A 288,358-nucleotide genomic window follows, 5' to 3' on the forward strand; every position below is an offset into this window, starting at 1 on the left:
TCCGGGGCGGGGGGGGGCGTCAGCACCTGCCGCCACTCGTCAGCGGCCGCCGCCTCCCCTCGCACACACACACGTAACACACACCGGCTCCCCTCGCACACACACACCCACGCACACCGGCTCCGCTCACACACACACACACCGGCTCCTCCCAAAATCACACACCGGTTCCTCTCCCACCCACCCACCCAGGCTTCCCTCACGGCTTCCCTCACGCACACGCTCACACACCATCTCCCCTCACACTTTCCCTCTCACACGCCGCACACGGACCGGCTCCTCTCTCACCCCTACGTCCCCCCTCGTACACCCGCGCAGATGCTGAGGGCAGCCGGCTGCTTTCCCTCTCCCCCTCACGCAGCAGCTGCCTCCCTTCGCATCCCGAGGGCAGCTCGCACACGGTTTCCTCAGTGGTCGGCCATGGAATTGGATGCCATCCCTCCAAACCGGGCCTGGCGCTGAGCGGTGCTGCTGCCCTCGCCAGTGCCCGGGCCCGGGCAGGGCTCAGCACCAGGCCGGGGACCTGGCAGCGCTGCTTCCCATTTCCCTTCCCTCAGTACAGCTGCTACACCGTGCCACAGGCGCAACCACCACCATCGCAACGAACAGGGTAAGCGTGCCGCCTTCGCTTCCTGCGCCTACCGTGAGATCTGTTGTTCCACCACCACAACAAACAAAAGGTGTAACCCAGATGCTCCTCTGCACAAACCTTTCCCCTTCCTGCAGCCCAGAAGCCCAGCAGTGTGCGTGCAAATGCTGCTGGAGGTCATGCTGAGCCACTGAACATCACGCAACACCCACTGGACACACAACAAACGTGAAGGCGGCCTTGCTGCCTTTATATACATCTTTAATTTACGGTACAATGTAAATATCCTCAACAACAAGAGTGTAGGAAACACACAGCAAGTCTTTTTCACTAATTATTGCATCCGACATATGCACAAAAGACTTTTCCAATGCTTTCATGCAGCAGACCAGCAATGAAGTAAAATAATAGAACCATTCATTTATTCATTTACACACAAGATGTTCCAAGTCCCTGGACATACCTTGTCTGCCTGTCGTATAGATACATTCTTTCATGTTGGAAGTCATACTGTATATACTTAAAGCATTCCTCTGTGCGAGTAAAGACACAATATATGAGCTAAACAAAAAAACATGAGTCCTAATCATTTATTTTTTTTAATAAATGCTATTCCCATGGCTACAAATTTTCACGTAGGTGAAATAGATGGCTGGAAAATGTTCCTCTATGCCAATACATCTACCCGCTCCTAAGTCTGTCTATGTAAGCATGTGTAAGATGCTTTATCTCACAAGAATGAAAGCCAGCTAATTAGCTCAGCTCTTATTTGCTGATGGGAAAAGTGCACACACAGAACAGAAATAACTAGTTACATGTGATATTATTCTTAATATTAAAACCTGGGCTTCTGGGTAAAGCCTGGCTTAACTGGTATCTCATCAAATAACCGATGACAGAGAGGGCCCCACTTTCTTCCTAAACATAAAAAGCCATATGCCCTATACAGTCTTTCCATATGCCCTTGCTTCATGCCCTTTTATTTTGCAAGCAACTATTTTCAGATTTGATCTGAAATTCAATAAAATATAAAGATTTTTCATGTGGTTTCTCCCTATTCTACACAAGTTTTAAATCTCTTATTCCTTTTCAGAGGGAATGGATTTTTTCTTGCCTTAATTAACTTATGCCAAAGCATGAGGAGCACTAAGAAACATTTTGTACTCTCATTAAGTGTTCTATCAAGAAATATGGAACGTATTTATTTCTATTCCTTTCATGCTGTATTACAAACATAGCTACCAAACCTGGAGAGTCGGGCTGAATCAGACACAACTCGCATTATGTCAGGTTTGGGTCAGTCTATGTGTTTGGTCATTCCTTAAAAATCTCACAAACTGCTGAATCACTCTGGATTCCAGTTTCTATCCTCAGAGTGACTCTGGACAAGATCTGTTTGCTGAAACATGGGTGCCCCAGCACTTTCCAATTGCCTTGTTAGGCTCCAGCAAGGAGCCAAACGACACCAGTCATGCCATGTGAGATCATGTTAGGCACACTTTGCCTTTGTAAAGCAATCATTTTACCTCAAACTGATTAATTGTATGTTGTGATTATACATGCTGGGCAAGAGAAAAGATGTAGTATGTGTGCAAAGCATTCCTCAGACGAGAGAAGGTGTTAGAACACCACCTTACCTTCCTGTATGTAACTCCTGATAGTATTTTGGATACATGCCACTTAGACAATGCTTTCTTATACAGACTTGTGCAAAGCATTTGTCACTGTCCCACACAACATCCTTGTCTTCAAAGTGGAGCAACATGGATTTGATGGATGGACTAATTGGTAGATAAGGAATTGGCTGGATGGTGGCACTCAAAGAGTTGTGGTCAACAGCTCAATGTCCAACTGGAGATCGCTGAGGAGTGGTGTTCCTCAGGGATCAGTACTGGGTCTGGCACTGTTTAACATCTTTGTCGGGGACAGAGTTTGCTGACAACATGAAGTGTTGTGGTGTGGTCGGCAAGCTGCAGGGAAGGGATGATGTCCAGAGAGAGCTGGACAGGCTGGAGACCACGTGAAGCATATGAAGTTCATTGAGGCCAAGTGCAAAGTCCTGCACATGGGTCAGGACAATCCCCAGCACAACAACAGGCTGGGTGGTACAGGAAATCATCCCTCCTCTGCAAATTACTGGAGGAAAGATATCTGTCATCTCCTCCCGAGCATGCACATTCTCACCAGCAGCCCCTGACTTGCTCTTCTGCTGAGGGCAGTGTTTGCAATTTGTTTCTGATTCAGGCCATCTGGACAAGGAGTCGACATTATCGTTGTTTGTGTTCAGGCATATACACGGTTATTAAATCAGAGTACCAGCTTTTCCAATCTTCTGGCAAGCAGCTCCAGAATTCCTGACTCCAAGGTGCCATTTATGGGGTCTTCTGATAATAAATTTACTCCTGTATGAACATTTGGAATATATCCTAGAGAGTTCGTCCTTGACAGAAGTTCCCACTGGATGGTTCAGGAGTTTTTCTCTGCTGAAGAATTTGAGTATTGCTATAACAAGCACAACTTCTCAAGTCCTTACTATACTTGCATCAATACCATCCCAGGTCTGTAAGTGCAAGCATCTGTGCTCCTTTGGAAAGAGGTTTCTTAGAGTCATTCTGCTGCCTGTGAAATGCCTTCCCTTTTTACTCATCTGCTGGATCAGCACGCTACTGCCTGTATCATTTTTGGATCCAAAAGCAATTATAAAAGTGTCTCCTTCCTGAAGGAAAAGGGTCTGGGTGGTTCTGTCCCTGCTTACATGCATTGCATTAGATCAAGGAGAATATCTTCATCAAACTTCTTCGGCAATTGTGGCTCTCTATTTTATTTCCTGCTTGTAAGAAATACTCACATTCAATATCCTGCTCAGGACCTATAAGGAAGCTCACAAACTAGTTTCTCCTCTCATTTCAAAGCAAATTACAACCGCTTCCTTTTCCAGAGAGTTACCAGAACAAGGAGCTGTTTTCCAAATCCCTTTTAGGAAGGATGACTTGATCACTGCAAACCCACTGTCCAAAAGATTTGCTTCACCCAGTCCCATCTCCCAAAGGAATTTCCATTCAGCCAGGTTATGAAATATTTCTACCAGCAACTACTGTGGAATAATTACTTGCCATAATTAAAACAAAGGCAGTTATCAGTTTCCACTAACACCCAGACTTCAGAGTCAAACTTCAGGAGCCTGGTTTTCCTAATTCCTATTTCCATGCAACACGTTTTGTTTGAAGCTCCCTGTCTCTCTGCTCTTACACTGATTCTCTTCTCTGCCCTTTTCCCCTCAGTTACTCAGATTGCAGGTTGGGAAATACTGGGTCATTAGACAGATATTGCCATTAAGTTATTTATTCCATGTGACAGACAGCTTGTTTACACTTGCTAGTGGTAATGTGAAAGTCTGAATGTATGTATTAAAGCATAGGCAAAAAGAGGGATAAGGACAGAAAAAATGTCCTAGGAGAGATGAAATGTGGCAGAAGGAATATTTCTGAAGAATCCTGAGGGGACAAATGGCACATTGTAACAATTAATCCTTTGCCAGAGATGAAATTGCAGTTCTTTGAGGTGTCCTAATCAGCAAAATTCCCCTTTCCTCCAAGACATGTAAATGATGCCATTATTTCAACTAGCATTTCCTTGAATGCAGTGTGAAGCAATTCCTCATGGAGATAGCTCGTAGCTGCCCCTGAATCATCCTCACAGCAGCTCTCCATCGAATTGGAAATGAATGGCTGATGATATACAGAATGTGGAGTGTAAAATACTTTTTTTTTAACATCAGTATTCTCATCAGAACACTGAGTGACAACTTACTCTTTTCTTGTATCTCAGGTGTATTGGGAGCATTGTAAAACATCTCCTAGTTATAGAGCTGAATCAGAGCTTGATGCTGTTATACACTGAAATGTGATGGGGGTCCTCTGGGATGTTTCAGGGGTTTTGTCTCTCTCTAGATTGTATAAATAACAATTTCTGCCTCAGCTGGAGCATTTGCTCTCACTGTTGTTTTGCAGATTTTGTCCTTCCCACCAGCAATCACTCTGGAAAAAATTTTGAGTATCTCTTTCAGAAAGCAATTCGCATTCTTTTGAGTAAATCAGAACAATCCTCTTGTGTAGGCAAATTTTCAGTCTTCAACTGTACACACAAAATAGCAGAAAGACTCAGACTTTGAAAACAAACAAAGCGCTCGCATGATGTGGAAAAAAGAACAAACCTCTCTTGTACCAACTGAACAAGAGACCCTCTGTCACTTCTCTGGAGAAATGGCACACAGGTCAAAGCAGGTGGGTTTTGCAGTGGACAACTCACCCCTGGGATTCCTCGCCCAGAAGAACCAAAACCAGGTGCTGGTGCAGGACACTTGCATGAGCTCAGGGGAGAAGAAGTGGTGGATGTTACTCAACACAGACCACAGCTGGCTCAGAGAATTCCCTAGATGGAACATGCTCGGGAAGTGAGATTCTTAGGAGGAAGTGTGGTATCTGCTCGCCCAATTCTTGTTTCTTCACAGGTGTGCTCCTGTGGCTCCTGCTAGAGACAAAATGTGTGGCCAGACAGGCTCTGCCTGAACTAGTGCCACTGCTCCTTCACTTTCCTCTTAACTAGGGTAAAAATAGTTACTGTGTCACTGCCAGCTGATGAAAAAGTTACCCTCAAAAAACTGTTTTTCCAATCTTTCTGCTTTAAAAGTGTAAGCTGTACATGTAGGGTTTAAGGTTGTGGATACAAGGAAGGCTGTAGGTGTGTCTGTGATCCCTTGGAGAGTGAGGTGTGTCCAGGAAAAGCAGTCTGGGAAAGCAGAGTCACCCACTGGCCTTGAGTCTCGCTGGTCGCCTGCGGGAGCCTCCAGTGTGCTCTTCTGACACAACTGGCATAAAGAGTAAATTATGATATACAGCTCGATTGCTGGAAAATATTGGTTTCAGAATATCAATATGTCTGGCATCACATAGCTCCTGATATACCAGGACAATACTTACAGTGTCTTTATGCTACTTATGAGCTGTGGGAGGTCATCTTGCTGACACTGAAGTCAGCCCAATGTCCCTCTCTTTCAATGTAAACAGGAAAACGTCCTGGGTTTGATTTACCATGTTCCCACAGACTGAAAGGGATGATCATTTTGCCATGTGAAGATGAGGTGTACATGGATATTATGTATATCCTACTTTGTATTATTATTTTTGACAGCTGACTATCATTTATCACAGATATGGAAACAGGCACTTTCACATTGCATTTGGTTTATCCTAGAGAATAAATGTGAGAGGAAACGAAAATCCCATCAGCTGCAATATAGAGGAAATTCACTTATTTTTCTGTGCCACCTTTATATTGTCAGCACTTGACGCAGAGAAAGCAGAATACCATTCTCAGCAGTAGGATTTCCAGTTGTGCCACATCTGTCTGTGCTCTACATGAGTGTTTACACTTATGGAAACACTAATAATTGAAATGACAAGAGTTTGGCTGGACAAACGTGGCTTTAAAATATTTGTTTAATTTAGAAGGACTGAAAAGAGAGAACAGTGACGCACAAAACAAGCTGATACTAATTTAAAAATAAAGCATTTCAAAAACCCAAACTGACACTGGACTGACAAATGAAGTGAGGAAAACCTCCCTGTGCAGAGACGTAACACAGGGACGATTCTGTTCTTTAGCATTTAACATTCCTTCAGTTCCCTATTGGAATTTTCATTTTCCAAAAAAACCCAGAAACTGTCCTTTAACGACAGTAGAGACTATTTTTGGTCTTTTAATCCAGTATTGTGGATTAAGGACTGAAAAGATTAGCAGACTAATACATATCATAACAAGGGAACATCTCCTCAGGTTGTGTTATGAGTCTCATGGTACCACCCAGTTTCACAAGGTGGGGTGACCTTAATAGTCCAAAATTGCTCTTTGTAAGAAAATAGAATGCTACAGATGCTTTTTCAACATGAATTACATTTCAAAACAGTTTTGTTCCAGAAAACATAATTTCAGATGACTCACCCACAGTGCTCCTAAGGACAAAAAAACCAACAACCCAGGGCATCCCATATCCAAGTGGTTTTTCTTCCAAATGCTTTATGTCATGTTTGTAAGATAAGAGCTAGGGAGACAGCTGCTTTAAAAAAACTGGGACAGTGGTTAAACTAAATTGTACAGTAGACTAATGTTCACTTTGACTAGACTGTGATGTTCCTGGAGAATACAATGACCATCTTGTTAATGTCCATGTGCTTAGATGACACAAGGTAGAAAATTTAATTTTTTTCCTAGAAATTAAAAAAAAAAACCCAAACATATGTTTTTTGCACATTTTCAATTTGTATCAGAAATATTATGCACTCTGTGGAATGCTCATGCCTTGTTCTCTCTAAAACATCTGGACATCTTCTACTTTCAAAAGTTAAATTTATGAGAACGTCACTGATATCAGTTCTGGCAATGTTGGAATGATTGCAATTTTATTTCATCCTCTTGCCAAAATGCTGGCAGCATCTTTGTGTCTCCATGTGCAGTGAAAAATCTCCATGTGCACCGAATAAAGGAAACCGACCTCTGATATTTATTTTTGTTATTTTTACATAAAATTACAAAATAAATGCAAAAACTCCAAGAAAAATCTGGCTAGATGATGCTGCAGATTACAACAGTAGAATCAAAAATTTTGAGAGATGTTCAGGCACATGGAGATTGTCAAAGCAGCTGAGAGGCCTTCTGGAAACTGAAAGAGGTAGTTACCCAATACGCAAAAAATTTACTTTAATAAAGTTGGTGCTTTTAAAAGCATGGCCTTCATTTTGTGGTCCAAATAGAATTTGTGCCCTTCTGAAGATCTGATTTCCATTATTGATACTGGAAGCATAATCTGCTTCCTCTTGGAAAGGCTTCGCCCTGGATTTACTGCTGGAGTCTAGAGGCTGTGGCAAAGTGAAATTAGTTTATTGATATCTTCCTACTTTCTAATGGTGCCTTTCTATATTCTACTTTCTATACAAGTTCTACACTTCTTGGTACAACATGAGTCTGCTAACAGGATCTAGGCGCAGAGTAATGCTATGCCATGAGCATCAGACATCAGCCACACCAGAGGGGTATGAGAACAAAATGTCCAGCTCAAGACAAGCTAATCTTTCCTATTTCATTAGCCTTAAACACCTCCATTTATGTTTAAATATTCAAGAACACCCTAAAAAGTCAGTGTGAAAGTCAGTGGCCTTCCCTCTGGATCCAGTGTTGCATGAAATTTTCAGTTCTGAGACCACACTTGGAGCTTTTTTGGAGCTGTCAATCAACAGTAACATTGAGAATTTCCCCTTCTGGAGTAAATTGGCTAAGAATACCAGATTGAAAATATATAGGGGAAAAATTACAGTCAACTATTAGTGTTGATTAGTAAAAATTCAGGAAAAATTCCTAATCTTGTTGGTTTGTTAGTTATATATCAATTGATTCAAATAATGTATAAAACCATTAAAAAAGCACAAAATGAAGGAAATGACAAGCCTTGTGCTGTCTTGTGAAGGTTTTGGGTTAGACCATAAGAGAGACCGGTACTCGCTTTTTGATTCCACTGTCCAGGCACTGAATCACAAAGCAGGTAGAGTTATTCATCCTGAACGCCCTGCACTTCTGCCCAGGGAGAAGCCAGCTGACACCCATGGTTCACAGAGATCACAGGATCTATCTAGATCAAAGCTGTCAATTTATTCGGCGATACCAATAGACGCCTCCGACAGTCGCAGAGCATTGATCCCAGGCTGCTTTCAGACCCAGGCACTTTTCAGTGTAGTTTTTTAAGTGGATGAATATACCAAAGAGCTTCTTGATTACTGAGCCTCTCATCCCTCATTTGGGAAAATCAAAGAATAGCAGCCAAGGAATCTGGCAGTAGCCGGGCTTTCTGATAGTGGTACGGTGATGTGCCAAGGGAGGCACAGGCAATTGGAGAGTGTTCTCATTTCCCCACATAAATCCTTTATCGAGAGGGATGGCATCATCCCATGATGAAAACTGGGAAGGATTTTGCTCTGGAGTGGTAAAACGCTAAGGAGAGTTTTGATGTACCGAAAGTGTAAAGTGCATTCCTGCAGCACTGCGCGTTCCTTGGAGGACTTGCATTAGATCCTGACCAGGTCTGAACTCTCTCCAGCTTGTAAACAAAATGACAACCTGAGGCAATACATATCTATCTATATATATATAATTAAAAAAAAAACAGGCCAGATGCTGCTCTTGCAGTAATCTGTGGCATCTGGCTTAATAAAAAGCAGAGGAGTAACGATGACGAAAATCTTGAAAACTTTGTTTCAAGGTTGATAGGAGAAGAGAAACAGCCTGATGAGCACCCTGCCTCTTCTGACCTCTCCCTCCCTACAGCTACCTTCTGCCTTCAGTGCAATTATGTATCCCCAGCCCTGCACTGAGGAAGAGGCAAGGAGGTGGGAAGGGACAAAAAGAGGGAGAAGGGGTCTGTGGCTCCATACTGAGCTTTTACAGCAGCATCTCAAACATTGTCCCCTGTGGACCTGTTCACTGCAGATCCAAACTCCCATAGAGAATAACTTGCCCCAAGGTTTCATAATTTTACGTTCCCGATACAGAAATTTCTGTGGGATTTTTTTAGACGGTGTTTTGATGAATTTATCAGAGAAACAGACTGTTTTGCAATATTTGGGTTGCAGTAGAACTGTGAGAGAGATTTTCTGTGCAGGAAATGAGAAGGCGGAGAGGAGGAAGTACCTTTCAAATGCTCTTGGGTTTGTACGCTGTGAATGTAGTGTATGTGAGAACTAGAACACCTTCATGCCTTTGTGAGAGAATATAGGCCTGATAGCAGCTGAAAAACTTGTTAGAGGCAGACCTCTGACATCTCAGATGAATACTGACTGGGTATGTTAATACTGCCCTTCAGGTAAGCAGCATACGGTCTGGGACTAAAATGATAATTATTCTGCTAATAAGAAAGAAAAAACACCCTGAAACAGTAGTGGTAACTAGGATTGCAGTTCAACCCTAGAACAGTCTACTAAGTGAAAGTAATAATTTTAAAATGTATTTAGACACTGTTCACTTCTTATGTCGCTGAGATATTCTTGTGGGTCAGTATCTGTGTGCTTGCTTCCCACATCTCCAAACAGATGAAATGGAAACTTTTGCTGGAAAATAATGCACTGCAAATGGAACAGCTTGAAGGAAGCTGGAATCTCTATCTCCTGTCCTTGCAGGAGAAGGATGAGATGGTTGGTTTAATCCCAGTCTCACAGCTAGTTTTCATGCCATGAGTGCTGCAGCGAGTAGATGCTCGCACACAGGGCAGGACTGCACTCAGGCCTTGCTTTAATGCTCCCTCTGTGTCCACATTCCAGTGGGTCTCAGAAACATCTACATCTTGAGCTATGTGGTGCACTTCCTGGTTGAAGAACGATCATAAAGTCTCAAGAATGGTGGGTAACACATACCCAACACTCCTTGTCTGGAAGGACAGACTGCCCAGACGTCTGTGCAAGGGTTGGAGGTGTGACATATTCTCCAATATCAGGAAAATTACAGCATCCACTAGAGAAGCAGACAGCCGGATCAGAGGAAGGACCACAGGTCTGGCTCATTAGCTGGGAGAACTGTTACCTTGCACTGACCTTCAGCATGTCTAGTTCTTGGAAACTTTTGCATAATCTCCCCAGGAGACACCAGTGCCTGTCTGAAGGCCTTTGTCTACCTTCTTATTATCTTGTGTCCTGATTATTACCATGTCTTTTCCTATTGCCGTGACAGCTGCAGTTGACCCCTGGTGTCAATGAAGAATGCCATGCATAGACTGTTTTCCATCATCATTTTTCTTTTAGCATCCCTCTACTATTTTTTTTCTCCTTCTATTCCACATGACATTTTAGCCTTCAGTTGTAAGGCCTTTGCTGGCTTATCATCTTCCTCTCACTCCTTACTGAAACCACTCCAATGAGCCAGTGATACTGGTCTCCATCATTTAATTGCTCTATTTTCAAGCACGTGCTCTTGATCTCTTCTGTGCTGCCCTTCATATTTTTATCTGCACAACACCACTCCTGCAAGGCCAGTTCAGTCACACCTCTACTGCATCATCTTTTACCTCAGGCTGGCACAAAACTGGACAACAATCAGACTCTGCAACACTGGTACTCCACATATCCTGCCAGCTGATCCCGCCTCAGGGGCTTCTTGCACAACTGTCTCAGCTTGCAGCTCCCATTTCTTTCCTTAGAATACAAAACTATTTGTGGTAGATACCACCAGTCTGGTCTGTTTTTATGTGGTCACTAATGAAACAAAGTTCTGCTTCAGGATTTGTTTTATAGGAGCTACAATAATAAATAGCACATGTGCTAAATGAGTGGGTTGGATTTGATGGAAAATCAGATGATATCTATAATTGCAAACTAGCACCAAATACAGAAAGAGCTAGGTTGGATTGCTCATGCTCTGCCAAGGTGAATTCATACAATAATAATCACATCTTCTCCAGCTACTGGAAAAGACACAGTTGTTTGTAACAGACATTCTAACGTTTCTTTTTGCAAAGAAATATGTTTTCAGCGACAACCACAACATTGCCAGCTCTTATACAGTTGTTTGAAATCATACTTATATACTAAATACATTCTTCTTTCAGTTTCACAGGCGATTACTCAGTTTTACTTTCCATTTTGAAAGCAGTACAGTCATCACACACAAAATCTGGTGAAAAAAGGAATGTGCACATCATTTAACCCAATATTCTTTTTCTCTTAAAGTACCATAGAAAACTTTTCAGTTGAAGGCTGTGGCTCGATGGTATATGGTAGAGTACGTTCTGCCATCTGCTGAACACAGAGAGAAATGCTCAGATGGTCAACCTGGACATGGATAAAATTGTGCCCATCTATTTCTGTGCTATTTTAAATACAGAAAAAGAATGTAATCAAAATAGCAAGCAGATCTAAGGAAGGATTTAAGAAAGTATTGGGAAGGGAAGAGGTACCTGTGAAATTTTGAGAAGAAAGAGAAGCAGGCTGTGGGAAATGGAGAAATAATCAGATGCAATTACAGAAAATGAAGTAAATATTTTTCCTGTTGATTTAGCAGTGGTACTTTGCCCTTTGGCACTGTGTATTTGGTAAACATTTTGAGCAGGGCATTCACAGCATTTTCTTTCTGAGAAGAATAGTATGTTCCTAATTGTTTGATGTTGTGGCCAAAATCTGTGTTTTAAATGCAAACAGAGAAACTTTATAAAACAAAAATAAACAAACTATTTAAGATCACAGCAGTTAAGAGTTTGACATAACCTAGCTTCTCGTTAGAGCTTCAAATGTCCCTCACTCCCCCTCACAGGCTGTGAGTCAGCAGGGAAGGAGGATACTTAGATTAGAAACACTAAACTGTGGAACAATGATTACACAAATGTTATTTTGGTTGCACTACTGATGCTCCTGCAGTTAAAATCTGCTAAATTAGGAGAACTGCAGTGATCAGAACCTTCGCCGATAGCTGTGGAGTTTTGACTTGATGACCCCAAATCGCAGCACCAAAACAAGTTTTCATACCACCCAAAAATGTGATTTGAGTTTGACCCACCCCAGCACAGACAAGCACAATCCGGACTCATTAGTTCCCTTTTCCTGTGCTGTGATCCCTGCCTCTGCTGCTCTGCGTTGGCTGTTAAATGAAAGATGCTTATTGATGGCCTGAATCTGCCCAAACGGGACCCTGAAGCCTGAAGATTCAGGCCAGATCATCATCTAGTGTAAACTGGCATGAAGCTGGTATCACCGCTGGAGACGTATGACGATACCAGTGTCACTCCAACACTAATCAGTTTGCCTGAGATTTCGTTGTCACTCTCAGGAGCCTTTGGTAGCCAGAGATGTAGATGCACAAGTGATAAACAAAAGCTTCCCAGTGACAGTTCCATTATTTGAGCCGATACCGTACTCCAAACAGCCCCATCCTCTAAAGATGCTGAGAATATTGTTGGGGGTTTTTAAAAAACATCGGTCCCAACAGGAGATGCTCTGCAGAAGGGACTGGAGAAGAGTCATTTCCAGCAGTGAACACTGTCTGAATCCCTGCATTATGTACAAATGTGACATGTGACAGTTGTTTCATCCTTTACTGCAAGAAGCACAAGGGACCTTTTATCTTCTGTTTACTAGGATGGAAATAAGTACAAAGAGTTAATGTGTAACCATCCTTTTGTGGCTGCCTCTATTTTTAAGAGCAGAAACGCTGGACTGAGGGTCATTTGGGCTCGTGGACGGCAGCAATGTACTCCCTGGTGCTGTTTGCCTGCGTAGTTGCTCTGAGCCCCTGTGCTCTTGCAGCAAAAGGTAAGCATCTTCCTCTTTCTAAGGGAAGGGCATATTCTGAACTACGAATGAGAGAAGTTGGAGAAAAGAACCAGATTTTAAAGCCTTCCAACAACTCTGGTCAAGTGTTTTGAAGAGCAATTTTCTCCAAAAGCTTTTTCTCTCTTTTTCCCTTCCATTCCTTCCTCCATCTCTTCCTACAGTGAGGTGAACTGCTGTATGCAAAAGTATAAAATGGAGGGAAACAGAAGGAATAGTGAGAGAAGGTGTGGAAACCAGGTTGCCTACATGTTGGGGGACATTGCATATGTCAGGAGTTAGTTAACCTCACTCCATTGCTCTGCCCAGCTCCCTGCTTTCCCCTCTGCTGCAGGGTCTGCTTGGCATGATTCCTGCCTTGCTTTTCTCCTCCTTTTCCACCCACCAAGAGCACTGGTCCCTGTTTCATGTACTCTCTCCCTCTTTGCTATGCATTTGTACAGCTCAAGCTCTGTGTTCCTCTGTTCTCTCCCCGCAATCCCAGCGGGAGCCTCTCTCCTTGTCCTTTGCAGGAGCACAGTCTGCACTCTCCATTCCTCCCTCGCTGCTCCCTCCTGTTCTCACTCTCTGGGTGATGAGTTGTTCATGCTGTCAACATGTTAAAGCTGTTCTGGAATCAGAACTATCTAATGTAACACTGTCTAATGTAACATGTAATGCCCCACTGAACAGAAAAATTGGGGAAACCAGAGAAAAATAAGTTTAATTAAACTAAATTCCATTTCAGACAGACCCCATCAAAATAATTTAGACAAACTGATATATTTAACTTTTAATCTAAGTCCCTCTCACCCTCTTTTGTCCAAGATAATTGACTCACTTTGCAGAAGACCTCCATAAATCTATTTTGAAGCAGAAGTAAATTTTACTTAAAAAAGTGCCACCAAATCTAGCCGGGGCCAGTGGCAAGAGTTACTGAGGATTTTGAACTGGCTGACACTTGGAGCAGCTATCAGCTGCCTCAGCAAGTTCCGTACCTGCAGATTACAGAAGAACCATTTAGCTCAGGGCAGGAATGTCCTACAGACAGTGACAATATAGAAACTTGTGGATCCAGTTGAGGAAGAAAACCCAGCTCCAACTCACTGCCCAATTTCTCGTAAAGTGTCTCCTTCCCTCCAGTCTGTCCCAGGCCGACAGAAGTGCTATTTGCCACAGTTGATGTGAACAAAACCGTGTATGACGTGGGTGAGCAAATTGAATATACCTGTAGGCCTGGGTTCACCCCCAGCAGCAGCCAGAGGAAGTTCACCTGCCCCCCGACTGGCAAGTGGCCCCCCAATACGCTCTTATGCCTACGTAAGTAAAGCACAGCAAACCCTACTCCTAGATTGACATGCCATGCACTGACTGGAATTCTACAGTCCACGTGAAGAATCTATTTAAACTCATATGGTTCTGTCCTCTGAGAGCTTTCCCCTTACTTATTGGAAGACAACTGGGTGTGGGGAGAAGAGGGGAAAGTATCAGGGAAAGGATTTTCCCATATGTGTCCTGAGCTTTCCCATTTCTTGGATTGTGATAGCGATTAGAACCGGACAAGGTGAACCTCAGTCTGACTGGTCCCAGCAGTGCTTGTGCTCTAATGACACACTGCTTGGTAACACTCAGAGTCATTATACCCCTCCTTGTTCATTGTTATGTCATTGCATAGGAGTTATTTTCTTTGGACAATCAAATCTTTAAAACTAATCACAAAACCTTTGAAACCATTCTATTTTGATAGAAATGCAGAATAGCTAAACTTATGAAATGTAGTAAATGGAGTGGAGAAACATGAAAGGCACCAGGGCCACTTTGTGATCAACTTGTTTCCATTATCCTTGCTTCACAGCTCAATAATACTATCCTTTTTTTTTTTGATCCTTAATTAACAGCAAAGAGATGTCCCACTCCCGGACCCTTGCAGCATGGAAAAATTCATTTTGTAGACTTTCACTATCAGAGTTCTATAAGTTTTTCATGTGAACCAGGGTAAGCGTTCCCTTCCCCACACTGTTAAGTCGAAAGCCTAAATCACAATATTGCATTCTAGTGTTATCTGCTGCAGTACTGCAACTTAGAAAACTGCACACAAACCCCCACCTCTACTTCAGGAACTGAAGAAAAAATACCAAAAAAACCCATATATCTGTTCAGTCTTGGCTACAACATCCTGGAGCTTTGCTACCCCAAAGCAATGTCTTACAAATATGGAAACCATCATAATAGCAGATATTTTAATGCAAAGATTTATCCTGGACTGCTTTCCCCTGCTTTTTAAATCCTCTTATTACATCATGAGATGAAATCCTACAGCAGAGAGAAGATAATCTCCATCTAAGTTGTTATTCTGTTAGACTCTAGAGACTGAAAATTTTGTTTCTATCCCTTTCCAAGTTCAATAAATGAAAACATGAGATTAATCCTAATTTGGTCCCTTGAGCAAGTGCACTTTTCCTCAAGGCTACTTGCCAGTTTTAGAAATGAGAATGCACTTAGAAAAATAGCTACAGTAAACGCAGGGAAATATTTGATAGTAGCAAGTAGTTAATTTTTCTTGGATAATTAATTAATAAACAGTGCTTACCTGAGAATGTCATAGCTGGAACATAGGCTAGAATTCACTAAAGGGTATCAACAGCCTCAGCTACCTCCTTCTTCCACAAAACAGGAGCAAGATAAGATAAAGAATAAATTTAACTATGACACCAAATGTAGCTATGAGACTTGGTTTAATTTTGCTAATTACAATCTACTGGTTTTCAGCTGTGTGATATTGAAGTGATAGACACACAATGAAGATTTCTTTAAAACTCCGAGTCAGAGCTAATAATCTAAGTACAGCTGAGAGAGAGGAGCATTTAGAGTGCATATGGAAATGGAATTGGGCTATCTGGCATGGAAATAAAATAATGCACCTCAGTGACTTTCGTTCTGAAGAGTGCAGAGTTCTTGGCAATAGTTTGATCCTAATTGCCATAATTAGCTAGGAACTCCTCCCAAGAAACCAAAACATTTACATTAGCGACCACACATCAATGCTCACTACTTATATATATCCACAGTATTAACCACTTGTAGAAATGAATATGTAAGAAAGAAGATGCAGCTGAAATGGCAAGACATCTTGTATGGAGCTTTTTGTCTGGGTACCTGCAATACTTCAATGCTAACAACTTTTTGTATTTGAATCTCTACTTCCTTTGAGGTCAGTAAGTGCTAGAGCTAGAGAAAGATTTCAGGACTGGACTCTTAGGTCTTTTGATAAGAAATATTAATCTTTCTTGCAAAGAACAACTTGACTCTTCTCCATGTTCGCTAAGCCTTTTGATAACCAGATTTTTTGTTTTAGTTACGACCTTGTCGGGACAAGAATGAGCCAATGCATGGCAGATGGCAAGTGGACTGGAAGTCTTCCAGTGTGTGAACGTACGTGTTTAAACACTGAAGAACTACGCTCTTATTCAGAGGTTCCCTATAGTGCTGTGCAAAAAATGGTCAGGCAAAATCAAGTGTCACCCTGTACATTTGGTTTTAGGTGTGTGATTTGAATCCTAGAAAAATAGAGTTTAAAGGTCTGTACAAAGGGTGAGGATCAGGGATGCTATTTGCAGCTGAAGGTAAGGTGCTTATCCATTCAAATTCATTCTCCCTGTGCATAAAAGAGGATATTGCCATGCCTTTACAACTGCTGCATGTGTTTCTGCTATAACCTGTCCTGCACAAACGCTTCACTGAAAAAGCAATATACTGCATAATATTGTCTGAAAAACATAGCAAAAATAACAAACTGCATTCTCTGATGCTCCTAAGACTTTTAATGTGAACTTTCTAGTTTGTTAGCAACACTTCTGTAAAGGGCAGTGTGTGTTAGCCTGGCTATAAGCATGTTGCTCCTGTGGTTCTAGGAACAATTTGATCTTTCAGCTTTAATTTCTATCAATGCCCTGTTTTTCTAGCGGTGACTTGTGCGCCTCCTTTACTTCCTGAATTTGGAGTTCTTTCTTACCGTCCCTTAAAGCCTGGAAATACTTTTCATTTTCTGGACACAATTGTTTTTGAATGCATGCCTCCTCTTGCACTTATTGGGAATGAGACAGCTACCTGCATGGACAACGGGGGCTGGAGCAGCATTCCAGAGTGCAGGGGTGAGTAACTCACTTTTATCAACACATACACATATCCCCTGGACTTGTATATATAAAACCATATGAACAGCCTCAGGGGTTGGGGGTTTTTTTTGAATTGTCACTGCAAACATACAGTGGACTTGTTCTGAAAGTTAGGTGTGTGAATGTGAGGGGATTGCTAACAGGGTTGCATGCAACAAGGGATTGACAAAATATTTGCTGCAGGTTATATAAACAAAGGTTATATATAACAAGGTTATATAAACAAAACCTGCTGAATGTGGTTCACAGTGGGGAATCAGAGCCTGGTCTCCTGAGTGCAGCGAACATTTTATTCTACTAAGTGCTAGGATTAATCTAAGAAATGGACAACCTTATCCCTAGTCCTAAGAACTTCACTGGCTTCAGTGAAACTATGCCACATTGAAGTAGGTTTTGGATATAACCACAGATTGTAATAGATGTGTATTTAAACAAGGAATATGTATTTATTCATTGGTTTGTGTTGGTGGGGTTTTTTATTATCTTTCTTCTGGCTCCACTGATAAAGCTCTGGTTTTGTTTTTCCATGCAGTTGTCACGTGCCCCACACCAACAGGAATAGAAAATGGATTCATAGAGTTTGCTGTCCGTAGAACATACCACTACAATGAAAGCGTCACTTTTGGCTGCCAGCCCAGCTATGTGCTGGATGGACCTAAGCATTCCCGATGTGAAAAGACTGGAAACTGGTCCACAAAGCCAACCTGTAAAGGTACACCCCCACTACCCTTTAGAAACCAAGTACCAAATTGAATTTTCCTAAAAGGCCACTGCTCTGGTTGTTCATGAGCTATGATACCTTTGTGCAGGGGTTGTCCTCAAAAGAAAACCAAAGTAGTAACTTCAAGGCCCTGATAATCTAAGACCACTCCCAACGTTGAATGACATATGACATGATGTATCTGGATTGACTTCAATTATCAGCCACGTAACTTTGAGTATTTCCTCTACTCTTCCTATTTAATGTAATTAGAGAATTTTCTGAGGATTGATTTTCACTGTTAGGGGGTTGAATTTCTTCAGCACTGTAATACCAGCAGAAGTACTATAAATGCACAGGACACATTATTTCTCATTCCCAAATGTCACTTGTATGGATTTACAATGAGATCTAATCCACACGCTTTTAAAAATCCAGTTCTGATTATTCTTATGTGTTGCTTGTAACTGGGTTGTTTCACAGGACCATGCAAAATCCCAGTTAAGAAAGCTGTAGTGTTATACAATGGCGAGAAGAAAAGAGTTCAGAACGACCTTAAGGAAGGCATTCTCCATGGTGAAACTGTATCCTTCTTCTGCAAGAATAAAGAGAAATCCTGTGCCTATACTGTAGCTGCTCCATGTGTGGATGGCAACCTTACCCTGCCTGCCTGTTTCAAAGGTATGAGTTAGGGATAACAAGTACTTTAGTTGGGGGCAATGTCATAATTAATCTTCAAGCCCTATTTGACTGGGTAATTCATCTGCCTGACACAAAAGTTACTGAGTATTTGGGAAGAAATGGCCTGAGAAAAGGAGAGAATGCACAGCAAGACTTTGGGATACATCAAAGCCCTGCTGTAATTCCTGTCGTTCTAGGAAGGGGCCAGTTAGAGGTGGCCTAGCCCAAAGAAAGGCCATACATTAAGTAGTCTGGGATTTCACAAATCCTTGGATCAACATCTTCTACAGGGAAAAAGATCCCGAATACTGCTGCAGCCATGAAAACCTGATGTTTTCACTCCCATTCTGGCGAATTATTCCCACCCTGTTCCCAGTTGTGCTGAGTGGTAACACACCGGTTCTAACTTTGGACCAAGGGTGTTAAAAGGCAGCTGACATTCATAGCCAGGAATTGACGCTGGCAGGACTAGTTCCCAGACACACAGGTTTTTAGACAAAACAGGCAAATACTGCATTTTTTTGGCAAGAGGAAATGCTTTGCATTTGTTGTATCAATATTCCTTGCATACAATATTCATTGTAAGTTTTATTTTCACTTGTAAGTGAAGAACTACAGCCTATGCAGGATGAAAACATCTTTCCTCACATTTGGTTTGGCTGTTGATGGGTGCAGCTTAGCTTTCATTGAAAGAGAATTAAAACAGTGTTTCTTCTAGAGGTTTTACAATGATGCAAGGACTGATTGCTTACCTAGCAGGGTCTGTAACACAGTGTTTTCAGCCATCTCATGTCTCAAGAATTTAACCAGAGTTCTTGTTTTCAACAGAACGTGGCTTTTTTTCATCTCTTGTGAAGAAGGACCCATCAGACATGAAACCATGTGAAGATCAGCATGACTAAGAGAAGTGATACAGTACTAAATCTCTGCCTTACTGAGACAAAACACTACATATAAAAGAGGAAGACTTAGGTCCCATGAGTATAAATTTCCAGGCAAAGTGGGGACTCTGCTCTTTTCCTCACCACCATCCCTACCAGCCTCTTGCACAAGCTATGACACATTCTTTCAGCCATTAACCTTCATTCTCTTTCTCTGCTATTCAAAATCCCCGCAGTATTACTCCTCTTTCCATACTTCCAGCATTTATGCAATTGCAAATGACTTTCTCCATAGCAATGCCTCCACAATAAAGTAGTTGTCAGCCAATAGTGTGCTCTTATTTAATATTACCTAATCATCAATCAAATCCTTCAGCTCTTAACTCATTTATAGAGTAAGGCCTTCATCATTAGTAATTAGCTGGGTTCCGATTCCATTACCACTCCCCTGTGATAGGGAACGGACCTTTAATTACAGACAGAAGGAGGTCATCAGCCTAGGGTTTTCCTGAATTTACCTAAGTGGAAAGAATCAGACTTCCAAATGAGTTTAGATGCCCAGTGTCCAACCATGGGTCAAGTAACAATACCATTAGAGAACAGGCTCTTTAACTTTGAAAAAAACCCAAGAATTTGCTAGTTACTAAGATTATCTAAGTTTTTGAGATTCCAACTTCACTTGGAACTGTGGCTTTAAAAAACTGTTAATTTTTACCACTGTTTCAATATTATGCAATGTAACTGATTCCTTTAAAAAAAAAAGAGAGAGGGAGAGAGAATTGTACAGCATTGAGCAATAATAATGATTTCTGGTCATTAAGTAGCTTTGAAGTAAACTGTACTTTTAATTTGATTTATGATACAGGAAGTTCACTGGTATGATCCAGCCTGGCAAGTTTTGTGCTTATGTCTGTATTTTGATTCAGGAAAAAAAATAATAATGAAATTTAAACATATTAGAAAGTCATAGAGAAATATTTGGTTTTCACTTAGAATAAATTGTCATATGTGGTTCCCTCTGAAGTATAAAAGCCTTCTCTGTGGTTAAAAGCTGCACACTAAGCATGCTACTGTAGAACTTTTTAAAAGGAAAAAGATTTTTAAAATGTTTAAAATTTAACATTAAGATCAAACTACTTGCACGATGCTGCAGCTACCATTAAAACACTCTGAACATACTCTCATTATCGTTTTTTTCTGAAGCCTGCACATGAATATTTTAAGAGTATGACTGATATAATTTGTTCTTACACTTCCTATTTTTAAGGAGAGATTTAGGCAGCTATTATTAAGTATTTAATACTTTGTAGTCATCAGCAATTTAATTCTCTAATCTAGAGATAGGCAGACAAATTCATGCTAGCACGAAGAGGGTATTTCGTTGATACAATGTGCACTGTTTCAGTGTTTAAGCAGGACTCTTGAATGGTGTTCGACTTACAGGCCAAGAAATTCATAACTTTGTAATACAAACATGGGTCAGCTGGCAAGAACCTGTCTGGAAGTATAGTCCCAATGTTGTGTGGGTACATCTCTGGGATCAGGATGTTCAGAACGTTAGCTGAAATACCACAGTTTAATATTAACTTGTCTTTCACAGCAAAATACCATGAAGTTGGCAGTAGTAAAGTTACCATTCACTGCCATAGAAATGCTACTGTTCCCTGGAAGTGTTTGAATTTTCACAAAAAGTGTGGCCTCAGGAACATTCAGATTTTCCTAAGCAAACTTTCCCAGTTCTAAGTACGGGTGCAGCAGGATAACAATCGCTCACATCAGCTGCCCTGCATCCTAGCTGCACTTGCAGGATTTGAATATTTTAAAGAATCACCTTTAGGAGCCAATGTTCACATGCTGAATTTATTATCTAGTCTCCTGAAGCAAGAAGAGGGAGAAAAAAAAATCTGTGACCTGGTAAGTCTTTGAAGTAGCGAGGTGTTTGTGAATCACAACTTTTCAGACATGAAAGGTTTGCTGAGGTCTGAAATAATGTATTGCAACTAGAGCTGTTCCAAAGGCTGGTATGAGTGAGTGAAACTTGTTTTTTTTTTTCTTAAGATGTCTGAAAGAATGCCTTAAGCTGTGCTAATGTTACTTGTGGCAACCTGCTGAGACTGTTAGGGAGATAAGAGAACATGGTAAAGGAAAGGAAAGGGAAAAAAAAAAGAATACTGAATGTGTTTTACTGAAATGAAGGTACTTTTACAATTCAAATTGGAAATGTGTTCAGTATTCTGGTTGGGCTGTCTATGTGTTCTACAGTCATCCATCATAGGGATTTCCTTCGGAAGGTCAGTGAACATCAGTATTCATCATGTCCTTTGGCTTTGGCTGGAGACAAGACCTCAGTCACTTCTTGAATCTTCTTTCTTTCTTTTTTGGACAGAAGTTATGCAATTGTTAAATCAGTGCAGGTAGGCTTCAACCTCTCTGGCCACCCTGCTCTGCACCAGTAAGCAGACCTGGAACTGGAGCTCTTCTTTCAGGAAATTTGTCCTGGACTACTGGTTCCAATTCCTTTGGGTCTGCTCTGCCACTTACTCTTTTTCACAATATATCAGCTAATACAGTTTCTCAAAGTATTTTGCGATGAGCAAGACAGTTATATTCAAATCTGAAGGCAATGTGCAGACATGTATCCTTGAACAATGACAAAAAGTTGGCTTAGAAATTTCAACACTTTCAACAACCAAAAAGGTGATTTGCAAAGCAGGACAGAAATACAAACCCCGCTGTATGCTGACGTGCTGCCCTTGAAAAACCTGCCTGAAAGAGCCCCAGTGTCATGCCCATTCAGTTTTCCATATTCCACCCACTAAAAAACCTGCTGTCTGTCTCCTGTGATTTGAACTGACTTGAACTAATTGATTTCATAATGATTACAAAATTCCCATCTCAACTCTGGGTATCTGATGTGGTGATTCAGAGGTGGAAAGCTGAGCAAGTGCAGCTCTTTGAGCAGCCACCCAGCAGTGTTACTCCATTGTGAGAATCTTCCACTATTTTAAAACAGATTAAAACTAGTCTTACCTTACAAAATATATCAAATTACAATTATTTTAAATTTGGAATTTAAAGACAGTAAATAATCTCTGTAATCCCCTCGGGAGATTTTACCATGGATTAAATATCCCAGCACTGATTTTTCGCACTTCTATGCAAATGTTGATTCAAGGAGCCAGGTGCAATCTGAGCCGGCAAACAGTGTAGCTGTCAGCTGCCACCGAATCAGCTGTTCATAGGAGTTCTATGTCCTCCTTAAACTGAGGGGCCCAGAACTGGATCCAACATTCCAGATACGGCCTCACCGGGACAGAGCAGAGGGTGAGAAGGACCTCTCCTGACCTCCTAACCATCCCCCTTCTAACACACCCCGGGATGCCATCGGCCTTCTTGACTATGAGGACACATCGCTGGTCATGGGCATCCCGCTGTCCCCCAGCAGCACCCCCAGTTGGTAATTCCCGCCCTTACACCTCCAAGGCACAGTCCTACTCTTTCGGGCCCAAGAGGTTTTTTCCGTTACCGGCTTCTGGGCACAAGCAACTCCGCAAACTCAACCGCTGCTCCCGCACGCCTCAGAGTTCTCCTCAGGGTCACCGGTCGCCTCAGGCTTCCCGCCCCGGGGCCGGGCCTGGCTGTCGCCGCCTGCGTCGCCTGGAAACCCGCGAGCGGCCCGCGGAAACGGAAACGCGAGGGGCCGGCAGCCGGAGGGGGCCGCCGGGAGCGGGGGTGGGGTCGGTTTGAATCGTTGGCCGCTCGGCCGGGCTGGCCTTATCCCTGCTGAGAGGTGTTGGGACTTGCCGGCTCGGCTTGGTTTCTCCCCATCCCTCGGAGCCAGGCCTGGGCGCCGCAGAGAGCGAGGTAAAGGGGGCGACATGTCCCGGGGGCCTCCCCTGCGGGAGGAGGGCCGGGGGCGGCTCGCGGGGTGGGTGCCCCACCGGGGTGCGGGGTCTGGGAGCGGTTTGTGGCACCAAGTCCCGCAAACTCCATCACGGCGGCGGTCGGGACAGGAGCTTTCGCTGTGGGGAATCGCAGCAGGTCAGCTCTGGGCGTACGCGGGGCTCCTAAAGCGGTTTGTTGAAGACGGAGGAGTAGGAAGGCGGCTGAGGCGGGAGGCGGGCAGCCAGGGCCCCCGCGGCTCGGGATGCTCCAGCCGGGCCGGGGGCATAACGGGGTTTGTCCGCAGGGAGAGGCCCAGCTTCGCCAGGCTACTATCTTCAGCCTAAGTGGGCAAAGAACCTGCTAATTGCGAACTCAGATGTTCAGCCAGGATGCGTAGTCCACCTGGGAAGTCGGGGGGGGGGGGGGGGGGCGGGCCCGGGGGACGAGCTCATGTTTGGCCGCTTTCTCAGGGCTGCTTCGTTAAATCCAGTTCCAACAGCGTTTGTTGCTTCTGCTGCTTCGAACTCGTTGGTTTGATATGCTGGTTTTCCTTGCTTTTCTTCCCTTTAAGAAGCAACAGGAGTGCTAAGGAAGAGAACCAGGCACAGCTCTGAGCCTTTCACTGGGATGTGGTAGAGAGATGTGTGTGACTGAACCTGTTCTTGGCCGTCAGCTGTTTGTTTTCAAATCCAGACACAATCCTGTGTAGATTCCCTTGGCAATCTGTTGTTTGTGGAGAACCACTCTTGTCCTTGGGTTAATTTGAACATAACAAAATATTTAGGTTCATTTCTGTATAAGACCAAAGTCTTTGCGTGGCCTGAGGGGAGCGTGGGTTTTGTAATGGTGTTTCATCTTCTCTGCTTCTCTCTGGGTAACTTTGCAGGTTGCTTCTGGTGTTTTTTTCAAAATGAGTGGTGAAGAGGAAGCATGGGAGAAGCTAGATGCAGAGCTTGATGTCCTTGTTGTGGATATGAAGCCTCGTGTTCTAAAACTGCAGGATAGGTCAGGTAAATATGTGAAGAGTTTTGATTTCAGCTTTTTATGGCATCATGTGGTAAAATGTGCTCATGGAGAAACACTAATAACAAAGTTCTAGGTTACTGATAATCGTTCTGTGTACTTGTATCGCTTTCTTTAACCAGCCACTGAATGTCTGATGTTACAAGGCATGTTTTGTACATCTCAGTCTGATTTTTATATATATATTAGGTGCCTATAAAAGCTATTGCTGTCTCGGTGATGTAAGTGGGCTTTTGTGTAAATACACTAACTTCCCTATCTCTAAAATATATTTGCAGTCTTGTAAGTGCAGTCTCAAAACCCATGTGTTTTAGAAGCTTGTAGTTTCTACTGAATTACTTAAACAATCAAGGTTTTAAAATCTTAGGAGTGCATAATAATATAAACATCTATGAATAAATGATGGGTATAAATCAAATTATTAGAACAAAGTGGTTATTATTAAAGGCATGAACTCTACAAATTAAGATCTTGCTTTGTAAGCCTTTAATCAAATTACTCATCTGGTAGGAAAGCTTGTGTAAATAGATTCTTTAAATGAATGGAGATTTAGAGTGTGTTTAAAATATTAATGCTCAAGCAAGCTGTATGTTGTAGCTGAAGGCACCTCTTGCAGTGAGTTCAGAATTCCTGGTGACTTACATGTTCTCTGCTTATTACAGGTTGATTCTGAAAATGCTGTTTCTAGTAGTCTCGTAAACTTCTGATAAACATGAATTTGTAGAAAGTATTCTTGAATGACATAAACTGAAACTATTAATAAAGTTTGGGGTTTTGGGGTTTTTTTTTGCTTTAAACTTTTGGATAGGTGGGAAACACAAAATTGGCCATCAGCAATGGCTATCAATGTCTTTGATTTGCTGTGAAAATGTATAGTGGTTATGTATATCTTTATTTTTAGAACGAGAAAGATGTGCACTGTGGATTAAAAAACTGTACGAACCCTCAGGAGCAGGCACAGGAGTAGGGGGAAGGAAGAACAGGAACTCATATGCAAAGCTTCTGCTCCACATGCTGAAGCGAGGTGTGCTGGAAGGTCCTTTTACATATAAACCTGAACCAGGAATACTGAAAACTCTACCTTCATACATGGTGAGTCTAACTTTTTTGTGAGACAAACTTGCTTAAATATATTCTGAAAATACTTTTAAGTCTTTGGTTTGGTATAAATGTGAAAAACAATTACTAGAGTGGAATTACACATCTGTAATGGTATTTATGTTGTGAATCTTGTGATTGGTGTTGGAAAATATTTCCATGTGTAAAATCTTTTATGAAACCTTTTCTCCTTCAAAACTCAGATTCCACAAAGGCTTATAAAAATGTGGCTTCTGAAGGAACAGAAAGTTAATTTTTCTCTAGTTCTTTGAAAGGGTGTAGTAAAATACTCTTGAGGCTATGTTTTGTCTTAATTAGCAGATAGTCCTCCTGAAAGGAGTCATGTGCTTAAATGAGGTGCAGATAATAGTCCATCTTTCTATGAAGGAAAAAGTAACAGTATTTCCCATAGTTATTGTTAAACTTGCAGTTTGTTTTCTGAAGATTTAAATGTACAAGGTCAATCATTAGCATCAGCTTTAGTGAGATAACAGTCCTCACTTAGGCTGAAATAAGTAGACTATCAGAAAACACTTAGACAATTGCCTGTTGTACTGATTTCCATGGGTTGGCAAGGTAATATTTGCATTACATTAGACTAAGGATTTTTATACTGCAGATATTCCTGCAAGAAACAAAATTACCAGTGCAAAGAATATGTTTGTGTTATCATATTCTAGCATTGGCTTTTGCATTTATTTTAATTATAGTCAATTTATTTCGATGAACCAAATTCAACAAGAGTTCAGAGTAGTAGCCCAGACTGCTTACCTGACCGGGTGGTGGGAGAGCTGGGAAGCAGTGAATGTAAGCATAAGGAGTCACAGAAGATGTCTTCTAAAGAGGAATCATCTTTAACAACATCACTTACATATGGGTAAGAGTTATCTATTTGCTTTTGTCACTATTTGCTTCGTATTCAATAGATCTTTGATATACTCTGTGTGTTTGAATTTGTGTGCATGAAATTATTAGATGCCCTCATGGACTCATTTTTAGTGTTTGTACTTTATATATGCAGAAACTCTGGTAGCAGCTTATACTTTTCTGTTATTACATTCCTCCATTATGTTGTCTTCTCTGGCTTCTGTAAGTCATATTGTGTGTCCTATAGCTCTATGCTCTTCCTCTTTCAGACACAGACACGTAGTGTGGAGAAACCAATAGGCCAATCTGATGGTTTAGCTATGAGTGAAGAGAGGTTTTTGATGTGACTTGGACTGGTGGTTACTGTGGGGTACTCATCATTTGCACAATTAATCACTGTCTGCTTTTGATAACATCCTCTGTAGACTTCAAAAGTAGACAGGAGCAATTGTTCTGACATTCTTAATATCTATCAAATAAGCTGGTGCTCTGATTATGTTTTTCAGATCTCAGATGTTATGGTGGCAAAGCACAGTGGTCATAAGGCAAGAGGCATAATTCATGCAAAATTACTTAACTGGGAGAGGGAAGCACAGACAAATGTGGACAGGCAGTAAGGAGAAAACGATGTGGTAAAAGACTGTACACATACAGAAGGCTCTTGAGCCAGTTTTTTCTTAAAATCTATCAAAACAGTTGCTGTCCCCTTGGAGTTGTTGTACAGTCCTGTTTTCTACATGCTGATGCATGGAAACTGGTAATAACTAAGGAAATTGAAGTGGATCAATGTTCACTATTTCTATACAGTTCCAAATAAAAGGATCATACAGTAAGCAAGTGACAAAAAATGTGGGGAGAGTAAATCATAGAATGGTGTGATGGGAAGGGCCCTCAAAGTCCCCCCCAGTGCCACCCCCTGCCATGGGCAAGGACACCCTGCACCAGCCCAGGATGCCCAAAGCCCCATCCAACCTGACCTTAAACCCTGCCAGGGATCTAGGGGCAGCCCCAGCTTCTCTGGGCGCCCTGTGCCAGGGCTTCTCCACCCTTACAGGGAAGGATTTCTGCCTAATATCTCAATTTGCTGTCTTTATGTTTAAAGCAATTACCCTGTGTCCTATCACTACATTGTATTATGTATAATATTAAAAATGCTGTTGCCTAAGTTCATAATGCTGAAAGGAGTTTTATATCAAATAGCTTTATTGGCTTTTTTCTGTAGAGAACAGAAATATAGACAAGTATACTGATGGTAGATTTAAAGGATATTCTATCACTGTTGCTCACAGATACTTGTTTAGAGGAAAGAGAACAGTGGCTCCATGCAGATAAACAAGTTTTGCTGTTATGTGAGAAACAGAATAATTAGATGTGTACGAAGAAAGTGGGATTTGATCCAAATTTCTGCAAGCACATTAGTCCTTACTGAACACTTACCTGCTTGTCTTGTGTTTTCATCTTGGCTTATTTTTGAAATAGCAAGATTTCATGAAGCTTGCAGGAAATATTCTGGATTATAGAAAGTCAGACTGGACCAGCTGTACTTATTAAAACCTATGAGGTTCAAAATCAGAGCTGCTGCCTCTGGGATGCTATGCTGTGTAGTTTTGTTCTTCTGTGTGGGGAGGGTTGTTTGCAGTAACTTTGTCCTTGTCTGAATAATCTCTCTCTGGGTTTGATCTAAAATGTTTTCATTTATATCATGCTGTCTACTACAAATCCATGTGCTTTGTTGGTGCCTGACTTAGCACCCCCTGTGCCTAAATCCTGTGTGCTTGTCATTAGGGTAACACCAAAGAATCCAGTATTGCTTATTTCCACTTGTGCAGCAGAATCCTGAGGATCTGTGGTTGTTTCTTGCTATGGCAATCCATTGGAGAGTCTCTGTCTGTAGGTTTGCAGGAGCCAATAAGCTTAAGCTGCATCCTTAGTGCCAGTCAGTTGGGTATAGAGCTGTTTACAAAGCAGGTAAAGGGACGAAATGTTCAGGCTGTTGTTTTGCTGTTGGCTACGGATCGTGGCCCTGCAGTGTTGAAGGTGTGGCAAGCTGTTCAGCTGGACACTGCTGAAAATCATACAACTGGGCTGATGAAACCTGAAAGTGAAACTTAGCTGCACAGGCATGGCTCTGCTAGCAGGTACTCGGGCCAAGGATGGAGCGGTGTTGAAGGAAATCTGAATTTCTGTTGGCAAATAGAAATCTTGATAGGTTTCTAGATTGCATGAATTGATCTTCACAGCAACAAGAAACTTCTCTTCCTGCAGAACTCCCACAACAAGAGGTTGAAGGTGAATGCTCAGTTGTTCTGTTCTGCAGCAATAGCTTCTTGAATACTTATTTACGTGTATCAACATCAAGATGTTTGCTATACTTGCTGTACAGGTCCCGTGTTTTGTTGTACCTGCAGCTCTGAGGGAGCTATCAGGTCAAGGATGAATTTCTGGAATCTGCAGTTTGTGGGAAGAGCCAGCAGATGGGGATCTTGTAACGTTATACTTGTCTCTTATGCCGTATGTATCTAGGAACCTATCTGCAAGCGTGCAATAGATGTAGTTGGATGAAACATTTGCATTCCAACCACGACTCAGTTCTTACAGATAGACTGTAACGCTTTTTCCGGGCAAAATAGACAATGTCAGTGAGAAATGTTCGAGTTTGTAGATGTTTATTGATGTTTTTTTTATTTTTATTCTTCTTAAGATTCCCTTCTTTAAACAGAGGAAACTGATAGAGAAATTCTTTTTGTAGTTACTTTTATCTTGCAATACACATACCTCTGTGCATGAAGATTTTGGCTTTTCTGTAGGAGGGTATTTAGCTGGCTAAATAAGTAGTAGATAGACAAACCTTACTGGCAATCAAGGGTGTAAATTAATAAGACCAACTCAGCTGGTGCTGGGCAGGTGATCTTTATTTTGAAACCTGAGAGAATTTGGTTTGGGAATGTGTAGTTTGGTTTGAATAGAAACCTGGTCGTTCTGACCCTGTGGGAAAAGTCTGCTGTATGTTTATAGATTATGCCTGAAGAAGTGGTTAAAGGTTAGTGTGTAACTGTGCTGTACCAGGAGTGAGTTTCCCTTACTTACACTAGGAAATTATTTATTAATCTCCTTAATTGGCAGCAAATTGCTTCCTTCTCCCATGCTAGCTCGCTGGTTTGGCTGAAGCAGGAGGTCACAGTGCTGGTGTTGAGACTGACTGTTCTCCACTCACCTGCTGTGGGAGGGGAAAAGCAATAACTCTGTGATTTGGGGAGCCTGGCTTGTGTTAACAGAAGGCTAGAGAAGGGAGCCAATGAGTCATGTATGCTTGATATGAGCATAGCTGCAGTCCATCTTTACACAAAATTTCAACAGACCCTTATAGGATCAAGTAAGGCAACTTCCTTCTCACTACTTCAAAACAGAAAATAGAGATCTCAGAACATAACTAGACTTTTCCCCCAATTTTTTTTTCAATTTAAAAATATTACCAGTGACTTGGGTTGAATTATTGATAGGACATGAATGCTGTTTTCACTCACTTTAAACAGTGGGAACTTTAATTGAATTGTTAGGTAACCTGGGTATTGTTCAGAAAAGAAGTCTGATTACAAGTGCAGGTTTACTGACAGGTGAAGATTTCCCCTTTTAATGAAAGATAAAGATAACTTTGTGTCCAATGAAATCTTGGTGAGAAATGCATGTTTTGCAATGCTGGAGACAGTCATTGTATTATATTTCTTCTGATCTTTTTTTTTTTTAACCTTTTAAGACTTTGCTTGTCTAAACTGTTTACTGCTTTGTGATTGTTATTTTGCCTCCATGGATGCTGGTGGTATTTATTGGTGCTGGAAGGGAAGGTATGCTCCCAGTTGTTGTATTTCACAGGTCCCTGCTGTGTGGACGAAAGCTGAGGCAGTGTGTGCTTCATGAAAAGTTTGCCTGTTTGTCTTTCTAAAAGTGACTAGTTTACATTGTCCATCCAACAGTTGTCTTTCTGTTCATAAACACTTAATTTGTCTCAGTGTCTTTTTTGGCATCACTTAGTCTCTAATTTGCTGCCGGATGGAAAGAATGAAAGGTATTTTAATGGTCAGACTTGATTTTAATACAGCATAGTGAGTCATAAGGAGGTGAACGGACTAACAGGAGGCTTGAATTATTGTAATACATGTAGATTTGACATTGGAGTGTATGCTGGAGGGTGTTACACCTCTGTTTTGCTGTATCTTGCTATATCAACTCTTCTAACAAATGCTTATAACTTTTGTTTTGTTCTGTTCCTTTTCACTGTCCTATAGTTGATTGAGAAAGGTGTGATACACTTGACCAGGTGCATCAGGGAAGGTTATCTTCCCCTGTGTGCTATTCCTGATTTCTCTGTGTTCAAATGCTTCATTTAACAGAAGCTTTTTTAAAAAAAATCTCCTATGGTGCAGCCAACCATCACTTTCTTTGTTTTGTCTTCTCGAAGCTGCTAGACTTTATCATATGTCATCTGATATGTTGAACAATTTTCTTTCAAAAATGTCTCTTTAGAGCAGCCTTCTCAGTTTAACTTTTATTAAGATTTGTCCTAAAATTTCTTGGGAGATGCTGGGTCATGTCATAACTAAGAAATGCAAAGAACACCTTAAAATACACTGTGATGTGCATGTGTTTTCTGGTGTCTTTTTTGGGGTGTGTTTTGGCTGATGGGTTTTTTTAATGGAATACTTAAGGGTTTTGTCTGGTTTTAATGGGAAACTCTTCTTTTTTATTCTCCTATTTTTGATCTTTACATTTTGATAATTTATTTCTCATATATTTTGAAAGATTTTATTTTAAGATTAACATCCTATGTGTGCCATGAGTTTGTTAAAATTAATTCTTATCTTTCTGCTTACCCTTTTTAATAACAGGGAAAGACTCAAGTGTCATGAGAAGCCAGCACTGAGATCTCATTCTGTGAGTCCTCACCAGACAGATGAAGATAACTTAGCCACGCCATTGTCTGTAAGATGCTTCTCCTTTTTGTCCTTACCTTGCTCTAGTTGCAATGAATTGGGTTTTTTATATCACCATAAAGCTGTTGTTTCTAGCTGCATGAGTTGTGATCCCTGCCTACAAGTGCAGACACTTGGGATGGAGTGATAGGGAAAAACTAAAGCTCATCAAAATCTGCCCTCTGCAAGTGCAGGGGAAGAGCATTTCTTGTAGGATGTTCTCACTTCATCCTAATGGTTGACCTCTCTAGTGTAGTGTGTTTAATGTCTGCTGCATTGTTTTCCCTAGGCTTGGCACACTGACTGTATTGACATCATCTTGTGTTTTGCAATAGGAGATTAAAGTAAGCAGCATAGATGTCTCTGGCTCTGGTTAATCATGGTTGTCCTCTCAAAGACTGAATTTTGGACTGTTCATTTTATCAAACTTTCCACAACTAGCATTATGGTTGATGGAAGGACACTAAACAGGCTTCATGTAAAAAAAAAAACCCTTTTAGTCCAAAATATTTAATGATACTGTATGTATAACTGCAGGCATTTAACATGAAAACCACTCCTGACAAATATTTGTTATCACCAAATAGACTCTTTTCCTTTGTGAATATGTTCTGTAGCTTTATTGTGTCCTGTCATTATTACTGGAGAGATCATTCTCCTATGGTGCCTTCAGCAGATCCAGTGCTTCTCTGACGTCTCTTTCCTCCATGAAACACTGGAATTGTTGTATGTACCTTATAGGTCTGCCCACACTTGTATTTTGATTGTATCAGAGGAACAGTTTAGAAACATTGCAGCTGGAAGTGGGCTGCTGACACCTGAGCAGTTCCTATAGACTGTTCTTAATTGTCTTTACTGGGCATAATCAAGAAATTCTGAGGATGTGAAGTGCAAGCAGGGTGAAAGGGAAGCTTGCAGCTGGGTCTGTCTTTCTGAGGCATTTGTGTTCTGCTGTGCATTTGGGGTAGAGGATGTTTTATCATGGCAGGCTACCAATGGTCTGTGGGCAAACACTGAACGTCTCTGCTCTAGGCTCTGATTAGTATGAATGTATTTATAATGTGTGTGTTGATTGTATATATACAAATGTAACTTTAAAAATATTGCTATAACTAAAAATAAAAACAGATGCTGGATTTACTAAATTTCTCCTTATTGGTTTCCTGTTTGTTTTACTTGACTTAACTGTTCCATAAGAAATATTTCTTTGTTATAAAGAAAAGGATTTCCTTAAGTTGAAATCTGGATTTAAAGTTTTTAAACTTTAATGGTTTTTAGTTTTGGGGTTTGTTTTGGTTTTTTTTTTTTTTGGTTGGTTGGTTTGTTTACTTTTTGTTCCTGGCTCTGCCAGAGGCTTCCAGGGCACTATTAGGCAAATCACTGCATTTCATTGTTCTTCAGCTCCATATACTGGATTTGACTGTGATTATAGTTTTAAAAGGGCCTTTAAGTGAAATAATCCTGTCTTGATTTGCCAAACAGTTTGATGAACATTTGGCTGGCTGGAACAAATAGTATCTTGTTCTGTTGTCAGTGATGCACAGATGTTCTGGCATAATTGAGGCCCAGGTAGAGGAACAGGGAGTCTTTTAAGAACCATTAAGAACTGCTTAAACCAAGTGTCGATGAACTGGAGTCAAAGCTCCACTCACTGTGTGCTCATAATGAATGAGCAGGTTCCAAAAAGGGGTGCTGGCATGCCACTGCACAAACCTCTTGCTAGCAAAACTTAGCGAGACAAAGTAATCCACACTTCAGTGTTCTTTAGAAAAAGAGTGTGTTATCTCAGTTAGGGCAGCTGATACAGATAATTTTCCTTATTTGATATATTAAATAGAAGCAGTTACTCTTACCCACAGGAAAAAGCCTTCTGACAGCCACAGCCTTGAACAACAGTAGTGACCATCCCTACTGAATGCTGGGAAGCCTTTCTGCAAAGGGGACCCTTAGCCCTGAGCTGGGCAGCTCTTACTCTGTCCTCTGCTTTTGCAGTTCTGCCCACTGGAACTATCCCTGTCTTGCTCTGGTTTCCTTTAACTTCTTTCTGGTTTATTGTTATTGTTATTATTATCATTTTATTTGGAGGCTGATCGGGTGATCTGTAAATTCTGGATTAGCCCCACAAAAGTGACAGTGGAGACTGGCTCACTTCTGGAATAAATAGGTTGCTTGAAGAGTGGAGCATTTCGACTCTTGTTTAGTAAACTCACCCTTTGTAAAGGAGCCTGTTGCTTTGGAAATAAGTAAAATAAAGAACAACAGCAAAGTCAGGAGGAAGGCTAATTTATCCTCTGAATTCCTTTCTTTGTGCAGTATCCTGCTGGTAATTGAACTGTTCAGAATCAGGCTGTCAGAGGTGCCATGAGGATATTAGGAAATGCAGTAGAGGCACTGCCAAGTCTAATGAGAAGCTTGCTTTTTTTTTTTAAAGCTGATGTATCTGTCAGGTCTTCTGATACCTTGTTTGACCTTTTTATGTTCCAGGACCATCGTCATAAAAATCCCATTTCTTTGGATGACAGTGACTTTGAAGCACGTCTCAATAGTTGGAATCTTGGGGTAAAATAAACAGAATACATTACTTATTTATTGATCTGAAATGAAAACTCCTTAGTAACATAGTCTGCATCTCTGAATTTAGTCGATAGAACTTTATGTAGGAATCAGGAAGTTAGAAATGAAGTGGTAAAGCTTGGGAGGGGTGGTTATGAATGCATGTTACCTTGAGAAGTAAATGTTACAAATGCCTCATTTTAAGCAATAATAATCTTACTGTATTTAACATAGTTACTGATAAATCAAGTGAAATAATAATACCTGCTGGCCACAGCACGTGTCTGTCTTTTGTAGAAATTCAAACTGCTTCTTGATACTTTCAAGATAACACAAGCAAGTTATGCTTGTGTAAGTGAAAGAGGAGTTTGGCTTTCTGGGTGTTTTTTACTCTTAAGGAATACAGAATTTATAAGCTGTTAATACAACATCTTTTAGCCAGAGCTTGCCTTCCTTTTGGAAGAGTTAAAGAGTGTGTTTAACCTCTTCCCTTCCATTTGAAAACTCATAATCTTCAGACCAGCTCTGTGGCTCTTCCTCATGGAAAGAGTAGTGTGCTTTTGTAAATTTGCTCTGCTGAGTAAAAGATTTACCTTTGTGGAAGCTTCTGTAGCACTTTGGCCTTATGTTCTCATCTAGCTGGCTTTAGGATGTGTTTGTGAATACAGTATTTCTGCTGCCACACAGACATTTGTCCTGACTGTGATGTATCAAAATGAGATCTACTTTGGGGATGCAATATGGAGGAGTTTTCTTGGACAGCTCAAGAACTTCAGCACTAGTATTTATTTACTGGATCTGAGCAAAAATGTAGAAGATGTCTCCCCAAAGCTCTCCTCATTTACTGCAAGATCGACTTTAAGCTGCATTAAATTTTTTTTTAGACTCTAAACCAGTTTTGTAAACAGCTCTGTAAAATGAAATCTCCTTTGAAGCTATCATCTCTTCTTAGGATTTAAACACATCCTCTCTTTTTTTGGGCTGGTGTAGCACATGAGGAAAATAGTCAGGCAGTAAACGTGGTTTTATAAGGAGAGATGAAAAAGGTTGTAACTAAGATTGATGTGAATCTATGTTAACCTTCTTTGACATTTGCATGTACGAGTGTAGTACGTGGGGTGTGATCTATGTGTTGTTCTTGAGCAGTTAAGTATTTTGGACCTATACACTAGATGGTTCTTAATTTAATTTAAGGCTACTCTTAGAAGACTTTATTCCCTTGGTTGTATTTTCTGGGGTATTAGTCCATGAGAATTTAAAGGTCCTTGAGAGCCTCCTTCTCCATCTGTAGCTATATTCTGCTGGGTCTTTTCTGTTGTATGTTTTGTCTTTTTTAAGCCTTTCCCCTGTACCACCAAATCTTTAGCCTATTTGATCAGGATTAATATTCTCATAACCATTTAATTTTATTAAGATCACTTCCATTTTTATAAAGATTGTTGGTTTTTTTCTTTTGCATTTTCTGCCTGTTCTCACAGGTTGAAAGCTCACTTGGTTGCATTTGGGTGAGAGGACAGCTGAAGTTAGGAGGGATGTAGTTTCTAATAAAATACTTCAGCTTTGGGTTTTTTGTTTTAAATAACATATGTTCATGTTGTCAATTTAATCAGTTACCAAAGAATCCTTATTCTTCCCACACTGGTGTCAGCCCAGAGGGATGTGACAACATAACCTTGGGGATTATACTCAGTGTTGTGCATTGATGGTTAAGTTCTTTCTGTTTCCTTCTTGGTATTTCACTTGCTGCTTTTTGGTGCCTGTTAGCATTCTAAATCTGAATTGCTTTCTTGCTTTACTTCTGAGAGGAGGTAGTCTTGACCTTGAGACAAGCCAGGAGCTGCCAACTGCTTGCAGCAAACTGGAGGTGGGGATTTGTGACTATCCATCTAGATGCATGGTATTGCTCCTGGAGCTGCTTGCCTTTTTGGGGGTAACACCGAAACGATTCCTAGTGCTCCCAGGCTTAGATGACTCTCTTTGTCAGGAATTGAAGTTCTGTAAATTAGGGAGAGTGGATCAGTCAACTCCAGTTTGTGAAAGCACCGTGCAGGTGTCTGAAACAGATGTGCAAGCAGCCACATGTAGGCTTTGGATACCTGGGCTGCAGAGGTACCTGGATTCTGTAAACAGATAGCTGGAACGCCCGGAGCTTTCCAAGCTGCTCTGAGGGGGAAACTTGCTCATGGCCATTTTACAAATTGTTCCAATTGATGCTGACAAAGAATCCCTTTGTATCCAGCGTTTTTATGTGTGTTGATCTGCCTGCTTGCTCATCTCTTTGTTTTTATTTAGTTTTTATTCCTTTTTTTTTCTAATTGACATTCGAGTTTGCAGTGATGTTTTCTTGATAATGGATGATTATTAAACTATGATGATCCTCCACTGATAGGGGAGCTCTCTTGGATGACAAATTGGCTACCCTGACACACAAATGAGTTTTTCAAGCCTTCTCTTCAGGGATGGTAATTAAACAAGTCACTAGTGAGAGACTTTGATTGCCTGATAAGACTTGTTGGGCGTTACCTGACAAAAGAGGGTTTGAGGCTGTAAATGAAATTTCTGTAAGGGGTTGCTGTTGAGCAGTGTTTCCCTGCTGTAATGGGTCAGGAAGTTTTAAGTAGAGGTTCATATTTAAAGAAGAATATGTAATTACTGAAAATGGGGGGAGCTCACTAAATGGTGGCAGCATTTCAGAATCTGTAAGGTGTGAGTGCAAGATGTGACTGCTGGGATTTGTAAGCATTTACACTGCCATAGGAACACATAGCTATCTTTTAAGTGCTAGCCCCATTCACAGACCACTTGAGGAACTTAACTTATAAAGCAACTATTTTGTAAAAAAAAAACCAAAATAACAAAAACTTCCTTGTGTTTGGGTTGGGGTTTTTATGTTTTACTTGTGTGTGAATAAATGTTGCTAGTCTGGCAAAGAATGTGTGCTTCTCTATGTTGTTCTTGCAGCGATGGGGACAGAGCTGACCCTGCGCATTTCAGACAAGGCATTATACAAGGATTTTTCTCAGGAAGAATCCTTGAAATTTTACATATTTTTATTTCAAGCCCATGTATGTGAACAATATGTTTTCATTCTGCAAATATCTAGATGGGTGCTTTGCATAAAGGTGAGAAAAGCTTAGCATCTTCCAGCTGTGAGTTGCCACTAAGCCTTCACTGCTTCAGTACAGGCTTGTCTGGATTATAGTGACCAGTTCTAAACTCTTAATTTGTTTTTACCCTTATCTTTTTGGCAGCTTTGATATACTCTAAATTTCCTCATGTATTTTAAGGTCACACACTGAATGTGTTTTTTCAGTTTTTAGAATGTGCTTGCATCAGTGGCTGAGATTTTTTTATTATTATTAAAAATATTGTGAAAAGTTTGGGGAAATAATTTTATGATTTGTCTACTAAGCAGAGAGGTCAAAGCTTAACAGGCTAATATGGATGCTTCAGATATGTTTCTTAGTAGTAGTAATAACACTTTCTATACAAGAAGCAAGGCTGATGCTTTACTGAGCTAATATTGCTGCTGCTTATGAGTAATAGAAGGATTTTTCCATTTGCCTGGCTGCATTCCTGTTTATCTCTATCAAACATTTTATTGTTCAAGTTCTTTAGATTCTAGTCATGCATGGGTAAATGTTTAAAAAAGAAAAAGGTTGAGTTTTGATTGTGATAAATTTGCCTTTCATACATGGAATACTAATAAAAGCTAATTTTAAATACATTATAAAAATGTGGTTTTCCTAGCTCTTCTTGACTCTTATCTGAGCTGATGTGGGCGCGATCCTTTATTAAGTGTTCGTGCCTTGAAGTTGCATTTGCAATGTAGAAAAGAAGAAATCCTTTTGTATTGCTATTTGAAGGGAAAAGTTTCAGAACCAGGAGTGTACAGAAATGCAACTAATCTTTGGGCAGGTTGTTACTTTGCACTTCCTTTGTCATTCTTTAGCTATTTTAGAGTATAATAAAAGCTATCCTGTTTTATTAACAGCTGTCAATAACTTCTGTATGTTGCTGTGAATGCAGTCTGCTTCACAAATGGATGTCCTCACCTTCCTTTTAGTTATGTCTCAAAGAATTAAAAATTGTGGGATGTATTTATTGTCAGGAAAAGAATGAAACTTGATTTAAATTTTTTTTTTTTAAATTGTCTATTTTTCTTCTCCTACTTGTGAAGCTTTTCAGATTGCAGACAAACACTATTTTAGGATATAAAATTTAAGTTACGTAAAGGAACAACAGTGAGTGAAAACCCTGTGTATTCTTGCCTGGCTTATGTATGTTTTCTTTCCCATGATGTTTCTGATGCAGTCTCATTTGTCACTGAATCATAGCCAATTTTAGGTGTGACAAAGCAACATCCCAGGAAATTCAGCTCTTCATTTTAGGTAGAAGGCATACAAAGAAATGATAGCCTGGGGAAACAGTAAAGGCTTTTTTAATCAGGGAGAACATAATTTTTCATCATTGGAACTCATCCAGAACAAGAATTAACTCGTTAGCTTTTGCAAAGTGTTGTGAGATCTTCAATACAAAGAACATAACCACTCAGGTCTTGCCCAGAAGAAATCATCATGGGAAATGCTGTTGCCTAATAAAAATTGAAGTGGACTTAGACCAAAGAAATTCTGTGGTCAGTGGCTTGTATTACGTTCTCCCTTCTTGGAGAGACTATATATAACACAGGGTTAAAGGAGATGCAAGTGTAGAGAACTCTTGGGTGGCTACAGCAGCAGTGTATGTGGTGCCTGTTTTGTGTACTTGGCTCACATCTGCCTGTGTCTTTCCAGTCTAGTTAAGCTCAACCATTTCTGTACAAACCATTTGATTATCTTTTGTTTGGTTTCTTAGTCTGTCTGCTTACTATAAACATACCTACTGTATATGTTGTGTTGGAGGGCAGCAATGCTGTAAAAACTTTCCCACAGTGAACTCCAAGTGGTGTTGTGACTTCAAAAAATAAATTCAACTTCCATGCTGACAAACAGCCTTCATGTGCTTTAATGTCCTTCCACTAAGACTGCAGAAACAGCATTAAAGTGAACTTCCCTACAAATTATGATGTTAGATAAGAATGTCCTTACTCAAATTTCCTGAAGCTACTCAGCAGTTATTTCTGTAGGGAACATGCTGGCTGGCTGGGTTTTTTAGATTAAAGTAAGAACTTAGGGCAAGGTTCAGTTTAGTTGTTTACCATTTCAAAATCTTAAGTGTTCTTAACTCTTTCATGTGTGTTTTTCCCATTCTTGTTTTGAAAACAATCGCGTTTTGTCTTTGAAGAAGCTTAAGGGGGAATGCACAACAAGCCTGCTGATCCCAATGTGTTTTCTTTCCTGAATCTTAATATATACAACATGCCTTCTGCCTGCCTTACCCAACTGTAATAAGCTTCAGTTGTGCATTATTGAAGATCAGTATACTTTGATAAACATCTTCTAAAGGACGTGTGACTTTGGAAGGGCAGAATGAAAGCATAACATTAACGTTGTCCTTGTTGTAGTATTTACTGTGTCAAAAGAGCAGAAGCTTTGGCACAAGTTTCTGGACTGTCACAGATACAAAACCTCTCACTGTTTTTAGCCTGAGGGGTGACCTATAGCTGGTGTCCTAAGGATGAGCTTTGTGGAAATACCTAGTGCTCAAAAATCGTGCTTTTTCTGCACTGCCCTTGCTTTTGGGGGGGGGGGAAACTGTTTCAGCTCAGTTTTTCTCTCCCATCAGCTCTTCACTCATGGATTGTGATGGGAGCTTTACCCTTGTGTACTTCAATAATGTTTGGGGTTGACTGGCTCATGTGGAAATAGAATTTGAAAATACTGAAGTTAAAAGTTATGGCTAATTTACATCAGATTTTGGAATCTGTGTCTTCATGCAGATTCCTGCCCTATGCTCTTCATTTGAAGAGAATAAATATATTTTCATGAAGTAGATTATTTAAGTAATGGGGAATCTCTTAATGGGGTTCTGATCCCCCAGAGCCTTCCCAGCTCTGGTTTATGAGGGCCTGAGTACTAGAAGGTGACTGTGCCAGTCCTCACAAATTGAAACATGGCTTGTTGCCTGCTTGACTGCCTAATACAACAGGAGAATCCAAAATCTATTCTACAAAGAAATTAAAAATGCCATTTTTGTTAAGAAGTGGCATTTACAAATTAGAGTTCAATTCTAGTTCAAATAAAGATGTCTTTCATGATGACATTTATTTGGTTCATGCTCTTAAAAAAGCATGTGATTTACTTTTCTTCTCATGGCAGTCCTTCAGTTTCATACATATGTATTTTGGTTTGTCTTTGACCTTTTGCTTATTATTTTTAAATTTGCATGTTTCTCATAAATACAAGCTTTTTTCTTTTTTGGGGCATTCTTTATTGTGATATTCTTTCTTTAATGTGGTATAATTTTTAGAACAAGAAGTTTTGCAGAAGACTAGCATGAAAAGAATGAATGTTGAGACATTAAATGTTTACAGATCAGTATAAATGGATATAATCCACAACAAGTAACAAAGTGGGAACATTTAACTTCAAAGCACATATGGCTGCTGTTACAAAATCAAAAAATGCAAGACTTGGGCCATGCAAAGTATTAGAGACACATTTTCCTTCTTTCTCATAAACAAGTAGGATATACCTTTGTTTTTTACATTGGTTTTGAAATGCAGGCTGTAATCAGCTTAATTTCATGGTCAGATAAAGTATTTGAATTAATTGTAAATACATACAAGAATTTTTAGCTTTAAAAAAAAAAAGTAAAAGAACCCCCCCAATCCCCTTGTCTTCTGTGGTTAATGCCTTATGGTGTTCTCACCTCTGCATTTGTCTTCTCACCAATCCTCCCTTCTGTGTCTGAAATTATGACTTTTTTTTCTTTTTTTTTTTTGCAATAGGTGCTTATAGATTCCTTTATTCACTAGTGTCTACCCATTTTTGTGTGCCAATCATTGTGGTGTACTGAGGAAAAAAAAGGACACCAAAATCAAACGAACTCAGCATGCTTTACATGTGGGAAAGTTTAATGTGTTTTAGTAAACTCATTGGCAACAGAGAAATAGGTTATTTGTTAAATTATTGGGTTTTTAACACCATAGCCAAAAGTATATAAAATATTAGATAATACTACATGTTGGAGCCAAATGTATGTGTTAACCCTGCTAATATCTGCAACTACTTCTGAGGTCTTCAACAGGAGTAGAAATCCTACCTAACCTTTTAGGGTAGGAAATGAATAATACTGTATCAAATTGAAATTTCAAAGGGATTAAGCCTCTTTTCCCCTGATAAATTCAAGCCACAAATTTACTGAATAGTACTGGAGAAAGTGCAAGCAGTTGATGTATTTGCCATGCCTCATAGATCAATTTATTCTTTCTGAAAAAAGAAATAAAAAATAGACTAAGTGTTGTAAGATGCATATTGCAATCACATTCCTTTTCTGAATCTCACTGCCACATTTCATGAGATTATACCCTTGAAAGCTCCTCTTGGGTGTTAGGCATCTCCTGTGATGTGATGTTTGAGCCTCATCGTCTGAGAAAATTAAAAAGATGTAGCTGATAGAGGAAGTGGGTTGTGAACAATGTTTTGTATTCAGTTCTTAAAAATAGTGATTGAAAGAGCTGCTCTAATTATACAGTGCTGTTAATGAATTATTTCCTTATGTTTTGTGTCTGTGCCTTATGTGGATATAGTTTCAGTGCACTCAACTGTAGGCTTTCAAAATCACTTTAAATTGCTGTAATCTGTAAATTTCTACTAGCTTTACGCTAATCTAAATGAAAGTTTATCGAATAAAGTTGGAAATTGTTTGTGTAAGCTCTGTATTTAGCTGCCAGATTCTTATAAAATATGCACTGATGGATTTTATACAACCACAAGGGTTTAGAGGAAAAAGCACTATTTTTGATCCATCTGCATTAAGAAACACTAAAAGTTTAAAACTTGCTGAGTGGGTCATGTCCAACCAAATGATCTTCTCTGAGGATTTGCTACTTCCATAACTTGGGAAGCTGTTGTGGCTGCATGTTACTGGAGTTTTGCTTTCTCTGAGGGCTTTAAGGATCTCTGCAGTGATGTAAAGGACAAAGAATTGTACGTAGGAAGATGAATTTGTGTGTTACTTCCAGGTTACAGCCATGCATCTAGAGATAATCAGATTTTCTAGTGGAAAACACTTCCTGAAGTGCATATGTCTAAAGGCATGTTTCAATTTGTTGTTTTTCTTTTGACTGATACATAATTAGTGTTAAGCATCCCCCTAGTGATACAAATTCCCTCCAAAGTATGCACCTAGAGTTGTCTTTGCAAACGTTCTGGAATATTTGGAGATGTTTTTTTGGAGCACAGGTCTTATGAGGAGTGGCTGGGGTGGTTTAGCCTGGAGAAGAGGAAATGAGGGGAGATCTTATAGCTCTTACAGCTACCTCAAAGGAAGTTGTAGTGAAGTGGGTGTTGCTTTCTCCTCCTGAGTGACAGGACAAGAGGAGATAGCATCGAGTTGCATCAGGGGAGGTTTAGGTTGGATACTGGGAAAAGTGTCTTCACTGGAGGGGCTGCCAACTGTTGGAAAAGGCTGCCCAGAGAGGTGGTGGGGTCACCATCCTTGGAGGTGTTCAAAAGATGTGTCGAAGTGGCACTTTGGAATATGGTTTAATAGACACGATGGTGTTGGGTTGATGGTTGGATTTGATGATCTTAGAGGTCTTTTCCAACCTTAAAGATTCTATGATTCCATTATTTCTCACTGTAAGAAATAACAAGGTATTGCTGGCATGAATAATTTTTCCTCTAACTTGTTTTTCAGTTAGAAAATCCAAGATATTTGCGGGAAAAGCCAATGCCAGTGTCTTTGGTAGGTATTTATATCCCTTGATATTTTATAAGGGCAAACAAACATGCTTAATATTTTTCATTGCTGGTTTAGCAGTAACTTGGAGTTACTGCTTTGAACTGAAGTTGTTTTGAACATTTTCTCATTCAATAGATGACACCCAAAATCGACCTAGGAAAAAGTAGCTCTTCTTGTGATGAACAGACACTGCTCCGAATGCATGAAAAAGAGGTAAGTTTCTTTTTAGTTCTTTTAGAAAATTACACACAAATTACTAAGAGAATTTTATTTTGAAATTGGGTATTTACAAGGCAGTTTGTAATAGCAGTAAGTTTCATGTAAAAGAATTTTTGCTGAGTTGACAGGGCTTCTTATTAAAATCTTAATGTGTTTCCCAATTACTTAGGGCATAAAAAAAGACTTTCTGAATACATTTACTGTTCCTTGGAAGGAATTTTTAGTGTGGAAGAGTTTGAATTCTAGGAACTTTCCAAACTACCTCTTAACAGATGCAATGGAATGCTTAATTTAGTGAGGATTTTTATTTACCTTCTATATACTTTTAAAAATATGCAGATCTAGGACATTTCTTTTAGGACCTAGAACATCAGTTCTGTGTTTGTCTCCTCTAGCTCCAGTTCTTTGGTTTGTAGGGGGTTTTGTATTATTTTTTGAATACTGTTAATTGGTGAGATTACTGTCAAAGCTTGCCTAGCTGATTTTCTCATACCGTGTTACTTTGTTTTGAACGTGTACAAAAGTAAAGTTCTGTAATCTTATAATGTTATGTCATAAACTACTCAGTTCATTTAAACCATCAGTCATGAGATAAAGCACAAATATGCTATGTGTAATGGATAGGTGTTTCAGATTCTTATGGAACTACGTTAAGTATTGTTTTTTCTTTGTGGACCAAACTTCAGGAAAAGAAATTCAATGTATATTAGGAAAACTATTTAAAAACCCCCCACACTCTCCTTTCTTTCCCCTTCTTTCCAAGCTGTGTGGTCTTGGAAACTTGAGTGCTTAGACCTGCGTAAGGTTCCAAAGTTGGCAAGGGAGGAGTATCATCAGCAAACATGAAATCATCTCTCCTTTTGCATGGTATGTTGTAGGGATGGTCATGAATTACAACTGTCCTAGAGTTACTGTTTAGATCACTTCAGAAGGCAGAGATAGAGGGGAGAGGAGACTTGGTTTGCAGATCATAGAATCATAGGGGTTGGAAGGGACCTGGAGAGATCATCGGGTCCAACCCCCCTGCCAAAGCAGCTCCCCAGCTCATACTGCACAGGTCGGCATCCAGACAGGTCTGGAATATCTCCAGAGAAGGAGACTCCACACCCCCCTGGGCAGCCTGTCCCAGGGCTCCCTCATCCTCACTGGGTAAAAGTTCTTCCCCATGTTGGTGTGGAACTTCCTGTGCTCCAACTTGCAGCCATTGCCCCTTGTCCTGTCCCCACAGAGCACTGAAAGGGGGCTGGCCATTCCCCCCCACATCCCATACTTAAGATATTTATAAACATTAATAAGGTTCTCCGCTTAGTCTTCTTTTCTTTAGGCTGAACAGTCCCAGCTCACTCAGCCTTTCCTCATAGGGGAGATGCTCCAGGCCCTTAATCATCTTTGTAGCCCTTCTCTGGACTCTCTCCAGGAGATCTCTGTCTTTTTTATCCCAGAGAGCCCAGAACTGGATACAATACTGAAGGTGGGGCCTGACCAGGGCAGAGTAGAGGGGGAGGATCACCTCCTTTGACCTGCTGGCCACACTCCTCTTGATGCATCCCAGGATCCCATTGTCTCTCTTAGCCCCCAGGACACACTGCTGGCTCAAGGCCACCCTGTCATCTACCAGGACTCCCAGGTCCTTCTCTGCAGAGCTCCTTTGCAGCAGGTCCTCCCCTAGCCTGTACTGATTCCAGCAGTTATTCCTTCCCAGGTGCAAGACTCTACACTTGCTTTTGTTGAACCTCATCTGGTTTCTCCCTGCCTGTCCAGGTCTTGCTGAATGGCAGCGCAGTGTTCCTGAGTGTCAGCCACTCCTCCCAGCTTTGGATCATTGGCATTTGCTGAGGGTGGATGCTATTCCTTTGTCAAGGTTGCCGATGAAGGTACCTCTGCTGTTAATAAAGTGACAGATGTGAAGGTAGCTGGCAGACTAATTTGATGCTTAAACAGGCAGCCCAATACAGCAGTTGCACAATATGTGTGCCTTTCGCTTTCTCTGCTCTAATATTGACTGTTCTTTTGTATTGACAATATTCAAACAGCCGTTGCCTCAGGATGAGGCCAGGCAAAGTTTCATAAGATGTGAAAATAGACCAAAAAATAAATAAATTGAAAGCACAATGTTGTCATTTAAATAATATTTTCAAATTAAATAAACAGGAATGCATGCCAAGGAGCTACATAAAATACCCAGCAAATGCTTCGCAAGCTTAGTGGAAAAATCCTCTAACCCACACAGTAAAATCCAGTACTCTTTGCTAATGGTACTCCACTGTAGGCTAGTTTAAACTGGAAAGGCTATAGACAGTGTTTCACAATCACCATGTGTGTGCTATTAAGTAGAAAACTTCAGTGTGTTTTCATCTTATTTTGCTTGTGAAGCTCAGTTAATAATAAAGCCTTTTAATTTATAGAATGTAAATGTATTAGCAGTGCTGTACAAAAGAGTTTTGGTAAACCTTTGACTGCTTCCAACCACTTTGTAGTAGAATGGGAGAACATAAAATAGGATAACTGTGGTTTTTTACTTTTAACCTTTAGACCTTTGCTCATAAACCATCCCTGCACCTGTTTTGACTGTGTAATGCCAAACACATGGCCATTTCCAATGATAGCCACATCATGGATTTATGAAAACGTGAATATCATCATGCAATGGGTTTTAGTCATATTTTCCCCAAATACTGACATGGATTAAACGATTTGGGCAACTGTCATTACTGAAAAATCATGGGTTCAAACAAGGAAGATGCACCAAAACAGGAATACATCACTTCTCAGCAGTGCAGCACAAGGGAACAGATGGCATGACTGGTTTATCATGATACATAGGAAAACAACTCGCTTTGAACTTCACCTTCAGTCATCCCAAGTGCCACCCGGTGCTCCACGGGGACAGGCAAACTTTCCACTTGTGATTTTTCAGGAAAAACAATCAATACCCCAAGAAAGGGGCTTGGAATTCTTCTGGAATTAAAAAAACTAATGTAGCTATGTTAATGAAACACAACGTTTTATGAAACTAGTTCTTTGAGAGAGGTCATCTGATGTATCCTTTAAAGAAGTGTTGGTGTTTGTTTTTTTAAGACAAACCGATGAGCTCGATGCTTTGTGCAATAACTGTGTTATGAAGCTTCATCTCTCTGAGTTCACTGAGAATGCTGAGTGTTTCCAGGGTTTTTGTTGACTTTATCACTGTGCTCCTGTCGCTTTTCTGTTTAGATTTTTGGAAATCTGGTGTTAAAGTCTTTGGACACTGGAGCATGTGTGACTTTCCATCCTCTTGTGTAGTAAAGCAGTCCTTCAGAAGCTGTTATCTTTCCTTCAGTCAGCTGGAGTGGTGGGTAGTGCAGTGCGACTGGGGGAGGAGTAGTTCTGGGGAAGGAGTAGTTCTGGGGAAGGCAATAGGTGAATTGTCAAGAGGATATAGAATTCCCACAGGATAATTTTCACCAGTTTGTCGTGTGGAATGAGGACTGAGGAAGAGGGAGAACATGCCCAGGGAAAAGGAAAGATGAGCTGGGCAGCAAAAGATAACCTAGAGTGTAGAGAGTGGGGAAAAGACATCTTTTTCCTCTAAAAATGCATTTTCATGGATTGAGGACCAGAAGTAAGATGAAAAGGAAGAGGGGTTTTTATGTATTCACAAATTCTATCTTTAAGATGCAGCCTTTTTTAAAAGGCTATTTAGAACCTTTGTAATCTTTATGGTTTTCTCCCTTTTTTTTGTGGATGAGCACTCCCATTTGTTGCACAACACAGATTTTCTTTATAAAGATCATCAAGCCATGTCTATAGCTTTACTGCACCAAACATGCTGGGGTCTACTGATACATTTATGTCAAGATAAAATCAGCTTGCTGCAGTGTTCAATAATTAAGTCTTGGTTTGACTAGAAGTGTTCTGAATGTAAGGTGTCGAAAGCAGCAGATTTACTCTGCCTCTCACTTATCCAAGCGTTTGACTTGCAAAGGCATCTGTAGCTGGGCCCAAAATGTGAACCTTACAATAACTGGAGCTTCATGTCTTGGAATTGGTTTTGCTTCTTCTGATCTCTCTGTTCTTTCTTACACTTCTCTTCCTGTACTGTTCCCCTTCTTTTGTTGAACTGTTCATCCAGAACTGTCCAAGTCGTTGTTCTGCTCATAAACTTCTCACTGTTTTCCATGGGTTAAGAAAGTTAAGCTTTTAAAGTCTGGTGAATATTCTTGTTAAGATGGAGGAATGCACGTTGAATTCTGTTGACTCAAGTGTAGCCTGTAAGAAAGGGCAAGAAAATGCACTAAGGCAGATGTGACAGTATCACTGCTTTCATCTTGATTTTCACTCTTCCATAACTTTTCCTTGTGACAGCTTGTTGCTGGAAATATTGGCTTATTCCTCTCAAAAGATACCACAAGCAGGATGTGTTGTGACTTTGAATAGTCTCTGGCTCATCTGAATTTTCTCCTTTCTCCACAAACCTGATGTCTCCTTTGAATGCCGTGTCTGACTTATATTGAGAATTCAGTTGTGAACTGATTCTTACCCCCCAGTTATCGTTGGGAAGAGTAATCTGTTAGTTCACGTTTACAGACACAGCAATCTTGCCTTCTGTTAACATGTTTCCTGGCTGATTAATGTCTGTTCCCAAAACACATGTGAGTTGTCCATTGTCTTCCGTGTGAGTAAATGGCATCCTGTCTTGCTTTGATAACTCTGCAGAATGTAATGTAATAAACCCCAAACCTTATTTTATCACTAGACTGGTGAGAGACATACACTGCATGTCAGGATGAGATGTGTTTCCATAAACTGACTTGTGATTTATAATTCCTGTTACTAATTGGTCTGGTCACGGAGATATATGTGTACATGTAGAGTTATTTATTTTTTTTGCAATAGTTTGTGAACTATGTCTTTAATTATTGCACATATGTGCTGGAGACACTGAGAAAGATCAAAGAGGTAGGTTAGCAATTCAAACTAGTGCTTTAACCAGTAGAATGTCCAGATGGTTGCCAAGCAGCTGGGAATTAATCTTTTGCTGCATGATTAATCTCTACCTCAAAGTGGGTCTCTTCCCCCCCCTCCTTATTTTTTAAATGAAAGTTTGATTTTTTTACATGCATAGATCCTGGTCTTTAAAGGAGAAAAGACAGAGTAGAAAAAGTAAGTACTGTAAGCTGTTCTTGCTACAAGTTGCAATTGTGAAATAAAGGTAGGAGTAGTTTTAATAACATTTCTAGGAGATCCTGAACTGAGTGTAAAAAGTTCAGTAGCTGCTGAAATACAGCTTATTAAAAATAAGGAATAACACAGGGCAGGGGGAAATAAGAGGTATTGACTCCGGGTATACAGGCTCATTTACTTCACTGTGCTTGGCACTACACAGAATTGTAGTATGTTTTCAAGTAGTATCTACTTCTTTATTCCAATTTGACTAACTCCCTTTGAAATCAGGAGTTCAGAAGGTTCAACTGCCTTCAGTTTTCAGTGCTGGCAACTGAAGATCCAGTCACGTTTTTGAGCTGTCTTATGAAATCGAGTCTATTAAGTTGTTGCCATGTATAACCATTTGCAATTTCTAAACATGTTTTGAACTGTTTTTGGTACTTACTGATGTCAGAGTCTCTACCACTAGTAGCAGACGTATTTCTTGTGTATGGAAGTGGGACACTTGCCACTGCAAATAAAGCTGTTAAGCAATACGATGTGCTGTGGTGCTAATATGCATGTTATGTTTATTAGCTATGTAAACCATCCTTTAGAGTAAAAATACTATTTGAAGTGATTATAGTTGTTGGGATATAAAGCAGTATGATTTTTCTCCCTATTCCCACCACCCCCAACTTGGAAATCTATGAAAAATACATTGTTCTCTCTTGAAAGAGACCAATGGCATTTACATATGAATAAGAACAATTGTCCATTCAATTATTTTTCTGTATACAGCAAAAGTGTATTAATGTTCAGTGTCTTTTAAAAAGTCAGGCTTTTCTTGATGGGGAAAGCTGATGTGATATAGGAGAAAGCCGTTCATTTTCAGTGGCCATAAAAACGGGGTGATGTCCTATTAATTTTCTTACTTAAGTGAATATCTAGTGTCTCTTCAAAGAGTACCCTGCAAAAATATTTTAACTGGAAGTAGCAGTTGTAGTGTTTTTAAAGAGTAAAGATACGAAGAACATGAGATATGTGGAGAGAAGTATAAATGTTTGTTAGGTCAAATAATATAGTCCAGATCATAAACATAGACTTTTGTGGAGGAACCTTTGGATCTGGGCAAAATGCCATGTTTATAAAGGGTCTTTTTACATTCTAATTTCTGGCTTGCATGTTTTGCTTGTTTGGTACTATTTTCTTCCAGTGTGTCTCTGGTTTGTCCAGAATGTAAGCTCTTTGAAATGGAGACTTTACAATACCTTTATTTCATCTTATGCATTGCAGTGGATAAAAATATTGATCATGCTAAATGCAGAATTTGGAGCAGTTAATGTATTTGCTGTTTCAAAATACAGTTATAATTTTTGTTTGTTTCCTTGGAAAATTTCCGTGTCTCCCTAGGAGAATGAGCACAGTCATCAAGACAAAAAGCCCAGTGTTGATGTGAACCCCAGATGGAAAACCTGCTTTTATTGTGTGTGGTGTTCTAATGGGGAAATTATTATTTATGACTTCCTTTAAATTATAGGATTTGTTCTCAAAGTCTGATAGAGCCTCAGAAATTTCAATCAAGTAAAACCCCTCTCAGGATGTTTTGGGGAAATGGCTGCATCTGAAACAGTGAGAAACAGTGACCCTTGGTACTTAATCTCCTTTGCATATTATACAAGTTCTTAATGTGAAAGGCTCAAAATAGTTCTGTCTCACTGTATAGAAACCCATTTATCAAGGGGACCAAGCTGGTGCTCATGGAGATGCAGCAGGTACCGCTTCTGTACCTGGAACTTCTCTTGAACCTTGAGCTGTGAAGAAAAGCAAACTTCTCAACAGTGCATCAGGGAGTCTCCTCTCTTAATGTACTCTGCCAGGTTTAACTGTGAAGCTTTTCCCACTCTTGTTTGTCATGAGAAGGAAACACAACCACCACTTTGATCAGTGTGTGAAAGACGTGTGTTCCTGGTTGCATCTTACACCTTCTTACCCCTCCTGCTTTCATTTCGTGGCATAATGCATTTCTCTCTTCAGTTAAAAACACTTGAAGAGCAAATATTGATCCTCAAAATTCTTTTAGCAAGTGGGTCGAAGCTGCTCGTTAAATGTAAGATGAGATATTAAGATGCCTGTAACCGACACACTAGTCAGGAGAGAGAACTTGGTGCAAGGGAGTTGGAAATGTGCCCTATTTTCTCCACATACTGTAAACTCAGTATAAATTTTTTAGTTGGTCAGTTTTGAAGATGGAAGATTAGGTCGAATATGATTAAATTCTCTATTTAATGTAGAAATTTATATTCAGATAAATTGGTATAAAGTATGATTTTTTTTCCTGATTTTTATTCAAAAGATATTTAGCTGGTGTTATTCTACATCTTCAATTGTCCTAAATGTTAAAAGCATTAATGTACCACAAAACTAATCTTGACATTTTTGAGGGTATAAGATACAGAAATAACACAATGCAAAAAGATGGCTTGTTAATTGTGATGCGAGATACACTATTGCAGATTACTTTTGTCTGATGTCTGCATGTCTTTATTTATAAATATAACCTGCCATGGCCTGCCCTATAGTTAAAAACACTGTATAAATTATCAGTATTTATTGTTTTAACCCTGGATGCAGAAATGGAGTAAACACAATTCAGTAGAAAGTTCTAGTTGCTTGTTGTTTGTTTTTTTTTTAAAGAAACCTTTTTCTTCTGTGAAAATATCAAAGCTTTGTGTTGTGCACTGATTTCTTTTAGCAGCTGCATAACACCAAGACAAATAAGTTTTGTTGTATATTGTAAGATATACAAGTCATTGTTCTACATTGTGAAGTTCTTACTTTGAAGTCGTCATTTATTGTTTACATCCTTCTCCCCCTTGCTCGCTTCCTCCCTCCCTCCCCCATAGATTCATAGTCTGTGGGGGAAAAAAAAAATCTGGCAAGCAAACAAGTACTGTTTTGTCAAATATTAAAAAAAAATTAAATAAATAATCCCTCTGATGGATGTTGAACCGTCGAGCTGTCCCCTCTGGCCTAAGGGTGGTCCCTGTAGTGGAGACAAGTGAACGGTGGTCAGGAGTTCAAAGCTCTCTGAATATTGTTCGTCTGCTTCTTGATTTACTTTTAAATCAGGCATTTAAATATGTCTACAAATTCTTGTCAGTGGTGACAAGCCGAATGTTTGTCTTCTGTCATGAAAAACAGAGGTACTGCCTTATTTTTGCCACAGATTTATGGCAGTGGCAGATAAGACTCTGGGGCTTGAGGTTTGACAGGTATTTAAATTTTCCTAGCACCTAACCTGTGTGCAGGTAACTATTTGCTGGTGTTAGTGCTGGGGTTTTTTTTAAACTAGAAAGAAAGTGTGACTAGGCACATAAAAGCACTTCTGTTGATATCACCCTCCATGGCTTTAAATAACAGGGACAGCACAGATGTTTGACATCAGTAATGTTTACATGGCCTTAGGGTTTAATTGCCTCATACTCTTTGTAAGGAGGATAAACAATGACAGAAATCCAAAGGAATGATGTGCAGGCAACAGCCATGGCTGCATTTCATACATAGTTGCAAACATCTCTGCTATAGCTAAAGATCAGCTGTTTTTTTTCTCTGAATAGTAGCATGCCATAAATTTCATGTTCTCTGCTGCCTCTTCTCTGGTACTAAAAGGTATTAAAACTGATAAGCATGAGTGCAGTTAATTGCTTCTAACAAGGTGAATGACTTTTCTAAGTTGTATTTATCAATTTTCTCTAACACTTGTCAAAGGCTTTGCTCCTGTTGTAGGTTATTTTGTTTCTCAATATGTGTTTAATAAGGAAAGTAAAACAGTGAGGTGCAAAGGGCGCTTTATAGAAGAGTAGCACATCAACTTGCAAAGGAACGTTCCACAGGAAATTGAGACTAACTCAGCAAATGAGGTTTGACATTTGGTAACTACAGACTCAGTTTGGTATGGTTTTAATTTGAAAGATACTCCTTTATTGAAATTAGTATTTAATAACATGGTTAAACTTTGAAATCAAGGGGAAGAAATCTCACTCCCAGTTGTGAAGCGATGAGCCCATTTGATTCAACCCCAGCCTTAATGAGATCACTTTTACAATGTGTTTATATGACTCAATTTTTTTATCTCCATATGCAGTGAGATTGGAAATCTGCCTTTCACAAAGGGAGGGTCAAAAGGCAGATTTATAAATTAAACCAGTACTCCAAGCTTTAGTGTTGGACACTGTTGTCCTCTTGCCTTCTGGCTTTCCCACTCATTTACAACAGAAGAAATTCAAAATGTAGGATTTTAAAATCAATATATCTCTATCTGTTACATGTTCAAATTAACAGTTTCAGAAGTTGTGATGAAGATACATCTATGTCTTGGAACTATGGACTGTTATAAGATTTAAATGTTGGAGAATTTTGATTTTCTGTTTCACTAGTTACTCATTACAAATACAGCTTGCTTCTTAAGACTGGCTGAAAACTCCATGTGCACATCAGCTCTTGAATTTCAGACACTGGAATATGGGGCTCCTCACACTTGTTTGTGTAGGAGGTCCTGAAGTGACAAAGTTCTGTAAATTGGGATGAAGCAGACAGGGCAGGAAAATATCTGGGGAGCTGAAACATAGAATTTTAAGTTGATAGAAGTCAGGGACCTTGTGTGCTTTTGAAGGTATCAGCCCCTTAGCCCTCAAGTGAGTTGTTGGTGTTTGGGATATTTCAAGTAAGAGGTTATTGGTTTGTTTCAGTGTTCAGAGAGAAATTAGTCTATCCTGTTACTGCAGTGCTCGTTAAGAGTGGACTTCTGAATCTTGGACACGTTTTTCACATTTGTTTGACAAGGTCTCTTAAGGTGACGCTGTCAATCCTTTTTGGAAAGTAGTCCCAAAATCTCTGAAATTTAAGGGAGGTCTCTTCTACTGGAAGTAGCACAATGTATTAATGACCTAAAATTGATGAGAACTACTCCAAGTGCAAGAGGTTTAAGTGGAAGATTAATGGCAAGAAGTGGGAGCCAACTTCAAGTACAGGGATTTCTGTTGTCAACCTGTGGGAGAACAGCCACGTGGCTGAGAACAATCACCATCACTTGAAAATGTATGTCCAGATTTAATATGAGACAAATTTTAGAGTGTGATTTATTTGTATGTTCTTTCAACCTACAGACTAATGCAGTGTAGACCAGATCTCAGCTGATGCAAACCACCAAGGATTAATTTACATCAGCCGAGACATTCTCACTTTATTAATGAGTTTTAAATGTAATGTGTTTGTGCAGATTTAATAGCCATGTGAGTGCAATAGCTATACATCAGTAATTCATAAGCTTTTAATGTAATTCAAGTAGTTTGGAGTCTCTTTCATGTTTAGTTTCTAGTATTTGTGTTTTTACAAGACCTTCATATTTATTTATGCAATGTTCACAACCTGTCTATCTGGAAATGGATTACTGTGCTCTTCCTTTTAAATCAACTCTTATTTACCACCTGGTACTAAGATTTTCTTCTCTAATGTCACTTTGTTGGAGGGGTAGATGCATATATTTCTTTTCATATATACATATGCGTTTATTTCATGAATAGAACATGCATCTTTATTGTGATGCTTATTTTCGGATGATAAAAGAGGTGGCTGGCAGCTGAGAGTGCTATCTATTTTCTTTGGATTAATTGTCAATCTAACTTCCCCCCCCCTGTTAATTTGCATAAGACCATGTACATATTTAGCCATGGGAGATAGGTAGCCTCTTTATATTTGGTGTAATAAGCAGGCCTGTACTTAGGATATCAGTGGGTATAAGGTCTGGAAATCAAAAGAATTTGCTGCTTCTTGCTGCTTCTTCTTTCTTTCAGTTGTTGAGGAGACTTCTGTATTTACTGTGCAGCAATTTGTATTTTTGAGTTGACTTGGGTTTTTGTAGCTTAAGTTTTCTATTCACAACAATGTAGTGATGTTTTCAAGTCTTAGTAAAAGATATATATAATGCAAAGTAACTGTATGAAAGAAATTAATAATTTACACTGTGTTTATTGTCTGTATATGTTAGTGATTCAAGCATAAATCTTTATGTACTTTTGATAAGTCAAAGGAATTAAAATAAAGGCAGAACGAATAATGCCTGTTGGCTCCTTTAGAGTTTGCAAGTTGGGGTTAGAAGTCAGGTTCTTAGTTGATCTAACCAAACTTTGAGAACTGAAAAGAGCCAGGTGGTGATGGAAGCCCAGTGTCTGACTCCAGCCTCAGCACCATGGGCTCTTAGAACGTCTGGTTACAGATCACTTGAAGATCTGGTGTTGGTACTCACCCTCCAGTGGAGAGGAATCATTGGGATTTGTCACTCTGGAGAACCTTGTCTGTCTCCTTTGCTTTCTCAAGAGTAGAAATGATTAAATGTGGAATTGGAACAGTCTGAACCTGGACTCGAGGTGTCACTATTGGATTTTTTTTTTTTTTTGAAACCTGTGAGAAATGCAAAATACCTGTCACATTGACAGAGTCCTGAAGACAGGAGCCATGGCACAGGATAACTAAGCAAGAGGTTTAAAAGCACTTCAGAGATGAAAACTCTAAGAAGTGTTATTGTGTTGGAGGGGTTTGAGTACACTACTTGGAAGAAACAAGCAGGAGCAGGAAATGCACTTTAGCAATCAAATTCAGCAGTAGTATCCTTAATCCTGTTATAAGTAACCTCTAAAAGGAAACGTGTTGGTAATATGAAATCTATGAATAATGGAAAACAAACAAAAACAAACATGCATCTGGGCTAAAGGACATTCTTTGTATAAATGTAACACCTGCCTGAAGAATAAAAGCAGCATTACCATATTTGGTATATTAACAGAAACATGAAAAGTTTCATTCTCAAGTGTTTATTTAAATAAAAGGTGAAATCTTTTTCCGGGCAGTGGCAGTTGGTTTTATTGCCTACTAAAACATCTTACAAATTCATTTTCTAAATAAATATTTCAGGTTGAGATCTTTTGTAACATTTTTAGCAAATATGTATGAAAATAATGAGAAACAGAATGTAGATTTTTCATAGCAATTATTTGTTTGTGACTTCCAATTGCCTTCTCAAAGTCATGATCTTTAAGATCCCTTCCAACCCAGGCCATTCAACGATGAATCATTTTAAAGCTTTGCAAAGGTCATTAGTGTAATTTATTCCTTATCCTAATTGTCATATATCTGTTCTACTTTCCTTTTAAAGCTGGATGTGAAAATAAAAATAGCAGAAGGTAAATTTCATGAAGAAAACCTGAAGTTACAGCAGAAGCATGCTACTGATGTTCAAAAGGTAAGATATTTTTTATTCTTTTCCAGTATATAAAATAAAAAATAGAATCTGATTGCAATAAATAATCTTCACAATTGGTGTTAATGCTCCTTTGAGGTAAGATTGTAGGTAACAGCTTGTATAAGTTGATAGGAATGTGGATTATTCTATAGTAAGAAACTTAGGAAGGGGAGGGCACTTGCAGAAAGCAGATGAAGTGATTTGTTTGTTTGAACATGACAACCTATTTTACCAGCCTAACAGCTTCTATGGATTCATATACTGATGAAATCATCAACTCATGATTTTTTTTTCTTTTAGAGCGAAAGAGCTTGTATTACAGAAAAATGGGAATAAAAGGGCTTGAAAGAATTAATTTTTATGGTTGAAATGAAAAAAATACCAGTAGAAAAACTTGCAAGTGTATCCCACGTGTTCCTGCTAATGCAGCAATGGTGCTTGGTCTCATGTCTCCGTTTTGACACCATCTCAAAGCCCAGGCTGGCCAATAAACAGTTCGTTAGTGATGTTATTGCATTGTTAAAGCTATATGTGGCTTTTAATTCTCCACAGCAATAAAATGACACCAGATACACTTCTTTCGGGTTAAGTTGGATTTGTCTTTATTGTGTTTCATAACACCACTTTTGGGAAGATTACAAAAAGGCTATCAAAGACCATACAGTTACTTTTAATACCTTATTTTAAACATGTGGGGTCAAATTCTGCAAGGTCCTAAGTGCCTTCTGAAACACTCTGATCCCGGGAACGTGGTGGGAGTTAACAGCTCAGCGATGGGATCGTGATGACTTACGCTACTGTAAGCTTTGCATTACCCAGTACCTCTGTTTTGTTTCTTAAGATTGAGTCACAGTCTTGGAGGAAGCTAGTTGACACAACAGTGTGACACATCAAAGCCTCCTGAAAGGATGTTAATATTTGGTCAGGTGCATATTTGGCTCATCTGTTCCCAAAGTCCATGAGCATGACTAGCTGGCAAAACTGAGAGTCTAAAGGAAACAGCTTTGTGAGAATAAGAAATAGTTTAAATGCTTTCTCATCCCTTGAGTTGTCATCCTTTTCTAACTGATGTTAGAATTCTTTCTTTTGAAGTTGTTTAATAATGTTGGATATTTTAGAAGAGGTTAAATAGTGTCGTGTTTAATCTTTAAAGACACAAAACATTTAATGCAGATGGAGTAATATTGTTTTAAGATGAAAGCTTCTGTTTGATGAGAGATTTGGGGCACTGTTTGGAAATTTCTGTGACTTTAATGTTTATCTTAAACACCAAGTTTAAATTAAAATACTATCTCAAAGTGGGCAAATATTTGAGCGTTTTTCCTCCAAAATCAGTGTACAGAAGTGTGACTGTAGTTACACCTCATGGACGTGCTCTGTTCCAACCCATCCCTCCTTGGGATATGTGCAGAGAGTTGCAATCGGTGAAGTACAAAAGAGCATGATGAAGCTCACCAATGACTTAAGTATTTCTTAAACCTGCTGAGAATTTTAGATGCTTTTAAATAGTGTTAGGCAACATAAATATGAAATGGGGGAAAAAAATCCTTTGTATTTGTGGTGAAACTTCCAAACTCAATAAAAGCAATGTTGGATGTACCTGAGTTTAAATGAAAACAAGATACCCCAAACCCATGAAACTCCTGTTTAAGCTGCCATCTACCTTTAATCTATATTATCAGTCCTTTGCTTGTGACTTGGCAGTCTTAGCTGTGAAGATGACTTAGCTTTAATCACTTCATTCTGCACGATCTAAGTGCTTTTTGAAGGCAAGCTGCTTCAACAGAGATCAGGGTACACTTTTGTGCACTGGCTGTGTAGTTTGGGGGTTTTTGACTTTTGTTAAAGTGTTGTGAATTTTCCCTACAGATTTTGGATAGGAAGAATGATGAAATAGAGGTATTGAAGTCCTTCTACAAAAACAAACAGAATGAAGCTGAGGAGACAATCAGAAAACTGGAGAAAAAAGGTGATTTTTACCAACAATTATTGTTTTCTATGTAATGGCATTGTACTGCACCTTTCTTGTGGCTATGAGCTTTCGTGTTCCTTCTAGGTGCAGAAGTCCCTCACCTCTTCATTTGCAGGTCTTGACCTATTTTTTGTGAGACTAAGAAGCTCAAGCATTAGGTATTTTTAAGAGCCAGAAAACATCATAAAGCCAGGTCAATTGGAAAACTGATGTAATGTGATCGCATCTATTCTCAGCGCTAAAAAATCCCAAGGTATCTCTTGAATGGTTGTTTTTTTTCCCTTTTTTAACAGTTCAGACCCTTATTCGTGAGTCACAAGTCATCAGAGAGGCAAAAGAGAAGCAGATTGTGGAGTTGAAGAAGATGTGTGAGCAAAGCAATGATTCTTTGAACAATGAATGGGAGAAAAGGGTAATGAGTAATATTTGCTCTCTTTGGAAGACCTTGGAGCGTTTATCTGGGATAAAACATTTTGTCACTTACAATAACAGAAGGAACATGTTACTTTTAGTGATATTTTCTTCTGCTGATTTCAATTTTTTCTGGAGCAATCTTGCAAGAGTCTTTGCTGGTGTGTGCACACCCACCCCCCCAGCTGGTCCCTCTGTTCCCGGGGTTCACCTGCCCCTCTCGGCAAGTCTCTGGGTGTAGGAGGGAAGTGTTTATTTCTGGTTGACCTGACATGGAATTTTAATCTCAGTAAACCTGCTGCTACCTGCTGCCACAGTGATTCCTTTCAACTATTATTTTTGCATTGGGTCATGAATTCTTCAATGGGTTTTTATTTATTGTTGGGCTCAAGACAGCAGCAAAGCTGAGAGAAAAGGAGTTTATTGCGAGGCAGCTTCACCTTTGCCCAGATTATTGTCAGTATGTGTCTTGCTTACCCCTCTCAGGAGAGGGAGGGTCAAAAAAAGGGCAAACCCACCTCCTTTCCTAGATGAAGTATGCTGTTTAACTTTTTTTTTCCCTGCAGTCCAGCATCTGGAAGTGATGTTGGTTTTAATTCTTGTCTTGTAAGAGATAAATCATAAATCTTGTCCTTTGTTCTTAAGACCTTGAGGCTTCAGTGTTAGCTGAGGGTTTTTTTTAAGGAAACATTATTTTCAGTCTGATGTCATCCCACTTTCTGCAGTTACCTAACAAGTGCTGTCCTACAGTAACTATCATCAGTGATGCCAGTATGCAAATAAGGCAGCAAATTAAAATGCTAATATCATCTATGAAATTATAGAGGTGAAATCAGAGCAAATATTTTATGGAAAATTGTGCATAGGTGGTAGAATGGTGAAAATCTGATAAATAATGGTCCAGATTTGCAGACATCTCCATAATTTTGCTATTCTGTATGTTGGAGAGAAAAATCTGTGTTTATACAAATTAATCTGATTTTAGCAGTGTGTTTTCAATGCTGCTTTTATTTCGTATTCCACAGCTTTCTCCTTCAACCATGGAAGGATTTGTTAGAAACTTGAGAAATACACAATAGTCATTACATGACAATAGACCAGACAAGTTTTGTATCCTAACTTTATATATCATCCTTCTGTAACTGCTGTAGAGGTAGAAAATTCAGATTTGAAGCTGCTTAACTAGGGAAAGAGAGGCCACTGGTGTTTAGAATACAACTCAAGGGCTTGTAATGACACAAATAATCCTTTTATTAGACAAGTAGGTGGTTAAGGCTCTCCAGCTTCTTCCAAATTGAGAGGCAGATAATTATCAGGAGAGAATATTAGTGTTTCTCTAGTAGAAATTCATTAATTTTGTGTAACCATCATTGGCGTTCAGTTTAAAAATGTAAACAAATAGAATAGCAGAGAATAGAAGAAAATATATTTGTCTCCTAGCACCCTGTTATGGATAAGTTATGTCCTCTATATATTTCTAAATTACTTCTACTTCAGAATTACCATTTTATAGCTTACCAGAGCTGTTCAGGGAGGCAATGATCTAGCTTTGTTATAGAGGACAGAAATGGGGCTTGTGCTTGTTAGGTATTCTATTTATATGCTATAATAATGTCACGCTTATAACTTCTAGGTTTACATGCCATTTAATATTTGCTAATGATTCTGTGATGCAGCTCCACAATGCAGTGGCTGACATGGAGAAGGAGAAGTTCACTATCTGGAAGAAGCGCACAGAAGATACCCAGAAACTGCTTGAGGACACCAGTGCTCGTCTGGGCAAAATGGAGGAGGATTATTTGGAACAGATAAAGTCAACTGTAAGTGTTCTGTAAATGCATTGTGACAGCAAGTGTCTCCTGCAGTATTCAGATTTCATGTATTTGTGCAAAAGTGTATGTAAAGCTTGTTGAGCTGAGAAATACATTTGGTGGTGCAATGCAGCTGTCCTGTCTTGGGAGACAATAGTGTCCCAGCAGCCACTCAAGCCAGGGATCCTTTCCCCCTACATAAAATTCATCAAAGCACAGCCCTGCAGTGGATGTTAGGCAGATACATGTTTGCTTTGTAGCATTTCACACGGGCTTTCATTCAGGTTAGAAGAACTTTTGTCTCTGTGGGTTTGTAGGCTGGAAAAAAAGGCTTTATCTAGCACATCTATTTCCATAGATACAAATGACTTGTTACTTGCCCACTTACTCTTCAAAAGATCGAGTGCTTCTGTTAGAGTAAAGGTCAAACAAAAAGAATTTTTAAAAGTAATTACTGTATTGTTCTAATGTATTACATTTCTCATTAGAAACATGGAAGCAAGTGTAATCTGGATTTTATACCCACTATATAAATGATGTAAAAAAAGCGAAAAATTTAATAGGTATCCTCAAGAAAAAACACCCTCTATTTTTTATCGGGATGAGGTATGGAAAAAGATTTGAATGAGTGTAAAGACAATGTCAAACAAAATTTATTCCTCTATTAATGAATGTTGAATTTAAAAATTAGCATTCAGATCATGTCATAGGTAACAGTAAATACAGAGAAAAATGGACACAGTCTGTCAGCAAGATTGAATTTAAGAACCATCAAAACTAGACAGATCTTGCTGAGCAGCTTCTGATTTAATAATTAAACAAGGTAGAGTTCAAGGCAGGGCTTAAGATGAAAGACTAGACTGTCACTGGAAATTAGTTTTCTTTTTTCCTCTCTCTTTCTTTCTCTCTCCTGATTTTCGGGGGTGTTTTTGTAGGTATTTCACAGTTCCCTTGTTCAGAGTTTCACATTGTCAGGAATGCCACTGCTGTTAGCCAGTGAAATTGGCTGAACAATGTAACTAATACCATCAAACCACGTAGTAGGGTTTGGGCATTGAACAAGTATTGACTTCCTAAGGGGTGGGGGAAAGGAAGGAATTAGGATATTTGATGATATGTTAAGTGCAGATCTCTTGGGGGTGTGATGGTGGTGATGGTCTTATAAAAAAATATCCACCCCTCCATCGGTGGGGCTGACTTTGTGTTGATGGACAAGTCTTTTGTGCCTTGTTCATGAAACACTTTAAGCCAGTTGAGAAGATTCAGGTGATCAGTGTGAGGTTCATGTGTCAGCCCAAGCTCATGTCACAGCTCTGTGAGAGTTGGGTGTTGACCTGACATAGCAGATGTTTGAGTTTTTTATTTTACTTTAGCAAAGGGTGAAAATACTGTTCCACTTCCTTCATCTTCAGACCTTTGTTAATACAAAAATAACTATGATACCTACATCCTGGGAAGACAGCTGTGTCTTATTTTTTGACGCCAGCCTCCTGAGGAGTTCTTCTCTCATTTCCTTGCATATTAACATAAATTTAGAGAAGAATGGGAAGCAGTTAGAGTAGTCTCATGCTGCCTGCCTGCTCTCATTCAGCTCACTTTTTAAACTGTTTATATTAAGAGTTGAAGTTGTTGGAAAAAGATAGAACTTTTGATAGATACTTCTAAGTTTTTTGAAAAGAAGACACTAGTTAAGCAAATTATATGGAGAAGTGGATTAGGGAAAAGTATACCAGCAGGGACTTGAAGAATGCACACTCAGTCCTAAGATGGGTTGGCTGTATTCCTGTGCACAACACTTCCCTGTGCACCTCCACCTTCCAGTAATAAAATGGAGATGATATACTTACCTTACAAGATGATTGGTGAATTAGTATTTGTTAATTGATTTAAAAGATAACTGGATAGCATTCACACCATTAATGTAGTGTAAGTTTTATAATCGCTCCTCTTGCATCCCCCAAATCTCTCGCAGATATCGCTGTAGCTTTTTGTTTACATCCTTGGATGTGGTTTTGCCAAAGTGTGCACATAAAAGGCATTTGTTCAAAATCTATAATTCTTTCAGATTATTTTATTCTAGAAATTTCATCTATCTCATATATAATTTTTATATGGGATTTTTTATGTCAACATATGGTCATAAAAATGCTTGGGAGGATATTTCAGCATAAGTAAACTACAGAGTTCACTGGATGCAATCAGTATGTTTTCTAGCTGGCTTTTATAGCTGCTCCTCAGCATCATGATCACTAAAATCTGTTTATATATATATTAAAATTACATATATATACATAAAAAGGTTTTTTTCCCAAAATACTCTTTCCCACATAAGTATGTATCACTAGTGATAACATCTTTGTTCTTAGTGGAAGATCTGAAGATGCTGTATGTATACTATCATCCATTACATATTTCATAGAAATATCTGTCTTCTGCTTTGAGATTTGTAGTTTTAGAAATCAGTTGCATACATTGTTTTTTGTAGGGGGCAGGAGATGTTACTTTGGGTGTGGGGGAGTGTATTAGACATCTGTATTTTAAAGATTTATTTATTTATTTTTATACACAGCATAGAATTTACTGTCATGATTGATGACAGCTTTGCTTTTGTAACTCTTGTGTCTCTGGACCACCAAAGAACCTTGTTGCTCTAGGCTACTGAATAACAACAGGGGTATACCCTAATTTATTCTCCTGTTTTCTCAACAATGACCTATTCTTTTAGAACCAGACAGTCAAAAAACTGGAGGCTCGTGTCCAGCAGTTGACAGTTGAAGCTGAAAATAGTAATTTACAGTGTCAGAAATTATCTCAAGACAAGACTGATGCAGAACAGCGTTACCAGGCGCAGTGCTCTGAACTTCAGGAACTGAAAGCAAGGTAATTCAGTAGTGGTTGCTGGTTTTAAGGTTGAAGAATACAGGATTTCCAAAAGCAAACATTATTCATTTCATTTTGAGAAACCAGTGAATGGTAATTTGCTTTAGAAAGTTGTCATGAAAATGTGTTACTTTATGTAAAACCCCAATGACCATCAAAACAGTACGTTATCTTCTCTTAGCATTTCACTCTGTTACTGTGAGCACACGGGACAGGCAGACTTTTGCACACTCTGTAGAGCTGATACTGAGCAGGTAAGATGCCAAAATATGAAAGCAATTTCCATATTCTGTCTGCTTGCTGCTTGTAGGCTCAGCTCACTTCAGAAAGACAAGGACTGTCTTATACAGGAATATGAAGAGAACGTTCTGCAACTACAAAGTAAATACAATGTCGATATAAATTTTATAAAGCAGGAACATGCTCTCTCTGCAGCTAAGGTATGCTTCCATGTTGTTTATTTTTAAGTGATCTCAATGTAAATGTAGTGCCTGTGAGTAAATCCAAGGAGCTGTTCAGGTTCCTAGTTATGCATGTGCAGAACTTTAAAACGGTGATTTTAATTTTTCTTTCCCAAACCTGAAAAATGATAGGCAGTTGATTGATAATTCTGGTGTGTGTATGTGTTCTTACAGGTGGTATTTCCATAGCTGATTCAGATAAGGTACAATTAATAAGCTGATTTTCTTTGTGATTCTGTAAAAATTCTGGATATCAGAGGACCTCAGCATGCTTAAAAACATGATGTCTTCATAAGGCCCCTCAGTGAGGGAAAATACTTTTCCAGAAATAAAGTGTCTTGCAGGGCTCTTTACTATGGGACATTTTAATAAATATTTACATGTTTAAGAAACTATTTTTAAACCCTACAAGCCTACATTCCACCCAAAATGTACTAAGTCTGGTTTGCTTCTAGGAAAAAAACTATCCAGTTGATATCTACCAATATGCATTGGTACATAGCATATATTTAATAGAGTTTTAAAGTTAAATAGTTGTAGGAAAGGCTCATGTTTTAAATACCATCCTGAGAGCAATAGGACAAACGGGGTCTTTACATTTCTTTATTGGAATTCTGGGAGCTTTGATGCTTTACTCTGTGTAATTTACAAGGTATTTTTCTTTCAATTGTTAGTGCCAAGGTGTTTTATTATTATTAGTTATTATTTTGGGGTTTTGTTTACATTTCTAAGTTCACCAGACTGACCTACCCCAAGTTGTGAACTCATACAAGCATTTTTCCCCAAACTGATATTTTTTTCCAATTTCCAGGAATCTTTGAGAACTACATTTAAAAACACTAAGGATGGATTTGCAGAGCTAACGAGGAGCACAACACATAAATTCCCTTTTCTGTTAAATCCCCACAGGCAGCCAATGAGATTGAAGAATTACAGCGCAGTGTGTCTCTATTAAAACAACAGTTACAGGATTCAGAAGATCAAAGACAGCAACAGCTGAGGGTGAGCCCTGCACTCCTTACCCCAGAATGACCAGGGATTTTTACTTTTCTAGTGATTTGAATGTTCAGATAGCCCATACAAAGTGCACTTACATATAACTTATATGTCGGGAGCTATTTTATTCATAGATATATATGAAGTGTCACCTTATGCTTAAAGGTTGATTTAAAAAGTCTGATTAAAAGAGATTGCTTTATGGGAAAGAGCAGAATTCTCACAGCAACTTTTTGACTGGTGTAATTAACGTGTTAAAACAAAATACATGCGAACCAGTGGACTATAGAGAAGCACATCAAAGAATTATGAGTGTCTTCATTTTCCCTAAACTATAAACATTTTGAAGTAAGTTTCAAAATTGTTTTTATTTTTGTTGCTATTGAACAGTTTACTTAGATGTTTGTCTTTCTATAGGCATCTAAATTAATCCTTCTATCTCAGGATAATGAGTTCCACATCTGTATCATGTATCAATCCTGCTTGAGTTTTGGCATCTACTTTCCCTCCGATGTCTTTCATTTCACAGTTGATGTAGTACAGAATGGCATTTTAATGGCTTGGGAGAACAAGTTGCTGTTTCTCTTTAGAAAACCTGAATCCTGACTTTCAAAATAGTTTTGTTATTTGTGGATATTTTTGCTATTGGTTGAATCTTTTTCTATGATGGTAAAGAATTTTTTAGTGATGATATAAAGTGGGTTTAAAATTTTTATGGACTGTCCTATATAATAGCAAGAGTGTGTGTGTGTGTGTGTGTGTGTGTGTTTGTGTGTGTGTGCCTGCTTTTAATGGCTGCTTTGAAATGGGGAAAAAAAGTGATTTGTTTATTCAGGATACACATCTCTTCCTATGCAGGATCAAGAACACAAACTTCAGCAGGACAAACTTCACTTGAAGAATGTGTATGAAAACCAGGTAATGCTTCAGGAACATAGACCATCTTATGCATATGTCCAATTTTGTTGTATACAGAAGCTAAAGGTTTAAGTTCTTAAATCCCTAAAAAACTAAACTTTGGCATCCAAGCATTTTGATGTGGAAAAATAATTGGACAAATTCAAGGAAGATTTTAAGTACAGCTGTTTAAGTACAGAGGTTTTGCCTGTTATTCCAGGAACCTGTTGCCAATGATGGAGGCTCAGAGAGCGTTACCAAAGAAGTGTCATCATAAGCCTGTGCTGTTTGTATACATCTCTTTTGCTGGCATCTGATGTTACATGCTGTTAGAGGAAAGATGATGAGCTTAACTGGACTTAGCCTAGTCTGTTGGCAGTGTTTGTATGTTCTTCCATACTTCTTTTTTCCAATATATCTTTCTTCCTTACTTTCCAGTGATTTGGGTGTGTTCTCTATGTATTGTCAACGTTCATTTCACATCAGAAACTTAAATTACAAACTGTAATTATCATCAAAAGCACTTCATCTTAAAGCACTTTGCAAATAGTGTCTACTCTTTTTGACTCTAAACATCAATAGGTTTCAAATTAAACTTCAATTTTAGTGACATTATATGTTCAACTCCTGGCAGTGTTTAGTAAGAGGGTGCCTCAGATGCCTGTTTAATTGAAAGGATGTGTTATTCAAACATGTCATTTCCCAATGTGGCAAATTTATAGCACAAAAGAATGAATTATGATCGTAGCTGCTTGTCACTTGGTAATGGCATTTGCAATACGAGCTGTAGTGAGCTTTTGGTTTGAGTTGCTACCTTCTTCTGACTTGGATCCAAAAAATATTTGAATTCAAAATAAGTTTTGGTCTAATCCTGGCATACATTTGTCTTTTTAGACAAGCCATGGTTCTTAGGGAAGTTGGCCTCAAGAAGAACCTCAGATTGGAGTAGTTATTTCAGGTCAAAATAAAAATATATCAGCATAATTTGGGTGTCTTCTACCTACTGAAGGATAGTGGACATTGATTTATTGCAATATATATATATATATAAGTAATGTTTCAGGCACCAAGTCCAAGTGCCATCAAATGGCTCACATCTACATTTTTAAACTGTGTGGTTCTGGGCAATAGGGGGGATACATCCACATTACCTCCCTGCCTGTCTTGTGTGAGGTATGAGCATCATCTGGGAGAATGCTCCTTAGCAGGGGCTCAGAGCATGCCAGCCATCACTCCGTACTTGTAAGCACAGGTTTGAGGATGTAACTGTGCATTGGTAAACAAGAAAGTAGATCCTTCATTTTTAAAAGATAACTTTACAGCAGTTTGCCTACTAATAATTGTTGATGTAATATGTTTTCAAAATCAGTCTTTGAGAAAGGAGGCGAGAAAAATACATATGAACAATTTCTGGATAAGAATCCATAAAACAGCATAGATCAGCCCAGAAAATACTAAACCAAGCTTGTTTTCAAATAAAGGAATCACGAAGTCTGGTGCAATCTGTTCACTTAAGAACCTACCCATTATCTAATAATCTTTATTAGTCTATGGTGACTATTGCCTGCTAGGATATTTAAACATCAAACAAATAATAGGTAGTAACCCTAAATGTCACTGGTTGATTAAATGTGCTTATCTGCTGAATCAGGAACCAGTTAGGCTAAATGGTTTTACAAGCAAAGGAAACACCTGCTTTTTATAAATAATCTCCCCCTTGTTTTCCAAACATTCAGCTAAGTGTAAGAACAGTGAGGGATTATTCCTGAGAGCCCTTCTCTGGCCAGCTGTTAAATATATATATAATCTTACCAGGTTTGGCAATACCTTCTTTACTGTCTGAGAGTGACCCATGGGTTTGAAGGCTCTTTCAAATAAAGAGTTCAGACTTATATGCAGTAAACACCTACCCAGAACTGTGCACAGCAGAGAACCTCGGCATTTGTTTTTTCATTGAACTATATGCTTGTGCTTCTGACTGCACACTCATTAAAACACATTATGCTTTATTGTAGTGACTTAATAACATGTAACACTGCAAATGATTCTGGGTTTCCTTTATTCATCCAATAAAGAAAAACGTGCTTAGAAGAAAACCATGCTTAGTACCTCAGGTCACCTCATTGCTGCTTGAGCAGAGCAGGCTCTTGTATTTGATCTGCCCTTGGCAGAAGATATTATGAAAACCCATGTTTTGCACTGTGCCTGGTTTGCCAGGTTTAGAAGCTGCTTTTCCTCTTCATCCTAAAGTACCAGAGAAAAGAAAGTACCTTCATAAAAATATCTATTTCTGGTTAGTGAATTTAGGGAGTGGGGATTTTATTTCAGTTTTGTATTGTTTTATCAAGAGAGAAGCAAGTTCTCAGATTGCTGTGAAATATTGCCTGCCTGGTCTTCAAAGTTGCCATATTCATTCTGCATTGGTTAAGTACGAAAAGGAAATAAATACTAAAATAGTATTTCAAATTTAAACGGTAACAAAGGTAATCTGAGGGAAATTGCAGCCATTTAGATGAGAATTAAAGGGCCTCAAATTTTTTGTAACTCTGTATCTTTAGGATATTTACATAAGAAACAAGCACACCCTTTAAAGTACATATATAGATAATTCCAGGTGTAAATGCAGCACGTGTGTGTTGTTCTAAGGTAATGCTATTTACTCTCATTGTGTTTGGTGGTTTTTTTCCTGTGAGAATAGTTAAGTAATAGTTCACTTTGAGTATTCACATTTTGGTAAGTAGGAACTCTGCAGTGTACAGAACATGTGCCATTATTTTAGGCAGATTTTGATAGGCTTTCCTGTGTTTATCTTATGAAAGTCTAGTACCTTTTATTTTATTACTGATATTTCTTTATTCTAGAAAATAATGTTCATTTTGAAAAGAAAAATACCTCTTAGCTATATGCTTATAGTTCATCTCTATGTTAAACCTTATTTTTGTGTTTTATGTAATTTGAGAAAAATAGATGTATGGTTGTCTACATCAGTGCAAAAGAAATATGCCAAATAAGTTGTCTTTAAGGTAATGTTAGTGCTTTTTTAAATCATGTTTTATTTTAGCTAATGTTTGGTATTTTTTTCCTTCAAACGGCAGCTTCATGGCATCTGGAATGATCTTGATAAAGAAAGAGGGGATGCCCAAAAGAAAATTAGCAAACTGGAAGAGACTTTGAAGTAAGTGAATATGGAATTATTGTTACACCATCCCCCATTTTTAATCAAATTTAATATATCACCTTACGCTTTGGCTCACCTGACAGCCTTCCTATCATTGCCTGGGTTGTCTTCCCATTGTAAAGCTGCATCTTCAGGGTTCTAGTCAGCCATAAAAGTGAAAGTAGTAAACCAAGAACCAAGGCACCCAAATTTGTTGACTTTCAAGTGGTAGGAGTCAAACAGTATTAAAGTGAGTGATGTCAGCTCGTCTTGTTCTGTCAAATAAGTGAAATCAGCTTCAATTCAGAATGGTTACATAGTAGATGGATAATTAAGAATACTTGCTTGCAACTGTTTTAGAGGAAGAGATAATTTTGAATGGTATATTTATGTATTTTATATTTTAACTTGATTTAGCATATAATATTTGTGATTTTTTTTAATATACATAAATTGCAACTTTAATGTGGATTTTTCCTCTTTGATGGCACTTTCTGTGTAAATACTTACTTTGCACATATGGGTTAGGCTCAGAGAAGTGGCTACAGCAAGCAGAAGACACTTCACATTAATTAACTTGGAATGACTTTTCTGCTGACCTTGTACATTAAAAAACTAATCAGGATGCAACAAGCTTGATGTTTTCTGAGCAGAGGAGTGGTTTACACACAGCAGATGCACACATGACAAGATCGACTCTTGTTGTGCCGCTGCCATTTTTTATTATGTAAAATATTATTTCCATATGTTTATCCAGTTAAAACTCAAAGCTATGGAAATGATTTATGGGGAAAACAGATTATTCTGAAGGGAACCAGAAGTTATTTGCTAAAAATGCTCGGTTAAATGTTCCAATGTATCTTATCTAGGCTGATAGAGGCATTGTGAAGATACTTTTATTGAATGAAAGTCACAGGGCTGAAGTCTGTATCCCTTTATTTCTGTAATCTCTTCAGTATCTTAAATCACTGTAGAGTAATAAAAGCTCTAGCTTTTTATCTTTGAATTCTTTACACTGCCTATTATTTATAATTTTAGGGAGATTGAATGTTTATCAACTAAACTTAATCTTTTAGCGTTTTAATATCTGATTCATTGATAATGTAGTTGCATTAATTATCTTCCACATCTTTCAAATAACATGTTAACTTGCTCTTATTATAATCAAGTAAGTCTGTCTCTAAAGCCCACTGTCTGCTCAGAATTTAATCCCGTGTGGCTGCTCTCATTGCAGAGTAAACCTGGAGGTGCTCTGCTTCAGGCAGGTATTTTAAAGGGGATTGGGGTGCTGTGGAGTTTGAACTAACTTTTAATTAAAATCACTGTGCTGGGAAGCTCTTGTGAGTAGCTGAGGAGATCCTCATTTCTCTCAGGTATTCCCCAGCTGTAATTGAGCTTAGGTTGAACATTTGGGTTACAGGAGGGAATTGAAAGACTGAAATGTCAGGAACCTGGTTTACCAGGGGATACTTGAAGGTCCATAAAGTTGAGATGATGTTGGCAGAGGTCAGTCCCAACCTTGTGCTTTGTGTGAGTGGGTCCTGTGGCCAAAACTGAGGATGAATCAACCTCTGGGGTGGAAGAGCCCCAGAGACCGCATGGCATAAAGTATTTCCCCTACAGCAAGAGATTAAAACTTTCCAAAGTGGGAAAGCTGACATAAACCACTCCCACTTATCTTGTACAGCACTTCATGTCCTATGGCAGACACTCTTTTTCAGTTGTACTTATTTTATTTATTGATTCAGGGTGCTGAAAATAATGTAGTGACTTCTGATATTAGAATATATATCTCTCCTCTGATTTAAGATGGAAAATGTTTTAATAGTTTACACTTTAATATTATTATTTTGGTTGTTTTATAGCAGTGATTTGGGGTTAATTTTAAGATTAGTAATGGAATTAGTAATGCTAGTAAGTAATTATATTGTGATTGAATCAACACAAATTAGCTTTCATCCTTGTTTTTGTCTGGATGAAGACAGAAGTTGGCAGAATCATCAGTGTGGATTTATGCTCCTAAAGATAAAAAGCATTGTATTTACAGAACTATAGTGCCCTGTCCAAGCCCAGCACATATTTTACTGGCTGGTTCTTTCAGATTTCAACTCCAGTGTGGAGTCTCCGTGCTTGGCACCTGTACCTTTCTGGCCACAGATGTGTCAGGGGGGCGTGTGGCTGTTAAGAACAGACTCACCTGCCCAGAATAGAGGAACTGGGGATTTTTCAAGACTGACTTGGGGAAACAAAGCCAGTAATTTAGTACCAGTGTTTCTGGGCAATACTGAGATTTTACATGTATGTGCTTATATAGAACAAATGCCACAGTAATACGTAACAAGCAGTAATACTGTTGTGCCAGAAATGGATGTTTTGCTTATGGGTTTTTTCCATTATTGAAAAAATTAGTCCTTTTAACAATCTCTTGCTATTAAAATGAATTCATAAGATCTAGCATCTTCTGTAAAAATGCTTTATTTTGCCTTATTTCTCTGACTATTTGTGGAGTTAAGTAAGTACAAGCGAAGGCAGACCCAGCAAACCTTTAGAAAACAACCTTCTCTTCCTTGAGATGGGTGAAAATACAGTTCATCATTGTCGATAGGAATGATGCCTTGTGGAACTGGAGCTCAGACCCCAGTAGGTGCATCGGTGATTTCTCATAAACTACTTTGATCTGAATGCACTTTGATTCTGAAATGGCCACAGAATTGTGCCTTGCAGTTAGTCAGCTGCACATACATAGAAAAGGAAGTGGCAGGCTTTTTAGTGGTTTTATTATTGTTGTTATTGTTGGGATTTTTCCAGTAGTGTGACAGCAAACAGCGATATTCCAGTTTCAAACATACCCACACAGATGCACAGTGAAAATAATTTGAGTTACTGTGTGGAATAGTAAAGTCCACATTTCCAGAAGTATCTTTTGCTTCAAAAAAATAGAATTACCAGAGTGTTCGTGCTGGGGAGGGGTTTATATAGTTTATGGAAAGTGTTTTTTCTTTTTCTGATGTTTATGGTAGAAATATCTGTCAAAACCAAATGTTTTGTGCAAGAATTGCTCTAAAGCCATGGCTATTAGTGGGGACTTGTAGATATAAATTCTGTATTTCGTTTAGCAGTGCATGTCATAGGCATTGCCTAATAGTAAAAGTCACTGTAAGAAGTGCTCCAAGGGTTTTTCTAGCATGTCATTTAAACTGCATTTATATAATAACAAAGTATTCTTAAAAGCTTCTGTGTAATTACTTGGGGGGAAAGGTTGTTTCTCTAATCCCTTTAGTTTGGTTGCATAAAAATCTGTCATGAGAGCGGGTTACAAATAGGCTAAATTTCTGTGGTTCTTATCTCTTTTATTTTAAGTAGAGGAATAAGAAATAAATAAGTGTAGTTATAGTACAATTTGTCACACTACAGACCAAGCTGAATACAACAGAAAACAACCAAACAAAAAACCTGTACCCATTTGTTGCTGAAGAAATTATATAGAAGAGAAAGTAAAGGTCTTGCTGACTTCATGTTCTCCAGAGTGGCTCTCAGCATCACCTGGTGTGTCTTGCTCTGTGAAATTTGGACATCTATTTGTTAAAAATGTTTACTTTGTCTCTGCTAATATTTTAATATCTGCTTCTTTCATAATTTTAATTTACTAGGCTGTAGGGAAATGTTTCTCTTTGTATTGAAGAATCAAAATGTAGAAGTCTAGAGGCTTGTAGCCGTTCAGGGAAACTGAAGCAAGCGTGTCCTTGATGTGGTCTGAAAACAGAACTAGGGCTTGTATGTTAAAGGATACATTTTGGTGATCATTGAAGCAATGCTACTTACCTGATGTGCATTTGAGTCACGTTCCCAGCAGTTGTGTTGCAGGTGGATGATTCTTTGGTAGGAAAGACCTACCAATACGATAGAAATGATCAGATGAGCCTGTAGGGTTTATCACTTAGCAATAATTTTTTCAAGTTTAAAAGGTTTCTGTGATTGAGTTCCTTCAGCTGGGACCCACTTGGCACCTTTTCTGGCTAGGAAGGGTTGTGCTGTGTCTATAAGCAGCAGTTTTTAGTAACTCTGCATAACTACTAAACAAAAGTTGAATCTAACTTGTTTTCAGTAAAAGATGCAAACGTTCTGAGCTTTTAATGCCTTACTTTAAGGTGGTGATATTAAATTATGTATCTTTGCAAGAAAAAGTGCAATAAATACTGACCGCTGCTGATTTTAGCCCTCCAAATGAAGGTAAGCCTTCTGACTATAGAATACTTTGAAAGCATACTGATGGTTCTGGGTTTTTTTTTTAAATAATACATTTTTAGTGTTTCTTCTGGTTCCAAAATAGCGTTGTAAACTACAGGCAACCATCTTCATAATCACGGTGAGCACTTGAGAAATCATTATAGTAGTAATTTCATGAAACACCACTGAGAGTGCATGTTTGATAAGGACCTTGGAGGTAAGTACATACTGCATTCCCAATTTAAATATTCAGCATTTCCTGTTCGCGTGGTCGTCATAGCAATGATCCCAAAGGCAGTAGCACAGCTCTGTGCCAGGCGCTATGCGCGGGTAGCAGAAGTGCCTGTACTTTAAGGCTGGCCTCATTTAGTTGCTGATAAACAGAGAAACTTAGAACGTTGTTACTTAAATCAGAGATTTAAAAATCTCTTTTATGAGTCCAAGAAAGAGCAGAATGGCTCTGTGTGTTATTAGTATTTGTATGCTCCATCGGTGTGTTAGGTGTGAGGGCCAGAGCAACCCCGTCACGCAGGGTGTCGGGTGTATGGCAGGAAATGTTTGGTTTCCAGTGTTTAGTTTTAAGTCTCTTTATATGTTATTAGTAATAATATACAAAAACCTAAAGTTGCAGCAGTAAAGAAGGGAGGATTTGATTGTAGAAGTAAGTAGTTATGGTTGCAGGGGTTTTTGAAGTGTGAGTACAGTGTGTATTTAGGTGACCTCTACGATTTGGCTTTTCCACTTCCACCCTGGAGTCCACAATACCTTTATGCGTGCAGGGATGTATAAAGCTCCTGTCCATCTTGAGATGGAGATGTTGGACTAAATTATAAACTTACCTAAGAGTTGATGCTGTTCATCTGTCACCTGCATGGAAGTGCAGACCACTGGTTGTTGCTGGTTTCTCAGGATTATGGTTGTGGTGGTTCTCACACACTGGAAATAATTATGGGATCTGATTTAATGCTTTTTTTTGTTTGTGTGTCTCATTGCAAAATAATCTCTCGGTTTGTTACTGACATATAGCTTTCTGGGGTTATTTATTCCTCTGTTCTGTAATGTGAATGAAAGAAACAGTCTTCAAAAAATCATGTTAGGAGAAGAGCAATGGAGTGCTACCTTCACAGGTGCAGACGTTGAATGTAGTGAGCATCAATTCCTTGATGCTGCCACCTACAGCTAAATGCTTCACAACCTTCTTCATCTCAGTCTTTGCCTCTTTTTTTATGGAGCCAAATCTCAGCACTCTGCAAGCACTGATGATACACAGCAAATGTTTAGCAGCTGGTTTATTGAAAGTCACTTAATAAAATTATTTGTTTACATAAGGGGCTAGCAACACCTCTTTTTTCCACTGCTTCTCTACCCCTCATCTGAACTTGCTTAAAAAATCTTCTGGGAAGAAAGAGGAGCTGAACTTTCCAGAAATCATCAAGGCCTTTCCTATCTATGAGCAGACTTTCAGGACAGTTTCTAAAGCATGACAGTGTTCACAGTATGATGTGAACTGGTTTAGATGGTGGACCAAAACGTTTAAAGGCCTGTTCAACCAAGGGCATGATGTGAATGCCCATGTAGATGTTCAATAAAACAGGCAAATGAAATTATTTATCTTTCTTTTCACGTATATACTTGTGTACCTGCACATGTTTTCTCTGGGAATCCTTGACATGAAAATCAAGGAAAAGATGCTGATTTCTCTTTGGGGATGGTGCCATGTAGAGTTTCCTCACTGTAGACTTCAAAGGACTTGCCTCATTTCATTGCTTTTTGCTATTCCCAGTATGAGAGCTGTGTAGATTCTATACCTCCACATGCTGATGCTAGACAACTATTTCTGGGAACTTTGTCAAGCGTGGTTCTGTGATACTCATTTATAATTTAAATTTCAATTTTCATGTATAGTACAGTTGTTTCTTCTACAAGGTTTTCTCTCATAGGCAGTATCTGATTAAAATGTGCTTGCACTTACAATTACTAAACAAGTTGGAAACATGCAGTTTTGGGAAGAAAATATTTTTTCTATCACTGACTCTTCTTGAAACCTCACTCGTTTCTTTATTCAGAAATACGAATTTGGACTTTCAAAACACCATTTCTGTATACTTTTAAAAAACATACCAGTTACGGTGGATATTGAGAGTTTAATGATCCCAAACCCTTCTAGAGCTTTGTTTTTAATCAGCTGTTTAAGAGTACGATAGTATGGACTGTACTGTATGGGCTTTCCATAGGGGCGATGCCCTGAATGCCACTGCACACAGAACAACACAACCACAGGCTGATTATCGATCCAATGAGAGATAAGGAAAGAAATGGAGCAAAGCTTTAACTGCGATTGTTTTTCCTTTCTTGCTCCTCTTAAGTTGAATCCAGATTCTGAATAGTTGCTTCTTGTTGTTCATGGTTTTAGGATAATTGCCTACGTGTAGCTGTTTTCCTGGAGTTAATTCCAGTTTTCCTTGAAAATGAAGTATCTGTGTGGGGAGGAATTCTTGTAGGAATGGAAAAGCTATAACTATTTAAAGCCGGAAATAATTAAAGAAACATGAGAAGGCATTGTCTTTAATTCCAAATGTTGCAATAAAGAACATTGCTGAGGGGTTATACTCATGCTTGTTGTGTTCATCACTCTCTGTTATTAAAATGCTTAGTGTTGTCTCCTTACAAGAGTTGCAGTATGATGAAAAAAACAAACTTTGATTTAAAAACAGTGGTAACGTTGAGTTTGGATATAGTTTTACTCTTTAAAACAGGGCTCTGTGTGTTTTGTTGTTGAGTTGGGGTTGGTTTTTTTTTTCTTCCTCTAAGAATCTGTGGAAAAACAGCCAGCTGTTCTCCACTTGGTGCTGTTTGAGCATCTGAAACCTTTTAGAGCAAAACCAGTCAAAGTTTCCAGCATATTGTAAACATTCCTTTAGCCCTAGTGAACATGCTGACATAACCCTCGCTCTAGGAGACACAATGTAAAGTATGAACAGAGGACAAAAAAATGTGGTAGCTTTATTTAATAGTCTCACTTAAAAGAAAAAATAAAGTGTTCTATTAACTATTTACAGCCTTTCATTTTTCTTTCACCAGTTTCTCTGGAGACCTACTGGCAATAATGAAATATGTATTTAAAGGAAAGCTCCAGTTGTACAAAAAAAGTAACAGTTTTTAATTTTTTTTTTAATTTTTAATCCTTGTCTGTGGGACTGTTACATCCCTCAAGATGCTTCTAGAGATACCAGGACATCTTTTTAATAGCATCAAGTTAGAAAATGCTTCAGTGTAATGTATAGGTGTGTGAAATGGGAAGCAATGCTTGTGAGGTGAACAGCTCCAGTGTGTCATGCCACAGCACTCGGGTTAACTGCTGTAAATTGCTGTTCCAAATAAGTAATGTCGTTAAGGGCTATAGATTTTGACCTCACTAAATGAATATAAAAGTAGTCAGACAAAGGTCAGAATCATTCCCTTACTCTGCAAAGCCTCCCGTTCACATCACTATTCAGTGCCCAAAACATTGATGAAACAATCAGTTGGCAGAAGAAAGTCTTAGAGATGATTGAACTGAATCACTGATTTGTAATCACCAGGAAAGGCTTCAGGCTGTCACCTTTTTTGGGTCAGTGAAAAGCTGTCTGTGAACATGGATGGTATTATTCTGAGTCCTCAACTATAATAGTACAATTATTTTAGCTGTAAAAATAGTTACCTTAAATATGTAGGATGACAGAATGCAACCAGTATCCTTGTACCTCCCTGTAGAGGAGAGTGATGCGGCTGCTTTTTTGGATCCTTTACTTGCTTATGCAGGGCTGGTATTTGGTGGTGTAGCCACAACTGTCTAAGGCATCGCTGGGGAACAATTTATTTTATGAAGGGCTCTGTGATCCAGGGTGTTTTTATCAGCACCTCTTTGAAATAAAAAACCTGGCGTGCTTTAAGCTGAAGTAATTAGTGCAATGTTTTGTGTAGAATTCTGTGTTGGAAAAAACAGAGATGGTCTAAATAGTGTGATTTCATCCTTGTCGTTTTGGTTTGCCAACCACTGTTGGCTCTGTCACTCATAACACATCTTGGGCTGTTCTTCGTTAGTGTTAAGTGATTGTTCTTGCCTGGCTCTGCTCCTCTGCTGGGTGATCTCTCCCATAGTTTCCCCTTCAGACAGTTAATTTTATTCACCCTCCAGCTTTCTATGCCACAGCCCTTTTCTCCTGTCCCTATCATTTCCTCCTTTGCAACTCTTCTCTGGGTATCTCATGAATCTCTTTCCTATCTCTGCTGCTGACTTCCCGGTCCACCTTTTAATTACAGCCTCATCTCCTTTTATCTAAGCCATTATCTACACCTGTCTCCCTAATTCTCCCCTCCGTGTTCTCCGTGTTGAGGTTTAGCTGTCATCTCAGCATGCAAAAGCCATGATGATTAATCTCTGTTCTAATCCTCCTCTCTTGATAACCAAGCCTGCGTGGCCTTTCATATATGTGGTGTATCTGAGTCTTGGAGACGGTTTCTGCAGTGCTGAGCAAGATTACAGCGTTTTCCTTCCCAGCCCCATTTGCAGTGCTCACCCAGCATTTAACCCACATCTCATTCATCATTTGGCAGTTGCTGGGTTTATTCTGTTTGCATAGCACCTAGCACAACAGTGCCCTGTCATTATTATAATGAGAAATAGTTATAATAATTATTAGTGTGTTTAACCAATGTCTGGTTAATTTGTGAGCCATTAATTTTGAATGTAACTCGTTATTCTTCTTGTTTCACAGAAGTGTGATACTACACACGTGGAATATTATTTACTCTAAATTCATTAACGGCTTAAAGTAGTGGTTTGGTTTGTTAATATTATCTCATGATTTATTTAAAACATAAGTATATAGTTTAAAATAATAACTGTATTGTAAATATCATTCATTGTTTCAGCTTCCTTGAAGGAACGCAGACCAGCTTTTTGATGTTAACATCTCAAATTATGCAAACTGTAAACAACTTCTAAGTGGATTGGTGCTTTTTTTGCCATACACACCAGCTCATCTTATACTAAAAATCAGGGAACAAAAGATAAAATTGTTGTCTACTTTATATTTTTGCCTTTATTTCTTTGAAATGATGAAACAAGTTAGAATGCTTTCTAACAACTTCGAAATATTTAAGTGCCCAGGGACAGGATAGGGATGATGTTTTGAAGGCAATAAATATTTCAGCTTCACATTTCAGTCTTTCTTCTTCGTTCCTTTGATCTGGCTTTGGTTTAGTTATCATTCCGCTTGAATGACTTCACACTGTCTTTCTTCCTCTCCACACCAAAAAGAAGTGCTCTGCACATATTCCATATGTTTGGGCACGAGAGCTCTCGTTGCTCCTCGTTGTTTGCTGGTAATAACGCTCTCGCCAGCACGATGCTCCACCCAGAGCTAAGATGGACCAGCATGGACCAATTTGCCACTATTTAAATAGGAGATGAAGCCCCTCTTATCCTGTGGAGTCCTTCAGAACACAGGTTTCAGGATCTTATTCAGTGGCAAAATCTGTCCTTACCATAGAAACTCCTTGCTCTGCTTTTGTGCTTTGCTAAACTTAGGAGACCATTGGCCACCAGTGGGTTTTCACTGCTACCAGCAGTATTTGAAAATGTGGTGAAGAATTTGCATGTTCATGAATTCAAATTTAATTATTTTTTTTATAAGAAAACATCAGGATTTTCACAATCTAATTGCTTTTCACATCCCTGAAAAGCTCTCTCAGTTAAACACAAGGCACTTGCGTGCAGATTTGCTAATGGGATGTGAGACTTTATGTTCTCAGAAGTTCTCTGCCCGTGTGGATGTACACATTGTGCACATGTGTACACTTACACGCAGCCCAGAGTGGTTTAATTCCTTGAAGAGGCTGTTACTGAGGCAGGTGCATCTCCTGTTGTTTGCTCTTAGTGAGGCCTTCTTCGTACAGGGGATGGGAGAACCCAGCAAGTGATGATGCTTCTTCATCCCACGTTTGCAGGGATGGGGGTTGGACCATTTGGGGGTTGGACCTGATGATCTCTTGAGATCCCTTCCAACCCCTACGATTCTGTGATTCTTTGATCTCAAGTTAGCTGAACCTCCCGTGGAAATCACAGGGTCAGCCTGTGCTTCATTAACTTGCCTTGTGAAGCTGTAATGTCTCACTGCGTTTAGTTGTTACCTATTGGAAGACATTTTAGGAAGCAGGGAAAATATTTGTGGTTGAACATGAAGAGGGAGTGTGTAAGATGTTTGTATTTTCCATTTATCAGTACACTTCAGAGTGCTGCTTTCTGAAATTGCAGTTCTGAACTTCACAGTCAACTTTGGCTGAGACGGTTTGTGCTGTGTAAGATTGCTAATTCTGTGGCCGTATCCTTTATGCACTGAAACAAGAGGAATTTGCTGCTTTTTAAATTGGGGCCAAAGAGTAAACTCGCCCTATTTTTATATTCAAGCCAGCTCAGCTTTAGGGGATTGAAGTGATGTAATTGTATTGTGTTCGGCCCCACAACTAGTCCAACTGAAAAAAAATAATCTTCAAAGTGAATATTTCAGTGCTTCGTGGAAGGCACATTGCTCAGTGTCTTGGGAAAAAGAAGTAAAGCTTTTCTTATATTTGTGAGCCGTGGCCCATTGTTGTACATGTTTTCTAAGCTTCTGTACAAATCGTGACTGCACAAAAAGAGCTAGCTCCCACATCCCTAAAAACTGGAGTTTTATTCCTGGTTATAATGAGATGTTGCATCTATTCATGAGATTAAGTCTTTGAAAGAATGAAGGTGCATAAAACCAGATTTCTTAAAGTTTGCATCATAATATTTCCAAATGAAAATACCTTCCTTGGGAAGAGGATGCATACATTTGTAGGCTCCCTGGCAGCACAAGGACTGACATTTTGTCCTCTTACCAATAGATTTGTTGCATTTCCATCTGACTGGACCAAAAATGTTGCTCCAGTGTCTCTTGACACTTCTCGGTGTGGATATGTTTGAATAAGCTTTGGGTTTTGCTTTTGTTTCCAGTGTGCATTGGAAGAATGAGACGTATTTGTGGGGAGGGAGGTTTGTTCCTCAGTGCCTGTGACTCAATTCAGGATCTCTGGTAAGAGAAGTTGAAGCTTTGCCCTCTCAGTGTTTCCTCTGGGGTTACACGTGGATGGTGCTGCCCTGTCCCACCTTCTCCATCAGGGTGCTGGCCACCCTGAGGAGTTCCTACTCTTCCCAATGAAGAACTTGTATTTTATCTTCTTTCCTGTGAGCTGCTGGTAGGTTTTCCTGTGGGAGAGGAGAATGCTGTGCTCACTGTAATTCCATATCAGACAGCTCTTAACTTAAACATTTCTATATCCAGCAGTTCCATAGTACATGGATTTCAGGAGGATAATTGAGCCAAAGCCTAGTGCTGGTGCATAACTAACTCCTCAGATGGTTCATACTGTGTTTAGCTCTGGAGGCATCATTGCTGTGCCCATCTGGAGAAATGGCTGAGGGTTTTTTTTGTACGTGCAGGTTTTGATCTTTTGGATCCTCTCTAGTAGAAATTTAAATCCTAAATGTGTTTTGCCAGTTGAATTTAGATAGGGGGTGGAGGGAAAAATTGTTAATTTTGGTGTTTGGGGTTTTTTTTTCCCTGTTGCTCTTACTGCATTGTAAATGAACAGAGAAGCTGGTAGCTGAGATGGACACACAAATACGCCTCCCCCTCCGAGGGGTGTAGTAAATGGAAGAACAGTGTAGCTGCATGGGGGTGATGGAAACTCTCAGCAAAGGAAGAAAATTTGCACGTGCTCCTCTCTGAACCCAAAGCCAAAAACACTGAACAACTATCACCAAAAATACACCACAGGATTTTCTTGTGCTCTGGTTTCTGTGGAGTGAGGAAGGGAAAGAGCAGACTCCTTAAGTCTCAATTATTCCACCAGCTGTGAGTCAGGTACCAAAATCAAATATTCTTTTTTAAATATGCCTAATGAAAAAACCTAGAGAAATAAACAGTCATCTACTTAGGGCTTGTGGCATTTCTTTGATCTCTCTGCTAATAGAATTACCCTTCTCTGCTACACTGCAAACGGGCACTTTGTGAAGATGCAGGATTATGTTCTTTGTACCATTGTCAAAGTCTGGTATGAAAACCACAGAAGAGGATGTGAATGCTGTAACTTTGGGATTGGCAGTTCCTGACCTCCACAAAAGCCTTGTTCAGTGTTGTAATAGCTGGTTCGGTGCTGGCAAGGTGACAGGCTAGATGAATTAGTTGGTCTTTCCTGTCTCTTATGTGTCAGATTCTTTGTTTTATATGGAAATAATTTCTGTCAAAGTGGGAAATTTATCATGAGGTACTTCCTCTCTGCCTGTAGAATGAAAATGTCGACTGCAGGTGTGTTTGAATGCCTCTTCTGCTGCAAACCACCAGTGGAGCCAGCTTTGTCCATCACTGCCACCATTGTGTGACCTCGTGGTTTAACACAAAGCCAGGCAGCTCTGCTGACCTGCAGAGGTGGAAACGTGTGATAGAAAGTTAATGCTGTCTGTCTGTCTTCTGTATGAAGAATTGTATCACGCTTTCTCAGATATTTAGAGGTTATCAGGTTTTTTTCTCTGTGATGTGCCATTATGGTGGATGTGTCTGGTTTGTAGGTATGTGCATACATACATGTGTATCTATGCACATAAACCATGCGTTGCTATTGATACACAGGGATGTCTTAAGAAACCCAAACCCATTTCTATATATGTATCAACTTTAATATGTCAAATAGTATAGGCTGTTAATACGAAACATCTTTGCATAAAGATTTAACATCTGTCATTACTTTAAAGGCTGAATAGATCTTACAGCATTACGGGTTTCTAATAGATTAAGAAGGTGCCACGTGTCACGCATTACCCTGCTTTGCATTTTGATGTATGTCAAGCAGTGACTAATCCTACATCTTGGCTGGGCAAAGATGGCACCAGGATAATTTTCTTTTGTTTGTTTTTAATGGGAGAAAGAGGTGATGCTAAAAGGAATTCATTTAAATTTGGGGGGGTAAGATGAAAGAAAAGAAAAGGGGGTTATACAGCGGGGCAGTGACCATTCCAGTCGGTGCAGACTGTGAATATGGAGGTGTTTTTGTAAGCTGTGAACGTGGTGTTGAGGTGTGTGAAATTCAATAGGAGAAAGTGAAAATAACTCCGAGCCTTCTCTTCCCTTCTTCAAAGTATTGCTAAGGGAAGTTTGGCAGAAGCTGGGACAGGAAATTGAAATCTGAATACTATTTTAAACTGATAGGGTTAAAGGCCTCTCTTTTACACTAGCACACTTGTTCTTTTATTTGATACTTGAACTCTGAAAATTTTCTGTGACTTTCTAGGGAGAAGGAGGAGCAGCTGACTCGGGTGACAGAGGTACAGAGGCTGCAGGCCCAGCAGGCAGATGCTGCCCTGGAGGAGTTTAAGCGGCAGGTGGAGCTGAACTCAGAAAAATATGCTGAAATGAAACAGCAGGTGAGAAGGTCACAATGCCAGCCTTTCTGAAACTCTGTCTCAGTAGGATAGCATATTCTGATCTTATAATGCCAGAAACATGCTTCACTTGAGAGTGCTACATCAAAATCTTTCACAATGTAGTGTCTTTGCTGGCAAGTCTAAAAGGGATGTTAGCAGCTGTTTCATCTTTCTAACAAAGCCAGAATTGTCATTGTTATAAAGATATCCGCGGTTACGAGACTGATTAGGGATTTTTCCGGAGTGAGAGTATAAAGTGTTAGTTTATACACGCCTGTGGAACACCGGTTGTCATTTTCTGCTTAAATGTGTGTCTCTTCCTACTCTTTTCGGAACGACTCTGTCTTCCACTAATGAGGGTTTGTAATCAGGCTGAGCCTAAATGGGCAGAGCTGCTGTGGCCGCTGGCAGCCGCGAGCAGAGGAGAGAGAAATCCGTTTTTCTGTCCCTGAAAATTCGTAGCAGGGATTTATGTAAAAAGATTTTAGTGTCTTCAATTCCTTATAGCCCAAACAATAGTTAAGGCATCATCCCTGGGATTTACCAATGCAGCACCATGAGTGAAATAAGGAACAAGCGACAGGTGATCAAAAAGAAGGGGAGAGAAGGCAGCATGTCCTTAACTTGCTCACGTGGCTGAAATCTCAGTACCCAACTCAAGCCTGTAATTCTCCCTGACCTCAGCTTTCCAACCCCGCGTATCAGAACCAGGCCTCACTGGTGGCGGTAGGACGCTGCAGCCTGACACCATAATGGACTTTGAAGGATGCTGGCTTATCATTTAACAAACTCCTTTTGTTGTTCTCCTGAAGCTTGGGTTTGTTTTTTTTCCAAAAGTCTTCTCCTTTCAGAAAGGGAGAAATGAAGTAAGGCCTTGCTGATGTTTTTAAGACCTGTGCAGACAGCAAGTAACAAAATTTGGAAATATAACAAGAGCAAACTTCTAAAAGCAACACTTGTTCTACAGACAAGACCCATGAGGGCAACATGACAAATCCTACAGTTTAAATCTGACTTTGTCTGTGCTGTGGGAATCTCATCTTACTTCTTCCCACTGACTTGAAATAATATTTCAGTTCTGCTCCAAAAGGGAATACAGTCTAGTTCCAGAAATACAAATGATATTTTCATTCACTTAAAAAACCCCAAACACAACAGCAAATAAAACCTATCAAAACCAACCAAACAAACAAAGTGTGAAAGAATTTGGAAAAAAGAAATTGTAATTCAAAGTTACTGCAGATTTCTTTTAGAATATTGCTGTCTTCTGGGAAGTTTTGAAAATCCATTTTACTGTACCCCAGAAACCAGCCACGGGGTTATTCTGCCTAACTTGCATGCTAAAATACAGAAGTAGTAAATGATACTGAACAAGTGAGTAGTAATGTTCTACAGGAGCCAGTGTTCAAGGAAATACATCAAAGAAACACTGCTGAAGCTGTCTTCGTAGCTTTGTCCTTCCTCATGCTTCTGTGGGCACATACTCCTTGGGTGAATCACCCCTCAGATTATAACATATTGGAAATCCTATTTTATTGTGGTTAGGTGGAATGTGTTACTTCTAAAGCAGGAACAGTAGTAGCTATAGCAACACTGCATGTCTGACTGCTGCGAGGATCAGGCTTCTAAAACCGTTTTTGGTGTGGTACATTTAATAAGGAGATAAATTAAATTTAATATGCAGATAAGGAGGATATGGTCTGGCATTTTCAGGTCTCGTAATCAATATTTGATTCATTAGTTTGGCTCTGATAAATTGTTTTGCCATCTGCTTGCTGTTTTGCTGAGCTTGTCATTGTTGAGTCACTTGCTGCCTGCTGATGGGCAAGTTGGATGTTTCTCACTGGAAGGTCTGCATTTGTTCCAGTAGTAATACCCAGTCTGGGTACTTTAGATCTAGTGTTTCTGGGTTTGGCAAGTAAAGATCAAGAGCCCTCACTGCACTTGTAGGAAAGATAAGGATTTTACTTTAGGATTAAAGCACAAATGTCAGTGGAGTTTAAGTGTCTGCACATAGGTCTTTGCTGTTTCACTGTTTAGAATGCTTTCATTCTTTTAAAAATAAATACCCTTTGCTAAAGTCAAGTCTTTGATTTTTCTGTTTTTTTATTGAGCTGAGTAAAAAATGGCTATGGATGTGCAATTGGAGTGGGTTTGGAGGCAGAAGAAATTATTCCAAAAACTGTTGATTGAAGTCCCCTTACTTAATAGCAGGTAGCAGCAATGAGGTTCAAAAACTGTTGGAAGGATAACTTGTTCTCTTCTATTCAATTTTTCTACTTTCTACCTGGCCAGCCATTCCTAGTCCTCTATCTTCCTCTCTTGCTGCAGTTTGTTCCAGTAAAATGCTTTTCCCACTCCGAGTACTGCCTATTTCTCCTCTTTCCCTGCCTTAGAAGTGATGTCCAGGCAGATTGGCAAAGACATCTGTGGAGGACGGAGCATTCCCTCAGGCCAGACAGGATTTTGGCTTCTGGTTCAGGAATTCATGCGTTGCTTCTTTTGGTGCAGCAGATGGGCTTGTGGCAGTGCCGGTCCTCCCGGCAGCCTCGCCCCTTCTCTGCCTTTTTTAGGGACATGGTTTATATACTGCTCGTGGTGGGACCTAGAGTGTCCTTGGCCATGGCAAGGGGTTGGAACTAGATGATCTTTGAGGTCCCAACCCAAAGTATTCTATGAGTATGCACTGTAAAATATATACACACACACGGAGACATGCCTGATGCACAGCTCACAGTTGTGTTTTTGATACAAAAGCCTTTGTTAATTGGGTTACAAAATTGCTTCCTTGATGCTATGTGCTGGAATCTGTGGGACTCATTATTCACAGGCGATGACTATCTTCAGAGAACTTTCCTTGCAGCCAAATAATTCTCTTTTAAGTTATTTTACTGATTTAATGTAAACTTGCTTTAAATGTGTAGTTTGTGCACTGACTCACACATGATTTCCCTTGAATTTCCACAGGCAATATATTTTTAAGTGGAATATATTTGAGTCTTAAATATGTCTAGAAAAAATATTCACTCCATTTTGATGGGATATTTGCCACTGTCAAGTGAAAATTTGAGCCAATACTTTGTAGTTGGGGAGTGGCGTAACGTAGGTGATCACTGTATCCTCAAGTACTGAATAAGCCAGCATTCACTGAATATTAATTTTCACTCCAGACAAATAGTATTATTATCTTTCACATTATTTGTGTCTTTGATGGCTTGCAAGCAACTGTAGGAAAGTCAGGATGTTTCAAGCTATGCCTTTTTTTTTCATATAAAAAAAAAATTAAATATTCCCTTTCTTTTGCCATGTAGATGGAAAAGGTTGAAGCAGATCTAAGCAGATCAAAATCGCTCTGGGAAAAACAATGCAGAGAATTCTCCTGGCAATTTGAAGAGCACAAGAAAAGATACGAGCAACAGGTCAGTCGACGTGCTCCTTCGAGGGGAGGGGAGGGGGTACATCTTTTCCTGCTGATGTAGGTCAGTTCCTGTGGCAGGTTTAATCTTTAATCCTTTCCTCACTGTGTGTTGCTGGCCTTTGTGTAAAGACAAAATTTATAGGTGCACAGAGTTTGTGTGATGGGGGAGGCAAGGGGAAGTGTCTGCATAGAAAATATTTTTGTTTCCTCTTTGCAGTCCTTTGTACCTCTGACTCTGTCAAATTGTTTCCCAGGCTCCCAGGTGACAACACCTATTTTCATAATGGCCAGATGAAGTTATTTAATGCGTTATTTGTTTTTCTTCTTGTCAAGAAACAGCATTTTATTCATTTTATCATTTTTTAACGCAGGGAGTGTTCGCATGAATGTTTGTTTTGGCCCACTGATAGTGATTTTCTTTATTGTAATGTAATTTCAGGGTTGGGAAATACTCAGGGAACATTTGGGTGGAGACAAACTTGAATTTGGTAGTGTTGCACAGTGTAAAGGGAAAAACCATAAATAGAAGCAGAGAAATTATTGCATGATAGAGGCTCGAGAGCTCTGCAGCTGAAACAGCCCATCAACCGCTTGCGTAAGGTGGTACTTTGTCATGAAACTAAAGCAGTGTCTCTTTGGCAACACCTGGTACAGGATTAAAAATACCTCTTTATTACTCTTTAGCAATGATACAGTTAGTCCATAAACTTGAAGTTCTCTTATTGATGTTTTTGTGAGGATATAACTTTACGTTTCCCCTTGGGAAATGCAGTTTCATTTCTGTTTACCTTCTGTGCTGGTAAGAGGATGAAATATTGACGGCAGACCAGACAATTCAGTTGCCCATAAATTTAATCAAGGTGGTAATGAAGAGCCAAATTAACCAGTCCTCCAACCTGAGAAACATCTTGCAAGTGGAGGAACTTGAGAGTTGTGCTTTATACAAGGGGTTGTCTGTGCTTCATAGGGCTCTCCTTGAATTTTGGTTTCAAAGAGATGACAGGGCTGAACATGGACCGTTGGTTGTGGGGCTGAAAGACTGCTCTGCCTGCAGATTAGACATACTGAAGTATATTGGTATTTATCTTAATATCAATATGTAACAGGACATATATTGATACAGAAAATTCTTACTATTTTCCTTAAAAATAATTAGGAAAACCCTGTGCAAAACAGTGGCAGTTAATGTTTTTTTAACTTCTGGAATGTGCTTGAATCCCTGAATAAAGCAAGGAAGAAATGTTGGGTCTTGTGGTGCTCAGGTTCAGCTCTCGCGTGTCACTGCTGGTTCCAGCTCCATCAGATTCAGTGCCACTCTCTTTTGAAGTATCCACTGAGAACACTCTTCCAGAGAAACTGGTGGCTTTTTTTTCCTTTCCTTCTTTAAATATACTTTAGCTCAACTTTGTTCTACTTGCAGCTGTTAGATTTGAAAGTATATTTTGAAGAAGAAAATAACTCCAGCAGCACCACAGTTCCTATCTGCTGGGAGCAGCTGCTCGCGGCACTTCAAAGCCAGTGGACACCACAGCGAAGGCCTCAGCCTTTCCTGCCTTTGAAATGGTTGCAGTATCTATAGTCGGGCTTTATGGCACCGTCAGCACAGGAAAAAAGGTTGTTTGGTTTTTTGCACCCCCTCCCTTTTTTTTCTTGTTTTCTTCTTCTTTTTATTTTTTTTCTCCTTTCTACTCTAATTACATCCTCAGTTTGGCTCAGGATACCTGGGAAGCTTTTCTACCAGGCTAATTTTCCACAAGCGCAAATCTTTGTAAGAGCATGTGCTGAAACCTTTCAGTAGTGGATTTTAGACAGGCAAATGTAACAGGAAAGTTAAGGAATTTGCTTTTATTTCCCCCATACCCGTGTCAGTCAGGTGCTTCCCAGGACCGTCTCTCTGGGCGAGTTCTGGTCGCACGGCAGAGCCCCACACGAGGCGTTACTCAGCAGAGTCAAGTCCTCACCTTTGTTTCCAGCAGATTGTCTCAGAGTGTCACAAACCCAACTCTTTCCTGAGTGTTTAGAGATTTTCATGTCTAAATGGCATTAGCTTCTTTTTCAAAGAACCACCCACAAGAATAGATAACTGTGATCATTGTTTTACCCCTTTTTTCCTATAGCTAGTTAAAGTGCTGGGGCTGAGTGTGAAAAGCTTGAGATGTGAGATTAGTGAGAGAGTCAAAGTCTGTGAAATTTCATTTTCCCACCAAGGAGAAAGCACTGTGAAAAGCCAATGAAAGGTTGTGGCAGCAGGATGGTGTTACTTGCAGAGCACTGGACATCCTTTCTGAGATTAGATGCCAACCTGAGTGTATAGATAAGGCTTTGCTTTTGGTTCATCCTTCCTTTAACTGGGTTTGTTCTATTTTAAAATAATAATTATTCATGTTCCCGTTGCAAAGTCAAAAGTTTCTGTGTGATAGCTGAAGAATCTCCTCGTGTGTCAGGAAACTTTTCTTGTGCTGTTTAGTGTTGGGTTCTGACTTCTGCAAGACTTGTGAAGGGATGATTAGAGCTGTCCCCTTGTTCTGGTTAGCCAATAGGGAACTCACAGTGCACCTCGGGATGTTTTCTGGATATTTAACAAAATCACTTTGAAATCATGTTAACGATGACAGGAATGGTCTACACTTAAGTAGGGTGTAAGACAAAGCTGTGGTTGAGTTTAAATATATCTTTATGTGAAAGAGGTGTAGGATCAGCTTGTTAGGAGTGAAAATGTGGCTGTGCTCCTACCTGCCAGCAGTGAGGACAAGTGTCAGGGGGAGTGATGGGAAGTGGTTATTTTATTAACGCTTATTTCAGTGTGCTGGGGCAGATGGAAATATCATTAAGAGGAAGATTATTCTTTAGATCTTTCTGTATATCTTTTATAACTTTCTAGTGAGGTCAACTTAAAGTAAAGGTTCTCTGAAGTAAAATGTGAATTTCCTAATCGCAAACATTGTTTTTATACCTAAATGTACATATTTAACGTCATCTTGGTCAGTGCTAGCAGCCCTGTTTAATATTGAGGTTCTGAGCACAATCTCATGTTGCTTAAAAATACTCTGAATTGTTATTTAGATGAACTTCTAATGGTTGGGCATGTCCCCTGCTCATTTTTAGCTGTTTAACTTTGTGCCAAGAGATTTCACCAGTGTTTGGATGATCAAGGCTGTGATGATGTTGTTTTGCTTTCTGCTTGAAACTGTAGCCGTGATTCCTTGAAATGCTGGAGGTAGGGTGGTTTTGACCTGGGTGTGTTTTTATGGTTTTCCCTTGAAGTGTATTTAGGTAATAAACATTGATTAATTCAGATGTTCCAGAGTTCAGCTGCTCAACATTCTGAAGAGTCTTGCTAAAGATTTCCATGTCCTCTCCAGGAAACAGAGCCAGAACAGTTTGTGTATGAAAGCGCAGTGTAAAGGCTGAGATCTCATGAGAGAGGGGAAAATACAGCATAGGTAAAGGTATAGAATACAGAGTGGGGAATAAGCATTAAGCCAAGAAACTGATGTGGCTTGGGAATGGGACTTGGAAAGGACAGTCCTCAGGGAGCTGTTCTGTTCGTGAAAAGCATTTGTGAGTGGCTGTGCAAAGCTGGTGCAGTGGAGCCTGGAGCTATTTAGGCTGAGAAATGTCTTTTAGTCCCGTGGATAGGGAGTGCTGGAGAGGCAAGTTCTGCAGAAGGTCAGCGTGAGGAATGATGTGGGTGGAAGGGTCCGTTGAGTGCAAGTTGGCTTGTCAGGAACCAGCGTTCCTTATTGCTCTGGCTCTTCCCCTGGCCACTTCTCACTCCAGTGTCGTGCTCCAGCCTGCAGAGACATTCAGCCTGACACACTGATGGACATAACAAGCTTAATGCCCAGCTCCTGCCACCACACTTCTGTCCTAGCTTTTCTCCTGGCCTCATTCCTCCTTTTCTGTTTCCTCTAGCTTCTTTTTGACTGGCCTCTAAAGAAAACATTTGCAAGGACGTGCTTGAAATGTGGTATTCCTCAGGCTGACTGATGTTCCAGGCGTTTCTTAGCTGTACTTTGAACAGTCCAGTTATATTCTGAGATTCGCGATCCATTTTTAGTATGCTGGTGCAGTTATAAGGACACAGTCTTTGTAAAAAGCTTTGTTCCTCTCCTCTTTGTCTGTAGTCTAAGATAATTGAAATACAGTCTCTTCTTGCACGAAGGCCAAAGGAGCACGTTAGCAGAGGCTCTAAATTTTTCATGTCATCAGCAACAAGCTGCATAAATTTCATTTAATAAATTAATCTAGGATGCATAAATGTTTTCTTTGAACTGTCCTAACACACAGATGAATGCCGTTTGTGCAGAATATCTGAGGAATAGTTCCTTCAATCGTCAGCATCAACTTTTCACTTTATGATAGAGCTAAAACTCACAAATGGGAAAAAGGATATGAATTTAACCTCCTGGTAAAGAGTGGGTGGAAATCTTCTCGCTGTACCATAGCTGTTTACTGAATTGTTAACCAGACAGATGGGTATTTACAGTGTCTGCTTCAGGCATCTAACTTGTGTGTGATTCAGAGTTAAAAGCCTGTGCTCCCTGTATAGTCAACAGAACCAGCTTTGGGGGGAGGCGGCAGAGGGGGGGCAATTCCAGGAACAGAAACCGGTGCCTGCGGTAAATAGGTGGCGAGTGCCTGTGAAGTCAGTTCTCAGTGTTCAAAGAAGGTCCTTGGATAAACTCTGAATCCCTAAACAAAGTCTATGCACAGTAAATCCCGTACTGGAGCCTGCCACAAACAGGCACATCAGTCATGCAAGGTGTAGTGGTTTGGAAGAATATTTCTGTTTGTGGACCGCAGCAGGTGGGCTGAGGAGGTGGGATCTCCCAACCTTCATCACTGCAATGAGTGTGGTTGTGTCACAGGGATGCAACTTGGTTTCCAACCCATTAGTGATTTAATTTACTTGTGGTGGGAGGATTGGGAAGGTGGGAGGAGCGAGGGTGAGGTTTGTGCTGCCCATACTTTGAAAAATATTAAAATGATTTTTAAAAATTAAAGTATTTTTAGAAACTATTTTAAATATTTTAAAATATTTAAAATATTAAAAGTATATAATATATACTTTTCAATATTTAGAAAAATATTAAAATTCCTCTATAAGCAAAAAATCTACTGCTGGGGTGTATTGTTTTATGTACATGGTGATAGCGCTCAGGTTTATCATTGTAGGGGGAGATAAATCCAGCCGCAGCCTGGCTGACAGAGCAGCTTGTCCCCTTTAGAGGATTTCTTGCAATTCTTCGTTTGCAGCTGAAATACCGTTATTAGCAGTTGATTATAAGGTGAAGTGTAACAGGAAACACCGTCATGCCAATTAAATTATTGCTGCCTGCAACGAAATAGAAAGTAAAAGGCATTGGCTATGGGTGTACATTACCCTCATGTATTGGCTCCGTCGCTGGTAATAGGTGGTTCTGCACTGATACATTTTTCACTATCCCATTTGCCCCCGGCTCATTACAGCCCTTTTATCTTGGGAGTACTTTGTGTTCCAAATTATAGCCAAATCTCAAAAAAAAAAAAAAAAAAAGAGAGAAGTGTACTTTTAAAATCCATTTAATTTATCTCCTGCAAAGTAGCTCTGGTATGTTCCCTTGCCTTGCAGTGAAGATTCCTCTTTTCTGCCCAAAGTTATGCTAAGCCCGAGCCCAGCATGATTAATACTGGCTCCTCCAGCCTGTGAGATCAGATTACTTGTAGCAGCAGAGATGGGTAATCCCCATATCCTCATGAAACACGCACGTTTATTTAGAGGCTTAGGAGGCAGAAAATGCTCGATTTTACCAGAGTTGTAATTTGGGGGTAGGTCCTATGTTATACACTGTACTGGGCAGAGGTTAGGGCTGGCTTTGAGTAGCATAATGATAACGAAGATACCTCATTTACAAACACTTTTACATGCTTTTTACAGATGGAGTTGCTGTTATTGCATGGTGTATGGGTGAGCTGAGTTCAGTTCCTCGCCATGACGTGTGTAATTTACTGGTGGCTTCTCCAGCCCTCAGAAGTTCGGTCGTGCCAAAGCAGCGCTAATAAAACCATCCTGCCATGCGAAACTATATTTTATATAGGTGTTACTTACAATATTTCTGGAATTGTGGACATAAATTTACATGAATTTTCATACTTTGGTGTCAAATATTTATTGTAGCAGCTCCATTTTTCAAAGAGGGAGTGAGCTAACTAATTTCCTCTCCCTCCTTTGGGGACTATAAAAAGAATTTCAAAGGCATACTTGTTCTTGAGAACAAGTTGAAATTGTTCTAAAATTGAAAAGCCTAAACTTAGTGTGTGATGTAAAAGCAAAAACTGGATAGTAGAAGGTCTTGTCTATATTAGGGACTTAAAAAGAAGGTATTTGCTGACGTTGATTATATTACAAGTATTTGCCTTCTGAAAATACCTCCTGCAATCAGACAGCTATGTACTGTAGATCTTTGTTCTTCAGATGTGCAAACTGAACCCGTGCTAACGGCGGTGAGATTTCACTTGAAGTCTTGATTAGGTTGTCTCTTGTTTTAGCAGGTTGTTCTAAAGCAATTCCATGTTTAGGCACGGTGAAGTCTGCTGGCGCTACCAGCAGGTTCATTGGCTGCTGTGCCAGGATGGACATGGGATGGGCATCATCTGCACAGCACGTTGGTTTGGTGGTTGGTGTGTGTATTGATGCTAGTGAACAGCAAAAGGGTTCATGGCACTTGGATTAATCTGGTTTTAGATTTTTAAAAATGTTGGTGTCCTTCCATATCTTCCCCTCTCTTCCCTTCGCCTAAGTAAATATTGTGACATTTCATTTAAAAAGCAGAAACTTAAAAATAAATGCTGTATTTCTGCTGATTTAATGAATGTATCTTTTTAGTGTTGCCCCTAATTCTTGTTGTGAAAGTCACGTTGCTCTTCTGAAACATACAGTGGCTAGAACTCTCTGTCTTCTAGACACTTGGGTACTGTATTTGAGCGGACCTTTTAGTGTAATCTGGTGACGTGTTAAGCATCTGTGGTAGATACAGAAAGATCTTCACACGACATAGTTTTTGGGGGAGGTGGTTTTGTTATATCATTCATAAAGGCACGCTCTAGCTCGGAGAAGAGAAGAAAACCGTACTGATTTATGAAGAATTAATGTAGTTTTCATGCAGCTCCCTGTGATGAAGACACCCTGGTGTTGCTGAAAAGCTCCATGGGGTTTTTTTATCTTTTGTTGGTATACACTAATTTTTTTTCTTTTGCCTTTAAAACCTCCCCCAACAACAATAGAAGAATAAGAGAGGGAGGAGCGGACAACAAACCGTAGTGCTTGGCAGCAGGTCTGTGGAGAACAGGAGTTCAGTGAGCATTCACCAGTGCGGTCAAACAGCTACTCAGTCACTTTGTTATCTGTACAGGGACAAGTGTGGGGAACTTGTCCGTGTTCATTAGGGAAAGATGGTTCTTCAAGGTCTTTGAAGTTCAGGCAAGAAAATGCTCTCATCCCCACCCTTGTGCTCATCCCTCCGCTTCCGCTCCTCTAAAGAGCGAAAACCCCATCATGGGGAATACTTTGCTTTAGGTGCTGAGGACTTTCCTCTTCTGCAGATTTGCCTTGTGTAAAGTAGCTCCTCCTGCACTGCCATCCTTCCTGTTTCCATGTAGCAGAGCACGGGAATGCTGTGCAGAAGGTCTGGTCCCTTTGAGCTCTTCCCACTTCTAAATTCAAACCTTTCCTGTTGGTAATATAAATGCTGTAAGCGAAGAGATTCCTCGAAGCTGTAAGTACTTTGGTTGGGAGTACACATGTGCCATGTAACTGCTTGAAGAAGTGGGGTCTGTCCTGTGCCCCCCTTGGGCACTTCAGGTAATGAAGTGAAAACCTGAATAATTGGAGGTCCCCACAACAAATTGTGTAACCCCAGACCTTACATGGCACAACCAGCTGAAAACGTGGTTGTTAAGAAAAGAAAATGTTTGATTAAGAAGACCTCTCTTGTTGGTCTAATTTCTTTTTTAGTGATTTTTAGTAAATCAAACCTGATGAATGTTTTTTCCCATGACTCAGGGAGAGCCTCTGCAGTTCTTTTGGGGAGGAGGAGCTCTCACATTTAAGTACACCAAGGACACCGATAGCACTTGAAAACGAACCAATTCCATATACAAACCTTGGGCAAAAACCTGATTTGGAGAACTTGGTGTAAGGCTCCTGGGCCTAGTACGTATAACACGCATCTCCTGGGACTTCAGGCATCAGTTAATGAAGCTTTTAGCATTGTTAAATCATGTAGATATATTAAACCATAGAATATTGCATCTGTTCTATTCAGAAGGATGCTCCCGCCCACAGATGACAGATTTTGCTTTTAAACTGGGAAGAGGCTGATCCATAGTTGGAGAAAACACATCCCTTTTTCTTCACTTCAATTTTTAAACCCAAAAGCCATGTGAAGGGCTAATATAAATCCAGAATTGCATGCTACAGCTTTAAGATAAGGTGCCGGGGCGCTCTCGGCGCACACAGCCGGCTCCTCCCGTTCTTTTTCCTTTCTTTTTTTTTTTTTCTCACGCTGAAAATAACCCACCATATTCACGATAAGAGCTTTTATTTTTTTCTTTCTTTCTTTCCTTCTTCTTCCCGCTCTTCTCCCCCCCTCCGAAATCCACCAAAACTGAAGAAAAATCCAAGTGACTGTTCTTAGCAGCTGTGTGGCCCGGAGTTCAGTGGGGAAGCGGCTTCCTGCCGTCCCTATTCATCACCTGCTTCAAAGGCAGCCTGGCTGCTCCAGTGTGCAGGCCAGGTAGGGTGCCATTGTGCGCAGGCGGGGAGGATTAGTATCAAAGCTGCGGCGACCAGGCCCTTGGTCTCCGGCTGCCATTCAGTCTAGCGGGGAGAGGCTAAGACTGGCCAAGGTCACAGCATCCAGTGTGGTGCGGACTGGGAAAGGATCCTGAGAATAGAGGGCTTCTTATGAAATCATGGTGCAAGCTTGCAGCACAGCAGGTGCCCTTCTGGAACACATACATCTGTTTATGTTGGGATAGCGTAGCTGACAACGGGATAATAGAGCTTTGTTTTTTATAATTTTCTTTCTTCTTTTTTTTTTATATTATCATTAAAAAAAAGACAACTGTCTATCCAACAGCGGTGAGGAGTATGGAAGGAAGAGCTTTCGCTTTGGAAATCATAAAGAAATCTTGAAAAGATGTTAATTGCTGGGCTGGGGGGGTTGTGTGTGTGTGTATAGTTAAGCGAAGGGGAGAGCTGGCTGCCTATTAACCATTGAGCACCCTCAGCCCTGCGGCTGAGCAGCAGCAGGGTACGTACGGGGGGACCCTGCGCCGAATGCGACAATGCACATTTTTTTCTTCTTTTCTTTTTTTTTCCTTTTTTTTCTTTTTTTTTTTTTGTGTGTGTGTGTGTGCTCCGACATTTGTCCCACCAGCTTGGGTAAGGATGCGCTGGATTCGCTCGGTTGTCTCCATTGTTGGGATTGTCTGGAGGAATTCTGTCACGCTAACGGGGGCTTTTTACAAGGTGAGGTAATAGTGACGTAAAAAATGAAATTGCCAACTTGATGAAATTAAGGGGGAAAAATTAAGCTGTAGACGAGTTGTCATGACGACAAGGATGTTCTATTGATGAACTGTACTCCTCACTGTCCAATCAGATAGTGGAGCTGAAGCTGGAGCATGAACAGGAGAAGACGCACCTATTCCAGCAGCACAACGCAGAGAAGGACTGCCTGGTCCGAGACCATGGACGGGAAATGGAGCAACTGGAGAAGCAGCTTCGCGCTGCCATGGCAGAGTACGAGACTCAAACTCAAGAATGCAGGAAACAAGACGCGCAGGTAACGATCAATAACGTGTGAAAGGCGGACGCTTATTAGAAAATGCTAATAATTAGTGTTTGCTGATTGCCAGCATTGTTGGTGATGCACGCTGTGTGAGCATTTGCGAAACTGGCACCTAAATGTGATTTTGGGGGGTTTTTTCTTTTTTCTTTTTTTTTTTTCCCGCTTTCCCCCCTCCCTTCCCAGTGCTGAATAGAGCTTTAACTGCAAAAACCACAGGTAGCCAGATTAAAAATCCCATGGTGCGCTATAACTCGGCCTATTTATAATCTTGTCTCATTTTCTTTCATGATGGATTTGTTTAAGAAAAAAAGGTATCTGTTCTTCTCTGCCCCCCCCCCCCCCTCCAGCCCTCACACTCACCCCTCCTTTTCTCCTTCCTGGGCAAATCCATATGAATTCTATCTGCTCCATTCGGATGCCTTTTTTGTTGTTGTTTTAAATCTCTGCAGGTAACTTACAAATGGCTTTATTTCATTTTCTTCACGTCTTTTTGTTTCAGTTTTGTATTCCGGCTTTGCATTGTGTGTTTGCCTATGTATGTCGGGTGTGTGATGAGATGGGGTGGGTTTGGGGTTGCTTACCATCACGTTTCTTTTCCTCCACACACACACGCACCCCTCCCGTCCTCCATCTCTGTGGTCACTGTTGGAAGCCATTTGGCAGAATAACCCCCAGCTGGGGTAGCATTTGACTCTTCAAACTTCTGGATGAAATGCGCACTGTCAGCATGGAAAATGATCTTTATGAGTTTTCAGTTCAAAAACCATCTGATTGCATTTTTTTCAATATATGTTGTAAGGATGGCATGGTGTATTTTCCTAAGAGCCTATATTAAAAAGGCCTGCAATGGCAATAATTAAACAAAAAAATAATGGTGATTTTGTAGTCTAAAGAGTATTCAGAAAATAATCTTTACTAATCGGCATTAGAATTACTTATTATGCGTGGATTATTTTATACCAAAACTGGATGTTTTGGTAAGGCATCTTTAACGACATATATTTTCCGCTCACCGCCGCCTTCCCTATGAGATGTAAGACTGACATTGAGGCATTTTCACTTTACTTTACTGTAGACTGGTAGGCTGTGGCTTTTGCTGGCAGCTATAACGTAGCTTGGTGACACTGAATGCTTAATTTTTAATTTTTAACATTGTTTTTTAAACCTTTGGACGACTCAGACTCTTTCGAATTCTGGTTTAAGTAAGTCTGTTGGAAAACAAACGGTTCATTGGGGATGCTAAGGGATATATTGCAGAGCTAGGAGTGATTTCTCCATTCCCACCATTATGGTTTTCCAAGGAAAACGAGAGATACTTTTGTGAGAACGCTTGGGAAGAAGGAAATTCAGGTGGCTTCTGAAAAATCAAACCATGCCCTTTATTCTCCACTTTTATTGTGAAAGCAAACAAAGACTTAAACTGGTGAAGGGGTTGGTTTTTATCTTTGCCTTTTCCCTTGGCCCAAGAGAGATGCATCTCACCCCTACATCTGTTCCCATGTGCGTTTCAAAGTTGCCCCATCCTCTCACCTACGTTCCCGGTGAGGTGCCTGTGTACCATGGCAGAGCCGGAGCACTCGCCTTGAGAAACCCTTTCAGAATCACACTGAATTAGCCTGTCTACACGCCAGCGTTCATCCCAATTACTGTATTGCTCCATATAACGCTGGGCACAAAGCTAAAGGACTATGTTAAGCAAATTCAGCGGAGCTGGGAGGTGTACTGTAAGGACAGCTCTCTCCTTCATGCTGCTGCGGGTCGTTTCTGGCAGGGCTTGGAGCCCGAAGTTGGGTTGTGCCTCCTATTCTCCGTGCGATGTGTGATGCTGCTCCAGGTGCTACGTGGAAAACTGGGAATTATCGCAGCGGAACAGTCTGAATAGCAAAAACTTTGGCCTTTTTACAGGGCTTTTCTTTGTACTTTGACTGTCCCTGTACAGTCATTTGAACATTGCTGCCACGAGAATGACATGTAAATCAGGGAAGGAAATGCGGTGGCCTCTGAGTGGAAGAGCTGGTGTTTATTTAAATTCGATCAGCTTGCAAGGACACATCATTTTATATATTTTTTTCCCTCACTTTGGAAAATAAATCATTCTTCATTCCTTCCTCTGGTCTCCGTATCAGAATTCACTGTTGTCTTTGCAAAGAGGTCGACAGACAGTGCTGGTATTTCTTACGGCGCGTATTTTTAATTACATTTTCTTAATCTCTCCTGTTGACTAAAATGTGTGGTTTGGACATCTGACCTGACGAACGGCCAGTGTTCTCTATGAAACCTTTAGCAGTGCCTCTAACAAAGATATCTCAGCAATTTAATGAGTTTATATAGAAATGGCTTTTTAAAAACCTGTGAGATCTGCAGCGTGTTGGCCAGCAGTCATTTTTCAGAACGCTTTATGTTCCGGTGAAGGTGCCGTGAAACAGGAGAAGAGGCCATTTTGCTTCACTAAATGAAAAGTAGAATCCCTGGGTTATTTCAAAAAATGTAAATAATAATTAGTTGTAATCACCTATGAGTGGCTTGGTTTGAAGGACCTATCTGTTGGCTGTTTGGGGAATGATGTGAAAGCACCACTATAAAGGCATTCACCGTTATTCTTAAATCCTTTCTCTGTGTGAAAGAGGAGCGAACGTTTAAGATACCTGTTTCTTACTGTATGACAAAAGACAGCTATGGCTGAGTACTGTGAAACAATTCTTTATACTGCTACTGAAAAGATACATTTCTTTTTTTAATTGCCTATCCAAGGTCTCTACTTTCATGTAGGTGTTCAGCCACGGTGAAGGGTAGGATCCAAAATGGTTAGATTTTATTCAAATGGGAATACATCTATTAATGCTTGAATCAGAACTAAAGGATGAAAACTAAGATGAATTGCCAGATTTTAATTCAATATAGAATGACATGACTGTTTCTTGGAAATAGAAGTTTTAGTATGTTTTCAGGCAAGGAGCTTGGTTTAAGTGGATCACCTTTTGTATTGCTGATGAATTTCTGGGTAAGAATCGCATTCCACTTTAGCTCTTGGGTTTATCCATTTCGAGGAGGCTTGCTTTGATTTTTTTCACCTAGGGTTGTAATGCTTGGGGAGGAGTAAATTGACATGTAGGTCAATAAAAGTCAAAGCAGTACAAAGGCTTTTGTACCATGCTGTGTTCTTGTAGTCTTTTAAATTCTATACATTTTCTATGAACTGCCATAATATTGTTATTCTTGAAATAGTAGCTAGCAATATAGGATTTTTTTTTAAAGGGTGGTTTTGAATCACTACTATTTAATTTAGATTTTTTTTTTTAATTATCCGTATTGTCCTAAGGAGCATTTTCAAGTTTGGATGGTCATTTATTCCCCACCTCCCTAAATAATTTTAGCTTCTCCATTAGCTCATGAAACAGGAGATCATCCTTTTATTTCAATATAAACAGCCTTGCTGCTGAATCAGCTATTTTCTGAAGGAAGACTTGTGATTACAGAGAATAATACACTAGTTTGCTTCCACGAGATAAGATAACAACGTTGGGAGACTTTATTAACTGGTGCCAGCTGGGCTGTGGTGCCAGTTGTGCCCTTATATATTCCCTTTATCCTGCGAATGTCCTTCTCTTCCCAGCATCTGCCTCATGCCCCCAACAAGCTCAAAGGTTTCCGTCTTTCAGCTGCTCTATGGAGTTGGATCTTTTTTATGTTTGTTCTTTGACCGTTGACCTTCGGGCACGAAGGAGGAAAAAAGGTACCCCTGTAACTTCAACTGCAGAGCTTCTCAGCAAAGCTGGGGAGGGGGGATGAATTTCCATGAGGAAAGTGAATTCTCTTTCCAGGTTCTGTTACAAGATCATTACCAAGTCTGCTGTCTACATCCATTCATGATCAGGTCCAGAGTAGCTCAACGGCTGAGACACATTTTGACAGTATTTGTCCTTGATGTCACAGTATTTAATTTTAACCTGTAACATGTAGGCTCTCAGAAATGAGCCTGCTTTAAGAGAAGGTGTTTGGGGGTGTCTTAGGGCTCGTGATAAACTGTCACTGGTTGGGAAGGGAAAACCTCAAGCAGTTCTGAAGTCCTGCGAACACAGGCATCCAGAATGGAGGTTGTGGCAGAGAAAGAGCAGTTTGGAGGTGTGGTGAGAGGAACTGATGAGGTATTTTCCTGTGCCTGAAGTATCTTTTTCCTTTTTCCTCTCTTGTTTTTTGCACTTCCCTTTGCAATCCCCTTGGCCTTTACCAGCAGGGTTTGCTGTACTTTCTCAGAAATCAGGGGCACCTTCCCTGGTGCCCAACATTTAGTGTGTCCTTTTTTTTTTTTCCTTTCTGGCTCCTCTTTGAAGATTTGCTGCTTTGGAGTTGTGAAGAGTGATTTATCTGCAGTTGTAGCTCTGCACCTGGTTTTGTCTGAATTAATTCTGAGCTGTTTGAACCTGTTGAGTTAACAATAAAAAATCCCAACAAGTAACGATCATTATTTTCATTCCAGCAAACTCAACGTATATGTTTATGGCTCTGTATAGATAATTACTGTATCACCAAAGAGATTTATCTTGCCTCCATATATATAGTCAGACCAAAGTGGTACTGTGCTGATACGTGTGATGGAGAGGGTGATTAACTATTGACAAGAGAGAATACAGAGAGTAATAAACTAGGTGTATTATATACTTGCTTAATGATTCCCTAAATACCCCAACACGTGCACAATCTCTGTCTGTGGGTAAATACTACTGCAGCAGTAACTTTTTGATACTGGACTAATGCAGAAAGATTTCAGGAGCATTTGTTTCACAATAGGAGACTTCCTTAAACTTTGATCCAAAAAACCCATTGCAGGCACACAGATAAATCACTAATCAACTCTTCTGCTCCATGTAAATGTTCTAATATCTCCTAACACCAGTTTCTGCAGAGAGATTCTTCTAATATACAAGGAGGCAGTTTGCTTGATCGTGTCTGGAGGGTGCAGATAGCTGTAGCCTGTGAAGCATTCAGATGTCGATGGTGCTACTGAAGTCTCTTCTGTACACCACATTGTGTAAATAAGTGCTGTGACTCATTTTTTCTTTGCCTTCTTTTTCTTTCGTCCGTAGAGGATGTCTTTGGCATGAGAAGAAATGCAGTGTTTGCTGTGCAGGCTTTCTCTGCAGACAATCTAAATCATGGAGCTGCAATCTAAATATTTGTTTGTTATATTTTCCTTGGAGAGTAGCTATTAGGCTTGCAGTCAGACTTCTGTAGGCAGACAGCCGTTCCCTTTTAGCCTTTCCTAAACAAAAGGCTCTGGCTATATAGCAGCATGTTTAATTTACCACCCGTCAACCCAGGATAGTGAAAATCACTGTTGATGTAAAATATTTAAAGTAACAAATATTTGCTGCAGCACTTGCCTGGGTTCCCTTGGTTGTTATTCATAGTCAGCTGGGCTGGGCTGGATCCCATTGATGGGGAATATCTACTAAAATCAAGGATCTGATGATGGGCCCTATAGAGATGTCCAAACTGGGCTGTAAACTAGGATTGTAGCTGTGAAGTTGAGAGTTCAGTGAAATGGCCACGTGCACTGGTTTCCTGGGAAAGTACTCAAGTACTGCCCCATATCGGGCTCTGGTGAGCATCACACCTAGCTTCAGCTGTACTTGAGTCAACACAGAGGAGCTGTGGGATGAATTTGGGCTGCAGCATAGACAGAGTCTTTGAGATTAGAGGAAAAACAGTAACATTTTTGCTCTGAAACTGAAGCACAGACAGTTCAGCCTTGGGGACCCCTCCATCAAGCACCCACATTGAGGTGAGGGTCTGGGCCTCCTCTGCACCTTCCCCTTCCCTTCTCAGATGAAACCACCTTGCCATGTTTGCTGTTTCACGTTAGGCACTCTGCTTCTGGTCTCCACTTCTAAGCTGCTGCTTCTGTTTGAGATGCCTTTCAAAGGAGTGTCGAACAAGCTATAAACATCTGCCACTTCCTCGCTTAATGGAACCATCAAAGTGCTCTCGTGCTGCAGTGGGCGACCATCTATGATCTCTTCCACATTTCTCCTCCACTCTCACTTTTTAGGATAGGACTGAGACCAGGCAGCAAGGAACTCGGTGTGTGAGGTGTGGCTTCACTTGCCACTCTGTCCTTCCATGCTTCAGGCTGTTCAGTGTATCAGATATTTACAGAAGGCTTCTTTTGGTGCACCAATTATCATTTGCTGATTAAAAATGTTAAGTTAGCTTAGGGAGAGTGCTGACATTTTGTGCTGTCTACAGCGTATGTAAAAGAGAAAGCAGTTGCCATAGAAACTGGCTCATCACATAATGCAAACTCTGATTCTGAGATGGAGTTCTCTTCAGCAAAATGGACTTTCTGTCCCTGTAATATGAAATTGAAAATATATGGTTATTATTCCAATGCTGTAATCAACTTTTTTGTTTATCTCTAAGTAGCTGTAAAGGTGGAGTGTGGAATTTCACAGTGTTGGGGCAGGGTGTGTATCATACAGCAGTAATTTCATTTTCTACTGGCACTCCTTGTTTAGGAAAAGGTGATTATTTGCTGCATAGCTGTTAATAAATAAAGACTAATTTCTCTGAGAAAAAAGACAGATCGGTCTTTCTTATCAGAGAGGTCCAGGATTGTAATCCCAGTTGTTAACACCTCACTAGGTGTGACTTTTAATGTAGGGTTTGTGTGTGATGGTTTCTACAAGTGATTAATAGACAGTAGCCCTGGCATGGTGCGATGCAGTATTTTAATTAAAGTTCTATAAGAATACCAAAGTCCACGTGTAAACACAAAGCAGGGACAGTAACTGCAGCGTTTGATGTGGTGTAATGTAAGTTCTAAGCAAAGGGGCAAAAATACCCTGTCCCTGCAGAAAGGTCCAACACAAGCTCTGGATTTTGAATACAAGGAGCATGCGCTGTCTCCATGAAGTTCAGTGGATGGCAAAGCCAGACTCTACAGCTGGTTATTGATACTGCTTTCGTGGGTTGAGAATCTAAATCGTCTCTTTTAAATGTCGTTTCTGTGATACTAGATTGTTCCAAATATTACAGATGAGCTTATCTGGTAAATGGCTGCTGTGCAGAGGGCTCTGCTCACGTACAACAGGCACTTTAGTTCTTTTGAGAAGTGCTTTTTAGTGTTGTTTTATAATATGCTTGAGAGATTTGTTGAATAGAAGGAAGTTGTCCTTTCTTAGACCATAGAGCATGTACAGCAGTTTGGAAAACAACAGTGATACCTACATCAAACGTTCCACTGAATGGCTGAAGGGACATCCTCTAAAGGGAGAGCAGGAGTCATATTGAAGTTTTTTCACAGTTTCATAGAATAATTTGTGTCTGAAGGACCTCTGGAGGTCATCATGTCCAACCTCCTGCTAAAAGCAGGTCTGACTTCAAAATTACATCATGTTGCTCAGGGCCAAATCCAATGAGTTCTGGAAATCTGCAATGATGGAGATTTCACAACCTCCCTGAGCAACCTACTCCAGTGCCTTACTAATCCATTGTGAAATTTCTTCTCCTTTATATCCAGTTGGAATATCTATTGTTACAGTTTGGATTGTAACAATTTGGATGACAGGTTGGCTATAAACCAGCAGTGTGCACTGGTGGCTAAGAGGGCCAATGGGATCCTGGGGTGCATCAGGAAGAGTGTGTCCAGCAGGTCTAAGGAGGGGATCCTCCCCCTCTACTCTGCCCTGGTCAGGCCCTACCTGGAGTATTGTGTCCAGGACAAGGGGCAATGGCTGCAAGTTGGAGCATAGGAAGTTCCACACCAACATGAGGAAGAACTTTTACCCAGTGAGGGTGAGGGAGCCCTGGGACAGGCTGCCCAGGGGGTGTGGAGTCTTCTTCTCTGGAGAGATTCCAGCCCCGTCTGGACACCGACCTGTGCAATATGAGCTGGGGAGCTGCTTTGGCAGGGGGTTGGACCCGATGGTCTCTCAAGGTCCCTTCCAACCCCTGTGATTCTGTGATCTGTACCTTGTTGTTTCACTGCCATCTTCAAGGAGTTTAGTCAACTTCCAGAAGGTCCTGGTGGCCCATTCCTCCAGCTTGTAGAGTTTGAGGTCCCTGTGAATGGCAACCCTGCTCTCCAACATACTGACCATCTCCTCCCCAAGACATACCACCCACAGTAGTGCACAGGGTTCGTTATGTGTATCACTGGGTCATTGGTGGAGATGTTAAGCTGTATCCACCCCATCTGAACTTTGAGAAAGGCAGCTTGTAGCTGGTTGTTTACGACTCCTGTTCTCCAAAGCCAGTGGTCCAGGAAGTTCTCCACTCCAGTTGTAGCACACCCATGTGGTTGGTCTGTGTTACTTCAGTTTGACTGTACAAACACAGCCTGTATCAAGAGTCTTGCTAAAGTCAAGGTGAAAGACTATGACAGTTCTCCCCTTTCCACAGAATCAGTCCTTTTTCTTTAGAAGACAATCAGTTTGGTCACGCGTGATTTGCCCTTGGTATATTCAGGTTGGCTGTTCCCAGAGACCCTTGTATTCCTCATGTACCTGGAAATCAATTTCATGGAGTTTTACCCCATATTTTTGCCAGGGGTGAAGGTTAGAATCTCCTGTCTGTGACTACCTACTGAGGTGCATGTATTGCAAATTAATAGTTAATTTGGGGGTTTTGAGTGTGCTTTTTCTCTTGTTCCTTTTTTAGACAAAGATTATCCAAAATCAATTTAGTCTCTCTTCCTTAGGTCAGCAGATGTTAATTCCATTCACTCACTGCCACCATAAATCAAGTTCTGAACAGTAGTCTAGCTGTTAAATGATTTATCTGATAGGAGAGATTTTATGATCCTCTCAGTTCCTCAATTCAGAGGTATTATAAATACCAAATGAAAGAATGAAACCCGAGACGAGAAGTTATGACAATCTGTAGTTTGGAATGTTAACGCCACTTGTTTTGGCAGCATTACTGGTCTTAAAACAATAAGATCCATATGGATGCTAATTTTCCCAATTTTAAGTAATAAATACAACCTCTTTATGGTTTAAGTAATGATATTACTCAATACCACTGCAGGGTCCAGTAGAGGGTTTCATGATGAGGTAATAAATAGCAATTTTGGAGAGCTGATTATTTGTGTTTTTCTTTTATGTGGTTTCTGATGGGGGAAGAAGGAATCACAAAGGCAGTGAAAAGCCTTGCCCTCTCCTGTAGCTGACATACTTTGGCTGAAGATATGTCAGTTGAGAAATATGAGACCATCCATAAAGCTCTGCACGCTCCCACATTAAAGTGTTACAGAGAAACCTTCAAGTGGAAAACCAGTAACGAATTGCAGCTGAGATGCTGACGGCATCCTGCTCTGTCCTGAGTGCCCTGCCCCGCCGAGCTGAGTGGTCCCTCCGCTGTCGCTTTAGTTGGGAACAAGAAGGGAAGGCTTTTCCAGGTTTCCTCTATTTCACAGACAAGGAAAACTGCCCAAACCCTGGTGATGGGTTGTCTGCAGATCTGAAGGTGATACTGGCACGGATGCCAAGCTGAGGACTGTTTAACGTCTCCGCAGCTGTTTGCCCACTGGCCCAGCCCCACTGTCTGTAGCAGCTCTTCGAAGTCTCCATTCCTGCCTCAGATGTTAGGAATTTGCTAACCCCTCAGCTGGAGGAGTAGCCAAGGGCTCTGCACCCTTTCAGCACCGCTCCTCACGCTGGTGCCATGCTCAGTGTGTGCTCCCAACTCCCTCCCCTCATTCCAGCTCCACAGCCATCCATTCCAAGCTGCTTGATCTCCTTCCTTCCCACAGTGCTGACTCCTGGCACATCTACACGTGTGATGTAGGCCAGTTCTGAGCAGTGAGTCCCAAATACCAGCAAAGGTCTTCAGACTGGGCTCCATAAGCTGAGCAAACCATGGAAATGGAGCAACAGGGTGCAACGCAAGGAATCGTCTTTGACCTGGCTGATGGAGCATGTTGGTCCATGGCTGTGGGCTCTGGTCAGTCCTGCTGCGACCCACCTCGACTCAGCTCATGTCCTGTCCCTGGGACTCTGTGTTAGATCCTTGGGCAGACCTGTGGAGGGCCCATATACTCTTTATTGCCCCACATTTCCCATCTGGATCCATTATCTCCTTGTCTTTCCTGGTATCATTTTGTGCTTCTGTTTCCCGTCACACCTGGAAAAGAGCAGGGATTTTACCTTCTGCCTTTGGGGAAATTGCAGAGCATCATGTGTCCTCAGCTCTGGGCTTTAGACCTCTGCTCCCCTTGTGTGGTTGAGCTTGCTGCATAGGCTGTTTTTGGGAAATCTGCCTTTATTCTTCTTGGGAACTGTTTTTTTACAAGAAACAAATTAGAAAGAAAATATATTATTTTAAAATACAGTGAAGATCTTCAACGCAAAGGCAGACAGCAGAGCGGTTCTTTGGTCCAGCCACCTTTGAAGAACAGATTGTCATCTTAGGTTAACAAACACCACAGGCTGGTGGGGTGTTTGTTTCATGTTGAGGGTGGCACAGACTGACAGGGATTATTTAAGGTTTCAGCGTTGGGTTTGCACGAAAAAAATACTTTTCACAGTATGGCTTTAAAGTAGACTTTTTTCCCCCCAATTATTCTACATGTTGGCAGCAAATTAGCTTTGAGAGACCATTGTGCACATCATAGCTCTCTGTTGATGTATTGGGGAGGCATTTTTGGATCTTTCAGCTCAGTCAGACCTATGACTGATGCTGTTCATGTCTTCCGATTCTGTAGATTTGAAAGACTTTCTTTTGACAAGGGAAGGTGATGCGGGGAAAAAAAAAGCAGCCAAAGTACAAGAAATGATTGGCAAAGTGATGATATCATCAAGTGTTCAAAGACTTTGCAAATTGAAGCTTATTAGGCTGACATTTTGTCTTCTATTCAGCGCTAATTGGAATCATACCTGGGTGCATGATGTGGAAGGTACTTAATACCTGAGTGTTTATCATGACAAAATGACAGAAGTCGATGTCAAGGATGCTGTAGATTTTTGTTTAATGCAGAAAACAATATATTTCAAACTGCAATTACATATCTCAGTAATTTGTATTCGGATGTGTGAAACCTCTGAATTACTGCAAATATGAAAACTATTTGGCCCCTAAAACATTGACCTGATTGTGAATATTCCATTTTCAGGTTTTAAAGTTGTTCTTCAGAGTTCATAAAACCAACACTGTGTAGGGTTGGGGGTTTTTTTAAATAAAAAAAAAAAAGACAGAAAAACCTGACACAGTGTTTTGACTTGAAACAGATCTGAAAATCCCACGAAGAGTGAACTCGTCTTCCGCACGGCTGATACAGTTCTTCTAAAGTTGTCTCTGACAGCTCCAATTCCTTTGTAGTCGGTGCTTTCTGCTGTATTGGCATCTGTAAAATGAATTTTGAAAAGAGAAATAGCGAGGAAAGTGATTTTTTGGAAAGGCAGCCACTGCAAACACAGAGTGCACTGGAGTATTTGAAAATAGCAGCGTGTTCCCCTGCTGTGTTCAGTACCGTGGGGGGTGCTTGTTTAGGGTGCCCGCCCCATCAAGGGCATGTCAGGGATAGTGCCCGTGGCCAGTGTGTTATTCTGCATCTTCATCTTGGACCTCCTGAAGTTGAGTTGGGCCTCTGGTTTAATATAAAATTAATATTTATTCAGCAATAGATGGAAACAACCAGTTGTTAGTTGAAATCATTACCTGACTGTACTGGTGTTACTGACACACAGATTGGTCATTGCAAAATAATATGTTTAAAAGACAACTAACCAAAAACCAAACAGAAAACCCCAAACAGAAATCCGTCTCGTAGGGATGCTCACAGGAATTCCTGGTCATTATGTGACCTGTACAGCTGCCTGTGTGTTACCATAAGCTCCAGCAATCCTGGGACTAATAAGATGTTCACGAGTGCTGCTTTAGGGGCCCATGGTAATTATTTGTGTTGCTGGAACCCTTTCAGGGCTCTGAGCCTATGTGGTGTTATGGAAAATATCTAACAGATAATTCCTGTCCCGGTCAGCTCGGAACACAAGGTGCTTGTAGGATGAAGGTTGAGGTAGAAGGTTGAGGACCTCTGATAACCATGAGGTTTATCAGTAGGACAATGAGTTTATCAGTAGGTTGACGTGGTTTGAGTGAGAGAGCAGAAGACACAGCACGTGAGCCGCTTCTCTCAAGTGGCTCTATTAAAGACACTGTAAAAATGCCTGTCTGTGATTTGGAGCATTAAGAGATGCCCGAAGTACACTGGATACTTGCCATGGCTGCAGTGGCTGCTCTTCCCAGAGGTTTATGTGACTAGGAAAGGAAAGTTGCTTGACTCCAGGAGGGAGATGAGCACCCAAAGGATATTTTGGTCTGTCCAGCACTTGGGAGCCCATAAAATGATTTACATGCTTAGGGAAATGCTAGTTGCTCAATCTACATTTAATAACATCCTACCTTAAACCCTCTAAACTATGGATTTCCTTGTAGGAAAGCAAATTTGACGGATGATTTGTTATTGTGACTTTGGATCTGTTGGATAGTGCTGTTGGGGAGTAAGAGGGGAGAGGAGGGATCCCGACCCAAGCTGTCAATAAGCAATTGGTAATAGAAGGAAAATACTAGTTTTCCTGCTGAAGTCACTTGGAGGTGTGTGAGAGACCCTGTGTGTGTGTGTGTGTGTGTGTGTGTGTGTGTGTGTGTGTGTGTGTGTGTGTATTATTGCCCTCTAATGGATGCAATCTGAATGGCTCAGCATTGCATGCTCCCATGGGTTTCTGTAGCAAAACATGACTGTCAGGGCCTCTGATAGTTCCCCTTTTAGCAGTACCCTGCAGTGTGTATTCCTAAACTGGATAAATCTTCTGTGGGTCCTGTTCCTTTAGAATAACCTGAGAAAGAAGGCTGTGGGTTACATGGCAACTGGATTTACACTTGTTTGTACTGAAAGCAATCCACTTCTACATATTCTTTCTAGCAGAACCTCGCACAGCCGTATTTTTTCCTAGCAGGACTCTGCTTTCAGTCAATAAATACCTTGGGGAGAATTCCATTTCGGAATTACATCTCTTCCTTCTGCAGCCATAGACTTCTTCCTTTTCAAAATTGCCAGGATTGGCTTTTGCAGTTGGGTAACTGCATGGTGTTGTGAGCGCAGAGCAGAACGTTTGTTGCTAACACCTTGCTTCATCTCCAGTTGTAGCTTCCTGAGACTTCAGAGTAGCCGTGAGGATCCAGCAGTTATCTTTCTGCCTTCCAAAAGGTTCATGATAGTGGTAGTGGGCAGCTTGGTTATTACAAAGAGGTGCAAATGAATATGGATCACAACAAGCTAAATATTCCTACTTGAGAAATCATGAAACATTCTGGGGAGACAGTTGACTGATGTCACAACGCTCTGCTGAGGTATCTCCAGTCTCTGGATGTTAAGTTTTAGCTGAGTCCATTGTCTTTCTATTTATCATCCAGTTATTAAGCTGAATCTAGGTGGGAAGAGCAGAAAGAACAGTACCTTAATCAAATTCCCTCCTAATGACTGTGTTTTCACTTGAGTGCTCTAAGGTGTGATGGAGCCAGGGGTGCAGTACCGGCTTTTCCTGTCCCTCCCCAGGGCCGGGGGCTTCCCTGGGCTCCGCCTGCTCGGCTTGGCAGGCACACTTCCACAAAAGACTATTGTAGTGAGCTGAGAGCAAAAGAAATAGTCCCTGGCTTTTAGGATCCTACATCTTCCATTCACGGTGAAAAATAGAAAAGAAATAGTGTGAGTTAACAGAGAGATGAAGGATATTGCAGGAGTATCTTTACAGCCCAAGATGGGGGCTTTATCTGCATTGATAAATACTGATGGTTTGCTTCTGAACATGCTGTTTCCTAGCAATATGTGGTGGGCTTTTTTTTCTGAGAAAAGTTATTTTCCGCTTACAATACGTTGGCAGCCATTGTTTGTATTGTTTGGGATCAATTGAGGGATTTTTCTAAATGTTATTTTGATTTGATGACTTTGTTCATCAGTGAATTATGAAAGCTCTGATTGTTTAGGGCACAAGGAGGGTACAATACATTACTGGGTCACGTGCTCGCTTAATGCATGCACATTGTGATGGCAGTAGTAATAGCACCATTAAAGAACAAAAGGTAGCAACACATAGTAGCTCTGTATCTGGCCAATCCCCTCAAATTACCATAAATATTTGAGCAATCTGAATAGTTTTGGACTCTGTAGTAAAGCTTTCCTGTTCTTATCTGGCTGAAGGAATGTGGAATAAAGTATTCATTTAACAAAGTATAAAAATATGTATGCTATGCAGTTATAATCATGTGTCATTAATCAGAAAATACTGCAGAAACTCTGACAAATTAAAAACACAAGGATGTGTCTGCAAGGGCTTTTTCAGTCATTAAAAAGCTGCTTCACCTCTCAGGCAAACTATTTAATGGCAACTTCTTGCTCAGTGTACTGACATCTTCAAAGGCTCTGACATCTGTCGGCCTTTGAACTACCATTAAAAAATATTATCCCATTTCCATTCTTTTATGCCCATTTTTTTAATTATAGCCCTTCTTTCAAGTTGGGAACATGGTTGGTTTAAATGATGCTGTCCTTTCGTTTTCAGCCACCCAGCTGCGGTTTGAATAAATTGATGTAGAATCAAAGGCGGGACTTTAAAGGGAAAAGGTTTGATGGACTTGGACTCCGAACCAGATGAGGTTTTATGATGAAAAGGGTTTAATCCCAGCACAGGCATCACTTCTATCAGCCGAGCAGTACAAAGCGATTCATATATATAGGTTCACGAGAAATGATCTATTTTTTTTTTTTTTTAAACAGCACAGATCTCTTCAGGACTTGCAAATGTGGCATTAGCTAATATTCAGAGAGCTGATTTCCTTTCATCCAGCAGAAGCTTATGATTATAGTACAGTTCTCGAATTGGAAATGAGAGCTGCAACACAGATTTAAAGCTATGCTGTCTGATTTGTATTCAATATACATGTCACTGCGGGACAAGCCAGTCTAGGCCCAGCCGGTTCAATAAAGGGAAAAACAGTTTCAGCATCTGAAATTCGGGGGGGAGGGAGGGGGGATGGTCCCAATTAATTCTTACCTGCTCTACCTGAGCGTCCTGTCGGATACTTAGCAGATTACTATCGCTGCACAAACCTCCCCTTGTGATAACGTTTCTTTGGCATCAGAGGCTGAGGGAAAACACGCAGCATTCATCAGTAATGGCTTCTAATGGGAGCATTTAAATGAAGGCAGGGTTTGTTTTTCTCTGCATGAGTTTCAAGGAGGTTTAGGAGAGACAGCCTTGCTATTCCTTTATAGCAGTAGCCTTCATTAGTGTGGTAATTAGGCATGCCTATGGAGAAAACTGAGATCCCTGTCTCACCAAATCGGATGCCATTTGTCAATAATACCACCTCTGCATTTCAGAAATCATCTGTCTAATAGCTCCCTGATCCTCCTGCTTCACGTTAGTCATGTGGTACATCGTTGTAAGCTCTTACCTTTACCTAGTCAGATCGTGTCCTTCAAAACAGCGATGCTTTCCAGAACGGCAGAAGCAGCAGGTTTCAAAAGCCTGCAGGTGATGTCCTCCACAAAGACCATGCTTGGTTGTGGCACAGAAAGGAGACTGCTCCCTTTGGTGCTCTGCCTCCAGTCAACAGCTTCTCCTCCAAGCCCTTCCACAATGCCAGAGTATTCAGTTTAGGTGCAATACATCATTCCTAACCTCTTAATGTGATTTTGAGGAGGGGGATTTGGGGTTTTTTTGATGGTGGTGGGGCTTTTTGGGGGAGTGGGTAGTAAATATAAATGTGGGCTTGTAGACACAGATCTACTGAATGGTTTCTTTTACTGATGTTTCATAGGATTTGCATGTTTAGTATGTATTTAGATTTTACATTTAAAATGTCTATTAATATTTATTCAACATACAGTAGATTCAAAACAGTTGCATAAATAAATCTGAAGAAGTTCTTGCCCCAGGATGCAGTGGCCTGTTTGTCATTCAGAAAATGAAGTGGCATCAACTGAATTCAAGGACAAACTGAGAAGGATGAAAAGGATAGAGATCAATGTAAAGGTGCCAGAGGAAGATACTGAGCCAAAAATACTCTCGATTCCAAGAAAGGAAATGTTATGTGCACAGTTTTCATTTATTTTGTACAGATCATCCTGTGATTGATCTTGTCTTTCTGAACTGGTAGCTGTGGAGCGTGATACTTCCAAAACATCTCTGAACACAGAAGAGCCACTGTTGATACGATGGGAATACTGCAACCAGCACTTGAGGATGAAGGTGCAGAGAGGGAGACTCAGGATAGTGTCAGCTGTGTGTGCGCAGAATGCACAATAGGTGCCATCATCTGATGCCTTGGACTCCAACCTACCCCTAGGTGTGAGTAAGGACTTCCTTCTCCAGGACTTTCATTCTCAGATGGAGGTGACGAGTTTATCTACTTGATGTAAGGATTGGCACTGAAGATAATCAACTAGAAGATAATTAACTGGAATATGCTTCTTCCCGTTAGGAGTTGATTGTGAAAAGGAGAAAGTAAAAAGTTGCACCTCTGTGTAACTCTGATTCTTGTTTGTGTAAGAGAAGAATTTACCACAACTCATTGATTATCAGAAATACTGTAACCATTGTCAGTGCCTTGCAGAAACGTGTGTTCTTTTTGAAAGTCAGAAGCTGATTATTCCTTTAAAGTCTAAACCTGTGACACAGTTTTTATTTCTGAAGCTGCTGGGTTTCAGGATTTCTGCCCACACATATTGCCATTCATGGGACCAGGAACGAGGGCTTCATGCTTGGTTAAAGACTGTCATCTTCAATACAGCAGCATGACATCAGTAATGAGAGAGTTTCCTGGTATATTAGGTTCTTTGGTGGAGCAGAATAGTACACACAGGCTGGTGCATTTAAGTTACCGTTAGTCATTGGCCTGGAGAATAACAGCACTAGGTTCCTTAGTTGGCTTCCTATGCTTATGCTGGAAAAATGCATCACTTCTACCTTGATTCAGTCAGGGCAGAGCTTGGACAGCAGCATGAACTTGGAGTCTTCCTCAAGTCCAACTGCATATTGAGGAGACAGTCACAGAGATAACCTGAATGGGAGTTAGCTTCCAGAGTTTGTGTTTTTACAAGTATTAACTTCAGAAGTTGAAGTTGGGAGATGTCTTGAGCGTGACCAGCTTGTTCCTCACGCTTTGTCCTGTGTTTGTCCTGTTGTGTGTAGCAACTGATGCTGTTTCCAGTACAGTCGCCGTCAAGCCCCTGCGGGATGCGGGGGGGAAGATTCCTGTAACACTCAGAGATGTCTGAGTTTTGAGTAGTAACTTAGACCAATGCATCCAAAGGAGAAGAGTGTGATGCTCTTCAGGGGGCGTTTTTTGGAGGTGGGCTTTACTTTGTTCCTTACAGCGATGGCTTTTCATTAGTTGACAGGGCAGAGACATTTTGCTCAGACAGTGCAGCCTGTGCCTCTTCTTCTGGGCCAATTTAGGAATGACAATGTGTTTAATTTTGCTGCCTCAGAGATGAATGTCTGTAGTAATCCTTAAATCTGTAATCGTGTCTGCATTTGAATTGGAATTAGGTGTTGTTCAGGAAATGCTAATGCTTTTAAATTTAATAAGTGGAAAATTTAAATGCAAATGTTGTTTTTTAAAGCTTTGAGTTAGGGGGATGCTGGGCACAGAAATGAGTCTCAGACTGATGGGGAGCTCTTCCCAGTTCAATGCAGAGATCTTGAGCCTCCATTTCTGTATTTGACTGCAGGGAAGTCCTATCCTTCCATAAATATCAGTAGCTTCACTTCCAGAACAAGATTTGCCCCAATGTCATTTCAGAGCTGAATGGATCTTTAATGTTTGATTAAGGAATATTTTCCTTTCACATCCTGAACTGCCCAAAGGAAAACAGGGAAGGCTAGAAACAGATGCTTGGTGTAATTTTCATCGATCATTCTTTAAGGACAGATTGTTTGTATGATGCAAAATCCTGATATTAGATATAGATAGAGATTTTTATTCATTTTTTTAGCCAATATATTCTGCTCTCACAAGCCATTTTAGGGGATCAGTGCATTAAGCAGCTATTTATGGCAGATAGGTTTTTTTTTATGCATTTCCATCGTATTTAAATTAGATTAATGCATTTATGTAGGTCACCAGGTGAACAGTTGAATGTCAGTAATGTTTCTTAGGATGAGGACACAAGGAAATGAGTCCTCCAACTAGTCCTTTGCAGGTAGTTCTCTTAGTCTGATTCAAATCCTTTTGTTTGTTCAAAGGAAGATACAAATGTAAATATTTCTTTTATCGTATAAAAAGAGAGGAGAAAGGAGGCTGATGCTTTAATTTTTGACTCACTAATCTACTTCAAAGCAAATACAGTACATCAGGGAATAAGAAACTGTTCTGGATCTGTCTTCCAGGCAAGAGGGCCAAGTCTTTTCCAGGTCTTAGGACTGTTAAGTAGAAAATTTATTTACATTTATCTCAATTTCACCGTGGGAGTAATCCTGTCTCTCACCAATGCACCATGTATTGTTCAGTTGCACATGTACACTTAAGGTTCTTCCATTTGACTAAAACCCATTTCATTAGTGAGGCAGTGACAACAACCAACCTATATCAAGTTCTGCTTTCCAGCTGCTGTTTACTAAATTAGAAATCAAAATAAGATCTGTTAATTTTAAGCTCTTAGTGGAGCTGTTCAAATGGATACCTGATTTTCTTTTTCTCCCCCCCCCCCTTTTTTTTTTAAAGCCCAGCACTTTCTACCTTCAGTGCCATTTACATTGCCTGGGATGGAGGAGCTAACTTAGGGAGCTTATCAAGTTAGGCTAAGAGGATTGGGCTTGTTCAGCTTGGAGGATAGAAGGTTCCAGGGGCAATCTTACAGCAGCCTTCCAGCACCTGAAAGGTGCATAGAAGAACTGTTCCCGAGGGCATGGAGCATGGAGGGATGATGGTTTTAAACTTGAAAAGGGGAGATTTAGGTGGGATATTAGGAAAAAGTTCTTCAATATGAGGCTGGAACAGGTCGCTCAGAGATGTAGTTGAGGCCCCATCCCTGGAGATATTCAAGGTCAGGCTTGATGAGGCTCTAGTGAAGATGTCCCTGCTAACTGCAGAGGTTTAGACTAGATGACCTCTGAAGGTCCCTTCCAGCCTTACACATCCTATGAATCTGTGATTCTAATGTTTAGCCTCCAGCAGCACTGTACAGTTAGGGTGGTGTTAAACCTGTCCCCTCCCCAATAAAACCTCAGTAGGTACAAAATAACCAAGGTTGGCAGGAATATGCTTTTATCAGGTTCATAAATGTCAAGGGTGATTTTCACGGCGTGCATGGTGCACACACAGGTTCTAAGGAAAGGCTCTTACAGAGGAGCTTTGACGTTTAAAAGCAGCATAATGCTGTTAAAATTAATAGAATAAATATGTAAGTTAGCAGCTCAACACCTCCCTTTACAAGTCCTGGTGGGTATTTTCAAGAAAGATGTCAGACATACATTTGCAAAGGTGAGAAAAGCTGGGATTGTGTTGAGATGGAGTTGATAGAGCTTTGCGTAAGCCCTGTACTGCGGGGAGTCAGATTTTACGCTGCTGAACAGCAAAGGTTTTACTGTTAGTACTGGGGTTGCCATCTGCACTGCTGCTGCAGGAGTTTTGTTGACACCAGACACTGATCTGTTTGAGTTTGGTGCAAGTCAGGGAGTGCAACTGTGGTTGGTGTAACAGTTTTCCTACAGGAAAATACCCAAACTTGGTGTTGCACAGCCTGAGTTATGACCGGTGAATGTTTGATCCATGTGTACACACACTGCAATCCCATCACTGAAATGTAGTCATACACAGGATAGAGATGGCTTCTAGGTGACAACTTGGGTGGTAACACCAAGGTTATGGAAAGATCTATTTTCTTCTTTCGCCCAAGAGTGAAGGAACTTAAGTTCACATTTCATTATGTGCTTGTGTAGGATTTTGTATATCTCTGAGTGGTGAGGTTTTGGCTTTACTGATATTTTAGTGTTTCCAGGAAGTACTAGAGGAGTGATCAGGGCTCCTTGTAGTGACGTTGGTGCCAGCAGAGCTCCTGTACTTCCCTGATTTCCTCCAGGAGAGCTTGTGCAGCCCCCTGCTTTTTGGAAAACTTGCCTGGCACTCCTGGGAGGTGAGACCAATCTGTTGGTCATTGAACCGCTGCTCATTCTCACTTCATTTCACACCATTTCATTTATCTGCTCCCTTAATTACCATACTTATGGGCCTATGTGTTCTTACTCAAAAGGCATTTAAACTTGACTGTGTAATAGATTGTGCTGTGAAAGCTGAATAGCTGTTTATTACTTGTCCCTGTTAATTTGTGCTCTGCCACATCATTATCCATGTGGTAACGTGTGTGACATTTGCAGAAGTCATTTTCTTTGCAAATCAAATCTCTCTTTTCAAGGGTTCATAATATTGACAAATTGCTGATTTTTGCCAGTCACAAGAAAAATCGACTAATAAATTCTTAACCAATTCAATTGAAGTTGCTATGGTATAGAAAATATTTTCAATATCATCAGTTAAAATAGAGATAACTGAGTGAATTCCAAAGCTTTGTTTGGAAGATGACGTTAAAAACTTGAGTTAACAAATTTTAATAACTCTTGCCAGTTCAAAAGTCTTTGGAAGGTTTAGATTTGTAAACTCTTCAGATTTAAAACACAGCTCAAACAAAAAGATTGCTTTTCTCAGCACTGCTGTGTGCCCTTTTGTGTCACTGTCGTGGTACAAAGGCGTCCCAAACGTAGCTGCCAGCTGGCTGAACGGGCCAGTTGAAATTCATCTGGCATGCAGAAGAGCAGAGGTTTACTGGGACCAGTGAGCCTGGCTCAGTAGGAGCTTTGTGGACAGAAAAGATCAGAGAGCCTTCAGGACTGTGCTTGGCCCTTGGTACTGCACTTGGGTGCCTAACTCTCATCATGTAACCAGGGGATGGTTCCCCACAGCCACAATGAGTAAGACTGATTGCTGAATCTGCTCATTAATATAAACCAATTTTGGTTTAAATGCAAACCAATGTCACACATCTTTGAAGTTCTTACAGCTATACTTTTTTTTTTTCCTAAGTGTAGAGCAGCAAACAAGTAGTATTTGTTTACTTTCTAGAATTCTTCTGTGTTAGATGCAGTCCTCCTTCCCATGATGGCAATTTATCTGTTCCCCAGCATTTTATAAAGATTTGCTTACTAAGAAGAAAGCTGAGGTAGTTCAGATTCCAAATTTCAACAGATAATCCCTTCTAAAGTATTTTAAACTAAATACACATGGGTGACTGAGATAGGATGGCGGACAGTGGGATGGGATGATGGGTACTTCACCCACCTCTGGGTTGTTGTGCTGCACTGATCATGAGTAAAAGGGGATTTATGGTCTCCACTGAATCACTGGGTGCTTCTGCTTTGTTCTTTATTTTCCTTGTAATTCTTCTTCATCATCAGAGTGAGATTTATTTTTACTACAGACTTCCTTTCCCTTGACTGGACTGACCTTCTTTCAAAAATAATCCAGTACCCAGTTACAAATGTTATGTGTACCTCATCCATCCCTGTCACGTCACGCCAGCGGAACAAGGCACAAAGGAACCAGTCTCTCTTTCAGAAGGGTTCAGCTGATGGTTTCACAGACAGCACTGCTCAAACCCATGTGCTAATCTTAATGTTCTCCCAGGTGAGAAAATGCTGAGAAAGCATCAGCACACAGAGGCAGGAGCTGTGTGATTATCGGTGATTGAAATAGGGCTGCTACTTATAGGCTAATATTTTGGGTTAGTACCCTAGAAAGGAGCATTGTGATCATCTAAGCTAATGGGTCATGTTTGAAGGAAGTCCAAGGAACCGCTCAGTTTTGGGGGAGGGGTTGTTGTTTGGGAGGGGGTTTTAATGTTATATGCAAGCAAAATGAAACACAGCCAATCTGTGTGAACGGTGCAGCTATCTCCAGTTGATGCCAGATTAGGCCAACGCTGAAAACTTCAGAAACTGACTTTGAAAAGTTGCCATTTGCCATGTGAGAAATGAAGTGGCCGTTAAGTGATGTTCTATTTCAGCAGCCTGAGTACACTCAGCACTGAAGGGTGATGAAGGTTTATTGTGACTTCATCTGCTGGGAGATGTTAGTACCATAAAAGCTGCTGCAGCAACACCTGGATGGTCCTAGATTGGAGCCTGGGGGAAGAAGTTGAGAGTGGATTTGATCTGAACTCTTCATTGCCTTGTTCTTGTGACTTTAAAATGCCCTCAGCACTATTTGAAGCTGAATGTGGTGATGGGGTGGATGTGGCTTGGTGTGTAATGTGGAGAGGAATGCCGTGAAGCCCATGTATTCCATCACTGAGTATGAAAGATGTGGTCATGCTCCAGCCTCTTCCTTTAAAGCTGACCCAAGTAAAAGCTTCATGGGGTTAAAGTAGGAGCTCCTGAAAAATAAAGGGAATATAGCTTTTTTTTTTAAAATTTTTGATTAGATTGCAGTCCTGCAGTCCCGTTCTCATCCCTGTTGCATGTAACTGTAGCAGAGTTTCAGACATCAGCAACAGATTTTAATTTGAAGTTTTTGCCAACTTTATATTTTCTTATGCAATTTTCTTTTTAAAATTAAGAGCACATGTTTTCTTTCCATATAACATGCAGTACATTTATTGGCATTTTAAATAGGCCAAAGTGAGTAAGCAACCTTCTTTTTTTCTTTCAAGTCTATTTTTTCCCTACAGGCAAATTGCTGTGGGCTTACGACCCACCCTTTTTATGACACTATTTCAGCACAGATATTCTTAGTTAGAATTCTAAGTTGTTCCTTTGAAACAGAAATAGAAGCCACCATCTCAGCTAGCAGTTTCTTCAGCTACGGGATTGTTGTACGTGCATGCACATACGTACACGTATGCTATATGAAATCTCTTCCCTGTCACACAGTTTGAATATCTTTATTTTTGCTCTGTTTGGGTTGCTCTGTAAGCTAGTGTGTTCTTCCTCTTCATTTTCCTGTCTGTGCATTGCTAGTTGTTTTATAAATGCCTCCTCCTTTGGGGCACGCTGCTGTGGCATGGCCATCCTGTGGTGTTTGTGAAAAGGATGGATATCACTTTTACTCATACCTATACAACCAAAATAAAGGCTATCACATTTGATCCATGAAAGGCAGCAAGTAACAGTACATTTTTGGACCTATTATATACACTGAAGTCTTTATGTCTTCTGTTTAAACCTTACGTTTAGCGTAAGGGTAACTTGCTCTGGGTGAGCATTGAGGATGTGTGCTTCTCTCAGCAGCTCTTGTGCTCAAGTTATTGTTTAGACCATGCAAGCAGTGTGGTCAACATGATTTGCAGACAAGGATTTCAGCAGCCAGAACAGGAATTGGAGAAACCAATACTGAGAAAGAGGATTCAGTTTTACCAAGAAGCCAAGTGAGCATTGTGCTGTCTGCTCTCAGGGGTGAGAAGTTAGAGTTTATAGTGGCACCTTTGGTTTGCCCACAGAACAACCAAGACAATTCTCTGAAGTTTTATATTTCATGGATTTTACTCAATTGAGAATTATGTCATCTGGGTGTTGGGTTTTTTTCCCCCTAGTAGTACTAATTTGCCTACATTTAAGTCTAATAATAGCTTATTAAACCTGGCATGTGGAACAGCAGAATCTTAGTGATGGGAAGTTTGGGATTCATTTCCTTGAGCAGTTTGAAGATATCCATGTCACACACAGTTGTCTCATGCAGCAAGTTGTTCAGTTCTAAGCTGCTTCTGCCAGTGACTTTGTTTATGGTAAAAAATAATCTGGCTGTGAGAACTAGACTTATTTTAAAGTAATTGACAAGAGCTGCGCCTGTGATCCCCAATATAAGCTTTTTCTAGTCACTTTGGAGAGATTAGATGTCTCTTAACATCATCTTACTGGCACTGAAGTTGCTCCAAAAGGACTCCTCTAATCATATTAGTTTCGCTGCCATCACCCCGTCTGCAGATTCTTTCTTCTTTCCTAATAGAACCAAATCTCCTTTTGCCATCTCTTGGGTCCAACATTAATGCTCCTTTGCATATTAATTACTGTTACTTTACCTATAACACTCAGCCCAGTGTCTTTTGGCTCCCCAGGTTTGAATCTGAAGGTTGAGGAGTTACTTTTTCCATGTGGTGGTAGAAAATGCTGTGTTGTGCTATTTGATTTTCTGATGGCTTTATATAAGAATTACTGAATATAAAATGAAGCAGAGCAGAAAAGATGTAACAGTTGAGTCAGGAATTTACCCAGTCCCTCTTCTGGCTTTTAATACGATTTATGAATGAATTTTGCATGTATTATAAGAAGTTAGCCTTGGCTCCAGATCCTAAATATTCTGAATATCAAACTTTTTAGGAAACTTGTGAGCTATGTAATATCTTATTTTCACTTGCACAGGGTTACGGGAAGTTTAAGGAAGTTTATTTTTTTAAAGGGAGGGAAGGGGGGAATGTTGTAGCAGAGGAGGAATGAGCTCTCAAAAAGAGCTCCCATAGATTAAAAGATAATTGTTACTATTCCAAGCAGGATTTGCCTTGGAAGGACTATTAAATCCCCAAATGATCTGTGTCAGTTTAGGACTCAGACCATAGAAATTGCAACCCTGTAGCATTTCTTTGGTTAAGTAAGCCCCAGTTTTGGGTAACGTTTTGCTGTGATCCTGAAGTGAAATGGTTTTCTGAAAGAATTATAAACGTCGATTGCTGTTTATAACTATATATTAAAATGTACTTTATATTTCAGTCTGTATAATTATAAACGAAAATGTACTTTACATTTTTAGTCTGTATACAGAATTAGGAAAAATTAAACATATGTAGAGGAAAAGATCAGGAAAGGAAGGAAAGGATCTAGTGCAGATTACACTATATGAAACATATGTTTGAGATAATGCTGATACAGCCCAAATATGTGGCCTGTGTTATACTTCTGTATACAAATGATGTGCTCGTTCCATCTCTAGCATACACACACACACTACAATCTTACCTTTGACACAGGGAATAATGCCAGTGAGTAATTAGGAAAGCATGGAAGCAGAAGTCAGCCTTGTGATAAGTTACTGAGGTGGTTGATATTATTTTATACATGTTACAGCTGGGACAGGCAAAGGACCCAACTGAAGGTTTGAGGAGAGATGACGTGTCTTTCATTACACCGTAGAGTTCAAATGCCTTGAAAAAATAGGCAGACTTCTTCAAGCCTTGATTTTTTTTTCTTTCTCTCTCCAATCACAGTATTTATAACAGTGTCTCTCAGGGTATTGATCTACAAGGCAACGTTTCTGATGGTCAGAAATGACTGTTTCTTTTTCAGAGATTTGTAGTAACGTGGTTCTCAGACTGCAAATAGATGGTTGAGCCGGATGCCAACGGTATATTACAAGTGTCTAAAGAAGAAAAATAGCAGTTGGAGAGAGATGAGTTCAGAGTTTAGAAGCAGTAACTGGATCTTTAAATATACAATAATTTTCATCAGACTTTCTTGTGAAACCTTTAATAAGCTGGAGCTGAGTCGCCTACATCTGCCTGGTGGAACATCAATTTCCCATCTCAATATTGTCACTTCCCCTGTGAAAGAATTCACAGTTCCTTGTGGAGCAGGGAGGAACCACCAGGTGAAATGTTGAGGGAAAATACTGATCTTTGGAGTTGTACTGACAAATGAGAACGTGTCTGCTGGCGGTGAGCTGTAGGGACTGATAGTTGTATGTCACAAGGATGATAATCATGTATGTCATTTAAGGAGCCACAGTAGAAATACAGTTAGAAAAGTAATTAAGAAGAGTTTTATATGCCAGTGTAAATCTAAAGTAATACATGCATACTCTACTGCTTACAACTGTAAAGTAGCAATGTGTGTTCTGTATACCTTCAGGAGATGTACCACCTCTAACTTTCACTCCTTCCCTCCCAAGTTCCCCATGGAGGGCAGGCACTGAGCACCCCATGTCACTGATGCGCCGCACAACTTACTGTCTCAAGGACTGAAGGGTGATCACACAGAGAGCTGTGGGTTCTGAAGGCTGTCTTGCATTTTCCTGTCATGTGTCTTACCTATACTGCGTTTGCAGAGTCATAAGGTTCTCTGCATTGGCCTGTGTCATCCTCTCAGCGTGCTCTGGTTCCCTCACCTGAAGGAGGATGTTCTTTGATATGTTCCTGGTGCACACTGGCACATCATGATGAAATGTGGTCTCTGATCTGAGGCAGGAGTTGATAAATGATTAATGATACACTGATAGCTCATTAGAATGTGGCAGGTCATTTCTCAAGGGAAAAAAAAAAAAAGGCCTGGACTTTATATGTAGGGATTATCTGCACCAACTAAATTTCTTCACTCCTGGGAGCAGTTCCTCCTAAAAGGTAAATCTTGCTCCCTTCATGCTTTGGGCAGAGTGATCTGAATTCATCTGCATGTATGAAGAGAAGGGAAAGAGCAGTAAGAGAGGCCAAGAAAAGGGATAGACAATCTTTTGAACCTGCTTCCTAGCCCAGCTAACAGCCTGTCTGAGAAAATCAAATGACTTTTGTTTTCTGGGGTTGTGTTTTTGACTTTGTTTCTTCTTTATTTCAGGTTATCTGTGACTTGAAGAACCAAATCCACAAGCTGAAGGAAGAGCTCATTCAGGTGACCACTCAGCGGAAGCAGCAGCTGCTGGAGCTGAGCCATCAGTGGGAAGAGGAGAAGCAGAGGGCGGCTCGAGACCGTGAGACGGTCATGAATAAGGTGAGAGTGGGTGCAGAAAAAGTGACATTAGACCTGAAAAAGGTACGTGAGGTGGAAATGGAGCAGGCGATGGGTGAGGTAAGGGGTTGGGGTAGGGATGCTTCTGGTGGCCTGGGAAAAAAGGGGAGCAGTCACCTCAAAAGGCAGATAAACAAAGAGAAAAACTGTTTTAGGGGTCACTTCAGTTGAAAAAATGGACTTATGCTGTAGATCTGACATTGGATGTCACAGCCACAGCACGAGGATGGAAAACTTTGTGGTTCTGTGATGAAAGGTGGTGGGTGCTGGGGCTGTTTGAGAGCAGTGCTGGGGCAGCACCTTCCAGCTGCGACAGGCGTCGGATGGGGACGACCGTGAAGTGCTCCAGAGCTGGCTGGACTTGAAAAGTCTGATGATTTCAAAGGCAAAGCCAGCCAAGGACTAAGCTAATCGCTTTTCCTTTGCTGGAAGAGATGGAGTAGAAAGGGCGGTTCTGTCTATCTGAGCTTTTTCTCCCTTAAAAAGAGGGAAAGTTCTTAAGGAGGAAAAAGTTCAGGCTAAAACTGCAAGGAAATTGGGTCTAGTGGCTAATGATGCCTGGTCTACTTTCTCCTGTGTGCATGGGGTGAGCAAGTACTTTGTGAAAGGCTTGAAAATAGAAATTAATATTTCAGATAAATCAAAGCTTCCCTCCCCATTCTGTTCAGTGGGGTCACTGACTGCACACCAGCGCTCGCTGAGCATCCCCTTGTACTCCCCTTGTACCAGGGTCTCGAATTCAAGTATTTCCCCACATCAGAGATGATTTGAGCTAAAACATGTGAGTTTTATTTCAAAGGCTAAACTAAAAAAAGGTACTTTAATATTTCTGGTAGAACTCTGTGTATATGTAAGCAGATAGTTGTTGAAGTATCTTTTCTGCGTGTTAATGTAATCTCAGTGATGTACAGTGGCACAAATGAACAGTCTGTGTAGCCTGTTTGAGGGGCCTTTGTGCAAATGACATTTCATTTACCTGCGTCAGGTTCTTGGGCTGTAATTTTAAACAGCATTCGGAGGATTATGTTGGAAATCAGCCAGCCTGAAGCCATTAAAATGGCTGTGATCAACAATTCAGAATCTTTTCTGAATGTAAGGAAAGCTCTGCTTGGCATAATTATTTAAAGCCAAGGTCACAGAAAGTATTTAAACCTTTGAAATGCATCATTAAAGGATTAATTTTAACTCAGGAAGACATTGTCATTTTTGCTTAAAAATGGAATTTGAATCTCAATTCTTTTCTTTCTTTGATCTTTTTTTACATGTGTAGTATAGCAAAAGAAAAGTTAACTTCTTTACATCCTCAAATTAAAGTTACAAATAATCCTTCATAGGGCAATATCTTTAATAGTCTTGAATTGTCATTTCTGTCAGAAATACTACTTTTTAAATTTGTTGCATTTTTTCCATTTAAAAAAAATCGCTACTTTTAAGCTATATTAACTGCTATTGAAATTTTTATTTAACCTACTTCCCTATTTTTACCTCTAATCAAAAGAGCACATGTTGAGTTAAGAGATGGGGGGAGAGTATCTTTGTTGGAAAGTCTTTCACAGTGATGTGAAAATACCTTGTGTTACCTTCAAGTATCCCTTTACCATTCTTCTTCTTTCTGTCTTCCAAATGTAGAACTGTGGAATTTGGCCACAAAGTCCAAAAGTCAAAGTAGCTTAGAGGGCAAACTCAATTTAAAGCTCAGAAGTTACCATTTCAGCTAACTTAGCTCAGATCTTGATCCTATTAAATTCTACAGAACTTTGATGAAGCAGATTTTATCCAAGGAGGAAAAATAAAAGCATCTTATTTGCAGTATGAGTCTTGAAATTTGTTCTTAAAAGTCTGCGGTTTTTTCAATTATTTTTCTAGCAAATCTTGTTACCTTGAAATTTAGGACAATACAGGAGAAAACTCTGTGTTCTAAGTTTATTCTTTTTTATTTGCCAATTCTGTAAAGCTTGCTGCAGAATCCAAGGGGAAGTTGAATTCACTGTTTTGGCTTGGAACATATGACTGTCCAGATTTTCTGAAGGTCAGTCTGTTCCCAAGTGAAGGATCTCATCCCTCTGTGGTCTGTTCTGTGAGCGATACTGGTTTCTGCTGGGATTGCTTTGTGTGATCGTGGATGGTTGTTCACATGAACCTGATGAAATATGAAAGAAATGGCTAAAACTTGAGTGAGAAGAAAAACTGAAGTAAAAACAGGTAAAGGAGAGACAGGATTTGTATGGTTCTGTTCTCCCCATAGCTCTGTGGCAGTGGGGGTGGGAAGAAGGGACCGTAGGGGGAAGAGGTAGAGAAACAATTTTCATTGCAAGAGCACTGGACATCCAAATATTTGTTCATATTTGTAGAGAGCTTTTCAATATTTAGGGACACACAATTTAATTTACTGAGGTCTCTTTTTCTGTCACTTAAAACCTCAGTTTAAAGATAACACATTGGTTCTTGTCATATTTTGCCTGATTTGTTTTTTTAGGGATTGTGGTGGGCAGTGCCAGAAAGCTGCTCAGCAAACGTGGTACAGTCATGTTTTTGAACCTGTTTCTAAAAGCAAATATCTCTTGACAGTTATTGCATCTCCCAATCAGTAGGGAATGATAAGTGGGGGAAATATTTAACAGGATGCCAAATGGCACAGCGAAACCTCACTATAGGAAAGATAAACACGACACCTGTTGTTGTGGAAATCATAATAAAGGGAAAGCCTGTAATTTTCCAGTGACCTTCTCTGTTGCAGGTATTATTTGCAATTAAACAACACTTTTTTTACAAAGGGAGTTGTAGCTGACCTGAGCATACACATTATGAGTAGTGTTGAATCCGCTGTGGCCCAGTTGGCCACCTCTGAGTCTTCTGCATGATGAGTTCCCCCTGAGCTTCAGGACAGTTGGAGAAGGCTCTACCTGAATGGGAAAACTTCTGTGGGCAAGGTCCTTACACCAGCCTTGCATGTAGAGACAGGGCTGGGGTGACAGAGGAGCAGCTCAGCTGAGGTAGCTGCTCTTCCTGGGGCATGCGCCCATCACCCGGAATCCCCTTACTGCTCACCTTTTAAGACAAAGCGTGGTAGTTATATTAGAACATAAAGCCACCTTGTTGGGTAAGGGTAACAAATGTTGATGTCCTTAAGGTCAGATAAGCCATGCTGGACATGAATCAGACCAAAATTCAACATGATAGCACAGAGAATTTGAAACAGTACTTATTGTGTTCTTGGGGCTTCAGTACTGTCATAATATCTGTTATCTGTCTCTAACATAAAAATGACTTGAGAATATCTCCAAATTATTTCTTGTCTATTAGTTAAGGAATCTTAAATATGGTTTCAGAAGAACCCTTGTATATTCAATCAGGGTGATTTTGATTTACTTGTAAAGTACAGATGTAATTTGCTGGCGTTTCCCTCTCCGCAGTGATTACAGCATTTCTTGATGTGATGGTCATTTTCTTTTTTCATTTCCAGTCACACCTCATTCTGATGAAATGAAACATGAGCAGTTTAAGAACCAGACATATTAAGAGAATACCTAACGCTAGTTGGGCTCTGCTAATGACTCATTTCAGGAGGGAGACAGGTGGTTATAGGTTGCATCAGCAGCACTTGAGGCAGGAACGCTACCCAGCCAGGTGTAACGGACAGTACAAAGCTTATGAGCATTTTCAGGTTTGCCAGAAATTACCAAAAGCAAGAGACAAACTGCATTTCTAAGTGCGTGCAGATGTGAAGCTTGGCTAACACAACTGTTTGTAACATTCATCTGTGGTATTTTCTTGGCAGAGAAAATGGACATTCAGAAAGCATGACCCGAGCAGATCAGTAGACATGCTAACAATGCTCAAAGGAAGCAACCTTGGAACTGAAAATATCTCATAAAAAAGCTCTCTTTGAGCGGTGCACATGAGCGAGTGGGAGAAAAAGGGGTTGGTTTATTTCCTCTCTAAATAATTTTCAACATTTAGCTTTTTATTGACTTCTTTTTTATATTCGAATAGATGTTTTGACTCATCCTGTTAAATCTTTATGCGGGTTCCAGGAACATCTAATTCTTTTTCAGTGCTGCTTTTCTTGTGGAGAAGTAATTTAAATTTTTGTGTATTGACTGTACCGAACACACATGATATTTGATTACAGGATGAAGCTGCAGTCAAACCCCCCCTAACCCCCCAAAATTCAAAAGTAGAGTGAAACACTTTAGTTCCTGGACTGCAGTTCTTCTGAGTTCACTACAGTTGTGACATGGTCCACTCATGGCCAGAGCCATGCAAATTGTACTTGTAGGTTTTATAACATAGTAGTGAGTTGCATGCTGAGATTTCTGTTGTTTTAGATGAAATTTGACCTTTCCAATGGTTTCTAGTCCATACCTGTTACAGTCACTCCACCTATGTCTGGTGGGGTGTCCACAGGAAGGTCAAATGTCTGGGGAATTCAAAATTAAGGACCACTTCCCTAATTAAGAATAACTATTCTAAGTATAATAGAAAAGAATATTATCTCACATATTAAGGAGTTACTCCAAGAGATACACTACTAGGAGTTTCCCCTTAGTAAAGTCAAAGAATAAGCATTGCATGCTTTCTGTTGGCTTATGTTGTTGAATAATGTCTCTAGCTCTTGTTCTTCTCTGCCAACTCTACATTTCTTTAACTACCAAGACCAGTTCCAGTTTTGTTTCTAAGGCCTTCTGGGAACTGGACCTTCTCTACAGCCGTTCTGTGGTTCCTGCTTAGACTTAGCCTAATGGAGTCTGTGATGTGAGTGACATGGATAGTTTCCTTTATGTGAGCATCCAGAGGAACTATTTTCATGGTCATTGCAACGATACCCTGGTTATTTACATGGGGGCAAATAGGTCACCCATAAAAATGTGGACACATTCTTCCCGACTATAATGATATCATTAAGTTGGTATCTAATTATAATTTAGATGTATGTTTTTCTCCTTGCTGAATGCATTCAGGTTGTCCACCAGTTGTTGTATATGCACCGTTTTTTAGACTAAAGTTTTTAAATGCTTGTTTGACTGTGTTATATGGATGCTTTTCCTTGGGCCTGGCTATGAATAATCTAAAGAGCTTCTCATTCTTACCAAGAAGGGTTGGATATTTCCTGAGTCTCTTCATTTTTTTCATAATAATCCAAGAACTGTTGGCTATGATATGACTTCTCTCTTCCAGAGTAGTAATATTTTTGTTGGTTTTGTGTTGTAGAGTGTGTGCATCTACTTACATTTGGTTTGTGAGCATTTCTCATGCAGTGTTAGTGATTCACCAACGAATATTATTTAAAATTAGCATAGTGCTCTGGCTTTCTTGGAGAAAATCTGCCAAAAGCCTAGAAGGTTAAGAAGAAAGAAATGCATTTTTTAAAATTTAAGAAAAGAGAACAGATTTGTATAACAAGGTTAGTGTATGTTAGCAGAAGTGCAGGATGTTTAACCTGTCTTTATAGTATCTTTACAGCAACTCTTGCAATAAAATTTTGCTCACAGATGAAGGGAGAAAAGCAATTTCCACTATAGTGTGTCCCCTTTTGCACCAGCCCCTCTGATTCCTCCGAAGAAAAAGAAAGATGATAGTGGACCAGGAACATAGTCACAGGAATTGCATCATCCCTTTGGGGAGCCATTTGGAAGAGTCTTCAATCAACGGAGCCAAACATGAAGATGAATATGGTAGAATAATCTCAGGGATATTTCACTCAAACGAGACCAAACAGAATTTATGTATCTCTCTACTGGACATCTTTCAAAGTAACAGTCTCAGTTACTCACAGGGTTACTCTGCTTCTGCCTCCTTAGAAACAAACCAAACCAAACCCAACCCCACAAAAATCCTCCCCCAAAAGCACCATGGGAAACCAGCAAGATTTCTGCCCATCACTTGTGTGTATGACCTGGTACCAGAGGTAACCAAAAGCAGTCAGTGTAACTGTCTCTGTGGGGAAAAAGGATGCGCCCCTGAGTGTTAGGCTTCCTCGTTAACATCTTCATCAGTGCTTGGGGAGGCGATCGAGCGGCGTGTCATTTACATTCACAAATAACACCGTAGGGTTAAAAATTAAAATGACTGCTGCAATCCTGTTAAATAATGAGAACCAGACAAGAAGCAGCATAATTGAGCTAAATGATAAATTATGACAAAATACAGAATTAAAAAGATAGCTTTCACCAGGGCAAGGACTGATATAATTAAAATTAGAGCTCTCTCATGTGGCCTGTCTTTCAACACGCTCTATTCGCTCCCCATCGTATCAGTTATAGTTGGTTAGTTGTTTGAGAAGTTCGCTTGGGTTGTTTTAGCCACCTGGTATTAATCTAAGGTATCTATCTAAGAAGTATTCACAGGTGGGGTTTTGTCTTCTCTGTCTCTTATTTCTTTTCAAGTTTGTGTCTGAACACCACTTCTAGTTCTGCCTCACTGGAGTACGCTCTGCTTTTTCTCAGTCCTTTAACTTTCAGGTTATATATCCATAAGATCAAAATTCACAAAATCATGAAGATGGTGGATAAGGTGAACCCTGAATTGTTATTTACCGCCCAAGAACTTGGGTGTAGTTGCTGGAAACTAATAAGAGATTAATTTAAAGCTGGTGAAAGAAGCTTCTTGAATTGATTTCTGGGGAGGTGTGGAGGCAGATAGCATCAGCTGGCTCAAAAATGGATTAAACAATTTTATGAGCAGCATCTTTATAACCACTCACTAATAGGAGTAAGGAGGGATTTAACTGCTCCCTTTCACGATTTGAGAATATGAGGGGTATGAACTGGAGAAGGAGCACAGGTTTCTGGTATCTTTGCAAGCAGCATCCCCTGTATCTCTGGAGAGGACATTGCTCACGATGGCCCATGAGCCTGACTCTGGAGGACACAGCTGATGGCTTTAGTACAACTGATGTTTCGGTCTTCGCTTCCCCCGGTTACGAAGTGCAAGAGGCTTTTCCAGTGGCAGAATGGCTGCTCTACTTATCTTTTCAATAGTTTCCTGAGCCTTTCTTTGCCCTCCAAACAGTCCGTAACACACCAGCCTTACTTGACAATACAGATTTGCTTATTATTTTAACGTTACTCAATATTTTTAAACCCCAATTGAATCATTAACTCGTTCTCTCCTTTTTGTTCACAATACCATGTGCCCTGGAGAAGGATGATTGCATGTAGGCACAGTTTTCTCTAATTTACCAATTTTACTTATCTTTACATCCCAGGGTACGTTATAACATCAGGAAAAACACTGGATATTCTCCAGGACGGTAGCTGATTGTAATGTGAGATTACTTTTTTTTAACAACTTGGCCAATTAGTTGTTAAATTCTTTCAGAATTATTGAATGAAGAGCAGCTGGTCTGGGTGCCTGGGCAGAGCTGGGAGGACAGGTCCTGCAGCCACTCTCCTGCTTACAGCATCCCAATACCTGCAGCCATCACTGCAGATATCACTGCAGCTCAGTCATGGGTTTGTTTCTGCAAACAACGTTTACTGGTGTTTGCTCCCTGGAGTTAGTTAATACTAAGTGGAAATTTCTCCTGCATCCCATGCCCTGAGCTCCACATCCTTGCTTTCTGTGAAAATTTCTGGGCTGATGCATCCTTTACATAAAGACTTTGCTGAGTCCCCCAAACCTGAGAGTCAGCAGAAGCTGCCCCATGGAATGTGCCCATTGCATCCCTGCTTAGGTCAGTATTTGGATATTAAATTTTCACTACAGATTTGTTTTAGAAAAAAATGCACAGTTATCAAGACTGAGCTAGTATAGAACATCTTATTGCATGTTTAAATTCTGGCACAATTTGAAGGCACTGTTTACACTAATTTGCTCTCTCTTCATATCTTTATAATAGCAAAAAGCTGCAGGTGGCTTTTTTTTTCCCCCTTTTTGGAGGGGAAGGAGTGTTTGGAAAATAGGGAAGGGGTAAAACCGATGTTATTAGTCCTTCAGAGTCTTTAATGTGAAGAAACAAAAGTGTTCCAAAGCGACTTGCTTATAGCTGCAGAACATGTCATGGAGCAAAACCCACCTTCATTAAATGGGTGAGAAAGAATTCTAATTGTTTTGAAGTTCTTATGATCAGTCTGCATATGCTTCATTGTAATGTGATACTAAAGTGCCTCAATTATGATTTGTGTATTTTGGTGCCAGAAGGTTTTTTTTCTTATGCTAAATTATTAAGTTCTGTCAGCTGCTGGGCTGTCATATAGAGATACAGTAAATCACATTATATTTTGTCATGGATTACACAGAGCAATAAATTTGGGAACAGAGATCAAAGTAGTTTCACAATCACATCTGAGTGTAGGAGGGGTGTTTAACTTGTAGAAAATCTGATTTAGGTGAAACTGTTGCAGTTCTTGTGTGAATTTGAGATGAATTTTGGTGTTTGCTTGGAAATGAAAGGTACAAATCCCCAAAAGAGTTCTCCTGTGTTCAGTTCAGAGGAGGAAATTCTGACCTACAGCTGCGAGACGGAGAACGGATAAATAATTAAACATAGGGACTGTTTGGAGTCTTGCAATGGCTTATTTATATTTTTAATTGCTTTCATGATTGAGCAATATATTCCATTCTCTTTAATTGGGGCTTTGCTGGACTGGTGTGTAGTTAGTCATCGGTACAGCAATGCTCTCTGGCTCCGTGAAGCTGCCGTTCTTTTGGAGGGAGCTTTGTTGTATTTCAAACTACAAAAAGTAATCCGGAATAATCTTGCTAAGGAGCACTGATTGCTTCAGATCATAGATTTGTTAGGGGATTGTGTCGTACTTTGAATGTTTGTCTTTCCAACTGTAGGAGCTTAACTTTTGTTGGGTTCAGATCTAATGATGTAACTTACTGAGTTATCTTAGTAATCCCAACTCTGTCCTTTCGTTTCTGGGTTTCCTTCTATTTAAGAAAAAATGTTCTATCTCAAAATGAGACATACATTCCCCCAGTCATTGTCTTCTTAACACTTGCTTTGTTATTGTCACAAAATTCAACTTAAACCAGCAATGGGGAATCTAAAAAATAAACCCCACATTTGTGACTCTTTAGAGTCCGTTCAGGAGCCTCATGGTCTCTCCTGGGCAAAAATCAAGGTGTGTAAACTTAGCTGATGTGTAATAATAAAGTGCACAGGGTCTTGGAGACTTCTGAAAGACTCGTGTAGCGTAAAGCTCATCCTAAGTACCCTTTAGCTGAGTCAGATTGTGGATCAGTGTTACATCTTGGTGCCATTGCCTTCTATTTGTAGAGGAAACATTAGCTTTGACTTACATCTTCAAAGCTGCTCAGCAGCCTGTCCCTCCAGGACTTTACTGGGTGTCAGCTGCTTGGGTACCAAAACCATCTGGGACCAAGTGATACGAACTATTGGTTAAAGCTCTTTGTGTGAGTGGGAGGGGGACGCAGTGCATGTGAGCCAGTGAGGTGCCCGGTGTTTCTGATGAATAAAGGCAGCTTGTAAAAGCTCCAGTAATTCCCCTTGGGAACATGTTTTATTTGTTAAGGATCGGAAAAAGAAAATGCCAGCACTTAAAAGTCTTAAAGCCACTTTAAATAATCATCTTAATTTAGTTGGACGGAACAGAAGAAACCCAGGAAATATTAAAAATCATGATCCAGGGATGTATTTGTGCTGTACCAGGTTTAGGCACGTAGCTGAGGGAAAACAAGGCTTCACTGCCCTAAAGTGGGGAGTGCTGCAGTCTCAAATCTTCACCAGGTTTGCTCAGTTCATCTTATTTGAATGTTGAGCAAAAGAAGGAGTCACGCTGTCATGTAAAACCACCTGCTCCCAAACTGTCTTGGCAAAATGTCACACTGCATCTTCAGATTAAACTCACTCGCTGCCTGTCCTGTTAAAAGCCTGATGCACGTACAGTACATCTTGTAGGGAGTTTATTTAAGGTAGGGAACAATTTCATGTGGCAAACCTGGACTGTTAATCTAGATTTAAAACCTTGTGCTATATGCAAGGCCTGTAAGTTGGGCCAGATCATGCAGTTGGCTTTAAATAAGGTGTCTGGCTCCTGCAATATAGAATTAAGTATTGGAGAAGCTGGGAGATACTTAATCCATTTAAATGAAGCTAGTACTCGTGTAAGGATGGTATCACTTTGGGGTTGGACACTACGTGGTTGGAGTCTCATAAAAGAATTTTGAGAAGAGTGAACTGGCTGTATTCAATGTCTCTACATAATTTCAGAATTAGTAGAAGTACATTGTTGGTTTAAACAAAAGGACTGGAAACCAGAGTTGTCCTAAGGCACAAACTTGCACGAGCAGTTTTTTGGTAGGGCCCCCGTTACGCACAGAACTGCAACGTGCTGCAGAAAGGGAGAGTGGCAGATTCATCTGCCTTCATTCTTGGGTTTTTCCAAATGAAAAAAGCTTAGCACATGAATGAGAGGGGGTTGTGGGTTTTTTTTTTTCCTAAAGATGTATGTTTAAAGAAAAAAAAAAAAAAAGATTTATAGACCTACAAAAGTGGAATGTAAAATAGAATATTAATAGGATTTGTGGGTATGACAGATTGGGATTTCTGTCATTCATTGTCAAACCCCCTGAAGTCATTTGGTATTTGACTAATTATTCTGTTAACATCATTTTGGGTATTGAACTATTTTTAATGGTCTTTTGGGTGGCTCAAATTACATATTTGAACTGGTATGCTATTTTCAGTGCTACATAGAGATTCGGCTTTCCATTGAACTGATTGGTGGGGAAAGAGTAGAAAGAGTAGTGGCATAGGAATCACCCACTGTTGGTATTAGAGGCACACGAGCGAAATACACATTTGAGGCTTTGAGGTCAAAGTGAATTTTTTATGTACAATCAGATGAACTTAAAAGGTGATCTGCTAATCTCTGAAGTTTGAACAGATAATGTACAGAAGGTTTTAACATACCTAATAACAAAAATTGCTACAGTTAGCCACTCTGAAGGTCATTTTCTTTTGACATCTGTCAAATTACACAATCTTGAATTTTGGTACAAAGCATGATGCTGTCAAACTTAACTAGAAATATTCCAGAATGCGGAGTGGTGTGTTGTTTTTTAAGGTAAATGGACCCCATTTACATTAGTTCTTTGATGTTAAATTCTTTGCTGCACATCAGAGAACAGTTGCTTCTTCCCTGGAGCAAGTTTGCTTTCTTCTCTTTCCCCACCCTTTGATTTTTTCCTTCTTTTTTTTTCCCTTTTTTTTTCTTTTCTTTTTTTAGTTTGCTTACACTTTTATCTAACTAATTATGGATGTTCAGCTTATGTATGGCCATCATTTAGCTAGTTGCAGGCATTTTGAAAAATGATTATGCACAGATTTCTGAAATCTGCTTGAATATGTGTGTGTGTATACAACCCTCTGGTTTATCAGAGTTATGCTGGGGGGGATGGGTTCTTGTTTATGTTTCCAGGAGATTGAAATCATCTTGAAACACTCCTGAGTCAGTCACAAAACTAATTCCTATATAGAGGAACAGGATTTCACTCTGCAGCCTTAACTCTTACAGATCTATCTGTATTTGGGCTGAAATCTAACCTTCCATCTGAAAATCCCCATCCCAAACCTGGAGGGTATGCACAGATTTTGTAGCCATCCAAAAAATTCCTAACAGCTGCATTTTTGCTAAACTTTCAAGGTGTCTTAAACATCTTCATGGATGTTGATGGAGGATGAAGTTGTCCATGTGCCCACCAATCCCATAGTGCAGCTTGAGCCCCTGGCGATGCTGGAGGTGGCTGTACCGCTGAGCAGACCCCGGGCTGGTTAGGGCATATGCATTCTCTCGAGTGGGACTTGAGCAAAAAGTCCCTTGTAACATCAAATCCCAGACTGGTTTGGGTGGGATGGGACCTCAAAGCCCACCCAGTGCTACAACTGCCACAAGCAGGGACACCCTCCACTAGCCCAGGGTGCCTCATCCAACCTGACCTTGATCTGGCTTTACCTTATACCTTTAAAATAACATATAAAACCTTAGTAATTAAGGTAAGACATGTCATGCTTTTGCAGTGCAGCCCCATCGAAGATCCATTGCTCTTCTTCTTAGTGGCGCTGTCCTGTTTGATGAAAGGGAAAGAAAGAAAACCAGGCTGTGTTAGAATAGCATCCATTAATTTGGGTACCACAGATGTAGTGCTAATATTGGTTTTGATATTTATATGAAATGTTTTGTTGGAGTCGGTGCAGTTTTGCCCAGCAACCACAGTATGATGCTTTAAGGCTTGTTAGAGAATTACAGTTGGTTTTTAAAACCAATTAACTGTAACAAGGACATAATCTTTTTAATGCAAAAGTCCTCCCTGTAATATAAAATAACTGCATGTAAAATTGTCATAATCAGATAATTTTTGGCTAAAATATGTACTAACTGTGTGAAACTAAACTGAAGTTAATTTTTGAATCAGTGGGATTCCTCTATGTCTTATCCAGTTTCAACCTTTTTATTATAAAAATGGATATTACAATTGATATTTCTGACAAGTTTTTGCCAAGTGTGAATTTCAGCAGCTACCTCTCTCACAGACGGAAAACTAGTTTAAGACCATTAACTACATTTGCAGCGCTGCCCATTGCTATAAAAAGAGTTAGACTTTAATGAATACTGGCTGACCCTCCAAATGTTCACCTTCCAGTTGGATTCTTATTCATTATGTTTCTGAAATAGCATGTAACCTGAAAGGGAGGGAATGCCCTTAAAATAATACAGAAGCCGCTTATGCTTCATACAATGCATGAGCTGAGCAGCCTGTTCTAGAAGGAGCAGCCCAGGAAAGTGCTGTTTGTGTACACTGTGTCATTTGTAACCTTCTTGTTTGTCAAGATGAATGTAATATATTCTGTGATGTACGTGGCTATGTGTGTTTATTTCACATTAAGCCATTTCTTACAAAGAAAATAATAGGATGGCACCTTTTTTTTTAGTCTAGCAGTGGTACATGTGCCCCAGGGGAGAAGGTTTCTCCCTCCCTGGGCTGCAACCCAGCAGCCTGTAGTAGAAGTGTCAAAATAGTTTAGTCGCAGGTTTTGAAAAGGGAAAAGTTTTCTAGTTCTGTGGCAAAGGGAGATGGAAAAGAGTGTTCCTGTGCTTCACCATAAATGAGCTCCTTAAGCTGACCCCTGTGCCATGCCTTGTAGAAAGCGCCTTCTGCAGAGCTGCACTGGTGTCTGATGCCATGAGAGCCGTACAGTGTTGCAGAGAGAGAAATGCTGAAGTCAGCAAGCATCCATAGTTTCTAGTGCCACAGCATCTAGATGGCCAGTTTTAGAGCCAATTTAAATGTGCTTACCATCTCCAGGGGAAGTTTCCTTCTCTGGAGTCTCCTTCTCTGGAGATATTCCAGATCCATCTGGACACCGACCTGTGCGACCTGTCCTAGGGACCCTGCTTTGGCAGGGGGTTGGACTTGATGCGCTCTGGAGGTCCCTTCCAACCCCTACAATTCTGTGAATTCTGTGAATTTTGGTAACTCACAACATCTGAAAATCAGTCCCCTCAAATAAGGATGTTTGGGACTGCAAGTAAATGCAAGGATCTGTGGTTTGTTGATGACTGGGCCACAGCTTATAAATATTTTCCTAATTGGAGTTTGGTAAAGCCATTATAAAAGAAAATGCTGTAATTACCTTTAAATAGATTGATAGGATACACCTTCTTTGCTTCTCTGCCCTAGGCATCAGCCACTCTCCAGCACTCCTGGAGCCCCTTGAGGGATGGGAAGGGGCTTGGAGCTCTCCCCAGAAGCAGCCTTCTGTTCTCCAGGCTGAGCCAGCCCAGCTCTCCCAGCCTGGCTCCAGAGAAGAGGGGCTCCAGCCCTTCCATCATCTCAATGGCCTCTTCTGGATTATTTTTAACTGGCTGTAATGTACTTACATTAAGCTGCACCATACATAACTACATAACTACCTGGATTGTATGAGATAACACAAGTACTATCAGTGATTTGCAAACACTGTCTGCAACTTTAAGCTCCTAAATTTATAGTCCAATAAAATCAATAAGACTATTTGCCTGACTGCAATCCCTTGTGTTTGCAGATCTGGAGTTTCAGTGTCATGGCTGGATCCAAGCAGGGTTCAGAGGCTTCGGGGTCCCCCAAAACAGGCGCTGGCACAGGGACAGCTGCAGGAACATGTGTTTGTGTGCTGGATGCTGGGCCGTAAAACTAAGCACGACAGATCAAAGATTTGAGCACGAGGTCAGATAGATTTTGAAAACTTAATCAGCTTAAATTTGCTTCAGAACTCAGCTTCGTAATATTATTCTGTCCCCCTAAGAAAATATTTTTCTTAGACACCTGTCCTCAAATTTTAGAGCCAAGAACAGGAGAGCACTTAGCAGTTCGTTTGAGGACAGCATTTGGAGGACGGTGGCACCTGGCAAGTGAAACAGAAATCAGAATTTTTTCCTGAAATTCGATTGACTTTATTGTTATTTATTATCAAATAATTTCTGAAATTAAATTATTTGAGGAAAAAAACCCAAGAGCTATTTCCCCCCAGAACTCCAGAAACATTTCCTTGTTGGATTCCAGTACAACAAAGCAGCCTTGTTTTCAGGTTGGTTTATTCTCTGAGTTATGAAAAGAAATGCTGGGAGAAGGGAAGAGCAGCGTGTCCAAGAGCTGGTTGGTTCAGCTGCACATTGGCTCAGCTTTCAGTCTAATCGCCACCTTTAAAAGAGAAGGGACCTGCAGAGGGACAGAAGGCAGGCAGACAGCAAGCTCAGACACGGAGCCGTGTCCTCCATGTCACACTGTACCCTTCCAGACAGTGCCTGGGACTTGCTCCTTCCCTTTTCCCTCCGTTGAGAAACAAAATCACCCTGATAAACCCGTGTGTGTGTGTGTGTGTTTGTGTGTGTGTGTGTTGCCTCCCTCCTGCCACACACACACTCACTTTTTTCTTTTTTTTTTTACTTTTTTTTTCTTTAATCCGCAGAAGTCTTTATGTTTGTCTAATAATTGGCAGCAGAGGTACAATTTCTCCCCTCTTTCAAGTGATGAATAGTTGGCCCCAGATCAAAGGCAAGCCCTTGCGGTTTTTTGGCTGCCACAAAAGGGCGTTGGAGTTGGCGCGGGTCCCAGCCGCTCAGCGATAGGCATGTGGATGAGGTGCCAAGCGGAGGGGTCGGTGGCAAAGTGTCTGTACACGTTCTTCATCTGAGCTAATCTGGTTGCCTTTTGTGTGTATTTCAGGCAAACAGCCGGCTGAAGCAGACTGAGAAGGAGTACAGTCAGAAGCTGGCTAAGTCCTCGCAGGTAGGTAGTGCGAAGGCAGGAACCTCACGTGAATCCATTTGATTTGGAAGCTTGATGAGAAATGCAATTACTTCTGGTCTTGGTCTTGACGAGCAAGACAAGCCACAACCATTTCTGAGATCAAACAGCCAGTGTCCTTCTTGCAGACTGTAAAAAACACAGAGCATTAAACTGATGAGAAAAAAATGGGTGGGAATTTTTTGAGTTCTAAATGTCATCTTTTCATCTACTTTCCCTTCTCCTGAGGACCCAAGAAGACTGAGTCCTCCCTCAGTCAGTGGGAAGGGAAGGTGAGGTGCCCCATGAACCATCACATCTTGTAAAATCAGGAGCAGTCAGACAGCCAGGACCTGTTACATTTCATGTCACAAGGTGGTGTTTGCCTGTGCAGTCAGTGGCAGGACAGTGATCCCGACTCTGCTATCTGGGTGTTTATCCTTGTTCCTAGCCAGTTCAATATCTCTGGGTAAAATAACACTGTGAAGAATGTCAGTGTCCTGAAATCAGACTGGTTTTGACTTGAGTTTTTGTTCTTCAGAGCAGTCTTGTGAACATGGGAGATGAAAATGTGCGTTGAATTTATATCTATGCTTAAAAATGATGACAGGATGTTTTTATTAAGTATTTCAGTTTCCAGTTTGATTGACAGGTAGTATTGAAGTGTGAAAAAATGATGGAGATGCAACCAGAAGTTAAGCTTTTAATAAGAAGAAAATTGCCACGAGGATTTATGCAGAGGTGTCGTTCTTCTCATTCCTCCCAACCACAGCAGAATGCCTGCCCTGCGCTGGCAAGGTGTCTTCTGAGCACTACCAATAACAGTCTGATAATACTCTCTTAAAATCAATAAGGATGCTGCAAAGAACAGTTTAGAAGCCTCTAAACCAGGCAGAGATGATCCAGAGACATGATGACAAGAAATCTCGAACTTCATTACAAGCACTTTACAATATTTTGAAGCTCCACATTTCAGCTTCTTAGCAGCCTTGGAGTTTCATCATCCCTGAAACTTGTCCAAACTTTAGGCTTTACTCATTTCAGTGAAATTTCCTTGCCTATCAGAATCATTCTTAAGTATGTTTTGGCATTATGTTTCTAAAACCTAATGTGTATTTTCTGCACATTTATTTACATACAGAGAGGTTGGGGCATCTCCATCCTTGGTGATACTCAAAACCAAACTGAACATCATCCTGAGCAACCCAGTCTGGGTGACCGTTGAGCTGGTCTTCCATCCTCCCCAATTCTATCATAAATCAGAGAGAACACTTTCCTAAAGGCCTATAGCCTTTGTTCAGAGCCTTATTTAGAAAGAGGCAACAACAAACCTCCCTGATTTTTTTATCTTGCCATGCAAACCTGAATAGCAAAAAGTTGATAAAGCTCAAAAATTAACATTTAATGCATGCCAGATTTTGAGGAAAAGAATCTTTTTCATTGCTAACTTGCTGTTATTTTATTATTTTTTTAATCCTTGGCATTTTTATGCTACTGTCGGGCCTACTGAGTGCAATCAAAAGTCAGCCTCTCTATGCTGGTTTACTGGCAGTACAAAAATGGCTCTTGGTCCATTCGTTAACAGCTGATGGGAAAATGTGTGTATTTCCAAATTTTTAAACAGGAGGTGAGAGGAATTGCTTTAATTGCCACAGTGGGAGCACCTAGGTAGTGTAGGGCAAGGTAACAACTCTTTACCTAAATGTCCTAATACATATTGTTAGACTGAAATTTATTGGCCTGTAGAATAATCTCAAAAATGGGGAAAAAAAGAGAGACTTTTTGTTTTTAAGCTGGGCATTGCTGTGGGTAACACACTGCTGTCTTTACTGGGGAGACAGACCCTGTGACCAGCACTGGCATTCCTCTGCGCTTTCTGTGGCAGGCACAGTGCACACAGCGTATGTCAGGGCTGTTTGGCACAATAAAGGGGCTTCACCCTGATGTCTGAATTTCTGTACTTTTGTGGGTTGGAATCAAATCCCTAAAGTTACTTGAACATAGGGGTTTTTGTAGCTCAGTATTAATAATAGGTCAATTGCAACTTTTCTTGTGGTCGTGTTGCTGACAACATCTGTCTAATCTTACTCTCTGTGGCCTCTTGGAACATTCACTTTTAACACCCACACAGAGAAGATATTTGAAGAAATTTCCTCTGAAGTTTATACAAAATAAACAGATTTTGTTGGGTTTTTTTTTTCTCTGAAAACTACTGCACAAAGCAGATCTTTCTCCATCAATCCATGCTGAAACTTCCTCGCATGCATTTCAGAACTCCTAGGCTAGGCCAGGGGTCTTAACCCAGTAAAAGCATTAAATTGCACTTTCTTGTTGTATTAAAGGGTTTGTTATTTTAGCTTATATTTTTAAAAGGTGTCAACATGGGACATACACAAAGTGCTACAAGTTTGCATGGCTTCAAGTTGTTACCTTAATCATCTATATGATCTGTATGTTACACACGTAGCAAAGCCTGATTTGTGCAAGTTGTGTCTCGTGTAAATGATGATCTAAACTGCAAAACCAGTGTCGCTGCTCAATTCTGCCTGAAGAGTTGCACCTCTCTAGGTCATCTCTACTCATTGGCCCATTGATCTCATTAAGAGCAAATACCCCTCCTTACTTGTAGTCTTGTTATTCTCTGGGGTTTGCAGGTAGTAATGCAGGTAAATAAAGTTACAGTAGAGTTTTAATCAGCCCTATGCCCTTTCTTGTACCTTCATTTGTAGAATATTTCTTCTTATGTTAGTTCTATCCTATTAGTAGTTGTAAACCCCCCCAGTTTTTCCTATGTAACTGCGGCCTTGGTGTAGTTAAGTGTCTCTCTGCCAGGGAGGAGGCCTTAGAAGCACACGAGTCTGAGTGCTGTGGTAGTGTCTCCCTGAACTGCTTGTATGCCAAAGTGTTTTTAAATTGGACTAAATTATGCTGCTACAGCAGCTTAACCTTGAATATATGCATCAAAGTCAGTGACTCTCCCTTACCTTTAAGTGCTCTGTTCAGTGATGACTTACATGTCAGTATAAAATTGTGTAAACATGCCTAAAGGATCAAGTTTAGTTGTGACTTTCCACGGTGATAAAAAAGGTGAAGCATTTCACCAAACGATGAGTGAATCGTGTGGCAGGTCTCGTTTGAGGGTCCTGGACATTGAATCACATCCCCGTTCTGTTGCCAAGCACAATCTGCTCCTTTCAGCAGCTCGGAAATGTCACTACCCAGTTTAAATTTCAGGTCAGTTTGTAAATCTGGGGGTTTTCCTGTCACAGTATCAGGCTGTGAAGAATCCTTCTAGAAAACGAGCACCACCATCGCTATGTAAATTCACAGCGCTGGTTTCGGTGCGGTGGAAGACTGGAAACAAGCTCTATTTTGAAGATCACAGATGTGCTTTGTTCTCATGAGTAAATATTTTGGAATGTCATAGTGGAAAACCCTTCCAAATATTTTGTGTTCAGCAATTTTTGTCATTCACAGCCTTGCTATATTCCCTTTTCTCCGTGTGGAATTTCATGCTTGCGAGTGTGCAATATGTTAATTTAAAATATTTCGCTTGCACAGCAGACTTTGCCAATGCTGTGCTTGTACTGAGCATAAAAACATGCAAAATACATGCCTTTTACTGAAGAGAGATTTAGCATGCTGTTTTCTTTCTAGATCATAGCTGAACTTCAGACAACCATTTCCTCTCTGACAGAGGAGAACAGCCGGCAGCAGCTTGCCGCAGAGCAGCGGCTCCAGGAAGTTGTACAAAAGTTTGAAGATAAGAAGCAGCAGCTGATTACAGATAATGACAGAGCAATCAAGGTAATCTGGGGATTTTAGTCACTGATGCTACTGGCTGTTTGAGTGTAATTAAAAGTTCTGCAGTGGGCAGATGAAGGCAGGTATCGTTCCTGTTCGCACAGCGCTCACTAATTCCATTCACTGGACCTTGACTTTGATGTAGCTGATGACTCAGGCTCTCTTTCCTCTAGCTGATCGTATGCCTGCATAAAACGTTTGGGTTTGGCGAGTCTAATCCATCCGCTCAGACAAATACTTCAAACTTTCCTGTTCTCTTTCTTTTAGTATCGACTCCGGTATTTTAACGTGTTTTCAGCACATTAATACACTGCTTTCAGTATTTGGGGGGGAAAAAAAAGGTGAAAAATAGGAGAGCAAAGTCCCACCAGCTAGAGCGTGGCACAGGCTGGGTTTTCACAAGGCGATCCCACCTTTCATGTTTCAGGCTGCAAATGAAGGAAAGTATCTTCTTAGGCTCTATGGAAAATAAAGTCTCTGCTAAACACAAATGGAAAAAAATATTTGCTATTTAGAACTTTCTTCATTAGATTTAAAATTACTTTGCATTCCCTGGTCGTTTTCAAAGCAGCTTTAAGAGACTGCACGTTCTGAATAGTCAGACTCTTCCCTGCTGCTTTGACACCCTGATTTGATGCAGCCACAGAGAATCCCACCTTCAGAAGGAAGGACTATCATTTTTTAGACATTTTTCCATTCTGAGTGGGAAAAGGCAATGGGAGATATCTGAAACTGTAATCTGCTAGGGTTGATGACCAGAGCCCTCCATTAAGAAATGTATAGAAGGCAGCAATTCCCTCTTTCCTTTGTAAAGGTGTTTACTAGCACTAAACAAAGAAGTCTGATGTTAAATCTACCTACTCTTGAAAAAATTAACTCCTACATATTTTTTTTCTAATTTTTTGTGCTGAAAGGAAGCCATGGGAGTTTTTACATGTGGGAAGCATCTGATGGCAAATTACAGTACAGTTAATGTTGTCCTCTACCGCTGAATGATTTGCATAAGGAAATTAGGTGGACATTACTGTCTCATCATCTGCAGAGGGTTCTTTTTGTTCAATGCTTTATTTTTTTTTCCCCTCAAGGAAGATGTCTGTCTGTATTTGTGTCTGTGACCTGAGGAATAGAACTCTCTGTCCGATTGAGCTGTAGTCTCATCTGTCAGAGGTATAACAGTGTGGATGTTGGCTGTAAGCTCTTACCCAAACTGAATCACTAGAGGTACCCTTTATTATCACAAGGATCTGCAGCTATTTACATCACATGATTTTGTGGTACAGGTGGATTTTTACCAAATAGGAAAATGTGCTTTATTAGTTCCCCATTTTTCCAGTGGCCACCTCGATGTACAGAAACCCTGGGACAGTGGAGTAGCCTTCTACATAGTCAGAAATATGCAGTAATTCAACAGTTACCATACATTATACCTTCTTGAGTCACATCTAAGAAATAGGTATTTTAGACTGTTTACCAGGGTTTTTTTTCTTAGCACCTGGTGCAAATGCTGCTGTTGAATTTAGGGATTCACCTAAACTAAACTGCATTCAGTGGAAGTAATTCAGCTGTTGGTGAGAACAGTTTTTGGACGCTAATGTTGATAGGTTGTATTAAATCCTTCTCTATGTAAACTGTGTTCAGCTATCGTGAGCTTAATTTTAACATTCTTACCTCAAAATATAATGAAATACATAAAGACCAAAGGAGAATTGTGCACAGGGTCTCTGAGCAGGGTCCTGGAGAGAATTTAGTGCTGATGCTCAGAGTAGGTTTTGTAAGATTTGGTCAACTTGGGGAAGAAATTGCAGGAGCTGTTATGCTTGGAGTTGTTGAACTTTGTTTAGCATCGTTAATATTGTAGTTTTAAAGAAATATTCCTTTGAAATTCTGATTTAATGGAAATTTACTGGAAGCCAGATACCCAAACAGAAAATTCTTGGGAAGGTAAACTGCTGTGTATGCTTCTGGAAGCAGAAAGAGGTGTTTTTAATATTCAATCACTTTGTATTTTTAAGAACCACACATACTTCTGGACGAGCTTACGCAGAAATACTTTGGTTTTTATTAGTCTGAGGAGAAAAAAGATTGGTTTTGGTGAAAGTGGAATCCTAGATATCCTAGAGATGAGGAACAACATCTAACCTAGGCTAGCTGAAGACCTTGAGGGATAATTAAAGCAGTATTCTAAAGACAAAGCAATTCTTAATATAGCATAAGCCTTTGAGAAGACTTCAAATGTAGTATAAGCTATTGAAAAGACTATCGTTAAAAAGCGGGCATTTGCTAAATAAAACATTTATTTAAACTCACATTGAGGAACAGATTACAATTTCCTTTATACAGTAATGGGTTGACTTCCTGTAAGACCTTCCCATTATTGCTTCCTTTCAAAGGGGGAAATACATTTTTACAGCAACCAACTGGCTCTCAGAGAAGTTTTGGATTTAGTCAGTAAAGTGATACCCAGATGTGGATGCCATAATACATGATTTTGATGTTAATTCAAATTCCTGACTCTCTTTGCTAGCTGAAGGTTTCTAAGTTGTTACTTCACAATTGCAGCTATCTACTCATATCGGTTTTGGGGTTTTTTTAATAGTATCTTAAACATTAGTGAAAAAGAGTAAATTAAAACTTTATGAACATTCTGATTCTTTAGACAAGCTAAAAACTTGAGTGAGCAACCTTTCTTGGCTTCAGCTGGCCCCAGTTTGGGTCAGTGTAAGGGTACTTGCTGTTGTGTGTTACACCATGATTTGCCTGGCCTACGGGCAAGTCAAAGTTTGTGCAGTCAGAGTCATAAAAGGAAGATAAAATGTTGACTCATCGCATTCCTTTCTTGGGGCTTATAAAGCAGCCAGCTTGGTTGCCACCGCGCTGCAATCGATGTCTGATAGCAAAGGCTTAAGAAGCAGTTGAACAGCCGAGCAACTCCTGTCGCTGCCTTCTCAGGGCTGGTGAGTTTGAGCCTGTTGGGATTACGACAGTGTTGGCACAGGGAGTGATCCCAAAAGCACCGCTCACCGCTCCGTGCCGCAGAGATATCTGAGCTTTGAACTCACCGGGACTTGTGTTCTTTGGAGCGGACTACAAGGAGGCTGGAATTGGCCTGGCATGGGGCGAATCCAGCAATGCTCACCTGGTCCCTGTGCCATGCCTCTCCTGTAATGTGCTTACACTTCAAAGATCAGGAACCGTTGGTTTAGACCATAGGATTAGTTGAGAGCACAATTATATTAATGCCCTGCAGATGCTTGGAAAAGCTGCTTAAATTGCCATGTCTGTTAACCCATTTGTGATGGTTGAGACTGGGATTTCAGAAGACACCCTCCAGTAATGGTTTGGGTGCTGAGCTCCAAAATGTAGCAGGAGGTACGTTGGTCACTGAAGTGTGGTGTAAACTTATTAAAGGTAAATTTAAACAAGCTTTCTGGCATCCTGATAGCAATCTAGCCACAGCACCCGGAGCTCAGTACAAACGGTCAGAGTATTTACCTAACTTTGCTGCTGCTTTTGGCAGCGGTTGCTGGCTGGGCTCAGTACTAGCATGGAGTTGATTGAGTTGTAGAGATACCTTGAGGTTATGTAGGAAATCGTAGCCTTACTTGGTTGGGGGGCGGGGGACAAGGTTGGTTTCTTTTACTTATTTATTTATTTATTTATTTTAATGAAATCCTTTTGGATCCTGGGATTGAAAGTGTAAAACACTTCCTGGGATTGGAGCTGCAAAACAAGCTCAGAGCATTTTAATCTGGAAGTTGATGGCCAAGTAGGGACTCCACATCAAAAAGTAGATTCTGGAAACAAATGGATGATGGAGAGCATGCAGTGACAAACCCACAACAGAAAAGGCAGAAAATGATGGGTTTTTTGCCAGAGAAACCACATTTGTTGTTTGGCTCATATAACAGATTTGAGGATTCTGCTATATCCCCTGAATTAACACCAAACTTTCATGAGCAAAACATGGTTTGAAGATGACATATTTCAACACTTTGTGTGTCAGCCAGCTCATGATCAGATTAATTCTGTTAATAAATAAGACTTTAAATATTTCCAGGAAAGAATGTCATCTAATAATGTTCCCCTTAAAGGCTTCAACATTTTTTGCACCGTTTTTCTTTGTTGCATTTAAAAAAGTTTGGGAGGGAAAAACATCAAAAGTGTGTTTATAGCCACAGCAACACAGAGGGGGAAAGTGAGGGGTTTAAGTTGTCTGGGCCTGTGTGAGTAGTAACTGTTCTCAACATTACCACGTGCTTGTTAGATGCTGTCGTTATCTTGGAGCAAAAGGATCACTTCCTCCTTGCAGAGGTTGGGCTGAGGGTTTTATCTAAACAGTGACATTTCTCAACACCTCTATAACAAAATACTCACTCAGCTCCAGTTGTGTGTGAGCCAGGCCTTGTGTGGGGGACTCAATTTCCTTTTCTTCTGGAATACAGCTTCCCCAGGGGGGGTTACACTGATATGAATCTATTTTTAGCATGTCACACCAGTGAATTCCCCCATAAAGAGTGTGTGGTCTCTTGGGCTCACCGCTCAGAGTGCCTGACTACCACCCCTCTGGTGCATCCTGCTGCGGCAGGCGGCACGCCTGGCCCCGCGTCCTCTGTGTTTGGTTTGCACACTCCCCCCTCTCTTTCACATTTGCTTCCTGCTAAAAGTAAAACAAACAGTAAAACAAAAAGTAAAGCAAAAGCAATAGTCAATGCTGGGTGTACTAAGAAGTTAATAATTCTAATTCTTTGATTGAAAAGTCCCGGGCAAAGCTGACTCCTGGTTTTAGATGCCCTCATTAGTAAGGGAGCAGAGGCATCAGAGTGCCTACAACTTAAATCGACTTGATCTAGAGCGTAGAGAAGGAGCGGTTTTGTCCTGTCTTACAAATGAGACAATGGAGGGTAGAGCCTTAATTTTGGCCAAGGTTTGTGGCAAAGATGGAAATTAACTCCAGATCCACGCATCAGCCCTTCTGCAAGAACAGTTCCAGGCTCCAAACAGTAACACAACTGTAGAGTGTGTGATGCCCAGCATGAAAGCCACATCCAACAAGGACACGTGCAGTCTCCTCAGTTGCTTTTGAGGAAGCTGGGCCAGTTCAGCCCGTTACCATTTTGTTAAGGCTGCTGACAAGTTTCCAAGCTGTGGCAAATAAAGGGGGAATAATTAACATGTTCAGCATTTTCTTTCTATTTACAGCAGAAAGACTATAATGAGTGGTTGTTGAGAAGGCTCTGGCCTTTTGCAACTGATAGCACTGAGGGTATTAGGAAAAAAGAGCCTGAAAGCTTGATGTAAACTAAAAACTAAAACTTCAGGTAAAGTGAAGGCATGTAGTATTTTTCTTAAGTGGGTGTTAACTTGCTCTCTTCTCCAGCACACATTGATTACAATCAACAATTACACATTGTTACAATCTAGACAACTGTTGAACAGCTGCATAATTAACTTTTGCCAATAGGACCCTTTTCTGCCTTTTTTTTTTGTATTTTCTATTTTAACTTGGCTGAAGGTGTGAGTGTTTGGGCTTTTTTAGCTCTGAGTGGCTGCAGAAAGGTGGTCAGCATTTCACTGGTGAAGCTGACACTGACTCATGTCTGGTAGGAACATGCATTTACTATTTGTGATGGTTTGGTGGCCACAGACATGCCAAGTTCTGCCAGTCATCGAAGGTCTTCAGAGATACACACCTCACCAAGCTCTTCTGAGGGATCTCAAATCCATCTAATTGCTTTTGTGGCTGAGCATTACCACGACAAACTAATTGGCATGGTGAAATAAATAGTTTTGAGGGACCCTCTTGATGTTAAATACATGGAGATGTTTTTCATGGATCTCTGTTTCTTTGTCACTGCCTTTAGCCTATAATGCTGCTAACTCTGCCATGTCTTTTATTAGCTGGGAATTACAAGGCACCAACACTTGTACCTCAGCATTGTAAAGCAGTCATTAAAATTTACCAGGCAAATAACTTTATCTTGTTCATAATTTCCTATATTCTGTTTGATCAGCAGAGGAAATCGTGTCTTCCAAAAGGATGGGTAAATGAAATCTGCAGGGCTTGTGTGGTTTTGCTTTCTCTTTTACATGGGGTCCAAGCTCTGAGGCACCTGTTTTCACAGGCTTTGTTCATACCAATACTCGTTCCACCCAAATTCAGTCTCGCAGAGAAATGAGGGTTTAGCCCCGAGCTTGTTGGCTGTTGCTCACCCTCTGTCTCCTGATGCCATTACATGGTTATCTTTGAAAGGCTGCATTGACACATTCATTATAAATAGTAACAAAAATAGGCTTAGTTTTGTGTTAAGGTTAAACTGTTGTTAAACACAACTGAAGTTCTGATTTTAAAAAGTCCTCACTGCTTTTCATGGCCATATCTCTCTCTCTGCTGCCACAGAAACTATAGCATTGTCTGGAGCACCTTCTCTCCACAATTACAGGGTTTCAGATGTTTGGCCAATCAGGCAATCCGAGTGGCTGAGCATCTGTAAGTACTTTATAATATCTTTGACATGCTTTGTGAGGCAAAGAATTGAGTCATCTTTTCTTTCCTGCAGCAAACTTTGCACTCTGGCATTTTTCTTGACTTTTCATGTCTCAACACATTGAAGAACTTACCATGGCCCACAGCAAAATCAGACTTACAAGTTTTCTAAAAGCCTAGAACTAGTGCTTGCCTTGTCCTCTGAGCTGCAGTCCAGTTCTATCTGGCAGGTTTAAAAGTTTGTATTCTCACTTTTTCCTACATTATCATTGTCCCCAGGGTTTTGCTTCTCCTCCAGAAGGCACTTTGCCATGTGAAGTCCTTTTTAGTCCTACAAGGGATGGCACCTTACATCTGCCAGTCTCAGAATGAGGGAATTAAGTATTCCATAAATAACGAAGTATTAAGTCTGATGTAGCTAAGCTATCACTTTCTTTTAATGCGGTTGACTATACTAATTTTGCACTGGAAAAATGACGAAAAGGAATTCAAAACAAGCCATAAAATTCACTGCTCAACCGACAAGACAGGAGTAATAACCCTGAGCGGGGTCCTGGGTGATTAAATTGTTAGAGGAGACTCTTATTAGTAAGTGTTAACTAATACTGACACAAAGCCTACACAACTAATAAAGAAGGGCAGACAATGTTTATAACTATGATGTAAGCAAGTGAAAATTAGCTTTGCTGAGGCTGTTGTGATGGTTACAGTTTGCTGCTGCGTTCCAGAGACGTTTTACTCTCCAAAGAGCACAGGGACTTTATGTGAGGGAAAAGAGGTGCTTCGAAAAACAGACCTGGGGAGATCCCCAGAAGTTACGAGGCAGAGTGCCTGGGAGGAAGAGCCTGTGCTCAGAGGTCTGGGGCTTTAATGGAGAGAGAGGGGGGAAAAAAAGAGATAAAGATAAAAACAAGTGTCTAATGTCCTCCAAACACAGGGCATCTGTAAAACAGTCTGTGCATAGGACTGTGTAGACTTTCCAAGGGCTGTTCTTTGTTCCAGTTCCAGTGAGTTCCTGGAACGCAGCCTCTTTCCCTGCTCCTGGAACAGCCTTGTCTGCAGGGCTCCTCCAGCCGTGTAGGTGGAAACACAATATGTGTGAACTATATATTCAACCAACAAAAGATTGCTGGAGAAAATGACATCTTCAAAGCAAACCTTCCGTAGTCCACAAACCTTTATTACTCTGTAGTAAAGATTTTTAAAGCCTGGCACAGTAACACAAGTTGCAGGGTTTGGCAAATAGAGATTTGGGGATGGGGACCTGCTCTGCTTATCAATGTACATTTCCTTTAGATACCTTTCTTATGGTGTGGCTCATCCCAGGAGTGAGCCAGATTGCACTGGCTGCTTCCAGCATGCCCACACAATTTCCTGTATTTCTGGGAACATTTTAATTTCTTTTTATTTATTTATTTTGCAAAGCTGTGTATGTTTCAATACAGGTTGCCTTTGGATTTGTATCATGGTGCTGGCTGCTCCAGGGTTATCAGGAGAGAGTAACCGAGGATTTCAGCTTTATGCATTAAAAAGGTCTTGCCAAAATTCCTGTTGACTTTAGAAATCTTCAGATTCCATGTGGAATGTTCTGCTGGCTCTCCAGCTTCACGTGTAACTGACACTCAGCAGATCAAATATCAGAGCAGAGTTTTGTTTTTTTTAAAATGAGTGGTGAACACTTCTGAGTGGCAGAGCACAGAGAAATAGAAATATCTTTGTTAAACTTACCGTTTTCATGAGAGTTGGGCTTTTCTTAAGCAGAACAAAAGAAACCTGGTGAAACTGATCCCTGCCCAAGGTTGCTGCTTACTGATGTTTAAAGGCTGGGTAGCAGTGGAATCAAGTGGTCAGTAGCAAGTGCACAGATTTTGGAAGGCATGGCCTTTATTTTCTCTAGATAGAGTGTTTTTTTCCCATACAGAATGCAAATACCTATTGTTTCCTTGGCATTAAAGGATTAGTTACAAAGACCTACCAGAGGAAAGCAGCCAAAGCTGCCATATTTCTGCCACTTTCTTGCATCAGTGGAGTTGAGAATAAAGGAACTTTCCAAGTTACAGTACTGTACTTGAAAAGGAAGAAAGTATGCGGCGACTTTTATCTGTGTATTCAGTAGATCAGATGGCAAACTCACCCAGGCAGCCTAGCAGGGGAGCAGCTTCTGCTTCTCTCAATGAGCCCCGAGTGGTGTGAGGCAGCACCAACTACAACATCAAAAGATACAAATATGCATCAAGTGTAAAGTTTGGGGGTTTTCAGAACATCTCTCTAATTAGCATGAGCTATGTATCTGTGAGTTCTAGCTCGGACTTCCTCACAGTTTCATTCTCAGAAGTACCTTTTTCATCTCACAAACTTGTGTGAGAGGTTAAACCTACAAATACTGCCACCAAACCCGACCCTTCGGATCCTTGATATAAACCTCTCCTGTTTCCTCCTAGCATCAATCGCCCTATTGTGCCCAGCTAGAGAATGTGAGGTGCAGCTCTGAGCCAAATTTTTTCTAGAAGAACGAGATCATTTTAATTGACTGTTATTATCAGCCAGTTCTTGTGGTTTGACATGGATTCAAAACGAAGCAGTTCGCCTGCTTAAAGAATGCGTAGGCACTAATAATAACCTCAGTAAGTTTTCAGATGCCTTCATCCTAAGGGAAATTGGTTTGACTTGCCCTTCAGTGCAAATTTTGTGTACTATTGGCAGCCAAAAGAGTACTAGCATCCAGAAACAGGGGGGAAAAACAATCTATTCCTGTATATCGTACTTCGCTCCTTTTCCCATTAAAATTTGTATTGTAAACATTTCCAGTTAGGCCCAGTACACCTTGTTGCCTTGCAGTTCAAGGAAATTTGTGTGTCTGTGTTCTTATAGGACGGGTGTATATAAAAAGGTGAAGCACTAGGTTGGTGTTACTGCAGCTATACCTTATTCTTTAAGCCTTTTGCTTGTGGATTCTGCACTTAGGGAGTGCACTCTGTCATGGATTGGAGTTTGGGATGCCCTCCCTAGGAACGGTCTCTGGTCCCTGATTTGTGCACCATCTATACCGTGTTGTTTCTCCCCATTGATGAATAGGATTTGATAGAGTATGTATTTTATTTGTTGGCCCTTGAAAACACACGTGAAGATGACTGGGGACTTGAGCCTGGAGCTTACAGGGAAGACTGGGAGCTGCAGGGTAAAGCTTTTTCTTCAGCTCTTCTGTGCAGCTATCAATGGTTTTGTGACTTTGGCCTCTTCAGAAAGCCTGAAGTCCTCCAGCAAGGACACTATTTTATGGAACAAAAGGAATTCACCTGTTTTCTTCTTTGGGGTCTGTATGTGAAATTTATTCTCAGGAAACTGAAATAAGTCTTGCTTACAGGATAAAATTTAGGACTCTAAATGAGCTTCTTGGCAACATTGCCTTCAAAACTGCCAGATAACAGAGGACTGAAAGAGCAGCAAAGCAGAGATTAGTCAAACACAACAAAAACCTTCCTCTGACACAATCACTTTTTAACTTCTCTTACTAGAACCATCTCTGCTTACTTTTAGTTCAGGCTTTCAGAGCACAGAAGTCAATAATTTTAGTTAAGTCAATATGTTCATAATTATGAAATCAAGTCCTTCAGCTCTGGTGCATGTTCATGTATGAATCTGATCCCTGGTACAACACCAACGCTTATCTGCAGTGGAGATGAAGTTGCCTTTGGAACTGCCTTCACCAGTTTGGCCAGCCAACCGAGAGACCCAAAACGTGTATTTCTTACATTGAGTATGTCTCCTATGTTTGACACCTCAAGAGAAATATGTCCTCAGTGAAAACCCCAGATTGCCAGTTATGAAGAATTCATTAAGATCTGCTGAAGTTCAAAGCAAAAAGGCCAGTTCCTCACAGGTCAGGGCAGCTCTTTTAATGGCTCCGGCTTCGCCTCCAGCAGCAGCTCACCTCCAGAACCTGTTTATTTTTCTGCCAGCACTGTTGGCAGGTGAATAGAGTCACATCAGATCACCTCATGAGTATTTTTATGCTGGAAACGTATGCTCTGAATATGCCATTTTCCTGGCTCAGCATGGCATGAGATCATGGGTTCCAAACCTGTCCGTGTTGGAAGACAAAACATGCAGTGCACCGTTGGCTTCCCGTTCTGAGATCCACCACAAAGTCACAGCCCAGTTTTGCACTGGGATTTGCTCCCATATGGTTTAGACCATTACCAAGGAATAACATTGCGGTGTGGGGAGGAAGGAAAGCATCACTCCATCGTGTCCTTTAAAGAAATCGGATCATTTGTGAAACAAAAAAGAATGACCACAAGTTCTTCTAGAACCAGATCAAGAGAAAACAAAACAGTCCCTTTTCCTGGGAAATAATTAGGATGTGTCAGCACCAAAGCTTCATGCAGATATGCTGTGGTCTAGGAGAGCACAGCACTTGTGTTCCTGCCAAATGGGCAGCTGTGCTAGTCCAGAATTCGTCCATGCTCCAGAGAGACACTGTCTCGGGAGCCCAACGCCTTCATTTCAATAAAAGGTGGTGTGAGCTGTCTGGATTAGAGCTGTGGAAAAGATGTTAAAGTGCTGTAACGTTTTCCTTTCTGCTTTCTACATGACTGCTCAGGGACTGCCACCGGTATCCACATGTGGTACCATGGTCCAGTTTGGCCCTGTTATTCCTGTTGCCAGCGTGACTACTTTCTCAGTCAGCATCCACCCTTCCACCACCAAGGGTCTGAGCTGAAGGAGACATGGGAAGTGGATCTGCATAATTATTCCGGGGGGATGGTGCCCACAGGCCAGCGTCTGATCCGTTGCACCCACGCCAGGAGCCCCGGGCACTCTCCCTGCTGCTGCTCCTCTTGGAGTTTGTTATGTAAGAGAGGGTGAAAGTACAAACAGGAGAAAACTAAACATGAAAAGTGAGTTTGTTTGCTTACTGAGAAGCTTGGGAGTGGCAGAATGAAACTGTATAAATAAAAATTCAGGCTACCAAATGTTAGATACCTGCAGGAACACCTGCATAGTTGGACCAAGCCAGAGATCTGCAGATGGCTTGAAGGAGAAATCTAAGACACATATTGGCTCCTTCAGATTTCAGCATTGCATTTTGTGATATAAAGATTCCTGTGATTTGGTTCCTAGTGTTAATATAATTCCTGTCTTTTAGTTTTGCACTTATTATACACTTATTATACAGCAGGGTAAAACAGCAATTACTGAAGACTATGTAACAATTTGAGCCATATCAGTGGATTTTAATTGTCTGCCTACCTGGCAGCACCTTTGACCACAGCTGTGCTCTAAGCTCCAAGGAGAAACTCACAGTGATATCTTGTATTCTTCCCCATTCCAGAATAACACATCACTTTTCCTTACCTTGGTATAAATCCAAAAAGCAAGGAGGACACAGGAACATGTCAAGTGACGAATGGGCAAAGAACAAAGTGAGGTCTTTTTCATCACTGTTAACATTTATTCTTGCCTTTAAGTGTTTACAGGCTGCTTTTTCCTTTATAATCTCCTCTCCCATGCGTCCTGAATTTTAGGGAAATCTGCGTTTGCAAGTCATGTTTGGCACTGCTGTAGGCTTATTTGTTAGCACCTGTCTCTAATAACCCAGCCTTGGTGGTGCGTGAGAGGGCTGGTCTCCCTCCTCCTTCTCTAACTTGCTGTTTGTGGGACCTGCCTCTGCAGAGGACAAGTTTGTTTATGCTTCCTTATCAGATCCTGAAACTAAGATTTATGCAACTTCAGCAGTACCAGAATTCTTACTTCCTTCACACTGTACCATATATTGTGTTTTCTGCAGTTTGTCTTTGTGATAAAGAAAAGTTATTGAGGGTGCACAAACTATCCGGAAAGTTCTGCCCTTGGTGTTGTGCAGGTCTAATGAGAGATGTTTGTACACAGCTGCACAAATGAGAAACCAGTCAGACCCTGGTACTGTTTCAAGTGCAGCCAAGCAGTTGCCTGTTGCAGTGATGCTCAGTCCAGGGGTCTCTACCAGGGAATCCTCAGGCTGATCTCGCCTGGGCTGGTTGGAGAACACAGACCTGCTGCATGTTTACACACCAAAGTCGTCCAATGCGTGTGGTGTGAATGTTTTAAATGATTGCTTTTAAAGGAAGCATAGCAATTAAAATTAAGATCAACAAACTCTTAATTTTTTACTGATTAATGCAGCTCAGGGAAAAAAAAGATTATGTTGGAGCTAAAGAAATAGGGTGGTGGGTACGTCCAGGAAATGAACTATGCAGGAATTAGAGTAAAATGTTTTGAATAAAAAACAAGCAGAAACATTTAAATAGGTTGTAGAGCCTGGTGTTGGTCTTTGTTACATGTCTGTCTGTGTAAACTATTCTGTGCTAGTGTTCTAGAGCTCTAAAATGGAAGGGAAAACTTCTGAAGAAGCTGAAATAGATCTTACCCATGTCTAATTTTGAAAAAAATTATGAATTTAAAGGATTTTAGAAATGTTTAGAAACGTTGGCTTTATGACAGTAAGTATCTCTGTCATAACGTCATGATTAACGAGATCAGAAATGTTCTGGGATGTTCTGATCAGTTATGTTAATACGTCTTTTAAAAAGTAGAAAGCCAATGCTCTATAAAATAGATACTTGAAAAAGAGTTTTTGGTTTCCTCAGGCTAGTGAGATTAGAGTTTCGTAATCTGTTTGACCAGCTGCAGAGGACGTTCTTTTTAATTTTTTTCTTTTTAAGTAAATGAGCTTCATCTCAACATGATTAAACAAAAAAGAAAAAGAATCAAACTTCAAAACTCCTCGTTTTTCACACATACTTTTAAATAGGAGCAATTGCATTATCGTGTCTTGTTGCAAATGTAATTGGGTTGGAGGTCGTTAAAGACTTTGAATAAAAGAATTTCCAACTTTCCAAGTGTGCGTCCTCCCCTGTCAAGAATCATCCCAGTTTTGGCTTACAGACATAATTTGAGAAGATATTACTCTGCTGCCTCTCACATCTTACATGTACTGAGTGCGCAGGCACTGTTGAGTCAAGCTCGCTCTTGTTCAGTTCAAACAGCAGTGGTTTGCCTTGTGAGTTAATATTCTTGATGAAGGTTACTTTGAAAGGTAGAAAGGCATTATTAGTCTTCTTTCTTTGCCTGTGTGTAAGAAAATGTGTGTTATTTTATGAAGTGGGGAGAATTCTGGCAGCATTGGGCGGTCTGCTGGCTCACTGCAGGGAATAAGGAGTTTTGTCTTGTTCTTGATGGGAATGGGGTTAGATTAGCCCACTGATTAGAAATTTATTTTTTAAAGGAGCATAGCAAAACTATGATGCTTTGTGAAGCCTGTTAGAAGTGTTTATATTTCCAGGTCTTCATGGATCTGTGATGAGGAATGCGTTTTAAGGAGACCTTTGTAGAGCACCAGGGGTCTGCTGAAACCTCTGGTTGGTCTCCAGGTGCAAAGTTTCTGAACACCCACTTAAAGTGGCAGCTTGGTGATAAACTTAGTTGGGAATGAAGCCCCCGGCGCTGAGAAGATTGCCTTGTTCAGCAAGTGATTGATAAATACGCTTTATTATGAGTCAGATGTTCTCTAAATCATCGCAGGAAATTCTGCTCGAACGGCTGATGTTTGTTTTTGGAAAGCTGTTGTTGAGAGTACAGCAAAACAGAGAAACCAGATGTTTTACTAGTTAATTTGTATTCTCCATAGCAGTTTTTCACTAGCACAGCGCACCCACTGATGCGCCGTGTTATAGACGTTCTTACAACGTAGCATCAAAAATTCAAGGAATCATCTGAAAACGTTGAAGGCGACATCAGGTCTTCACAGGAAACCTGCTCGTAGAATGGCAGGCTCCTTGCCGTTCCCTTTGATTGCAAAATGTTTAATAAAAAGCAAATTAGGCAATGAAAATTGTCTCATGGATCAATCACGCGCAGCAGTTCCGCCTGTTCAGCATTATCTGTCAGACGTTAACCTGATTGGGAATGTTTTACTTTGTATAATAGTCTCAAAATCAGGCTGAAAGGTTGACTTTAAAAATACCTGATGTATTTTGTGTGTGCTCTGAGGCTGATAACAAACTCTGCAGTTCAAGTTTTAATAACTAAGGGGGAGCTAAGAAACTTCAAAAGGTTTGTGATAAATGTTTTTGACAATGCGTCAGCTGAACATTAGGCAGAAGCTTGGTAAATCCTCTCATAAGTGGTTTAAAATGGAGTTTTGAACTTTTCCTTCAAAAGTGTGTGCTTAAGATGTCATAGTGTCTTTGGGTTTAAAAGATTCATTTTATCTGGTATACGTGAAGGTTGGTGTTTCTGTCTACACCTCTGGGACTGGGAGAGGGAAAAAGTTCAGTGCTTTGCTCCTTTCAGCATCATAGAATCACAGACTGGTCTGGGTGGGAAGGGACCCCAAGGATCAGAGAGTTCCAATCCCCTGCCACAGGCAGGGCCAGCAACATCCAGGCCTGGAGCTACACAAGGTTGCTCAGGGCCCCATCCAACCTGGCCTTGAACACCTCCAGGGATGGGGCATCCACCATCCCTCTGGGCAGCCTGTTCCAGCCCCTCACCACTCTCTCTGTAAAAAACTTCCCCCTAATATCTAATTTAAACCTTCCTTCCTTTAGCTGCAATCCATCCCCCTTGTCCTGCCATTGTCTACCCTTTAAAAAAAGATGATTCCCCCAGTTGATTCATCCTCTGTCCCTGCTCTTCACCATGAAACTTGTGGAGGCCGCGAGGTAGAAAAGGCAGTTTTAAAGCACACTAACAAAATACTCCAGGTAAATATTACAATAAATCTCCAAGCTGACAAGCTTTCTGAATGACTTCACCGTGACAACCCTCAAATGTCCTGGTAACAGACAAAGCAGTGCTTGCACAGGGCAACTGCTTGTCGGCTTTTGTGGTTCATTGGGAAGAGCAGATGAAAGCGAGTTTATTGCTGCTCTTTGAACCTTGCCGCCCTCCCCCTCTCCTATCACCTGAGCCACTAAAAACAAAGCGAAAACAATTCCTTCCTTGGCTCCCCCTGAAAAAGTGCCCAACTTAACCATTTATACGGTTGTTTTCTTTGAATTTTTATATTTGCGGGGCTTGCTTTGCCTTATAACATCCTTTGTGCTTCAGAAGGCACCAATCCGGATGAATTCTGATGTGAAAGTGTTAAGGGACTGCATAGGAACTAATGCTGATGGCCCATGCAAGAACCAAAATACATAATGTACTCCCAGTCTCTTGCCTATGAATTGTTAAAAAGTGAAAATAGTGCAGCATGACTGGCTGCCACGCTGCAAAAATGTTTGCATGTATGTTTCCTCTATGTTAAATGAGGTACTTTAAAAAAAAATAACTACTGGAGAGACTTGATTTCGTTCCTGAAGTCAAATTATTCCCTTCCTGGGCAACCAGCTCTTTTAGGGCTACATTTAAGAAGGTATCACCATTTGCATTTTCATTTTCATTCCATGTTGTAATTCATGTTCAGTCTTCATGAAATATTGTTTAGTGGTTAAAATTACATATTGGGCATGAAGTTACTCAGATTCGGTCATTGTGTAGTAGGACACTGGGTGGATTGGTCTTTGCAGGACTTTTCTGTTCTCCCACCCACACGTAGTTGTTGGCAACCTTAACCCAGGTAATGAAGTTGACCAGATGGTAAAAGGCTGGGAGGTCAGTGGAAGGAAAGTGCTAGAGATGTAGAATAGCCCTGAAGGTGTTTTAATTTCTGTTCCTGAGGAGCAATAAAGCATAAATTTTCTGTACAGTCATAAAAGTAATTGTAATGTTACTTATAGGATGGGAGAATAATTTGTGTTGTTAAACACCGTAACTATTTTCAGTATAAAATGGTAGAGAGGTTTTCTTTTCTGTTGTAGTAATGTTGGGCCTTGCATATAGGTTGTGGAAAACTTTGTTTGCAAAAACAAAGCTATTGTTTTAACAAAACCCACAGAAATTTTGCCTTTCATATTGAATCAGTAGCATAATGAGCAGTGGAGCAATAGTTCAACATCAAAGGAGACTTCTTGAATATATAGTGTGTTGCAGCAACAGCGAAAAAGTTCCCACCAGAAAGGAATTTTGCCATATGTGAACAGCAAACATATGTATTAGGTTAAAACCATAAGATTTCCTTTGCTTTACACCAAAAAACAAGAGAGAACTTCAGTACAGAGGTTTTCAAATGGTCGAGCGCTGGAATGCAGCACGGATAGTGAGCGGTATCCGAGGTTCAGAGCAGTGTCAGTGGGCAAAAGCTCTGTGAAAACCCAAAAAAAGCATTGAGGATTCACCAACAATTTGGCTCTAACATCAGTGTTTCACTTTTTAAGAATACACTTGCTCTGCTGTGATTCGTGGCATTGCATCAGTGATCTTCAGAGATATATTTTCCCAATTGATGTATAGTAGTAAAACTTACTTATCTCTGTAATGTATTTTAGTAAATAAAACTGATTACTTTAAAAATCCTGAGAGTAATTTTGATGGGATACTTGGCCAGCTTTCCTTGAATAAGAGTTGCATTTGATACTAAATTGTGAGACTGCCTTGGATAACGGAGGAGTTTTTCTTAGCCCAAGCTTGCGGCTTCATGCAGAGCTAAAGGCACACAAGATTTAGTGCTTCTGTGAAAACATTCTAAAGCATCCACACATATATTTGTAGAACAAGATTTGCTTTAATTTTTGTTAACGTTCACATGGATTTTCTTTAAAGTTCCAGAGCTAGGTTTTCTTCTCATGAGCGGGAGAGAAAACACATCAATGGATGTAATTTGAATTTAGAAGGCACTTAAAGAGGGGCCTATATTCAGAATTATTGTTGGCACATGTTTTGAGGATGTGAAGTGGAAGCCTTCTTCTGTGGGCATTAGTAAGGAGATAATTAAAACTACAGTAGGTAATTATGGTAGCTTTTATTACTGCATCTTTCATTAACTAATTATCTTAATTTGGTAATGTTTGAAAAAGTTCTTTGAAGATGAAGAGTGCTAACTATTACTACCTTTAGCTGTCATATTGCTCTGTACTGGTCATAGATATCGAGGTCTTTTCTTGATACAGACACACGTCCATGTACGTGGAGCTGCTGGTACAGCTGCCGATGGGAATTACCTGTGTGTATCAAAAGGAGCTTCTGCTGTTACCTGGCATAATCTGATCGTGATGAGCAGTGACCTTCCTGCTGCCACTTTGGTGTTTCACAGTGAAAATACCTTGGCATTTAAGTTTTTAGAAGACCCTCCTTTCCTTGGGAGTGTCATGTATTGATTCAACCCTCAGTCCCTGAGAGGTAAACCATTGCGATCCCAGACTTGCCACTGATGTGTTGGGAGCAGGAGTCAAGCCCCAACTACTCTCAGGAACGTGCCAAAAGTAGGAAATTATTTCAGGTTGAAGAACCAAAACATCACACCTTTGTAGTAAATACAATGACTTCATGATAATAAGCAGTACCAAGTGATTAAAGATACTAATGATTTCTGTTTATGTAATTCTTCCAAAACAGAATTTTCTTTGAGCGAATCCAACACTTCTTCTTGAGAATATCCTGTTGTTAAAGGATAATCAAATCAGTTTTCATATATTAAAGACTAAATCCTTCATATATTCCCATTTCATACTTGTTCATGTGATTCTTAGAGCTCTTTCTCTTACCAGCTTTTAGTTGATTTATATTAAGCCCTGTAACTAATGCCAAAAATTTATTCCTGCCTTGAAAAGGGATTTTGTATCGCTGGCATCGTACCTTTTTGTCTCCCCGTGGCTCCTTGTCAAAACTATATGCTTTACAAGTTGTTGGGTTTTTTTGGTTTGGGGTGGGGTTTTTTTGGTTGGTTGGGTTTTTTTGGTGTGGTTTTTTTTTTTGTTTGGATTTTTTTAAAACCCTCCTTTAGAGCCTGAGTCTGGCACCCTGATGTCTGGCACGACTTCTCGTGCATCAGCCCAGCACCTCTGCGAGGTGCAGAGGCCAAACGCCACCACTAATTCCACTTGTTCTACTCTCTTGTCCCCAGAGTGCCCCCGGTTCCCATGAGCAGAGTTGGGTTTGAAATAAACATCATTAAATGTTTTGCTGGTGTTAATCGAGCCACAGTGAAATAACAGGGAAAAAGCTCCTACCCAGAAATGCAGCTCAGAGGCTCCTTTCTCCTTTCAGACCAGCCAGTACCCAAACGTCCCATCTCACAGCGGTGGACTCATCCACCAGCTCCACTTGAGGTCCCAAGATCTGACCGCAGTATTTCAGTGGCATATTCCCAAAGCCATTACTTCTCTCTTCCTTCTCATGTCTTTCAATGTCCTATGCAACCAAAACATTTACAATATGATTTTATTTTAGGATCCTTTCCATTTTTATAAATAAATCAAACGAATGTTCCTTTTATACAGCTGCAATTCACACACATTGTTGCAGTAAGAGCTTATTATCTCATTTACATTTTTAAGTGCTTTTCAAAGTGTAGGATATCTGGGCTGGAAAGCAAAACATTTCATTTCTTTGTTCTCAGGCCAACACAAAGCACTTCCAAGGTCAGGTATGGTGTAGACTTTCAACAGCAAACATGTTTACATGGCATTTGAAAGCCAGTTTAACTGAAAAAAAGTACTGTCTTTGTAACAGTGATGTAAGTCAGCTTAGTAAAGCTGAGGGACAGGGATTAATTCCATACCTGGAAAACTTTAACTAAGTAAGTTAGGCTTTGTTTTCTGTTGGGGAAAAAAGCCTTTGACACTTAAAAATTGGCCTTTTTTTTTTTTTTTTTTTGGTTAAAATCCCTTTTTCTTAATCTCAAGTGTTATTAAACATAAGCTCTGTTTCTCTTTGGGCAAAATCTGACACTTTGAAGCTGCAGAATAAAAACTGCATTTCTTGACAAAACAAAACAAAGCCCATTGTTTAATTTTACAAAAGAGATGTGGTGTACCTGGGGTACCTCCACTGTTTTTCAGACCATTCTATGTGACAAAAGCTTCTCTGTCAGATACAGAAGCAGATCGGGGGTGCTGGGTACAGAAGGAGCTATCAGCATTCAGGCTCTGGCCACTGCCTATGAAGCTTTTTGACAATAGAGAGAATTTTCAGTGTGATCTTCAAAAGGGTGCATTATTCATGACATCCATCCTGATTCCTCCTAGAAAATTAAAAACTTGGGCAACAAACTTGCTTACTTCTAATTACTACTTTCAGGGCTAATCATATGCAGGGATCTACAGCAACCGTGAGATTTTGATGTTACGTTTTGGGTTTGTTTAGGTTTTTTTGCATGGCTTTGATCAAATGCTGATCTTTTGGGGTTACTTTTTTGTCCTTGCGCTGATAGAAAAGTTGAAATACCCAAATGAACACTGAATGACTCACGGGACATCCTTTATCCACAAGATTAGATCCTACAAAGTGACCAGTAAGAAAGCTGGTTTGTGATAGTTCAGAAAGAGCTGAGTTAGAGGGATTCATGGTCAATGAGAGGAGTTAGTTCTGCCACCACAATACAAAATGCAGCACCAACAGCCAGGTACAATGTGATTCTGGTTTAGACAAGTGATGAATGGATAATTGTAAGGCATGAGCCTTTGCTGTGCCTATATTTTATAGTAAAAATAGCTCTTTTCTAAACTGAACTTGCTTAAAACAATCTGCTCTCTTAATAAAAAAAAATATGTGTGCTCCATGGTGGCAAACGCTAGGTGGGCCTAACAAAGTTGGTGTGTCACCTGAATTTCCCAAATTAAATTACTTTGAAATGCATTGCAAACCCTCAGATTTAAAGGAACCTTACCTTTTATGCTTTGCAAAATGGTTGTTGTGAATAAGAAAACTAAAAAGGAGGAAATTAAGGAAGGAAACAGCAATTCATCTATTCTCTTCTTTGCCACCATGTAGGTGCCACCTTTACTAGGGAACAGCTTGAGATCCTGTTTTGTATTTGGTACTTGCAGATTTTTGTGATGGAGATCTGGTCTCTGAGACCAATATGTCCCTCTCTATAGATATGCATCTGTACATATGTGTTCATACATGCTATCTCTTGACCATCTTCAATGTCCTGTGAAAGAGTGAAATTTCCTCCTGAGCACAAGGAGGGAGCCTGGGTAGGACGACTGATGTGCAGACAGGTTTCCTCCCTTATTATTCACCATACTGAGCTATTTGGGCCAATCCCATTGAAATAGCAGGAGAAGACGAGTCATCCAAAGCATGCTCTGTGAATGCTCCTGAGAGTCCTATACCAGTTATATCTGGATGCTTTGGAGTTATGGCATGACTTTTGTCAAATTAATTGTGTCTTTGGTGATGTTTCTGTCCCACAGAGAGCCCTGCTCCTTACTGCAGTTCTACACTGCGTGACCTGGTCATTTTACCTTTTAAATCCAAGTATGCTTGTTTGTGTTTTCCCTTGCAAAACTAGATGTGTGAAAGGAAAACAGAAAGCCTACAATTCACGCATATATTTCATCATATTAATGCAAATTCCCAGTACTGGAAGACTTGTTGAGCACTGAAGACTGGCTGTGTATTCAAAGCCTGGGTTTCAGCATTTCTCAGAAGCGGTGATAGCATGAAAGTCCCTGGGCAGATTTGAAGTTCATGCTTGGGTCTGGTTAAATTTTTTGGCATCAGAACATGTAATAGTCTTATAGCTAGAAGACTTGAAAGTTAATGCCTGGCATCACTTCAAAACAATGTGCAAGATCTATCATAAGTAGTCCTCTTATCTTATCTCAATAGCAATTTTATCCTGTAAATGATTTGAGACGAGAGCATTACAGTGCTGTGGAAAAGAGCAAGGCGTTTTTCTGTGAAATCTTTGTGTTGTGAGTACTTTTACTGAGCCTGGTTTACATACAGGTTTTCTGTTTGGAGGAAGCAAACATTACCTGTACCATGTGTTCTGCAAAGCATGCTATGAGGCCGTGGGCTCCTCTGCCTCCCCTTTCCAGCCCGCTCTGCAGAAGGCTTCTGTGCAGCTCGGCTTTTTAAAAAGCAGCACTGGAGGCACCTTTGGTGTCATTTATAAAGTATCTCCAGCGCAAATCCCTTCCCAGGTCCAGTCCCGACTCTACAGCACGCTTTTCAGCTGATGGGTAGCGATGCCCTGATTTCCTGGCCTACAAAAGATAACTCCAAGTATTCCCTTTCTGCTGCCACAGCCGCCTCTGTGGTGATGTCAATCTAACCTCCACATTGTGCACTTTGCTTCAAGTCAGCACTTGCAGCTCACAATGCCTTTATTCAAGCTGACAACGTAACTAAGCTTTTGGTAAATGTGTAAGTCAATGTTAAGTGTGTATTCAAACACTCCACAATGACTAGGAAACTTTAAAAAAAAATCTTTGAAACTTTGTATTGTTTGTTTGGTGTGTATCTGTTAGAAATAACACAGACTATCAGTTCCTTGGGGCATGGCTGTTCTTTTGTTAAGCATGTAACAGAAAGATCAAGGCTCAGAGGGGCTGCTGCAATAAAAATAAATATATACAGAGAACAATCATGACAAAATAAATGTGGCAATGCAGTTTATGAGCTTGGTTTAGAAGTGATTATTTCTGAACTAAATAGAGACTGGATAGTTGTGGTACAGTGAGATGATCGTGATGCTTTATTTATTGACATTTATACTTAATTTGGAGGTCACATGATAAGCTTTGCTACAGGGCGGGTGGGGACCCCCTTGGCTCGGTGAGCGTCCCATCTCGATAACACAGGATACATTTTTCCCTGCAAATTCCAGACATGATTTTCCAGAGAGAGGATTATTCTTCTGGATGAAAAGAAGAGTTACTGGTACAGTGCAAAAGTGTTCCTTGGGAGCATGGGCTGTATGAATACAGCAACAGCAAAATTCAGAGACTCCCAAAATGGCTCATGCAGTTGGTGCTGTTGCAACATTTTCCTTTCCCTTTTGATCCTTGAGGAGCTTTATTATGTTTTTAGTATGAGTACTTGTAGAACTACTGAGATTCACCTATCCCTGTTCAATCAGTGCTCCTACCTGTGCAGCGTAACATTACTCAGTAAGGGTGGTCAGACTGGGTCTGTCACCTCTGAGCAGCCACCGTGTACAGCCTGCAGCAGCTCCAGCTGAAGCTCTGTACAGATACTGTGCTGTTTTCTTAATCAGCTCCTTGAACAACACGATCTATAAGCTTTTCTACCACCCCATGTTTCTCACAGGTGTTTTGCACCCGTTGGTGTTGTTTCAGGTTTTACAAGATGAGGTGGAAAGTTCCCGCGCTCAGGTGCAGGCTGCAGAGAAGAAGCTGCAACTCAGGGAGCTGGAGACCCATGAGCAGGTACCTGGTGCTGTTGTCACATCCCTCCCACCCCACCTCATTCTCTTCCCTTGGGCAAGGAGGGTCAATGTTTAAAAATAATAACTTGCTTCAAAGCAAAAGCACATATTTTCCTGCAAAATTTTCAGCTAGCTCTCTTTTCTGTTTTTTTCAGTAATAAAAGAGAATTAAACTGTCTGAACCCTACAGGCAAATACTTATCTCATGCTCCCTGTTTCAAGTTGGTATTTCAACTATTCTAGTTGTTAAATGATGAATTTATTTTCAACTGTTTTAATAGATGTTTCTAAGACTATTCTAACCTGTTGTTTAATGGTTGTATGAAGAGAATTATAATTGGACAATGGGCTCAAAATAATCCTTATTCCTCATCTTATACATATGTTCTCCTAGTGTGTTGCCTATAAACAGTTCCATGTCATTAATTGTGGTGAAATTATGCTGGAAACTTTTGGTGAAACCTGAGTTTTCTTTAGTGTACCAGTTGTTGCAGCATAGGAGAACTTCATCTGGTGCTGAGTAAATGGTGTGCTTAACATATACCCTCTATAAAGCGTTTCTGATACTGTATCTACAGGACTGGTAAGTTGGGGTAGCTGTAGAAGGCTAACAGTCATTCATTTCAGTTGTTGTTGTCATTGCCCATGGAAACCCTCATTCACCCCTGGTGTTTACATCCCTGTGTGTCCTCACAGCAGCCGGTGATTAGCTGTTCTGCTCTCTTCCTCCTCTGCTCTCTTCCTCCTCTGCCTCCCTGCTCTAGAGCTTGGGCCAGGTTCACCCTTAGCTGAAGTTCCTGCAGCGTTAGAGGAATTTGGTGTCAGGAGTAAGTTGGCCTGCGAGCATTGCATTTGGGCTTCCAAGTGTCTCGTGGAAAAGGAGGAAAATTAGCTGTTGGATGCGTGGTTATCCACCCAGGGAAGAGCACTGGCCTGTGTGATGAGTGCCCTCTTCCAAATCTGTTTTGGGGTTGGTTTTTGTTTTGTCTTTAAACCTTGCCACTGCTGGTTTGCTTTTTTTTCTGACCCATTTTGAGAAATGATCCAGGAAAAAACCCCAAAAATAACTTGTGAAATACAGAAGTAGAAGGCTAGACACGTGGACTCACAGGATGGGCCCCTTTCTGCCTTCAGAGTTTTCTTTTACACAAGCATCTGGTCCAAACCAACTATGGTCCTGTCCACACTAAATTCCTGAAAGCCCAGCTCAGCTGGCAATGTCCCATTCCCAGGTATAAATGTAACTGAAATGTCATTTAAATGATGCTGCACCATCTAGCTTAGAGCTTTTCATGTGAGGTGGTAATACATGAGCAGACGTAGGGTAACGCTCGTGTCTGAGCTCATCAACAGTCTTGTCTCTGCCACTCATCCACTGGGACTTCCTGAAGATGCTGGAGCTGTTGAGGATGTTTTTGTTGAGGTGACTTGGGTGTATTTTGCAGGGAAACATTTTGAAAGCTGTTAGTGTGTCTGTCCTCTCTGGGATGGGTTAATCCATTAGTTACACTTATCTCTCCAGAAGAAAAATGCCAAAAAGACAGCTCTGACATGTTTCCAGTTATTACATCTTGGCCTGGCGACCTGTAAACATGTTCATCAAGTATTAACAGCAGCTAACGACTCATCAGCCGATCAGGGAGCTGAAATACTTAAGGCAGTATCTTAGAACTTTCTTTCTGCTTTTACCAAATACTCTCTGAATCAGAATTGCATAAAACATCACAGTTTGTGCTGGTGTTGTCACAGAGGCCACCTTTCTGAGCTCTCACATGTCCATAAATAAGGAGGAGAGAGGGTTAACAGCTGCTGCTTTTCATTAAAAGGAAAAATCTTGTGTTTTGATTCTATAACAACAACAAACAAATGAACGAGACATGAAAAAACATTTTGTTGTGCTTTTAATTAAAAATAAAAAGCTGTTCCTCGTTATGGCTTGTTGGGTGGTATCTTGGTGCTCCACGTCTGTCTCTCTCTCAGCGCCATGTCCTTATAACTCTTCAGTCCCTGAGAGTGACTGACAGATCCACGAAGCTTAACTCTTTGTTACAGCAACCCCCTGCTTATCACACAGAGTTAACCTTCAGTTATTATAATTACCCAGAGAGACAGAGACAAGCTATCTAATAAATAAGGGGGGGAAATACATTAAGAGGACTGATGCAAGCCCTGAGCTGTCTAGAGGCAAGCGTGGTGCTGCAGTTGAAGATGAGCAGTTGTTTTTATGGAGCGTTTTCATTCCAGGACTTCGTGTTCTTGTAGGAACTTGTGTTTACTGCTGTTTACTTTTCCAATCCCCTTTGCATGAGATGCAATCACGTTCTATCTGTGCTATTTCATCAGTGGTGCAGTGTGGCAGTGCTATCTCAGTGATGAGTTCCAATCCAGATGAACATACACTTGTCAAAAGTGCCTGGGAGCTGCTCCCACTTTGACTAATGTAAAGAATTTCACCTTCCCCATGGAGGCTGTCCTGTCTCTCCTAAACATGACTTTCTAGGACAATGGCCTGTGTGTCCAGTAACTTTATGCTTGTAAATTGGAGTTTGAGAACTGGGTCATCTTCCTTCATGTCCAAATGCTGGGTATTTCCTTCAAAAACAAGATGTGAACTGTCCTCAGTTGTATGTAATTGCATGGAAAGGGGGCAAACTGGCAATAAATGAAGTGTAACTCACACTTCATAGGTATTTTTTTTATATATAGTTTTTTGTCATGTAGTCCCAAGACAGTTAAAGCAGTCTGGGGAGGTTCCTGGAGAATTTGGATGTGTCCAAACCTTTTCCTTGCAAAGCGTGGCTGACATTTCTTATATCTAACTAACTTATATCTATAGATAGATATATCCCAGCACTAACTCTGGGAACCAGCTCCCCATCAACTCATCCCTCTTTAGATCACGTTCCTGTATCATATACTCCTGTAGTGCATCTCTTGGCTGTCTCTGATACGTTCCTAGACCTAATGTAAGACAAGATTTTAGATAGAAGTCATTCTACTACACCTGTTTCTCTTTCCTGAGTCATGTGGCCTTGTACAGTTGTCAGTCATAGCTAAAAACTCTAAATTGTTCATACAGCAGACTTTAAATCCTGTGGATGTGTAATTAAACATGACACACAGCACGGGGAGCTTAAGCACACACCGTAATGAATCCAGGAATTTAGGTGTGTGAGACAAATTTTGCTAAATTGGGGCCTGTATAAAAGTTAATGGCAGTGATCTTGCTGTATGGCCTGGATTTCTTTGGAGTACCTCAATTAATTTCAAGTTCCTTTTTGTAAGGGTAAATCACCCCAACTCAGTATACAAAAATGCTCCAAGAAGAAAAAAAAGGGCATTGGAACTTGATGCTCTGTAAGGTCCCTTCCAACCCAAACCCTTCTGTGGTTCTGTGATCTCTCTTCACAGAACTGCACATAATAATTTTTTTAGGAAAAGACCAAACCCAACTCTCCTTTTCATTCCTTGTTCTAATGTTTTTAACAGCATCACTGAGTAGGATGTACAGCTTTTAATTGGGAGTAATAGAGGGGGAAAAGGTTCCTAATGTTCACAAACAACTGAAGTAGCAACACTATAGATACACAAACCATAGGAATACTCCTCCAAGCAGTCAGGTCACAAATAGAGTCTTACAGGAGAGAGATTCTCTGAAGACAGAAAATCAATTATATACAATTCGTGAATCTCACTGAGGAAATGAAGGAGAATACCAATGCAGATTTCCAGCCCTTTAATTTCTTTTTACTCAAATAGATTATAAAAAAGGGAGAAAGGAGTTATCTGAATAAGGATGTTGTAGAAGTATTTGGAATAAAATGGAACAGCTTAGTTAGTTAAGTGCATTTCAGTCATGTTCAAATGAAAGCAGGAGTGATGATTGTAAAAGAGCTACGACTCCAAAGCATTCAGTGGGTTTTCATTTTTAATGTTCATTATTCTGACTTGCTCAATTTTTTATGACTGCTGGATATTTACCACAGTCAGCCTAACTTACTGTTTCCATGCCAACTAAATATATTTGTTCTCAGATGAATGCTGTGATGCGTTGCTCTGAAATGTTAGTTGCTGTGTAGCACAGAGAACTTCTAACGTTTGCCACACCTTCTCCTTGCTGGGAATAGTGCTACTGCCTGCGGATTTCTGGAGCTGTGAGCAAAGAGTCGCTGAGACAGGGATGAGCAATGGATGCCCATGTCCAGGGTATAGATCCCAAGCAGCTCTTAATACGACAATGGCTGGGGGACTTGAGTAAAAAGATGCTCTTTAGTTTAGGGTTTTGGTCCATATTTCTTTTCAGCTTCATTTTTTAAGGTATTGCAAGGTTTCAAATGCAATCCAGTAAATTCCCAGAAAACCTTTGCCCTTGCTTCCATCACCCTGCCCTCCTCTATCTGCTTGGGAAAATCAGGAGGAAGCAGTGGAGTTTCCTGGGTCTGGAGGTGGGCTCCCACTCAGGATGTTTGGCACACAACCAGCCTCTCCTGTTTCATGGGGCTTTTAGCTCCAGTGCCCCAGATAACCACAAGAGCCAGGAGGTGCTTCTGGGGCCCCAGCCTGGAGTTTCCAGACTTTCTCAAAGGATAGTCTGACTCAGAACATGTTAGAATGGTCCAAAATCAGGCTAATAAGCTCTAGGTTAGGTATTTAAAACTAAAAGTTTGCTTTGTGGGCAGCAGCAGATGAGGAGCCTTTGTTCTGAGGAGCCGACGAGCACTTTGGAAACTGAGAAACAAACAGTCAGCATGCACTGGAGGTAGTGATGAAATTCTGCCATTTGCTCCGGTTGCTTCAACCCACGTCACTGAAACGCTTCCAGAATTCCCCCCAGAGACCCATTGCTGCTCCCACAGAAATGGGAAGCTTCATTTAGATCTGAATGATCTTAGCCACAGGAGTGATTCACAGAGAGCAACGCTCTCAGTGCTGGTGGACTGGGGCATTAACCCCTGGGGCAGGCAGCGCTTGTGTCGGTGCTCAGCAGGCTCTGGTGTGATGGTGAAGAAAGTGAGAGTCCCAAAGAAGTTTCCACTGGGATTCTCAAAGAGTGACACCAAATATTGTCACATTACAACAGTTCCTGCAGGTTCCATCTGTGGCCAGCACAGACCAGAGAGGCTCTATCGGAAGACCACTTGTTTTTCAGCAGTTCTGTGAGGATGAGGAGGGTCCTTCCCTCTTTGCCCCTTTGCCTCTGTCCATCCATTGCTCTGCCAATCCCCCAGGCACAGGGGTCAGAAGGGTCCCATGTACTCCATCTGTTTTCCTCCCATAAAGCATTTCATATATGAATATATACTGCGAAAAATGTCAGAGACAAACTGCCAGAGGGGTGCAGCTCCCCGCCAGCTGGCACCTGGAAATCAGCTGGTTCAGCCTCTGCAGACAACCGACAACAGGAGATTTCTTTTTTAACCACTTCAGCGAAGTAATTTCAAGTTTAAAACATTTTTATTGAAAAGAAGATGTTGGAGAGTCACCTACAAGCTGGGAAGAATCAGATGGAAGTGAGAGCTGCGTGTCGGGCTGCGTGGCATGCACAGACCAAGACATCCATTTCGGAGGGTGTTGTTCTCATTTCAGACTTCCCAATAGAGGCTGTTGGGGAAGAATCAGACTGATTCTGAATATACCTCTGTCAGGGAGCTGTCATGGGTGTAGGTGCATGGTGATGCTGACTAAGGTACTGTAAGATGACTGCTGACATTATTGGGAGCCCAGTTCTGCCACTCTTACATTGGTCAGTGTCTACTGTACATGCAATTCCATTGACATATTGGATACAAAAGCACCCCCACAATCTCTAATAAAGACTGAGCTTGTTAGAATAGATCCAAACTTTGCATTTGACATGTTTTGCATAGCGTTTTTTTAACGGCCTCTGAAAGGAATGCAGAATTAAAACAAGTAGAGTAAATTATCCTGTACAACGTGAAGGTTCAGATTAGCAGAAGGAGATAGAAGCCGAAATTCAAGCACAGAAAAACAGCTTTGCAGGTGGGATTTGAAAGGAGCTGGAAATCAATGGAGTTGAAAGTTCCCGGGAGCTCCATATGGCAGGAACTGCGGGAGAGAAGGCTCTCACCAACTGTGCAATTGTCAAAGGGAAAAGAGGTAGATGATGATGATGTGTGTGTGGAAGTCAATGATCAAATGTTAGCTTGGGTAATCAGACACAACTGGAAAATGCACAAGTACACACCTACTTCATGGAATGGATCGGATTACTGGAAAGAAGTGGCCAGCTGGAGAAAGATGGTAAAAGCAAAAATGTAGAATTAACAGCTAAAAGGAAAAAAAATAGGTTTTTTACCAAAAAGGAAAAGAGGCATATGCCAGCACACTGGAATTAGAGAGTATTTTAAAATGTGCGTTTTCTAGCTCTTTGTTTTTAGTGACAGCAGTGGCTGTCTCCCTCTCTACCCATCCTCATCCATGCCCAAACCAAGATGCTTTGTAAACCTGGCAGCTTGTTTTCCAGTTGAGATGCTGATTAGATTTTTGTTCTGGAAAGAGAGGAAATGGATGATGGTAAAAGTAGCTTCTGATTATTATCGACGAAGCTTTGCTTGTTCACACAGTCGGTGTGGAAATCCCGAGCCTTCTTCTGCAGGCTGCTGAGCTGTGTCAGCTCTCCCTGTCCTCAGCGAGCACTCAGCACCTCTGCGGGCAGACACAGAGACCTTGACTTGCTGAACCACCCCAGGATGGGATGGAAAGGATTATGTAGAAGGTAACACATGCTGGAATGTAAAGCTGAAATACGTACATTCCAGTGGTGGTGTCAAAGATGCTTATGTCTTTATTTCAGCCTTAATTATCTTGATAGCCTATTAGGAATCACCAGAGCCAGACATGAACACCATGTGTTTTCAGCTTCAGTTAGAGGCTGGGCTGGTTTGGTTTTTGTTCTTTGGGTCAGGGGGTGGGAGCTGTGTCTGAGCCCCTCTGCCCCACGGAGGAGAGGACCTCTTCTGCTACAACAACAGACGATGGAAGGTCAGCATTGAGAAGAGCTGAAGGAAATAGTGCTCGGGGACAAAGATGGCATCTGCAGTGAGCCGTTTGGAATGAAGGGAAGAGAAGTCGGGGATCCTCCACATCCCAGCTGGAACAATAGCGGAGCCCTGGCGAGGGGGAGGCTGAGAGAACAGCACAGATTTTCTAGCCACAACATTCCTGGTTGTTCTGTGGTGTTGACAGCAAAAGCTTTTATTCCTCTCCAACTCGTGTAATCCCAAGAATGCTGGTCTTGCCATGTGCAGCCCACTGGTGTTTTGGTTGGGTTTTCTCAAGTTTGCCTGCCTTCCCTTCCTCTGCAGCTATGAATTATATAGACTCACATCACTTAACTGCAAACAGAGGGGTTTCCAGGTGGGAGATCTCAGTTAAGAGAAGAAAGAGATTGAAATACAAACCACCCAAGGAATAAGGTCTCTTGGATGCAGGTTGGGAAAAAAAACCCAAATGATTTAGAGCAGAAAGATCTGTGTGCAGCTCAGCATCACTGGAGGTCCCCGTGGGTTAGGGAAACAACAAGGCAAAAATGTCCTGGACACTCAGATGGTTTACTAGCTAAAGACAGAAGAACAAAGAGGACAGCTATGCCACCAATTTATCTCTTACTGGAGCTGTTGGAACAGAGGCGGTTCTCCAGCAGTATTTTCTCAGTGGAGAAATACACAGTTTACGCTTGACAAAATAACTGGCTCAGCTGATCTTCCCTGGTTCCTGTTTCCAGCCAAATTCATGCAATTTATAGTGTTCATTACTTCTCCGAAGAACTTGAGGACATTTGTATCAAATCACATTCTGTTTCTCTAAAGCTGGAAGAACTGTATCTCAGTGGACATCGCACAGTAAGAACAGAAGTTCCCCCTGCCTGAAATGGTCTCATGTGGACTGACAAGCAGTGGATATTTGTGTTAGATAATACTGTGAAAAGACAAATGCTCAGAGCTTGTTCTTCATTGAAAAACCTGGATACATCGTTTGACTCTTCATCAGGAAGGCTTGGTGGAGAACATTTCAAGCTCTAACAAAATATTCTCATATAACAGAACCCTGAGAGATCTGAGATTTAAGGAGATTGCAGATGTTGGTGGATTTGGTTCCTCAGTTATGGACATTGCCTGGCATCCCACAGGCCAGCTGGTGGAGGATTGGGGCCCATGTAGACTGGTTGCAGTTTGGTGGGAGCAGAGCTGTGCTCATGTAGAGTTTAGGAGTGCTGAGAAGCAGGGGAGGAGTCACTGCAATTAGGGAGAACACAGATGAGCTGTGATTAATCATTATTTTGACATTCTTTGGACTGCTGTTTTGTTTTGTTGGGTTTTGGGTTTTTTTTGTTGATTTGGTTTATTTTAAATTGGGATGGTGTTGGAGTAATTTCCCTTTCACTTGACCTTCTCAGAGTTGCTTCAGCAACCTTCACATCACCTGAATGACACTGACCTGTGCAATGTTGCTGTTATTGTTAGTAGTAGTATTATTATCCTCATTTCAAAGTATGAGACTTTAGTCTGTGATTAAATGATTTGCTTAAAGCTGAAGGAGTTATTTTTACTTTTTTGGTGCCCTAAACTGTTTAAAGATTTATTACAGCAGATCTTTCACATCTTCTTCCCAATAAGTATATTGCAGAACAGATGCATAACCTTTTAAAAGAGATTTCTCTTTTAAACAGCATTATAATATACCATTATTTAAATAATGCAGTAAAGGATTTGAGAGAGACAGGAAATTACTTTTATCATCTTATTCCCCGGAAATGTGAAGAAAATTTGATAATAATTAAATGATCCTAATTAGGCCTTTTGGTCATTATCTTAGCATTTCTTGGCACATGTGGAATTATGATCCTACACAAATACTGTCATCAGGCAGAAATTAAGATACTAAAAAAACCCCACAGCACCTTAGTTAAGTGAACTGCCTTTTGATTCTTATCTGATTTAAATATAATGCCCTTTGAGACAAGATTGGCTTTTTTTTAAGAAGGTTGAACAAATCTTCTGTGGTCCCTTCACTGGCTTTGGCAGTGTATAGTTCAGGGTCTTGTTTGCATTTTCCTTATGCTCCTCTGGTTCAAATCAAGTCATTTCCAATTGGGCAATCTGGAGAAGATTGTGTTTGGGTTTGTTTTTTTAATGAGATGGAGATTTTGCATAAGGCCTGGTGTGTTCTGGGTGATAAACTCAGCATCCCAGACTCCTTGGAGGTGAGAAGGGCAGAGCTGGCTGTCTCGAACCCGAACGATAGTATGGTGTGCTTGTGGCTATAGCAAAGTGTAGAAGAGCAGCAGAGCATCCTCTGCTTTGCAGGCTGCTCTTAGCACGTGGACTAAAATGCATCTGGGCATCCTGGATGCTGAATTTCTCCTGGATGCCCTTTAAGTTGTTTCTTTCAAAAAGGAAGGACAATGACTACAGTGCAGCTAGGTGCTGATGGGCTTGTTCCTGATCCGTCCTGTGCTCCTTTCTGCTCCTGACCCAGCCCCCAAACATCCTCCTGAAGCTTTCAGAAATAAGGAGTAGCCACAAAATTGAATTGTGCCACCTGAGGGCTCCTTGAAGTCATAAAATTGAAACTCATCTTTTGCTACTCAAATGCACTGGGCCAGGCTGATGGCTTGGTTTGGGAAGCTCCATTTTGGGATATTTCTCTTCTGGGCATCAAAACCAACTTTTATGTCTTTTAAGAATGGTCAGTGCTTCACAGTGACAAGATCTCATTGTATTCTGTGCAATTATGACTTCCCTGCTTTTTGCATCACATAATTATGTGAATATTCATCTCTTCTTTTCCCTAACTCATCGTGTGACTCGGTGTACATGAGCTATGTGTGGCAACCTCGGCTTTCAGCTGGTTCTACTGACACCACAAATGATTGATGGTAAAACTTTAAACCTCATATTTTAGCCACCAACCTGAATAAACAAAGACCAGTGTGGCAGCTTAATATTAAGAGCTATAAAAACCTTCCTGGGGGTTCATGGATTAAATCAACTCACCAAAATGAATTTTCAAAAAAAAAAAGCTTTCTGGGGACTGAAGAAAAGCGAGCACACCAGCAAATGAAATAGAGCTATCCTCATCCAGCAGGCTAAAGCCCTCCTGAGGGCTGAAGAATTGCAATTTTAAACATCTCTCAAGAGTGCAAGAGGAGACACAGTATTTGTGGATCCTAGGGAGGCAGCTTGAGGCTATAAAAGAACAAAAAAGCCTTTAAGGCACCAAAAAAAAAAGTAAAAAGAAAAAATCCCTGCAGCCTGAGCTTTCATTGGTCAGAAATAAGCATTAAGAAATAAAACCCTCCCCGCATTAAAATGTGTATACATTAGCCCACTGCATGTTATTTCTCAGCTGTGAGAAGTGATTCAGATTTTTGCCATGCACTATTTTAATCTCCTGGGTCAACAAACCTTGATAAGAACTTCAGCCAAAAATATCAGCCTGTTGTTTATCGTGATATGACAGGAAACAGCTGGGATTGTATTTTCATCTGATTGTGATGCAATTATTAGCCAGCACAGTTGAAAGTAGCGTGTTTTGTCTTAGCAAATAACCAAATTGCAGTGGTGTGCCAAAGAACAGCTTTCACTGGAATAAAAAAGAAGCGTGTGCCTTCTCTCTGAAGTGAAGGAACCAGCCCCGAGCAATACTGCAGCTACCAGGCCTTGCTTCTCATTTTCTTTCTCCATTTTCAGCCGACCCAGTAATATATTTCCATACTTTGAAGCACTGTAGGTATTTCTTCCTGGTTTTCTAAGAAAAACCTTCGTTGCAAGGGAAGCATCCCCTTCCTCATTTGCAGAGTTAATAGCAGACGTTAGCAGCGTGGTGGAGGCACGTGTTTAGTGGGCAGATTAAAACCACTGCCCTGGTTGAAAGACAACTGTCACACAAGCAGGACATTATTCTTTCCCTCACAGACCTGTATTCATATTTTTATCACATCTACTAACAGAACTTTCTCAACCTTCCTCTAGGAAGAATTAGAATAAGGGCTCTTGCTGCGTGCCTGGCACTCGTGGGTGCTGATGTGATGCTCTGTTGGCATATCGGAGGTTATATCCTCTGTATCATCTCTAAATGGGAAGTTAGAGTGCATATCAGGACCTTGCAACAGAGTTTCTGAGCTGGTTGGGTCACCCCAATGTATCGGCAAGGTGATCGATCCCCCAAATTCTCTTCATCATGAAATAGATCTTCATTATTCAGAATTTAGGAAATAAAAGCATTTTGCTGTTCTAGCTGCCTGTTTCTGCTCCCGTTTCACCACGAGCAGATGTAACTCGTTGAATTAACTGAAATATATGTTTCAGCTCTGTCAGGGTCCCCACCCAAGCGAGCTGTTGGCTCAGAAAATATTTATCCTGGCAGAGCACCTATGCGTAGCTTTGTAAGCCCTTATAGGAGCAGTAGCATAAATTTATCAGAATAACTTTAAAAAACGTAAATTTTGATCACTGGGGTGTATACAAGCAGAGTTCAAACGAGGTTTCCTCTCTCACTGGTTTGGTTTTTTTCAGATTTGCATAGTGGCATCACTCACAGCTCCCAGGGAAAGCCTCTAATTGCCTATTTGCATAGAGATTTGGAGATTTCTTCTGCACGTTGGGATGACTCATAGACCGAGTTTTCCTAAAGTTTCATCAGATTGTTTTATTCCTTTTTGTATTGATAATTGTGTTCTGCAGAATGCAGATTCTGGTGTGCCCTGCTTTTTCCAGAGCCTGGTAATTGGCACACATCTCCCAGTGAACTTTGTGTTGGGTTCTCATGTGTGTGTGTGCTCCTCACAGGCTGGGAGCTGGGTGTTATGACTTGTGGCTTCTTCAGATGTGAGGCTGAGGTTTGGATTTGTGGTCACAATGGTAGATTTAAGCAATTTGGGAACTAAAACAAAATTAGCAGAAAATGGCATCGGTGTGTAAATCATCGGGGGGGGGGGGGAAGGAAGATTCAATTTGAAAGTTTAAAGATATTTTATAAGTTAATCTGATATTGAATCCCTTTTATCCTTTATTTACATATTCAGCTGCTAATCCAGAAAAACACCTAAGTACTTGGTTAATTTGAATTATGTGGCTAATCCTATTGGAAGTCAAGTGCAGATGTGAGGCCCTGATTCAGCCAAGTACCGAAGGGTGTGAGCAGTCCTGTGCTGCTCCATGGACAGGGCTGAACCAGGCTCCTCTGTACTCTTCTTGGGTCAAGACTCAGCAAACCAGAGAGGTCGGAAGCACAGTCCTTCCAGCTGATCTGTCTTCATTTAACGCTGTTTTGTAACTGCATTGTTTACTCAGCATCTGTTGGTTATGGGCTAAAATGCCTTCCTTTAGGAGTAACCTTCTTTGGTGTGAACATCTGATTTCGTAACGTCTTAGCTACTCCAACCTATTTGTTCAGAGTCCCAGAGCAGCAGTGAAGTTGAGGAAGACACAAAGTGCAATGAAAAATAGTTGTACAGTAAATTAAAAAGGCTTTAAAAGCACCTTTGAAGAAGTTGAGAAATTTTGTAAAAAAATCTTGGGAAGCAGGAATTCACCTACTCTAAGGGAGGGGGAGGCAAGGACCGTCCTACTGACCTGGTTCAGATCCCACCAAAGACAAAAAGGAAACATCTGACTATCAGTTTCCAAAGTGTACATCTGTATAAATGCTCTAATGAGGTAGATTTGGGGTTGATTACTACTTCTTTACATCATGTCCCAACAATTGCTTTACTGTTTCCTTTGCATTACTTTTTCCTCCTCTCCTTATGTTCTTTATTCTGAAGTTTTCTTTTTCCTTTCTTCCTTTTTTACCTCTTTTGCTCTTTACAGGTTTCTGCTGATCTGCCTTCTCTCTCCTTCCCTTTCCCTGATATCTGCGTTTACTTGCACTCCAATTTGGGCAAAAGAAGCAGAAAAAGTTACTCTTCAGCTTCCAAGAGTTGCCATCTATATATAAATTTCTTTTTGTTCTGTTACAGTTGATCCATATACGACAAGAATATGAAATCACACTCAAAGGTCTGATGCCAGCATCATTGAGACAGGAACTTGAAGACACCATTGTGTCTTTAAAATCTCAGGTAAATTCTTATTATTCATCTTCATGGTTTTGGACTGGATAAAAACTATCTATTCTCAACAAGAAATTTTGACCATCTAAAATTTGACCAAAAATACTGAATAAGCCTCAAAACCAAATTGTGACAGTACTCACCTGCTTCTCCGTCATCTTCCACAACACTCTCCCACTTTCCTCACCTTGGGAGCTACCATATCGTATCTTTTGATCCTAGATTTCTTTCAGTTGGGAAGTGGAAGTAAAAATTATTCTCTGTTCAGTACTGGGTTTTTTTCCTCAACCCTTCCAATACTGTTCTCTCTCATCCTCCTTACCCTGCTTCTCCTCAAGGAATCATTTCACAGGTGCAGAGAGAATGAGAAATCGTTTTGTCTCAGTCTACATCATAAAGCAAATAAGATATTTCTCTTAAGATAGTGGTCCAAATGACTGTTGTGATATTTCTGCATTTTCTAACATGAAGAGGCTCCACTAAACTCCTCAGTTTTTAATACTGCATAACCCTAGCTCATCTGGAATAATGCAGAATCCACGTTGTTTGTATGTAATGCAAATAGACAATAAAACTGGCTAACAGAAATACCAGTGGCATCACAAGCCCAGTGCAGGACTCTGCATTGAAACACATCAGGAAGGGCTGGGAGCTCTCCTGGGCCAAAGGGAAGACACAAAAGACAAGGCAATGGTGGTGACTCAGAGCTGCCCACGAGCTCTGGGCAGAGCAGCAGCCCCGAGGACATGGCGCACAAGTTTAGGCTTGATACCAGCACCTTCCTACCAATTTTCAGGACCATTTTTCAAGCTATTCTAGATCTACAAACTCTCTGTTTCTTGGATGCAACCTCTCTCTCTGGAGATGGTTGGCCATTTAATGTCTTTTTTCCTTGATTTCCTCCCTCCTTTACAATGCACAAGCACTTTTTGCTGTGTGTGAGATGCTTCCCCTGGTGAAGTGTGCCTTTAATGAAAGGAGGTCATTTTCATAGGGTCAGCTTTCACATTCCCATCTGCTAGTAGTGACACAGCTTCAATGCTCTGCTTGTAAACGCTGCTTATGTGTCGAGGGATTCCTCATGGAAGTGCTGCTTCTCCTTTAAACAGTCGTGGGAAATGAAGAGCTAAGGATCTACTAGGGGAATCTATTTCCAGTTGATAGTAAAGAGCTATTTTTAAAGTGTCGTTGACTATCAGCACTGCCTGGTAGGAAGTGTTACTCTGGAGCTAACAGAAGAATCCTTCACCTTTTAATAAGCTTTAAAAACCCCATAGAACCTGATATTCACCTGTGTGAGCCACTGCAGCATTTCAAAGGAGTAAAAGTAACTACACACACTGAAACCTGGGTGCTGTCCCGGGAGTACATAGCTGCTGGCTGTGTCTCCAGCAGCACGCTGCCGCTGCAGACAACTCAGTGAGCAGGGCTCTGGCTGCAGCACAGGTGTCCCAGTCTTTGGAAATTGTTGAAATTCCTCTTCGAAACCATCAGACGAGAAGGACAGTGGAATCTCTGCACCTGTCAGGATTATTTATTGCTGGAGAAGGATGGAGAGGGAAGGCTGAGTAAAAGCACCGAGCAGTGATTAAAAATAAACAAAAGAAAAAGAAAATACTTGAGGCTTTGAGGCTTGGGCAAAGTTTTCTAAGAACATTGCTGAATATAAAGTACACTGCCCGACTGTCTGCTCTTGGTCACAGCGTATTAATGAACATTAATTTCCATACACCTCGAGACCAGATGAGTACCTCCCTCACAAGAGCAGAAGCACAGAGATCAGAGCACAGGCTTCCTATAGGAGTCGAGAGTGGAATTGGAGCTCCTGAACCCTTGCATCACCCATACGCTCACACCACCTCGGTTTAAAAGCTGTTTTGACCCTGTTGCCAAAGGAGTGGGCAGTGTGCAGCTGGAGCAGGGCTGGGAGGCCATGCTGGCAGTCTTCTTTCGAGTGTTAGTTCTAGTGTGCAGCTCAAGTGTTGCTGTGCTTTATTTAGACAGGATAAATGAGAAAAACACCCTTTGTGAAATGAGCACAAATTTATTAATTAGAGTTTTGTACGCCCTCCTCACGTGAGGTGTATTTTACAGGTCAATATTCTGCAGAAAAGAGTCTCTGTCCTCCAGGAAGAGCTGAACGCCTACCATGCCAGAAGGTAAGTGATTATCTTTGATCAATTTGTACTGTTTCACACCCATGGAGCCCAGTTATTGAAGTTTTACGGCTTAATTAAAACACTCAAATATGGTTGCAGTTTTAAAAGATCCTTATTTTCAGTAAACAAGCGTCTGAGAATTTTCCCAGTGCTTAGTCAGTACTATTAGAGCAAGATTAGAGAACTCGCAGGTGCATTACAAGTCCGGGCTTTGCCTCCACGTTCATGATGAGACACTGGCTCGCTGCACAGCTGCAGCTCTGCGGTGATGCCACCTTCCTTTTAAGATAGAAAACAATGATGCAATGTGTAATATTACAGATCCCATCTTCAAAGTACCGGATCTTCGTGAGCCTGAGCTTTTTTCAGACGTTTACACCCTCCAATATAAATTATGGCAAGGGCTGCAGCAATAAAAAGCCTTGCTGTGCCTTTAGAGTAAGTGATTCACGTGGAGAGGTGAGTAAAAGGAAACTTCCTAGGAAAGCCACCCCATCCTTTTTATATTTACAGACTTGGATGATACTTTCTTATCTCGCATGAGGATTTCTGCGATTAAGAATGTGTGCTTGTAAAGTAGTGAAATTTAAATAGCTGAACCTTTGTAAAAATGTTAAGAGTGTGAAAGTTGTCTGAAAATATTAATCCTGAACTTTCTGTTAATGAGAAGTAGCCAAAGCTAACTGGAAACTGCAAATGCCATAGATTCTTGGTAAGGTGTCCAGCATGGGTAACCTCGTTGGATAAATACAGAGCTGTAACGTGGTCTCTAGACTCTCTCCACAGCAGCAGCAGCATTAGAAAGGGATGCATGTTGTCGCAAACTTACACTGAATTATTGCCTTCTCAGTTCAGAAAACAGCTGTTTACAAAGAAGAGTGCACCATGTACCGTTAGATCAGGCCAGGCCATGAGTGACCAAAATGCTGAGCTGGAAAGACCCACAGCCCAGTGCAGAGGAAAGGCAGGGACAGAGCTGGCACAGCGGCTCCTCTCCCATTTGCTCATAGCCTCGAGAAGCTTTTGTGCCGCTTCCACTCAGGAAAACTATCACCCTGCCCAGATCTATTTTTTCCAGTACTACGTTCACACTAAATTCTGTGTTAACATTTACCTGACCCCCGTTGGTGGGAATACAGCTTTTCGTGCCCGTGGGTGCAGATGTGATGTCGCTTCATGGCACACTCCCCTGCCTGCTCCTCAGCGCCCGACATGGCAGCCGGCACAGCCGTAGCCAAGCCTGCCTTCAGCCTGGTGTGGTTTTATTGTACAAATAATAAGGTTTAACTAATGAGATTCTCTTCATTTTCAGGTAGCTGCTGGAGCTGTTGGATTTCTTCGATTGCCAAATGGACTGCTTTGAATAGGTTTGAAGATTTGGCTCTTGTAAATTAAAATGCAAAGATTAGTGGCTGCTTTGTTAGCACATAAAATGTAACAAAGTTCATGAAAATACATCCATTGCTCGTGCCAGCATGTTTTTAGTTGTATCTTCCTTCCATTATTTTTTTATCATTATCTTATTACAGACTTATGTTTTCAATGTGTTGGACTCCGTGCTGAGCTTGCTTACTGTGTGAGGAGTTTCTTCCACTGATATGTTTCTTAGTACCATTCTTTGCCCTTTGATACATGAAGAAAATCCCAAGGCATGGTTAATGGTCTTGAGAGGGGCCCAGAAATTCCTACCATCTAAGTCCAGCTGTGGCACTGGCAGCAGCAGCGAGACCCTCTGTGTCACTGCTGATGGGGACAGCCACCTCTCATCCCTTGCACCGGTCACACCGGCAGTGCAGGTGGGATTCGGAGGGTCCTGGGCTGATTGAGCACCCAGCTGGATGCGGCTATCCTGCCGAGCCCCAGCTCACCAGCTGCACTCTTATCTCTGCCTGGCATGGAGATCAATGAGGAGAGGCTTTGGCAGGCTGGGCTTCATCCACCCCCACCTCCTGGCAGCGCCCGCAGGGAGCTCCTTGCCAAATACAGGCTCCAGCTTTGCTGATTGTCAGCCTGGTCTGGGCCTAGGCAGGTTTTCCACCTTCCTTGAATCAACAAGTGATTCTTCTAATTATAGATAAGGGGTTGTCATGGTTCTGATAAGCCAGGAGGTGCTTCAGCAGGTGCCGCAAAACCTCGCCTGGGGCACCGGTGCCTTTTGGAAGGAGGAATTTGTTAGGATGCATTTAGTTAATTGTGGGCAGTAAAATGAAATGTATTTACTCAGAGAGGTGCGTGGCAGCGATGGTTGGGCTCCTCGGGAGGAGCACTGGGCTGCACACTGGGATTGACCCGCTGGATATTGCCCTGTGTCCGAGTGGGAGACATGGGGACAGCCAAATCGCTCTTCTCATGGGTGAAGGAAACAAGGCAGCTTTGATTCTGCCATTCTTCTTGGGTTTTCACATGATGTCTGGGTGCTCAGAATGCTTTTGGAACTGGTAAAAGGAGGTGTGTCCCTAGAGAAGCACATGGACACTCTTCTAGATAGTTTGACTCAGGCCTCAGTTTCCTTCTTTTTGATGGAGTTGGGTTGTTGATGTCACTGATGATTAAAAAGCAGCTTGTGAAAAGTAATTCTTGGTCAATCTGGGAATTTTACAACTCTGGGAAACTCTCCAGCATCACAGGGAGCATCACTGTGAAGGTGCTTATAAACCTGATAAGAAAATAAATTAAAGGTTGGTTGGAGTTCTCTTGTAGTGTTGTTAGCATTTCTTTGATTGTTTTTGTAACAAGTGTGAGTTAGAGTCCAGATTGCAGGAAATGGTTTTGCTTGTTCTCTACCTCCCCTTCCACCTGCCGGGTCAGGAATCGACACCTGCCAGTAGCTGACTTCATTGCCCATAAAACAAGCCCTGGTGAAACCAGCTTGGGCACAGTTAGAGCTTTATTTGTACTTGTAATTTATTTAATTTCACTGATTATTTTGCTGCAGGAGAGACTATTGTTCCACTCTCTATAAACCCCACAAGAAAAAGGCATCATAACATTTTCCACCAGCACCAGGGGAGGTGACCCTCATCAAGGTGACGCTTCGTTTCAGTGCCACTCACAGTTCTTGTGTTACACGTAACAAATCTGCTGGTTTCTGGTGCAGCTGGAGGAAAAGGGATACAACCTCCCTCCTTCTCCCAGCCCTCTGCTCTCTTCTCCAACAGTGCTTTAATTGTCCTGGTGACAGCAGATACTCCTGGTACTTGCCTGAATCTCCACCGACCACAGGTTCAGACTGAGAAATTATTTTGCTGCAAAGAAAAAAGATTTTATTGTGACTAGAAGAAAAATATTTGTGATGGCTGGGATATTGTCCAGGGTTCTGTTGGGTTTTCTGGAAAGCCGTGATAGAGAGAGCTAGGCTTATTCAGCCTAGAGAAGCGAAGGCTGCGGGGGGACCTCATTGCAGCCTTCCAGTACCTGAAGGGAGCAGAGAAACAGGAGGGGAATCAGCTTTTTAAAAGGGTAGATAGTGGCAGGACAAAGGGGATGGATTAAAGCTAAAGCAGGGGAGGTTTAAATTGGATATTAGGGGGAAGTTCTTTACAGACAGTGGTCAGGGGCTGGAACAGGCTGCCCATAGAGGTGGTGGATGCCCCATCCCTGGGGGTGTTCAAGGCCAGGTTGGATGGGGCCCTGGGCAACCTTGTGTAGCTCCAGGCCTGGATGTTGCCGGCCCTGCCTGTGGCAGGGGGGTTGGAACTCTATGATCCTTGGGGTCCCTTCCAACCTAGACCAGTCTATGATTCTATGATTCTATCGGCGAGTCTTGATAGAGACCGTACACAGGAGCTGATTTGATTTTATTTTTAATTATCTTAACACAGTGCAAGTCCTTCCCAAATCACAAAACTTACTGGAGCCGCCACACTACTGAATTATAGACTTGGTCTCATTCGGAGGGTACAAAGTGAGACATCAGATACCGTATGAAAGTTTCAAACACAAGGTCATTTTAATTCTGACTATTTTTTTTCCAAGGAACTCTCTTTTCTGAGCTTTGATATTTTGTTCAGAAAGGTCATTTCTTTTAAGCCTTTGTCATTAAAGAAGACTTGTTCTTTAAAGCGTGCTATCAAAGAGTGCAGAAATTGCAAGTTACTGAAACTCAAATGCATGATCAATTTTAAGTCTGTCAACTAAAGCCCACTTAAAATTAGATGTGCTCTGGTACTGGTGGCTCCTTTGATAAAGCCTCTGGAAGATAGGCAGTTGGTCAATTCAAGCCAAAAAAAAAAAAAATAGAAGATAATTAAATAAAACTTTTCCACCCTAAAGTAGAATATTTTTTTTGGTGAAAAAAAGCATCAAAAATGCATAGCCATGAGGCTTAGCAGAAAGGGAGCTGTGTGTCGTGTATGTCAGCACGAGCATCACACTCAGCCCTTGGGGCTGAAAGAGAGGAAGTGTGTGCTTGTAGGAGGAACAAAGTAAAGGAAGACCTGTACCTCAACTGGGCAGTTAGGTTCTAACACGGTGCTTCCATCATAGCACCCCTTCACCAGATTGTCCTTCAGGAACCTGGTTCTCCTATCTGAAGCCTGACACCTGTGTTTGGCAGCAGGCAGGTTTGGCCATCATTCCAAACGAAGGTTGTGGGTGCTCATTCCACAGTTGGCTTCTCCCAGCCAAGCTAGCACCAAAGTTAAGTTAAACTGTCTGGTTTTGCCCAGAGAAAGGCTTCACTGTGTTTACTGAAACCCTGGACCTAGAGTCCATAAGAAATCTGTCAGTCAGAGTGATCCTGAGCTGAAATCAAGGACTCTACCAAACCCTCCATGTCTCTTCACTAAGGACCAATCTCACAGTGCTGAGAACTCCTGGAGCATGCAGGACATGTTTAATGAGGTTTAGCAGACAGTCCACATGACCCAAGAGGTACCATCTACCCCGTAACACACAACACTGATGCAGCTGTGGACCAGCTGATGTCCTCCCTGCTGAGCTCCACCAAGAGCTTTTGCACAGGCTCAGCCATCGAACACGGCCCTGAAGATTTGGCTGGTTAGTTGCTGGAGTTGGCAGTGGCCTGTGGATTCATGGTCAATCACTCTTCATCCAGAGCAAGCATTTTTAGAAAGGGATTCCTTAGAAATGGCTCTTTCTCTTTAAATCCAGAACCTACCTAAATCTCAGTAAGGTTTTATACAGTCAGGCTCTTATGCTGCATCTAAGGGTGGTGGAAAAACAGACCTAAGAAGGCTAATGACTCCATATGGATTTCATGAGCAGTCAGAGCCTGGATGTTTGTGAGGCTGTGTTTAATTGTGCTCAGCAATGATGTTACGTCTTCTGAGACTTATCGACACTTGCTTGTCATCTTCTTGTTTGTTCATCGCTGTTGGATGAGGTCATTGGCTGAGTAATTTCAGTATAGATTTGAATCTAGGATGAAAACTCCCCTGACTTCATAATAGAGACCCACTTTTGTTGCAGTATTTGCTATCCTCACTTTTAAACCTCTACAGCCATGAAGCTAGGCCTAATCCAAACCTGTTAAGCTCAAAGAGAAGCTTTCAGGAGACTGTGCCAGCTGTGGACCAACCCTGTAGCTTCACTCTGGAGGACCACCTATGCTACTGACATCCCCTGTGGAAGGGACAGCAAGCAGGGCAGTTCTTGGGAAATCCAGGGACAAGCAGGATCCAGCTGGTGTGGGTTTGGGGACTTGGAGTCACTCTCTTGGCTTCTCCTCTCTTGGCACATGAGCATCAAGTGGTTTAGTAAGATGGGGCAGCCATCTATGAGGTGGACATGTCCTTCTGCTGGAGGCAGACATAGAAGTGCACGTACTTTTCTGCTGCCCTGGGCACAGCTGGGAGGAAACCCTTCATGGCTGCATCTGAACAAGATGCACACAGCAGTAAGACCTGCCAGGAAGCATCAATCAGCGGGCCCTTGGGGCTATCACCTGCATGTTTAGCTGGTTGGTCCAGCTCCTGGGGATCATGGCACGCAACCATCCCAGCTCACCCTCCATTTGCTGGAGCAATTAGCATAGAGAAAGGGGATCTGAGCCTCTATGGGCAGAGAGGTGGAGGCTTGACATGTTGTATGGGCAGAGAGGTGGGCACGTGGGGCTTGATGTGTTGCACTTCCTCCAGCTTGCTCCTGAGCACAACTTCTCACCTAGAGCCAACTTCCATCTCCTGGACATTTCTTAGAGCTCACAGGGTTTGAACAAGGCCCAGCCTCTGGCTGCAAAGGCAGGCATTGCTAAACAAGAAGGCAGCAAACGCAGCAGCACACACAGAGCAGCTGACCCACGGAGCATCTCCTGCCAGCCCTGTCCCCAGATGGTGGCCCCAGCGATGTTTCAGTGCCTTTTTTATTATCATTATTTATTTTTTTCCCAGGCCTTTGCCAAGGTTTCTCCTGGCAGCTCTGTGGGTGCCATAAACCACCAGACTGCTATGCTACGGTTTGAAATATAAATACTGGGTGCAGTAAAATAGTAACCAGGCACCTGTGGACAAGCTCCAATTACAACAATGGGGTCCAGCTGCCACCCCACACCCTGCCCCAGCAACAGGGCCAGAGCCTTGCAGATCAGGGACAAACCAGCCCCTTCCCACCTGAACTCCAGACCCTAATTCAATGCAGCACACATGCAAACACTTAACCTTAGCCCTGCACCTAACCTTAGGCCCATCCCTGTGATTGGATGTGCTAAGGGGATGTTCTGGGAGCTGCAGACTTATAGCCAGGCTTGAGGGTTAGCCTCTGCCTCCAGTATAGCTCATACCTAATATCTTCATCAGAGCTAAGGCAGTCCTCAAAATCATGAGGTATGTGTATGTACCTCCTTTCCTCCTGCCTGAAAACCCCTTTGGCACCCCATGAGCTGTGTCTGCAGCCCTCTGTCAGCAGCTCCAGCTTTCCTGTTGCATGGCTGCACGTGAACGTCTTGTCTGCAGAGGACAGCTGAAGGACTTACCTCGCAGTAAGTTGGTGGGGTTTTGTACCAGTAAAATAGCTTCCCCCAAGAATTGGGTTTGTGTGTCAGCAGTGCTGTGGTTTGTTGGTGGAATCTAGTTAATTAACCTTTCTGATGGATCTAATAAGGGCTGGGGATGATTTTCTTTCATGTATTTCTGGTGGGGTTTGATCCCGTCTCTCTGGGCGTTTGCTGACCACTGCTGTTGATGCTGGAGCTTTGCTCTTGGGAGTGAGCCCTGTTGTGACAATCAGTACAGCAAGAGGTGGCTTGTGACAATGCTGAGCCTTGTGCAGGATCCAGCCTGCTCGTGGCTTGGCGTGATGCCACCTCGACAGATGGGACAGAGCATCAGGAGATGTGTGTGAGTGCTGGGGGCTGGACTGCCCTGGGTGCCTCCGGCGGGGGGGAGATACCCCCATGGGAGAGCCATCCCCTTGCTTTTATCTTTGCAGAGGGGAGGAGTGGGTCAAGTCTCTGCAATATCCATGTGTTTCTCTGAAAATGATGGCTGCTGTTGTGTTAAGCTATAGGGTGTTGGTCCTTGGGGGAGGAGGGGCTGGTGGTCCTTTGCCTCTGGAGCTGTTGGTACAGAAGATGTTGGGTTTGGGTCAGAGTGTTGTATGGTGTGCAGTCGCTGTGTGGTGCGTGGCCATTGTAAGGAGGAGGGTGAGAAGTGCCAGACTTGAACTGAAACAATAATTTGAAATTCATGTGACTACTAGAAGCCGATCAGAACGTGCTGGTCTCTCTGCAGACCTCTGTTCTTTTTTTCCTTCCCCCATATAACAGCTGTTTCCCAGTGATGTATGTATACTCCCATGAGTGCTAGGCTGTGAAATAGCTGCATGGGGGCTTACGAACTTGTATTCAAAGATCTAAAGACTGAAGAGGATTCACAAGTGGCCTAGGGACACCATTCCTAAAACTTCCCTGAATAAATGTTCTACTTCAAATCCAGTGGGTTTGGCTGAAAATCCTATCAGAAAAAAAACAACTCTACTATTCAAATACTATTGAAATCCTCTTCTGTATCCTTCCTGACTGTGATCAGATCCTCTGATTAAACCTTTGTAAGTAGAGCAGAGCAAGTTTGCTCAGACTCAAAACAGGTTGTAATTTCTTCTCTTTTAGTTACCATCATGCTGCTTCTTTAAAAACCCCACGAAAAACAGTCTCCAGGTAATTCAGTAGGATGTTATTAAATAGTCTGGTGTTAATTATAATGCGCCTCTGTAAATATTTATTGAACATCCGTCTCTTGTCCCTTTTTGAATTAAACTTGGGACATAGGCCAAGAATAACGTGGAACATCCCCATGTCTTTAAATATTGACCCAACGTATCTGTCCTCTGTGGTCCCCAGGACCTTCCCCTCCGAGCAGGGCATTTGTGGAGCGTGGCAGTGCCAAGCTGCGAGACCGGGTCTTGGGCAGCTCTGCCCACAGTTATGTGTTACTCTGAGATGTACGATAAATTCTTATGTTATCTTGTGCAGGAGAAAGGTTTCAAGGTTTCGTCTCTGTTCTAATAGCCTACCTGGCTTTTTTCCAAACACAGAACACTTCTGACTTTTCACCATCAGTCTTTCATGTTGATTAATAGCGGACGCATATCGGGCACGTCATCTTTGGTTGTAACGCTTCTTAAAAATAACTGTCCTTTGAACTGCCTTCAGGTCTGCTAGTTAGAGATTGCACCGTGTCCTTTCCCCTGATTTGTAATTTCTTCCCTGAATTTGGTGTGTGTTACTGTCTGTCTTTAATGTGGGATTTATTTTTTTAATTTTACTTTTTGCTGCTTTTGCCCTGTCTTTGCCCACTTGACTTGGCTGCAATACTGTTCCATCATTATAAAAACATAATTACATATTCTACATGGGTCTGGTCTGGATAAAATTATTTTCAGGGCTTGCAATTATCAGTCACAATTTTTTTGACCAAAGTTTCTCCCTAAGTTGACTTTTCTTCTAATTGGTTCTGAGCTGGTGAAGAATGATGCTGTAAAAAATCTCTGGCAAGTGCAGCCTCGGAGATACAGTGTGAGGGCATGAAAGATTAGGGACGACAGCAGAGGAAACACCTTTACTTCTAGAGTCTGGGTGAAGGCTGTGGTTAGAACCTTGCTGAGATCACCCTCATTGAGTCCTGGGACTCCCTGGAAGCTCCTGCAGATGTTTGCACCCTGAGGTCGCAGCCTTTGCCCTTGCTTGCAGCTGGCTTTGTTGCAGGGAGCCCTTCCAGGTGATTTACTGGGCAGGCAGGTTCAAGCCTTCCCCCTCCACAGTGTGAATTTGGAGCTTGTGCTTTCAAAGCAGCTTTGGGGTTTGATGCTTGCCTTGATTTGAATGCCCTTTGATAGAGCCTCCTCACAACTTAATGTCCTCCAGAAAACCCAGACACCCTAGACTGGAGATGAGATTGGGCTTGGTCTAGATGGGATGGGACTGTTGTGGGGTGGGGGGTGCTTGGACCATGTCTGACCTTTGCGAGAAGATGGAGCAGGGTGAGAAAGTGTTGCACCCCAGCCAAACTCACATTTTACATCTGCAGTCACCTTTGGTTTTAACCTTTTCTTGCCTGTGGAGAGCTGAAGGCTGTGGCCTGGCTGGGTCAGTCTCTAAGCACTCAGCAGCCCCGAGCAGAGAGGTATCAGGCTTCACGGTGAGCAGCTCCAGAGAGAGTGGTGATGAGACAGAGCATTACAGGGAGGACATAACAGTTGATGTATTTACAGCTACGCTGCTTCCTCGATCTTCCTAAGATGCAGATGAAAGTAAAACTGGCAGCCGCTCCTCGCGATGCAAATCGCGCCACTGCAGCAGCGGCCCAGCGGAGGTATGCCATGTCTAACCGTGGTTACGCGAGACGCCGCTGCCAAACCATGTCTTCCTCCGTATGTGGCTTGACAGAACATTGTGTTTAACCTCAGACTGGATGGGATAAAACACGGTTCTCTGTCAGGACTGCAAATTCACGTGTCTGCCTGCACCTAAACTCTGCCTCCCAGTCTTAACCGCGGTTATTGCCATAGTGTGGATGGGTAGGATGTTTTCACGGGGATGCAGGAGCCTTAAATCTTGATCCATTTAATCTGAATCAAGTTCCTAGCTCAACTGACAGCTTTGAATTTATGCACCTAAACCATTTAAACACTCTAAGTGCCTTCCAGCCCCTGAAGGAAAGCCCGCACAGCAGTTTGCACATCAGCTTGGCCCAGAACTGCTTGTACCCAGATGTTGCCCCAGCGAAAAGCAGATTCTGCTGGCTATCAAGCATTGCATACATGTTCAAAATGCTCTGTAGGGCCCTGCAGGGGTTAATGTCTAACAGGGCTCTGAAAGATGTCCAAGGCAACTCCATCCCCAGCCCATGGCTTTCCCATATGGCGAAGGAGCGCGGGGACCCAGACTCATCCCATGCGGTCCATGTATGGAAAAGCTGGAGCGCTGATGGTCTGTAGTGCAGCTCCCCAATGTAAGGGTGTAATAATTAACAACAGCCTCTGTGGTTATATGGCACCTTCCATCTGAGAGTCTCGCAGCACTTTCCAAGCCCCTTCCCCTCAGACACGTGATGCTGGGTCCAAGGGCCCAATCTTGATAGATGATCTCCTTGGGGTGGGTTTGTGGCATGGAAGATTTGTTGTTCGTGCTCTGACACTTCTGTTGGAGAAATCAGATCTGTGTTCCTGCTAGGTGCCAAGAGGCAGGAGCTGTTGAGAGGGCTGCCGCAGACCTCATGCTGCATGGGCCAAGGCTTGAGCAATGCTTTTTCGGCATCTCTTTATTGTTGCCTCTAAATCTGGTCCTGCTCAGCTGCTGCAGGAAAGAGCCCATGATAGATAACACCATCTCTCTGCTCCCAGCCCGATGAATAATGAGCTGTTTGTACATGGAGCCAAGCGTGATGCCTTCTTCTGGCTGCAGCCTTCTTGGGGTGGTTTGATTTCAGGGCTTCTCCAGCATGGTGCAGAGCAACCCCCGAGCCCCCTAAGGAGCTTTGTTTGGGGTCTGCGAGCACAGCTGCCGTGGGACAGCTGGGAGACGCACGGAGCTCCTGGGCCCTCCATATGGATGCTCTTGACCTCTAAGGCCTCAGAAACTCCATGTGGCTGCTGAGGACACTGGAAAGGGTCAACCCCCTACACCCTCAACAAAAGGAGGGTTTGGTGGATGGAGCAGTGACAGGGTCTTAGAGGGAGATGAGGGGGGAAAGTGCTGGGTTTTGAGGGACGTGGATTTGCAGTGCAGCAAAACTTGCTTGTGAATGTAGGTTGGAAACAGCCAGCTTCGTTCACAGCCCTCGCCTGGTGCCCGGGAAATGGGGCCAGACGGGTCAAACAGGGCTTGGATCCAGCCGCTGCCGTCCTGGCGAAAGGCTCTTGCAGCTCGCCCGAGCAGTGTGGGGGCGCGGGGTGACTTTGAACCCCCTCCCCATCCCCAGCAGCTTTGTTATCGGTGCTATTGTGGGGCTGGCGGAGCCAATCCCCGCCAGCCCCGATTCAAAGTCCAGGTGCCAACCAACTTGAACTCTCCAGCATCCCCGCCGTGAAGCAATTATTCCCTCAGACACATTCATTGTTCTCATTACACCATAAATTGTGAATGAATTAAACATGCACTTACCACTATGCACCACAGCTGTCAAGGAAAATAACACACAAATATCGCACAGGGCTGGATCCTGCTCCCACTCCTCTCCCAGGAAGGTTTCCTGCTTGCAGGGAAGGAGGCAGCAGCCAAGCTCGCTGGAGCTGATATTCTCTTTATGGTGAGGCCAAATCTCTGTTCTCCCTCACAGCAGTGCAGGGCAGGACCATCTCCATTGGATTTGATGCTTTAATTGGGGCTTGCTTGGTTGGTTGATTTTTCTTCCGGCCAGGTTTCTATCGCTGCTGTGCAGAGGGAAAACGACCCCTGAGCATTCCCAGATCCCACTTGCACCATGTCTTACTCGGGGCACAAAATCCTGCCGTGGGCGTATGAGTGTCGCTTCAGGCAGAGAGGGATAAAACCACCCCCAAAGCCCCCGTGCCACCAGCAGTACCGTGCCTGCCCCGAAGTCCCCACAGCCCCAGCACAGGGGTGTGGGGCTCACCCCTGTGAGCACCCCAGGCTGTGCTGGGGGATTTTATCGTATGTGATCGATAGCTGGGGAGGGAAGCTGTGAAAGAAGGGTAACTCAGGGTGCTTGACTTCATCTTACGGTGCTACATACGTATAGACTTATAGATACACTTTCCCAAGGAGAAGCCTGGGGGGTTGTTTATTTTCTAATCTCTGCTCCATGTCTGTGGAGCTTCTAGAGCCAGGAACAAGCATGTCAGCAGATAAATTCCCCAATTGTCCCTGCTCCAGTAAGGGGACCTGGGACTCGCAGCCACCTTGGGGTACAATGTGGGGATTCACCAGACAGGATTACAGAGGGGGCTTTTCTTTGGAGCGCAGGAGCGGGAGGTTTGTCTGCATTTCTCTCCTTGCACCGCATCTCCAAGGAGGTTTTCACTTTCTAAGAAGGATGTTACCCACTGAGCTATTCATAGCAGTTAAATGAGAAAAGGGGTTAATAAAATACATGCTAGAAAAAAGAAAATAAGATTAGAAGGACTGGTGTTTTGGCTGTGAGGCCTTCTGTGGGCTGCAGAGAGAGGGGGGAAAAAAGGAACAAGATTATTATTTTCTTTTCTCTAGCTCAAAGAACTTCATGGCCAGAATGGCACCGCTAATCCAATTTTCTTTCTAACAAGTATTTTATCAACACCTCTTTCTTTTCCCCCCTTCTGTTCTCCTGTAGCGTCTCTGTGCTGACGTGGGATTACTTGGTTTAAAATTAAAGTTTCGGCTGTGTGGTGCCTGGGCTCTGCAGCGGCTGCAGTGGGGCTCCCAGGGGCTGGGGGGCACTGGCATGGGTGCACATCTCCCCCACACACAACACACACAGAGTCGTTGCACTTTTGGGCACCTGGTTTTGTCTGGGCAGCCACAGAGAAGGATCTTTTACAGCCGCTCAGCGCCGTTTGGCAGAGGATCAGATAGCAGCTCCACTGAAAGCAAACAGCCGCCTTTCCGAGGGAGTCGATATTTCGCAACGTGTTACTTCAGTGTTATTTATTATGAACATATTTTCCCTTTTATCCAGGGATTTGCCAACTCCTCAGTGTCACAGAACTTTGCCGCAGCCTCGTGAAGGGCGGTGGTGCCTCTCCTCCCCTCCTGCTGTTCCAGGGGAACCCTGGGAGGTGTCACCCAGCCCAGGGGGGTGTGTGTGTGTGTGTATGTCCCCAGGGGAAGGAGGATTTGTGCAGGAGCCCGGGATTACCCCCTGCTCTTTTAAAGGCAACTGACACCCTAGATGAGAGATTTGGTTTAAGCAGTAGGTCACATATCGGAGTAAGGAGAAGGTGCAATAGGACCAGTCTGCCCCAGTATGCACATGGCACAGTGTCCTTGGAGGGATTTGGGGCAATATGTTAGAGGAATGGGTAAAACATGGGGAGAGGAGTTGTGCTCTCATCATCTGCCTTTTCCCTTAAAGAGAAGAGAAGAGCTGGTGGAATGGAGGGTGCTGGAGAAGTGGGTGGGGGAACCATCAAGACCTGGGAAAAGGCTGTTTGTCTTGGGTGAGGGAGAAAGTTAATCAAAGCCTTAAAAGGACCTGATTGATCTTCATTAGCCTGTGACTTCTGTCTGTTTGCTAACCTAAGCCCCTCCTCAGTGCAATGGGGCTGGGATGGCGAGAGGTCCAGCAGCTCCAGGCACTACTCCTCTGAACATGCTGTCTTTGGTGGCACTTTTTTCCCCTCTCTTGAGGATTAAGGAAGCTGGTCCCCTCCCTGCAAGGTTCCTTGGGGTCTGGGGGAGGACCTGGGCTAGGGCTTGTCCATCTGTGGGTGCAGCACCAGCAGCTCTAGGGGTGCAGGCACCAGGGCAGCCTTTGCCCAGCTCAGTGCCAGCCCCAAGAAGGGGAAAATCCCCGTGTGTTTGTGAGGGGCTCAGTGCAGGGAGCAGAGCAGCACAGCAGCGTGTGCTTGGCCACCTCTGCTGCTCTGCAGAGGGATCAGGATGTTTTAGAGCAAACACATCTTCTCTGTGGTGCTTGACTCCATTCCTCAATATAATGACTTGGGGAAAAAATAATGCTAATGCTAACAGTGCAAGAGGTACCTCTCTGCAGCCAGACCCCTGCACAGGATTGGGGCTCAAGCTCTCCCAAGCTCCCCGCATGCAGCCAGCTGGGATTTCCAGCAGCTGAGGAGGCTCTTCAGGATCTGGGATGAGCCCCGGTCGTCTGCAGGCTCTCACAGAAAAGATACTACAGAATTAAGGAGAACTTGAAAGCGTTTCTTCGTCTTTCTTCCTTCTTTGTCGCTTGCTTGTTATCCAGGTGCTGATAACCAGCCAAATATCAGAGCAGCTGGTGCAGGATGAACAGCTCAGCCCCTGTCCCTGCCACCGCAATTTGGGATTTCAGCTTATCCAGGAGTTCTGCTGGGGTGGGATTGCCCCTGGTCCCCCTGGGGTCACACATGACAAGTTCTGGAGGTAGAGGAGCAGTGACCCTCAGTGGCTCAGTGCAGGGTGAAGCCATCTTGGGCTGTTCCCCTTTGTTTCTAATCCTCCTTGGCACTTGGCTTCATGAGAAAATTAGACCGTGTTGGAACATGACTTTGCTTCAGTGTATTAATTGCTAGGATGACGAGGATCGGTCAGCAGTTAAGTGTAGACAGGCACAGTCACGCTCAGCGTAACGTCAGGTGATGGGAGCTAATCCTGAGATCCCAGTAAGATTCACTCTGGTGACGTAATTATGTCCAACTGAAATGCTTCAGAGTTGGATTTTGATGGGACGTCAGATTCTTTTCAGCCAGCAGTTTCCAATCCATGCCCTCTTCCCCTCCGCAGCAAGGCTGAAACTCCACAGCCAGTTCCAGCCAGAATCCAGGATGTGTACATCCTGGCAGGCAGCAGCGATCTGCAGCAGTTGTGTGGGGTGCCTGACACCATTTCCCCGCCACACACTCTCCTTGTCCAAGCACGAAGCCCGGCCTTTCCTGGGGGATACAGTCTGGGCCTGTGGGAGAGTGTAGAGCCTGAGACAAATGATGCCACTCCCCAGTTGTACTGCCATTTTAAAAAGAGCTGTTTGGTTGCAATATAGGGTGTATTGGGTATTTTTTTACCGGTCAGATCAGTTTTCTTGGGAAAACCCTTCCCACCAGTCCTTTTTCACCTGGTTTGATGCACAAAGACCAGCACGACCCCATTTAACCAGCAACCAACCACCTGATCTGGGCAGCACAAGCATCCATCTGGGGTGCCTTAGCAGCCAGCTGTGCCCATCCCCACGCCGTGAGGCTTGGCCATCCGTGTCCTGCTGAGCTGCTCTTGGAGGTTTCCCCATCCCAGATGTGGCACTCGATGTCCCAGGCCGGTGTCACCTCTTTCACCAGACCTCCTGGTCTGCTCTGTGGAAGGGCAAAGCTCCCGCGGGAGCGCTCCTTTGTATCCCGTGGAGGCTGTCATTAGCGTTTCTTAATCAACGCTTTCTTGTTAGTGACTGGGACCAGTGGGAGCTTTGAATGAAGGTGGAGCCAAGCCAGAAAAAAAAGATCCTCTCCTGAAAAATTATAATGAAAGCAATAATAGCTGGGTCCTTGAGCAATGCCTGCCTATGACAATCGCTGTCTGGAGGCTACCTTAATTACGAAACAGTGTTCTCAGCCTCGGGCTTCACGATCTCGGGGCCTTTACTCTGTCTTGAGCAATATTTTATTGCTATTGTCCTCAACCTATTTCATATTAACTTCAGAGTATCTGAAAGTTCTCTGGACTGTGCGTTGGCTTTCTCTTCTATTTGCACACATTTCCTGTATTATCTTTTTACAATTTTTTTTTATCAGTATCTGAAAGCCTAAAGCTGGGATTATCTAAAGGATTATAGGAGAATTAGGTACCCAAAGCCAATTGATTTTTCGCTGTGAATTAGCCAAGCGCATTTGGAGGGCTGGGGACTTTGGTCTGCGCTCACGGTTTTAGGTCTACCTTGTACCTCCTCAGCATCTCTCGGGTGGCCTTAAAAAGGTGCCAAAGGAGGAGCAGTCAGTAAGAAACTGCAGGTACAAGGAGGTAGACGTGGCCCTGAGACATTAAACTGCCTTTGAAAATCTCCTTCTGACTCCCTCAGGCTCTTTTGAAAATGCCACTCCAAGTTACCATCAATTTTGATAATTAAGCAGTGATTTAATTTTAGAGTAACAATAATTGTCAACATTTTCCAACCCAAGCACCTTAAATTAGACACGCAGATCCAAACGTTGGCACGGGATCAAAGCGGAGCGGTGTGATGTTTTTTGGGAGATGCTGAGCACACGCAGCTCTCGCTCCGTGGTGCTGGAGGAGGCTGTGCTGAGGACTTCAGAAAACCAGGCCATTCGGACTTGATCCCCTGCCAAGCGCAGCGCGCTCTCCGTGCGTTTCAACACCTCGCTCTAGGCACCTCGGATTAAAAGAAAAAGAAAAAAATTCAAAAGAAGGATTGGCCAGGAGTGTTGTGCTGATTTTTCCCTGACAGTGAAAGTGGAGGCCGGCTGCCTTTCCACAGGGAAAGTCACTGGAGTCCTTGCAGGGTGTGACCAGGGATGTCACCAGCATCCTCGCTGACAGTGAGCAGGCCAGGCCAGGGTAGCAGCCAGGGCTCCTGCATCCCCATGGGGGAGTTGGGGAACTTGGGGGTGGCTGAGGACCTTTTGGGGCCTGGCAGGGTGCAGGTGGCCAAGATGCTGGGCAGAACTCTGCATTGCTGGGAAGGAACCACCCGCATCCTGCTCCACACCTTTGGCTTGGCCCAGGGGCTGCTCGCCTCGGGGTGGGGGGGTCATGGCTGGGGACCCCGGTGCTGTGGCTCGGCAGGGTGAGGCCATGGCAGACATCAAAGCCACCATGAAGCCAATACTTTAATCGTATCTCCGCGCCTTTGATGAGGGCTTCACCTCGCTGTGCTCTCCCACTCCCGGCCCCACCCGGAATTAGTGCTCCTGCTTTATTTTTAGCAGCGATTTGGAAACGGCTGGGGCTCCTTTTCTCTTTCTTTCTTTCTTTTCCCCATTTTTTCTCCCCATTTCTTTCCTTCTTTTCCCCCTTCCCCCCCCCCCCCCCCCCCCCCCTTTTTTTTAAAGCTCAGGGCACGGTGCCCCCCCAGCCTCCCCAAACCCCCAGCCAGCCGCTAAGGGAACATTCACACCTATTTTCCTTGCCTTGTCTCCCCTTTATTCTTATGAAGCTCTCATTGATTATTGCCCTTAAATTCCTCAGTCCGGTCATAGATAAAAGGATAACCACTTCAAAGCGAAGTGTTAAGAGTTTAACCTCGAGCTAAAAGAGTGGACAACAAGGTAATTGAGGGTAATAACTGATCACAGACCTACTTTCAAAGGCACATGCAAGCCTCACTTTCAGATGGCTTTAATTTTATTAACATTTGTAGCAGCTCTAGATGCTTTTGAATCATTACAAACTTCAAAGCTTGAGGTAACACTCCAAATGGAGAACCTGACACCAGGTTTTTTGTTCAGACCCACATCATATTGATAGTCTCTGTTGCGAGCATGTAACATCTCTTCTCAAACTATAAAAACCCAGATGAAAAAAAATATTGCCAATAGAGAAGATCAAAGCCCGAACCTCCCTTTGAATGATCCCAAAGAAGTCAAAACAGAAAACAACATGGAAAAAGAACTGTATCTGTATTATTGCAACTAACTTTATCCGTATTTAAACTTGTGGGCTGCAGCGGATGGATAATTGCTCCTGAGCTTTATCAAGCTGTTTGGCTTATCATCTGTTTCTCTTTGGCCATGTGGAGCTGGCCCTTTTGCTTTTTGGGTGTTTAAACCCCAAAATGTGGGAAGAGCACCGAAAGGAACGGGCCTGGCTCATTTGGGAGGGGAGCTGCACGAGGTAAACCTAAAAAAGACGTTCCCAAACCGAAAACACATGGGCTAAAATCAAAATAATAAAAGCACCCAGCATCTTCCCATCTCCAACCTGATAGTTATGAGGAAAAAGCCATCTCCTCTACAGATGTCAAGCTGTTTCACAGCAGGATGTGCCGGCCGTCGCCACGGCCTGGTTCATGTGCGCCCCGTGCCGTGTCCCACCGCGCCCGGCCCTGGGCCTGCACAGTGAATCAGCCCGCGGAATTGATCCAGGGTATAAATAGCCTTTTTCTTTGTCTATGTTTTGTGCTGAGGAGGGTTATTTTTAACCGGGTGAGTTCCCTGAGCTAATGCCCGAAGCATTCACAATGAAGGGGGTGGCCCAAGGAAACGGGCTGGCCCTGCTGCCAAAAAATACATCCTGGCTCCCCTCTGCAGAAGTGCTGCTGCCGCTTCGGGCTGGCGTCAAGGCTCTGTGGTGCCACTTCGAGTAGCTGGGGAGAACCTTCCCAGCTGCCCTAAAGTCATCTGCAGAGGAAAAAGCTCTTGGATTTCTTTTTTTTTTTTTATTTCCTTACTGGTTTATAGTGGTGTGCAGCAGGTTTTATACTGGTGTAGTCCTTTCCTCCTGGTTCGTATCCGCATAATAGCAGAGAGAAGCATGAGGCAGGTAATTTGTTTTCATGCAATTCAGCACAAAGGGCTGGCTTTGTGTCCAGGATGTTTACCAGCATCCTAGCTGCTGGATGGGGCTGTTCCAGTGGTCTTCCCACGATAGCCCACCCTCACTCAAAACCCTTCAAACCCTTGGCATCCCTGAAGCACGGCGGCTCTATTAGAGCTGTTGAAGGCAAGGGCTCAATGCTGATTAACCCCAGGTATCTGGACCCCAGGTTTTTGCCAGTTTTACCAGCAGCCCCGCATGGCACATCACCATTTCCAGTGCTGTCTGGTGGCAGGTACATCACACGAGAGTCTCATTATCTGTGTTCACTTCTACAGCAGATGTGAACGTGTAGAAGCTTGTGGTAACTGCATACTTTTAAACGTATTAAATAACGCAGGGTTTAGCCTGTGCTGATATTACATTCTTCAGGGACTGAAATCAATTTAATACAAGCTGTTCCCTCTGTTCTGCTGTTAGGTACGCGCCTGAGTAATGAAAGGACAATGGTATATTGGTTAGATCTACAGAATTTATGTTATTGTCTAAAGTTATGGCTAGAATAATAAGCAGTAATTTCTGCTGTGCTTTTAATGAGTCTATTATCAGTTGCACTGACGGGTGGATGAATGGGACCCGGCGCTAGAACATATGTTACAGATGCCCAAGGCAAGCCCTGACTTGCAGATCTGGATCTGCACAAAACGTGCTCAGAAATCGCTGCCTCTGTTGCTGGTTTGTTTGTGTCTCGGGCTGGTGGAGCTGCTGCCCACACCGTGCTGTCCCTGGAATAGGCATCCCACTGGTACATTGGTTCTCCCGCCCGTACATCCCCCATGCCTGGCAGGAGCGTGGAGCAGGAGATGCCCCATTTTCCTGAGAGCTGACCCATGACCCCCAGCTTGCTGCAGTGGGAGAGAATTATCATGGCAGTGCTCTTGTTTAGTTCAAGCAGCCAGGCATGGGCATGGGGATCGTGGGCATCTCCACCAGTGCAAAGCTCTATTACCCTTTGCTCATGACAGAGGTGATAGGAGCACACTCTCTTTTCAGCTTGTGTGGCAGCTACATGCACAGAGGTAACCCCCAGAACCAGTATTTGCTATAGATTTGAAACAGTGCCGCAGCCCTCAACCTGACTGTATCAGCCATGGCAGGGTTTTGGCTTTTACAGCTTTCTCCAAGGTTTTAGAGCTTCTCCTGGGTGGCAATATTCCCATCACAAACCAAACTCATCTCAGAAAGATGCAGCTGGGACTTAGGTGGTGACAGTCACCTTCCTGCTATGGCCACCATCCTGCTGCATCATCATTGATAAGCTGATCTGCATGTTTTATTAGAAGACCTTAGAGGTGGGCATGGTAAACATAGGGGGGGATGTGATGGCCTTTTCTGGTGTAATAATAGCAAGCCAGGAACTACTTCAGTCCCCTTGTGGGAATGGATTATGTCTGGTACAACCCTATGAGCTGGACAAATGCAAGTGTTATGGAAAAAGAAGTGGGGAAGTTGCTGGTGATGTGAATACTGGGGCTGTACTTCTCAGTGCTGTTTCCAGCATCATAGGCTCAGATACGGGACTCAGTTAGGCAACTTTCTGTGTGCTGGAGATTCCAGGGACTTTGGGGGGCAGGTCTGCATGCGAGGACCAAGCATGTGATGTGGGGGTGAGGCTTTCTCCATGCAAAATCTCCCTCCAGTCTGTATTTCACACCTGGAAATACAGCCATCCTTAAATAAAAACCGAATGTTTCTTTTACGGCCTCGGGGCTGGTCCAGCTTGTGAGCAGCAAGGGTGGAAACATCCTATCACGAGGGCTGGAGTCTTGTACCCTTCCCTACCCCCCACCCCCAATATTGAGAGTTGAATCATCTGGCAGAAACAAAACAAAACAGGTAGAATTTTAGGGTCCTCAACTTTGATGGTGCAGGTAAAGGGTTTGGGTTTTCTTTTTCCCTGGGAAGTGAAGAGTTTGACTTGACTTTGTGATCTAAAAGTTTTCCACGCGTTTGGAAAGCCTCCTCAGTCATAACTGTTGTCTTTCCTCCTGCTTTTTCCATTATCACCACCCTTTGAGGGCTCTGTGGCTCAGGATTTTAGGTGTCCCACTGTACATGTGGAATGCCCAGGGGCAGGCAGCAGCTCCCAAGGCGCAGTGCCAGGCGAGCAAGCGCCCCGCTGCACAGGAAGGGTTAAACTTCATGCCACAGCTGCAAAGCCCAATTTCTTTATTTCCTGTTAATGACATTATTGCCTACATAAAACCATTGAAACATGTTTCTTTCATTTGTTTAATTTCAAATTCTGAGCACACTAGCTGGAAACTATGTTTAATAGTTAAACTCAAAACATTTGGATTTCCTTTCCTCGCTGAGATTTGCAGTGAGCGCGCTTCATACTTAGTTGGGTTTTTAAGTAACCATTTTTACACAGCTACAGAGGCCGGCCAGAAAACAAAAAGGATTATATTGCAGAATCAAATCACATCAGTTCAGGCTAGTAACACATCATATATTTCACTTCCTCCGCAGTCGTGCCAAGATACCATCAGACCTGACTCGTTACCAAGCTGGCCATGTTCTCTTTCAGGAGCATCCAGCCTTTGCAGAAGGACAGCCAGCACACCCTGCTTGCTCTGTGCATGCTGAGGGACCTCCCTGAGCATGCATGGAAAAAATGTTCGTGTTTCCATGAAAAAAAAGAGGGTGGAATCTACTTTGGGCCTCGCTAGCACTGAGCTTCCCATCACCTCCCCGTGTTTCTCCTCCATCCTTCTCACGTGCCAGGTTCTTGCTGCCAAGCGCGGGCAGAGTGGGAGCACAGAGCAGGCAGGGTGGATGCGTAGGTGGATCTGAACCATCCCAGATTTGAAGGGAAATCCTTACATCTGAACCCGTTTGGCAGATAAAGGTCCAAGCTGCTGGTGACACATCATCTGTTGGTGCCTTTAACAAACTGCCTCAGTATGTGCAAGGAGTAGGGGGGGTTTTAGCCCTCTAAAAGCAGTTGTTGTGTAAAGCTTGACTGCTTGTGTGGTGGGGTGTCTGAAAGCCACTTCATAACCACTCACGGGACTAGTGCATGGAGATCCCCAGTGAAAACCGGGCTTCAAACCGCTTTGGATTCAGATTCTCCTTGGCACATGTACACCATATATGTGGCAAACACAGAATTACTATTGAGCCTAGCAGAAGCAGGGAGCAGAGATGGAGCAAGTCCTGAATGGGACTCTAAGGAGTTATCACTGGGTCTTGACATGAGGACTGAACTCAACCTTCCATCAAAAATATCTGTATTTGAGTAGAAAATGTTGGTAGTCATTAAATGTTACCTTCAAGGGTGAAATTTGGGTTCTGTGTCACCTGTGAAGAGCTCAGCTGCTAGGAGTAGGGAGTACACAGCACAGCTGTGTACCCTGGCTGTGGTGTCTGTGCCCCTTGCTCCCATCCCAGTAGCATGTGTCCACCCAAGCAGCTGCCCATCAGGGGTCTTGTAGACCTGGTCTTCTACCATTTACTTGAGAATCTAATGGAGAAAGCAAAGCTGGTCATGAAGAGTGAGGAAGGGGTTGTGGAAAAAAATCAGCCGTGGGAAGTTGGTCATAAACATCCTCATTCACCTCCTTTGCTCCCACCCTCCTCTCAATCACTATTGCGTGCAGGTGAAGGAAGCAGTACAGAAATGTTAATAGATAGCAAAGTGCTTGTGTGTGTTTTATCAGCTCTCATGGAACGGTTAACGCTGATACGGTGCCCCTTTTAAGTCTCAAAAATCTGGCCAGGCGTGTGCAGATAGCAGGGAGCGCGCCGAACAAAACATCAAGGAAAAAAGTCTGCAGGGGGGAATGGAAATGTTAAAAGGATTATAGGAAGAGAAAACCTATCAGACTTATCTACCAATACTCGCTAACAAAAGTATGTCAGTTTATGAAATGAACTTCAAATCCCATAAAACTAATTGTGTGTTTTCTTGTCTCAGTTTTGAGTATCTCCGGCAGCGTCGCGGGGTTTTTTTTCTTTCTCCCCACTGCAAAAGCCTGTCTGCATGTGGATAATACTCTGTGCTCAGAGAGAGATTATACACCCGATCGGTTTTATACCTCTTAAACTAATGATGTTAAACTAGTTTATGAAAAAAGAAAAAAGGAAAAGAAAAAAAAAAAGGAAGAACAACTTCAAAGGTTCACATGTGGGTTGCAAACCTCTCATGTCTTCTGTATACAGGGCCTTCCTCTTATTTTGATCAAGACTGTTCCCAGCACTTCTGTTGAAATACTTGCAAGCCTTTGATCTTGTTATCAACATGACCACCAGTGAGAGCACCGCCGCTCGCTGAGCGTATGACAGAGCGGGTGACGTCAGTCACTGTCTCTGACTAACACCGCGTTTGGGTTTAGATTGTGCTGTCACGCGGGTCCCTCTTGGGCTGCGCTTATCCCAGAGGAGTCTTCCTGATGGGAAAGGGCTTTGTACCCCGAGACCTGAGCCCACTGTGGCTATGCGTTTCACTGAGGTGGGAAGAATAAACAGTGCGCCTTGCCCTCTTCTTGCTTGTCTGGGGAGGGGGAAGGGGATGGAGCAGGGAGGGCAGCGGTTGCAGAGGCTGGGGAAGGGGATTTGACCCCAAGCAGGGGCTCGTGAGAGGTGCACATGGAGAGGAGAGTGCTCAGCATGCCCTTTTCATCCTTCCTCCACATTTTCCATCTATGTCTTTATGATCTTACCATAGTTTTAGCAGAAGGACCGTTAGTGAGTTGCATTAGTACAGTCAGCGTCAGGCCACAGCAGCACTCCAGCCTGGCCTGAGCGGCAGGGACTGGCATGGGGTTGGGTGGCATCTCCTGGTTTCATCGCTGCTTTGGTGATGTCCATAAGGAAAGTGTATCTGTGAGACCAGTGAAGGACACCGACTTTGACCGGTCCAGGACTTGCAGTTCATGGAAAGTGCAGGGTAAGAACGTGGGCATTGCTGTTCACACCATCAGCGGAGGCCCTGAGATCCGATGCTGCTCCTCACGCTACTTTCACCTCCGCAAAGCCACCTACAGAACAGAACAGTCCTGGCTTAGTCCTCAGAGCCTCGACATACCTGGTGTTTGACCTAGTTTCCTGCAGGAAGATGACTACCTGGAGACATCACTACTGGAGCAAAACACCAGGCAAACCTCTGCCTTGCAGGCTGAGAAGGCAGCGATGGGGCTGGTGGGCACCGTTAGGGCACAACGGGCTGTTGCATTATGAGCCCAGTGAGTGTGGACCAGCACATCAGTCAGTGCTGCACAGAGAGTGATGCTCTTAGCCCAGCGCTCGAGCCCTTAACAGCTCCCACTGCTTTTTTCTTTCCTACCTATTTTTTTTTTATTACTACCTGCTCTAAAAAAGCTCTGATAAAAAAAAAAAAGTCTCGTTATTATGTAGCTTCACTGTGAACTCTTTTCATCTAAAATGATTCCTTTTTGGTGCCACAATCTGACTTCAAGCTTCTTGTGAACACAGTCCGTGGCAGCAGCCAGCACGGAGATGATGCGTTTGGCCTTGGCACCGTGAGGCGTCAGCACGGCCAGGGGATGCTGCATTATCCAGCCTTTTGCAGTCATTTTCTTACACATCTCCTGGATTTTTATCTAAAGAGTAGAAGGGCTAACAAATAAAATATAAATAGTTCATTTTCCTTCTGTTCAGCCTGGGGATTCAGATTCGAGTTTAGACCGGAAAATCAGAAGGAAATTCAAAGATACTCAGCTTTCTTGATGACTGCAGCTGCTACCTGAACACAGAGATTCCCTGTAGATCCATGAACAAGGACTTCCAGAAGCTGATAAAGATGAAGAAAACTCTGGAAGACCTTCTTGTACCTGCCGCCGCCCGCCTGGTTCATCAGATTACTTTCAAATCTCAGGCACTACGTGACTCTTCCCCACTGGCAGGAGGAGAAAATAGACTCCCTGACTGGACAGGCAGAAAATGAATGGGGCCACCGCAGCTTTGGGGAGGACAGACTGCTCCACAGGCACTTCCACACAAAGCCACCTCCCCAGGGGCTTGCCAGCCTCTAATTTTGTACCCAAAGTGTCCCTTCTTTTTGGTGACTGTCATAAAGGGGATGGTGGATGGGGCAGGGCTTGGGGTGGGCTGCTCTTGTGTGTGCGCGGTGCCAGTGAACGCCGTACATGAGTTCCTCAGTTGCTTGGTGCAGCCCAGGGCACCAGTGCCGGGCAGTATTGTTGCACAACGGGACTCAGAGAACATGACGTGGTTAAATGATGGTTTTATGCAATAGGATGAATGATACTTAATGAGGGTTTTTTTCTTCCAAAGTGGAAAAGTCCTCCGTTGGGATGGCTTGGTGTTCTGTGCTATAGTAGCACATGGTCACAGAGAACTTCTTACACCAACGTCATTTCAAAGTCATGTTCAAGATGTAAGAACAAGGAGGTGATTGATCAGCTTCTGGTGGTTGGAGGTGCTGGGCTGGGCGTGTTCTCACTGTCACCATCCCATGGAGTGCACAGGCTGTTCAGTCTCCCAGAGATTGCTTTGTGTGGCTTGGGAGCATCAGGCACAGTGGCACGTCGATACTTGGCATCATCATCAGCAAAAATATTAGTAATTGGAATAATTTGTAACTGCTTGCTGTGCCTAGAAACAGCGTTCACTGCTTGGCCTGTGTGTCTGGCAGATAGTTTGCCTTCTGTGCCCAACGGTAGCCGTTCCCAGACCTGAAAAACATCTAACTGGGCAGCAACAAATTCACCCACTTGCTATTTCATATGATTAGCCCAGGTTGCCCAGGCCCAGCACCTAATAATGTGCATGGTTGGCTCCCTGCGCTGTGCATGGGGCTCGCACGGATTCAGCCATCCCATGGCTGATGAAACTGCAGCTTGAAAGGATGCCGCGTTCAGGGCTACCACGACACACAGCCTCCTCAGGGTTTTGCTTGTCGTCCTGGTGGAGACAGTGGTTTGCGCAGGGCCTGGGGGTGAGGAAGAAATGGGCAGCTGTTCGGTGTGGGGCGCAGCCAGGCGCCCTGCTTAGCCATGTTGCAAACCAGTTTCTGTTCCAACGGTGCATAGAGAGAAGGCGGCTTGGGGTGGGACAGGAGAGGCGTGGGTTTATGGCCACAGCTCTAGTTTCTGTCCTCCCATTCAGGACTGGATTAAGCCCCTGGGACCAGAGTTGGTGTGCTGTCCCCTCCTCCCCCCAGCACGGGGGTCCCGTGCACCTCGTTGTTTCCTTGGGGTTCGCTGCGGGGTCCCCCCTCGCTGTAGAGATGTGGGGCGTTGGCAGGGCAGGAGGGGAGTAGGCGAGGCTGATGGAGACCTTGGTGGCGGGAGTGGGGTCCATCTTGGCTCTGTTTCTTGGGGCTGAGGGTGTTCTGCTGCTTGGCACAGGCAGCTCTGGACTCTGCCCCTGAGGTGGGCTGGGGGCACAGAGCAGCGCATGTGCCCCTGTGGGGGTACAGCAGAGAAGGGCTGGTCAATGACAGGCTGTGCTTTGCTCTTGCATTTCCCAGGAGATGCCCTAAGCGATGTTCAGGCACCAAAAATGGAAGGTGCCACTATTTCTGCCAGAGGCATTGCCACACGTGCTGCCTGCACACCCCTGCCCATGCTGCCCTGCCATCACCTTCCTGGCCCCATATGCATGTGTGCAGCAGGCCAGGCAATTGAAGGGAAGCAGGCTCGTTTTCCAAAGGTTTTTCCTTGGAAAAGGGGGTTCATGAGGAACTGAGCCCAGCAGTTGCTTGGGCGGAAGGAGACTTGCGGCTCATTAGGTGGTGGTGCCTGTGGCAGCCCCTGCCCAGCACTCGAGGAGTGGTGGGACTGGCACATGCGTGTTCTGCTTATGTGTAGGTGTGATTTCAAGAGTGGGGCTGCAGGGTGGAGGACAAGGCAGAAAGCAGAGCCTGGCCATAGCTGCTGGCCCTGGGCAAGGTGGGCTCGGGTGGCAGGGCCACCTCCAGCTCCAGTCCCCACTGGCCAGCCTTGGAGCAGGGCAGGGAGGAGGGCAGAAGGCGCCTTGGATCTGGAGGACAGGTTTGGGGGCCAACCCCTAATTAAAACCTTTTGTGTGAAGTTTAAAAACCTCCATTCCGTGTCTGTTTAATATTTAACAGATGGGGGGGGGGGGGGGGGGGAACATGTGAACACAACTGCAGACCGAGTTTTGCTGATGTGCCAGTTATATTGCAATCAGATATTGTTTAATTAGCATGCAGAGCGAAAACATGCCTTCGGATTATTTATTAAAAGGGGGGGGGGGCGGCGACGGGGGACGGGGACGACCCGCCCCATTTTCTCCCCGAGATGAAAACTTTTCGCCAAGTTCTTAATCCTTACGAGTAACCTCCTGTCCCACAGCCCGCCGGCTGGCCACGGGAAGAGGCAGCGCGGCGATGCCGCGGCCCGCGGAAGGGTGCGCGGAAGGGTGAGCCTGCGCCTTTAAGGCGACGGCGGCGCGGGGGACGGTGGAGCGGCGGCTGCCGATCGTTTCCCTTTGATAAGGTCCTGGCAACTCTGTAGCCGCTCCGGGATGCCGAGTGCAGGAGGAGAGAACGAAAATTAACCCGTGTCTCCCTCCCCACCCCCTCACCCCCCTAAAAATGTAATAATTGTATTTCCCGCAGGAAGGGGGAACCCCACCGCAACTTCCCCCCCGGGGGAGAAGCTTCACACCCCCACCACCCCCCCCCCACGCCTCGCTGCAGGGCTGCCCGGAGGCGGGAGCACGGAGCGGGGCAGTGGCTGCTCTCTCCGCTTCTTCTTCATTTTGTAATTTTTTGGGGGGCCTGGGTCTTTTTTTTTCCTCTTTTTGGATTTTTTGTGTGTGCGTGTGAGCGTGGCGGGCGGCGCGGAGCTGCGCTACCGCCCTTGCAGGACCGCTCCGCCGGCCTCCGCTTTGATGCGCGCAGCGCTGGCGGGGAGAGCCCGGGGGCGCGGAGGGGGGGGGGGCGGGGAGGGGCGGGGGGACGGGCGGAGGGAGGGAGGGGGGAGGGTAAGGAGGGAGGAGGCGGGGGAGGGACCAGCGCTTTTGTATTTAAAATAAATAAAATAAATAACCAGGGGAGGGAGAGGAGGGAGGCGCGGATCGCAGTGGGCTCCTTCCCTCGCAGCCCCCCCCTCCCCTCGCCCCCCCTTCCTGATGCTCTCCGATGCGGTTGCACCGCCGGGGAGGAGAGGAGGAGGAGGAGGAGGAAGGACAGCGAGGGGCGCGGGGGGAGCGGGGCCAGCCTGCGCGCTGCCGGCGGCGGAGAGCGGCGGGGCCGCGGGCGCGCAGAGAGCTCCGGCTCCGCGGTGAGTGGCAACTTCGGGGGGCAGCGGGCCGTGCTCCCGGCGGCTCTTCTTTTTCTCTTAAAGACGGATTATCTTTTAAATGATATTTTTTTTAATTTTTAATTTATTTTTTTTTTTTTGGTGCGGGGTTCCTGCGGTGCCCGCGCTGCGCGGGCGCGGTGGCTCCGCGGGCGCGGCCAGCCCGGCGCGGCTGGGGTGGGCTGTTGCACAGGGCTCGAAGGATCTAAGTAGCTCCGGACTTTTTCCTCCCCCTTCCTCCCCCTCAGCTTCGGCTCCGACCTCTCTCCTCCCAGCCCGTCGCCATTTCTGGAGCAGGTTTTCATCATCATCATCATTATTATTATTATTATTTTCTTATTATCTGGCACGCCGGCCCAGCACTGGGCTCTCTGTCCGGCCGGGGTCGGAGCCGCCCGGGGGCTCCCCCCGGCCTTCCCCCCCCCCCTCCCCCGGTGCTGCTTTCTATTTATTTTCCTCTTTCCGGAGCCGGGGTTGATGGCTCCCGGCCCGGGGGGGGCGGCGGGGGCCCGGGATGCCCCGCTGTGCCCAGGTACGGCCGCCGCGCCTTAAACACCCCCCCCCCCCGTCCGATTTTTTTTGGGGGGTGGGAGGGGTGGGTGCTGAGTCCTTGCTCCAGCATCTGGCTCCCGCGCAGCAGCGCCCTAAAAACCCCTTCTCCCGAGCGCTGCTCCCCGTCGCGGGGTGAGGAGGAGGGGGGGGACACGACACGACACCCGGACGGGATACGGGACGGGCCGCCCCCGGCCCCGCGGTGCTGCCGGGGCGCGCAACGTGCGCGCTGGAGGAGGGCGAGGAGGTTTGGGGGGTGCAAAATGGAAACCAGATGCCGGGGCAGGGACGCCCAGTGCTGCCGTGAGCTGTCGGGGAGGGGAAGGGGGGGTAAAGCCGCCTTGCCCACCCCCCCCCACACCCCAACCTCGGCATCGCTCAAAGTGCGCCGGGAGTTGAGCGGAGCGGCGCGGATAGTGGCGATGGGGCGGCGATAGAGCCGCGCTCCCCTGCCCTGCCTCTCTCGCCTGGCGCTTTTTTTTTTCCCCTTTTCTTTTTTTTCTGAACGCGAGGAGTTGAAAAGCCTGTTTACTTTTTGTCTTTGATGTTGGGAGGATCTGGTTTTGATTAGATCAATACTCCTTTTTTCTCTCTTCCCCCCACCCCCCCCCCTTTTTTTTTCCCCTGTGCAGAGAGGAGGCTCACAGGATCCCCTGCTGACTCCAGGCAGAGGAAGGCAGAGGCGCAGGCAGCTCCTGGAGCAACTGGGAGCCCCTCTCCCCATCGGGCTCCGGAGCCATGAGCAGCGCTGTGGTCCTCGCCCACCTCCCAGACCCCAGCAGCAGCTTCAGGGAAGACGCCCCCCGACCCCCTGTCCCGGGGGAGGAAGGAGAAGCACCATGCCCGCAACTCGCCAGCTCGTTCCTCCCCAAAAGCCAAAGCTTCAAGGCCATGCCGGTGCCTCCTGCCCCGCGGAGGAATGAGAACGGACTCGGGGAGCCGGAAGGCAGCGCATCTCCAGACTCCCCCCTGGCCAGATGGACCAAATCCTTGCATTCCTTGTTGGGAGATCAAGATGGTGCCTATCTTTTTCGGACCTTCCTGGAAAGGGAAAAATGTGTGGATACCTTAGACTTCTGGTTTGCCTGCAATGGCTTCAGGCAGATGGACCTTAAGGATACCAAAACTTTAAGAGTAGCCAAAGCTATTTACAAAAGGTACATCGAGAACAACAGCATCGTCTCCAAGCAGCTCAAGCCTGCTACCAAGACCTACATAAGGGATAGCATCAAGAAGCAGCAGATAGATTCTATCATGTTTGATCAGGCACAGACTGAGATTCAGACCGTGATGGAGGAAAATGCTTACCAGATGTTTTTAACTTCTGATATATACCTCGAATACGTAAGGAGTGGAGGAGAGAATCCTGCTTACATGAACAGCAACGGACTGGGGAGCTTAAAAGTTGTCTGTGGCTATCTCCCGACCTTGAATGAAGAAGAGGAATGGAGCTGTGCAGACTTTAAAAACAAAATCTTGCCTTCAGTAGTTGGACTATCCAGCAAGACGTTGAGGGTTACGGCGAATGTCAGAGCTACGGAAACGATCGAGAACGGATACAGGTAAGGGAGCTGCTGGAAGTTGTGCTTTGGTTTAACTTTGAGGACTTGGAGAGTGATTTTTCAGAAGGCTGTTGGGGTGCTGGGAGCTAGCGGGGAGTCTGGAGGCTGAGCCTCCCATGGGGTTGGGAGCTCGGGGGCTTCCCCACACCTCCAAACACTGGAGTTTGGGGGGTGTTTGCCGTGTTTGTGGGGTTTTTTTCCACTCTGTAGAGAGAAAAACAAGATACTGTGCTCTTAAGCCCTATTGGCTCTTTCAGTTCTCTTGTAGATCAAAAACTTCATAGCAACTATGTCCTCCGGACATACGTTAATTATTGGTTCGACTTTCAAACCTATTAAGAACAGTAGTAGAGTGGATCATAGAGACGCATGAATAATGTAACCTACTAGTTCCCCAACTCCACCATCAAACAGTGTTTAACTATGTTGGTTATGTGGGAAGCAATTGTGCGGTCATGGAGGAGGAAATGTATGCACTTATTACATCAAACTCTGCAACTTGCTCAAAATCTGCTTTTATTTTGACCCTGTGTGTGTGTGAGAGAGAGATGTACAGCCTCTCCCATCGCGTTGGGTGTTTTATCGTGTCAGAGCCGTTTAGGGTTGGCTTTGAGCTGTTGCATAGAGGAGAATGCTTCAGATTGAGTGCTTAAGGTGCTAGAGAGATTCCAGGTATAGAGTCGTGGTCCGTCCTTGGTGCTCTCCGGTCCATCCTTGGTGCTCTCCTGTTGGCAGCATGTTCAAAGTTAAACTCATTGGGTCGTAGTCGTGTCTAATGGCAGCTCAGGAGGATGCGGGGAGCGTTGTGTGGTGGCAGGGTCTTCCCATGCCCTTGTCTTGGCGTGTGCCTGTGTTGCTGAGCCCTTTTGTTGGAAATGTTGATGGCACAGCGGTGTGATGGTGGAGAAAGTAAGAGCCATCTCGAAGTGAAGGGGGGGGATGGGAAAGAGAGACTCCGATGAGCAAATGATGAGTTGTATAATCCTCTGAAAATGTATTCTTTCCTCTCCCCACCCTTGCCATAAATGTGGATTGTTGAATCAGGGCTGAGAGGAGAGGGCTCTGCTGGCAGATGTGCGCTCTCCTCCGCGGGCCCGGGAGGTTGGGGTTTGGTATGGTGAGTGTTTGACATCTCGTTTACAGGAATTTTGAGAGCGTGTCTGTGATTCATGGACATCAAAGGGCATCAGGCTTCTCCCGGGGAGGCTTTGCTGGAGCGCACCCTGCTCCCTTGCCCTGCAGAGAGCTTCCAGCTGTGCCCGGCTTCCCGGGACCAACTCGCCAGGAGGGTCCTCTTGCCTGTCAGGGTGCTGCAGAGCCAGGGGCCTCTCTGGTCCTCTGCCTCTTCTGGAGTCCCTCCCTGCCCACCAAGGGGTGATGGAGGGGTGATGGGTGGGGTTGCAGGCAGGAGGGATGCGCTTCATCCCAGCGTGGCCTCTGGACCTTTCCTGCTGGGGGGACAGAGTGGGGGGGCCACTTGCTGGCAGCTGGTCTGTGGGGGGCTTGGGTTTTGGTATCCTCATCTCATGCCCGTCTGAGCATCTGCTGTTCTGCAGAACCTGGTTTGAACTGCTGCCCTTCGCTTGCTTTCCAGGAGGGGGACGTTTGATGCTTTTATCTCTCAGCCTTTGTTGGTGTTCAGTGCTGGAAGGGCTTGGCTGTAATGTTCTACCAGAGCTGCAGGCCCTGCCACAAACCCACATGTGCCTTGTCCAGGAGACCTCTGGCAGGATGGTCGCTGCTTGTCTGATTAGTGCTGGGTTTTTCCTTTTTTCCCTTTTTTTCTTTTCTTTTTTTGTCTGGGGATTAATGCAGCTTGTTCCTCACATGTCAGATCTTCCCTCCTAGGACATTAGGTGGTGCGTTTTGCTTTGATCACCTTCTGTTGAATTTCCAGGAGCTTTTGCTCTCCATGGGGCCAAGAGATCTCGATGCAAAGAGAGGGGAGGTCAAGCTGAGCTGCTTCTCAGTTCCTCCCTGAGCTCTCCCGTTTGTGAAGCCACTTGTGTGTGCATGTGCTAGAAGCCGAGGAGCATATGGATGGGTTATCGCTCAGCAGTTAGGGTGGTGTTTAGGATTGGAGCTGATGCTTGAAACAAAGTCCTTTCCTGGTGAGTGGCCAAACCACACCTCCCTCCTCGTGGGTGTGATGGAATTAAAGAGTTTCTGCTCCGCGTGTTACAGTTTGGAAGCTTTGGAAGCTCAGGGCTGGCTCTTGCCATTCGCTTCAGCGGGTTTCAGTGTGATTATACCAGTGTGAGCCGGGAGTGCTGGGCTGAGCGCGCCCGATGGCAGGAACAGATCCATCTCGGGACAGGAGAGCGCCTGGAAATCCCAGGGCACGGAGTCACGGCCAAAACCACGGCAAAGGGGGAGCCCACAGAAACTGGCCAAGTGGAAAGACTCTGTTCGGCCCCAGCTCCGGTGATGGACAGGAACAGGAGAAGCCCAGTGAAAACACGGTGTTTGTGCCCGGCTGCGGGGCAGGCGTGTGTGTGCAGACTGCTGGGCGTATATTTGGAGCCCTAATACGGGGAATATTTTGAATGTAGAACCTCCCTCTTGTCCTTCAAAGTGACTCCCCTCCCCTGCATGCTGCGGTGTGGTTAAAACTGGCCTCCCCACGCTGCGCCGGACCTGGCCCCGTGCTCCAGGAATTCCAGCTATTATTTATCCACGCTTCTAAATTTACCATGCGCGTGTTTGTGTGCGCAGAGAGAGCGTCTTCCTTCCCTGCATTTTGTTCAGTCCAAGGTGGACTCATCTGCCTCCCATTAGGCTCCAACATCAGCGGGGCTGGCCTTGCTTTGGGAAGGCTGGGGCTTGCAGATGGCCTTCTGCCGGCTCCCAGAGCTTCCTGGCCTTTGAAAGGACCCGCCGGTGGAGCTCCTTGTGTGTGAAGTTATTGGAACCAAGTTTGGCTTCAATTATCAAAGTAAATGATGCCATTGTAAAGCTATGCTCCAAGCAGTGTTCTACAATTAGAGCATGGAAGCTGTGATTAACATAGTTTTGTTAAAATATACTTTTTTTTTTCAGGTTTGTGCATGCAGGGTTGGGTTTTGTTGGGTTTTTTTCCTCCTTGTCTTGAAACACCCAGTGATGTTTGTCTCAAGAAAACACTTAATGAGATTCAGTTTTGCCTCAAAGTGCTCCTTGTAGATTTTCTTCTCTCTCTCTGTAATTCTGCGGTTTGAACTGCCAGAGTGCTTTTATTTCTGAGGAGCAGAGTTTGACAATAAAAAAAACCCAAACCCAAAACTCCCATGCTCTGAAACCACCCCCTCATAACAGGGGGATGCAACCCCTGAAATCCAGTCCCCCTGAAATTCCCCCAGCATTCTAGTACCTCTGATACCCCATCGCCCAACGCAGCATAGAGAGAGTTACATGCTGTGTGTCACTGCATTAAGATAAGAATAGGCTGAGAAACATCAGACATTCTCCTTGAAGCTCCAGAGCAACTGCTACCTGACAGCTGAAAACACTTTGCATATTGAGTTTGGAGCTGGGGTGTGTGTGTGTATGTGTGTGTGTGTGTGTGTGCAGCATCTGCGGCAGGAGACCACTGCTTTCCCCTGGAATTTAAAGTCCTTGCAGGCAACTTGGTGCATCTGGGTGCAATTACTGTTAGTAAGGTGGCTGGGTTTAATAAATAAATAAAAATAATTTTAAAAGAGAAATGTGGTGGAACAGCCCCCATTGGTGTTCTTAAAGGATGTTGGGAGTGGAGTGGGGGGGGGCTTGCTTTAAAGATATATAGGCTACAGGGGGTTATTTTTGTCTGGCTGTGATGTGTTGGTAGGTGAGTTGGTGCCCGTTGTGGATGGGAAGATCAGTTAGTTCTGGCCACTTTCTCTAATGACACGTTTCCAGATGCTGTGTTTGGACACACCTCCTCTCCATGGTCCATGTTCACACAGACCCGCTGCCTCCGCCTCCACCCCAGCCTCTCCAGCAATCTCAGCTGCTGGAAGAAGGTGGCCAAACAGTCCCCCTGGATGGGGCCAGGGATGTCCCAGACACCTCCCAGCAAGGTGGTGGCCCTGTGGTGGGGAGCATCCTGTGCCCCTCAGTCTTCAGGTGTGCTCTAGAGACCTGAGGTGGTCTCAGAGCGATCATCGCTTGTGCAGTCTACCCAGAAGCCCACCAAGGACCCAGGAGCAGTGATTTGGACTGCACAGCCCCCTGCAGCAGAGTAGAAGGCTACGTGGGCTTTAGAGGAACTTTGTTGTAGTAGTAGTAGGCTAACTTAGCTTTCACCCACATGTGGAATTAATTTATCTTTGAAGATTTAACTTCTTTCCTGTGGCATTCCTAGCTATCTCTTTTTTTTTTTTTTCTTTTTTCCTTTCTTTCCCTTTTCCTCCTTCCCAGATACATATTTTTTAACATCTTGATCTCCCCATCAGAAATGCCTTGGCCTCCTTTGGAAAGGAATGCAGCCCCGGCTGGGCTGAATACCTGCCTGCAGCCAGCCCCGCGCCTCTCATACCAGAGAGGCCCATCTTCCCCCACCATGCTCCCCCACCTTTTTCTCTCCACATCTCCCCCCCCCCCTTTTTTTTTTTTTTAAGCCTTTGTGGAGGCTCCTGTTTTCGGTGCTGTTGTAGCAGGAGTGCGTGGTGGGGGGGGTGCCTGGCTGTGAGGGATGGAGAGCAGGGAGGTGGGAGGACATTGCTGCTCACTTAAACCCAGCTGGTCCCCTCCGACCCCTGTGGGGGCAGGGAGGTGGAAAGCCCATTAAAAAAACCCAAGCGGAGCCTGCTGTCACATTCCTTAGGCCCCCAGTCCCGGGTAAGTGGCCCTAATTATTAAAATCAGCAGCCCTTATCAGATGACAAGGCCTTTTGCTTTGATATACAAAGGCAGAAGCTTAACAACCCCATCCTTCCCTGGAAGAGGAACAAAATGTGCACCTTAACATGGGGCTTTCAAACCTCTCTGCATAATCCCCTTATCGCCTGCTGAAGGTATGTATATTGATCCTGGCTGGGAAGTTGGAGTAATGGGAGGCAGCGGGCAGGAGGATGCCCAGGACCCCCCTCCCCATGCAGTGACCCTGCCGTGGTGACCCTGTCACGCTCCATCATAGCCCGTGTCGCTGCCCATGAATTTTTTGTGTGACTGCTTTTGGGTACACAACTCAAAGATCCAGGCTGGGCTCTGGGTTTATTTCTCCAAGTGAAGCTGGAGGTGTTGGCATTGCTTAGCCACGTGTCCACATCCTGCTGCTCCTGTCCTGGCATCCCCTGTCCTCTTCCCCACCCAAGTCTATGCACAGACCCACAAGTTGAACAAGTTGTAGGTTCTCAAAACCGTGCCTTTTTGTTGTGTGTTTTTTATGGTGCCAGGAAGATGGCACCCCTCTTTGGGACACCAAGGCTGCCAGCAGACTTCAGCCATGTCCATCCCTCTGCTGACCATAGTGGTCCCACTCCAGGAGTTTCAGGGAACACAGATACCACAATTTGTATTCCCGAAGGGACCCCAACTCCTGACTTCAAGTAGGTGTAAGCATTTAGTAGTATCTCTATGGCTTTCAGTGGGTCTTGAGCTATGAATTTCCTGATCTTTTGCCTGCGGATGTCAACAGCAAAACTGCTGACCTCAGCAGGGCCGTGTCAGACTTTAAGGGCCAAGTCTTGGAAGGTATCAAAGTTTGTAGAAGTGCTTCCTGAGATTTTCTACAGCACATTTCCAGTGCTAAAAGCAACACCTTTAAAGTTGGGCTTTGGGTGCGTTTGGACAGAGAGTGTCCTGGTTCCTGCTGGTCTGAGCAGGGGACGGTTAGTTGCTTCTGAAGAGGTTGACCAGCCAGTGCACGTGGTTCCCATAAGGAGAGTGCTACCATGGAACTCATGTGCTTCTCTCTAGCTGAAGACTGGCTGGTAACTGGGTTCCTGTTTTGCTTGTCCCTAGGTCCTTCAAGAGGAATGATCCCGTTAACCCATACCATGTGAATTCTGGCTATGTCTTTGCCCCAGCAACCAGCGCCAACGACAGTGAAATATCTAGTGATGCCCTGACGGACGACTCCATGTCGATGACGGACAGCAGCGTGTAAGTATCCTGCGTTGGCCGGGTCCTTGTGGGATGCGCTGTCTGTCAATCCTCGTCTGCGCCCGTGTGCCGTTGGGTCTTACGGGCATGACAGGTCTGGGTTTGTCACCCTGCTTCTGCTCACTGCTGACTCGGGGCTGCAGTGTGTGCCCAAACCAGGAGGTGTAGTGGGGCACGGTGGCCTTGGTCATCCCACAGTCACTGGAGGTATCGGATGGGGTGAAATGATGAATCCCTCTATTGTTGTTTTGCAACTGTGGCTGAGCAGGCGCATTGTGCCCTGCGCTAATGGGGCTGCCTGACGAACCCGCAGAGCGTATCTCCCTGAGCCTTTGTCTTAAGGCCAGGCTTCCTTAACTAGTTATCAGTCATCAAAGAGGAGGAGATTACTTCCTGTAGGAAGTACTTTCTGTAATTAAGGTTTGTCATTAATGTCAGAATGTGCATTAATAGGGCCAGTGACCTGAAGGGGCAAATAGCTGCTCATCTGGTGTGGCTCGGGCAGTCTTCAAAGAGCCATTAGCGTGGAGCTGCACGGATCAGGTCTGGGTGTTTCAGGAGCATAGGGGTGAGAGATGATGCTGTGGCTGAGCCCAGGACCTGCAGGATCCGTCTAGTCTTTCCTGACTCTGCTGGGAAGCGTGCAACTGGGAGCAAGTAATTTGACCATTGTTGTCCCTCAGTTGTCCCCAGAGAAATGGTGCTGGTGTGTCTGGGGGTGGAGGAGGCTGTAAGACTCACTCAGTGCTCCTAAGGACCATTTTCTTCAACTGGGCAGAATGTGCTGTTTGTGTTTCCATGATCTTCGCTTCCATATGCGTGCTCTAGAACAGCCCACAGTCCTGGTCCTCACCTTGTGGGTAGAACTTTTCTGGTGTCTCCATCAGGCGTGCCCAGCGATAACTGCATACTCCTCAGGGAGGTTTGCATGCTGGGTTTCTAAAGTCAACAGTGTTGCGTGATGGTGCACAACAGAAACTGGGATTTACCAGAAATCCTTGATGTGTAAACAAAAGCGCTTTTTTTTGGGGGGGGGGTTGGTTTTTTGTTGTTTTTTTTTATTTTTAAATGTGCATGTGTGTTTTGAACTGATATTATGGAAAAAAATAGTTTGTTGTCCCACCAGATTCCCTTATTGAACAATATTGGCATTAAATAAAAGAGCTGAATCATAGGGTGACTTCTTTATTTCTTCTTACTGGCTCTGGTTGTATGTGATCATGTGTCAACAGAGCATTCATTGGGTTAGTCATTTCTGGACCAGTGTAGGGTCACTTGGGATTCACAGGGCTAGGATTATACCCTCTCTTCACAGCAATGCCAATTGTAGGCCTTATACAGATGAGAGCACTGAGTGAGAAATAAAGTGCATGGTGGATGAAAGGCTTAACTGAATCGCTTTCAGCCCATTGTTAGTCCAGGGGAGCTTAGCGGGGATGAGAGGGCAGCAGCCCGCTTTGAAATTTGCTTGAACAAGTGAATAGGAGCTCCCCATAAAGCAGCGCGTGAAAGGAGCCTGCCTGTTTTTTCCTGCCGTAACAATAGGCTGCGCAGGCTGTGAGAGTTTGGGGAAGCTTGGCTGATTAAACTGCCCGCAGCTCCAGGTTGGGGGGCGGTGGGGAGGGCTGGGGTGGGAAGCGGGATGGCGGAGCTTGGAGGAATATTTCCTGCCTCAGAGACGGTACCCTGGGCATCCCCAGAGCTGTGCTCTGTCCTTTGGGTCAGAAGCAGGAAGGCATGCTGGGTGTTTTTGGAAGTGGGAGAGGTAAATTGGCAGTTTTGGAGGTTGGGCTTAAAGTTAAGGCTGATGTAAAACTTCTTTTGCGGAGGAGAAGGGCTGCTGCCAAGGCTGCAGTGAGACGCTTGGGATTCGCAGCCGTTCCTGGCACCTGGCTCTGCGGGTTGCCCAAGATGCTGTAAAGGCGTCGGGGGCACAGACCCCACTGTGCTTTCCCAGGCTGAACCCAGGTGCTCTTCCTCCTGCGAGGTTTTACCCCCCTCAGCAGAGCACCCGGGTTTATTCTGTTCCGTCAGTGCGAATGCAAATGAGTTCTTTTGGTTTATATTGGTATCAACTGAAGAGGAAAAACTTGTTCTGGAAAAGTCTGTCAGACATAGCAGTAAAGTGAGTTTTGTTGGCTTTTTAAATAAATCTAAATCTGAATGAACTGTGCTGGAGGTAAGAGGCGTCTCCAAATAATGCACAATCTGCCTTTTGAAAATTTTTTTTTCAATTATTGTAGAAGCTGGGGTCAGTCTGTCCATACGTACTGTGTGATAGCCACAAAGCGTCCTGCAAATTTCTATTTCCATTTCTTGATTGGTGGGGGGAGAGGAAAGGGGATTTTTTTTATTTTATTTTTTTTTTATTTGCTTATATCTTATTTATGGATTTACTTTGGACACAGGGGAATGCTGCTGAGCAAACTTCAAATATTACCTTATCTTACAAACCAGGCTTTTGATGTTGGCAAGATCAGAGGCTTGTTTCAGAGCCGTTGCCAAATGAAGATGGGAGTGAATGCATATGCGCATGAGTCTGATATTTCAAAGCAGCAGTAAAACTACATTCAGGTTAGGTCAGGCACATCTGAGTCAAAAGGCTAAGATAATTGGCTCAGCTTAAATGGCAGCTGACTGGGTAGAAGACTTCAAACTAGTGTTTCCCCCAGAAACAGATTGGCTTAGCCCCAGCCTGGTTAGCTGAAATGTTTATAATTAAACTCTACTATTTAGTGCCTAAACTCTGTAGCTCTTCAGCCCCCAACTTTTAGTAGCCAGGAAAGTGAGTGCAAATGTTTGCTGCTGGAGCAGGGGGGAGAGGTGGCACCTGGAGAACTAGGCTTAACCCTTGTCCTGTGCCGAAACATCTGGCCAAGCTCAGACTTTTCACTGCAGAGGCACTTTCTCCTGGTCTGGGGGCAGGGGGTCTGTTTCAGCATCAGGCTTCCCCCCACCCACATATCTCTTGCTGAACTGAGCCCAGCTCCATCCATCTGTCCACCCTGCAGTTGAGGGTTGCCTGTTGGTCACCCCTGTAACTCCCACGTTGTCTGTTTTCCCTTTGTTTTGGGTGGAACACCAAGGCTTTTCCACCACTCATGGAGGAGCTGTAGGAGCCTGGCCCCACTCCCCAGACTACCTTTCCCAAACTGCTTCACAGCCTTCCCATCCCAGCCAAACACCTTTATTTTCCATCACCTTTAAATTCCCTGTGTTGTTACAAGTTGTGATGCCCTCCTGACAAGAAGGAGCAGGATGTTGGGTGGAGTCTTAGTTGGAAGGAACAGTTTTTGTCTCACCCAGAGCGAGGAGCTCCCAGCTTGGTGGCCAGAGCAGAGGGGTTGGGGATGGCATCTCGTGCTTGCAGACCTGGAGGGAGGTGGGGAGCGCAGAAGAGCTTCAGGGCTGCCTATTGTCCCCTTGGTCATGTCTTTGGGTGCCTCGTGTTGGATGCACAGACCTTCAGCTGCTTCCCTGCTCTTCCCCATCCCACCTCTTGTGCTCCCATTCATAGGGGACACCTCCTCTTTAATTGAATATGTTAACGGGATTGGTCCCATAGGTACATTTGCATATAGTGTGCTCATGCTGGCTTTATTCTTACCTTTACAAGGCCTATTTACTCATTACTGCCTGCACTGAAGTTTTCCCTAGGAGACCCTTATCTCAGTAAGCCTCGCTGATCAAATGCTCTCTGAAGGTAGAGGTGATTTGCTTTTCACCTTAGATATGCTTTTCCCCCACCCTTCCCCAAAACTAAGGCATGTCGTGTGCCCCAAGCCCCATTGCTCCTTGGGTTTGTGGAGCAGACGTGCTTGGTGGCTACGGTTGGTGGCCATGGCTGGCTGTGTTGGCCAGCATGGGCCAGGCTGCTTCCTCAGAAAGCGCTCTCCAGAGCCTCATGTTGTGCAGTGGTGACATTAGGACAATTAGGTCCTTTCCCATGTAGCATAAGGAGTGTCCCTGACTCTGGCTGGAGACGGCTTATGCTCGTCTTGTGGCTTCAAGGACTTGAATGCCACATCTTGTGGCATCAGCGGTCCTTGAATGCTCTCTAAGTGTGTTAAGATGAAATTGTTCCAATCTTCTGCTCCAGGCTTTCCAGCTTAATCTTGCTCATTAAAGCAATTTAATGGCAATTGAACGTTTTGGCCAAAATCTTCATAAAGGCCTGCGATGGCATGATTTAAACCTTGAGCATGCCGTGATGGCATCTAATGTTCCTACTCAGGAGAAGGGACCTGGTGTCTCCAGGAAGGTATTCCCTTGTGCCTTGTCTCCGTCTGTGTCTCATCCTTGTTGCTTTTCCTAACCAAAACACATTAGTGTGTGCCCACCACAGCTGTGGGAGGTGACACGCAGGGGTGCTGTGCCACACGGGCTCCTCTGGGCCACCACTGCCTGCTAGGCCACTGCCGCTCCTCCTGGGCAGGAGCTGTTCTCTCTGCTCAGGAGATGAGTCAGGTGTGGGGGCAGGTGGATGAAAGGGATGGGACCAGAGATCAAGGATATTCAGCCAGTCTGAGGGAAGGGGTGGAATTAGACATTCAGGATCTCCAGGCATGCTCTTCCGGCTGTCCTCACTGTCTGTCGAAGGCCCTTTAATCCTAAATGAGGTAATTTTTTGTGTGGCCGGGTGAAAACACCCTGTGTTGCCTCCAGCAAGCTGTGCAGGGGGCTGTTCCCACCTGTGCTCCTTGCCTGGTCTCTTCTCATGGCTTTGTGGCCATGATCCAGTGTGGCTGAGGGGAGCAATGTCATGCCCAGAGTGTACAGCCCGAGTTGCTCATGCCTGTTCCAGCCAGCCTCAGGGCAGGAGAAACTTCTTGGATCTTAAGAAGGACTGGAGATTAGGAGCAGCCTTTTGGTGAACATCCTTCTTCAGCCCCTTCTTTCTTCTTTCCATAGTGCCAACACCCCATTGATTAACAGCTTGAGGAAAGTTGTGGTCTCAGAGAGTGTAATTTAGGGATGGAAATGCAAGAAGAATAAAGGGCAGAAGCAGAAACCTGGCTTTGGAAGGGCCTTTCTGTTCTCAGAAGTGAAGCTGATGGGATCTTTGGCTGTCTTCCCATGTGGAGTTGCCTTCAGCTTGCTTTTCAGCTTTTGCTTGATTACTGCACAGCCGTGCAGATGGTGACACAAGCCATTCTTGAGCCACCAGCTGTTAGAGGCTTCTCCTGGCTTCAGGTGATGTCCAGAGGGCTCAGTACCTCTGGGAACATGGGCCTGTAGCATGCCTGGGTGGTTTCAGAGGTGACGGAGAAGGACCTTGGTTAGACTATGGAGAGAGCCCTGACTGACAGTGACCTCTCTTCCGTGTGCAGAGATGGGATCCCCCCATACAGAATCGGGAGCAAGAAGCAGCTCCAGCGGGAGATGCATCGGAGTGTCAAGGCCAACGGTCAAGTTTCTCTACCTCATTTTCCGGTAAGTTCAGGTGGGAGCTGCAGGGTATGGGGTGGCTGTGGCAGATGCTGGGGCTGGGAGTGGCCAGACCTGGCCGGAAAGGGCAAGGAGAGGAGAGCGTTTCCATCCCAGTATGGTGCCAGAGAAGAGATGCTGCATGGTGGTGGGCAGGAGCCACGCGCTCTCAGCATCCTTAAAAATACCTGCTTGTGTACAGTCACGTCATGGCCCTTCCCTGAAAGACAAGGGGAGCTAATTAGGGATTTTGAGGGGCACTGAATATGTCCTTCTAGTCTAAATCCAACAGAGATGCCCTGCTTGGGTCTAGAGGGAGCCTTGGCTTTGGCCACCACCCTGACACCTCTACTGGTGGCGAGCAGACTGGGTCTTGGCCTTGCGGCCTTCTAAAGCCCACGGTCCGTAAGGTGGCGGGAAGCAGGATCTCCCAAGCGAGCGACACTTGCGGCCGATACGCGCCCAGTGTTGAGGAGATCTGATCCGCGGCGGTGCCGCACTCGTGAAAATTAACTCACTGACTCGCTAATTCGGTTGACTTGCAGCCTCCCAGTTCCTGCAGTGAATAAACTGTTTACACAGACAAGTATAAACTTATCTTGTCTTGAGATTAATATGCTAAAATTCCTCTTTCTGCTGTCTTAAGCAGCAAGAAATCATCGATGATATTTCTTGGTGGGGGGGTTAGGGGGGGTGGTTTGTGTGGTTTTTCTTTTTGGTATTTTTTTCCCTTCCTCCATAAAGAAAGTTCTATAGCCTGAGCTTGTAAATTAGATTATTTTGTCCCAGGGCGTGCAAATCGACTTTCTCTGTAAGGCAGTGCTTTGATCAGGGGCTGAATAGAGCCAGCTTGTGTAAGAGTGACAATTTCCAGCAGAGTGGCCTTTTTCTACCCTCACATCATTTCTGGAGCTAAGTGGTTGCCGGAGAGAGGCCCCACCTCATCTGGTGGGTAGTATGTGAAAGAGTTGGCAGTTCAGCTCTCTGCTTTCAGGGGGGAGTGGGGGGGTAGAAAAAAGGGAGAGAGAGAGAGAGGGAGAGTAGGGGAGAGGAGTGGGGTGCAAGAGGGTGGCAGGAGGGAGGGCAGACTTGGGTGGGTGGTTTCTTTTTCCTCTTCCCCCCCCGCCCCCTTTTCCTGCCATGTTTGCTTCTTTTGGCAGAAATTCACGTTTTGCCTTTTTATATTCTGCACTTGATTTGGAGATGTTCCCTTTTTCCCTTGATAGATCTGCTCGAGGCAGCCAAGCTCAGCAGTGTAGCACCGCTAGCCTGCAGCAGCTTTCTTCATTTTCTGTACAAAGAGATGGAGGGGGGGGGGAAGAGATCTAGGACACTGTTGAGACAACACTACCTCAAAGGTGCCCAGTGTGTAGCCAGGAAATAAATTACCAGCACTTCTCTGATCTGCAACCGTTTGACTTTTTTTTTTTCTCCTTTTTTTTTTCTCCTTTCCCTTTTTCTCCCCATCTTATTTTTTTTAATTTCCAACTCCTTTCTGTTTATACTCACTTTATTCCTTGAGTTAAAGTCTCTCCCTCCCACCTCAGAGGGTTTTTTTTTTTTATATTTTTTTTTGATGTTTGACAACAGTCTTTGAAGATTTTCTACTTCAGAGTAGCTACTGATGGGCTGGTTGTACTACAGAGAGAACAAGCGGGGTTCCTCAGAGTGCGACCAACTGCTCCTGCCGAAGGCAAACGCTGGTGGGGAGGATGTCACTCCATGAGGCCACAGCACTAGCTCATAAAAATCCAGAGCAGACCATGCCTAGTTGTGGTCGTCTTTTCATCCAAACATGGAAACACAACAAGCGTAGCGGGGCTGGCGATGCCGCTCCGGCTAAGCGCCCGTGCCGCCCGCTAAACATGCCTTGTGCCTTCTGTCCCTGCTCCTTGTAGAGGACCCACCGTCTTCCCAAGGAGATGACCCCAGTGGAGCCGGCTGCCTTCGCCGCGGAGCTCATTTCCCGGCTGGAGAAGCTGAAGCTGGAGCAGGAAACCATGGACAGTCTGGAGGAGAGGCTGCAGCAAATCAAAGAGGTAGGAGGATTAACCCTCCTGGGGCCGGGCAGAGCTCACTGCATGCCATGGTTTTGGGGAGGGGAGCAGGAGGGGACTGTATCGTGCCCACGGGGAGCAATGTGTTTCGGTCACACTGCCATTGGTGATCCTGTTGGAGGGGTGAGGGGGGGATGTTCCAGCGCGTGCTTTGCCGGCTTCCCGTCCTCTTGTATTTATTCCTCACCATTGCTTGGCTGGCAGGACGAGGAGAAGGAGGGCTTGGAGCTCCCCACCAGCCTGCAGAGCAGTCGGGAGATAGTGAACCCTCAGCATCCGCAGCACCCACTTTCGCTTCTGCCCTCCGGCAGCTATGAGGAAGACCCCCAGGCCATCCTGGACGAGCATCTCTCCCGCGTGCTGAAGACCCCCGGCTGCCAGTCTCCTGGCATGGGCCGGCACAGCCCCCGTGCCCGCTCCCCCGACCGTCTGCCAACAGGCAAGCTGCAGCCTGGTGTGGCCTCGCCAGCAGCGTGCGCCCTGGTGGGTAAGGGATTTGTCACCAAGCAGACCACCAAGCACGTCCACCATCACTACATCCACCACCACACCGTGCCCAAGACGAAGGAGCAGATCGAAGCGGAGGCGGCACAGCGGGTACAGTGCTGCTGCCCTGCGGGCAGCGATTACTACTGCTACCCCAAGTGCAAGGGCCACCCGAAAAACACAGACCCCCCTCTTCCTCCGCTGGAGCCCTTCAGGTAAGCGATGAGCTTCTGTCTTTGTTACACCTACCCCAAACCATCACCCCATCATCCCCCTTGCAAGGGGAACTGACCCTGACAGCCCCGCAGCAGCGCAGGGGGCTAACAGTGGGCTTGTGTCCCCTTCTTGCCATCAGCAGGACAGGGACGCTGCCGAAGAGGCCGGGCAGAGGACCGGAGAGCATCACCCTGCCAGCTGGGGACGGGGGGCTGCCTGGCCCTGGAGGGGTTCAGCTACCAGGGGGCGAGTCGGACCGGGCGCAGAACGTCTGGCAGTGGATGCTGGAGAGCGAGAGACAAAATAAGCACAAGCCCCATAGGTAAATACGCAGCTGTCTGCAGCAGTATCGCTCCCGGTAAATATTTATATATTACATGGGCTGTCTATTTTTACAATCGCTAAAAACAAATGAGACTCTTTGCTCCTCCGGTTTAATATAAAAGCTGTTCCGCAGAACCAGAAAAACCACAAAAATGTCATGTTTTTGGCAATAAACCTCCTTTCATGTTATGACAGACTTTTGAGAGGGAGCGAGCAGAATAGGAGCTGCTATTAAAGTCATATTTTCCAGCTTTTCTAACCCGACTCCTTCCCCTCCCCAAGCACACAAAGCACAAAGAAGGCCTACAGCTCCGACTTCGCCAAGGGGGCCCCCGGCCGCCACCACCCGTGGGGGACCGGCAGCCACCCGCGTGGGGCGCAGCCTGCCCACCCCTTCGTCCAGGACCCCGCCATGCCCCCGCTCACCCCACCCAACACCCTGGCGCAGCTGGAGGAAGCGTGCCGCCGGCTCGCCGAGGTCTCCAAACCGCAGAAACAACGGTAACAGCCATGGGAGGGATGGTCCTGGTCCCGCGGTGGGGATGGTCCTGGTCCCGCGGTGGGGATGGTCCTGGTTCTGTGGGCGGTATAGTCCTGGTCCCGCACTGGGGTTCAGGAGCAGCAGGGTCAGGAGAGGTTTGCTGGGTGCTGGTTGTGCTCATCTGCAGCTGACTCTTGGGCTGATGGTGGGCCAAGGCAGTGGGTTCTCCCTGTAGGTAGAGGGTCAGCGTGAGGCTGGACTGTGGGGACGTGTGATGGCACAGCGTGGCCATGCCCCAGGGATGAGCCTCCTCCTTCCAACCCCACAACCAAACCCTTCCAACCCCAGTGCAAACAGCTCTGATCCTAGACTATTACTTCCACCCTTTTGATGGCTGTAATTTGCCCATTTTTCCTCTGGGACGGACTCCAGCTACATACCAAGTGGAGAATTGGACTGGTTATCGTTCATTTGGGTATGGAAGGATAAATTAGCCCACAGCATTTTTAATTCTTCCTTTGATTGTTTACAACATGTGAGGGTTGATACAAAGAGCGAACTTAACGACCCACAGGAGACTTCAATTAAGAAGATTGTATTTCAACCAATTTTTTTTAAGGGTTTTTTTTTCCTCTCTCTCTTTTTTTTTTTTTTCCCCTCCCTCTTCCCCACTTGCCCTCCCCCTCTCCACTTCAGATGTTCAACCTCAAATCAGCAGAGGGATCGAAACCACTCCGCTGCCGTTCAGGGGGGAAACACCCCTTTCTGCAATGCAAGTCTAGCAACAGAAGAGTGAGTATTGCACGTGCAGAAAAGGCTTGGGAAATATATATATATATCTCATAATTATATTTTCATTAAACGGATTGTGCTTTGAAAAGAGAGGAAATTCTTATATCTGAAATTTCGTCTTTCAAACATTCTTCTTAAAGAAAGAACAAAACATTTTCAAATCTTGTCTCTGGCTCTTTTTAACTTGCATTCCTGTAAAGTGGACAAAGATTGGATTAGTCTAATTACAGGATGGTTCTTTTAACAAGAAATCTGCTACAGAGAGGTCTAAAATGGCCTAAATAATTAAAGTTTTCTTTCTTACCCTCTTCATCTTAAGCAATGAGTAATGTTTGAAGTCCAGACTGAGCCACCTGACTAGAGCCTTTCATTTTTAATTGGTTGACCTTAAGTCCACCAGCTGTCTTTGCTAGCAGCTTTTTTTCTGAAGCCACTCTACAAAGACTTAGAACAAATTAGGAAGACTAAATTACTGCGGACTAACACTTTGTGACCTTTTGACACGCCGAGTGTACGTTGCCTCAGAAGCAGGCGCAGATTGGGCTGCATGGCATGCACTAGAGCCTTGCCATTTTGCTGGGTAATATTGGTTTAATTATTCTTTAGGAAGCGTTTCTTAGCGCAGATGACAATATCCAGTTAATTTTATCCTCACTGGGGATTAAAAATAAGATCTCCTGTGTACTTCAGGTGAAGAACCTGGCGATGGTTTGGCTTTGTTTGGTAGTCATTGGTGGTTGCAGGTGTTTTTGTGCATGAGAAGAAAGCTTGACCACTGCTTTGTCTGATGGCAGATGAAATGAGCCTGTTAAAATCAGAAGTGTATGATACCAGGGCTCACCCAGGGGAGGTTAGCCCATAGGGAACCCCTGTGCATGCTCACCTGCCCCACAGTCCTGCTCTGGTGCTTCCAGCAAGCACCTCACCCCCATCCCTTGGTTCTCCCATCCATATAACAGTACAAGGTCTCTGCTGCCCGTGGCTGGGAGCTCTGTGATGCTGTGATTCCCGCCGTCAACAGCGAGTGGGAGCTGGCGTGGGAGCACAGTGAAGGGCCAGGCAAACTCATGATGAATTCAGGCTGAGCACAGGAATATCTGACAGGAATATCACACCCAGGATATTTCTGACCAGAGTTACGTGTGGCACAAACACTGTTGGGTTGAGCGCGGTGAAATGGCCTGTTCTCCGGTGGAAAAATAAGAGAGGGCTCTGTGTGTGTTTGCTGTTTTTCAGTCACAAAGAGCCAAAGAAACTGCCAGTTGTTCACACCTCTCAGTCCAGTGAGTTGGTTGTCACCTATTTTTTATGCGGAGAAGAAATTCCCTACAGGAGGATGTTAAAGGCCCAGAGCCTGACACTTGGGCACTTTAAAGAGCAGCTGAGCAAAAAGGGAAATTACAGGTAAGAACCTGGGATTTGTTTGTTCTTTAGTGTATTTTAATGTCAGAAAGAATAAGCTGATGCTCTGCTGGTCTACCTGCAATGACACATCCACCTCCTGTTTCAGAGGCTGTAGATCTTGCTCTTTTCCCGCTCAAACCAAGAGCGACTTGGAGATGGAGAAAGGGGCTCTGAGCTGCAGGTTGGCTGCAGGACCACCTCCTCTCTATCTCCTTCCCCAGCCTCCTCCCCCAGTTGCACCAGGATGCAGGCTGGGATGGCTTTGTGGCACAGGCACAGAGCTTCAGGGTTCAGTTTCCAAACCAGGGTCAGCATTCCTCTTGCTGTTGGCCTCCTGCTTGTTTAATTTATTTATTTATTGGGGTTTTTTGCAATGATATAGTTATAAATGGGGGGTCAGTAGAAGGCTGAGAAGGGGACATGTCACTGAGATGCACTGTGCTCGTTTTTCCCTTTACTAGGGGAAAAAACCAAAACCCAAACCTCTGCCCTGCAGGGAAAGCTCCAGCAGCAATACTGAGTTCCTCCTCAGAAACACCAACAAGCCCTGCCAGTCTGGTTTCCAGGGCCCTGCTCCCAGTTTAACCAATCCACTGCTTCCCCTGCACTGGTCTTTCCCATGGCAGTGGCTTCAGGGTGGCTGTTCCAACTGTACTTTCCCAGTGGATCTAGGCACTTGTGGAATCACTTGTTGGCCACTTCTGCAAGGGTGAGGAGGAGAGGGAAGGTCCATCTTTAAGCTTTGAATTTGTGCTGAGTTTGAGGTGTCAGAGAGCCAGAAGGTTTGTCCTGGAACCGGCCGCTCAGATTTAATCTCTGGGTGGTCCCTTGGGTTGGGTATGGGGCTTCCCCACCAGTGCTCCATCGCTGGCCTCTCTCTGCCTTTGGGAAGCCCACCTATGTGGCCCAGAAGTAGGTGACCCCAGGGTGCTTTCAGGCTGGGGGTTGCTGAGGTGGGCTCTGTCTGTGGCTGCTGCACAGTGAGGCTGAAATCCTGCCAAGTCCTTCCCCAAAACCATCTTTGCAGCCCGCCCAGCTGCCATCAGATGGCAGCAACCTGCAAGTACACCCAACCTGGACAACCCCCAGGAGAGGACAACCCGCACAAGAGGTCCCTGGGCTCCTTGCACTGCTGTGCCATTTTCCAGCCCCTAAAGCCTCTCCTGGCTCCTCATGGGGCTGACGCAGCCTCATGCCCCAGTTGTAGACCAGTTTCCCTGGACCCAGTAGTGGTCCGCTGGTGGCTCTGTAGCCCCACACCCCTCCAAAATAAAAATCCTAATGTTAGGTTCATTTTCAGTAACTTTTTTTTACTTCTAACATGATGCCCAAGTGCAGGAGTCATCTCCTAAAGCCTCTGCAGCCCCGAAGCCCCTCTAGGTGCAATTATTTGTGCCTTGTCAGAGTGTAATTACTTTAGAAAATATTTTTAAGTGACTGACAAGGATGAAACAACGTTTTGCTTAGATCTTACCCCTTTACACCTGGGTAAAGACAATACAGAAATTTATAAAAGGAACTTGGGTATGTGCCCAGTATTTTATCTTGCACAGACACAAGGTGAAACTAATTACACAAATGTGTGTACCTCCAGGGAATCATTTTGATCTAAGCTTTGACTTTTGGCTGGACTTTGAGTGAAACTGCGGGTGACCTTCAGGGAAGAGGTCCGCAGTGCCCGGAGTAGCGTGTGTGTTACGGGGAGGCACTAACTAGGCCGCTTTGGTCACATCTGGCATTGATTTCTTTTTAAGGCACATTTAATAAGCATGTCTTTGAAGCCCTTGCCTTTCATTTAATGCACAAAGACATGCAGAAATGCTCCGCTCTCCAAATTCTTTATTGATTGGATCAGTTTGTGAGGCGGGTACCACGGGCTCCCGCCATGCCAGAGCCAGGCCCGGCCTGGGGAAATCGCCGCTGTGCTTCCCTCAGCACACACCCCCAAACCACCTACCCCCCCGCCAAAAAAAAGAAAGAAAAAGGCAAAAAAGAAAAAAGGAGAATTAAGCAGTGATTTAATACTGATGGCGTTAACAAAAAACAAACATCCACACACAGAAAAACTGGGTGGTGTCGGGTAATCTGAAGATGGCAGCGGTTCAAAACAGAGCTGTAACGCCAGGCCTGCTCGCCTCGATTGGTGCCAGATGTCCCAAAAAATAATAAAAATAAAAAAAAAAAAGAAAAGAGCAAAGTTTGCCACATAAAATATGTTTCAATGGAAAGCCCTTTTCTGAGCAAATAGGAGCAGAGCGAGTCGTTTGAAGATGTTGTGGGGGAGGATTATTTTTTATTATAGATTTTTTTTTTTTTGCTTTCCTCCTCCTTTTCTTCCCCCTCTCCCCCTTTTTTTACTTTGTGAAATAAGGTTGTAATTATGTAAAAGGTCATAGCATGTTTTCTTAAATAAAAATTTTGTAAACACAGCCAGCGCTTGGGCCGGTGGAGGAAGTTACTGGGAAGAGCGGCTGTTATCTGGAGAGGGGCGGAGAAGGGGAAAGGGAAGAGAAAGTTCTTTGTCATTCATTCAAACTTGCCTTGGGTTTTTTTGGGTTCGTTTCAAGGCTGCTGGCCTGGGGAATTGTGGCCTTGACCTGCAGCGTGGAAGTTGGTGGGAGTTGGGCCATTGATTCCAGTGAGTGCAGGCTCTGAAGGACTTAAATAAGATGTTTTTTCCTTGCTGAGCCATTAAAGATGCAACATGTGTCAATGGGGCTTGGAATGACTTTACAGATAATAAATCCTAGCTGTACCTGGGCTGAACGGGGCTGGTTTCACCTCGCAGACTAAGCAGGCAGCTTTTATCCCCTCCTACCAAGATACTTTTGAGGTACCCTAAAAACAAATAGATTTACAGGCTGTTTGTTACTGAGTATTTGAAAAGTGTGTCATAGAACAGTCACTAAAAAAACCCAAACAAATTAAGTTCTAAGGCCCTGCCCTGGCTCTTTCAGTTTTACTGTTAAAAGTGAGCTTAATCTGCTCTACTTTCCCATCCTAAAAAAGTACTAATTACAGACCCTTTCCCCTAGCAAACATCTGCCCACCTCAGTTGTCAGGAAGCTACAGGGAAAGGGTGTGTGGGGGTGAATTATTATATATATATTTTTTAAATTTTTTTTTTCTTTATAAATCATCTGATGAAGCTTTTTCCATTGCTGGCCATCAGCTGGCAAAGTGCTTTTTCCAAGGGAGCAGGCCTGTCCGAGGAGGTGCGCGGCGGCAGACGGACAGGCTCCCTAAATGCTACCCCTCTGAATGGAAGCCCTTCATTTGTGCATATGCAATTAAGCAGCCTTAGAAGGGAGACAGCTCCAAACGGGATAAAAGGAACCTTTAATCAAGAAGCTGAACGGTCTAATTCAGGATAATGGAGGGGTCCTTACTGTTTGACACGGGAGGGGTGGGGGTGCTTTTTGTCTCTGGGAGCGTTGGCTTCATGATCTAACGACCCGGAGCAAAGGAGCAGGAATGCAGGACACTGCTACTTGACCTCCCGTGTCACATCCCGCAGGCTGGACCAGGGCTGCTCCGCGCCTCCCGGGGCTTGGAGCATCAGACATAGATACAGGAGGTTCTGTCACTGGAAATGGATATGAGGAGCAGGCATTTGGGGGTTCCAACAAGCCACTCACAGGTTTTTGGGGTGGGGTTTTTTTGATTCCTTTTTTTGGGTAGGAGTGCCACTGAGTTTCAGTTCCCGTGCTGCAGGAAGCTGGGATGGTTTCCTTTTCATCCATCCCAATGCCTAAAAAGCCTCTCCTTTTAATAGCAGTTGCTAATTTTAATGTTGGGCTTCGGCCTTGAAACAAGGAAACACATGAAAGAAAGAAGGTGGGGAGAGAGGGGAACCTTAAGAATGCTTTGCTTTGAAATTCTATTTATTTATTCTTTAAATAAGAGATTTGTCGTGCTTTCTAATTCCTTCATGGCTGAGGATACCCACTGCCAATACATAGCACTGACTCACCATAGAAGCTGTTGCCACTGCTGAGGAGCATGCACAGCCCTGCTCCCTCCATCCCAGAAGCAGCCCCAGGGATGCTTTTGTGTCGCTGAACCTGAGCAGCCCTGGGGGTTTCCTGGGCACTGGAGGAGCACCCTAGGAGGGAGAGATTGGAAATGTTGTGGTTAAAAGAACTGCCAAAGTATCCTTGGATTTACCTTTTGATTTTATATTTTTTAACTGTGTTTTTAATTCTCCTTACCACAGATACTACTTCAAAAAAGCAAGCGACGAGTTCGACTGCGGCGCGGTGTTTGAAGAGATTTGGGAAGATGAAACCATCCTGCCCATGTACGAAGGGAGGATTCTGGGGAAAGTAGAAAGGATCGATTGATGGCATCTGTGTTTTCTTAAGAAAAGTTAAGCTAGAAAAGTCTTTGGCCCCATAACAGTAGTGATGACAAGGAAAGGAAAGGAGAGGAAAAAAAAAATAACAAAACTCTGAAGGAAAGTTTTGAACCAATGAAGAAAAAAAAGTGAAGTCTGTGAAGACTTTGCTGAATTAGCCTTAGAGGAGAAAAAAAAATGGCATTTATTATTCATGAGTTGGGTACTGAGATGATAAAAACCCTGAACTATTTATTAAAAACATGACCACTGTTGGCTATTGGAGATGCAGACCGTGTTTGAGAGACTTCCATACATAATATATGATTTCCTGGGGATCTGAAATCTATGGACTAAGAGAAACTGTGTATAGCTTACCTTAACAGTAATCCTTATTGATATTTATTGAACAGTCTGTTTTCCCTAAAGTCCAGTTTTTGGATATGCTGCTTTAACAATGGAGAAGAGAGGGGCTGGGAAGTGGGGTGATGGGAGGAAGGATAATTTTATTTTTTTATATTGTTCCCACTGTCTAAAATTGAGGAGTTTGGCTGTGAGCGCATCCGTGATGGGGGAGGAGGAAAGGAGTGCCCTTGTACCCGGTAGGTCTCCTAGTGAAGAGAAAACTTTTCTAAAGAAATAATAATAACTAATAATAATAATTAATAATAATAAAACTGAAATAAAAATACTGTCCTGCCATCATCTAGAGACCGGTGCATTTTAATCTATGCTGCTCTAATTTGAAATAAAGGTCTTAAGCACTCAAGACATTAGATAAAATATAACAACTTGTTAGTTTGTCCATGGATTTCTGTGGGGTGAGGGTTTTGCTTTGCTGTTGCCAGGGGTGAAGGCACCGTGCAGGGTGTCTTGGGCCCCCCCTCACTGGAGGCAAGGCAGGGCAAAACCCCGAGCCCAGGAGAGCTGTAGGAGAAGCCATCCTGTTCCCCTTTCCGTACTTAGCACACCAAAAGGACACGTTGCAAAAGCCAGGTTATAAAAAAAAATAACACACACAATCCCCCCTGTATGTGTTCCAGGTAGCTGAGTGTTGTGTAGCTGTTGTACAACGTACATTTCAACCACTTGTAACTACCACAGGGCGTATTTTCCGCTGGGTGCGGAGCGCGTGATTTGTTGAGTGGTGGGGTTTGTTTGGGTTTGTTGTGTTTGGGGGGGGTTGTTTTGAGTAGGAGATGGAGAGGGGAAGGGGGGGGGCTTACCTTCCCAGCACCCACGTGAGCCCGTGGACGATGAAGGCACAGATTGGTGAGTGAGTGCACATGGGTGTTGGGATGGAGCTGCCCTTTTCCCCAGAGACACATTGCATTTCTACAGTTGGGTTTCGTGTTGATTAAGTTAATCTGTGCGTTCTGTTTGCCATTGCTACTTTGTGTAAGTCTGTATATATTGTAGAAAATGTATGGTGAAGATATTAATACACTATCTCTAGTGTTTTTAAAATTTAATCAGTACAGTACCTGTGCCTGCATGGTGTTACAGACCATGCGTCGCCCTATATTCAGGGTTCAAGCTTTCCCTTGTTTGTTTAAGGGGTTTATGTATAAATATATTTTATGCCTTTTATTACAAGTCCTGTACTCATGACTTTTGCCATGGCATTTTGTTCTACTTATACTGTAAATTATGCATTATAAAGAGTTTCATTTAAAAAAAAAATTACTTGGTACAATAATTATTGTAATTAAGAGATGTAGCCTTTATTAAAATTTTATATTTTTCAAATTAATATTGTCTGACTTTTTTTTCCCTTTTTTTCTTTTTTTTTTTTTCACCCCTGACACGATGGAAGGTTTCTGCTCATGTTGCAGGGGGGCTGGAAACAGCTTGGCAGGAGCTATTCTTGCTGGGAAGAGGTTGCAGCTCAAGGAGGCAGGGCAGAGGAGCTGGGGCTGCACTTGGGTGCAGTGATTAAATCCAACACAGCTCCTTCAGGGAGCTCAGCTACAAGTTTGGTGTGGGCTGACAGCACCACCAAGCCGACCCGATGGGGAGAGACTGGGCCGATCAAGGCGCAGGGGCTTTTGCTTTAGTAGAGGACGGGAATGGTTGAACTTGCTGATCTTAAAGGTCTTTTCCAACCTGTAATCCTGTAATTCTTGCTCTCTGAGTGGGCTGAGGGAGCTGACGTGTGCTGCTCCAAGGGATGTGGTGGTGCCAGTGCTCTGCAAAGCTGTGGCACATCCAAGGGCTCCAGCGTCAGCCCTTGGGTGATGGAGGAAGTGCTCTGCCTTACCCAGGTAAGCTGGGGGCTGCTCAGGGCTCCCTTAGTCCCCCCTACACACACCTGCTCGAGCGAAGCCCATGCCAAGTCCCAGCTAACGGGGCCACATCGGCCGACACAAACTGGGGGGAGATTTGATGGAAGCTGAGCAGAACCAGTGCTGGGGAGCGCCTACCCCTGTGCATCCCTCACACCCAGAGTTATGGTGCAAACACTATTTTACAGCTCAACGAACTTAATTTGTTCCTGAGGGAAGCTGCCCATTCCAGGGATGGATTTGTCTCCCAGCTGTCGCCCAGACCTTCCTCTGCTCAAGCACGTACCCCTGGGTAAGCCATTGTGGGAATGCTTTTGGTCTGGCCTGTTGGTACCCAAACCAGGCGCTGGTCCAATGGCACCGACCACTTTCCCGTCTCCCCCCGCTTCTCTCAACCCTATTTTTTTTTTTTCCCCGACGAGGTTTTAAATTATCTGGGTTATTTTGTGTGTAGGAGAAGACTTCATTTAAAACATCAGTGAAACTCCTATCAAAGGGCTCAACTTCACACCGAGTACACAGAGCACGGGACGAACCCCGCGGCTCCAGGGAGCTGCAGGCAGCTTCACACATTTAAATGGATGGCGCCTTGTTTTAACAAAAACATCTGAAGTTCACAGGGTTCATCTTAATTGATAAGCTGGACATAACGGATGGGTGTAGGGAGACTTCAACAACAGAAGGGAAGAAAGGTAATTTTTTTTCTCTTTTCCCCCTCTCTCTCCCTTTTTTTAGTCTGCCATCAAAGGTGAGGAACTTAGCACTACATCGTAGTATTATTTTTCTTCTGCTATTAAAATGAATCACACTGTGCCTAATTCTTCTTGGGAAGATGAATGTGTTTGAGGCAGCTTGAAGCCATTCAGCGCCTCACAAGCCTTTGCATCTTTCTATCAATGTTCCAAAATACTCACCTCTGTTTTTTTGGATGTCTGTAGAAACAAAATAGAAAATGGCTTCAAATACATGGCAGGCTGTTTAGTGGAGATGAAAGGGGATTTGAATAGTCTTTTAAAAATGAATGAAAAGTGAACACTCTCTTCTGTTTCAATTATAAGTGGGACATGGAGCTCGTTAGACACCACCTTAATATGTGACACTCTAGAAATGTTCACCTACCTTCACTGTTTCAGGCACATTTTGGTTTTTAGCCTGTCTTGGGATAAGGATTGTGATTCTAGGTCTGGCCTGTCAGCTCCTAAACGGAGAGGCAGCGTGGGAAAGTTCTGTTACTAAAGCTTCCTAAAGTCCAACCAATGCACATAGATTTCTTTGAGCTGGTACAGAAGAAAGGGAGGCAGCAAAACCATTGTTTAACCCTAAATGTGTGTGTGTGGGGGTGGTGTTTGTTTATCTGGTTTAACAAAAGCTGTGTAATTTCATGGTGGGAAAACAACCCCAAAACCAGTGCTCACAGGGCCACTCACAGTGTTACCTGTGGAAATGTCCTGTCTCAGGTCTGTCCAGAGGAGGAACATAACAGCAGAGCTGGCTCTGTGGGAAAAGGAAAGAGCAAACCCCATCAGGACAGAAGGAAGGACGTGTGAGTAAGATATGCTCAAACCAAGCTAATATTTAACTCTTAGAGCCATTTTTCATCTCCAAGGTGTGCCAGGAAGGGTCAGTAAAGCCCCACAATGCCCGCGGAGGGAGCTAAACCCACCTGTGTTAGTCCAGCACAGTGTGGACAGGGCAAGCAATGGCCAGGGGAGGTTCAAAGCCATGTGTCTGCTCCCCAGGCTGGGTCACAGGCCAACAAAAACACCAGCCCTGCTTACTGCACGATTAAAAATGCCTTGATGGATGTGTAATGGTCGCCAGGAGTGTTTGGGCCGTGGAGCCTGGAGGGAACACTGGGTTGGTAGTCATAGGCATGCATCACCTAGAGGGGTTTTGGGGAAAAACCCACTTCCCCCCCTATTTCCCAGCTGGGGTTTGGTGGGGGTGCATGAGCAGTGAGTGGTATTGCTAGGTCCCAAATAAAGGCTTGCAGTGGAGGGGAGCAGGGCTGGGCCGGGCAGACACACATCCCTGATGTGTGGGCCTACAAAACAAGGGTGGTAAAACCAACTCAAAACCCCCAGACCCCCGGCAGCCCCCCTGGAAGCCAGGGGTGGAGGAGGGATGATGGCTGCCTCCCACAGTGCTGACAATTGTCAGCAGTGGAGACTGGGACCAGGCAGCAATAATTTGGGGATCCTTTCTCCAGAAAACCAAGTGACCTGCCACCACCCCACAGCCCCTCCACACCTTCAGAGGGGCCCAGGCTCCCGTCCTTCACAGGACGCATCGCTCAGAGCATCCCAAGGCACATCAGGCCTGTTCACACCCTTCCAGCGCTCTCCTGCACACCCATGTCTCAAACAGTAATGCAGAGACCCTAAAGCACTGACAAAAATCCCTCCTCCCCTCATGAACACAAGGCAGGCTGGGGTGCCATTTTTAACCAAGCTGGAATCGGGGAGATAAGGTGCTTTGCATGGGTGAAGCCCCATGACATCCCCCTCCTCCTCTTCCCAGGATCAGCTAGTTCCCCCCCAGCCTCTCCCAAGCCCCCCCCCCCGCCCCCCCCCCAGGTTGTTTTCTCCCCTCCCCTGGGGAGTTCCTTCCCCTCACCCCAAGCCAGCTGTGCTGGTTGGCCTGCAGCATCTGCTGGCTCACTCAGCTTCTCTCGTATCAGCAACTTTATTCCCTTCCTCTTTCACCTTCCATTAACCTCATGTTCCTCAAACACCTTCATCCAACTACTCTGCTCCAGCAGCAACCTCAGATTAATTAAAAAGGAAAAAAGGAAAGGAACACTCAGTCTTTAAGCGAGGTTCCTATCCCATTGCTTTCAAATGCTCTCTTAATCACAGAGCCCAGAAAACACCCACACAGAGCAGGCTGGAGAATTATTTAAGGCAAATCATCTTCCTTCCCCTTCTGAAAAAAGACCAGACTAGTTCTGGATGGTGAAAGCAGCTCTGGCTCAGGTCCTTCCCATTCTTCCCAGCAACATCCCCGATTCCTGCCCGCAGCCTTGCCCAACCTCCTCACAAACCCTGCACACACAGTCCTTTCCCCCTTGCCTTCATTAGCATATTACTAATCATAATGAAGAGTCCCAAGCTGAATTTTTCTAACGTTTAAACCTTGACATGCCATATGTTTTAGCCTCTCTCTTAAATTAAATGAGTGTTGTGATGTGTTTCATCTTCAGGGAGCACTGAACCCACGTAGGGAGAGAGGAAGCTAATTTTGGACATCAGATCTAGGTGATAGCATAATTTCAGACAATTTTGGCTGACCTCCCTGGGCAATGCCCTTCATCTCTTTCATGAGAAGATCTATTTTTAGGGAAGAAAGCCCATTAAGTCTCGCCTTCCTTAATTCAGAGCTTCCCTTGATAAGATTTGTCAGGTAGATTTTTTTTTTTATTATCTTCTCTTTTTTTTTTTTTTTTTTGTTATCCTATTTTTTTTAAAAAAAGAAAACAGAGAGACCCTCTGGGAATTCTGGCTTTCAACATTTGTCTTGGGCCCTGCAGGAGTCTGGAACATCTCTGAACCCCACAGTTCGCCCTGCTTTGAAACAACCGTCTCGTCATTCCTAATGCACATCGCCAGCGCTGCCTTCTCATCTGCAGTCGCAGCACTCCTGGCTCCCTGCTCCCACCACCATGGCAGCTCTCTTTGCCTTCCCCTTCTCCTCATGTTCTGCTACGCTGGCTCAAAGCAAGCTCTCTTCCCTCCCCCCAAATCCTTTGAAAGCCAAAGGATAAATGGGGTGCATGGCTGGGATGCTCCTCCCTGGTTTCTCCCCTTTCTCCCTGCTTGCAGGGCTGCTTACAGGAGAAGTGCTGCAGCCTTGGCATCATCCCTGTGATCCCAGTTGATCCCTCAAGATCTCCTCCAGCCCTAAAATACGAACAGCAAAGAGTCCAGCAAAACCTCACCACCCCTCACAAGCATTTGCAGGTGGCTACAGCAGCCTGACAGAGCTCGGAGCAAAAGGTATGTGTCTTTTCCAAAGCTCTTGTTTCCCAAAATCTGCCCTACAAACACAGCCCCCTTCCCAAATGCTCTGCAGCAAACTGCTGAGCAAAGCATCTCCCCTCTCCAGGCGCCAGCACTAAAGCATTGCATGGCAGGTAAGGGGTCTTTGCTGTTGGAGCCCAACTGAGCAGCATCCCACCAGCCTGGGCAGGATGAAGGTGAGGGGAGGGCTTGGGGACCGGACAGATGGACAGGTGCTTTAAAACCAGCCAATACCTGAAGGTGGTTTGGGAATAACAAGGGGGCAGCTGATGGAGCATGGAGGTGGGGAAGATGGCTGGAGAGGGGTTAAATCCTGCCCTGTGTTGTTGCCATGCAAAAAATCCCAGGCAAAGCCCAGGGTTTTGCATTGAGATTCAAATGCCCAGATCAAAGCTGAGCTCCAGGAAGGAAAGGCCAATTTAGGTTGGAACCAGAGAAAACTTTCTCAGCTAACTTCTGGGAAGTGAAACAACTGGGTTTCAGAAAGCTCCCATCAAAAGGGTACCTTGAAGGGCGAGGAGTTTCCGCAGGAGCAGAGGAGGTGGCCCTTTCCCTCTCCTCCCAGCCAGGGAATTATTATTGGACACCAGATCGCAACACACCCCATCACAATACCCACCCTGCTCTTTTGAAGCTGCCACTGAAATGCCCTGGTTCTTCTGCAGCCTTCCAGAAAAGGATGAGCTCCAGTGCTGCTGACCGCAGCCCAGTGCCGGTGTCCCCGTGGCACCCAGCGCCGGTGGCATTCGCATCCCGGCGTTCCCGAGAGCCGGCACGCCGCGCTGAGCCAAACACCCAAAGCCTTCAGAGACAGCTCGTGTCCAAACTGGGCTTCATGGCCTTTTGGGATGGCCTCCGGCCCGTAATTCAACATTTGATGAAGTAGCCAAAAGACTATTTCCAACTTTTTCTCCCTTGCTGTTTATTCCAAAGCAAACAAACAAATGAGGAAAGAGAAAAAAGGGGAAAAAAAGGGAAAAAAAAGTTTGAGTTTCACTTTGCTAATTTATGACTCTGAGCTCTGTCCTTTCTCCCTGGGGATCCACTGCCCTGACCTTGGTTAAGTTGGGAAGAGGAGGGTGAGCTCCCACCTTGCCTGCGGGACAGGTTGCCAAAGCAGGGAGAAAGTGTCTACTCACTTATTCCAGTGGCATGTAGTGCCTTTGTGCCTCAAGTCTTTGTAGATTTGCAATGCCTTTAAAAACCCTTGCAACTGTCCAACATGGGGTGTTTAATTACCAGGTAAAAGAATTTTTTTTAGACTCCATTTAATTATTTGATTGCACAGTAACCAAAGAGTGTAAGAGGGCTGTAGCCAGGAGGCACTTCAAAGCGATGCCTTGATGTTCCTTAGTGGGCATTAATGGTTTCTGAAGGCAGGAGATTGTTTAAAAAAAAATATTAAAACCCTCCTCATGATCCCGCCAGCAATCTCAAAAAAATGCATAAACACTGGAATCCTCTGCCAGGGAGGAAAAAAAAGAGTTCAAAGGGATCTGAGAGTTTTCATGTAAAGTTTAGAGTTTAAGGCGTGACTGTTGGCTACGGAGCCCCACTGTTTGAACTCTTGTTTATTAAAAACAGTTTCCCAGCATTTCACAGGGTTCAGAAAGACAACAGTAAAGTGCAGCCTTTCCACAGCGCAGTGTTTAAAGGCTCCATTGATTTCTACCTACATGTTTTATCTCTTTTTTTTTCCTTTTTTTTTGATCAGATGCTGAAGTTTAGCACAGCATCCGAGGGCAGGCTGAGCAGGGTCTGCAGAGGAGAGATCTGCTCTGGAATAAGGGTTTGACTTTATGTTTCAAAATACTTTTCAGCAGTTCACTCCAGACTCTTCAGTGCCCCAGAAGGATGGATGACAGCAGCAGCGGTATTGGGAAATGACAACTTGGCTGGCCCCAAACTCTAACTGCCTTTTTGAATTTATGGCCAGCTCTCCAGCCTTTATCTGAGCCTGAGCTCTCAATCAGCGTTCAGCCAAACAATCTGCCACTGGGAAAAGAAAAGCCTGACTTTTTAATTTTATATTTTCTTTTCTTAGGGTGGGAGTTAATCCTCCAGCCCGTTTCATCTGAGCATGCATCTTATTTTTGATGAGCCCACCACCCCACCATCTCTTTCTGTGCTTATACATCTCTCTCTTCTGTGCCTTCATCCACCATCATTTGCTTGAAAAAATATCCCACATTTTAAAGTCAAGTGGGTTTATCCAGCCCTGAAGTGAAAGGGAATGAGCAGCATGTTGCAGCTTGGTCCTGCTGTCCATGGCTGGGTATGAGGTGGGCGTGCAGCGAGATGCAGGGAGAGGAGCACAGAGATGCACAGGACAATCTGTGCTGTCCTGGGAAAGGAGCTTACAGCTGAGCGTTGTAGTGAGTTCTCAGGTCTAACTGCAGAGATCTGAAGATAACAGAGCCCAAGCTCTGCCTTTAACAGCAGAGGCCATCATCCACCCGGCACAGGTCTGGAAGTGTTGCCAGAAGACATTATAAAAGGCACATTAGGAGCAAAATTAAAGTAAACATAAAACTAAACAAACAGAACCATCTGCTGAGCAGGTAGCCTGAGAATAAACTCCTTATTAAAGCTTTTCTCCAGGCTGAATCCTCAGCTCCAAGTCACCGGGGCGCTGCCAGGTGACACCGGCCGAGGTTCTGACGCAGGAGGGAAGGAGCTAATAATAGCGTCATGTCAGAGCCTGGCTTTGCCTTGCACAAACACAGCAGAGGGAAGGGAAAATAGGATGTGCGGGAAACAAACAGGGTTTTCTTTGAGTCTCCAGGCTCAGTCCTGCCAGATTCCTCTGCAAACGTGGCTGGGAGCTAACGAGAGACCATTGATGCACTGGAGAACAACTCCACGCTCAGAGGGCTGCAGTCTGGATGGGGGAGGATGGAGAGGGGATTATGAGTGCTCCCACAAGGGAAATGGGTGCATGTGATGAAGTAAGGTGAGTTGAGCTGAGATCAGACCCTGGGCATTTAAATTATGCTCAAGATTGTGCACTAGAGGAGCTGCATTCAAGCCGGAGGACCAGTAACACCACCCTCTTGAAAGAGGAGATGCTTGCTGAGAGGGACTGCTCATGAGAACATCTCACATGCTTTATAGTTTCGGGGACAGACTCAGAGTTTAAATGCAGCAGGGAAAGAAATCGAAGGGAAAAAAAAAACCACAAAAGTCTAAACCAGCAAGAAAGACAGAGCACCAACTTCCCTGCTCTAAGCAGCTGATGGCAGAGTGCTCCTCCCAAGATGCTCCTGCCTTGCTGCGACCAACTGCCAGGCCCAGTGATGCAGCCGGGCTGAGGTTATTCTCCTGTCATCCCCACTCCCAGCAAAAATCGCCTCCTTCCAAACTCCAAGGATTGATGGAAAATATGAACTTAATTTTGGGTTCTGTTTTCCTTAAATAGGCACAGTTCCAGTAAAATCAGATTAAAATACCTCCAGTTCCTGATGTTTGGGGATATTTAAAGTCAGATCAAAGCACTTTTAACCAGTCCTTTTTGGTAGCACGTTTGATGAGAAACACAGGTGCACTAATATATGAAGCTAGCAGCCTGGCTGATTTAAATGCTGCCTTGCAATTCTGCTTCTGATCCCCTTAAATATCAGCTGGGGGCGGGGGGAGGAATGGATGGATGTTTTAATAGAAGACTACTTTTTTTTTTTTTTTTCCCTCCCCTGGATGCAATTTGAGCTGCTTCACTTTCTGCATGAAAACGTTAACATGCCTTTCTTTCTCTCTTTCTTTCGTTCTTTCTTTTTCTGTCTTTATTTATTTATTTTTCTTTCTTACTTTTTCTTTCTTTTTCTTTCTTTTTCTCTTTCTTTCATTCTTTTTTCTTTCTCTTTCTTTCTTTTCCTTTCTTTTTTCTTTCTTTTTCTTTTATCTTTTTCTTTTTTCCTTTTTTCTTTTTCTTTCTCTTTTTCTTTTTCTTTCTCTTTTTCTTTCTTTTCTTTCTTTTTCTTTCTTTTTTCCCCTTCCTTTTTTCTTTCTTTACTTTCTCTTTTTCTTTTTTCTGTCTTTTTTCCCCTTCCTTTTTTCTTTCTTTACTTTCTCTTTTTCTTTTTTCTTTCTTTTTTCTTTTTCTTTCTTTTTCTTTTCTTCCTTTTTTCTTTTTCTTTTTTCTTTTTCCTTCTTTTTTCTTTCTTTTTCTTCCTTTTTTCTTCCTTTTTCCTTTTCCTTTTTCCTTTTTAATTTTCCTTTTCCTTTTTCCTTGTCTTTCTTCCTTCTTCCTTGTCTTTCTTCCTTCTTCCTTGTCTTTCTTCCTTTTTCCTTGTCTTTCTTCCTTTTTCCTTGTCTTTCTTCCTTCTTCCTTGTCTTTCTTCCTTCTTCCTTGTCTTTCCTCCTTTTTCCTTGTCTTTCCTCCTTTTTCCTTGTCTTTCCTCCTTTTTCCTTGTCTTTCCTCCTTTTTCCTTGTCTTTCTTCCTTTTTCCTTGTCTTTTTTTCCTTGTCTTTCTTCCTTTTTCCTTGTCTTTCCTCCTTTTTCCTTGTCTTTCCTCCTTTTTCCTTGTCTTTCCTCCTTTTTCCTTGTCTTTTTTCCTTGTCTTTTTTTCCTTGTCTTTCTTCCTTTTTCCTTGTCTTTCTTCCTTTTTCCTTGTCTTTCTTCCTTGTCTTTTTTTCCTTGTCTTTCTTCCTTTTTCCTTGTCTTTCTTCCTTTTTCCTTGTCTTTCTTCCTTTTTCCTTGTCTTTCTTCCTTTTTCCTTGTCTTTCTTCCTTTTTCCTTGTCTTTCTTCCTTGTCTTTTTTTCCTTGTCTTTCTTCCTTTTTCCTTGTCTTTCTTCCTTTTTCCTTGTCTTTCTTCCTTTTTCCTTGTCTTTCTTCCTTTTTCCTTGTCTTTCTTCCTTTTTCCTTGTCTTTCTTCCTTTTTCCTTGTCTTTCCTCCTTGTCTTTCCTCCTTTTTCCTTGTCTTTCCTCCTTGTCTTTCCTCCTTTTTCCTTGTCTTTCCTCCTTTTTCCTTGTCTTTCCTCCTTTTTCCTTGTCTTTCCTCCTTTTTCCTTGTCTTTCCTCCTTTTTCCTTGTCTTTCCTCCTTCTTCCTTGTCTTTCCTCCTTCTTCCTTGTCTTTCCTCCTTCTTCCTTGTCTTTCCTCCTTCTTCCTTGTCTTTCCTCCTTCTTCCTTGTCTTTCCTCCTTCTTCCTTGTCTTTCCTCCTTCTTCCTTGTCTTTCCTCCTTCTTCCTTGTCTTTCCTCCTTCTTCCTTGTCTTTCCTCCTTCTTCCTTGTCTTTCCTCCTTCTTCCTTGTCTTTCCTCCTTCTTCCTTGTCTTTCCTCCTTCTTCCTTGTCTTTCCTCCTTCTTCCTTGTCTTTCCTCCTTCTTCCTTGTCTTTCCTCCTTCTTCCTTGTCTTTCCTCCTTCTTCCTTGTCTTTCCTCCTTCTTCCTTGTCTTTCCTCCTTCTTCCTTGTCTTTCCTCCTTCTTCCTTGTCTTTCCTCCTTCTTCCTTGTCTTTCCTCCTTCTTCCTTGTCTTTCCTCCTTCTTCCTTGTCTTTCCTCCTTCTTCCTTGTCTTTCCTCCTTCTTCCTTGTCTTTCCTCCTTCTTCCTTGTCTTTCCTCCTTCTTCCTTGTCTTTCCTCCTTCTTCCTTGTCTTTCCTCCTTCTTCCTTGTCTTTCCTCCTTCTTCCTTGTCTTTCCTCCTTCTTCCTTGTCTTTCCTCCTTCTTCCTTGTCTTTCCTCCTTTTTCCTTGTCTTTCCTCCTTGTCTTTCCTCCTTTTCTTTCATTCTTTTTTCTTTCTTTTTCTTTCTCTTTTTCTTTCTCTCTTTCCCTCTCTTTTTTTTTCTTTTTTTTCTCTCTCTCCTTCTCTCTCTCTCTCTTTCTTTTTAATAATTACTAGGAGAAAGAGCCTGTAAGACAACAGCGAGCTGTAGAAAGGTGGAGGGTAAAGTGATTTACAGGCTATAATCGTTCAAGCACAAGATGCTGGCCTGTGTTTGCATGGAACCAAGCACAAGCTCCACGTCCCAGACACCTGAAGGTTTCACCCTGACTTGCAGACTGATTGTTTAGGGTGTTCATGCACACACACATGAATTCAACACTTGGGGTAACATATTTCACCCAAGGTTTAGTGCTTTGGGGGGGTCGGACTCGATGATCTCTTGAGGTCCCTCCCAACCCCTACACTTCTGTGATGCTGTGGTTCTGTACTCTCAGAGCTTTCCATTCCTACCTCAAATCAATACCAGCTCCACTCCAAACACCTTGCTACCCTAAAATGAAGGTGGGTTAAATTTAACCATCTGACAACGCCAATTAAAAGTTGTTCCTCTTATTCTTCAGGAAAATCAGCACGTTTCTTACAAAGGGCTCAGCCCTGTGTGTTGACAAACGATGTGACCCCAGCAATTCATCCCCCATGGGACAGGATGGGAAGTGCTATAGGATTTTCTCTGCTGGGAGCTTTCAAGTTTTATTGTGTGCAATTAAAATGCAGATGAATAACACAGTAAAATAATAAAATGCTCCTCATAAAAGTTCCCCAGTGAAACAAAACTGTCAAAACACAAGAGGGGGGAAAAGAAAACCCTCAATGAAAGAGCAAACAGTACTTCCTCCCCCAAAATCCTGGAAGTTTAAACAGGCTCATTGTTACCAGGAGATAGCAAAAGCAGTGGTTTAGTTACAGCTTTCCACCTGCTCACCCACAGCTCCTCGGGCTCACATCACCGTGTACCCCATAGCCCTACAAATGAGGGGCTGCCAGGTCCCCAGCCACACACTGCCCGCAGCTCAGCTTTGTTCTGGGACATCTCAACCCCAGCCTCAGCCCAGCCACACACCACTGACCCACCGCTGACCCACCACTGTCCCCACCACCTTGCGCTGGAGAGAAAGCACGGAGATGCCATCCTGCCCCGAATCGAGAGCCTGCTTGGACCAGTTTCTTTTCCTGGCTAGAAATGGCCCCTAAGATTCAGATTTGTGACCTTTCTTGTCCTTTTTGCAACAAAAAGTCTTGAAAAATGCAACCAAACCCTCACTGGCGCTGCACACTTGGGGAATCATTGCATTCGTGTAAGATAAATTGTTTTAACTGAGCTACTGTCAGGGTATTTAATGAGAGACATAAGAAAAGCCAGGCTCAGGCTGTGACCTCGAGTGCTGGGGAGTCAGATGACAACAGATTCAAGCTGACCATGTGCAGGGAGGGGAGTAAAGGCAGCGTGCTGGCTGTGGTACAGCCCAGGCTGGACATGGCCATGAGCTGGGTGGTACGATGCCTGGCATGTGATGAGGGCATGTTCCTGCCAGCATCACTGACCAGCCCCCTCCCCAGAACATCCTGCCCTGTGCATCCATCCATCGCTCCCCCGCGCTCCAGCTGGACCTTCACATGAACAAGTGTCACTACATGGTCGAAAGCACTGTCAAAGCCTAATAATAATAACAATAATTATAATTAGAAGAGCAATGTCTCATGATGTGTTATGGGACTGGACAGCAAACAAGGTCAGTAACAGAGAAGCAAAATAAACAAGCAGCACAGCCCAGCCATCAAGGAGGGAATCGGATGTTAACGCCAAGTAGATGCAGTTGCTTTGCAGCACTGTCCTGGTGGCTGCTCCAAGAAACCCAGGCACAATCTGGATGATGTACCTGTGCTTTGTATTCAAGGATCCAGCAGTAAAGTAAAGAAAAATAATGAGCTGAGAGCGCTTGGAGGTCTCACCACTGCCACCAGCCATTCCCAAACCCCAGAGGCAGCTCCCCTCCCCTCATTGACACCACTTGAGAACTTGTTCCACCTGCAGCATCTCAGAGCAGCTCCCATCTTCCTCAGTGGCTCCTGCACTTACAGTTGTGATTTTTCCCCTTTCATACAGCCATTGAACTTCTGTTATCTCCCTGAATTAATATTAATGGCTTCCTTTAAGCTTCTCCTTTAGCTCTCCCTCCTCCCAACAACTTTTTGAAGATTTTGATTCCCCTAGACTCCTTTCTTCCCCCATCCTCATGCTGCTTGTCTGCCTCTAATCTGCAGCATTGCCCTGAGATAGCATCAGTGGCAATTGCTGCAGGCATGACCCCTTTGGGCTGTGTGCAGGGGACACGCAGCATGGCAGGTTTGGGTGATGCCCTCAGGACTGGGGTGGGATGAGGGGTTGGGAACGATGTAGGGACAGCACCAGGGGCCATGTCAGGGCACTCATTGCAGGTGCAAGAGGCAGACCTGAAACCAACTTGTCCAAGTCACACCTGCCCAGGCTTTGGCCCTACGCAGCTAAACAGAGGGATATTACATTGCCTGACAGATAATCAGACTCCAGGATTGTTTTTAACATGGAGGATGTGCTGCTTCACTTTAAATTGCAAGAGAAAGTCTGTTATCTGCATTTCCTAATACTCAAGACAAGTGCAATAAGCCGAATGCAGCTCATCCCATTCTGAACCTGAGTTTGAACCTGAGAACCCCACAAAAGAAAGGTCAGGAGGATCTGCTGATGACAAGCTCAGCTTCCCCCTGAGACCTTCCCCCCCGTCCCATCCTCATCTTACTGTTTCTACCACAATCTCTGGGTTCGAAGGCAAGGAGGCCACTCACAGGCACCTTTTCATGGCAGCTTTTCTAGACTTCCAGCAAGTGAAGATAAACCTGGGTATGTGATTCTCTGGGGTGATGCTGCTACTTTTGCACAGCACAGGGGTCAGGAGATGCTGCCACAGGAGGAGATGCCAGGTGATGGAGATTGCTCCCTTTCCCTGTGTCCCTCCCAAGTACTGCGAAAATATGATGGGGAAATAATTTTAAGCAGGTTTTTCTGCCCTATAATTAAGTCTGTAGATGCTTTTCCAATTACCAGAGGTCTCTGTGTTTCACTTGACCCTGCCTGCATTTCTCAGCAGCCCCAGAGGTACATGAAGACAGATGCTGTGGTGGGGTCTGACCTGCTCCTGAATTCAGTGTTTCCCATCTCCCCCAGACTGTGCTTATCCCATGGACCACTTCCACAGCACCTTGCAGAGAGCAGCTGGTACCCAAATCCCACAGGGCAACCAGTTTGGGAATGCCCGTGGTCTCCCTCACCACTGGAAATACAGCTCACGTCAGGCAGCACAGAGCTGGGCTCTGAATTTTGTCCAAGATGATGCAGAAACAACTTATTTTTACTTCTTTGTAGCACTGAGTGATACCCAGGCATGTGCAAATCAGGACTTCTGCCTCGTGCCAACTCTGAGTTGGAAACCAAGGACACTGACAGGTTTGGTCCCAATTTACTGGGCTTAGCAGCGTTTTTAACCCTCCAGCCCTGCCCGAGCTGCAGCCTGCTCAGCCTTTTGCCCTGCCTCCTGCAGACGCTGCTGCACAAAGATGTCAAACCAGGGGCCACATGAACTGGCTCCAGGGAGGTTTTTCTCCTTCCACAGCACGAGAGGGATGAGGCGATGCCCATCCAAGTTACTGCATTAGTCTAAATCCATCCTTTCACCACTCTAAAGCGTTTGCTTAAGGCAGAGCCTTCTCTAGGGTCCAGGATCTCTTTCTTGCATTTTATGAGTTTTTTTCCTAATTATGGAATCTCTTTCAATCTAGAGCTCCTTTGATCACTGCTGGCCCCAGAGAGAAGTCGTCTTGTCTGGATCGACTGCAGAAAGAAAGAGATGATAGGCAGAAGTGACCTGCCTGGGATGACTAAGAAAATACACAGCAAAGCAAAGATTTGAGCACAAGCTTTGCACTGCCACGGCTTTAGAGAGGCTGCAGGACAAACCTTCCTCCCTGCTTGTGATCAATCACCGCATCCTTCCAGGTAAACCACATCTCAAATGGGAACTAGAGTTGAGCAATCAGTTAGCACTTTCCACAGCTATTTTGCTCTCCCAGTACGAGCAGGATGAGAACAGACCCTTTCTGGTGCAATTTGAGCATCCAAAGGGAATTTCTGAGCCAGGGCATATTACTGGGACAGGAGAAAGCCAGTTAACCAGTGACGAGGAGACCCTGCTCTGATCCAGCTGAGGGATCACAAAGGGCTTCCCATAAAACCTGGCTAAATGAGATCTCTTCAGAAAAAAAAGTCTATTTTCAGTGCCACTCTGATTATTTGCCCTCTGTTGTCTTCCATAAAGGATACTGTGAAGTTAATGATCCAGCCGTGGAATTTTAAATAGCTGCTTCATGACTAACAACATGTGCTCCGGATCAGCTCGAGCCTGTATTTACATATTTCCCATGATAAGTCAACATATGGTTCTTGTTTGTAACATGGAGTTGCTCTCTTCATATTATTGCCATTCCTCCCCTGCTTTTCACAATTACAGGGGAAAAAATAAACCCTTTTCTTATAATTATCATTAGGAAAAGCACTGTACAAATAAGAAGCTATCAGGGCAACTAGCAGCCTGCTAATTCCTTTGTTTTGATTCCCACTCGATGCTGAGCCGTGCAGGGGCTCAGGGCTGCATCCCTGAGCGCTGTTGGATGCACGAGGTCAACTCTCTCCTCATCAAGCCACAGGACAGGGTTTCACAACCCCTCTCACAGCTTGGCAGCGGAGCTCTTTGGGAAACTCGCGCTAATGGTTTGAATTTCTTCCCTTTTGAATTTGCAGTTTTAAGTACATAGATAATTTGTACAATTGTTGTTTGGGGTTTTTCCCCTCCCCCCCTTCCTCCCCCTTCTGTTTCCCTCCCCACATCAAAGCATCAGTTAATGGCTGGATATAAACATCCCAACTGCTCTCATGGCACGGCTGGGATCGCAGGAACCAGCGTTTTCCAAACTCCTGCCTCGTTTTCCCCAGTGCTCTGCTCCCCTGACTCCCCTCTAACGATTCAAGTCCTGAGGCTTCAGCTATTTCCTTTGGGAGATTATTCCACATGGAAATGGGCTCTAACCATGAAGAATTTTTTTTTTCCTCCAACCCAGTCACAAAGATTATTTCCTTTATTTAATCTTATTACTCCCACTTGAACCAGGCTAAATAATTCCCATCCTCCCCGGGTATTTACACCCCTCTCATGCTTGCAGACAGATACCATATCCCACCCTTAGTCATCATTTTGCCAAGCTAAACATATGTAACTCTTTTAATCCTTCCTCATAAATCAGTCCAGCCCTTTCATCGTTTTTATTGCTCTTCTCTGAATCCCATCCAATTTGTTGACATTGTTCTGCTCTTTAGGTGCTCAGAGGATGGATATTCCAGGTGAAATTTCACCGGTCACACATTACAAGGTTAATTAACACAGCCTTCCTCTCTCATTACCAGCACTCAGCCTGCAGGACTGAGGCTTGATGCTGCAACCTCTACTGATGGGAAAAAGGACCCTCTGATATCACTTGGGCTGATGGACAAGCAATCCCGGGATCAAGCACCTGTAAACCTGAGGTCCAGACATGGTATACAGGTGGACTAGGCAGGGTCAGGCTGTGGTTGGGCTCAATGATCTTGAAGGTCTCTTCCAACCCAGGTGGTTCTATGATTCTATCTCACCCAATAGTGCTGCCATGGAGCTGGCACGTGCAAACATGCTTTGGTGTCACAGCTTACGGCTGAGAGTGGGGCACTGAGAAGTAACCAGTGTTCCCATAAAAACACACTGTAAACTCCATGCAACTAAGCAAAGCATATGCTAAAACTCCTGTGTCATGTCCTGAGCACCCAGGAGCCCATCTGCCTAAATTGGGGAGCTGCTGCAGCATTTCAGGGCCAAGCAAATGGAGTGACAAGTCCTGCGTGGCTTCAGCATGGAACAGGGGGATGCTGGGCTGACACATGGGTCGTGCCAGATTCACACTGGTTTAACTGGTGCTTAGTAATTAGTCTGTTCAAAGCACAAGTTTCCTCTGGAAGAAACTATTGGAGCAATGTGAACCCCTCCTGTGCTGAAAGGTGAGGGTGCCTCTGTGTCAAACCAGGCAATAGGGGAACATCAGTTCACAGCCAGCAGCTCAGAGAGACTGTTTTAGGCTTTCTTAGAAGAGTCCATGGTGTGATTGGCACCAAAACCTCATTTGCTGATTACAGCCTTGCATGAGGCTCAGGCAGATGTGCATCATTGGGGACATCCATCACTCTGACATGCCCTTGGGAGGTGCAACCCTGCCTGGTTTATGGTCCCATCACCTTTCACCCCCCTGATGAGAGCCCACATCCAAGGCCCTTCATGCCACAAAGCCCCAAGGCTTTCTTCTGTAAAGCTAGCTGCCTTCAGCACAAAGCTAATTCTCTTTGGTTCTCAGTGATGCCACCATTCATAACAAATAGTCCACAATAATAAACACATTGTTGAGATCAAAACATCCTTAAACAGCCTTAATAAAAAAAAAACAAATTTAAAAAAATCAGGAAAGTGCAATTTGGTCCTGTTCTCCACTGTGTTCCCTCTCCAGGCTTTGCAGGAGATGATGGCTATGCAACTTTTACATTTCAAAGATCCCCAGCTCATTGTATGTAGAGAGGCAGGCTGAGTGCTTTGTGTTTTCCTTAGTTTTGTCCAGCGGTTGTCCCACTAACCAGCCTCCTGCCAAGGAAAAGGGATTTCTCCCTTCACCTGCTGACAGCGTTTTCGCTTTGAAAGCGAGAGTTGACTGCTTCTTAATTAGTGCTGTCACGAGCCGGTCACTAAGGGCTGGGAGTCTCATGAAGGAGCTCAGCCATTCACTGCAGCTTGTGGCTGGTGCGTCCTGGGGACGCGAATCCAGCTCAGCCTCGGCTGCTATTGCCAGGAGCTCCTGGGGATTCTCCTAATGGCCCGATTTAAACCATGAAACACGCCTCAGAAGCCTTGCAAATAAACGCAGTGCACTGTGTGAATAGCGCCGAGCTCGGTACGTTCTGAAAGGAGAGTTCCCTTTCAGACCCCAGGTATCCCGAGGTGCTTTACAGAATAATGGCAGGGGCCTGCCGGCTCGGGCTCCGCCGTTGCGATTCCACTCACGACGCCGCTTGCCCAAACGCGGCTCAACCACGCTAAAAGGATGGCTACACTCTGAAGAATGCCTTCCTCCTGTTAGCAGAGGAACACTTGAGGTTGTTGCTACAGCCCATGTTTGTGTTTATCCCAAAAGCACCTTAAAGAGAGTCCTGGGCCGGGTGATCCACTGCGACGCAAACGATGGGACCTTAAAGTGACAGCAGTGTCACCTCCAGCACTGTCCCCATCACCACCCAATTTCACCCATACAGCACAATAAAAGCAATTCCACCAGCCAGCACATCTCTCACAACCAGAGCAGTGGCTGCACCCAACACTGAATAAAATTCCTCTTCTTTCCCAAACAATATTTTATCTTGAAGGTAGGAGCAGCAAGGAAAGATGGAGACTTTTTGACCAGACTGTGGTGCAGTCCACATCCCTCCCATAGTGCAGACTCCCAGCTGATTGCTGGGCTTAGAAACTTGCATATTTTCCTTTGTGCCTTGATTTGAATCCACACAAAATGCAGGATAAACCTCCTTTGAAGAAAGTGGGAAAGCAGTATGGCAACAAGCCTGGGTAGGTATTGAGTTACTTTCTGTGATTCATATTTTCTCTAATGAGAGGCTTGCAGGAAAGATATTCCTCTGGTCGCTCTTCAGGTCAGACAGGTATAACAACCCACACACCAGACAGGTACATGCAGTCTAGAGATGGCTTTGAACCAGCTCCCAGGGTACGAGCACTCCTGAACTCTAAAGGTATTTTAGATCCAAATCCAGACCTGTGCTTTGTGGTTGACCATTTATCCCACTCCCCCACCACATTATGTGTGTATATTTATTTATTTATTTATGTATTTGCAGCAATGACCCAGATCAAAACAGGAGACGTTAACAACTGCTGACTTCAAGGCCATTGTTGACATCTCAGTTTTCTGACTTACATTTGGAAAAATGAGAGGACTTTTAGACAAATGTGCCCAGCAGATGACTTGCAGCTTTTTCCTGAAAATATTGTTCCATTTTGAAGATCAGCCCAGCTCAAAACAGTCAGAAAATAAAATAAAATACAGGAATACAGCAGGGAACACATGTAGTAGATGCAATGGCTTGTGTAATCCCTGTGCCAGAGCACTTTATCAAATCTTTCTCTTTTTTTTCTGCTGGGTTCAGCTCAGCAACTTCCTTGTGCTTGAAACAACCTCCAGCACAAACTGGGGGAGATCAGAGAAGGATCCTGAACAAATACAGGATTCCCTGGCATTAGCTTGAGACCTTCCAAGGAAAAAAATCAGGATTTCAATGAATTTATCAAGAGGTTTCTCAGGCCAGAGGAAAGGGTAATGAAGGTCCAGAGCTCAGGCCAAAGCAGCTCCCCAAATGCAGATCTCAGATGAGAACGATTGTTTTAATCTTTTAATGGCATTTCAAATTTATTACCCTCCAGAGTGACTGCAGATATCTGGGAAGGTTCTGCCTGTGCACTATGCTGGCCACGTCATGGGGCTCTGCTCCCTGGCTGAATAAACTTGCAAATATCCTGCCCTGAACATTTCTACGAATTAAAACAATTAGTTCCCATGAATTCACCGGGGATGCAACTTTGAAGTCTTCCTTTTGTGAGCATCAGGGTCATTAGGGAGTCATTTGTTGCAGTGAGGGCAGGGAAGGAGCCTGGATTGGGAGGGGGTAAGGCCAGCCAAGGAGTCAAGGTGTAATTTGTAAACCTGATAATCAGCTCGGAAGAAAGTGTTCCAGGGGATTTCATGGCATCGCTTGCGCTGCCTTCACAGTGGGTATGTGTTACAAGAGAGGACAATGGGATCGCTCAAACCTTTTAGGGCTTTTATCTCTACAATTACATTTTCAATAGGCTTTAAAAATACAAGACCTTTCATTAATTTTTCTCTCTCAATGGGAGAAGCGCCCGTGAAACTACAAGCTAAATTTGGCCCCTGAGCTAAATTCGGTGGCTCTCAACCTGGAAAGCTGTGGCTGTGCTAACAGGGGGGAAAGAAACATCTTGGAAGAGGAACTTTGCCTTCTTTTGAAGTCAGAATGGATTTGCAAGGGTCTTATGTGACGAGGGGACAGTTTTAAGTAGAGGGGATATGTGTATAATTTTAACCATGTAAATAGTCCTTTGCAGCCTGGGAATCTTCAGACTTTCTGAGGCTTTAAGAAGTTGGCACTGCATACTTGTTAAAATCAGTTTAACCACTTGCCAAGAGGTTTAAAGAAAGACGACACCTATTTTGCATGAATAGTAATATTGCTCTGATGAATTTAGTTATACTAATGGGAGAGCTTAAAGAATACGCTCCTGCCCATGATGGATTTTTTTTTTTTAAAGGCAAATAATAAGGTTCTGGAGGGTGTAACCTAAAATAGACATTTCATAAAAGATTCATCCTTGAACAAAAATGTCATGAAAGCATGAAATGAAAAATAGACGACAATCAGAATCCCTCTTGAAGTGCTTTGTAGTAATTATTTTAAAAAATCCTCACAAAAGACTCTTTTCAATTGCAGAATAGCAAGTGAGGTCTGTGTGGTTCAAGGCCAAATAATTTCTGCAATGGAAAAAACAGCTTCAGTTCTTCAGTTCTGATGGAAGGTATTTTAAATGGGCATGAGCTTCAATTATTGCTTTCTTTTCCCCAGCTTCTGTGGGACATGAATTGCCCACAGATAAACCCCCTGCTCTGCCAAGTGATGACCAACGTCATTTGCAGCTCTAATGCTCCCACTTCCTCAGTGACACTGAGTACCACAGCATTCGGATAAGGGTCAGGGGGGCTTGTGGCACCACATGTAGGGCTGGAGACCCCTCTTTGCCAGCCCCTAGCTGGTCCAGTCATGCTGGTGGATGGACCCTGCTCCTGGGTGACTTAAAGTAGACCAGATTGGACTCTCTCCTCTCTCCTGCCTCCTTTGTGTCCTGCTTGTACCCCACAGACTCCACAGCTGGCTCTTGGCTCTTCCAGCACATTGCTGGAGGGTGAGAGGTGGCCACAGAGCAGGGAAAGTGCTGCACTTCCAGTCCCTGTTCTCCTCATTGCTGCAAGAAGGAGGCCATGAAAGAGGCCATGAAAGCAGCATCTCCCCAGCTCTGGACACTGGTGTCACGGAGAGGAAGATGGGACCAGCCAAGCACAGATGGCCAGACACCATGATGGTATCTAACAGCTGTGACCAGATGAGCATCTAATGACAGTGCTATTGATACCATCTTTAGACATATCACCTTAAATGAACCACGCTAGCACAGCAGACCACCACTGTTGTCACAGATCTGCTCTAGATTAAGATATTTACGACAATGGAGCTGTACTTTCAGGTCATTTGGATTGTAAATGTTCTCTAGCACCTGGAGAATCAGCCAGGATTTACCCCATCTCAAAGAAATACTGCTGTTCCATACCACCATGAGGCAGGGTCACTAACAGCATCTTTCTACCTTAATGGTGGCCCAAGTGGAAGCTGGTAGGAGTGACACGTATATGAGATAACACTCAAGCAGTTCTGAAAGCCCAGCTGCCAGCCCAGCCTACTGCACTTCCCCTCCAAAACAGGCCCATTCCTGCCCATTTGGGGTTTCTGTAGTGATGCCCAAGCAGCACAAACAGGTGAGAATCAGTCAGTAGCCCGCTGGCATGTTGGCGAGTGCTCACCAGCGCCTTGACATGCAGGGCCCTGCTCAGCAGGGAATGACGGTAAGAGTAAGGGCAGAGTAAGCCAGGCTCAGCTGCCAAACATCTCCCACCCATCCTGCCCTATCACCCAGGGCTATTTCATTCTGCCTGAGCTCACCACGCTTTCATCTCTTTATTTTCCTGTCTCGTGCAGGAAAAGGTATTTCCCAAACTGCCAAAGCCCAACCTCGCTCCACCAGCGGGTGCTGGAGAAGACCTCTGCACCCCAGGCACCCAGCACAGACCTCAGGCGCAGCCACAACCTCCCAGCTCCTCAAAAGGGAAGAGCTGCTGGTGCACCTAGGGCGCAACCAGCTCCCATCCTGGAGCGTACCCATGCCTCTGCTGAGCACTGGGACCTGGCAGCCACTGATATGTTGCTGTTCCCCTCCAGTTTTGAGGGGGGATCACTCAGAGGTGCAGGATCAGTCCCTGGGGAGACAAGGCGCGGGCAGGACAAGACAAAGGGTTGAGGTTGCTTGTTGTATGCACAGACCTCGGTGTGTTTTAATGCACACAGCTTCGCTCCAAGGCTACACTGTCCCTGCCTTGCCTGGAGGAACCAGGCTCACCCCCCAGCATCACCGAAACATGGGTGACAGGGGTATCATTCTTCCCTTCAACAATAGCGACTTGTTCACTGCTCGATACCAGGCTGGTAAAACTCTGAGTCTTCAAGTGTGTTTGACTTGGGGCTTAGCTAAACAAAACTCGTTTTCTAAGGCAGTCCGAGGGATTCTCACAAGCCACATGCTTCCCCAGCCCCAGCTCAGCCCAGCTCCCCACCGTCCTTTCCCCTCTCTCTTCTCACTTATGCTACTTGCCCCTTTGGCAATTCTAATTTTGCCCTGAAAATCCTCCTGGTCCTTCTTAAACCTGGAGCTGACCCGCATTTAAGACCAGGGTGTTTGAAGCCGAACCTATTCCCCACCAGAAGATTTTAATTTTAAGCTAACTGCTGAGCTTTGTTTCCAAACGCTTTATTTCAAATTGCTTCAATGTGTAGCTTTCCAAAAAAATTATTTTCCCTTTTCTGAGGCTTTCCTGGCTTTGGATTTTTCCCTCCCAATTTTTAGGGCTTCTCTTTCTCTTTTTTTTTTTTTTTTTTTCTCCTGGGGAAATACTACCCCTCCAACCAGATCTCCTGCAAACTGCCTCTGGACTTTCCTGCAGATGCATAACCTCTCCGTGCCTCAGTTTACATAGGTGTAAAAACCCAGGGAACAGAATTTCCCTGCCTCAAAGAAGCGCAGTGAAACTTAATTAAACTAAGTTATGCCTACAAAGTGATCCCGTATCCTCAGGTGGACAATCTATATGGAAAACACACTTCTAAGAGAGCGCTATAAGCACTTCAAGATGAAGATATAACAAGAGGAGATCACAGGGACTTGGCTGCGCTCCTCCTCCTCCAGCAACAGCACAGCCTGTGCATCTGTTTCCCCCGAGGGACTTGCTCCGAGCCTGCGGAGGGAGAGCACCGAGGGGAGCCAGGTGCCCGCTCTCACCCTCTGGGATGCTCTGGCAGGGCACGTGGGACCCAGCAGTGGTAGCAACTCCTTGGTGCAACGTTTGCACTGTATTTCAGTGGAGTTCCCGGGCTGGTGCTGGAGGGCACGAACAGCTTGCACAGCAGCTGGGTCTTCCCTTCTTCCAAAGCCCCTTCAAAGACCTTGGAAGGGAATGAAACGCAACGCTTGTGCGATGCGACGGCACGAGGAGCAGCACTTACACCAGGGAGGAGCAAGAGCTGGAGCAAGCAGCAAGGTGCTCAGCCTGGGCTTAACACAGCTCCCAACCCATGGCAGAGAGGGAACCTGCAAGACAGCCCGAATCCTGGATGGGGACTGGGGGTCATGCTGGAGGCTGAACCCCACGATCCGCTGGGAAGGAAAAGCTGACCCAACCTACCCCTGGGCAGGGCCACACTGTGCTGTACCAGCTGTGTGGTACCCATACCCCAGCACACAACAACACCATCCCTGGGCCCCGGGACAGAGCAGCACCCACACCTGAGTCCACACTGAGCATCACGGCGGGGGATGTGCTGAGTGAGCTGGGGGTGCAACATGGGGCTGTGCACACATATGCTGCTGGGTTTGAAGGGTTTGCTCCTTCCTTTGCAATGGGTTTTTGGAGCAGCCTGGCTCTGCAGTGCTCTGATCTGTCAGGTATCGCTGCCCTCCTCCTGCTCCTGAAGCACCAAGTAACTCTTCCCAGGGGAAGTTCACTACGTTAATATGTATGAACACAGCCCAAAAGCAAAGAGAAAAGTTCCATTTTCTGAGAGACAGCAGCATACCTGCCATGCTTTCTAGGCAAAGCTACGCTGCCTACGTGATAAACACAGGCCCCTGACGCTTTGCAAGTACAAGTAAATACATATTTCATTACGACATTCCAGCCACCTACGACAAAAATAATTAATGACTGCTTAACGGCCCCAGTGGGTTGTTTTGTTTTCAGTTCAGGGTTTAAAGCATATGAATAGATTAAACTTTATTCCCAGTGAAAAGGAAAAGCTATAGATCATTTTGAGCTGGAACAAATGGATATTGTGTTATTCACTGTTATGTGTTTATCTAAGTCAGTAATTTCTCAATGACCAAAATAACCTTAACAATCATTGTATTTTCCCCTCACTGTTTCCAGAAATGATGTTTTACATTCTTCAGGCAGAAGAAAACACCTTTTTTGTTTGTTTTGGTTTGTTTTAGAACAGTTTAATGAGATGCCAGCGGAAAAGGAAGCTGAAACAACCCCAGGTGACAGGAGATGTCTGCAGCCATCGCCATCCAGCTTCTATCAGCATCCACCAGTTCCGCCAGTAACCCCATTCCTGAACAGCTGGATCTGTGGCAAGAGTGGTTGGGATGCCACAGGGTTCAGAGCTTTGTTATAGATGCAAAACTTCATGTTTAGGGTTAGATGGGAACATTGCACATGCTGCAGGTACCATCACATCCCTCTCTCAAAGGAGATCACAGCTGAGAATAGCAACTGTGGCAGAGCCTAAGTCCTTGGATGTGAGGGCAAATTTTGACACCATTCAGCTGGCAGGGTTCATTCCACCTGTGGCCAGAGCTCACCAGCAAGCCTGGGACTCCGCTGAAGAACACATTCCAGCTAGATGCACATCCTGAGCCACCTGATTGCAACCTCATAGAATCCCAGACTGGTTTGGGTGGGAGGGAACCTCAAAGCCACTCTGTACCATGAGCAGGGACACCCCCTATCAGCCCAGGGTGCCCCAAGCCCCATCCAACCCATCCTTGAACCCTGCCAGGGGTCCAGGTGCATCCCCAGCTTCTCTAGGCACCCTGTGCCAGTGTCCTGCCACCCACCCAGGATAGGATTTCTGCCCAATCTCATCTAAATCTTCCCTCCTTCAGCTGAAGGCCATTCCCCCTTGTCCTGTCCCTTCATAGCAGAGGTGCTCCGTGTCCTTCTTGTCCTGGGGTCCCCTGAGCTGGATGCAGCATTGCAGGGGGGTTTCCCTAGAGTAGAGCATCAACAAGAATCTTTTCAACATCCCTTGGACACTAGTGTTTTCAGCACATGGTAACAGACACCGCTAGCAGCCCCATGCACATCAGCTTGCAAAGCTGCCAGCCATACAGGAGAGCTCAGGAAAGCCCTGTGTCTCTGTGCCAGGTGAAGACATCCCTGGTGCTTGGGGATCAGAGGTAATTAGAAGTATCTGAGGCGCTCTAGTCATTGTTCCGTGCTGCAGGTCTATTGCTGAGCGTCACTACAATGTTTATGCAGGGGTTTGCATGCCTGTGCTAGACTGACACGTTCTGAGAAGCCATAAACAAATCATCTTTTCAAGCAGAGTTTAAAGCTGTTTTGCAGTGCTGTGTTCCCTAACAGCCCCATCACTTTTAAGGCAGAAACATGCAAAGTTCAAGTTCTGTGAGCACATTTACTAGTCCGTTACTACCTTTAGCAGCAGTGTTACACAGCTGGAGGATAGGTCTCTAGGTCCCATCTCACCATCAATACCATAACCACTCAGCCATTGCTCAAGCTCTGGTTTTAAACTGGGCTGTATTTCTCCTGGCTGGCTCTGTGCAGAAGGACCTCACTTCCCTGAACGCCACCAGCACATCCTACACTTCATCCCACACTTCAAAAAGGAATTTGTGCATTTTCCTGACTGATTCCTGGAGAATTTCACAGCAAAGGGAGCCAGCAGTGTACGAGTGCCTGGGATGAGCTGTGGTCTCAGTACATCCTTATCCTCTCCCTATCGATTCTCAGGCCACCTGTTCTTTTAATGGGCATTTTCCTCAGTTTACTGCTCTGCTCCCAACTCTGCTCTTCCCTTCAGTTCCTGCCAAGCAGGATGGAGACCTGGTGGCCCTTTGCCAATTTTCAGCCAGGTCCAAAACTGGACATAAAAAACCACATGCATGGGTTCAAGAGCCATTGAGCAATCTCAGAACTTGGCTCCAAATCCAAGATGAGACTCACCCCAAAGTTAAAGTTAGCAAGAACCTCTTAAAAAGCATTTAAAAACTAAAATGCCATTTTCCATCAGTCACCATGGAGATAAATTTTTCAAGTGACAGTTTAAGCTGTCAAACATTAACATTTGATACTATTTATTGCATTCCTTTGGCTACCTTCAGCACATCACCCATCACACTAATGGTCATCCCGCTATGAAACATTGATCTCATGGTCATTAACTTGAGTTCAGCAAGTCACAGATGACTTTATTAGGCATAATTTTGATAATCACCACTTTAATTGCACAAGCTGTCCTTTATGCCCACCCTGAAGCAAACCAGTTTTAAGCTGAAGCACCATTTTCCTTTCTCTTGGGTAGCTCAATGTACCATCACCAGGCACTTTGTCAGCAAAGGAAAAACAACAAATAGATTTGGGGTGAGAGCTTACCCCTTTCTGGGCTGCTTTGAGGTACGAGCCACATCTGATAAGCAACTCAGCAGAACTGGGACCACAAGAACCACAGTCTGCTCAAGATTGTAATGGGAAGAGTAACGGGGAAAGGAGGGGAGATGGAGTTCAGTCAACAGCCTGGATCAGGTTAATGGCCACCAAGCCCAACAGCGGGTCAACAATGGAGAACAAACCTGTCTGCTTCAAAACAAACTCAGCACAAAATGCCTTTTACAAGCAGTTGTATAACAAGTGGCTGTTCCTACTCTGCCCAGGTAATGTGAGCAGGTCACACCAGAACCCAACCTCATGTTAGCACTGCTGAAACATAAACTGTCCTCCAAGCTCCCCTCTCCTTATACCACTAACAGACTCCCAGGGCTTTGTGTCCAAGATGGACAAATCACCCTTCTCAGCTGGATCTGACAGGAGAGAAGTGCTTCTCCCTCTACCGATGAAGAAAGGGATGAAAACTAAAACTGAAGCAAGGTCAGTGTTAGTCATGCACTTGGCCACCAGCTTTGGAGCTGACCTATGCCTCCAGTGCAAAGTATCACCTCCCTGTGTGTTATCACCATTAATAGAGCACGGCTGTTCTTATCACTCAGCCTGTGGGGTAGGAGGTGTGTCCCCCACCACCCTCTCAACTCTTCACACACTGACCTTACAGATCTGGATTTCCATGTGAATAGGCATCCTGGTAGGGAAAGACATCCCTCCAGCACTCTGCCCTCATTCTTTGTCTGCAGAGGAGATGGTCCAACTTGGTTTGGATATCAAAGTTAAAAAACAAATAAAAACCACCCCCAAACCCAGCATTTAGATAAACCAACCAAACAAAACATCCCCCCAAACAAAACAGGAAAAAAGTAAGAGTTCTCGAAGTTCATATTTTTCTTACTGCACTGTGACCAACACAGAATATGATTTCTGTGAAACTTCAAATTTTAAAGTGTAAGAAGTGGATAAATATCCACCAAACTGGATTCCATACCAAGCTAGGCTCTATGACCGGCACGGACAAATTAATTCCTGCACGAACGGCGTTAAAGCACATTCCCATCCTCAGGGCATGCAAATGCCAGGTTACCACGCTGCAGCTGACACAAGCCCCCATATAATCCCCAGCTCTCCAAAGCAAAATAAAAAAAATAAGTCTCCCAACAACTAAAGCCCAGCCTTCCCAGGTCAACAGATCTTTCCACAGGAAGTCTTCATGGCTGGGCTACAGGACCACAGCCTTACATCTCCCCTTCAATCACAGATGCATCACTTATATAGACCCTTCCTGATAACCTTTATAGCACAGTTCAGAAACATAACACATCATGTGATGAATAATTGTGTTAGCTCCACATACATGAATGGTTTAACTCACAGCTTATACTTTTTAATGAACGTCAGGGTATGTGTTAATAAAAGATTAAATGGCTGTAGTGTGGTTGCAGGATACTACTTTTGTAACCTAATGCTGTTTTCATGCCATGCAAACTGTAACATACAGTAGCAAGGAACAGGCATTCCTATTCCCTTTGGATTGTACAGATGTTTTGTGCTCCCAGAAAATACTCTAAAGAGAGACGTACGTTCTTAGCATGTATCTATTATAACATTATTAGCCACACTCCTAATTAATCCTTAGGAATTCCAGGCATTTTTCATTTAGTTCTTAGCAAAGGAAAGAGGAGGGGGGGAGGAAAGAAGGTGCCTTAACAACTCTTTGCATCGTAGAGTTCATAAATGAGCCCATCACCCTATACCAGAACTGCTATAATTTTATCGGAATGAAAACCATTCTCTTTGATCTCCTCCAGTTCTTAAATCCAGCAGTTGTGTATTCAAACATCAATGGAAATGTGGTTTCAAGCTTCCTCTTTCATTATCTTTCTCAAAGATAAAAAAGAGCAAAAGGGGAAAAAAAAAAAAAAGAAGAAGTTCTGAGCTGTAGAGATGAGGCAATATTTTTACAGTAATTTCTTTATCTGATTTCATCCTGTTTACAGAAGCTGATGTTTGGAAGAGTCCTTCCCCCCCTCCCCCTCCACCCCCATTTTTGAGATGGCCTTTCTTTAAATAAACGTATATTAAAAAATAGAACAGACAACAGAGTCAGCTTCCTGCTCCCTCTTTATTGTAAAGGAGATAAGGCTGCTAAACGCTCTGCTATCTGCCTTCGGTGCAGTGCGTGACCTACATGGATCAAGATGGAGATTTAATGATTAAACTTAACTCCTTTATCTTCAGCAAAGGGGGGCTGGGGGGAGGAAAGAGTACCCAAACAAACTACTTGTGTTCTGGCATGATAGAATTACAGTTCAACACAATAATTAACCAGCCGACACATCCCTGTGAGGCTGCAGATGTCACTAATGGCTCCGAAAGGCCCCTTCTCTCTTGTCATAACCCAGAGCTCTGCCCAGCAGCCAAACCAGCTCGTGTTCCAAAGAGGATCATGGGTGGAAAAAGGCATTTCACCCCTTCTCAGCTGATTCATACAGACTACAGGTGTGTTTCATGGCTCACATACCACTGATAGACAAGTTTAGGAGCAAAATCGATTAAAATAAAACAGGACCTTGATCTACTGAACCCACAAAAGCATTTTAATCTCTTCCATTCGAAGCCTTGGACTCCAACCTTCCTGCCAGCTCCTTTACAGCTCCTGAAACATATCTGGATCTCTCACACCCAGGTAACAGGGTCCATTTCACTGACTGTTACACCTCCAGCACCTCTCAGCAAACCACAAGAAGACACAGCCTTCTAGATCATTCCCTGGCTGCTCCTCCTGCCCTTTATTGAGCCCATCACAACTAGATCCTGAAAATCTCAATGTGCTAAATATAAGCCTCAAAGAGTCCAGCACTTGAATTATGATGGATTGTAAACACCACGCATACTTACATGTGCAACCCTTGTGCAACACATCTCAACACACCAAGCAAACCCAAAGTCCAACCTGGGCTCACCTCAGGCCTCCTGAGCTCTGCAAGCATGCAGAGCAAGCTGTGCACACCAGCAGTGGTTTACACTTTCACAGGAAAGCCACATGCCACACAGCAAGTCTAATGAAGTTTGTTCTTAGCCTTATTTCAAACCTCCTGGGCTACTGTCACCCACATTGGGCAAACCAGGATTTATCTGCATCAACTCCTGCTGGAAAGAAACAGCAGCAGGCATCAGCCCCAGCTTCCACCACATCCAGTGAAGCAACAAGCTCCCTGTTCCTCCCATACCAAAAAGACAAGGATTGTATCAAAAGCAGAACTCACTCCAACTCAGGGCACCACAGTTCATTAAAGGAAAGAAGACATTTCAGCTCTTACCTTTCAAAAACCTCTGCAGAGCTGCAAGACCAGCTATTTTGCATGCTAGGGGAGCTGCCCTGCCAGGCATCCCATGGCAGCCCCAGCAGCACTCCCACCTGCCCATCTGTGAGCATTTATCTTAATTAAGGAACCCAAATGGAGCTGAGCGAAGCACTTCTGCCCCTTCCAGGTGTTAGAATGAAAACCTGGCTGCCCCAGTCTTTGGGGGTTGAGGGATTCTGAGGTTCATGGGAAAACTGGTTTTGTCCCATCACCTTCTCTGTGCTGGAGTGGGGTGGGAAGAGTGCTTGTCCCTGTGCTGCTGGGTGGCTCTTCTGTGGTCTCATAAGCAGCTTTAACAAAGACACAAGACAATTTTATTGCTTCCCAGAGCCCATTTTCCTCCCATCTTTCATGGCCTTCCTGTGTTCCTCACCTGCCTTCAAGCATGTAATGCTATAACATCCCAATAGCTTGACTAGGAAACCTAATGCCACCTTAATCCTGCAGATTGTTCCTGGTTAGAAGTATTGGAAGGAAGCAGCCTGCCACCACAATGCTTGTCTCTTGTCAGGGGAGAGGAATTTCATCCCAGAACACTAGAATGCTGTTGGAGCCAGAAACCAAGCTGCCTCCAGAAGATGTTCTTTAGTATGAGATGCTGCAGTGGCCACATTACGTTGGCCTCTGCATCGCCCAGTATTAGATCATTGTCTTTCTTGTTAGCACTGGAAAGTTTGCAGCTTTAGATTCCTACAGCCACCCATCACAGCTTGAAGGAATCAATTAGCTGGTGATGGGAAACCAGGCTTTGGTATTAAAAAAAAGAGAAAAAAAGAGGGGGCAGCACTCCCTGATTGGCAGTGTTGCTCCCACGTCTTTCCAAAGAAGTGTGGGAATAGTGGAATTAGGGGGATATCCTGGATGGAGAGGTACTGTAATGAGCTAAAGCTGTCTTGGACTGAGGGATGGGAAGTTAGAAGAATGCCCAATCAAACTTCAGGGATTAATTTCAGAGTCATATATGGAGTAGCTAACACGAACTAGCCTGGTATTTGGGGACATCTGGTTTTGAAGCTGATTCAGTTTCTAGACTTTGTTATATAGCTTCTTAAAAACTGAAGCATGAGGCACTTGGCAGAGGAGAGACAGTAGATGGTAGATTTTTCCAGCCTCGTGGAAAGAAAATCAGGAATACTTCCACGCTGCCACATGAGCCGTGCTGCTTGTCACAGTGATAGATTGGGGACGTTGCATGAAACAAAATAGAAAACAATTAAATGGCACGTGACTCTGGGAGGGGGTAGGTTGACTTTGCAAGGCTTGCATCAACATTTTCTTTGGCTTTGGTCCAGGTGGCTCAGCACCCCTTCGAGTCACTTAAACAAACCCAACTCTGAAAGCAAAACTCTGCCAGAACTCCCGAGTCTCACCCAGCTCCGTGTTCGCTCCAGGGGAATGGCAAATGGCACGCGAGGTGGTCGCAAGGGCCATGAATCTTCTCTGAAGGTCTCCGCTCCTTCCACACACATGAAAAGATTCGTAGCAGCCTTCATGTGGCTTTTAAGCTTTGTGGTGAAGATCCAGCACAGCCCCGTGCAATCTAAGGCCAGGCTTTCTGGACAGGGTTGTGATAGAGCAATAAAGCTCAGCTCCATCTCCAATTCTTTGCTGAGTTTAAAGGGGATGGTTAGAGCAGGGGTTTCATTCAGCACACTCTAGAAGAAGGATGTCAGGGGACCCAGCGTTGGGTCCAGATGTGCCCCCCTCACCCTGATGCTGAGCAGCCAGTGGATGATGTAGGGCTTGACTTCACACTCACCGGTGACAGAAGTTTCAGTGCACAGATAACAAGCAACCTGGTGCCCATTAAAAACCAGCTCTAGGTTTGTTCCAGCAGATAGTTATGGTTTGTCTATTTTATGGCAAGGCTTGCAAGAGCAGAGCAAACTTCTTTTAGTGCTGTAAAGCTCAGAGCTGGCTCACACTAATAACAATGTTGTGATTATTTTATTTAGGGCTTTTTTGCAATTAACCTCAGCCCTAAAACTCTCTCTGTTTTGATGAGGTTATTTTCATATGGTGCAAGTTGAAAGGGGGCCGAGGCAGCTATGCATATGTATTATAATCATATTTGAGCCATTTTTGTTCTTCATCTGTTTAATGTCATCTGTGCTGCCAAAGTAGCTAAGCTCCTTCAGGGCGAAGCTGCGTAATGGGAACTGACGTCCCTGATTTACTGTCTCTGTGCAGCTATGTGAGGCTGGGCTGCTCCGAGCTCTGCTGCCCAGCTGCTCACTTACCATTACCTTTACAACTCAGTGTTAACCTTGAGACAGCCATTACTTGTTGTCAGTTGATGTGTGTGTACAACAGTGTCGAGCTGGAACTCAATTGGAGTTTGGTTCTGAATTAAAACCCAGATTTACCCAGCACTTCAGAAGAGCCTTGAGGTCACAAGTAAGGAGGTTTAACCTGGTAAGGAAGAATGGGCGTGGAGGCAGGTCTTTCCTCACTGCTGGACTCAAAGCCTTTCCCAGGACACAGAGACAGGCACTGTTCTCATTCTGCTGCTGCTCCAGCCCCAAGTTCTCAAGTCTGGCTCCTTCTCACACATATGTGATCAAGCTGTGAATGCAGAGTGAGCTCCGGCCTCCTGCAAAAGATGTGTGGAGGGGTGTGTGGAGGGGGAATCTGCATCATGTGTTCTGCTTTAGACTTTTTTGCTGGTCAATTAATAAAAAATATAAAGACCTCTCTCCAGATTGCCTACACCCCGAAGTCACAGGTGATGGACAAGAGGCTGGCCTGACAGGATGGGTCTCTTCTTTCTGACTTGCTTCCAGAAGCTATCCAGAAGTTTGTTTTGTCCTGAAGCTGTCTTGGGGGGGACAAAGTTCTGGAGTGGGAGGAGGGAAAGTTCAATTCTGTGCCCTGACCTGTGTGACAGACCTGCATCCATCCCACTGGCACAGCTGAGCTCCTTTCTCATCACCTCCACATTCTCCTCTGCCTCCTCTGCCACTGAGGGAGCACTGGCAATATGCTGTTATACTTCAAAATCACATCACCAACATGTTTCCCTTCATGTTCCCCAAGTACATACAGACATTTTATGACCTAGAACTATAATTGAAGCAATTACTTCAACACTGAGGCAAACACAGGTCCTAGCACCCTCCCAGAGAGGCTCTTGGTGCATTTGCTTAATGCTTTTAATTACACTTGTTAGTATGACAGAGAGATAAGATGTTTGCTCCTGTTTAAGTTGGGATGTTCTGGTACTCAGCAAATGCTCTGGAGATGTTTGGAAGGAGTAGCCTGCTCAGCAATCAGTATTACTGAGTCAAAAACATATCCCAGGGCATTGTGTCAAATTAAAATAATTTTTATTTTTTCTCTCTTTTCAGTAGGGAGTTTTTCCTCCTTCACCTCCCAGCGTGAATGTGGATGTATGAGCAATGACCAGCAATGGGAAAGGAAATGCAGAGAAACCACACAACGATTTACTGGGGCTTTAGCAAAATATTATCATTCTTAATGTTTGTCGGCATGTGGCAATTTTCTTTGAACCAGGGATAGTTTAAATTCCTTCTTGCTTTGAAGACTTAATTTTCTCCCATAAAGATTATGGAGACTGTCTTGGATCATTTTAGGACATAGGCACACTATTTGCTGAGCTCAGGCGTGTTTTGCACGATGTATATTTTACTTGCCACCTGCTAGCTAGTGTCCACAGCTTCCCAAAGTCTAGAGGTCACGGATAAATCCCAAGCAAACCCATTCACTGCAGCCCACACCCTGCGCTGGACACGCACATCCTGAGCACTCGACACGCACAGAGACACCGCTCAGCACTGCTTCTTAAAGAACACTTCCAGGCACAGTGAGAGTCCCAGCCTTGCACACCATGATGCTTGTGAGTAACTTTTCAGAGGGCCACACGCCCGGCACACGTGTGCCTGGTGAGGCAAAAGTCCTCCAAACCCAGCAAATCAGGGTGGGCAATGAAAGGAGGTGTGGACCTGAAGAAACGCCTCGCTTACTCTGAACACAGCTGGGCCAGGACTTCGCCCACTCTCTGGTTTGGCCGATGCAGAGCGGACAAGGAACCTTTGGAGGTGACATGAGAAATGGCCATGCCCCAGCCCTGGGGACTGAGTAGAAGCTGGGGATGGGCCGCGAAGAAAGAAAGTCAGTGTAAAATACACGTCGCTCTGGTCAGAAGGGGAACACACTGAAAAGGACTAATAGATGAAACCCGAGGCAGTGAAATTAAAAATAAAGCCTGTAGACATAGCAGTCATTGTAGAGTGTTTCTGAATGACTGTTGTGCCTATGTTTGTGTCTGCAGACGGTTAAGTAGAAAGAGATTGTTGTCTTTACTCACACACATTCCCTTGCCCTGAGTTAACTTCCTTGGGCAGATGAGTGCCCAGAAATAAACTGTCATAACCACCGAGTTCAACTGCCAAGGGCTGGTGAAGTGTCCAGCTTCAATGTCTTCAATCAAGACTGGTTTCCTTCTTTGAAGATACGCTGTTGCCAAGCACATGTTGTACCTCAGTCAGACACCGCTTATTGGACCTGATACGGAGGAAATAAATAAATAAATAAAGGTCAGCAGAAAGAAAGGTGATGGGGTGGTTTCTTCTGGCGTCAAGGATGTGAAACTGCAAAAGGCTGGCAACTCCTACCCACAGTCATGGTGGTTTTCATAGTACCCTTTGATAACAGAATTAAGAAGTACCAATATTAGTTCAAGAAAAGCTGTTGAAAACTCTCTGACATTTGGTCATTACCAGCCTGCATTCACTATTGATTGGTGTCCCACCAGAGCCGGTAATCCAGCGCAGGGAGGGATCCACAGCCGCTGTAGATACGTTGACGATCAATACAGAGGCTGGCTGAAGGGATGCTGCTTGGCACTGCTCTCTCTAGTGCTCGTGATGGGAGCCCGGTGCTTCCTGTGGGGTATTTTAATGAGAAGCAAGTCCTGGTTTGTTTTTGTTTTGTTTTTAGCAGATTACTCTGCCACGCAGTTTGGCTCCATTCTTGTTTCTCCAACCAGTGGAATCGCCATTTTGCTGCTCCTGAAGCATTTACTCTCGGAAGCGACCGCCCTGCATGGAGCATCGCTCCTGAAGCATGAATATTTCATGGAACTGGTTTGGGGGGGATTACTTATGGTTGAGTTTTCATGGCCCATAACTAGATTTTTGTGACTATCAGCACTTCTTTAGTAATTTAAAACTTACTTGAAAAGAAAAAGAAGCAAACTGAGGCTGTATGGGTACAACCAAGGTCTTGGGCCCTTACAAATACCATGATAAAAGTATACTGGTTCATAAGAATACTTTGAAATATTTAAGAGAGCATCAGCAGGAAATATATACACATGTATATGTATAAAACCAGCATTTCATGAAGTGTGTGGGAAGGAGAACGTTTGGGAGTCAGCACATTTTTTACCAACTGCATTAAGTGCACCCAAGGGTGAATTTTTTATTTATTTGGATTTTTCTTTAGAACAACCCCCTATGGTGCTTTGGATTTCTGGACATGAAAAATAACAAACATGCTTTACAAATACACTGGTGTATTATTATTGATGGTGGTTACTAAACCACCATCAATGTGAAGAAGGCGCTGAGCCCGCCCATCCCCTGCTTGCAAGGCTGCTGCAGCCCTGCCAGCCCCTTCCTCTGGACACAGCAGGAAGGAGGGTCCCATAGAGGTGAGATCTCTCCTCAAATCAGTCAGACCCGGCGGTTGCGGTGGTTGGAGGCTTCTTCTGCTGCTTCCATGACACATCCCACCATATCTCACACAGTTCACCCTCATATTGGTGTCTGAGTTTCAAGTGAGAGTTCATGAAGCATCATCTTTGTGTGAACATTAGTTCGGATCATCCCTGGGCTTGGATGGAGCAGAAAGCTTTGACAAAATATTTGAACTGTGTTTAGTTCTTTGCATGTATCTGTCTTGCCAGAAAAATAATGATTTTGATAAAGTTCTTATTTGGAGAAACTTCTCAGGTCCCTTTTTGCTAGACCGCAAACAATTCCTAAGCCAGGCGTAGGGAAGCCTGCACTGGCATCCCAAACAAGCACTCTCCCTTCCATGAAAGGGTAGCTTCTCTCACTCTCTCCTGTTCAGATTAGTCCACTTCCCAATATTCTCAAATAGGTGGGATTTTTTTTCAGGGACTGTGATTAGGCCTGGCCTGGGAGGGCAATCAAGGAATCTTGGACAAAACAAGGGGAAAAGGTCTGCAGGTTGGACAGTCAGGCCACTATTTTCCCTCTTTTTCATGAATGGTGCCAGTGGAGCTTCTCCTGGTGGCCATGGCTGAGAAGTGTCAGAGAACCAGCCTGTCTGGCGTCAGCCTTGCCTCGGCAGCAAGCCAAGCTCAAGCTGCTATTTTTTCCCTTCTGTCTCTCACTTCCAGGGCATTTTGCCTTCACATTAACTAGTCAACGACCTGGTCCGATCGTGGCAGCGACGTGCCTCCCCTTCCTTGCATCACACTCGGGATGGGAGCACCTGCCTCTTGCATCACAGCCCACCGAAGGCTTGCAGGAGTGACCCTGAGATCTTCCTGACCCTCCCTACGTTTGCTCATTTCCTTCCCAGCTCTGTTTCTATTGCTTTTCAAATTAAGGTGCGCAGGAAACCAGAGCGGTTTCTGATCTCTCCTCCACCTAAAAAATTAGAACATCAAAACCAGTTTTACCAGCAATAAACGAAGCTACTTTGAAAAGTGAGGCAAAGGGATCTATCTGGAGTCAGTAAGACATTGTTAGGATCTCTTTGATCGGGAGCCTTAAATGAAAATTATCAAATGGCGCTTTAAAACATACACCCTTTTGTTTGATTAGCCTGCTGCAGATAACCTTTATTAAACCTGATCTAAAATTACAGCCATGCACTGGTGGTTCTTTGATGCCTTGGCTGTTTCATTTCCTGTTTATACTATGATACACGTTGCACTAGGAGATAAAGCACTTCTGAAGGATATTAAGACATGAAAGTCCCTTGGCTATTTGCTGGCACTGTTTTGATGTTTTCTTGCTCTCTAGAAATTAGCATATCCTTTTCAAAGACTGCCTCTGATGAGAGTAATCCTTTGCCATGATGTATTTGCTAAAAGTCATAAATGATAGTATATTGTGTAAAGAAATGACACATAAAAGGGACGATGCTAGATTATTGATAATGAGGCAACTTGTGCAACTCTGCTTTTGGCTTTTATAAAACACATTTTTGACACCATAAATACATTGAGCTTATATTAATGAGGATTTAATACTTCTGAGATTTTAGAAACTTGCTTAGAACAACTTTTCAAAAGGAGGGTGGGGTTTGGGTTTTTTTGGAGAAGTTTAATGTTTTCACTAATTTTGATAAGATAGTCTGTTAAGGACGTTTTGCTGCCTTCATAATGAGGAATGATGGAAAGGATTGTAGCATGGCTTCCCCAGAATTAAACTGTGCAGGAGTATTTATTTTATTAATTTGTATAGTGTCTGTTGCCATAGAAACTAGGTGCCTTAATTAGAGAAATTTGCAACAAAATGTTACCTTTCAGAAAAAAAAAAGGCCTTAGACACACATAAAAGCAAAACATAAGGATCTGATATCTGAAGGTGTAAATAAGTATTGCTCCATCGAAGCTTTGAAGTGACATTGATTTACATCACCAAAAGATCTGTCTCCTGTTGTCACTGACAAATGACCTGAGCATTTTCACAGAAGAGAAAGCCCTGCCTGGATGACCTAGAAAGTAAGGACGAGGGTGTTGGGATGATGGTATGAGGAAGAGCAACAAGGGCTTGGGGATCTTAACCAGTTTCTTTTCAAAGGCACTTTCCCAGGACTTTTCAAAGTGCTTTGGATGACATGGTCTAAGTTGGACCACAAAATTCCTGTAAGAAAATCATCCCACTATTTCCACAAACACTCCCATCACTTTCACTGACCAGACACGTGGCCAGTGAAGGTCAAAAGAAGGTCTGAACTCTGATGGAGGTGGTGTGGGTCAGGTATGGTGGCATTGCTGGCTCCATGCTGTGCAGTGACATAGATGGAGAGTGACAAAGATTCACACCTCGCCTGACATCAAGCCTTTGTGTAGACAGGGGCAGGGAGCTGGATGTTGTGTTTTTCAAACCGTGCCCAACCAGGCTGTGTGTAACGCACCCTGGGACGAGGAGTTTGGGACCTCAGTTAGTAAACAGAATTTGCAGGGACTCTGAATACCTGAACTCGCCCTCTAAAAATCCAGTCCCTTGTGTATACACCTTTATGTGGAGCTGAGCCCTCACCTTAGATAGCCTGGGTTGATAATCTTGCCCTCAGGGACCAAAGATCTCATCTGGTATCCACTGAAATCAATGGAACAATTGACAGTGGGTGGTTCTCCAAGGAGCCCTGAAGGGAATAAAGGTCAGAGCCAGCATTGCAGCTCTGCTGTCACCAGGATCTCTCCAGCAGGCACCAACACAGACCATTTAGAGCAGGAACCGTGCTCATCAGCACAGGGCACTGTCCTTCATCTCTGTGCATCTCAGTGGCTTGGGGCAGGAGCTGGGATTTTATTAGTTGAGGTAGACAGCAGGGTGGGGGGAGATGAGAGAGAGGGAGGGAGGGAGGGAGGAAGGAGCAATTGGAAAGGCAATGACAAATCATACCTCCAGTGATGAAAGCCACCTTGACTGCAGTGAGGCTAAGGCATTGCCAAGATGATTGCCAGTTAAGCATGTATTAAGCAAATATCTCTCCTTCCTTTCAGCTAGGCCTCCAGTGGAACTGCCTCCTCCTGCAATTCACAGAACTGAAAGTGCACAGAGTGACAAAATTACTTTTTTAACGGCTGCAAAAAATCACAGTTGACAATTCAAGAGAAAAAGACTTTTAAAAAATTGATAGTGTTTTTTTTCTGTATCCTTGTCAGAAAGTCTTTCAACTTCCCTCTTGGAAAGCAAACACATGAAGAAGGTGCTGGGAAAAGAATTTCTGCACGGGCACCTGCTGTTATTCCTGCCAGCAGTGTCAGGGAGCAAAGCCATTTAGAATTAGTCCCTAAGAAATGATGATTAGCAAGACTTCTCTCTGCAGGACCTTTGCTCACCGGCCTGCCTGGAAACAGGGCATCATGACTCCAGTCAGCTGCTTGGAGAACACATCTCATTCCAGCCCTTTATGGTATGTCTTACAGTATTCACGGCAATGAGCATGACTCATACCATCAGCTCACACCTATACAAGGTTTGCAGGAAGCTTTGGGCTGATTTTACTAAAAATAATACACACAAGGCTCATGCTGAGCTCATAGTCCAACCCACAAGAAAAGGGGCAAAGAAAGGCAACAAGCAGAAAGCGTGAGAGCTCCCCAAACCAAGGGACTTGGTCTCTCTTGGAGGTTCTTGGCAGGCTCCTGTGGTTGTCCTCTGAGCCATCCACAGGTCTCCACGGGTCCGAGCCAGAGGAACCAGGCGCTGCGCTGGAATCCGTCCCTGCCCTGTACATCCCGAAAGGCAGCTGGGAGCGCGGCCGGACACTCCCTGCAGTAACGGCTCCTTCCAAGGGCCTCTCGGCCCCGCCAGCACGCGAGAGGCGGCCAAGTGCTCTCTCCTGCCAGGATGTCACAAGACTGGTGAGTCACGGGAGGATCACAAAGTGCTGTTCTTGTAATGGAGCTTAATAACAGCCGGTGTCAAGGTGAAAGCACCTGTAAATGAGATGGCATGTAACTTTCCAGCCTTGCAATAACACTGCTGGGCAGCTCAAGCTCGCAGGTCTCTGCACTCGCTGCATCCGTGTTTGGTCTTGGTCTCTGCAGTGAAGGACAGGCTCTTTGTAGGACAATGCTACCTGGACTCTCATATCCAGGTAAGATAACACACTCCCTCCTCTCCTTGAAGTTCATGGTGAGGCCTGTGCATGAGAGAAAACATTGTCAGTGAGGTAACAGAGCTTTTCTGCCCAGAACATCATCAGGAAAACTGCTGTGACTCAGGCTGCTGCAGAGCAATGTGTCCACAGGATCTGCCTGGCACAGCAGTGACCTGTCTGAACTTCACGTGGGGATAAGATGTGTGACAGACCATGGCTGGCAGCGCTGGATAGAGACTGCTTAGCACTGATGGCTGCAGGAAGGACACCTCACTGCACACTGGCTCGGTGGGGAGTGGGCAGGGTGTCTCCTTGCCAGCTGCACTTCTACATGGCAAAACCTCTCCTTCCTTCCTTTGCTGCATGCTGCATCCCAGGCATCCCAACACTGTCCATGAGATTCGGTCCTTGCAGCTCCTCCAAACACACACCCAACATGCACCCTTCTCCCTTTCTCTGTCTCCTGAGCATTATTACCATCCGATAATGATCTCGGAGGTGCTAAGCTGATAATCATCTACCTCAGCTACTCCACACACTTTGTCAGGCAGGTTGGTAATGAAAACATAAAGTGTAAAGATATCCCCTTCCCAAGGTAATGGAAAACCTGAGTGGAGATTGACGTTAGAAACAAGATAGGAGGACAGAGAAGCCAAGTAAAAAGGAGAAACATCTGGTTCCATTTTTCTTTGTGAAATTATCTCACACTGACCAAGCAGTACCTTCTCTGAAGTATATAAACGTTGAAGACACACACACATGGTTGTTATCAAATGGTATTGTGCAAAATTAAATTGGCTACTTTATGGTGAAATGGAGAAGGAAAGCAGGCATTTCAAACACATGCGTGTCTCTCAGCGAGGTCTGGAAGCGATCACGATGCAAGGATGGCTACTTTAAAATATCTACAAATAGTTAGGGCCATTCTGTGAGATGAATAAGCTGGGGCTGAATTTAATAAAGTTATCAAGGCCATAATAACACAGGGGCCAGTGCCTGAAACTAATAAGCGATTTGGTGAGCATGAGATAGTTCATATGTGCAAAGCATTCCTCCAGCCCTGACTTGCAAAGGTAAAACACCATGCCAAATTCCTCTAACTTCACCAAGATGTGCTGAATGTCTGCCCTTTGGCCAGGCTTAGCCAGCCCCACTTGAGGGGGCATTCAGCACATTTTTGTCTAAGGGGCAGTCACAAGCTTGGCGTGTCCTTCCCTGAATGCAGCTGGTAGGTCACCCACAGCAGGCACGTGCTTGTCCATAGCATGTCTGCTCTCCATGCCACTCAGTAGCACGTTTGCGGTTTGAGAAGAGAATCCAAAAATATCTCCATCAGAAATAATCTGCTACATCAAATTTTTATCTAATTTTTTTTCAGCAGCAGGTTCAGAGTGGGTTCCTCAGGGCTTCAGCCTCACCACCCATCCCCAGCCGGGGCCAGGGGACCTCACTGGTCCTTGGAGCCAGGCAGGACAGAGGGACACCGCATCAGCAGGGCGTGGGGGGAATGTTCTCCTTTGCATCCTACAAAACCAAAATTTTCCATTTGTGGAAAATTCCACATCTCTGATTTTATTTTATTTTTTTCCTAATTCAGGGGAATATTTTAGATATGAGAAATTTTCTCTGGACTGGAAATTCCCGTTGCCGCACATGTCGAGAGGAAAGTGTTCAATTTTTCCAGCAAACCGGTGGCAGAGCAGGAAAGAGGGCTTGGTTTCCCTGAATTCCACTCCAGAACTCTGTTCATCAAGCCACACAGCCTCTGCGAGACTTGTGCTTGGGGAAACCAACGTTTCCCACTGAGCTGCAAACCTGGGCGAAGGGTGAACCAACAACCCTCCCCTATTTTGTTTATTTATTTGTTAGATTTCAGATTCAGAAGCACAGACCCAAGGGGCTGGGCCTGGCTTTGGGGAATGTAATCCTCATTCCTTTGAAAACACTAGTTCTGCAGGTTGGGAGTTCTGTTCAGCCCTTCCCTTCCCTTCCCTTCCCTTCCCTTCCCTTCCCTTCCCTTCCCTTCCCTTCCCTTCCCTTCCCTTCCCTTCCCTTCCCTTCCCTTCCCTTCCCTTCCCTTCCCTTCCCTTCCCTTCCCTTCCCTTCCCTTCCCTTCCCTTCCCTTCCTGTTGGCATTGCAGGGATGAACTTTCTCAAGACTGTTGACTGTGGGGAAAGAAGAGAAAAGAAGGGACAGATTTCATCTACCTTGGATTTACCTGGGGAGTGATTTTATTCCAGAGATCCTAATCTGAAACCGCTTCTTCCCGCTCCCCTCTGTAGGAGTTTACAGTCTCTGACGTACACAGGGGCGGGCTGTGAATCCCTTAGCACCAATGGGGCTGGCCAAGTGATGGGGGAGGAGAGGGATTGGCACTTTGGCTCAGGATATTAAGAATCAGGTTTATTACTTGGCCTCAGCACTGCGTGGGGCATAGCTCTCTGCCCTGAATATCATGGCATTCACGTAAAAACCAGCTCAAGCAGAATTTACCTATCTATCACTAATTTTTCCAGGGTATTTAAGTCTAGATGAGTTTCTAGACATCTGATGGGGCTGGTTCTCTTGCAATTAGCTTTAAAACTAGTTTACTAGTAGCTAGTAGGTACTAGTACTGCAGTACTGTAGTAGTAGCTAGCATTACAGCTCCCTGAAAAGGTAGGACAGGCAGCTCCAGAAGCATCCTTTGGAGGGAACAGCTACAGAGACGACTTTCAGATTGCCTTGGGAAACAGCTCTGAGCCCCAAGTTTCAATGGAAACGCAGAAAAGGAAACCTCAAAAAGCAAGCTACAAGCTCCTCTCCCAGACTCCCTTTCCCTTTCATGGAGCAAATTAGAGAATACAAACTTAGTGGAATTGCAGGCATCTAAGAATAGCTTTGATTTTCCTAAACATTTACAATTCTGTTTTATGTACATCGTCAGAAAACGAGCAAGGAAATACAAAATGTAAATCTTTAAATGAACCTGAATACCGAGGCGACTTTACATATCTGCTTGCAACAAATGGGATGTTGCAGCTCAATCTCAAACAGGGGAATCAGAGAGTTTCAATAGCCGTGGATGCATGGAGTGTAATCAGACATGGGATGTCTTGTGTAGGGTCCGTCTTCCCCTCCCTCCCCTCTCCTCCCTCGCAGGTTACAAAAACAGTTGGGATTTGCTGTAGATTTTGCTGCCCACCATTCGGTTTGGTTTCCCAGCTCCCCAGAGCCAGAATCCCATCTCCATTTCAGAGAGCAACAACAACCTGCTAAGATGGATGTCAAAATCCTGCCAGGCAAAGGGGATGGGGGTGGGGATCGCCCTCCCTCATCTGCAATGTGCAGTGAGTAGTGTCCTGTTAAGCAAGTAGCATGCAAGGTCTAACGAACCCAGGAGCTGCCTCCTGATCTGAAGCCACCTCCAAACACAGAAGATTTGCAGGAATTCTGGAAAGCCTGTTGGGCATCTTTGATAAAAAGTCACATTTACAACAGGGATATTGTTCTCGGCTGTACCGCAATGCTGAGAGAAACGTTGAGCTTGGGAGAAGATATTAGCCCTTTCCTCAGCAGGACAGCCCCGAAAGGGCAGAAGGCATTAAGAAAGCAATTTAAAAACCATAATGCTCAGGAAACACCTAATTTTACTACCAGCTGGGTGTTAAATTAATTGTGTGCCAGCCGAACGTGGCACAAGATGGAAAAGCCAGGCTTTAAAGCGTGCCTGGCTTTACTAGGAGCAATTCTGCTTCTTGGTTGACAGCAAGGAGTGTATCTCATGGAAAGCATCAGGTGATCAGCAGCATGATATCATGATGGATTAACCCAGCGCATGCTTGCCTGGAAATGCTCAGAGGTCAGGAGCAGGTTATAACTCTCTCCAACACTGAGTTATGAGCATGTGTTACCATCGGTCTGCGAGGAGGGGTTGCTTTTCGGAGCGGGAAGGAGGCTGCCTGTGATGGGGAGAGCGATGATTCACTTGTCTCAGCAGACCAAGGAAACACGTATGAGGGAAATCTTGGATACCACAGAGGCTGATAAGTGTTACCACTCCCATTTTCTCACTAGGTAAACTGAGGTCAGAGATGCTTTCTGGCTTGCCCAAGGTCATGCATAAATTAGTGGTAGAGCCAGAAACAAGCCCTAAAAGACCCCGTTTCCTTTCATGGCCACAGCGATTCCAATTGCAGATGCAGAAATGTTACAGGCCTGTTGTTCAAAAGGAGCCCATTACCCATCTGTATCAACCTCAAGAGAGATCAAATAGCCCCGTGGTGAAAAGGCATCCAAGAACAGCTGTCTGCCTGCTAACTGCTGCTTAGGCTGTGATTCCTGCAGTAGCATCGCTCCCGGTTCCCACTGAACACCCTCAGTGTAGATTGATGGAGCCATTCTGCAAAGTGAGAAACTTTCACTTAAAGATCTGCAACTTCCATGCTTGTTCAAATCAGACAGAAATGTTATTTATACCAAATTTACAGCTCAAAGTAACAGCTGTTAAAGCCGGTCCCTGCTTGCTCCTTCCATCTCTCTTACTTTTCTCTTCTTTTTTTTCCCTGCTCAGGATCTTGTTTTGGAAATACCCCAGACTGTAATAGTTTTACTTGTACTGTATTACTTGGCTTTGTTCATCCACTGATGAAGTGCCAGCCCTGAAGCACTGCCAGATGAATGTAGGCATCTTATAGCACTAATGGAAACTTTCCCAAGATTATTTATTAGTCAGGTCACCACACAAGTGTTCAGAATGAACAGCAGGTCTCTGCCCCAAAGCACTTACAGTGGGAAGGTCTGATGTGTGGCATCTATCAAAACCCAGGGAGGAGGCTGCAACCTCAGCTGGACCTGCCCTGGCCATGGGTATGGCCAAACAGCAAAGTTTCAAGGGAATCTGGGCACTTCCCTGCCCATGGCTCAGGTTTGGGGTGATTTGGGTTCTCAAGAAAGCCTGTCCACCATGTGAACTGGCAGCACGCTCTGGGAACGGGGCAGATCCAGCCACCATCTACTCAGCACTTTCTCCCACTCCAGACATCGCTTGCCTCACGGCTAATTTGAAGCCCAAACCAGGGTTAGTTCAATCCTGGGGCTCAGTCTCACTACAAAGATCGGAGCCTCGATGAGCCTTGATGAACATTTTAACTAACTTGGCCCAGATTCCCAGCTCATAACAGAACACGAATCCAGGCGCTTTCATGTGGTCTGAGGTTTTGTAAAGAAAGGTTCCTTTGGCTCTCGAGTTGACTTTGGGTTTGGCTGTGTCTCCTGGGTCACTCCAGCCTGAGAAGGCTGATGTGGGCTGGCTCAAGCCCTGCTGTCACTGTCACAGCTGGGTAGGGACCAGCTTTTGTTGCTGCAAATTCTAGAGAAGCAAGAAAATAGTGGGCTACTGATGGGATTAACTCTTCACAGGCTGCATGGCAATCTGCTACAAGTCCTGTGGTTGCCTTCTACAAACAAGCCACACCTCTACAACAAGAGACTTTAAACAAGCAGGTCACCTCACATGCTTTTCTCAATTTTCAACTGATTTTAACAGTTTAACTTGCAATTCGGTAAGACTAAAACCTACTGAATTAATACCAGAAAAATCTAAATGCCATCGGTTTCTCTTGTTATTTTCCCCTACCCAGATTCCAAGGTGTAGGTGGGATATCTCAGCAAAGGAGGATGATTTTTTTTCCTGGGTAAATATGATGGACAGCAAGTGAAGGTGAGCTCCTGGAGAGGGAAGTCTTTCGGGCACTTGTGCATGTCACTGTCATGGCAAGCCAGCTTGCTGACCAATAATTAGCTTGGTTGAAGCCTGGCTCAGCAGATCAAACTACAAAGACATGCATTTTTGAGGGCCTTCTTTCTTGCAAAAAATATGTAAGAAGCCTTTCTAGGAGCAAATGCTTAAGTCCCTCCTGTGATCTCACACAGTGGACCTAAAAAGTAGATTAAGAAAAGTAATAAGCTAAAGGAAAAAACACAGCGCTTTGCTCATTTATTTTATATATTAAGGGGAACACTGACCCTTGAGATCTCTTCTTTCTCTGGTATTCATGGTGATGAATAGAATGTATTCTGACTTTAAATGAAACAGAGTCCTTTGAAAAGACAGAAAATTAGCAACATATGGGCCAAAGGACCCAAAGAGATGAGAAAAAAGGAGAGGGAAGAAAATGACTGAAAGGAAGTTTGGGACGTGGCTCTGATCGTGCAGCAGAATATTTTAGTTACCATTATTTGGGGAGGTCAGGGCCCAGTTGGACACCTCACACATGCAGAGCCCTTGCTGTCTGCAATGCTGAGCACAAGTTACCCTTCTGGCACTGCAGGAGCTCCTTGCCCAAGCCCAATGGTGGATACCATGGAGGAAAAGGACAGCAGGATTTTATAACCAAGGTTATTCTTCTCCTCAATATCCCCTCACTGCTGTGAACCAGAGATGCTCTACAACATACGATGCGACCTTCCCTGCCACACACCCAGACAGCCTAGGACCACTTGATTTCAGTGCTTACCCTGAGGCTCACCTCTGGGGAGGACTCAGAGGTGGGGCAGCATGCAGGGCATACTGGGCATCCCTGGACCTCTGCACAGGCAAACCAGCCCACCACAAGCTTCCCCAACGAGAAGCCATATCGGATCACACCCCAAAGTGCAGCCCCAGTCCCGTGAGCTGCCCACTGCCACTGCTCATGGTTACTTTTCCACACCCAACATCTCCTCGTGTGCTTTACCCTGTCCACGACACACCAATCCACCTGCAACTGGCACCAGGGACAGGGTTATCTCTGCACTCACCATTGCACTGACACCAGCATATTCCTATTTTTATGAAATAAAATCAATAACAACAAAAAATGCCATATTGCCATTTGTGTTCCTACCTTAAATTTTCCTTGGGGGTTTTTTGGGGGGTGGAATTTCCTTGATTTTCTCTAAATTATATGTGAAATGTTCCATTTTTAAAGGAAAAGAGAATGCCCCCATTAAGGGGTGGGTGACTGAAAATAGTTTGTACCACACTAATTACCTGAACTTCTTTGATGGCTGGGAATCTTCATCAAATTGGGAATTAGCTAATGCAGGAGTCAAGGTATAGAACTGTTCACAGCTGACTTTGTGTAACCATTTAAGTGTCTTAAGTGCATTGATTCAATATTCTTAATTAAATTCCCAAATACTTCCATTTTAATTAAGGTCTGATGCAAGCTAACCAGAACAGGAAAACTTGTAGTGGGGGCTTTCAGCTTCACCTGTATCTATCTTAGAGAGGCCACGTGCTGATATGAGCAGTAATTAGAGCAAACAAAGCCGACCTGGCCGTCGATGTCAATTCTGTGGTGATGTTGGGAAGTGCCACTTTTATACATTACACAGACAGCTCTGAGAGACAAAGTGTTGGGTTTTTTTTTTCCCAAGTGTAACCAAATCTGGGTAAAATTAACATTCTATCCTGCTCATATATTTAGTCCAGATCCAAGCCTGCTTATTCTTTCCATTCTCCATCATTTTAGCTCATTCATCTCTCAGCTGAAAAAAGAATGGGGGGGGGTGGGTGGTGGGAAGTTCTCTGCATGAAAACTGTTCTGTGCTCCCCACAATGCCCATATCACTGCACATATACTGCAGGGAGTGCAGAGGATATTACATGACCACACTTATGTATCTGCACAGACCTGCTAGCACTTTTGCTTTTTGCCCCCCCATGTTTTGGATCGCCCAGTTAAAAATTACTTTGGGGCTTTGCTTCTCCTCTCAGCCATTGATAGGCTTTGCTTTTGCATAGGGCACATCAATATTTCTCAAAAAAGCTTTTTTATTCTGTAAAGGCTGCTGCTTCCTTCCAGAGCAGCGTAAATCAGCAAGAGTCTTAAAAGCAATGAAGTAAATCAGGAGCTCACAACTGAAATACCCCATCCTACAGCCCTGGCAGTAATAGCATAAACTCCTTTTGGCATTAGCTGTGGCCCAGTTTGAGGAGGGACAGGAGAGAAATTAAGCCCCTGTGGGCTTTGGCTTCTCTGCTTGGTCTGGCTGCAGAGGTGCCCCTTTGTATGAGGCTGTTCGCGGCTCGTGGGTTATGGAAATCCTTCAGCAAAGGGGCTCGCTGAGCAGCCCCGCGTCTCGGGCATCTTTCAAAAAGAGAGCCAGAGTCCTGGGATGGGGTTTGAAATTATGGGTGCCAGGGCCAGCCAGACCCAAACTCCTCCCCTTGCAGAGCTCAAACTTGTTTCTTAGTGTTTTACCTGGTCTGAACTACAGCAGCTCCACCTGCTTCCTGGGGCATGGAAAGAAAGCCCACCTCAGCTTGTTAACCAAACTCTCCCAGATGTTCATGCATGGGACAAAAAAAGCGAGGGAAACAGCACCCAAATGTCATGTTTTGCCCTCAAATCAGTATCATCCAGGATGAAGGCTCAGAGCTCCAGGTTCCAGCTGGTCTCAGCAGGGAGGACACTTGCAGACCAAGGACATTGGACCATAAACCTGACCACAAAATGGCATCCTGAGCCCTGTGCTATCCTCTCCACCTGTCTCAGCAACGCCAACCCACAAGCCTCTCCCAGGCTGCCGTTAGATGACTCGTTTGCAGGCAGCCTGAGATGTTAATGAGCCAGCAACTCTTCCCACAGTCTGGCTCACATAACCTTGTGCAGCAGATCTGCAGGTCATGGTCATAATTTTCTTCCCAGGTCCATATATAGAACCAGAGCACTGCTAGTTGGGCTCTACCCACTCTCCACCAGTTTCTCCTCCCTGTGTTGGGTCTTGCCTTGTGGGTCAGAAGGACTTTAGGAGAGCGAGAGCCCAAGACCAACAGTGTCCCCGTCTGGCTGAGGCTCCTGTGCGATAAACATCCACTCCAAGTACTCATCCTCATCTTCATCTCCAGGCAACACCAGGAACAACAGACACAAACCCCAGCTCATTTGGGATGTGGTTATGCATCAGGTCTGAGATAAGCTGGCCCCATGGGAGCCTTTCTCCACCCGTGTTGCTGGCTACTTTCCCAGCTCCCCTCCTGGTCTCTCCACTCCATGCTGTGCAGCACATAGGGCATGTAGTCCTAAGAGCAAAGTCCTCAGGTAATGATTTTTAGGGTCAGACAAACCCTGCCCTCTGCTTCCCCAACTGGCACCACAAGGAGACCCACCACCAATGGTGGGGGATGACGGGCAGCGTGTGCCAGCCAGCATCTGCCAGCCGTAGATGTGGGGTGACATCATGAGTTCGTGGGGTGTGTTTTCCCAAATGGATCTTTGAAAACTCGCACTTGTGGTTCCTTCCACCGGTTTTGCTTGAAGAGATAAGACTGTTCTTTGGCACGCGGCCAGCTAAATTGTTGACGGAGCCACACAGTTCAGCTCCAAGCTGCAGGACTCTTCCTCTAGAATAAAGGGTCCTTTTCAGTTTCTAGACACAAATACAGGAATAAAGGCATATTTCATGCGTGATGTCCGAGTATATCAATCAGATAACTGGAACTGGCGTGCGTGGGGAGAAATTTCTGACGTAATACAACTTGTACAAAGAAGAAAGGCGCTTTCATTAATCTGGTGCTTGGAATGTCACTTGTACACCAACAAGTGATTCAGTAAGAACTTGGAAAAACAAATGAAGCCATCGTTTTCAAATATGCAGGAGCCTCCCAAATTACAAGAGCAAGCAAGCATTCAGGATTCGTAAATAGAAAGAGACTCCCAGTTCCCAGAAAGGTCTGGAGAAGTAAATGGGAAATGCAGAGCAGGTATGCATGGATTATGCTGATGTGTCCGACCAAGGAAATAATACTGGTTCACACTGCTGGAGGAAGTCACTGTGGTTCTGCAGAAAAGATCCTGAGGACTGAGGTTTGCAACAATCCTCATGCAAATCGTTCTTTGTCTTATGTGTAGAGCAGGGACTTGCTGACTCCTGCCAAGATTAAGAACCTCCTACATTCAGATCCTGTGTCCTGCTGAGACTGCCAACTCATCTGTAACATGAAGACGGACTCTTCCACCCTGTCCTTGTAGCCCCAAGAACATGCAATAACTGAAATGCATTGTAGTGTCCTCAAAAATACCAGGGAGGGGAGGATTCACCCTGCAAAAATCAGTTCTGGATATAGGTTTAAATGCCCCGAAGTCTGGTAAGGTTGGATTTACTAAAAAGCACTACATTAAAATTAAATGAAAGATTTTATTTGAACCAAAGAAAGGAAATTAAATTTAGGTGGAAATTCCATCATCAAAAAATCCCTGCACTGTTTCTCAGTGTTTTGGCACCTACAGAATGGTAAATCCAGTTCTGTGCTCTTTGGACATCTCCACTGCATCTTTTTTTGTAGGCACACGGTGAGGGGTTAATAATATTATTTCATCTTTAACTGACAAACATTTTCTTGTCTTTGAAAATGAAAGACAAGCTCTTACGATTACTTCCATGTCAATTTTTCTCATTTATCACAGGTATTTATAAGGTGCCTATCAGATGGGTATCCAAGTGCCAGGTTTTTTTCTTGAGGTAAGTTATTTGATTTTTTTTTTTAAAGGTAATTTCATACCAAGAAAATGAAGTTTTCATTTTAAAAACTATTAAAAGGATTGTTATAAAAAAGGAGGAAACATCTCTCCACGGATAATATGAAAACTGTATCTGCTTTACAGCTGTTATGGCCCATTCCAGCAGTTCCCTGAATGGTCTTGCACCATTGATGGACCATGGTTTATTTTTTGGAGCTCCACAAAGGTCTTGGCCCTCTTCCTTGCTTTCAGCTCCTAAACTGTATAAAGAGACAGCTTAAAACTATACATTATTTTTTCCCAGTGTAGCTTTTCCACACCGACAGCTGCTGTCCGTGGCAGGGGGAAGTCTGTCTGTCCTGGTGGGACAGAAAAGCTCCAGCCACCAAAAGCATCCTTGATGCTCTTAGTGCTGGATCACACCTGTGATGAAATACGCAGTAGCAGCAAGGGATATATGTAAACACCAAGATAAAAGAGGGCAGTTAGTAAAGGGTTAATTTCCCAAACATCAACATAAAAGATAATAGTAGCACGTTAATGACTGTGCTATGAGAGCAGCCAATAACAGTGAGGACGCCAGTGATCAAAAAGATGTGCCGATGCTTTGGGGCGAATAAACTGATTTTAGTGACTGCATCTCACGTGTTGATAATGTTTTGGTGACTTTTATGCCATTGAGAGGGGAGATGAGGAGGGTGGAGTTTGCATCTTTGCTGTGGCTCTTTTTGCAGGGAAGATAAAGAGATCTCAGTCTGGCCTTGGCCAGATCCAGAACTCACCAGCACCAGGTGCCTGTGGGCACAGGGTTGGGTAGCGATGGAGGAGCAGCTTTGGGGCCATCCAACCTCACATCTCTGGTTTTGATCAACTCTGCTGCTGCAAAAAAATGGTGTTTCCAGCCAAGAACATCACACATACAGATTGAGCTGAAATCCCGTATGGTATTTATAAACACCTTGAAGTATGCAGTCCTGGAACCAGGCTCTCACAGTGACAGAGCTCTGACGGCTGGGTGCCACGGCACTGCTGTCACTTGGGTCATCTCCATCTAGGCAGGGGTGTTTTCTAGCTGCCCTTTGGGTTTTGCACCGGCGCTGGCTGCAGGGTCTGCAATTGTGACCCCACAGATACGTCCAAGAGCCTCCAGGACCAGCCCAGCATTCCCCACACAAACGGCATCCTGGCCGTACCATGTCATCTGCCTCCGCCGAGCAGACCAGCGCCATCAGAAAGGACTCTTCCCACTTCAAAGGGAAGTGTTAGCAATTATGCCGAGCTAATTGTATCCCGATAAGAACACCAGCTTCATTATCCCATCCCTGGTTCACATTTTCATATCTAAGTTCTGTTTATTTAAAGTAAACACCCTCAAATTATGCTTTCTTAAAAATACAAGATACCAACAATTTTATTTCCAGGGATACATGTTCATTAGAGATAAGGTGATTAAAAAAATTAAAAAAGCGTTTTATACTGCTAATTGTAAGCAGAAAACAATAAGCTCCCCACGAAAAGTGCACAAATAATGCTCCACGCAGGCCTCTACCGCTGGAAGTTCAATAATTGCTTTTTTGATAAAATGTTTTCAACTCCCTAATTTTATTTGTATAGCTAGAAATCTAGCTTTCAGACAATGGGCTGGGAACCCGCATTCCCAGCGTGTTTGAGACAAATAACACACTCTCTCCATTGAAAGCAATGGAAGAATTGCTCCTGCCTTGTGGGTATTATATTTTTTAATCTACCAATAAGTTTGGGGTTTCTTTTTTTTCCTTTCTTTCTTTCTTTCTTTCTTTTTTTCCCCCTTTAGTTTTACATCAAGTAATTCCAAACTGTAAGCCACAACTGACCTAAGTGCTTATTAAAAATGCTAATATGCTTTTTTGCTTTGATGTCTGGTGAACAATAAAAGGGAGAGAGTTACTCTGGGACACTGTAATCCTTTATTTGTCACTAAGTTATGACACCCAGCAGAGCTGTGTGACAGTCCAAATCAATCATCCCCCGTGCACTGCAGGCCTTCGCTGCCTCCTGCAGAGTCTATGCAGTTTAATTAGCTTTTTTTCACACTAGCATAATGTACATCTGCAGCTTCAGCAAGAAAAAGAAATGGAGGATAGTTCACTGGGATACGGTGCCTTAAAAAAAAAGTTCATATTAAAAAAAAAAGTCTGAAAGAAGAAACATCACAACCCTTTGTAGTTTACTTCAGAGGAGTTTGCGGTAGAAATCTACAGGACTGGGTACTCTATATTGTTAAATGTAGATTTTTTTTTTTAACCTAATAAAGGCCTTTACAGCTAAAAATCTCAGATGGCATTTAAAGCCTTGTTCTTTTCTAATGGTCTATATCTTTTATACTTTCTTCTTGCGGTTGATCATGCAGTAGCTCATTATCTGCTCTTCCCCTCCTCACGGTAGGTTGGTACAATGGAGTCTTCAAACCCATATTTGCTGGCTAGAAATCACCGTCCCCCATCCCCAGCAGTGCCCTGGGCTGATGTAGGTAAAGCTGAGCTCCCTTCCACTGTCACAGAGCACGTTTGGAGCAGTGGGTCTGCGGTAAATAAACCCCCCCGCAGTTACCCCAAGAGAAGCCTGCAGGAGTGTGGACTGAGAGGAGTGGGCACTGGCCAAGCCCACCTGGCATCCCCTGGGCTGCCATTGAGAAGTCATGGGACAGGAGGTCTTCAGGCAAAGGGGGTTGTGGCACCCTAAGAAAATATTCCTGGCCTTATTAGGTTAGTGGCTGGGTCTGATGATGTGTTCAAGGAACTGAAAATGACTCAGGCACTGCCTCGTTTGAGAAAGGGCAGCATCCTCTCCCAGCCATTCCGGCTGATGCGATAGAGCTTGTTAACTCGATGGTGCAAGCTAATGCTGCTTGGCTTTTATTTATCTTTTCTCCCCTTTGTGTACCACGATGGAGTTTAAAGGCATGCGTGATCATTCCTTCTGCTACTCCTCCGAGCGTGACCACAAAGGAGTCACCTGCAGAACACAGCAGCTCCTTTATTCAAATGATAGATTGCATTACTAGAGGCTTGTCAGTCTTAATAACCTTCCAACAGAGAAACACATCTGAGGAGATGATGGGTTGGGTTCAAACAGGAACATTCAGTGAGAGCCAGCACTTCCCACTCCCTGGTGTCGAGGAGATGCGCCGCAGTGGAAGCACCTTACAAAGGCTGTGGCTGCAGATGGACGAGGTCCAGTGGGTCACAGCAGTGGAGACTCACAAACTCTGGGCCGCACTCAAAGACATTTATCAGCCCCTTGGTTTTTAAGCAGAACTCCACCTTCAAATGACCTAGCAATTTGCTTAAGACCTGGTAGGACTATTTACATTCACCTTCATCATCCCTGCTCACAAAATGCAAACCTGATGCACTGATTCCAGGCGCTAATGAAAGTGCAGGAGCAGCAACCAGACCTCCTGTCAAAATCCCTTCTAGAGCTGTACCTTAAATTGTCTTTTAAACAGCACCTCTCCAATCCTTCAGCACAAAAATACTTTATCCTCTTGTGGGAATTATACATATTTCCCAGTTCAAAGAGGTATAAAATATAAATGTACTTCTGTACAATTCAGCATTAATAAGAGTAAATAGTTAGTGTACTGTGCCTTTTCATCTTTAGATTTCAAGTTGCTTAAGCGTTTAGAGACTACATTTGGCATTTCTTGCTGTGCTGCTTCTTGGTCTAATGCTATTATAGAAAACACTTTTATCCTGGGCCTTGGCTGGGGTAATTCCTTTGAAAAAAAATCTTATTCCACAATTACACTAGCAATTCTTCACTGTTTCCTCCTTTTAAAACAGATAATTCATTAAGACCATAATGCGCTGTTTTATCACGCTTCCAGCTTCATGTTTAATGGAGGGTTCCAGTTCTGGGTCTGGTGGACATAAGCAGTGAACTTCTTGTGCAGAACTGAAACACTTTAAAATGATCAAAATAATCTGAGCAAGCACAGGGCTGAGCTTCCCTCTGAAGACCAAAAAGCCATGAGACACCCCAAGAGGGACCCCTTCTCCTGGGCATTTCAGTGCAAGGATCCATTTCCCTCCCAAAGATAGGAAGACTAGATCTTCAAGGACTTGGAGAAAGGCAAGCAGATGGGAAATGTCTTTCTTATCAGCTATGCTCTCAGGAAGACAGACCACATTGGTCTCCTCAAGAATGCAACCAGAAAGCGATGTGCAGACTCCTCTGCCAGCTCCCCAAGGGAGTGGTGGGCAGGGGGAAGGAGGGGAAGTGGAGGTGCAATAACATCTCCAACCACCCCAGCAAGATTTGCTAGAATTCACCTGCCAGACCCCTTAGTCAGGTAGAAAAAGGTCAGTCAGATCCATCCGCGTGGTTGGGTGGTAGCCTCCAGCAAACCCAAGACCTGCTGTTCCAGTGAGGGTGCATCAGAGGGATCCCACCCCTCTCCTGATTTTGTAGCTTCCAGTTTGCTGACACTGGAAAGGCATCAGAGAAGATAGAAGGATACTTATGCAAAGACTTCTATCAATGGGGAGGCCCATCTTCAAAGCTTTGATTTTACCAGGTGCTGGCATCCCTTCTGAGAGCTGTTCTTGCTTGGGGGGATTCCATCTCAAAAGTCTTCACATCACAGGAAGGGGAGCCCTGCTTTGAAGAGTCTCACCAGCAATGGGCCAAACCTCCCATTTGCATTTCATTTTTGGCTGCATGAAGCTTGCTCATTGCCACTAACCAAGCGTTTTGCAATCTTTTTAAAGCAACAAGGTGCAGGGTTTGCTGACACAGCTCAACACCGGGACGTGTACATGTGCATCCAACTGAGAAAGTCACCAGGAGTTTAGGCAGGTGTGGATGGGTAAATTAGAGTTAGAACAAAGCAGTGGTGCATTTGGAGTATGCCTATCAAGTTGCAACAAGCAAAAGTTAACATTAAATTAAGGGACCTGCTTCCAGTGTTTGAACTTGGCAGCTGGTTTAATTCCTAAAAGTGAAACCACGGAGAGAATTTAAGGTCGAACTTTATTTTCAGGCTAACCTTGCTTAAGCTGGTTTGCTGGCAGTCCTGGGAATCTGTGTCACGTTGGACTCCAGCAGAAATTCTGCTGGGTCCTCAGCACCAGGTACAGGGCTGCCTGGCCAGGGAGCAGCATCTTGCAATACTGCGGAAGCACAAAAGGCATCGCTGAAGGCCACTCAGCTTTGGTTTTAACTTCAGCTTTGTCCAACTCAGTTTCTTTAATTTCCTAAAGGTTCTTAGAATATAGGGCAGTGCTGAGACAATCAAAGCAGCTGAGTCTCCCAGCTCAGGCACTGTCTTTGACCTTTCAGTGGCTCGTTTTCCTGCCGTTCCTTACTTTTCAGTGGAATTGCAGAGCTTCACCCTCTAGTGTCTGAGGAGGAGTTAGGAAGGCATTTAAGAAATGAAGGTCATTAGACATTACCTTTCCTGTTGCAAGCCCTTGCATGATGCACAGAGGATTATTATGCCATTGCCCTTTGGTGTAAACAAGCCTTAGAGATGTACTTTGCAATGCCTGTAACCAGAACAAAGCCCTCTGCATTGTTAAACCTCTAATATGAGAAACTCAAGGAAAGCCTATTTACCATGCATAACACCAGAAAAGTTCCTGAATAATCCGAGACAAAAGGTCTTATGCTGGGAAAGTACAGAGGTAGGACTGCTGGTTTCCTTTTTATGAGGATCCCCAGGTTCCCCAGTTCTCCATTTGGCTGGCACAAAGAACCCGGAGCTGCCAGTCCTCCCTGCTCTGTGTCCATAGAGAACTTCAAGAAGATGCAACAAATTTTATGTAAATTCAGGCCAACCTCGTGCAGTGGGTGATCTCTTAGTGCCTAGGGACAGGTGGATGGAAAAGGAGGTTCCCAGGGAGGTAGAGCTTTACACTGAACCCTTAACACACAGAGAAACCGCTTTGAACTGTGCACAACTTGAGTTCTGCTGTGGAACAGATCTCTTTAGTGAGGCTGAGATTGAAGCCAAGGACATACTTCAGGTCAGCATACCCATTGAGGGGGCACAAGCCAGCTCAGGCTTCCCATGGAGCAGCCCTGGGGCCAATGCTGGAACACAGCTGTCGTGCCAGCAGGATTTTAGCAGCTTTCTAGCCCTGTTGGGCACTCCTGTGTCCACCTCACAACCCCCTTCACACACGCTGACGTTGTAAGCAGTGAAGAGGGACAAGGCAGCCCTTCCACCCTGCTTCCCATTTCCCAACCTTCAACCTCCGAGCACTGCTCTGCTGCCTGAGCCCTCTCCTGCCCCTTGAGGACAGGTAGGAGAGCAGGGGATGCGGCACACAGGTAGTTTGTAGAGCACACTGCTTCGCCCATCACACACGTGGCAATCAAAGCCCCGCACACAAAGCCCCAGTGCTCGGCTGAGGGTTCACCCCGCGGGTCTGAAAGGGCAGGTCTCCTGCTTCTTTGTTTAAATGCTGGCCCATTTGTTGACTCGGAGGCACCCACTCCTTAGAGGCGGCGGCAGCAGCAGTGAAATCATATATCACTCTAATGAGCGTCCCTTCAATAACCATTGCCCTGATTTTTGATACCTGGAGAGAAGATGCACCAGCTAGGGAAGAATTTATCAAAAACACGCCACTGACTAGACATCAGAGGGAACCTCAAAGGGACAGTGAACTAGAACAAAGAACAAAAACATTTACAGAAGTGCTACGCCGAAAAAAAGGGAAAGGAAAAACTGTACTAACAACAGTAACAAGGTCAGCTATAAAACCAGAATTAAAAGGCACTGCTGGGGAAAA

At 43.4% G+C, this 288,358-nt stretch overlaps 3 protein-coding genes across 3 annotated transcripts; all 3 read left to right on the forward strand.

Annotated features, from left to right (window-relative positions):
• The first annotated feature begins 12,856 nt into the window (after positions 1 to 12,856).
• APOH (apolipoprotein H) lies at positions 12,857 to 19,689 on the forward strand. Its single transcript, XM_084273644.1, has 8 exons — positions 12,857 to 12,927; positions 14,068 to 14,244; positions 14,823 to 14,919; positions 16,280 to 16,356; positions 16,887 to 17,075; positions 17,632 to 17,811; positions 18,283 to 18,480; positions 19,309 to 19,689. The coding sequence occupies exons 1-8, from the start codon at positions 12,864 to 12,866 to the stop codon at positions 19,380 to 19,382; spliced, it is 1,056 nt and encodes a 351-aa protein (XP_084129770.1). The 5' UTR covers positions 12,857 to 12,863; the 3' UTR covers positions 19,383 to 19,689.
• A 4,467-nt stretch (positions 19,690 to 24,156) lies between these two features.
• Positions 24,157 to 178,574, forward strand: CEP112 (centrosomal protein 112; the record flags this gene model as incomplete). Its single annotated transcript, XM_084273526.1, has 25 exons — positions 24,157 to 24,256; positions 25,171 to 25,361; positions 26,078 to 26,244; positions 31,118 to 31,211; positions 33,686 to 33,760; positions 42,557 to 42,604; positions 42,737 to 42,814; positions 55,158 to 55,244; positions 57,114 to 57,213; positions 57,510 to 57,628; positions 59,304 to 59,447; positions 62,164 to 62,318; positions 62,629 to 62,758; positions 63,689 to 63,781; positions 64,634 to 64,693; positions 67,768 to 67,847; positions 81,408 to 81,540; positions 84,852 to 84,959; positions 94,606 to 94,788; positions 121,380 to 121,610; positions 136,725 to 136,787; positions 140,442 to 140,591; positions 163,248 to 163,337; positions 176,319 to 176,420; positions 178,506 to 178,574. 25 exons carry the CDS (start codon positions 24,157 to 24,159, stop codon positions 178,572 to 178,574), a joined length of 2,850 nt encoding a protein of 949 aa, XP_084129652.1.
• Positions 178,575 to 207,703: 29,129 nt separating this feature from the next.
• AXIN2 (axin 2) lies at positions 207,704 to 230,651 on the forward strand (the record flags this gene model as incomplete). Its single annotated transcript, XM_084273549.1, has 10 exons — positions 207,704 to 208,527; positions 214,450 to 214,590; positions 219,921 to 220,023; positions 221,916 to 222,056; positions 222,279 to 222,775; positions 222,916 to 223,098; positions 223,383 to 223,601; positions 224,278 to 224,373; positions 225,610 to 225,777; positions 229,994 to 230,651. The coding sequence occupies 10 exons, from the start codon at positions 207,704 to 207,706 to the stop codon at positions 230,118 to 230,120; spliced, it is 2,499 nt and encodes an 832-aa protein (XP_084129675.1). The 3' UTR covers positions 230,121 to 230,651.
• Between the last annotated feature and the right edge of the window lie 57,707 nt (positions 230,652 to 288,358).

This window comes from Gallinula chloropus (assembly GCF_964237585.1).
Source record: "Gallinula chloropus genome assembly, chromosome: 20".
Lineage (NCBI taxonomy): Eukaryota > Metazoa > Chordata > Aves > Gruiformes > Rallidae > Gallinula > Gallinula chloropus.

Bases quoted from the DNA above. Each gene is read 5' to 3' on its own strand.
- APOH (XM_084273644.1), top strand. From the start codon at position 12,864: ATGTACTCCCTGGTGCTGTTTGCCTGCGTAGTTGCTCTGAGCCCCTGT. The intron at 12,928-14,067 runs GTAAGCATCTTC...CCTTCCCTCCAG, and splicing joins CTGTGCTCTTGCAGCAAAAG to TCTGTCCCAGGCCGACAGAA. The intron at 14,920-16,279 runs GTAAGCGTTCCC...TTTTTGTTTTAG, and splicing joins AGTTTTTCATGTGAACCAGG to TTACGACCTTGTCGGGACAA.